At 40.8% G+C, this 254,884-nt stretch overlaps 3 protein-coding genes across 6 annotated transcripts; 1 reads left to right on the top strand and 2 right to left on the bottom strand.

Annotated features, from left to right (window-relative positions):
• Nucleotides 1–9,794: 9,794 nt before the first annotated feature.
• Nucleotides 9,795–29,144, bottom strand: LOC144598077 (calreticulin-like). The gene is made up of 9 exons (XM_078407964.1): nucleotides 29,051–29,144; nucleotides 23,963–24,064; nucleotides 22,917–23,120; nucleotides 17,378–17,472; nucleotides 14,800–15,009; nucleotides 12,779–12,892; nucleotides 10,535–10,678; nucleotides 10,348–10,440; nucleotides 9,795–9,887 (listed from the first exon to the last, which is right to left on the bottom strand). The coding sequence occupies exons 1-9, from the start codon at nucleotides 29,142–29,144 to the stop codon at nucleotides 9,795–9,797; spliced, it is 1,149 nt and encodes a 382-aa protein (XP_078264090.1).
• An 11,510-nt stretch (nucleotides 29,145–40,654) lies between these two features.
• osbpl9 (oxysterol binding protein-like 9) lies at nucleotides 40,655–166,823 on the top strand. 4 transcript variants are annotated; one of them, XM_078408539.1, is made up of 24 exons: nucleotides 40,655–40,777; nucleotides 54,640–54,690; nucleotides 72,257–72,335; nucleotides 81,703–81,779; nucleotides 100,979–101,074; nucleotides 104,878–104,925; nucleotides 113,771–113,800; nucleotides 113,933–113,983; nucleotides 120,024–120,062; nucleotides 121,858–121,951; nucleotides 131,292–131,396; nucleotides 136,065–136,224; nucleotides 147,417–147,523; nucleotides 148,398–148,516; nucleotides 149,072–149,157; nucleotides 149,938–150,112; nucleotides 153,223–153,307; nucleotides 159,585–159,695; nucleotides 160,529–160,592; nucleotides 160,709–160,849; nucleotides 160,936–161,014; nucleotides 161,830–161,921; nucleotides 162,923–163,058; nucleotides 165,066–166,823. In XM_078408539.1, the coding sequence occupies exons 1-24, from the start codon at nucleotides 40,667–40,669 to the stop codon at nucleotides 165,138–165,140; spliced, it is 2,211 nt and encodes a 736-aa protein (XP_078264665.1). In that variant the 5' UTR covers nucleotides 40,655–40,666; the 3' UTR covers nucleotides 165,141–166,823. The 4 variants fall into 4 exon arrangements, with proteins under 4 accessions (XP_078264665.1, XP_078264667.1, XP_078264668.1 ...); XM_078408541.1 differs by lacking the exon at nucleotides 120,024–120,062; XM_078408542.1 differs by lacking the exons at nucleotides 40,655–40,777; nucleotides 54,640–54,690; nucleotides 72,257–72,335; nucleotides 81,703–81,779 and adding an exon at nucleotides 86,613–86,822.
• Nucleotides 166,824–168,611: 1,788 nt separating this feature from the next.
• On the bottom strand, nucleotides 168,612–250,388 carry LOC144598403 (nardilysin-like). Its single transcript, XM_078408538.1, has 31 exons — nucleotides 249,885–250,388; nucleotides 245,065–245,284; nucleotides 244,505–244,586; nucleotides 238,286–238,439; nucleotides 230,135–230,208; nucleotides 229,330–229,425; nucleotides 229,108–229,230; nucleotides 228,791–228,848; nucleotides 223,573–223,646; nucleotides 222,460–222,529; nucleotides 220,395–220,472; nucleotides 215,038–215,158; nucleotides 213,379–213,437; nucleotides 210,751–210,805; nucleotides 210,545–210,649; nucleotides 209,288–209,411; nucleotides 205,776–205,862; nucleotides 205,538–205,657; nucleotides 204,384–204,435; nucleotides 197,471–197,621; nucleotides 195,114–195,241; nucleotides 192,816–192,981; nucleotides 190,874–190,905; nucleotides 190,336–190,474; nucleotides 189,768–189,815; nucleotides 187,487–187,539; nucleotides 187,148–187,231; nucleotides 176,897–176,987; nucleotides 174,407–174,523; nucleotides 171,331–171,420; nucleotides 168,612–169,958 (listed from the first exon to the last, which is right to left on the bottom strand). Exons 1-31 carry the CDS (start codon nucleotides 250,031–250,033, stop codon nucleotides 169,758–169,760), a joined length of 3,201 nt encoding a protein of 1,066 aa, XP_078264664.1. The 5' UTR covers nucleotides 250,034–250,388; the 3' UTR covers nucleotides 168,612–169,757.
• Nucleotides 250,389–254,884: the final 4,496 nt, after the last annotated feature.

Genomic DNA, 254,884 nt, shown 5'->3' with positions numbered 1-254,884 from the left:
GCTAATGGAATGTTGTCCTTTTGTTAAAGTTCCATCCACGCTATCAGACAACAAAACACATTAGTCACCTTAAGTATGTAACAATACCTTTTTATTATGCATGCAGGAGTGGGAGAGCAACCCTGAGTATGGCTACATACTCGGTGTCCCTCGTGGTCCACTCAAAGGTCCGATACAAAAGCTATACCTATATACCCGTAGGGAGGTTACATTCCATGCCTATTTCATCATCAGTATGTTTAAAGCAATGGTTCTTCTCATGCCTGGAACCGAATTGTTTTTCTCTGCAGTTTTACTAGGTATTTGGGCATCTTATCTTGTTTCCACATATTTCTTGCATGAGCTGCTCCTCTGCACGTACCCCCTTAACCCTTTCAGTTCTAAAACTCTTTCACTTTATTGCAAGGACTAAAGATTATAAAAGTAACTAGACCAAGTGGACCCGTTGGGCACAAACCACTCCTGCATTGGTTCAGCAAACTCTCCGTCCCCACTCCCCCCTCCTCCCCTCCCCTCTACTCCCCTCTACTCCCCCCCCACTACCATCTCCCCTCCCCTCTCCCCACCCCCCTCCCATTCGCCTCTCCCCCTCCCTCCCTCCCCTCTACCCCCTTCCCTTCCCCCTACCCCTTTCCCCTCCCCCCTTCCCCCCTCATGGATTTTCTTCCGAATGGAGACGCGACCTTTTTTCTTGGTCGTGTCTCCGTTCACGCTGCGGCCTACCATCGGCCAAATACCTGGAGCTGGCGGCCTCCAGCTGGGACCACCTGGGGCTCTGGTTCGCAGAGCTCGTGGACTGTACTTGCCGTCTGCGGAGCTGGATGTCTTCGGAGGCTGTGGTGGTGCTGCGAGTGCGGCTGCGACTCGCATTCGGAGGCTCCGGGGGCTTCGGCCGCGGGTCGCGGGCCGAGTGGACGTCGGATGCACGCAGGCCCCTGGGTGGGGGCCGACCTCGGGAGCTCCAGCAGCGGCAGCGTCTTCGCCCGCCCCGAATTGCAGGGCTTGGGTCGGCCTGCTGTGGACCTTTCACCGTCTGGCGCGGCCTGGAATAGGCCGGGGGATTTTCTCCGCCCGGCGGGGGCTTCAATGTCGGAAGCCCCGACCGCCCCGACGTGGCAATTTCGACTGCCTGACCGCGGGAGAAGACGGCAGGGAAGAGAAAGACATTTTGGCCTTCCATCACAGTGAGGAGGTGACTGGAGGAGACTCACTGTGATGGATGTTTTTTTGTTTTATGTTGGTTTTGTGATTGTATGTGTCATTGCTTTATTTTTATTGCTTCTTATTGTTGGACTGTGGGTAACGGAATTTCTTTCAAAAACATGTTTTTGGATGACAATAAAGGCTATTGTGGTTCTGAATTCCTACTCTTTATTTCCTTCTGCCAACCAATTTTCTATCCATGTCAATACCCTACCCCCAATACCATGTGCTCTAATTTTGCCCATTAATCTCCTGTGTGGGACCTTATCAAAGGCTTTCTGTAAGTCCAGATACACTACATCCACTGGCTCTCCCTTGTCCATTTTACTTGTTGCATCCTCAAAAAATTCCAGACGATTAGTCAAGCAAGATTCCCCCTTCATATATCCATGCTGACTTGGACCAATCCTGTTACTGCTATCCAGATTACATCTTTAATAATTGACTCCAACATCTTCCCCACAACTATGTCAGGCTAACTGGTCTAACAATGCACTATAAGTTGATTCCTGGGATGAAGGAGTTGTCATATGAAGAAAGATTGAGCTGATGGACTACATATGAAAATGAGAGATTTTACGGAAACATCAGATTTTAAAGGGGATTGATAGAATGGAGTGATTATGTATCTCCATCTCGTGTACCTAGAACTAGTCAAGAGAGTCAGGAGCGTTTAGAGAGAGGGAATGCAAGGGTCACTTGAAGTTAGAGAAATCAATGTTCATACCACTGGGTTGTAAGCTGCCAAAGCAAAATATGAGATGCTGTCCCTCCAATTTGCTCTCCATCCCTCCTCCATCCAAGTCGTTTCCAGCTTCAAAGTCATCTTGTTGAGTCTCATTATCTGTACTCGTTCTCACCTAGCACACAGCTAATAATGGAAATACTTCCTCTCAGAATGTTGTGAATTGATGAGATTCTCTATCCCAGAGAACTGTGGACTCATGGAATACAAAAAGCATAGAAATATAGAAAATAGGTGCAGGAGGAGGCCATTTGGCCCTTCGAGCCAGCATCGCCATTCATTGTGATCACAGCTGATCATCTACAATCAGTAACCTATGCCTGCCTTCTCCCCATATCCCTTGATTCCACTAGCCCCTAGAGCTCTATCTAACTCGCTTTTAAATTCATCCAGTAAATTGGCCTCCACTGCCTTATGCGGCAGTGAATTCCACAAATTCACAACTCTCTGGGTGAAAAAGTTTCTTCTCACTTCAGTTTTTAATGGCCTTCCCTTTATTCTTAGACTGTGTCCCCTGGTTCTGGATTCCCCCAACATTGGTAACATTTTTCCTGCATCGAGCTTGTCTAGTCCTTTTATGATTTTATATGGTTCTATAAGATATGATTTTATATGGCTCATCCTTCTACACTCAAGTGAATACAAGCCTAGTCTTTCCAATCTTTCCTCATATGACAGTCCCCCCATCCCAGGGATTAACCTTGTGAACCTACGCTGCACTGCCTCAATAGCAAGGATGTCCTTCCTCAAATTAGGAGACCAGAACTGCACATTATACTCCAGATGTGGTCTCACCAAGGCCCTATACATCTGCAGAAGGACTTCTTTGCTCCTGTACTCAAATCCTCTCGTTATGAAGGCCAACATGCCATTAGCTTTCTTCATTGCCTGCTGTACCTGCACGCTTTCAGTGACTGGTGCACAAGGACACCAAGGACTCTTTGCATTTCCCCTTTACCTAATCTGACACCATTGAGATAATAATCTGCCTCCTTGTTTTTGCCGCCAAAGTGGTTAACCTCACATTTATCTACATTATACTGCACCTGCCATGCATCTGCCCACTCACTCAACCTGTCCAGGTCACCCTGCAACCTCCTAACATCCTTTTCGCAGTTCACACTGCCACCCAGCTTTGTGTCATCCACAAACTTGCTAGTGTTACTTCTAATTCCATCATCCAAATCATTAATATATATTGTAAATAGTTGCGGCTCCAGCACCGAGCCTTGCGACACTCCACTCTCCGCTGCCTGCCATTCTGAAAAGGACCTGTTTATTCCTACTCTTTGCTTCCTGTCTGCCAACCAATTCTCTATCCATGTCAAAACCCTACCCCCAATATCATGTGCTGTAATTTTGCTCACCAACCTCCCGTGTGGGACCTTATCAAAGGCTTTCTGAAAGTCTAGTTTTGAGAAAGATGATAATCTCAATTACTTTCAGTTTGCCAATACACACTTTGAATTCTTCTAATCCTCCAGATAATTTTACCTTTGTGTTCTTGCAGTTTAATAACAGACCAGTTGCTGCATTATTTTTCTTGATATTCACAAGTGTTTATACCTTCAGCTAATAGGGTAGTTAAAGTGTTGAGCTGATTATTTAGATGCGTTGATAAATGACCCAGACACTTTAAATGCCACAATGCACCTGAGAATTTACATTTAGCTACTTTAATAAATCTGAAATAATAAACCTATATAGGCAATTATGACGCTTGATTTTCATTTAATTATTTTCATCGTTAAGGTAGTTTAATGTTAAAAAAATGCCACCATAATATGATTTACTCCAGAATATTTACGTGCAAACTTTTCCCCACAAGAGCATACTTTCCTTTCAATGTCCAATCTACATGTTGCATGAGAACAAGGCAAGATCTTCGCCGCCTGAAGAAGGGCTCGAAGAAGCATCATCCATTCCTTTTCTCCAGAGATGCTGCCTGTTCCGCTGAGTTACTCCAGCTTTTTGTGTCTATCTTCGACTAGAACAAGGTAATGATTCTTACCAAACCTCTAAAATGGCTTTGCATCAAAACCACAACAAAAAAACACCTTAGTTGGACCCCAACAATCAGCGTACATTTTAGACAAGGCACACCCTGCAAAATAGTGCTTTCCAGCCACTACAGACAAATCAAGTACCACAATAACATAATTATTTCACACGTATTACTTAAAGCCTCCTTCTGATTTTGAAAGCAAAGTCACATACAGTTGTGAGTCTGAAGAAAGGTCTCAACCCAAAACATCACCCATTCCTTCTCTCCAGAGAGGCTGCCTGTCCTGCTGAGTTACTCCAGCATTTTACGTCTATCTTCGGTTTAAACCAGCATCTGCAGTTCCTTCCTTCAAATGTGAGTAAATGGTTCTGGGAGGTCTCGACACTGATATGTCATGGCATCAGATTAAATATTCGCTAAAGAAGTCGACAGATTACTTCGTTCAGTTGATAATTAAAACATGTCCATATTTAAGAAGTGGTAAAGGTAGCTAGAGCGTAGATTGTATGGAAATACCCATCAGCAAGAATGGTTCAATGGTAGCATTGCTTAACAGCCACTGAGAGGTGGTGAGAGAAACTTTCTTCATCTCATTTGCACTAATTCATGACAGTATTGATATTTTGGAGATTGTCTCTGCTATCACATTGCATGAACATACTGCCCTACTAAATGGAAATAATTCAGAACCGATCACAAGGAAGTATCCACAAAGTCCCATGGAGAGCCAGTCTGAAAAAAGTTCCCAACCCAAACATCGTCTGTCTGTCCATTTCCTTCCACAGATACTGCTCGCCCCCCCGCTAAGTTCCTCTTGCAGTCTGTGTCTTTGCTCAAGATGGTTTGATAAGAGAGAAAGTAAATTTCTGGTCGTAATTTATTGTCATGAAAAATACCCAAGACCAAGACTACTGGTTTGAGATAACTAATAGAATTCTACTTTATGCTATTGAATATTGATACTTAATCATATTTTAAGATAAGATTTTGGCAATAGTTTTATTTTAATGAAGAATGAGCCCAATGACTATAAAAATGAAAATCTGAAAACTTGTTACTTTGGGATATTTACTCATGAGTGAAACTGCAGACATGCCGAAGGAATCACGTCACAAAAAAAGTGCACAAAAATACAATTCTTAACGAAGTTGAACTATGAAAGGCCAAAATCTATTCTGTTGTAGGGGCACATCCTGGGGCATATTAGTCCATTTTCCAACCATGTAAAAATATTAATTTGTTAAAATATTATTTGGTGCACTTTGAACATCCAATTCTTTGTCAAAAATAGTTTTGGAAATAGGAGTAGGAATAAGCCATTCAGTCCCTCAAGCCTGCCCTATTCCCATTTTGCTGAATTCCTTTCACAAACAGAAATCTGTCAATCTGAATTTTGAATGCAATCAACGATTGAGTTTCCACTTTAAGGTGGAAAACTCCAAAGAATCACAACATTTCAGACCAAAATGGATTACCCATTAACTTGCATAATTACATTATTAAATGCACATTTATTCATGACTCTAGTTTCGAACAAAGGCAGGGCATGAAATGATACTGATCAGAAAAAATATAACTGTTTACAAGTACAATTTATAAGAATAGGAAAATCAGTGTCAATTTGAAGAAATTCACACAACTTCTGATAGATCTGAAAAGGCAGCCTGGGTTTCATTAACAAGGAATTAAAAATGCATGTCCAGTATATTGGAAAAGAAAGCCAGAGCCTTGACCATTATTTTATGAAAAAATAATCATAATAGGTAAACTCTGGTTAGCCAGAAAGCAGTTCTAATTTAAGGATGGTAGTTTAAGTATATCTGGAAAAAAATGTTATTATCATTAACACAAAGCGATGAGGCTGCAACATTGTCCTACAAACCTAATTGGTTCATCTTTAGGATCAAGGTTAAGGTAAGTACAGCAAGCCACTCAGACAAGTGAAGCTGCAGTATTTTAAGGAAGTTCATAACCGCTTCAAGAACAAACATGGAGGGACAAAAATGATTTAATTCACATCATAAAACCTCAATGTCAATTTTTGAAAATTATTTTACCTGACAGATTAACACCTTATGGTGGCCAAACAAATCACTAGATTATGTTAGTAATGAACAAGATTTCTAAAATATGAATTTTGCCTTTTTGAATTAACACAAATACAGTGGTCATTGAATACTGTTGGTAAGCAGATACTGTTAGCTCTTAGGATATTGGAGAAATATGTCTGCATTTAAGATATCAACATTTATCTTGAATTCCAATTTTTCCAAATTGTTAGACCAAATCTTCCAAATCTCAAAACCATGTATTCTAGCTAGTTTTCCTAATTTTTATAAATCACTCAGCAATATATTTATCTAAGTTACTGAGTTTTCCTCAGTTAATATTTCGTCATTGAAGAAATCATTTCTCAAAGTTAAACATGAAGCAATTACTTTAAAAGGCCTCTAGAATGTCTGTCATTACTGAAAACACTTTTTTGGCAGCTTCCCAAATTTGACACATTCCAGATGTTACTATTAAATACAGAACATATGCATAAAAGAAATTATCTGAATATGAATGCGTTGCTAATATTGCCAACTGCTGCTTTTGTTCATCCACCCATCCTTGTTAGAAACTGCTTCCCATTGTCAAAGTTGAATATAACAGTTTATTACACTTTCACCATTATGCCAGCCATGTGACAGCAGTAATAGGGACCACACAACAAAAGGATTAGCATGAAGCTAATTCACTGGAATTTAGAAGGATGAAAGGGGATCTTATTAAAACATATAAAATTCTTAAAGGATTGGACCTATAGTTGCAGGAAAAATGTTCCCGATGTTGGGGGATCCAGAACCAGGGGTCATAGTTTAAGAATAAGGGGTAGGCCATTTAGGACTGAGATGAGGAAAAAAATTTCACCCGGAGAGTTGTGAATCTGTGGAGTTCTCTGCCACAGAAGGCAGTGGAGGTCAATTCACTGGATGTTTTCAAGAGAGAGTTAGATTTAGCTCTTAGGACTAAAGCAGACCTCCCAACATTTGATTTTACAAATTCATAATATTGATGTCGAAAATTCAGAATTTTACATCAAAATTCATAATATGGCGCGTAATGCAACTTTTGTCTATCAAATGCGCATAGCGCTACATTCATGTGTGAAAAACGACTATTATTTCCAACAGTCTGTAGTTCTTGGACTGCATGTACAATGTCAGGCCTATCATGAGTATATTCTGCTATTTACAGAAAGGTTATTGAACAGAAATATTTTTTGCAAAACAAAGAAGATTGTTTTGTTTTGTTTTTTCTATTTTGCTCTTTCCTTACACATTCCAATTCTGTTAGAATCTGCCCAAAAAGGTGGTAATTGGCTTTTCTGCTGTTTTATATTTTAACCCCATCTTAATTAATTATCATAGTTATATAATCTTGCAATTAAATTTCATATTTACTCATTACAGTTCCACCACTGATTTTCTGGGCTGGAGTTCCAGGGCCCAGGCCGCAGGTTACAAATTCAACCCACCGATCGGCCTTGGAAGTCCCGATGAGGTCGAGATTGGCTGCCTTGCCCAGCCTAGGTGCCACATTTTCGAAGAGACGTCCAAGGATTTCTCGCGGAACCCCTAGCGACCTCTAGCGGCCGAATCGACAAATTGCAATTACCGACTGTTTTGCGGAAAAATGTGAGGCAAAATCAGAATGGCGGAAATGAAATAAGAAAGCGGAAACTTTCCGCCAAATTCGGAAAGGTTGGGAGGGATGCTAAAGGAATAAGGGATATGGGGAAAAAGCAGGAACGGGGTACTGATTTTAGATGATCAGCCATGATCATATTGAATGGCGGTGCTGGTTCGAAAGGCCGAATGGCCTGCTCCTGCATCTATTTTTCTACGTTTCTAACCCAAAAGCATACATATCCTAAATGCTATATGATATATCATTTCTCAAAAATGCAGTTCTTCCTGAGAACCTGTTATTATCTTGCCCTGATAATTATCTTTAGACTAGTTTGAGGACAATACAAACATTGGCTGCAGGTTTCATAAAGAAAAAGAAAGCTTTGACTTCAGAAGTATGTAGATGATCTTCAGCAAATTAGAATTCAATCAGAGTTAATGCATTACAAAAGGTGTAACAAAACATTACAATAAATGGGGGGAATGTTGAGAATTGTGGAGGAACAAAGGGAATCTTAGAATATACACCTGCCAATCCTTAAATGTAGCAAAATATTAACGAGAGATTTCCAGATTATTCTTTCTTGTCAATCGACTTACACAAAACCTATAAAATTGCTATTATACTTGACTAGCAAACCGCTGACTAATATGAAACTGACCCTACTCCTGGAAAAAGTTTTGGGGTTTCTCACCATCAAATGTTCATTTGGAACAGAAGTCCGAGTATTGGAATGGGCTGGAGTAAAAACATAATTAAATGATGCAACTCATCAGCATTATCAACCAACCCCTCTGGCCCATTTGATGGCCAATAAAGTAAAAGTGACAAAATTTTAATAAAAATATATATTAATTTACCAGCCAGAGAGAGAAAAACCCACGGTTTAAATGTATTACTAATTTATTTGTCAAATTGTACTTGGAAGATGGCAACTAGTGTTTGAGATGGAGGGAGGCAAAAGTGATCGAACCCCTGCATCAGCACTCTGCAGATGCTGCCGGATCTGTTGAGATCCTCCAGTAGCTTACCTGTTAGTGTTTGAAGTATTGTGCTGCAGAAACTCATATTTTATACATATTTTTTTTTCACTTACGATCCTAACATCCTATTGTGTTATTTAACCACAATAAACATCACAGCAAACCCAAAGATAGACACAAAGTGTTGGAGTAACTCCTCAAAACCCTGTTTGGTATTCACCAGGAAAATGCTTTGGCAGGGGTGAGGGGTTGATTGATAATGTTGATGAGTTGTATCATTTAATGATATTTTTACTCCAGCCCATTCCAACACTAGGACTTCTATTCCAAATGAAAACTTGATAGTGGGAAACCCCAAACTTTTTCCAGTAGGGTCAGTTTCATATTAGTCAGTGGTTTGCCAGTCAAGTACAATAACAATTTTATAGGTTTTGTGTAAGTCAATTGACAAGAAAGGACAATCTATCAAAATCTCACGTTAATATTTTGTAAATGGGTGATATGTGGCAGAGCTGCTGCCTCACAGCACCAGAGACCTGGATTTAATCCTGACCTCGGGTGTTGACTGTTTGGAAATTGCATATTCTCCCTGTGGTTTCCTCCAAGCACTCTAATCGCCTCTTACATCCCAAAGATAAGTGGGTTTGTAGGTTAATTGGCCTTTGAAAATCGGCCCTAGTAGGCAAGGAGTGGATAGGAAAGTGGGTTGACATAGAACTAGACTGAAGAGGTAGATAGACACAAGAAGGGTCTTGAACCGAAACATCACCCATTTTCTCTCTCCAGAGATGCTACCCTATCCCACTGATTTATTTCAGCATTTTGTGTCTATCTTTGGTGTAAACAAGCATCTGCAGTTCCTTCCTACACAGAATTTCAACACACGAGTGGCTCAGTGTGCTGAAATGCCCGCTTCCATGCTATATCTTTAAATCAATCAAGATATATCTCAATCCAAATTCTGACAACTTTTACGATCACATTTACTGCAAAAAAATGATTACATTTTAAAATTCCAATATTTTTGTATGCAAATATTTAAAATAACAACACAACTTCTAATTTTAAGACACGGTTTGTTTATGAAGGCACAACAATGCAATTCCTGGAAATACTCTTTTGTCACAAGATGAAAATTCAAACGATAGACAAGTTGGTTGAATATTCAAAATTATTTGGACATTTAGAGTTCATATTTATCCGAGTCAATCACCGTGTCCATTTCTTTTATTTTCTGTTCTTCTTCCAATTTCTCTTTCATTTTCCTTTCACCATCCTATTGTGAAATAATTAAAAGCAAAACTCCAAATATTAGTTATAATCAAAGTCAACACAGCTTCATTGTCCTAGAAACAGGTGGGCAGCTAGAAACAAACATGAAAATATGTAGTTCAGTGCTGTACAAAGATCTATAAATTTGTGTGTGTGAAGAATTACTTTGTTCAAAAATGTTAGTTAACCATGATCACAAAGTTGTTCTACCATCAATAAAAATTAGAAATGCAAACTGCCAGATGATGAAGTTCTAAATTCAGCAGTAGTCTGCTTTGTGTGCCATGTCATCAATCTTTGTTTAACAAGTTTTGTACAATACCTTTCCACCTTTCCTGTGAATCACCCTTGGGTTATTTTTCCAGTGCTAAAATAAATTCTATATAAATGTTATAATTAGAATCAAAAACGAGGAACTAGTAACAAACGATTTCCCCCCCAAAAAACCCCAATAAAACAGCTACCTTAGTTATTCCCCATGTTTGATTGGCATATTCCTCTGCATATTTGGCATCATTTGCAATAAGAAAGTTGTCAAAGATTGTACCAGACTCCACCTATGATACATAAAAATGTCACAAAAACGACAATACAATTTCTTGGTAATTCACTTTAAAATAATTGTTCCCTTGATTCTAAACATTCTATTACCTGCCACAGATCAAGACCAAGAACTCCAATGTTATCATACTTGTACAAATTGACATCTGGTGTGTATTCAGGATTTCCAATTTTTGGATGGACCCAAATGCCATTAAAATTAGGGTTCTTAATCTTACGAGGTTTCCATTCACCCTGTTAAAAAAAATTGTTAAAATCGTTTCAATATTCCCCCATCACTTGATCATTAAGAATATCTGCAGTTGATACAAATAGCAAATAAAATTAAATGAATCTATTAATGTTATTGGTATTGATATTGCTTTATTATTGAAACATGTACCCAGTTACAGTGAAAAACCTTTGTTTTTTTCGTATTATTCACAGATCTGGAAGTATTTATCCGAGTAAAACGACGCTAATAATTTTGTAGAAATAACATCTGTCATTGAATTAAACAGCACTGAAACTGGCCTTTCGGCCCAAATTGTCCATGCATATTTTGATAATTCGGCCTAACTTTCAAACTGCACCACACTAATTTAGAAGGGCAGTAATTGCCAGTCGGTGAAATTTCTATCAGATTATAGTCAAGGTGGGGATTATTCTTTATAGAAGATGCATTATAAGCATTTTCTCAGAAGGATTTTGTTAAGGCTTAGATAAATAAAAGCTACAAAAAAAATTATGAAGCCTGAAAATTTATAAATCTATCTCTGGATTGCAGATCATCAGGTCCTTGGGATTTATATATTTTCAGCCTTAACTTTTTTAGTGCCACCTATTGTCCCCTATAGATCTGGATTGGTGAGTTCAGATTCAGATTATCTATTGTCATATTTTATATTTTATATTTCAGATACAGCGCGGAAACAGGCCTTTTCGGCCCACCAAGTCCGCACCGCCCAGTGATCCCCGCACACTAACACTATCCTATACACACTAGGGACAATTTTTTTTTTTTACATTTACCCAGTCAATTAACCTACATACCTGTACGTCTTTGGAGTGTGGGAGGAAACCGAAGATCTCGGAGAAAACCAACGCAGGTCACGGGGAGAACGTACAAACTCCTTATACACCTGGGTGCAATGTATTATTGCTTACATGAAGATCAGAGAACATAATCCAGATTCTAATGATAGATATAACCATACATACAAGGATAAATGCAAAACAGCAGAAATGTGCGTAAACTGTAGCACAATCTGAAATAGTGAATCATCATATTTCTAAATTTGCTTAGGAATGCAAATGTTGCATTGGTTTTAATTGATTATTTGCAACATTATGGAGAGGAAAGATTCAAAGGGATATGGACCAAACACAGGCAAATGAGATTAAAGGCATCTTGGTTGGCATGTACGAGTTGGGTTGAAAGGTTTGTTTCCATGCTGCATAACTCTACGAATCTATCCTTCTGACCTCCCAAGTAATCCTCATCTTAAAATACTGTTTCCATTAAATTCCAGAGCATAGAGTTGCTTCTAATGCCTCACCCAAATGACCACCTGCAAACTAAGACAATCAATGTTTGACTGATCTACAGATTTGACATTGAATCACCATCCCACGTTGGCTGATATCAACTGAATTGTTCACCTGAAGGCAGTTTATTCTCCAATAATAAAGTATTAATGGATTGGTTCACATATCTGTATACATTTGTGGGGCTGCTACAATATTTTCTTATATGAATATATTCCCCTGAAAACCATTTTAATTTTCCCTGTGCAGGGAATTGCTGAATGTACATAAAGAAAGTGTTTTCTCTTTACAAATCACAGTTCTCTTTTGATCGTAAGTGATAATGATTCATTCTCAAGAATACAAGAAATAGTAGGTCACCTGGCCCCTGGAGCTTGCACATTCATATGATCATGGCATGTTCTATACTGGCTTCATCTACACTTTTGTTCTAGTTCCCCATAACTCTCAATTCCCCAAATCTTTCATATATTTAAATATTTCCTTTAATATATCTCAAGATACAATTAAATATACCTAATGACCTGATGTTGACCGCTCTCATGGGTAGTGCATTTCAGAAATTTACTACCACTGGATAAGAAATGTCTCCACTCCCCAGTTTTAAATGATTTATATTATGATCTTGTTCCTTATTCTCCCACCAGTGTAAACATCCCTGTGCATCCTTAGGATCTTATACGTTTGAACCCCTCATTCTTCGAAACACAACTCCCTGCAATTTGTTCAAAAGGTCAGTGACCCTCTCATAAAAACATACTGATAATAAATTGTAATCTCATAAGGAAAAGACATTTTCATGTTCACCTTATACTCTATATTTGGAATCAATGGACGTTCCCATTCACCATCCATCTCAGTGTCCCAGTCTTTTGGTTTTGTAGCATCAGGGTCTGGAATCTTTTCTGGCTTGACCCAATCCTGATTGTATTTTAAGAGGCAAGGCAAATTAGAACAAAGAATTAATATATATATTCCTTCTACTGGGAGTATCATCAGACTTAAGATGAAAATCTACCTTGATTTAATTACAAAGACTTTTTAAATTAGCTATTTCCCTGCAATAAATTTTCATTGTTCTCTAAAGCAATAGAACTTTTTCAAAGCATGCACTGATCGACCTTCATTAAATTATCAACTCCAACATTAAACTTTCAGCTCTCTTTTGCATTTTTAAAGATTGCATACTCTGCATAAGCCAGCAATTTGTTTGAGATTGATTATCCCAATATCACGCCTAGTATAGTCTAAATTTACACATGCATCCGTTTTCTCCTCCAATTCAAATTAGAATTACCATTGCGTCCCTTCAGTTACATCAAACAGAACATGGAACAATACAGCACAGGAACAGACCCTTTGGCCAACAATATCTGCACTGACCGTGATGCCAATCTAAAGATACCACGATCATCCCAATGTCGAAGAAAAACAAGATTTCATGCCTTAACAACTACCATCCAGTGGCCTTGACATCCATCATCATGAAGTCCTTTGAGAGACCCTCGGACAATCTTCAATCGGACTTTACTGGACATTATCTTGCACTAAATGTTATTCCATTTATCATGCATCTGTACACTGTGGATGGCTCGATTGGAATCATGTATAGTCTTTCCGTTGACTGGTTAGCATGCAACAAGTTTTTCACTGTACCTCGGTACACATGACAATAAACTAAACTAAGTAATAACATCTGCCTGCACAAGGTCCATATCCATCTAGTCCCTGCCCATTCATGTATCTGTCAGTGAATACTTTAATTTTGCATCCCAGTCCAACTCTGACCCATCTATTGCATCCTAAAGTGTTCCAAAAAACTCAAATGCAATGCTGAGGGATGGAAATCCAGGTTCCCGCTTCAGCTTATACCCCCCCCGCCCAACCCCTCTCTCCTCTGGCATTTTATTTACCATGATCATTTTGTTATTCACGAGCTTTTACCACACTATTTGTTGCTCAAACTTTCATGGTTCCACCCTAACACGGATCTTCCCTTATATTCTCTACACCCATGCCCTTGTTTTCAACAATTTCAGGTTATCAAGCCAATCCATTAAATCCATCTACAGATACTGCCTGACCTGCTGAATATTTTAAGCATTTTACAATTCATTTTAATGAAGTCAAAAGGAAGCCAGAAGAGGTATTTTGGAGGGGTAACTTGGAAGTGAAGAGAAATAATACGTGGCATGGTATATTGCGGAAATTTTAGAGTTTGAGACTTGGTAGCAGATGGCATGACTGTCGATAGTAAAGTTATTAATAGGAGGGATGCACAATAATTTAAAGTGCTGATATCATATCATATCATATATATACAGCCGGAAACAGGCCTTTTCGGCCCACCAAGTCCGTGCCGCCCAGTGATCCCCGTACATTAACACTATCCTACACCCACTAGGGACAATTTTTACATTTACCCAGCCAATTAACCTACATACCTGTACGTCTGTATGTAGGTGTACCTGTACCTGTACCTGTACCTACATATATAGAAGGGTTATGGTGCTGGAGGTCACAAAAATAGAGAGCAGCAATGGCATGGAGGCTGGAAGCAGGAACAAGAATTTTAAAACTGAAACACAGCTAGAAAATCACCTGAGAATCTATATGAGCCAATCTGAAACGTGAACTAAAGATTCACAGTCCTATAATGAAGATGCTTAAGAAGTGAACAGGTTTGAGTAAATCATTAACTTCTAATAACTATCATCATTTAAATTACATATTTAACAATTGAAAGGGCAAATCTATAGAAGGCTGCTAAATTTCTAAAATTGATCATTATGGTAGTTTCAAGTTTGTTTTAAGCTTTGTCTGCTTACTTCCGGCTTTACATCATCAGGGTCATCAATCTTCTCTCGGTCATCCCATTCATCAGGTTTCTGAACATTTTGGTCTTTAATCATTTTAGCAGGCAGCATGTCCCAGTCATCCTCCAGGGAACCCGATTCAACTTTTTTGTTATCAATCTTCACTTCGTAAGTGTTATCAGAATTAAGTATTAGAGTGTAGAGATGTGTGTATTCGTCATCCTACGGAGCAAAATATTAAATTTAGCGTCAAAATCATAAATCCATACAGCATGGAAACGGGCCCCTCAGCTCAACTCACCCATGCCATGCCATTTAAGCTAGTCCCATATGCTGAAATTTGCCCCATATCCTAGTAAACCGTTTCCATCCATGTATCTGTCTGAATGTCTTTTAAATGTTGTACCTATCTCAACTACTTCCTCTGGCAGCTCGTTCTTCACCCACCATCCTCTGAGTGAAAAAGTTGCCTCTCAGATTCCTATTAAATCTTTTCTCTCTCATCTTAAACCTATGAATTCTGGTTCCTGATTCTCTATCCTGGGTAAGAGTTTGTTTATTCACTGTATTTATTCCCCTCATGATTTTGTACTCTTGTATAAGATCATCTTTCAGCGTCCTGCGCTCCAAGGAATAAAGTTCTATCTGCCCAACCTCTCCATACTGCTTAGGCCCTCAAGTCCTGGCAACATCCTCGGCCATTGCTTTGTCCTCTCCCCCCTCGACCACCGCCGCCTCCTCCTTCTCCTGACTCTTGAAAGATGCTTCACACCTTGAAACATGTTGGCAACTCCAGGGAGGAAGAAGAGGGAGCAGCAGAATGAACAAAGCGACCAGAAGAGGAGGAAGAGGCGGTGGAGTGGACAAAGCAAAGGCCGACAGGAAGAAGCAGCAGTTGGTGAGAGGGGAGGGAGCCCCACGGCGACAAAGTGCTACCTGTCGGTGGCAGCAGCCTGAGGAAAGCACTGTTGGCCAGGAGCTACAACATGAGCCACAACAACAGCTGCATCAATCGGACGGTGTGGCAGCTGGTGAAGAAGGGTTCGCTGGTACAGTACAGCTGCATTTTTTCAAAATTAATTTTTTTAACCCAAAAATAATTTTAATTATTTACAAAAAATACACACAAAAATACAAACAAACCCACCACCATAATAGATCTGCAACATTCCCCAGGCCCTGACCATTCACTGTGAAGGTCTTGCCCTGGTTTGCCGTCTTAAAATGCAACACCTTGCACTTATCTGCATTAAACTCCATTGACCATTCCTCAGCTCACTTGCCCAGCAGATCCAGATCCTATCTGTAGTTCTGTTCTTGCTTCCCCCCCCCCCGCCCCCCTCCCTCCAGTCATAACAGGGACAGAGTCCACCTTGTCCTCACCTTTCATCCCATTAGCCGTCACATACACACATCATCCTCTGACATTTTTGTCACCAATAACGGGATCCTGCCACTAGTCACATCTTCCCATCTCCACCCCTTCATGCTTTCCGACCATTCCCTCCACAACTCACTGGCTCAACTCATCCCTTCCCACCCAAAGCACCCCCTCCCGAGGGACTTTCCCCTGCAACCACAAGAGGTGCAACACCTGTCCTTCTAACTTCTCCTGCATTTTTTGATAACCATCTTCATTGTTTATGAGACCACCCACTTTAGCATCATCTGCAAATTTAATAATCATGCCTTGTATATTCATCCAAATCCTAAATCACCAACAGCAATGGCCCATCACCAATCCCCTTTTCATTCCAGTAGTCACAGGCCTCCAGACTGAAAAACAACCTTCCATCACAACCCTCCACTTTCTTCCATGAAGCCAAATCTGTATCCAGTTAGCTAGCTCTCCCTGGATCCCATGCGATCTCACCTTCAAAAGCAATCAACTATGCAGAACCTTGCTGGTCCATACAGACAACGTCTATGGCCCTGCATTCGTCAACCTTTTTGGTTACTTCCTCGAATAACTCAATGAAATCCGGGAGACATGATCGCCCACGTGCAAATCCATGCTGACTGTCCCTAATGAGCCCTGTCTATCCAAATGCATATGTACATCTTATCCCTCAGAATTCTCTCCAGTAACTTGCCTAGCGCAGATGTTAGGCTCACTGGTTGAAAGTTCCCAGGCTTTTCCTTGTAGCCCTTAAATAAAGGCACATCTCCAGTCATCCAGTACCACATCCATGTCTAATGGTGATTCATATAACTCAGCCAGGGATCCTCCAATTTCTTCTCTGCCTATCCACAGTATCCTCAGAAATATCTGATCAGACCCGGGAGATTTATCTACCTTCATATACCTTAGAACTTCTATAACCATTTAACTAATTTGAAACTCAAGCAATTAGACGCTAAATGTGCAAAAACAATAATATGTCAAGGTGGCATCTAATTCATAGCCCATTGCATGCAGTTTTTAAAAAAATACATTAAATGCAATGGAAAATAAAAATTACATTAATAAAAACATTGTCCATCATTACGCACCTTCGCCACAAGTGCATTCTCATACATAATTTTAACCAGAATGCTAGCAAGAACAGAAAATGTTATAAGGCACTCTGTACTTTTAAAGAGTAATTACCTTGCATCTAATATCTTTCTTAATCAAGTGATTCTTCCCTTTGTAGTTGAAAATCACATGAACCTTTTTGGTTGCTGCTCCACAAATATCTGGGCCTGATGAATATAATGGCTTTAAAGTTTATAAATTATTTCTTAAACTGTAGAGTTTTTTAATCTAAACAACACCACACTTTACTGAAGCTTGATGGTGACTGTTTATATCTGCTCCATTAACAGCTTCCACAATTGCACATCAACTGAATAACAAAGCTCACTGCAGCTTCTGTTCAGTCCAATAAGTATTATAGACAAAACATTGCATGTTTCTGACAGAATTTACATTTCCAAATAAATAATGAACCATGAATTTTCTATTCTTGGCCTCATACCAACCACCACACACCCTGGTAGCAATGGAAGCATCCTTCACCCACATATTTTGAAAGCTGTAAAAGCTGCAAGTGAATTTAATATTTTAAATTGAAGCAAATGATTAAAACACTTCCTGTTTACTGAAAATTTGATAAATACTAAAAAACAGAACTCGCATTTATTTTCCTAATCACCAGCCCTGCAAACACAAGTAAAATTAAATTGATTTAAAGGACAATTCCCATCAGAACAGGGAATCTCTGCAAGTCTGTTTTCCACTGCTAACAGAATCAGCATCCAAATCAGAGTTCTAAAAATTGAAATTGAGGACGTGCATCGTAGGTTTACTAGGTTAATTCCAGGAATGGTGGGACTGTCATATGTTGAAAGACTGGAACGACTAGGCTTGTATACACTGGAATTTAGAAGGATGAGAGGGGATCTTATCGAAACGTATAAGATTATTAAGGGGTTGGACACGTTAGCGGCAGGAAACATGTTCCCAATGTTGGGGGAGTCCAGAACAAGGGGCCACAGTTTAAGAATAAGGCGTAGGCCATTTAGAACGGAGATGAGGAAAAACTTTTTCAGTCAGAGAGTTGTGAATCTGTGGAATTCTCTAACTCAGAAGGCAGTGGAGGCCAATTCTCTGAATGCATTCAAGAGAGAGTTAGATAGAGCTCTTAAGGATAGCGGAGTCAGGGGGTATGGGGAGAAGGCAGGAACGGGGTACTGATTGAGAATGATCAGCCATGATAACATTGAATGGCGGTGCTGGCTCGAAGGGCCGAATAGCCTACTCCTGCACCTATTGTCTATTGAAATTCATATTTATAGGCGCAAGATGTTTTTTTATGAGGCCCAAACTGTATGTTAGTTTCCATATTCCAAAGGTCAAGTCAAGTCAAGTCAATTTTATTTGTATAGCACATTTAAAAACAACCCATGTTGACCAAGTGCTGTACATCTGATTAGGTACTAAGGAAAAAATGAAACGTACAGTAGCACGCAAACATAACAGCACATACAAAACAGTTCACAGCGCCTCCTCAATGAGCCTCAAACACTAGGGAGTAGAAATAGGTTTTGAGCCTGGACTTAAAGGAGTCGATGGAGGGGGCAGTTCTGATGGGGAGAGGGATGCTGTTCCACAGTCTAGGAGCTGCAACCGCAAAAGCGCGGTCACCCCTGAGCTTAAGCCTAGACCGCAGGATAGTGAGTAGCCCCAAGTCGGCCGACCTGAGGGACCTGGAGTTAGAGAGGTGAGTTAGAAGATTTTTGATGTGGGGGGGGGAATGTCCATGTACCGTACAGGGAGCCAGTGGAGAGAGGCCAGAATCGGCGTGATGTGGTCCCTTTTACGGGTACCCGTCAGGAGTCTCGCTGCGGCATTTTAGACCAGTTGCAGGCAGGACAGGGAAGATTGGCTGATCCCAGTGTATAGGGAGTTGCAGTAGTCTAGGCGGGAGGAAATGAAAGCGTGAATGATTTTTTCAGTGTCGTCGAATTGGAGGAAAGGTTTGATTTTAGCTATGGTACGAAGTTGGAAGAAGCTGGCTTTTACCACAGCGTTGACTTGCTTGTCAAATTTTAATGAAGAGCAAATAACTTCTATATAAGCAGGTCCTGGTCCTCTGATTTTCTGGCAACTGGTGATCTTGCACCACCTTTAAGGTCATAAGGTCATGTGACAGGAGTATGATTAGGCTAATCGGCACATCAAGTCTACTCCACCATTCAATCAAGGCTGATCTATCGCTCCTTCTTATCCCCATTCTCCTGCCTTCTCCTCATAACCTCTGATACCTGTACTAATCAAGAAGTATGTATTAATCCAGACAAAATTACGAGTGCACTTGAAATGCTCCCCAGAAGACCTCCCCAAGTGGCACCTAGAATGATTGAGGCTGCCGATCTCGACCTCATCTAGACTTCCGTGGCCAACCAGTGAGGGTTCTAGAACTCTGGCCCGGCTGGAGCCGGTAGACCCGTTCCCATGGCCAGCTTCAGCGGCTGATCGATAGATCAAATTCCTCCCTGTGGCCGGGGCTCTGGAACTCCGGCCTGGCCTGAGCCACAAGAACTGTTCCCATAGCCGACTTCAGCGGCTGATCAGCGAGTCGAATTTGCCTTCTGTGGCCAAGGGTCTGGAACTCCGGCCCGGCCTGAGCCATAAGATCTGTTCCCATAACCGAATTTGGTTCCGGTACCATTCAACTCTTGGAGGCCGAGACCTTTGTTGTCCATAAAACCGGCTCTGGAACCAAGGGTACTGGAAAAATAGTGATGGACCTGCATTGTACAATTATAGCAGAACTAACTATCTTTCTTCATGTGTGGGGCCCAGGACAGATCTTCAGATATATGCATGCTCAAGTACTTTAAGTTGTTGAATCTCGCCATAATAGAGGTAGTATCATACCAATTTGTTGGTTGCAAGTGCCTATTCTTCTTCAGGTTGTGCTACCTAATTCCCCTTTGATAACCAGGAAGTCCACTGTAAGAATACTGAGTGATCAATTTTCTCAAAAGTATTGTATCAATCCTGGGGGAGGCTTTGGTTTACATTGGGAGCGCATTTTGTCAGTGCATTAAAGTTACTGATTTGATTCATTAATTTGGTGAGATGGAGGATGATCGCACCGACTGGGACCTGTTTGCACAACAGGCCACCTACGGTTCAGAGATAGAGGTAGACTTGGAGGAATACGCATCCACTGTGCTCTCCTACATCAACTGCTGTGTGGAGAATGTCACGGAGGACAAGGTGATAAAGATGTTCCCAAACCGGAAACCCTGGATGAACAAGGAGGTACAGAACCTGCTGAGGGCACGCAACAATGCCTTTAAATCTGGTGACACTTCAGCATACAGTGTTGCCAGATCACACCTAAGCAAAGGTATTAAAAGGGCCAAAGACACCCATAGGCAACGGGTGGAAGACCACTTCAACACCACGGACACCAGAAGCATGTGGCAGGGTGTCAGGGACATCACTGGCTACAAGAGCAGCCCTGCCTGCCCCCACAGCGATATGGCATTGACCAACGAGCTTAACACCTTCTTTGCCCGCTTTGAAACTGGCAAAACCACCTTGAGTGAAAGAACCCCAGCCGAGGCGGTGGGACAGGTCTTGCAACTGAGCACACAGGAGGTACAACGCGCTCTGCAAAGGGTCAACCCACGCAAGGCTGCAGGACCGGATGGTGTTCAAGGAAGGGTACTGAAGGACTGTGCTGAACAGCTGGCTGAGGTATTCACCAGGATCTTTAACCTGTCATTATCTCTGGCTACGGTCCCCAAGTGCCTGAAGTCGGCTATCATAGTTCCGGTGCCGAAAAAAGCAAAGATCTCCAACCTGAACGACTACTGCCCGGTTGCCCTAACGCCGATTGTCATGAAGTGCTTTGAGAGGCTAGTCCTCTCACACATCAAATCCAGCATCCCTGACTCACTGGACCCACATCAATTTGCATACAGGGCAAATAGATCTACAGAGGACGCCATCTCTCTGGCTCTTCACACTGTCCTGACTCACCTAGAGAGACAGGGCACGTACGTGAGGATGCTATTCATAGACTATAGCTCCGCCTTCAACACGGTCATCCCCACCAAGCTCATCACCAAACTCCACCAGCTAGGCCTTAGCTCGTCATTATGTGACTGGATCCTGGACTTCCTGCTGGAACGACCGCAGGCAGTGAGAATGGGCCCGCACCTGTCCTCCACTATCACCCTGAGTACCGGCACACCACAGGGCTGTGTTCTGAGCCCCATGCTCTACTCCCTCTTCACACACGACTGTGTTCCTGCATTCGACACCAACACCATTGTCAAGTTTGCAGATGACACAACGGTGATCGGGCTGATCACCAACGGGGATGAAACAAACTATAGAGCGGAGGTGCAGAACCTGGCGGACTGGTGCTCGGATAACAACCTGTCCCTAAATACCACCAAGACCAAGGAGCTGATCATCAACTTCCGTAGGTCACATAACGGGGAATATGCCCCGATCTCTATCAATGGGGTCAGTGTGGAGAGAGTGTCCAGCTTCAAGTTTCTGGGCACTCACATTTCGGAGGACCTAACATGGTCCAATAACACTGCTGCGCTGGTCAAGAAGGCACAACAAAGACTGTTCTACTTAAGAACACTGAAAAAGTCTGGTCTACCCCAACAGCTGCTGAAGACCTTCTACCGCTGCACCATAGAGAGCATCCTAACGCATGGAATCCCTGTGTGGTACCTCAGCTGCACGGAGGCAGAAAGGAAAGCTCTACAGCGGGTAGTCCATAGAGCTCAGAGGGCCATCGGAACACAGCTACCAGACTTGGAGGGCATCTACAACACACGATGCCTCAGAAAAGCCACCAGCATCCACAAAGACTCTTCACACCCCTGCAACAGTCTGTTCGAACTCCTTCCATCGGGCAGACGATTCAAGGCCTTCTATGCCCGCACCTCCAGACTCAGGAACAGCTTCATCCCCAGGGCCATAGCTGCTATGAACCGGTCCTGCTGAGCCGGATGGCCACAACGCATAGATCAACTTGCACTTTACCCTGTCCAAAACTGTTACAACTGTTCGTTTCGTTGGGTTGCTGCTGTCTAAATTACCTAAATTAGTGCATCGTATGGGAGGCGCATTCCCAATCTCGTTGTACCCCTGGGTACAATGACAATAAAGATATATTGTATTGTATTGTATTGTATTGTATGAGAGGATGTTCACATGAAGTACAAACACCTTGGTCCTAACTGGGACAAAAAATGTTTCTGTGCTGTAAATATCCTCTTTAATTCCCAGAGATATTAAATGTATTTCTCAAGATCTTTAAGATAGACCCTAAAAGAGTTAAAAGTACATCCCTAAAAATCAAATAGCTCGACAACAACAACAGATACAACTGGGTTGGATTTTGTCTATTTGCTTGAAACTTTTAAAGTTCATAATATGTACTTGGTCATAGCGCTAAGGAAAATAAAGAGGGCAAGGAATAAAGTGCTTTTTTCCCCCACATGCACTGATACAAGAGCTGTTCATGGGACAACTGATGTAGATGCTTGGTGGTAAATAATAAAAACATTTTGGCTCCTCAGCGCTTCCTGCTCATTTTAAGTATGAGATTAAATTTAAAAAAATTAAAAATTAAATTGACATATAAATTTTAATTATTACTAACCAAACATTATGTAGTAAGGGGAATCTCCGTTCATATCCTCTTGGTTCAGATCAGTCGGAAAGAGCTTGATGTATCCTCCACCACAGTTAATATTTTGCTCATGTTTCACAGTGAACTGGGTGACCATAGTTTGTCCTTCATTATTGAACTGTTCAAATTTAATTGATCTTGCATAGTATTTTGCATCTTCACTTGTCTGAATTCCTGGGTTGGGATAGGAGTCAAAGGATGAAAAAATATTATATATTTTATGATCTTTTGGACAGCAGACTCAGTAAGCACCACAAGGAATTTTAGCATCATTCAAGATTTCTGCCACATTAATTTACCACACTGTCATAGCAAGCACACAATGAGATGGAGAGAATATTAGAATTAGTTGTAGTAGTTTATACAACTCCTTAAACCTGCTGTGCATTTCAGCATCATCAAGTGATCCTGAGTTTAGAGCTAATGAGATTATTTCACTCCATATAAACCAGCCACATAAATCTACTAAAATGCAAGCAACAAACCTAACAATAGGTGAAATTCTTTAAAAGTGCAAAAATATAAATTTACAGGACAAGTTGTTACCTCCTGTGTGTTAAGGCAAGGGATGCCTCATTAGGGCTAGAAAACATTAAGCTAAGAAAAAAAAGTCAGGAAAAGAAAAGCATCTTTTTTTATAAGCACATAAATTGTATGTAGATAAGTTAAATATATAACCCAAAAGAAATGACTTACAAAATTAAAGTAAGGGAATAATAACCAGAACAATATGTTTAGCTTGATGAAAATGAAAGGTAATATTAAATAACAAAAATAAAATGAATGTAATACATTTAGGATTAATTGAATGCACAGATGGAAAAGAAGCAGTATCAACTGGAGGTTGAGAGTGACATAAATCAGCAAGGATAGATGATAGATTTAAAAAAAAATACTATGTGCAATTGTCCAACACATGCTCTTTTTTGATGGGGTTGGGGAAATAGAAGTGGAGAAAAACTACAGAGACAAGTTAATGTACATTCATTTTTACTTATCCTACAATCATTATTTACCTTTGTCTTTCTCAGAATCCGCATAAAACTTTCCAGCATTGAGTATGAATTTACCATAGTCAGACAGGTGTTTTGATTCTATCCATCTGCTTTGCCAAGCATCTGAAAATAAGTATTTGGATACTCATGATAATGCATCTGAAGGACAATGCATGTATTGTTGCATAATCTAAAAAGTTAAAAACAGATTCAACAACTAAACTATAATGACAAATTATTTTCACTGTGGTGCAATATGGCAAATTTATCATCATAAATGGCTGAAGAATGAAGACTATTTTCAATTTGGTTACTCAGCAAGCCCACTGCTCTAGTGTTACATATAGCCTATTTGACTTTTTTTCCCCCTTAATTTATGGGAAAAGGTCTCATAATAATGATGATGTATTATGCATCCTTGAATGTTTTGGTTTATTATTGTCAGGTCTACTGAGATACAGTGAAAATATGTGTTTTGCAGGCAATCCAGGCAAATCATACCATAGATGTACATTAGGTGGCACAAAAGAGAAAATGAGTGCAGAATATAGATTACAAATACAGAGAAAGTGCAGATTTAAAAAATGTGCCTGGGTCGCAATAATATTGGAAAATTAGGAATTCATCCTTGGCATAGACAATAGGTGCAGGAGTAGGCCATTCGGCCCTTCGAGCCAGCACCGCCATTCAATCTGATCATGGCTGATCATTCTCAATCAGTACCCCGTTCCTGCTTTCTCCCCATACCCCCTGACTCCGCTATCCTTAAAAGCTCTATCTAGCTCTCTCTTGAATGTATTCAGAGAATTGGCCTCCACTGCCCTCTGAGGCAGAGAATTCCACAGATTCACAACTCTCTGACTAAAAAAGTTTTTCCTCATCTCTGTTCTAAATGGCCTACCCCTTATTCTTAAACTGTGGCCCCTGGTTCTGGACTCCCCCAACATTGGGAACATGTTTCCTGCCTCGAACATGTCCAACCCCTTAATAATCTTATACGTTTCGATAAGATCCCCTCTCATCCTTCTAAATTCCAGTGTATACAAACCTAGTCGCTCCAGTCTTTCAACATATGACAGTCCCGCCATTCCGGGAATTAACCTAGTAAACCTACGCTGCACGCCCTCAATAGCAAGAATATCCTTCCTCAAATTTGGAGACCAAAACTGCACACAGTACTCCAGGTGCGGTCTCACTAGGGCCCTGTACAACTGCAGGACCTCTTTGCTCCTATACTTAACTCCTCTTGTTATGAAGGCCAACATTCCATTGGCTTTCTTCACTGCCTGCTGTACCTGCATGCTTCCTTTCAGTGACTGATGCACTAAGACACCCAGATCACGTTGTACGTCCCCTTTTCCTAACTTGACACCATTCAAATAATAATCTGCCTTCCTATTCTTACCACCAAAGTGGATAACTTCACACTTATCCACATTAAACTGCATCTGCCATGCATCCGCGCACTCACACAACCTGTCCAAGTCACCCAGCAACCTCATAGCATCTTCCTCACCGTTCACACTGCCACCTAGCTTTGTATCATCGGCAAATTTGCTAATGGTACTTTTAATCCCTTCATCCAAGTCATTGATGTATATTGTAAATAGCTGCGGTCCCAACACCGAGCCTTGCGGTACCCCACTAGTCACTGCCTGCCATTCTGAAAGGGACCCATTTATCCCCACTCTTTGCTTTCTGTCTGTCAACCAACTTTCTATCCATGTCAGTACCCTACCTACAATACCATGTGCTCTAATTTTGCCCACCAATCTCCTATGTGGGACCTTGTCGAAGGCTTTCTGAAAGTCGAGGTACACCACATCAACCGGCTCTCCCCTGTCAATTTTCCTAGTTATATCCTCAAAAAATTCCAGTAGATTAGTCAAGCATGATTTCCCCTTCGTAAATCCATGCTGACTCGGAACGATCCTGTTACTGCGATCCAAATGCTCCGCAATTTCATCTTTTATAATTGACTCCAGCATCTTCCCCACCACTGATGTCAGACTAACTGGTCTATAATTTCCCGTTTTCTCTCTCCCTCCTTTCTTGAAAAGTGGGATAACATTAGCTACCCTCCAATCCACAGGAGCTAGTGCATTGAAGAGCATTGAAGAGCCTGAGAACAGAAGGTTAGAAGCCGTTTGAATCTCATGCTATGTTTTTCAAGCTTTTGCATCTTTTGCTCAGAGGGGATGAGAAAATGACTGGAGAGGGGACGGGTGCGAGTGGTCCTTGATTTATATTGGCTGGTTTCCTGAGGCTACATGAATGGAATATAGAGTGGACTTGGGGGGGGGGGGGGGGAGGAGAGGGTTGTCTGGGGCAATGGCTGGTTTGCATGATGGACTGGGATGTGTTCACAACTCTCTGCAGTTTATTGTGGTCTCACACACAGCAGTTGTTATACCAACCTGTGATGTATCCGGATAAGATACTTTCTTTGGTAGATCTGTATAAATTGGTAAGAATCATTGAAGCCATTCCAAATTTTCTTAGTCTTCTGACCAAAAAAGAGGTAGTGGTGTACTTTCTTGGCTGTTACAAATGTGGTTTGACCGGGTCAATTTGTTTGTGATATTTACACCAAGGAACTTGAAGCTCTCAACCGTCTCCACTTCAGCACCATTGATGTTGACTGGTGTGTGTATTCTACCCAGCTTCCTCAAGTTGATGACAATTTCCTGCATTTGTGGACATTGAGGAAGAGGTTGATATCTTGATAATCATGCGACTAATCTGTCTTTCTCCAACCTGTACTTCATTTAATTGTTGTTCGAGATCTGGCCCACCACAGCAGCATCACCTGCAAACTTATAAATGGAATTAGAGCAGAATTAGGCTGTACAGTCTTGAGTATGGTGTTGAAGGCAGAGCTATAGTCAAAAGGAGTCCAACATAAGTGCCCTCGTCATCCTGATGTTCCAGGAATGAGTGTAGGGTCTAGAAGGTGGTATTTGCCGTGGACCTTTTGCAGGCAGTAGGCAAATCGCAGTAGATCATGGTTGTCTGGGATGCTGGAGTTGATGTGCTCATGTCCAGCCTTTCAAAGCCTTTCAGAATGGTGGATGTTCGACCCACTGAATGGAAGTCATTAAGGCATGCTACCTTGCTTTTCTTTGGTATTAGCATGCCAGTGGTCTTCTTAAAGCAGGTGGGAACCTCAGATTGGAGTAAGAGAGGTTAAACACATCTATGAATACTCCTGCCAATTGCCCCAGCAGATTCAGAGAACATGGCCAGGGTTCTATCTGAGCCAGTCGCCTTCTGTGAGTTTGCTCTCATTAAGGTGATCTGACATCTAAGATAGTGACCGTGGATACAGCTGCACCCGGGGCTATTGGGGCGGGTAACACTATTCCACTGACCTTTTGTTCAAAATGAGCATAGAATGCATTGAGCTCATCGAGGAGGGATACATTGTTGCCAACGATTCTGATTTGAGCCCATTATAACACGTGAGCCTTACCACTTTCACACGGTTGTGCCCAAATTGAATTGTTTTACAAGATAAGTTTAGAGCCTATCTTATTATCATGGGTCTTTAACTCGTTCAAATCTGCATCTAATTCACATCTAAGAAGAGTCTCATCAGCTTTTCAAGTCTCTCAACATAATTGGTTCTGTCATGCCTGGTTACATTCTGGGAATTTTCCTAGCGCAAGAGTCATTGGAGCCATGCCATATATCCTTGGTCTTCTGAGAGAGAAGAGGCATTGGTATACTTTCCTGGTACCTACCTGGTATTTTAGAAACAGTTCATTAAATTTCCTTGTTTCTATCCCAGCATGTTGTTGTTCCATCCTTGAAGGTTATAGGTTCAGAATTGTTTATTTATCAGCTTCATCAGCTTCTCTACTACCTTCAGAGATTTGTGTATGTGCACCTCATTTCTCTGCTGCTTCACAGCCTTGAAACTTTATCATTTTGTTGCCTCTTATTTTTCCAACCAAACAGCCATTAAACATTTTTTCAACAATTAACTTAAAAATCAATGTTGTGAGAAACAGAATGATTAAACCACCAGAGACAGGATGATTAATACCTGAAGGAATGAAGGGGGGGGGGGGGGGGACTGAGGGTTTGTGAGAGACAGGACGATTAAACCCGGAGACAGGATGGTAAAAGTTTAACACTGCCTTTGTTAAGACACGGAGAGAATAATTGTGGACAGAGATAAGCTACACAACCAGCCACAATCTTAAGAAGGTGTCAACGAGGCAGGAAAGGGTTAAAATGAGTCATGTAGATAGCTACTGCGCTTGCTTAATGAGGTAAATGAACATTGCAAATACGCCCCTGATCCTGAAACTGCTAATTACCATTTACCTGCAATGTATGATCTGGGAGTTACCCTGGGCGGTACAGAAGATTGTGCACCTCAGCGCTCTGATTGGAAGGAGCCCGAAGGGGAGGGGGATCCAACGAAGGGGAGGGAGATTCAAAGAAGTTGTATTGTATAAAGAGAAGGCACTGTCTTTGTCTCGGTGTGTCTCGATTTGGAGAGGCACCCGGCTCTGCAGACTCGTGAATAAAGTTTTCTTGTTTCCACGACTTTGTCTCTGGCATCGTGATTGTGAGCACCGAGTTACATCTCACAAATGTCTCCCCACTTTATTAGACTATCTTACTGAGAGGTTCATTGTTTGTTATATTTCTATATTCCAGGTCAATTACAAGCTTTGAAATACAGTAGCTCCCTATGTACCCAAACCCAAACAATTAAAATGAAACCGTTCACTTTACTAATTATTTTCTTCACTGCGGCAACATTGTATCCAAGCTGCCGATATCCTTTTTAGGATTTCCCAGCTCCCGTAGAAGGTCCGTAGACTGAACATAGCTTTAAAATAATGAAAATAAAGAAGCATCCGTATTCTTCCAAATCATCTTTATGGGTTTTGTTAAAATTTAGGTTAAATAAAGTTACACATCACGAATGGAAACGTTAAGGTGATGACTGATTTTCGCACAAACTTAGCGTAAATAATTGTCGGTACCTATTAAATACATCAATGACCAAATCCGTGTTACCACCCTTCTTGCAGCAAAGGGGGCGACTCGCGATTCTTACTTGTAACCTGAAGTACAAACTTTGCGCCTTACCGCCATCCGTGAACTCTTCCTTCAAATAGATCAGGGTGTCTGCTTGCGACTGGACGACCAACAAAGCCAGCAAAAGAACTACTACTACCTTCATATCACTCGTGTTAACAGAGTGTTTCGTACAGTTGCTATTCTTATCGTCAGTTTATCGTTTAGTAATCTTGGGAAACACAAAATCTTTCCAGCTACCTAACACCCAGTCTACTGCCCAACGGCACACTGGCAATAAACCATTGCGTGGGCGTTGACACCTGACGGTGGCTTGGCAAGGCCAATGGCGAGAAACTACGCAGTGGATGGGCTCTGTGAAGTAAGAGAGCTGCACAGACCTGTCATCCTGTCTACGCAGGTCAGATTTTTTTTAAACGAGAGCACCATTTCTAATTTGCCAATTACATTAAATTTAGTAACAAAAACACTCAAATACATTTTCAAAAGACTTGACAATAAATTATAAAAGCAATAAGTGGGCTATTCCTTAATACCCACGCACATGTGCACACATGTCAGAAATCTTGGAATTGAGGCAACGCCAAGATACCTGATTCCCACCTCTGATTTTACTGAGAAGCAATGCTGAACATGGAAGTTCACTATGATCGACACAAGGAACTGCTGAAGCTGGTTTGCTAAAAATAAATAAATGCTGGAGTACCTTAGTGGGTCAGCCAGCATCCCTGGAGAACATGGATAGGCACTAGTTGTCCTGGAGAAACAAGACAACCAGGAATCCCAGGAGTTCTTCCATGTGAGACAGGGGTTCAGTGCACCTCCTCTAACCTCATCTATTGCATCAAGTGTTCCTGATGTGGCCTCTTACATTGACAAGACCGAGTGTAGACTTGATGGCCATTTCGCCAAACAGTTATGCTCAGTCTGTCATACTGATCTTTCCATTCTATCCTTCTTCCATTGTCAGAGTGCAAACTGAAGGAACATCACCTCATATTCTGTTTAGGTAGTTTACAACAGTCTGAACTTTGCCTATCAACCCCGTCCCCTCATCTATATCCAGCTATCATTTGCCAGGCTTTGTCCGGCCCCTTCTCTCTTCCAGCTTTCTCACCCACTCCCCCAAGCACAGTTTGAAGAAGGGTCCTGACCCAAAATCATATCCATGATTTTCAGTGATGCTGCCAGACCTGTTAAGCTACTCCAGGCCAATGTGTCTTTTTTTGCTAATTATCTTGCATTGCTTGCAAACTTAGTTCCACTGAAGGCGATTTCACTTTAATATTATGTGAAAATGGGAACACTGGATCCTCTGTCTTCCTCAGCAAAGATGAATAATTGCATGATGCCTTTTTTAAAGTTTTGCAGTATAATTTGGTGAATCCTGGAATATCCTAGGAGTGCTGGGAAGATCAGATCACAATTATATGTGCAGATCACTAGATTCAGAGGAAAGTTGTGAACATTGTGACAATTTCAATTAGCAAGGCACACTAATTGTGGTGCTTATATCATATATATACATATTAATGTTGTTAAAAACATACAAATTGCTGGAGTAACTTAGCGGCTCAGGCAGTATCTCTAGAGGACATGGATAGGCAACATTTCCCGTTGAGACCCTTCTCCGAATTCATTGTAGAAGAGGGAATGTAGCTGGAAAGAATTAGGGGTGGGACAGGGATGGGGAAAGGGATAAGTGGTTGCAGGTGGGGTTGGTTTAATTCGACAAGGGCTGGAGATGAAAAGAGGAAAAAAGGGTGTCAGAAAAGGAGAGGAATGGAATGTAAAGCCTGAGGATATAGGTGGACGTGAGTGAGTCTTTGAGTGCAGTTCGGGCAAAGCAGCAGTGAGAACGACCGTTGGCTGGATTTGGTGAGACACAGGTAGAGCAGGTATAAAAAGGGTGCAAATGGCAGGTCGGGCAAAGCACATATCTTCAAGCACATCAGCGGAAGAAAGGTTAGGAGTGAGTGTGGGGATTGGCCGAACAATTAGATTGGAAGATTGGTAAATTGGACAATTAGTCAATTTAGCAACTCCTATAAGCAAGGCTTGCTTAAAGGGTGCGGTACTGTCAAGGGAAGTGCCCTGTGGGAAAAGTGCGAGTCTTCAGCTGCGAGTCTTTGGCGAGGAGGCTGAGGGAGGACGCCACACCAAACACTGGAGAGGGTGAGACGCAAGAAGAAAATGTCAAGCAAGCTGATTCAATGTGATGCTTGCAGGATGTGGGTGGTCAGGGACACTGCTGGTGCCTCTGGCTGCTACAAGTGTGAGAAGTGTATCCAGGTACAGCTCCTGAAGGACCGTGTTGGGGAACTGGAGAAGCAAGTGGATGACCTCGGGTTCGTCTGAGAAACGGAGTTGTTCCTCGACAAGTCCTACAGTGAGATTGTTACACCAAAGGTACTAGAAGAGAGAAGGTGGGTGACGGTGAGAAAGGGAAGGAAACTTGGAATGCAAAGGTCCCCGGGTGTTGTACCTCTTGAGAACAGGTTCACTCACTTGGAACCTGTCGGGGAAGAAGACGTTGCCACTGAGCGGCAGACTGGCTTGCGAAGCAAAAAGTGCTGTTGAGCCAAAACCAAAGAGGCCGACGTCAGGCAACGCCATGGTAGTAGGAGACTCCATTGTGAGAGGTACGGACAGGGGTTTCTGCGGCAACAGGCGGGATTCGAGGATGGTGTGCTGCCTCCCTGGTGCCAGGATCCAGGATGTCACGGACAGAGTGCAGAAAATCCTCAACGGCGAAGGTGAACAGCCGGAAGTGGTAGTACATGTCAGCACAAACGATGTCGGAAAGAAGGAGATGAATATTCTGCAGCGTGACCTCAGAGAGCTCGGAAAAATACTGAAAAGCAGGACCTCCAAGGTGGTTATCTCCGGTTTGCTTCCAGTTCCTCGTGCTGGCGAGAGCAGGAACAGGGAGATACAGGACCTGAATGTGTTGCTGAGGAACTGGTGCAGGGGGCAAGGATTTAGATTCTTAGATCACTGGGAGCTGGTTTGGGGTAAGGGGGAATTGTACAAAAGGGACGGATTGCACCTTAACAGGTGGGGGACCAGCATTCTGGCGGGCAGGTTTGCCACTGCTACACGGGTGGTTTTAAACTAAATGGGGGGGGGTTTGTCAAATGGGATAGTCAAGGATGGAGTTAAAGGGAACGAGAGTAAAGGGTTAGTTAATGACCCCAGAATTAACGGGAAAGAAAGCTCACAAAGGGATAGGAGAATATGGCTGTGTAATAGGGATCGATGTGAAAGGTGAGATGAGTAAGGAATTAAAAGTATTGTATATGAATGCGCGAAGTATAAGAAGTAAAGTAGATGTGCTTGAGATCAGTTGGAGGTTGGTAGATATGACATTGTGGGGATTACAGAGACGTGGCTGCAGGAGGATCGGGCCTGGGAACTTAATATACAGGGTTATACAGTCTATAGAAAGGACAGGCAGGTGGGCAGAGGCGATGGGGTAGCTCTGGTGGTGAGGGACGAAATTCAGTCCCTTGTGAGGGGCGACATAGGGACTGACGAGGTATAGTCACTGTGGATTGAGTTGAGGAATTGTACAGACCCTCAAATAGTAGTCTGGATGTAGGGTGTAAGTTGCAGCAGGAGCTAAAACTGGCATGTAAGAAAGGTAATGCCACTGTGGTGATGGGGGATTTCAATATGCAGGTAGACTGGGAAAATCAGGTTGGTTCTGGACCCCAAGAAAGAGAGTTTGTAGAGTGCCTCCGAGATGGATTCTTAGAGCAGCTTGTAATGGAGCCTACCAGAGAAAAGGCAATTCTGGATTTAGTGTTGTCCATTGAACCAGATTTGATAAGAGAACTCGCGGTGCTTGGAGGTAGTGATCATAATATGATTAGTTTTAATCAGCAATTTGAGAAGGAGAAGGTTAAATCGGAAGTGTCAGTGTTGCAGTTGAACAAAGGGGACTTTGAAGGCATGAGAGAGGAGCTGGCCAAGGTAGACTGGAAAGGGATCCTAGCAGGAATAACGGTGGAACAGCAATGGCAGGAATTTCTGGGCATAATCCGGAAGACGCAGTATCATTTCATTCCAAAAAGGAAGAAAGATTCCAAGGGGAGTAGGAGACAACCGTGGCTGACAAGGGAAGTTAGGAATGGAATAAAACTAAAAGAAAAGATGTATAACACGGCAAAGAGTAGCGGGAAGCCGGAGGATTGGGAAACTTTCATAGGACAACAGAAGGTAACAAAATGGGGAATACGGGCTGAAAAGATGAAGTACGAGGGGAAGCTGGCCAAGAATGTAAAGGACAGTAAAGTCTTCTTTAGGTATGTTAAGCAAAAAAGAGTAGCAAAGTCAAATGTGGGTCCCTTGAAGGTAGTCACGGGTGAAATTATTATGGTAACAAGGAAATGGCAGAACAGTTGAATAGGTACTTCGGATCTGTCTTCACTAAGGAAGACACAAACAATCTCCCAGATGTACTGGAGGACAGAGGATCTAGGGGGGTAGAGGAACTGAAAGAAATTTAGCATTAGGCGAGAAATAGTATTGGGTAGACTAATGGGACTGAAGGTTGATAAATTCTCAGGGCCTGATGGTCTGCATCCCAGGGTCCTCAGGGAGGTGGCTCTAGAAATAGTGAACGCATTGGTGATCATTTTCCAATGTTCAATAGATTCAGGACCAGTTCCTGTGGATTGGAGGATAGCTAATGTTATCCTACTTTTCAAGAAAGGAGCGAGAGAGAAAATGGGGAATTACAGACCAGTTAGCCTGACTTCGGTGGTGGAAAAGATGCTGGGGTTAATTTTTAAAGAGCTAATAACGGTGCATTTAGAAACATAGAAAATAGGTGCAGGAGTAGGTCATTCGGCCCTTCGAGCCTGCACCGCCATTCAATATGATCATGGGTGATCATCCAACTCAGTATCCGGTACCTGCCTTCTCTCCATACCCCCTGATCCCTTTAGCCACAACGGCCACATCTAACTCCCTCTTAAATATAGCCAATGAACTGGCCTCAACTACCTTCTGTGGCAGAGAATTCCACAGATTCACCACTCTCTGTGTGAAAAAAAACTTTCTCATCTCGGTCCTAAAAGACGTCCCCTTATCCTTAAACTGTGACCCCTTGTTCTGGACTTCCCCAACATCGGGAACAATCTTCCTGCATCCAGCCTGTCCAACCCCTTAAGAATTTTGTAAGTTTCTATAAGATCCCCCCTCAATCTTCTAAATTCCAGCGAGTACAAGCCGAGTCTATCCAGTCTTTCTTCATATGAAATTCCTGCCATCCCAGGAATCAATCTGGTGAACCTTCTCTGTACTCCCTCTATGGCAAGAATGTCTTTCCTCAGATTAGGAGACCAAAACTGTACGCAATACTCCAGGTGTGGTCTCACCAATGCCCTGTACAACTGCAGCAGAACCTCCCTGCTCCTATACTCAAATCCCCTCGCTATGAATGCCAACATACCATTCGCTTTCTTCACTGCCTGCTGCACCTGCATGCCTACTTTCAATGACTGGTGTACCATGACACCCAGGTTTCGTTGCATCTCCCCTTCTCCTAATCGGCCACCATTCAGATAAATAGTCTGCTTTCCTGTTCTTGCCACCAAAGTGGATAACCTCACATTTATCCACATTATACTGCATCTGCCATGCCTTTGCCCACTCACCTAACCTATCCAAGTCACGTTGCAGCCTCCTAGCATCCTCCTCACAGCTAACACTGCCCCCCAGCTTCTTGTTATCCGCAAACTTGGAGATGTTGCATTCAATTCCCTCGTCCAAATCATTAATATATATTGTAAATAGCTGGGGTCCCAGCACTGAGCCTTGCGGTACCCCACCAGTCACTGCCTGCCATTCTGAAAAGGACCCGTTTATTCTTACTCTTTGCTTCCTGTCTGCCAGCCAGTTCTCTATCCACATCAATACTGAACCCACATAACCCACAATTTGGATAACAGTAAAAGGATAAGTCCAAGTCAGCATGGATTTATGAAAGGGAAATCATGTTTGACTAATCTTCTGGAATTTTTTGAGGATGTGACAAGTAAAATGGATGAAGGGGAGCCAGTGGATGTAGTGTATCTAGACTTTCAGAAAGCCTTTGATAAGGTCCCGCACGGGAGATTGGTGACTAAAATTAGAGCACATGGTATTGTGGGTAGGGTGTTGACATGGATAGAAAATTGGTTGGCAGACAAGAAGCAAAGAGTAGGAGTAAACGGGTCCTTTTCAGAATGGCAGGCAGTGGCGAGTGGAGTGCCGCAACGCTCGGTGTTGGGGCCGCAACTGTTTACCATATATATTAATGACTTGGAAGAGGGAATTAGAAACAACACTAGCATATTTGCGGATGACACAAAGCTGGCTGGCAGTGTAAACTGTGAAGAGGATGTTAGGACGTTGCAGGGTGACCTGGACAGGTTGAGTGAGTGGGCAGATGCGTGGTAGATGCAGTATAATATAGATAAATGTGAGGTTATCCACTTTGGCGGCAAAAATAAGGAGGCAGATTATTATCTCAATGGTGTTAGGTTAGGTAAGGGGAAGGTGCAGCGAGACCTGGGTGTCCTTGTATACCAGTCACTGAAAGTTGGCGTGCAGGTACAGCAGGCAGTGAAGAAAGCTAATGGCATGTTGGCCTTCATAACAAGAGGTTTTCAGTATAGGAGTAAAGAGGTTCTTCTGCAGTTTCGTAGGGCCCTGGTGAAAACCACATCTGGAGTATTGTGTACAGTTTTGGTTACCTAATTTGAGGAAGGACATCCTTGTAATTGAGGCAGTGCAGTGTAGGTTCACGAGATTGATCTCTGGGATGGCGGGACTGTCATATGAGGAAAGATTGAAAAGACTAGGCTTGTATTCACTGGAGTTTAGAAGGATGAGAGTGGATCTTATAGAAACATATAAAATTATAAAAGGACTGGACAAGCTAGATGCAGGAAAAATGTTCCCAATGTTGGGCGAGTCCAGAACCAGGGGCCACAGTCCTAGAATAAAGGGGAGACCATTTAAAACTGGGGTGAGAAGAAACTTTTTCACCCAGAGAGTTGTGAATTTGTGGAATTCTCTGCCACAGCGGGCAGTGGAAGCCAAATCACTGGATGGATTTAAGAGAGAGTTAGATAGAGTTCTAGGGGCTAGTGGAATCAAGGGATATGGGGAGAAGGCAGGCACGGGTTATTGATCGTGGATGATCAGCCATGATCACAATGAATGTTGGTGCTGGCTCGAAGGGCCGAATAGTCTCCTCCGGCACCTATTTTCTATGTTTCTATGTTGATGGGGTGGGCAGGATAATGGGAGAAAATGGTATGCACCAGGTGAGGCACAGGTAAGTGATGGGAGAAAAAAGGGGGGGTTATTGCATAAAATTGGAGGATTGAATCTTCATACTATTGAAGGAACACCACCCCATATTCCGCTTGGGTGGCTCACAGCCCAGTTTACCAGTGCACATCCTCTTCTCCCACTATCATGCACCCCCCTTTCCCTTTCCCTCCAGTTTCCTTCCACCTATATCCTTCCATTAGGCTTTTTTTCCCTTCTTCTCGCCTTCTGGCACCTTGTCTCCTTTTCATCTCTAGCCTTTGTCCACTCATCTGCCAATCATACTCCCCTCATCTGTATCGACTTATCGTTTGCGAGGATTCAACTTGACCCCACATCTTTTCCAGCTATCTTGCCCCTTCGATAATTCGTCAGAAGGGTCCTGATTGGAAACATTGCTAATCCATGTCCTCCAGATATGATGCCTGACCTGCAGAGTGTCGTAGAGTCATAGAGTGATACTGTGTGGAAACAGGCGCTTCGGCCCAACTTGCCCACACCGGCCAACAAGTCCCAGCTACACTAGCTCCACCTGCCAGCATTGTGCCTGTCTAACTGCTTCTTAAATGTTGGGATAGTCCCTGCCTCAATGACCTCCTCGGGGAGCTTGTTCCATACATCCACTACTCTTCCTGTGAAAGGTTTCACTACCTGTGAAAAGGTTACCCCTCAGATTCCTATTAAATCCTTTCCTCTTCACCTTCAACCTATGTCCTCTGGTCCTCGACTCACCTACTCTGGGTAAGAGACTCTGTGCATCTACTTGATCTATTCCCCTCATGATCTTCTACACCTCTTTAAGATCTCCCCTCCAAGAATAGTTCCAGACTACAGAACATCTGCCTATAGCACGAGAACATCTTATTTATTGCCCACTCCTAATTGCATTTCAGAAGGTGTTGAATAGGGAATCCCAGAGTTTAGCCCAGGTGGATAGATGGAACAGCAATGTATTTCCAAGTCATGAATATTTGTGATTTGTAAGGGATCTTGTAGATGGTGGTCTAGAATATTTGAGTAGAATTTAAATAAATAATAGCAGTACATTTTGTAAATGGTACAAACTTAGCCACAGTACGCTTCTGTAAAGAATTAATGAGGGTGATCGATGGCTGCCAATAAATAAGGCTATCCAGCATAGTGTCAATCACCTTGGGTGTTGGTGCATCATTCATTCAGGCAAATGAACAGCAATCCATCACACCCCTGCTTTGCATTAAAACTTTGGAGAATAAGGAGACGGCCATTGCAGATATGCTTCCAAACATAAGAGTCATAAAGAACGGAAACAGTTCCTTTGGCCTAACTCGTCCATGTTGTCAGAGACGTATGTAGGTTAATTGACTGGGTAAATGTAAACAATTGTCCCTAGTGGGTGTAGGATAGTGTTAATGTGCGGGGATCGCTGGGCGGCGCGGATTTGGTGGGCCGAAAAGGCCTGTTTCCACGCTGTATATATATGATATGATATGATTATTATCTTCTGCCATCTATGTGGCAGACATGTAACTCAATTTTAAAATCGGTATATAAATGTTGTAACCAAAGATAGACACAACGTGCTGGAGTAAATCAAAGGGTTAGGCAGCATCTCAGAACAAAAAGGATGGATGATGTTGTGAGTTCTTCAGAATCAACCTGAAGGGCCCTGACCTGAAACATCATCCATCCTTTTTCCCCAGAGAAGCTGCCTGACCCACAGATTTACTCCTGCACTTTATGTCTCTCTTTGGTATAAACCAGCATCTACAGTTCTTTGTTTTTACATCTAAATGTTGTTAATGTATTATTGTAGACAAACATAGGCTGCTTTGTTTTTGGAGGACCTATGGACGGAATTGGAACATCTTTCCATATTCTGTACACCAAGAAGAGTCTTAGTCATTGAACTTCGAGACAGGGCCTTGGTTGATCATGTTCATGCTAACCATTAGCACCCATCCATTAATCCCTCCAAGTGGTCTCTCACCTACTATGTCTTGGTGACTCAAGTACTCATCCAAATGCTTCTTAATCATTGTGAGTGTACCTGCCTCAGATTGCACTATTCCAGATTGCAACTACCTTCTAGGTGAAAATAAATTTATTCCTTGGATGTTCTCTGAACCTCTTGCTCCTTACCTTAAATCTATGTCCTCATGGCACCTCTTCCAGGGGGAAAATGTTTCTTACTATCTTCCTATCAATGCTCTCATAATTTTGGTTGGCTATAATAGATCACCCCATCAACCTCTTCTACTCCAGGGGAAACAAACTCAGTTTATACAATGTCAGTTTGCAGCTGTAAAATTCCATCCCAGACAACATCCTTGTGGATCTCTTCTGCACCCTCTCCAGTGCAATCTTGTCCTCCTTGTAATGTAGTGACAAGAACTACACACAATATTCTAATTGTGATCTGACCAATATTTTATAAAACCTCGTCAAAGAGCCATGACATTAAGCCAATGCTTGGAGTGTGAGCTGTGTGGAAAAAGTACATATGTATTGGAAATCAGAGGAGATGCAGCCTGGTGTTCTGGGCATGATGTATCACTCTCCATTTTGTAATTTTTATGTTCCTTTGACTGTATTCCAAACATCTAAGTAAACTAATTTTATGGCTATTGTTCTTTTTTTTGTCTCTAACTCCTGCCATCACTCAGATGACTTCTATAAAGTATCCCTTTGAGCAAACCTAGCATCCTATCAGTGATCTTCCCTTTGTCTTATCTCTCCCTTCCCCACTATCTCTATAACTTAAACCAACTTGTCTTCTTTCTTTCCCACACTTGAGTGTCTGAATCGGAAATGTTAACTCTGTTTCTCTCACCACATATATTACCAGACCTGCTGGGATTTCGCAATATTTTGTGTTCTTGTTTCAGATTTCCTGTATTTTGATTTTCATCTATCCCTCTTTCTTTGTCCAACCTGAACCCAGATCCATCTACATGACAATTATTCTTAAAATTCATTTTGGATCCCATTTATTACACTTCAACTTTAGTTTCAATGTTTTATTGTAATTTCACCTAAACCTTTTGTACATTAATTGTAATTTTGGTCAACGTTTGGTCGTCAGAACCTCTATATGTCTTATATAAAAATAATGAACAGATAAAATTGTCTTTCAAGTGTTTGGGGTCCAGGAAAACAACATAAACGTTGAAGTTAATAACAAAACTGTTGTTATTGTTTGAATGCCCAATAACTGTTTACTTCATTATCCACCCTGATAATGTGCATGCAGCACCGCAGCAAGTAAGAATTGCCTTGTTTTGCTCCCGGTGCATCTGACAAATAAACACTATCAATTCAGTTCTATATAAACACAATTAAAGTCTCAATAAGGGGCCCGATCCGAAACGTCCTCTATCCACGTTCTCCAGAGATGCTGCCTGATACGTTCAGTTACTCGGGCACTTTGTGTGTTTTTTACGCACAATTAAATACTCTCTCACTAGCTGAGAGAGCAGGTCCAATTCATTCCAAATAGACGAAGTTTCATGGAGCCAGTTTAGCAACCAAGAGGTTAAGAAGGAAATAATTTGCTCACATTATAAGATATGTTAAAATGATTCAACTTGACCCCACATCTTTTCCAGCTATCTTGCCCCTTCGATAATTCGTCAGAAGGGTCCTGATTGGAAACATTGCTAATCCATGTCCTCCAGAGATGATGCCTGACCTGCAGTGTCGTAGAGTCATAGAGTGATACTGTGTGGAAACAGGCGCTTCGGCCCAACTTGCCCACATCGGCCAACAAGTCCCAGCTACACTAGCTCCACCTGTACAAACTTAGCCACAGTACGCCTCTGTAAAGAATTAATGAGGGTGATCGATGGCTGCCAATAAATAAGGCTACTTTATCCAGCATAGTGTCAATCACCTTGGGTGTTGGTGCATCATTCATTCAGGCAAATGAACAGCAATCAATCACACCCCTGCTTTGCATTAAAACTTTGGAGAATAAGGAGTCAGCCATTGCAGATATACTCCCAAACATAAGAGCTATAAAGCACGGAAACAGGTCCTTCGGCCTAACTCGTCCATGTTGTCAGAGATTATTATCTTCTGTGGCAGAAATGTAACTCAAATAGACGAAGTTTCATGGAGCCAGTTTAGCAACCAAGAGGTTTGCAAGAGCAACCAAGGAAATAATTTGCTCACATTATAAGATACGTTAAAATGAGTCAGCTTTCCCGTAAATACAATTCTGTTAGTGTGTAAACCTGACCTCTTTAAAAAAAATCCTCTAGCGATGATAAAATTTGGGTCTCCTCCCCTCTACCCAGCTCCGTTCCCAATGAGCGGGCGGCGGCACTGACGTAGCTGTGGGTTTGTTATCATTCCCTGAAGATGGCGTCGATCATGGAAGGGCCGCTGAGCAAGTGGACCAACGTTATGAAAGGATGGCAGTACCGATGGTTCGTGCTTGACTACAACGCGGGCCTACTCTCTTACTACACGGTGAGTGTATTCGAGGTGACTCAACAAGGTCGGTCGGGGCTTGTGGTGGAAGCTGTAGCTGACTGGGTCTGTTTGTGTGCGAGGTTTCTCGCCCGCCCGCTCGCCCACCCTCCTTCCCTCACGGCGGACTACGTTCCTGCATCACACCAACTTGACAGCGCGGCGAGCGAGGGCCCGGGCCCGAGCGGGTGGCAATGGGGCGCGTGTGTGGCGCCACTACTGTCCAACCACATTCCCAGCTCGTCAAGGCGGCCTGTGAACTCGGTTGGACCGGCCAATCAACGTGGTAAATGGGCGGGACCTCTAGTTGAAGGGCGAGTTAGGCTGGTCGGTGAGGGTAGGTTATGCTTTATGATAACGGAGTGGGGCCCCCATAAGGCGATGGCTTGTGAAACAAGGATAGGGGTTTTCATACGAGTGTGCAAAGTGCTTTGTAGGGTGTGGTAATTCCACAAGAAAACAATCTTCACCCTTTTGAAGCGAATGACTTGCAGTCCAAGGATGTTATCTGATGTTCGTTTATTATCGGGACCCGATATTCACGCTAAAATGTTTGGCAACCCTGTTCCCTTTGATTGTTTATAAACACATTACATATTTTTTTAGTTTTCCTTTCGTTACGTACATAATAAAAAAAACGTGCGATAAATATTTGTAAAAGCAAAGTGTTATAACTTAGCGATTTATATTTTAACGTTTGTAAAAACAAATGTAATTTCACTGAATGCGAACAAAATGTTCCCAACAATTCTGCAAAGTTCACAACATTCTGAAAAGCTAAGGAAGAAGAGATCGAAGAATTGTTCTTGTGATGTTGCAACTGTCTGTGTGTTGCACATGTCACGTTAATGGATAGTTAAGATATGAAAAGCCCATGGTTATTTAAAATGACTAAATTTTCGTTTAAAGAGTTGATTTAAAACGCTATATTGATTCTTTTTATCTAAACTGGTGCGCGATGAACACACATTATTTCCTCACTTTGGGGCGGCCAATCTTTGAAGTTCTGTAACAGGCTGTGGAGATTCAGTTATTGCTGACTTTTAATTCTGAGACTGTTTGATTTCTGGATACGAAAGAAATTGATGTATATAGCTGCTTTGATCTTGTTGAAAGGCAGAGTTGGCTTGAGAAACGGAAGGTGCTACACCTGGTCCAGTTATTTGTCTCTCCTTTCCAGGAACTGATTATTTTGGCTTTCAATAGCTAAATGATCACGGGTTATCAATACATCTGATTTATCCCTCTTCTTTAAAACCTTTGACTAGCAATTATTCAGTGTTCTGCAAAAAAAAACATCTATTTGGTGTTCAGTTAATTCCATATTTGTGTGTGTGTATAATATCTTTGAAATCTTCAGATCATTTAGTGGTTATGATGATTGTAAATGATGGTGGGTATTATTTTGCATGAGTAGGTACAACCTCCTTAATTTAGTATGTTGAATCCTAAATGGATCTATAGTGAATAATTACTTTTAATCTCAAGTATATATGTTGGAGTTAAGTTCTTTCATAGCAGTAATTTTGATAAATGTTTGAAATATAATGGCATGTAAGGTCCGAGGCTGAGTGCTAGATGTGCGATTAGTATAAATGGGTACTTGATGGCCAGTATGGATGTGGTGAACCAAAGGGTTTGTTTCCAAGCTATGTGACATTGTTCATCCCCTAGACTAATCTATTCATGAGGTTGATCATATTGGATGAATGACAGAATCCAGTGTGTATATATGATATGGATTTGACATGTTAGGCCATTATGTATGTGGTTTGCGTAATATTTTGGTGGAGGATAATGACTTCACTGTCTGATGGGCCAAGGAGGGAATTAAAACTCACAAAGTGATGGATGCTGGCACGTGAGAAGATGCAGTCAAGAAAAAAAAATCATAGTATGGCCCAAGAATTTTTGAATTAACATGCAGAATTGCCATTTGTTAATTAAGACCACGGTAGTGCCAGTTTGCTCTGTTTCCTTGCTCCTGAAATGTATGATTCAAAATCTCCAATGTTTCATTTCGGTTTAATCAACTACTTGCTCAATTATATTACATCTTCAGTATCTCCCCGCTCTAATATTGTTCATTAATATAATGCACAGAATTATATATAGTATTTCAGATGTGGTCAAAAACATTGTTCATAGAATCAGCAGTTACAGTAAGGGTGAGACCATTTGGTGTTTTTGAGTCCATACCAGTGATACGCAAAATAAATCCATTTAGTCCCTCTCACTAACTTCACCAACTATTTTCTTTCTAGTACCTATCCTTTTCATCAGTGCAATTGAATCTGTGTCACTACTACCCCTGGCTGTGTATTGCAGTGGTAAATGACAAGTTCTGTTACAAATCAAAATTTGTCTTTCTCATTTTATTTTTGGTTTCTTTACCAATCACCTTTGTTCTGCGTAGTCTGGCTTTTGATCCCTTTATCAATGGGAACTGTCTCTCTGTCTCTGCTCTCCTATATATCCTTCTAAAACCTTTATCAGATTGCCTCACAACCGTCTCTATTCCAAGGAGAACAAGCCCAGCATCTTTAGCACATTACTAAAGTCTCTGAGCCTTGGAATAATTTTGATAAATCTCTTCTGCACCTTATCCAACACCTTCAAACTTTCCTAAAATGGGCAGAATGCACAGATTGTGTCAAATGCAATGACATTTTTGCTTCTCTCTTTAGCATGTATTTGTGTAAAATAGTGCACCATTTGTCTCTTTTTTTGTTCTATCTGCATTTGTTTCTTATGTAAAGGTTCATATTTTGTACACTAAACCCTTTTGGTTCTGTACTTGATAATATCGATGACAGTTTTTTATGCACTTTTCTTTACAAAGTGTAATATTGGTGCCAGTCTATCATTGGATGATTGACACAAAAAGCTGGAGTAACTCAGCAGGACAGGCAGCATCTCTGGAGAGAAGGAATGGGTGATGTTTCGGATTGTGACCCTTCTTCAGACTTTACTATCATTGAATGATGCACTCTTATTTATAATTTCAATCTCTAATAAGATTCTAAGTATTGAAATCATTTGCTGCAGATTAAATTGATGCACTGTATCTGCAGAAGTACCTTTTGCATAAATGTGAAAGTGTGCTAACAATAAAGCACCATAGTTTAGTTGGGTATTTGAAAATGTTACATTCTTCAGTGCAGTATCTGTCGTCTCAATGTAACCAAATATTGTATCAGCCAATATTTGTATATTATTCCTTCTGCGCATCTCACACAATTTTTGAATGCATTATTATACAGAAGTTAAAATACAAGCTCTTTTAACAAGCACTAGATTCTGATGAGAAGTACCATTCCCTTGCTTATCTTTTTGATAGTTTTATTTTTATTAAATGCATGGCTTTGGTACCAATTAGTAAGTGGGATTTTTAATTATATCTGTCTTTGATTTTTCACCAGTATATATTCAAACTGATTTTGTATTTTCCACTTCAAAAACTTTTTATCCAAGAGCTCCACTGTCCATATCATGGCTCATAGCAAGCTTCAATCATTGTCACAAATCCATATTGTTTCCCAGTCCAGATTCTCATTTTTTTAAAAATTCTCGTCAAGCTTTTGCTCAAATCTGTCCAATACTTTGTCACATCTTAACTTTGTGATTCCCTCAACTCTGCTGCTTTTTGAGAATTCTGCTTTCTAATTCTCCCCATTTGCACATTCTCTGCTATCCTTTAAAAGGTCTTGAGTGATCGTGGCAGAGTTAGGCCATTCAGCCCATCAGGTCTATCCTGTAATTCAATCATGGCTGATCTATCTCTACCTCCTAACACCATTCTCCTGACTTCTCCCCATAACACCTGACACCCGTACTAATCAAAAATCTATCTATGCTATAGAAATATCCATTGACGACCTCCGTAGTGTTCTGTGACAATTAATTCCACCGATTCACCACCCACTGACTAAAGAAATTCCTCCTCATCTCCTTCCTAAAGGAATGTCCTTTAATTCTGTGGCTATGACCTCTGGTCCTGGACTCTCTGACTAGTGGAAACATCTTCATCACATCCACTCTATCCAAACCTTTCACTAATCAGTAAGTTTCAATGTGGTCCACCCTCATTCTCCTTAACTCCAGTGAGTACAGGCCCAGTGCCATCAAACGTACATCATATGTTCACCCATTCATTCCTGGGATCATTCTTGTAAACCCCCATCTGGACCCTCTCCATAGCCAACACATCCTTCCTTGGATATGGGCCCAAAATTGTTCACAATATTCCAAATGCGGCCTGACCAGTGCCTTATAGCCTCAGCAGTACAATCCTGTTTTTGTATTCTAGTCCTCTTGAAATGAATGCTAGCATTGCGTTTGCCTTCCTTACTACCGATTCGACTTGCAAATGAACTTTTTGGGAATCCTGCACCAGCGTTCCTAAGTCCATTTGCACCTCCAATTCCTGGATTCTCTCCCCATTTAGAAAATAATCGACACCTTTATTCATACTACCAAAATGCACGACTCCACACTTTGCTACACTGTGTTCCATTGCCACTTCTCTGCCCACTCTCCCAACTTGTCCAAATCCTTCTGCAGAGTTCCTGCTTTCTCTACAATACCCGCCCCTCCACCTATTTTTGTTTCTTCATTATCTGATAATTAACACTATTGGATATATTACTGTTAATAATGATACTAGGAGAGATGGCTGAACTTTAGTTTAAGTTCAGTTTTAGAGAAACAGCACGGAAACAGGCCCTTCGGCCCACCAGGTCCACACTGACCAGCGATCCCCATATATTAACACTATTCTACACACTAGGGACAATTTGCACTTGTATCAAGTCAATGAACGTACAAACCTGTACGTCTTTGGAGTGTGGGAGGAAACCGAAGATCTCGGAGAAAACCCACGGGGAGAACATACAAACTCCAGAAAGACAGCACCCATAGTCGGGATCGAACCCCGGTCTCCGGCGCTGCAAATGCCCTACTGGAAATTTCTTTAAAATAACCACCACTGAATTACCCATGGCTGGGGGGGGAGGGGAGGGAGGAGGGGGGAGGGAGGGGGGAGGGAGGGGGGAGGGAGGGGAGGGAGGAGGGGGGAGGGGGGGGAGGGGGGGAAAGGAAAGAGTTCTTCTTGCAATATAACTGTCTAGTGTCACCCCTGAGTATACTCTGCTCTTGACCAATAGTTTTAAAAAACTTGGCTGTGAACAGGTTAAGTATTTTGTTTGATTTGTATATTTATCATGGATTGCAAGTTGAGCTTGCAACACGTATGCTGCAATTTGGTTTTACTATAATGGAGTGATATTGTTGTATCGGGGAGTAAATTCATCTTTCTTTTCAATTTATTTCCCATTACTCAGTATTGTAAGGATTTTGTCTGTATCATTTTGCACCTTACAGAGAAAAAAGATCCATTATGCATTTGATAGAATATCCATTGAACCTGTATATCATTTATTCTTGATAGGAAATTTCATTGGAATTTTTTGGTAGCTTATATTTCACCAGATTTTACCTTGGCCATTTGCTCCATACTGCTTAATACAGCCTCATAATGGTGCAGCTGGCACAAGAAATACAAGTAGAAGTAATGCATTCTCATTCATTGAAAAAGATCATGACTAATCCTCTACCTCCGCACAACCTTCCTGCACTAACACCATTCTCTTAATATTTAAAACATAATTTTGATCTCTATCCTGAATGTTCTTCTCGGCTGTCTTGAGTAGAGGTTTCCGAAACTTCACAACCCTTGCATCACTGACATTTATGGACAACCACTTATTTGGAGACTCTGATGCCACAACCAAAGAAAGTATCATTCATCTTCATATCAACTGTGCCAAGTTACCTGTAAGATTTTTATATGTTTCTAAGGGATCATCACTCATTTTTCCAAAAAGTACCAGCCTGGCCTGCATAATCACACCTTGTGACACGTTTTCAATGCTTGGGATAATTTTTTCTATCACATATATTCTTCCTTGGGAATGAACACCAGACATGCAAACAGTACTCCTGATCTGGTGTCATTAAACAATTTAAGCTAGCCATCTCTACAGTTGAATTCACATCCTCTTATTAAGGCCAGCAAATTGATAATCTTCCTAATTTCATGTGATACCTGCTTGTTAACTTTAAGTTATATGTGTGCAAGGACAGCTCAGCCCCTGTGAATTCCTTTCAATCTGTCACCATTTATGTTATGTTATGTATGAATTTGCTACTTTTCTTACCAAAATGGATGATTACACTCCCTTCCCTCTCCCCAACCATTTTCCATCTACCATGATCTCACTCATTCACTTAACCTATCCATTTCTCTAGAATTCTCCTGGCAACCCACTTACTTCCCAGATTTACACCAGGCCTTATCACCAAACTTGTCACCCTCTTCCAAATCAATGATATAAGTTATGATTCTAGTCACCTCAGCATTCTTTCCTATGGTAACACACTTGTCATGGTTTCCCAACTTAAATGCAGTGGGAATAGATGGACCACTGTAAATTTTCCCAGGTAAGTAGGTGAATAATACAATCAGGAAGAAGTTGAAAGGAATGTGGGAAGAATAAAAATGTATATTTAGGTTTAGTGTATATGGGTGGTTGATGGTTGGTGTGGACTTGGTGGGTTGATGGGCCTGTTTCTGTGCTGTATCTCGTGACTGGGAATTGCAAACTATAACTGGTTTATGAAGGTTTGTTTGTTTGCACCTTATTGATCACTTGTATTTATTTGAATTTGTAGCAAAATCTTTTTTTTAAAATGCTATCTCTTTTGAAGAATAAAATAAATTATATATACGTGTGAGTTGATAAAGCATTTGTTTAGCCACCAGAGAAGAATTGTGATTTCTACTAACATCAGAAAGTGGTATGGTCAAGATCTGAGCTGTCCATGGGTTATTTTTATAATATGTTCAAATTTGCAGAGTGAAGTATGTAATGTTCAGTAAATCTTCCTGAGGCTTGTTTGGATATCAATTGTGAGGGATTTTGTTTAACAATTTAGTAATTAAAAATGAGATCCCAAGAGTTGAATAACATCCATAATTTGATCTCTGCAAGTCAAACTTTTATGGTTGTTGTTTGTATAATTATTTGTAATAATACATGATTACTTTGGTATTGATTGATTTCTGGTTGCTTGTGCCACAATTATGATTTTTGAAGCTTGACATGTCTTATTATTGCCTGTATGATGAATTAGTTGGGCTTTGAACTGTTTAAACATTCTATTTTATTATGGAGTTATGCTGTACGTTGTAATAATCAATTGATAGCTAGCCATAAATCTTTAAGCTTTTTTGTGTAACTTTTGGCCCATCACGATGCAAATAAATATTATTAGCTCAAGTGATCAAAAAATTATCATAAATCAAAGGAAAGCTGAATAAAATCTTCATATTTAGTTATTTGGGATCTAACATATTAAAATCATTAATCATTCCAATTTTTGTTCAGTTTTTCGCCTTTTTTAATTTGCCTTTAATCGCACTGCAGATTTCATTCCTTTACAAGTACAATGGATGTTATCTTCAATATGTGACGTACCAGAGGAAATCTAGATAGATCAATCATGATGCATTCCTTTTTTCGTCTAACAAAAGCCTTTAACTCTTTTGATCTGTGCAAATGTTGATGCCTTCATAAATTTATTTCCATTCAGTGTCTGCTATATAATGTCATGCAATCTGTGGTCTTAACCAATGTGTCTACTGGTCAGATGCGTATCAAGCAAAGCCATATTTTCACCTGAACATTCATCTTGTTCTTTCATCATTGCTGTATCTGTCCTTTACCAAGGTTGTCACTGGATTGGAGCTGATATGTAAGACAATTGGAAAACTGTTCAATCAATGGTCTCCATTCCAGAACCAAGGTTGTCCTAACATTGGTCATTGAGCTGCAGTCTACTGTACAAGTGAGGCTCCTGCTGATTGTCACCGGAGGCTTGCACCCTTTTCAGGACAGACGGTGATAGTGATGTAACATTTGAATGATGGACGTAAAAGAAGTATGCAAAGAACATTTGGCCATGTGGATCTTTGGATGTTGAGCTCGGGTCACATTGACTTACCTATTGATGCATTTGAGAGAATGAACTGCAGAAAATATGTACAAAATAAAAGTCTTCTGCCAACCTGTTTCTGCTGCACAATGACAGCCTCTGACAATAAAAATCCACATTAATATCCTGGAAAATATATACCACTTCACAACATGGAAGGGGTGGAGAAAGGTGCAGTTTTTGATACCATGAAATGTTGCATAACAAAAGCATTTATTGAGCATGAAATTTGCCTTTTGGTTTCATGGGCATTGAATGAATGTTAAATGTCATGAACTCAAACTGAATATAAAGCTCATGGTTTGCTGTGCAACAGCAAACACAGTTGTCCTATATATTTCTGAGATGTGGACTGCCTAGAGTACTGAAGAGGGAGTATAAATGTTGTCTTATGATTCTATGCTTAGATCCATTGTTTGTCTGGTAACTAGATGCCTCAGAAGAAACAGTTCAAGAATGTTGTCAAATCATCTCTGAAAAAAGGTGTAACATCCCCATCAAGTGGTGTGGATCCCTGGCCCGTTATAATTAAAAATGGAGGAATATTTGCGATAACTGAGTTATCTTGCTAGAGGGATGCAAAAGCAAAGCAATGGGAAGAGTGCACCACCTGGCTATATCCCTTTTTTTTTTTTAATCCTTCAAATTGCTGTTGCATAGTGCCAAATTGCCCTTGCCAGCCACCTCTCAGCCAACTGAACTAGAATGGAAACAAGTATTACCTGACACTGAAATGACTGCTCAAGAAAGAGAAAGGTAATATTTGATTTGGATAGGTGAAGGAAAATTGGGGGGCATACATACAACTTCCAAAAGCACATATCTAGATTTTAGATCAAGAAAAAATTGTGGTGAATCATCAAGTTGAAATCTTAGAGTTAGTACAAGATTACTGCAAACTTTGACTGGGGTTTGAAAAACATCCTGGCTGTATGCTGCATCACAGTTGAGAAATGTATATAAAGGATATTGAGCAAAGTTTCCCATGGTCATTACAGTTTGTGGTTCGTGTTTTTATCCCCTTTGGGATGGGAGGGGAAATTTGGGTGACACTGCTTATTTTTGAAATTGTACCTGCATGTGCTTATTGGAGGGCGAAAGGTGTTCTGATTAAGATGTGTGTTTGCACCATGACCACTTGGAATTTATTTGGTGAGCTCTCATATCACTTGCCTATCATACTCCTGCTCCTATTTCCATGTTTCTATGGTTTCAAGTAACAAAATAAAATAAAGGTTGACATGATTACATTTCAGTCGTTTGCTTTTTATTGCTGCTTCAGTTTAATTTCTCTTTTATTGCCCCCTTCTTTTTCATCCTTTTAGCTACTCTTGTCTAGTATGAATTTTTGGCAACTTGTTTTCCTTCCTGAATTCATTTCTATTCATTTTCTGTTGCTCAGGAGGTTGTTGCAAAATTGCACTACATTAAATGGCTAGAATGCAGATATGCTCAGAAAACGTAGTGTTGCAATTGTTTCCCGAGAACGTAAACAATAATGTGGAATTCCATTGAGATTTTAAGAGAAAGAATATTAATTTTGAACAGAAGTCTGCTATTCAAAGTAGTTGCTGTTTGACATGCATGACACTCACAAGATTTTTTTTTCTCTTGGTATCGGAAGCTCTACCTTCTGAGGTAAAAAATCATTCTCTTTGTAATTTTTAATGGGTGGTTGAGGATAAGCAACTTGAAGGACTTTTAATAGTGTGCAACTATTTCCAAAGAATAGGCATAAGCATGATAAACAGAGTGTCTTCCTTCTGTAGAACAATTTTCTTTCATCCATGTATTACCATCACAGAAATGTTCTTGTTTACAAGGTTAAGGGAAAGTGTAATAATTTTTAGAAGGGCAATCGTTTAAAAGAGGGGAAAAGCTAGAGATGGTGCATCATTTGTAGATTTTAATGCCTCTGTCTTGAGACCTAACTACTTCAGTACACCTCTGTCGTCCAACCTTTATCAATTTTTATCTACCTTATTCTTCTGAGCTACTTTGGGGTTGTCAGTTAATCAAAGCCTTGGCTTTTTTTGACTTGTTTTCAAATCCCCTGTGTTTTTGCTTCCTCTCTGCTATTTTGTCTGACTACAACCCTCCATGATTGTGTTGCTCAATTCTGGCCTCCTTCCTTTCACTTTCTGCTGATGTACTAAATATTCCAGGGTATACTTAAGAGGAAAGTTAAAACAATAAAATTGATGTCAAACCACGTAAAGAGATATTGGGAGAGGAAACAACAAAAATTATGCGAGGCTGAAGTTGGCTTTAAGCAGCATCTTGAGGAAGGAAGAAAGGTAGAATGGCAAATAAGCAGATACACTAAATTTTGCAATTCCCTTCTCAAAGTATATCAGTGGCTGAACATCTATCTGGTATCTATTTCACAAAATGCTGGAGTAACTCAGCAGGTCAGGCAGCATCTCAGGAGAGAAGGAATGGGTGACGTTTTGGGTCGAGACCCTTCTTCAGACAGACTATCTATCTGGTATCAATCTGTCAAAATTCTCAATGAATTGGAATCTGATTAAAGGCCAGGGTGAGATGAATTACATGACCTGGAAAGTTATGGTGGAAGAGTAGATTGGATTAGGTCAGCAAATATTAAGGTAGCAAGGTGAATGGGTCTACATTAGTGGTTGACCTCATGTTTACAGAGGGTAGTAAAGTCTAAAAGTAACACAGGCATGGATGGAATTCAGTGGCAGATATGTCAAGGCAGCGACAAGGCCAAGTGATAAGGAAGTAGGAATAAATGGTCATAGTGATCACATGGATATGGTGTTCCTGGCTCATTTTGGTGTCAGAAATGACACTGTTCTTGTCCAATTTTTAAAGAGAAATGTTGTCCATTCATTGGATTTGGCCAATGATAATTAAGACCTTCATTCCATCAAAAGGCCCATGGCTGTACCAGCACATTGGAGGTAGTGGTGAATTTTAACATTGATTTGAACTTGCCAAGATGTGGCTGCCAAAAAATTGGACAGTAATTAAAGGTTAAGGTCCTGTCATGGACGTCTATGATCATGTTGCATCTCCAGGATGGAGGTAGAGAGGTTAATCACATGGTGTTAAAACAACAACAGGTTTGTCAGTGTCAACAAGCCGAAAGAGCTATTTATCAACTTCAGGAAACTGGGTTTGATACATGAGCCAGCATCATTGGTGCTGATGTGGACATGGTTGAGAACTTTTAAGTTGTGTGTAAATGTCACCAATAATTTATCCTAGTCCAACCACACTGATACTATGGCCAAGAAAGCAAGGTAACACCTCTATGTCTTCAGAAGACTAGGTAATTCAACAATGACATCAATTTCTACAAATGCAGCATCCTATCAGGATATAGCAAAACATGGTTTGGCAACATCTCTGCCAAAGATCATAAGCAATTGCAGAGTTGTGCTTGCAGCTCAATTCTTCACACAAAACAGCCTCTCCACCACACTCCATCTATACTTCATGCTAAACTGTTGGAAAGCAGCCAACATAATCAAGGACCAGTTAGACACAAAATGCTGGAGTAACTCAGTGGGTCAGGCAACATCTCTGAAGAAGGGTTCTGATCCAAAATGTTGCCTATCCATGTTCTCCTGGGATGCTGCCTGACCCGCAGAAATACTCCAACATTTTTTGTCTATCTTTATCTTACACTCTGGTCACTCCCTCTTTTCCTCACTCCCATTGGGCAGTAGGTACAAAAGGTTGAAAGCAGGAACTATGTTTATAAACTGTTTCTTCCCCGCTGTTATCGAATTACTGAACATATCTCTCATAAGCTAAGAGATACCCTCATCTCCAAACCTACCTCGAGGCCCTTAATTTAATAGTTTATCTGTATTTTCTCTGTAGCTGTAATGCTAACGCTGCAGCAGTATATTCTGCACTGATTATTTTTCACTTTGCACTCCTTTGCTCCTCTTGTGTGCAGGTTGATTATACTCTTAATGATGTAATTGCACACAAAGTTTTTCACTTTATTTAAGTACTGATGACAATAGTAAACCAATCCCAATGCTTTGCTTGCAGTTGACAAAATATTTGGATGTAGTTGCTATGCCGTGGATTCGTAGAGTGATAGTGTGGAAACAGGCCCTTTGGCCCAACTTGCCCATACCAGCCACCATATCCCAGCTACACAAGCCCCACCTGCCCACGTTTGGTCCATATCCCACCAAACCTGTCCTATGCAATTGTGAATTTGTTCCAACTGGTACAAAGTTGCTTGCACCACAGGTTTATAACAAACTTTGCGATACATTTTTAGCAAAATTCAGATTATCTCTGAAAATCAAACAGAGGCTACAAGATATGGCAAATTAATGTTTGTCAGTATACTTCTATAACAGCTGAAGAGTTTTAAGCAATATAACATGATTTCTTTATCATTTTTAAAGCTTGGTGATAACCATTAAAAGATGTTCTCAAAGCCTCCTTATAAAAAATTAAAGTGTATTGTCATATGCATGAGTATGATGAGGTATGGGTACAATTAAAAATCTTGTTTGCAACAGCATAATTGGCATGTAGATTCAAACAAACACTAAAATAAATTATACATAAATTATATATCCATTACACAAAATTCTAAAAAGATTGTTTAAAAAAAAAATAGGTTAGGGCAAAAACATAATTAGGAAAAAGAACAAGTCCATATTTGTCCAAAAGGTGGACTACAGTGTTTCATTGTCGAGGTAGAATTCAGATGGTGTAGATTGGTTCAAGAACCTGGTAGTTGTAGGAAAATAGCTGTTTCTGAATCTATGGTGTGAGACTTCAGGCTTCTATACTTCTTGTCTGATGGTAGCAGTGAGAAGAGAGTATGATTCTGATGGTGGAGATCTTTGATGATGGACTGCTATTTGGAAGAATGTTGGGGCATTAAGATGTGAGAAAAGGAAGACTGAGAGAAGTGGGAAGCAACTGTACTTTCAGTAATTTTATGGGAGTTGTGATACATGAAATGCCTGCTGAAACTGAACATCGAAAAAGACAATATTTCCTTCAGGAACCTTCTCTTTTTCCACATCAAATAATTTCATTTGTGTTTAAGAGGCTCTTTAACATAATTGTTCTGGCTCTTTTTTTTAATCTAACATGAGCTGTTCTTTGTTGCTTCAATTGGTATTAGAAACCAAGGTAAACGGCACATGGGCAGCACATTGGCGCAGCTAGAGACCCAGGTTCGATCCTGACTACAGATGCAATCTGCGCAGAGTTTGTATGTTTTTCCTGTGACCGTGTGGGTTTTCTCTGTGCTCTAGTTTCTCCCACGTTCCAAAGATGTATAGATTTGTAAGTTAACTGGCTTCTGTAAAGTTGCCCCTTGTGTGTAGGATGCGAAAATGGGATAACATGGAACTTGTGTATGGGTGATCGATGGTCAGCGTGGACTCGGTGGGCCAAAGGGCCTGTTTTCACACGGTATTTCCAAACTAAAGGCACTGCATTGTGTCTGTAAACATGCAGAAACGAAGGTAGAGAAAGCAATGTGCAGGAACAATTTAGTACACAAATCCTGATACTCTGAATAGCAACTCCAAATCCTGCTTTTATGACAACTAAATGAGTTTTTGTTTTCCTGTCTGAACTGCTCTTTAAGGGAAGTGTTAACCAAATTGATATTAAAGTATCAGATGGAGAAATGCTTTACAGGTTATCATTTATCCATGCGCTCTACATTTCAAAAAACAATAATTGCTAACGAACATGGTGGTAAGAATTTGAATTGTATGAATTTGATCTGCTTTATTTGTTATTGTACTTTAGAATCAGATCCACATTATATTTGTTTTTTTTTCCAGTCCAAGGACAAAATGATGCGGGGTTCCCGAAGAGGCTGTGTCAGACTGAGGGCGAGTATAACAAATTTCACTGTTGGTACATTCTTGGAATCTGATTGCTAATATATTTTAAAAAAACATGATATCATGTCCTTTTATTTTGTTTGTATATCTGTCATGGTTTCTCTATAATTTATTGCCCATCATTCTCCAGGCTATCTTTGGTTTCATCTTGTCTGTGAAATTATATTTCCTTCAAAATTGTTGGCTAATTAGTTTGCCTTTGAAAGGTCAGTACCAGAAGGGGAGTTAAACTGGTTAGATACCGGGAGATCCAGTAGGCCTTAGTGGACCTAGCACAAGTGTTTGGCAAAGCGGTCACTTAGTCTATGCTTGGTCTCGCCAATGTACAGGAGCCCACATCGGATATACGGGATGCAGTAGATTAGATTAGAGGAGGTGCATATAAATTTCAGTCACTTGGAAGGACAGCTGTGGTCTCTCGATGGAGTCGAGGGAGGAGGAACGGACTGCTGTTATATCTCCTGTGGTTGCAGGGGAAAGTACGTGGAGAGGGGGTGGTTTAGATGGGAAAGGATGAATGAACCAAGGAGTTGCGGAGGGATGTCACCTATCCATTTTCTCCAGAGATGCTGCGTGACCCGCCGTGTTACTCCAGCATTTTTGTATCTATTTTTTTATTAAACCAGAGTCTACAGTTCTTTGTTATTACACATAACAGTTTCCAAAAGAGTCTGCTCGTTTTGGAGGGGAGATGGCCACATATTTTTCCTGCACTCTGTACTTACTATCTTTCCTGACAGTCACCTATCCACTTTCTATCTGCACCTTGAGTGTAACTATCTCACGGGCGGCACAGTGGTGCGGCGGTAGAGTTGCTGCCTTGCAGCGCTTGCAGCGCCGGACGCCAGTTTCAATCCTGACTATGGGTGCTGTCTGTACGGAGTTTGTTCGTTCTCCCCATGACCATATGGGTTTTCTCTGAGATCTTTGGTTTACTCCCACACTCCAAAGACGCACAGGTTTGTAGGTTAATTAACTTGGTGTAAGTGTAAATTGTCCTTAGTGTGTGTCGGAAAGCATTCATGTGCAGAAATCGCTGGTCGGTGCGGACTCGTTGGGCCAAAGCGCCTGTTTCCGTGCTATATCTTGAAACTAAACTCCAAAGCATGATCTCTTTCACCCGGATGATCCCAATGTCATCCAGCGCCAACTCCAGTTCATGCAGCTGGATACACTTCCCACAGTTATCCAGTCCACCTCCGGTCTCCCTGACTTCCCTCATGCTGCAGGATAATACGAGTACCCTAACTGCCATCTGTACTGCACTAAGAACAAGGAAGAGTTGTACAAAGCAAAAGACGTAACCTATCTTGCCTTCACCCTTGCATGCAGCTGCTCCGCTACTCCCTAGACGGCAGCTCCCAATAGACTGCTCCATTAGTGCCTGCCTTCCTTTAATACACCACTAGGAGCAGTCACTCCCAGATGCCTATGGTTGCTTTTAAATCTCCCACACTGCTCCTCCTCGCAGCTGCTCACTCGCAAATATGGCACTCAGTCTGGCAATTTGTCTTATTGTATTCAGGATGACATTGGTTGTTTCAAACTGTTTCAGTTATGACTTTACACTCAAACACTCCTTACAAATGCCACTTAACCTGATGGGGTGCTATTGGAGTAATGGTGATTGCAATCGATCAAACATCCACAGGGTGGCAGAGCAGGAGAGTGTTTTCTTGTGTTCTTAGACAATGAATTAGTGATAGTTGATTCAGTCCAGTGTTTTATTTTGTTCAATAAATAAAACTCCTGTCAATAGATTAAATCAAATTGCAATTCTATAGATGGTCTTCCTTATTTCCTACCTTTTGAAGCAGTAACCTATTTAGTAATAATCAGCATTAAAGACTTTGAAAATGTATTCAAGATGTGCTCCATTACAAGAGTAACATTTAAAAAAAAATCTTGATTAACGCAATCAAAGGGTACATTGTTTCTAGAGCTTGAACAATGTCCTAAATGAATAAATTTACAAAAAACTAGGTATTAGTTCGATTAGCTATTATCTATTAGAGCCAGTTATAGATGATCTTACCAGGAGTGCTGAGAAGAAAAACTTGGTCAAACGTTTCAGTGAAAGTAGCCTAATCAATGCAGTGGCATTGCCAGAAGAGCTGCATGCTCACAGCTGTATTGATCGGTAGACCAATGGTACTGTAAATTGCTCCAAGTGAGCAGTTGAATGGAGAATTTGGGAAGAGTTGGTGAAAATATGGGGTTAATAAAATGGGGTTTGTGTAAATTGGTGATTGATGGTTGGTGCAGACTTATGGAGCCGAAGGGCCCATTTCCATGTAAGATGAGCACGACTTGCTCTAAAAAAGTAAAAAAGCAAAAATATGGATGATGGAAATCATCATTAATAAAAACAGGAAACTCTTTAAAATACTAGCAAAGATAGACACAAAAAGCTGGAGTAATTCAGTGGGACAGGCAGCATCTCTGGAGAGAAGGAATGGATGACATTTCGGGTCGAGACCCTTCTTCAGACTGGTTAGGGATAAGGGAAACGAGAGATGTTGATGGTGATCTGAAGAGATAAAGAACAATGAATGAAAGAAATGCCAAAAAGTAACGATGATAAGGAAATGGGCCATTGTAAGCTGTTTGTAGGGTGATAATGAGAAGCTAGTGCGACTTGGGTGGGGGAAGGATAGAGAGAGAGAGAGAGTGAATGCCGGCGCTTCCTGAAGTGAGGGGTTCAATATTCATACCACTGGGCTGTAAGTTTCCCAAGTGAAATATGAGATACGGTTCCTCCAATTTGCCTTTAGCCTTACTCTGACAATGGAGGAGACCGAGGCCAACAAGGGGTCTGTGTAGGAATGGGAAGGTGAATTAAAGTGTCCAGCAACCGGCAAATCAGGTAGGTTCATGCGGGCTGAGGGAAGGTGTTCTGCAAAACGATTGCCCAGTCTGCGTTTGGTCTCGCCGATGTACAAGAGTCCACATCTTGAACAACGGATACAGTAGATGAGGTTGGAGGAGGTGCAAGTGAACCTCTGCCTAACCTGCAAGAACTCTTAGGGTCCCTGGAGAGAGTCAAGGGAGGAGGTATAGCAACAGGTGTTGCATCTTTTGTGTTTGGAGGGGAGGTACCTGGGGAGGGGGTGGTTTGGGTGGGAAGGGATGAGTTAACCAGGGATTTGCGGAGGGAACAGGCTCTGCGGAAGGTGGAAAGGGGTGGAGATGGAGAAATGTGGTTAGTGGTTAGATCGTTTTGCGGAACACCTTCGCTCACCACGGGTGAACCAACCTGCTCTCCTGGTTGCTGGACACTTTAATTCTCCTTCCCATTCCTATACAGGCCTTTCTTTCCTCTGTCTCCATTGTCAAAGTGAGGCCTATCACAAAATGGAGGAACAGCATATCATATTGCACTTGGGCAGCTTACAGCCCAGTGGTATGAATATTGATTTATCTCACTTCAGGTAGCCCTGGCATTCCCTCTATCCCTCCTCCACCCAAGTCGCACTAGCTTCTCATTTTCACCCTACAAACAGCTTACGATGGCCTGTTTCCTTTATCGTTACTTTTTGGCATATCTTTCATTTATTGTTCTTTATATCTCCACATCGTCTATAGCTCTCGTTTCCCTTGTCCTAACCAGTATGAAGAAGGGTCTTGACTTCTCGACCCAAAACGTCACCCATTCATCCTCTCCAGAGATGCATCCTATCCTGCTGAGTTACTCCAGCTTTTTGTCTATCTTTGGTTTAAACCAGCATCTGCAGTTCCTTCTTACACATAAAATACTAGCAAGTCAGGCAGCATTTGTAGAGAAAGAAAATGTCTCTAATCATCTGCATTTCATCAAACTATACATATTTGAAGTTTCAGTAAAGGTGATGAGAGAACAAAGGGAATGGCTGTGGCGAATGAGAGAACAGAATGGTGGTGGTGTGGCTGAGAAAGGATGTTGAAGGCTTTGTTGTTGCAGCTAACTAGGTTGTGAGTGAAGATGAAAGAGGGAATTTATTTCTCCAGCTTTGTCATCTCTATCCTGATGATGACCCTTTCAAGATCAGTCTGAAGACGGGTCTCGACCCGAAACGTCACCCATTCCTTCTCTCCAGAGATGCTGTCTGTCCTGCTGAGTTACTCCAGCATTTTGTGTCTACCCTTTCCGCATCAATGGTTCCAAGATGCAGGTAGTCCCCAGGTCACAATGGTTCCATTGCTGTGAACTGTTCATAAGTCAGAAATGAACAGTGTATGGGAGAGGATCGCAGAAAGTTCGTAAGTCATAGGATCAGGATTATGCCATTTGGCCCATCAAGTCTATTCCGCCATTTGATTATGGCTGATTTATCTTTTCCTCTCAACCCAATTCTTCTTCCTTCCCCCCTGTAACCTTTGACACTCGGTCAAATAGCTGAATGGGAGAATAAACAGGTGCGGGAAGTGCAACTGCCAGCAGACCTCACTGACTCAGAGAGTGAGCGAGTGAGTCTGCTCAGTACTCTCAGCTCTGCTCAGCTTGACCCAGACCCTGACTGTTGCGCTTGTTGAGTGCAGATGGGGGGCTGGGAAGAGAAGGAATATGGAGATGTTCCATACCCACCTGGCAGAAGATGCCTGCAACAGCCTGCAAATTTATCTCCGTCCTTCCTGTTGTCTCCTCGATGTTCTTTTGTATTTACGAGGTGTCCTTGAGTTGTCATTGATTACCAGAAAAGATCTGCTTCGGCACAGGAAATGAGCAAGCAGGAATATAGCAGATAATTGTGATACTTTTGTTTTTTGGAGAATCCAGGATATTCTTGTGCACATTTCACAAAGTTTACTTGTTCTGTGATTTACTTCAGCAAATGGAACAATGGCTCTCTTTTATAAAGGCATTGGAGAGTAAAAATGACCGTCTTGCACAGCTGAACTTTAATGGGTCAACTGGGCTTGTATTCACTGGAATTTAGAAGAATGCGAGGGGATCTTATAGAAACATATAAAATTCTTAAAGGATTGGACAGGCTAGATGCAGGAAAAATGTTCCCGATGTTGGGGGAGCCCAGAACCAGGAGTCGCAGTTTAAGAATAAGGCGCAGGCCATTTAGGACTGAGATGAGAAACAACTTTTTCACACAGAGTTGTGAATATGTGGAATTCTCTGCCACAGAAGGCAGTGGAGGCCAATTCACTGGATGTTTTCAAGAGTTAGATTTAGCTCTTAGGTCTTAAGGAATCAAGGGATATGGGGAAAGAGCAGGAAAGTGGTACTGATTTTAGAGCTATGATCATATTGAATGGAGGTGCTGGCTCGAAGGACCAAAAGGCCTACTCCTGCACCTAGTGAGACCATATTTCTAGTGAGACCATAACTTGAAGTTTGTGCCGACCTGAGTTCCTTGTTTAAAGAAAAATATTGCGAGAGAGTATAACAGAATGTTCACGACTTATTCTTGGAATGATGGTATTGTTCTTTGAATGATATTGTTCTATGAAATTAGATTAAAGAATATTTGCATACCATAGAGTGAAGGTTGAGTGATATCAATGAAACATGTTAAATTCTTAGAGGATGCCTGAGGAAATTTTTCCCAGCTGGTTGTGGGATAAGGGATAGGCCATATAATATCGAGATGAGCAACAATGTATTTATTCAAGGGATATTAATAAACTCCTATGAGCCATGGCATTTTTGAATACAGAGAAGGCTCAGAGCAAAGTGCTCTGTACCTACCCCTTTATTTAGATTCTTGCCTGTGTCAAGTAACTCTCTCTTATTGTGAGCTCTATTCAACAGGCTAAATGGGTTTTAAGTACTCTACATGACCCGCCTCATTGATTTTTATTTAATTTTGGAAGGACAGGACATGCATAGTACATTGTAGGGGCCTGGAAAATGATGTTGAGCAGAGAGACAAGTACTTACATTGTTCCCTGAAAATGGTGACACGGGTAGATGGGGTGGTAAAGAAGGCTATTGAATACAGAAAGTGGGATTTCATATCACATCTAAACGAGACATTGGTGAGGTTACATCTGTGTACAGCTCTGGTTGTCCTGCTACAGGAAGGATGTTATTAGCCTGGAAAAGGAGTAGAAAAGATTTGTGGGGATGTTGCCACCACTTGAGGGCTTAAGTAATTAGAGGCTGGAGAGATTGACTGATTGAAAGATACAACATGAAAATAAACTCTTCAGCCCACTGAGACCACATCAATCATTGATCAAGCCTTCACAGTAGTTAGAACAGAATATAGAACGATATGGCACAGGAGCTGGTCCTTCAGCCCACAATGTCTGTGCGAACATGTTAGTGTTACCAAGACCAACTCTTTTCTGCCTGCACAGAATCCTTATACCACCACTCCCTGCGTATCAAAAAGCCTCTTTAATGCCACTACCACAAAACTTGGAAAAACAATACTTGCCCCCCACATCTCCTTTAAATGTTGCTCTGGCCACCTTAAAGTTATGCCCTCTAGTATTTGATATTTCTATCAGGTCTCCCCTCAACTACTGATGTTCCAGAGAAATCAGTCTTGTGCAACCACTCCTTGTAGCTAATACTGTCTAATCGAGGCATCATTCTGGTAATCCCACCAGCTAGTGTGGTGCCTGCCACTGTATGTTTCTTTTTTTTCCTAATCAGATGTGCAGCACTTTGGTCAACGTGGGTTGTTTTTAAATGTGCTATACAAATACAATTGACTTGACTTGACTTGACATCCACTCTGTACACACTAGGGGCAATTTACAGAGGCCAGTAAACCTCCAAACCTGCACATTTGGGAGGAAACCCTTGCAGTCACAGGGAGAATGTGCGAACTCCACATGACAGCACCTGAGGTCAGGATTGAGCCCTGGATTCTGGCGCTGTGAGGCAGCAGCTCTACCAGCTGCACCACTGGCTTGGACTGCTGTTTCCTGGGGTGTAGGAAGCTGAGGGGTGACCTTATCGATGGATATAGAAAAGATGAATGGTTACAGTCCTTTTCTCTGAGGAGAGGAGTCCTGAACTAGAGGGCATAGTTTTATGGTGAGAAAGAAAATATTAAAAAAGGACTTGAGGGGGTTTCTTCACGCAGAGCTTGGTTTCCCTGAAGTGGTGACGTAATGGGATGAGGTACACTTTGGATGAGCTTCATCACCCTTTAGGACTGCCCAGAATCTCCAGGAAATTATATTGATCTGCAGGTTGCTGTTGCAGAAACCGAAAAGAAACTATATTTTGACAATTAGCTAATTGAATGTTCAAGAAGGATATATTAGCAAAGTATATTTATTTGTCAAGTGGAATGGGAAGGTGGTGTAATCTGAGGATAGTTTTATTTGATTAACTAATTATAAGAACATTAAGGAAGGGTGGTTGGAGGTAAGAAAGCCTTGAAGGGCGCTATATGAGGAATGGACACAATCAGAATTGGCACTTGACTGAAAAATATGGTAATAATCATATTCTATAAATGAGAATACATCTGAAATATTGCTGTGTAATAGTTAATGCCGTGTAGTATTAAAGAGACTGATGGTTGCTGGAAAGAAGCAGTTCTTCAACCTGGTGATCATGGATTCCAGGCTCCTCCTTCCCGATGGTGGTTGTTAGATGGGAGCGTAAATATGAAATACAATGTATATTTTGAATACAGTGGAAATTCTTCCACTTTCCAATTCCTCTCCAAGCCGCACACTAACACAGAAATAAACTGGTGTACCTTCATCACAAATGCGTTTAATTCTTGGCATTTTCTTTCCAACAAAATTGAAGGAGTACTTTTAGCAGAAGGAATCCAATGGTTCAAGGAGATGGTTCATCACTACTTTCTCAAGAGAAATAAAGGCAGGACAACAAATGTTGGTCCTGCAATAACAATAACCTTGAAAACAATTTAAGAAATTACAAATTGCAATGTAATTGGAAAGGAAGTTTGAAATACTTGTCTGTCAAGAAACATCCGTGGTGAAAGAAATTAGAACTTCAATTCAATGATCAATTACTGATACAATTCAAGTAAAAACACCTTGTCTTTCATTTTTTTAAGAAGACACCACTGCAGTAACTCAGTAGGTCAGACAAGTCTCTGGAGAACATTGTTAGGTGATGCTTCGGGTCAGGACCATACATCAGACCAATTGTACTAGGTGGGGAAAGCTTGAAGAGACGTGGGGTGAGACAAAAGCTAGCAAGTGGATACAGCTGAGAGGTATTGATAGACCAATGGTTGGACACGTGCCAGAGATGAAAAGCCAAGGCGGGGAGGGTAAGATAAATGGAATGGTTGGTATATGTAAATGGCTGGTATATGTAAAAGGGCAGCAACAGCTCATATTCTGCAAGGTTAACTTACAACCCAACGCAGGATGGGACAGTAGTGCAGCAGTAGAGGTGCTGCCTTACAGCGCCAGAGACCCGGGTTTGATCCTAACTATGGGTGCCGTCTGTATGGAGTTTGTACATTCTCCCTGTAACCGCGCGGGTTTTCCCCGGGTGCCCCAGTTTCCTCCCACACTCCAAAGACGTACAGGTTTGTAGGTTAATTGGCTTCGGTAAAGTTTGCGAATTGTCCCTGGTGTGTAGGATAGTGCTAATGTACCAGGTGATCGCTGGTTGGCACAGTCTCGGCGGGGTGTTCCCGTGCTGTATCTCTAAACTAAATGAAATTCTCCGATTTCAGTTAAATAACATACAAGCATAAAATAACATACAAAAATAAAATCCTTGCCAACCACAATTTTGTACTCAAGACCAGCGACACACAATCTAGTCGACTGCGACGCCTAAGAAACGGAGTCCCCCAAGGCTCGGTACTGGCCCCCGTGCTCTTCAATCTCTATATCAGCGATCTGCCACGCACGATCTCGCGCCAGTATGGATATGCAGATGACCTGGCTCTACTGCACTCGGACAGGAGTTGGTCAAATGTGGAGGATGTGTTTTCGGCGGATATGGAACTTGTCACAGGCTACCTTAAGACCTGGAGACTAAAACTGAGTGTGGCAAAAGCCAGCATAACTGCCTTTCACCTGAACAACAAGGAAGCTCAACGCCAGCTAACCGTCACCCTCAATGGGTCACCCCTACCCTACAACCTCTACCCTACAACTAGAGGGCATAGTTTTATGGTGCATACCTTGTATTTCGTACATACCTTGGGGTGAAACTAGATCGGCAGCTGACCTACAAGCAACACCTTGAAGCTCTCCGTGCTAAAGTCTCGGCACGGAACAACCTCCTGCGTTGCTTGGCTGGATCGTCATGGGGCGCCAGGACATCTACTCTCCGAACCAGTGCTCTTGCACTCGTGTACAGCGCCGCTGAGTACGCCGCCCCAGCATGGTGCCGCAGCGTGCTAGACGCCACCCTCAATGACACCATGCGGATCATCACCAGCTGTCTACGCCTTACTCCGACGGATCTCCTGCCGGTGCTCGCAGGTATTGCACCCGCCAAGCTTCGCAGAGAGTTCTTCACTCATAGGCTAGTGTGCAAGGCCCCATCGGAAGCCAAACATCCTTTGCACCACCTCGCCCAGGATTCACAGCAACTGGGACCTCAACGCCTGTCATCTCGTCTCCCCTTCTCCCGTCACACAGCGACCCTCTGTGGCTCCGGTTTCAACATACTAGGAACATGGAGAACCAGCAGGGAACAGACATCGCGACCTCCTCAATTCACTGTCGCACTGAACACCACAGCCCCACCCGGCTCGGACATGCCCCGCAATGAGTGGGTCGCCCTGAACGGCCTCCGTACAGGGGTCGGCCGGTTCAACGCCAACATGCATCGTTGGGGTTTGCGTTCATCAGCAGCCTGTGTGTGTGGAGCAGACCAGCAAACAGAGCAGCACGTCATTTTCGACTGCGCTGTCCTCCGCCCCCCTGGTGGAGGGGTAGACCTCAAGGCCCTCGACAACAGCACATTGCACTGGCTGCAGCGCCTGGAGAGCGTCACATAATTTCTGCTGCCTCAAACACATGAAGAAGAAGAAGAAGAACATGCCCCCCACCCCGCCTTTTCACTTCCCCTTTTTTTCTCCCTTCTGTGCCCCACCTGATTGTGCACTCATTTCTCCCTTTCCCCTTCCCAACCCTCTCCTGTCCCCTTCCATTTATATTCCTTCTTCTGGACACCTTTCACTTCTTTCTTTATCTCACACTTTTTATCTTTTCATCTCTGCCCTTTGACCAACCATCTGCCAATCCAAAACGCCCCTCATCTGCATCCCCTATCACCTGCCACTTGTCTTGCCCCTACCTCTTCCAACTTTCTCCCGCTAACTATAATCAATCTGAAGGGTCCTGACCCGAAATGTCACCTATCCATGTGCTCCAGAGATGTTGCCTGACCTGCAGAGTTACTCCAGCACTTGTCTTTTTTTTTGTAAATCAGAATCTGCAGTTCCTTGTGCCTTGCCTTTTTGCAAGAAGCTTTACAACATGAATTCAACACTGAATTCAATAGTTTATCATTGTAAACAACATTTGCTCTTATTTCCAAATGGAACTGAGGAATTTATGATTATTTGAAAAGTTGATCCCACACAGTTTGTAGAGTCAAAGTTCTTGTCTATTATGTTGCACTAGATACTACCAATTTGCTCCATTCATGACTTTTCAGTGCAAGAAATCAAAGCTCTGTTGTGGGGTCATCTTACCTTGTCTTCAGCAGGTTCTTACTCTCCACAATTGATATGTTTAATTATTTTAATAAAATGTACACAAAAAACAGTAAATTAATCTGTTGTAATGAATGTAAATGAATGTAAAAAAATATCAGTAGAACAATGGAATTTCAATTTAACAGCTGCCTTGTCTTTGCATTTAAATGTTGTATTTAAATTGTATCCATTCCCATCCCTATTGTGTTTGCTAGTTGTTGCCAAATTTGGTTTTATCCTCCATTGCAAGATGTAAGAACATCCATGTTGTTCATTAATAATACAATGAAAGACAAGCTCATGGCATTCCATTTTCATGAATGGATAGAGCGTTAAATAATTCAATTTGAACTTTAAAAGTTCTCTTTAACCTTGTTGTATGGCTTATCTTTGGTTTTCTGTTATTTTCTGGTTTATTTTTGCCATTCTTTTGATTTTGAAAGTCGTGTATATTACTACAAGTAGAAGGGGAAGTGAAAGCAATCTGATTATTTTATTTACTTGGTTTTTGTTACGTATTACTAGTTTAAATAATGCGAACAACATTATATTTTCTTACAATGTGAAATTAAATCATTTGTTATACAGATATGACTTTTAGGCCTGTACAAGGGCAGGTGGCATGATGTAGACCAATTCTTTTCAGAAAGTCTAACACATTAATTATAAACTGAAATTGTGCCAGCAAGCCTGGCAGTTTCTGTTGAGATAAATTGAATATTTTGAATTATTGACCTTTGTTATTAAAGCAATCAGATTTTAAGCAATTGTAGATTCCAGGGAAGGTAAAGGGAAGAAAGAAAGGGTTCTGTTTTAGCATGGAGAGAAGGAGATTGAAGTGACAAGGTTAAAAAGATACAAGATGAAGTATAAAGAAGCACTAGATGGGTCGATAAGAAATGTAAATGCAAGAACTACCTACAGTAGTTTTCCAAGTAAATTGATTATCAATATTTATCTGAAATTGTTAGGTTCAATGCCGAGTATTGGACTGTAAAAGTATCTATCTGAAAGATGAGATACTGTTCCTTGAAGTTCTGTTGAATATCGTTGCAACATAAAAGGGAAGGGTGGGGGAGTTCAAGGACAGGAAGGTTGACGAAGTAGGATAGAGTTAACATGACAGGAAGCTCTGATCCAGTTTGTGGACTGAACAAAGCCTGTTTCACAGAAATCATATTATAATTAAGTAGAGTAAAGAGCTTAAAGTGGAGGTGCACAGTAAAAAATGATGTATAGCAGAACAAAGGCAATTACTAACGAGTTCATGCCATAGAAATTGAAATAATTTAGCCATTTGAGCTACTTCTGTATATTCTTGTACACTTTTGAAATGTGGAATGTTTGTTTTGATAGTTAATCTTTGCAAATATAGCCTGAACTACGCCTTTTATACAATACAAAAATTGCATAATTTCTATATGTGCTTAATTTACAGCATGGCCAAGCATATCATTCTATCTTAAACAATCATTAAAATACAATAAAACCTTTGAGATATATACTGGGAATTTTTTTGTTAGCACTGATCAAACTTAAGATTAGTAAATATTTGGTGCACCTGTCTGGACATAATTGCTATCTCCCCCATTTTGATATACAAGAATAAATGCTAAGTTGGGGAACTATCCAACTGATGGAAACCAGAAATCTTGCTTAAACTTTCTCAGGCGATATCCGATACTCCTTCAAATTCTTTTTGTGTATTCTCATTTGAATTTTTTGACGAATTAACAAAATAGATCATGAAAGCAGGGTGGTAGACTTCCGCTCGGGCTTTGATAAGGTTATGCGAGGTAGATTACTCTGGAAGATAAGATTGTATGTGATCCAGAGAGAGCTAGATAATTGGATACATAAATGGCCTGATGGGAGGAAGCAGAGGGTAATGGTAGAAGGTTATTTGCAGACAGCAGGCCTGTGATTAGTGGTGCATCTTGGGTCAGTGTTGGACCCATATATGTTTGTCAACTATTTTCATAATTTATATGTGAATGTGTAAGGCATGGATAGTAAGTTTACAGATATCTGTAAAATGGAGGTTGTCGTAGATAGTGAAAAGGGTTATCAAGTATTGCAATGGGATCTAGATTAGCTGGGTAAGTGGGCCAAGGAAAGGCAAATGTAGTTTAGGACAGATAAATGTGAGGTGTCATTTTTGGTAGTCAAATCAGGGTAAAATTTTCACAATAAACAGGATGACCCTGGGGTGTTTTAGAGCAGAGGAACCTAGTAGAAAGTTCCCTGGAGGTTTCGTGGACAGGATGGTGAATAAGGCATTTGGCATGCTGGCCTTCATCAATAAGGGCACTGAGTATAGAATTTACGATGTTCTGTTGCTGCACATGTATTGTTGGTAAGGCTGCACAGAATATTGCGTTCATTACCTGTTGTACATGTGTATGGCTTAATTATACTCGTGACAATATGATTGGTGTGGATAACGTGCAAACTAAGTTTTTCACTTCATTTTGGAATATATGGCGATAATAAATCCACACCAATTTCAGCACTGTGACTGCAGAATGGCTAGAAATGTGTTTTCCATGCAACAATTGGCTCAGTTCCTTTCTCTTCAATTGCTGTTCGACATATATAAAGCTGAATTTGTGCTCTGATTGGTTCCCCGATTGATTTCTTCAATATTTTCAATGTCTCTCAAACACACAAACTTGAACTCATCCTGACAACAAGCATTTGAGTTTTTATGCACTGATGCTTGTCCTACCACTCTGACAATAGATGAATTAGAATGGTTTGGATGCAAATTGTTGCAAAAGCAATGGGGTAGTTTATTTGTTACACTATATAATTGAAAAACTTTGCTGTGGCCTGAGGCTATTCCGCTGGTGGACAACTCGACAGCCACCTGCGCTCGGGGCTTGGCGGCGCGTGAAGCGGTTGACCACGGTGAAGAAGTGGGTCATGCCCCGGGATGGCGGCAGCGGCCCCACGATGTCCACGTGAATGTGCTCGAACCACTACCGTGGGACGCCGAACCCCTGCAGCGGCGCACGCACGTGTCGCTGGACCTTGGCGGTCTGGCACGGGATGCAGGTGCTTGCCCAATGTGCAACCTGCTTGCACAGCCCGTGCCACATGAAGCGGGAGGCTACGAAGGCTGTCGTCGCCCGAATGGAGGGATGGGCAAGCCCGTGGAGCACCTCGAACACCATGCGCCGCCAGGCGACGGGGGCGATGGGCCATGGCAGGCCAGTGGAGACGTTGCACAGCAGCGTTGCGCCCCCAGGACAACAGACAATGTCCTCCAGCTGCAGGCCCGAAACTGCCGTGCGATAGGTGGCCGTTTCCTCGTCCACCAGCTGTGCGGCTGCCAAGGCGGAATAATCAATACCACCGGCCGCTTGGAGAAGGGCGTGGACCGCAGGTCTAGAGAAGGCGTCGGCCACCCTGTTGTACGTACCCTCCACGAATTGGATTGAGGTGGTGTACTCCGACACGTACGCCAACTGCCTCTGCTGCCTCTGCGCAGACCACGGATCCGAAACCTTGGCAAATGCGAAGGTGAGCGGCTTGTGATCCGTAAAAGCAGTGAAGGGCCTCCCCTCCAGGAAGTACCGAAAGTGGCGTATGGCGAGGTACAGGGCGAGGAGCTCACGATCAAAAGCGCTGTAATGTCGTTGAGCGCCGCAATGGTGCCTGCTGAAAAAGGCGAGCGGCTGCCAGCACCCCTCAATGAGATGCTCCAGCACCGCCCCGACCGCCACCTCGGAATCATCCACTGAGAGGGCGGTTGGGGCATCCTCCCTGGGATGGACGAGCATCGTGGCCCCGGCCAGGGCCTCCTTGGCATAATCGAACGCCGCTACTGCTTCGTCAGACCACTCGGCCTCCTTGCGACGACCAGTCATGAGGTGGAAAAGCGGGCGCATGATTCCTGCTACCGCCAGCAAGAAGCGGTGATAAAAAGAGACCATCCCCACAAATTCTTGGAGGCCCTTAACGGCCGAGGAAGTCGATGGCCGTCACCCCGAAATGGCACTTGGACATGTTAACAGCCAAGCCGTACGCGCTGAGGCGCTGACACAGTTGGCGGAGGTGGGTGCGGTGCTCCTGCCGCGAGCGGCTGGCCACGAGTACATCATCCAAATACACGAATACAAAGTCCAGGCCACGGCACACACAGTCCATAAGCCGTTGGAAGGCCTGTGCGGCGTTCTTCAACCCGAACTGCATCCTCAAGAATTCAAACAGCCCCAACGGTGTAATAATGGCTGTCTTGGGAATGTCGTCGGAGTGGACCGGAATTTGATTGTACCCGCGCACAAGGTCCACCTTGGAGAACACCGATGCTCCGGCCAGGTGGGCATTGAAGTCCTGGATTTGCGGGACCAGGTACCTGTCGGTGACGGTCGCATCATTCAGGCGACGCTAGTCCCCACACTGTCGCCAGCCCCCGTCTGCCTTGGGGACCAAGTGGAGCAGTAACGCCCATGGGCTATTGGAGGGGCGCACGATGCCCATCGACTCTATCCGGCGGAACTCCCCCTGCGCTAGACGGAGCTTGTCCGGTGCAAGACGCCACGCACGGGCGGCCCGGTGGTAGGGATGTGGTGCTCCACCCCATGCTTGGGGGTGGACGAGCGGAAGTGGGGTTCGATGATGTCTGGGAAATCCGCCAGGATGCGCGCGTAAGTCGCATCCACGGACGACAGGGGTCCAACGTGCTGGAGTGCACCAGGCGCTGCCTCCTGACATCCACGAGCATTGAATGCGCTCGCAGGAAGTCGGCACCCAGCAGCGGCTGGGAAACGTCGGCGATGACAAACCCCAATGAAAACCAGCTATGGCCGAAGTTGAGGGCAAGCTTGCGGTAAGCGTAAGTACTGATAGGGCTCCGGTTCGCCGCAGTGAGGAGGGGGCCGCGTTTGCCCACACGGATGTCGGCGATGGAAGGAGGCAGGACTCTCACCTCTGCTCCAGTGTCCACGAGGAACCGACCCCCGGTGCGGCGATCCCGAGCGAACACGCGATGGATCTGGCCGGCCGCCGAAGGAATCACTGACGGCCGGCACCTATGTTTCCTGGGAAGGCACAAGGCGGGCAACGTTGCTTGGCTGCTGGTCCCCAGCGGCGGTGATAATAGCACCAGCCCCCTCTGCTGGTGTCCGGTGGTATAGGCGATGGTGCTGACTGGGCCGATGGAGGCCCTGACCTGCTGTGCGCCTCCCGATGCCGCTGAGACAACAGCCAGAGCTTCCAGTTCCTCTTGACGGGCCATCCACAGTTGGTCAGCGTGCTCGCCCAGCACCTCCGTGTTGGTGAAGGGATCGCTGGCGAGCTGCAGGCGGATGTCGGCTGGGAGCTGCCGCAGGTAAGTTTGTTTGAACAAGAAACAGGGCTCATGGTCACCCGTAAGGGCGAGCATGTCTTCCAGGAGGGCCGACGGCCGACGGTCACCGAGGCCCTCCATACGCAGAATCCGAGTTGCCCGCTCGGAGTCGCTAAGGCCAAACCTCCTGATGAGCAGGGCCTTGAGGCCCGCATATTTGTTAGCTGCCGCGGGGGCGTGGAGGTAAGGTTTAACTCGCCTCGCAATCGGCTGGTCCAGAGCGCCGACGACGTAGAAATATTTGGTTTCATCCACCGTCACGCCCCGCACAGCAAACTGTGCCTCTGCCTGCTGGAACCAGACATCAGGCTCTTCGGTCCACAAAGTCAGGAGCTTTAGCGCGATGGCTTCGAGGTCAGCGGGACCGGGTTGTGCATTGTTCTGGTCCATCACGACGCGTGATGAACGTCGAGGTCACCAATGTAGTGGCTTGGACATGGCCAGAAATAGGCTGGAGGCCAGGCAGATTTTGAAAGTTCTTTCATGCAAGTTGTGAGCATCCACTCACAACGAGTTCCACCGAAGGGATGAACACTCCCCAAAAAGCCCTGGGTAGAAACCCCATAGCCTGTGCGCAGTCCCTGTCCAAGTGCCGAGGGGACTGACCCTAGGAGTGGCCTAATATCCTAATACTGTCGTATTTTGGAGAATAACACATGTAAGAATGTACATTTAAAGAAAAGTTTCAGATTCTGAAAATTTAACATGAAGTAACAAACATAGACATAGTGGTCAGACATTGCACATGAAGAGAATGTTTTGTTTTGGGCACAGTCTCTTAAATTCCGTCATAAACTCAGATTGTTAACTGATTTTAGCCTTTCTCTTTTCATGCAATTGTTGTGAATATTTCTACATTTTCTATTTTTAGTTTAACAACAATGCAAGATGTAGTTAAAGTCAAATGTAAACATACTTCTATACACACACTCGCACTCGCACTCGCACTCTCACACTCACACACTCACACTATTTGGCCATTGCAGAACAGAAGGAGTGAACCCATTACAAAGAGTTTATGTAATTTTGATTAGATGTAGCCCATGGAAACTGTTGTATAGCACAATCATTAAATTAGCATTTCTGAAGATAAATGTTCTGCTAATATTTTTTCATAATTGGATGATGGGGAATAAAGTTTGATGTTATTTGCAGGAAATATTTGATTAGGAAATAAGTTTGATGTCATTTGATTAGGAAATATTTCACTTTCATACTTTTTATATTATTTAAATTTTAAAATACTTGTGCAAAATTGCAGGAATACTGATTAATTTGACTGTCCAGATTTTGTTTTAATGCTAGCATTTGAAATGCGCAGATTATTTTATTAATTAGGAATGTGTTTGAAATCTGCAGTGGATGTGCTGCAGATGAATTTATTTCAACTTTATTGTGCATTTTCCAGTTCTAAAACAAAATGCATGCAAATTTAAATTTGCATTAGGAATTTTCTTTGAAATCGGGAATGGTAGCCACATGTGAACCTTATGCTCTGCAATGTTTGGATTCTCTCTCATTCGGTTTCTTAACATTGCTGTGCATTTGGCTGGTGATGTCACTGCTTGCTTCACCAGGCTTTTTGGTCTCTCTTTCACAGGGAGCTGTGATTGGTATAGACGATGAGGATGACAGCACCTTCACAGTTACAGTGGATCAGAAGACATTTCATTTTCAAGGTGAGAGCAGAGCAATTTTTACTTGCATTTGAAGTGCCAAAAGCACTCTGATTGTGGAAATGTTGAATGAAAACCTGGGCTTGAAATTTTGCACCTGAATATAAATTTTAAATTTGGACTTGTGAACTGAATCTCTGCTGAACATTCTAGACCTCTATTATCTAGCAGAGTAAATATTGGGTATTTGACTTCACACTGTTAATGTGTTAATTGAGGATTCATCTTCACCAGAATTTGGATATTATGTAAAAATGAAGGAGGAGTTTTCAAGAGAAAAACAGTGCTGTTATCTGTTTACGATTTTTATGAACTGCTGGATGCTCTTTTAACTGCTGCTGTACAGCCTGAAGACTGGCAGCACAGGCAGGACAGCGACTGAGCCAAGCAGGGTTGTGCCTCTGAGTACTGCAGATGTGCATTAACGGGAAAGCTGAAAGCAGCATTCGACTTTAAGGTGGAGACTTATGTTCTGCAAACCTACAATATCTTCCATCGGCATTATTTGTCTCTTCATTTATGTGCCATCATTGCTTTCTCTTACTGATTTTAATACTAATTTGACCAGCTTTTTGTCATGTTTCGTCACTGTATGCTGTGGTTCACCGGTAGGAAGGGTAAGACATTGTCATTCCAGTTTTCTGTTCTCACTTGAAATTTTGTTACATCATTTAACATTTTCACTGAGAAAACCAGGATTTATGGAATTAAGAATTAGTGTGGGGGGGGGGAAACATTATGCTAGGACTAGTTTGTAATTTAGATAAAAGTAGTGAATATGAATGGACAGCTTCCTTGTGTTAAGTAAATGGGCATCAGTTGGAGTTGCTTTTCAGATATAATTCCCCTTTTCATTTGCCTTAAATTTAAACCTTTATTGATCGACATTACTATTATTATACTGACCATGAAGTTAGGTCCAGTTGTACATCTGAAGAAATAAACTAAGATTTAACTGGAAAAGGATTTGGTAATTGCCAATTTAGTTCCAGTCACAAGAATGTAAGGTTGCATGGATAAATAGTTACCTTTTCTCAGTTGTGCTGCGCTTGAAATACTTTGGAAATTGAATTTTTATTGTACAAATTTAAAACATGATCAACTAACCATGAAAATTAAGAAACTGCCATCCACTGAGATATTTTATTAACATGGAAAGTATTCTGCAAGCTTTAACAACAGTATGAAGGATGTGAATGAATTGGAAATTGTGGAAAAAAAGATTTCTGTTTTGGAACTGTATGTTTAATTATCCAGAAATATCTGACCATTTGGGAAAGCTTTATTGTAAATAAGACTGCCAATCTTGCAGAGCAAGAACAGGTATGGAAGTGTTTGATAGAGTTTGCATGGATACTGGGTGTCCACATGTGGAAAAGACTAAAGCTGGAATCAATATATAAAAGATGGTCATTGTTCTCGAGATATTTTGCCCAAAAGAGTGATAAATGTCTAAAATGCATAACCACAAGGAGTATTTGAGAAATAAAAATACATGTATTGATTTAACAAGAGATGGATTTGCAAAAAAGCAAAGGAAGATGATACTAATTGTCTGGTAGAATGTATGTGTGGTGTGTAAAAACTGACATTTTCAGTAGTATTGTCAACCACTTGTAATTTGCCTTTATTACCTAGCTGTTTGTGATTTGTTCTGAATAACTTTCTTAACTTTCTTTTCAACAACTGCATGTGTACTTGTTCTTGTATTGGATTGTAATGTTTTGGGAAATTTTGATTAATTCAAATTTAGTTATTTTGAAAATTAACACCAAGCACGACAAAGAATAATGGAATGCTGACTTCATAACCTGAGTGCAAAGGGGTGGGAGAAGTAAAACAGCATGGAAATGCCTGGTTTTATTATTTCTTCGACTACAATGATTAGTTTTGAATGCTCCAACTTTCGGAGGATGCATTGGTTTGAAGGGGCTGCACTGAGAGATATCCTGTCACAAGAAACATGACGTTACCAATCTTGCCAATTATTGTGCTTTCAGTCTATTTTTCATCCATTAATGAAGTGATGAAAGGTGTATTCAGCTGTTTTAGCAAACCGCATTTAACCTTGTTCCAAATAATGACAAAATAATTGAATACCAGCGGTTGATTGGGAGTGGGGCAGCCTTTGACCCTATTAAGGAACCCTATTAAAACTAAAGTTAATGAAAATCAAGAGGGAAGCACTTCAGTGTTGCACAAGAGTTTATTGGTCAGTTATCTTAATCCAAGATATTTACCATTAGAGATCCTCAAAGCAATATGTTAAGTATGACCAACTATTTCGCAAAATAACTTCCTTGCGTTATAATGTCAAGTGTCAATTCCATTCTTACGGTGTGCAAGGAAGTTATTTTGCAAAGTAGTTGGTCAAACCTAACATATTGCTTTGAGGATCTCTGATGGTAAATATCCTGGATTTGCTCTCTGGTAAATGAAGCAGCAAGGCCTGAAAAACAGTTACGGACGTAAGTGGCAGGTGATATTTGCATGATACTACAAGAATGGCAAATAATGGGCATTTCCAATAAGATTAAATCTAAACATCTTCTCTTAATTTGCAGTAGTGTTACCATCTTCTAATTCACTCATTAACTTTCCTGGTGATCACCATTGATCAAAAAACATAGTAGTCTGACTTCAAGAGTAGTCAGAGGCTGGGTATCCTATGCAAATGACTCGCCTTCTGACTGTTCTAAGTCCTATCATGTCCTTTGTTATCTTTTCATTATTTATGGGTCAAATTCTTGGCATTTCATGCCTACTAGAAATAATGTTCACTGCAAGGACATAGAAAGCATAGAAATTTAGATATGGACTGCCAAACTCGCGTTCCAAGAAAGATTTTAAAAGCAAAAAAGAAATGATGGATTTTTAAAAAAAACTCTAAGTGAAGGATGCTGACTTTTAAATCTTTATGTAATTATTTATGCCATTATTGACTTATCTAATTTTTCTGGCCTCATGTCCATGACTCCAGCTTTATACATCCTACTCTGTTCCAAGCCTTAAGGTCCTTTTTTACTCCTTGTTGATTTGTATCCCTTAATCCTTTCCACTTGCATCTTTAAATCTGTTTTATAGCATCATGGTAAACATCAGCTACTCCAATTATCTGTTGAGCATGACTATGCAGAAATATCTGCAGCTCTGAGGCTGATCCTCTGTTGTGCAGAGGGTGTTTTGAAGGAGACTGATATCAACTTGTAGAAAATGGTTTGTAAATTATACCCTTAACAAAAACCGAGAAATTGCACTCTCAAAAAGTTGTCTTTGTTTTTGCGTTGTGCCATGTTTTTTCATAAATGTTTTTGTTACTTTACTTTTTCCCAGAAGCATACGTTTAGTCACATTTGGATCACCTTGACTGAGTTTTTAAAAAGTGTATTGAGCGTTAAATATTATATATCATCCTTTAAGTTGCTAAATTCTGATGGCCTTGTTTCTTGAATTTTAAATTTCATCCATTAGAGTTTGATGTTGAGAAAAGTCCCAAGATGTATCTTTTCTTATGTCAAAACTTACTCGTGCATTGGGCAATAATGATTTCAAAAAGGCATTGTAATGGATCTTTTAGTTATGGTCAGAATTGGGAAGATCTTTCTCTCCCCCCCCCCCCCCCCCCCCCATCATCTGCAAATTCATCAATTTGCAAGTGTCTAAATTGTTTGCAAAAGATCAGTATAATTTATTGGCAAATGTATACTTGACTGAATGCAGTGCAAGGTAAGGCTTGGACATAGGAGGCTTAATTATGCTGGCTGTGGCTGGTAGTGCGTGTAGAACCAGTGGCATTCAACCATTCACATTAAAGGATGCCCCCGACTCAATGCAGACCTGTTGTAAGGTTGGAACTTTACAAATGGCAGGTGCAGCTGCACTATGCTGACCTCTCTAATCATAGGCTAGACAGGCCATTTTCCAATAAATATACCTTTTCTGCCTGCAGATTAGGGTAAGTAAGTGTTTTTTAAAGTAATTTTAATTTGGCTTAATGTTAATATCCTGTTTAAGTCATTGTGATTTTCAATGAATGCTCATTTTTAATTTTGAAATTTCCTTTAGTTAAATTTTTAATACTACCTGTTGGGTCAGACATTTAAGAAAAATGCTTTATTCGCTTGATCTAAGATAAAGCCATTGCCTCAGCATTAACTTCAGTTATAAGCTGCTGACCTCCTGACGTGTGGGCACCCTCCCTGTGCACAATAAACAAGGGCCTATTGTGATTGAACTGTTCCATCCATACCCACTAAGTCCAGGCGTGCGTGACTATACTGACTAGAGGGCCCAGTCCAAGATGTCCAGTCTCCCACCTACTAGTAATACCCGATCCAGTCTTCATCCAGTCTTCTGTTTCTCATTTCGTGTCAACTGCTACAGCATTTATCCATGACAAAGGGGATCGGCTTCAGAGTCGCTACGTAATTACAGCCAAGATTATAGAATCATCCAGTTTTGAAATAGGTAGCAAGCACCAATTTGCACTCATCCTTCACTACATTTATTGTGACATGTTTTGGGGTTTGTGTTTAATAGAGTTTTTTAGTTGGATATGGAAAGCACAGAAGGCTAAAAATCAACGAAGGCTAAACGGAGACCTTTAAGAGTGAAGATTGAGCAGGAAATTAAACAGTTAGAGCATTACTTTGAAGGCCAGGGGATGAAAAAAGATTAGAGAGAAATCAATAGTGACAGAATTGCATCAAGATAGATACACTAAAGGCCAGAGATCAAGAGTGGAAAAACTAGAGATTGATTATTGCAATATTTCAGAAAACTCCTTAGGCAAGCTAAGCTTTTAAAGGGGATTGGGGAAATCAAATATAAATAGAGCAAAAATATAAAAATTGATATTTAGAATATCATTCGGGAGATTTGAATTTTGTTTTGGGGATCACGTGACAGCATTAAATTTTCCCTGAATATTAATTTTATTGTAATGAATTGTGTCTTGGTGGGGCGGAAATCTTCATTCTGTAGCTATTTATGATCTGTACTTAATGTGGTGTTTGATGTTTTAATGTATAATTTGTTACTTGGATGTAAAGTGTGCAGTAGTTTGAAAATAAAGCTATTTAGTCATCAATTTGTGGTCTACGTAAACATATTTGCATTAAATTTCTGTCTCTCCTACCTCGACAGTTAATTAATTGAAAATAAAGCAAATGCATTTTTTTTCAAAAGACATGGAAATATTGGTCAAGAAGATGGGGATGGACTGCGATTTGCCTTTTTATTTCTTGGATGTGAGTGGCAACAACTTTGCTTTTGCATGCTGGATTAAATACCTTACTTAACCATCTCCTTTGTGATGGAGTCTGGTGAACTTTGGTTTGTAAATGCATAGAATTTGCACCTTATAAACCAGTCATACACCCAAAATAGGTTGTGTCAGTGCTCATTCTCTTGATGAGCCTGTTACCATCTAGAGTTATCTAATCATATTAGCATTTTTTTTACCCCTATCTGGAATAGAAACATAGAAACATAGAAAATAGGTGCAGGAGTAGGCCATTCGGCCCTTCGAGCCTGCACCGCCATTCAATATGATCATGGCTGATCATCCAACTCAGTATCCCGTACCTGCCTTCTCTCCATACCCCCTGATCCCTTTAGCCACAAGGGCCACATCTAACTCCCTCTTAAATATAGCCAATGAACTGGCCTCAACTACCTTCTGTGGCAGAGAATTCCACAGATTCACCACTCTCTGTGTGAAAAAAAAATCATAATATGCATTGAATTATGTTGCAATGCAAATTTGAATTTTGTCATTTTGAGGTTCCACAAAATAAAAGGAAGATCCCAAATTTTGCCCAAAAATTACAAACAATGAAGCAGAGCAATTATTTTGTTGGTTCTGTGAACATAACATCATTTGACAACTGTTAAATTAAATTGATTTTATCTTGGTTATTTAAAATTTAACCAGCACAATTATTAAGGACAAAAGTACATTGCAATCTTCAGTGTCTACACATATGACTGAACTTCTACATAAGCATAGTACTAAGCAGGTAGATACCGTAAGTAGCTGTTGGACTATTCATTCAAACAAAATTGATTTCAAATGCTTTTAAATCTGAGATTTGAGAACATTTAAAACTTTTTTTTTCAAAATTATTAAACTACAGAAATAATTCGCAAAATTTAATTTCCTCTCCACTCATTCCTCTCTGCTAATCACCACTCATTAGTTGGTGACGTGATGGAAGATGGCTTTAGTGATGATTGGACATTGGAATTCTGTTTATCTGTTTATCTTCTGCCTGTACCACTTTGCCCCAAAGCTTGGGACAAACAGGGAAGAAGTGGGGGTGATTGCTCATAACAACTGATTAAGCAGGGTATCAAAGAGCATTAGTAAAACTGAGCTCAATGGGCAGCAACGGGAAAACCCCTGGTCTGAGTCATTCCTCATGTTTTTAAAGGCTGTAACTTAAAGGTCAATCATTTCACTCCCTTGACTGCAGAAATTCATTGGGGCATTTTCCTTGGTCCAATTATCTTCAGCTGGTTCATCAATGACTTGGTTTCCATCTTAAGGTCAGAAGCGGAGATGTTCACTGATGATTGCAGTGTTCAAATCTGTCTTTTTTTACTCGGCAAATGAAGGTACTGCAGCAAGACCTAGACAACATTTGGGCACAAGCTGATTAGTGGCAAGTATCATTGTAACCATAAGTGGCAGGCATTGACCATATGCAACAAAAGAGGATCAAACCACACCTGGCATTGCTATCACTGAGTCCACATCCCGGGATCACAATTGGTCAGATATTTAGTTGGATAAACTGCATAAATATTTTGACTATGTGTAGTTCACAGACTGTCCTGTAGCAAGTGAATCGCCTACTAACACCCTAATGCTCTTCAACGATCTGTGTCTCATTGCCTGCGTAAGTGCAGGTCCAGCAACACTCAGAATGATTGATGCCATAGGGAACAAAGCAGCCCATTTGATTGGTACCCGATCCACGACCCTAAGTCTTTATTATCTTGACGACAGAGGCAGTTTCTGCAGTGTCAACAAAATGCACTGTAGGTACTCTCCTAATATGACAGCACTTTGCACACTCTGGACCCAACTGTGGAAATTCTTTTACAAGAAAATTTGCAGTAGTTTAAGAAGGCAGTTCATCATTTTTTCAAGGACAATTGGGGATAAGCAATTAATGCCGTCCTTGCCAGTGATGCTCAGATCTAAAACAAAATTAAAATCAAATACACTTTGAACATTAAAATGTATAAATAAACAAAACAGCTTAAGTTTGCCTTTGTTGACAATATTTATCTTTTGCAAAAAAAATATCAAAGTGCCAAGGAACTGGTTAGGCAGCATTGAGGAGGAAAAAGGCCAGATGACCCCTGATGGAGCAGAGATGAGAAAGTTGGGAGAGAGAGGTGAGGGGAATAGGGAGGAAGGAACTGGAAGATGATAGAATCATTGGCGAATAAATGGAAACATAGAGCCTGGGGAGGGAATGGAGGGGGGGGGGGGGGGAGAAAGGGAAGAGGATTCAATTTTCATGCCTTTATTGACTACCCAAACAGAATATGAGGTACTGTTCTCCCTGTTTGCATGTGGCCTCACTGGCAGTGGAGGATGCCAAGGATATAAAGATGAATAGAAAGCAGAATTTAAATGGCTAGCAACTCCAGCAGGCTCTGGTGGACAGAGTGCGAGTATTTATCAAAACAGTCACCTAGTCTATGCTTGGTCTCACCGATATGGGGGAGGCACAGCAAAAGCGCTGAATGCAATAGATGAGGTTGGAGGAGGAGCAAGTAAACTTCTAACGGAAGGGCTTTGGGGGACCGTGAATGGAGGTGAGGCAGGAAGTATCGGGATAGGTGTTGCACCTCCTATGGTTGCAGGGAAATGTACTTGGGGAGGGGGGGGGGAGATGGAGGAGGGGATGAGTGAAACAAGGAATCATGGAGAAAGAGATCTCTGGGAATAGTGGAAAAGGGTGAGAATGGGAAAGATGTGACTGGTGGTGCGATCACATTGAATGTGGCAGCAATGTTGGAGTTATAGTAATGTTAATACCATACTGTATGAAGGTTGCAATTGTACCAGAGAAGGTATAGTGGAGATTGTTCAGATGTTGGCTGGTTTGGAGCATTTCAGTTATAAGGAGCGGTTGGATAGACTGGTTTTCCTTTCTCTGCAGCAAAGGAAGCTTGATGGACGAATACAACATTTATGAGGGGGATAGAAAGGGTATTTCGTAAGCAGTTTTTTTTCAAGTGGTGGGAGTATCTAAAACAGAATGGCATATGTTTAAGATAAGATGTCCGAGGTTGAGGGGATCTGGAAGATAATTATTTTTCACACAGTGGTTGGAGTCTGGAATGCACAGTCTGGTAAGATGGTGGAGGCGGATATTCTCATGACAATTTTACAAGCATCTGGGCAAGCGCTTGAGTCATCCAGAAAGACTATGGACCCAAGGTGGATAAATGGGTTTAGTATAGGTGGTTGCATCTTGACGGTATGGACATAACATGTTGAAGGGCTTGTTTTTGAGCTGAATAACTTGTTATTGGAATCCTGCTGTACTTTGGTTTTACGACATTACCGCATTTATTGTGAATGTTTAAGAAGTCTGCCCACCTCCGCCTTCTCGTAGCAATGAGATTCACTTGCCTGTGATTCACACAGTGCAAGAAGGAATAAAAAAAGTATTTTGTTGCCTGTTGTCCTTGGAAAGCCCCAAAACTTTGTTGTGAAGGATAAGATAAATGCCTTTCTACAGAAAGTTGTGGGCCAGGTGCTGAAGGGCATTTCTTAACTTTGCACGTCAGTTGCTCCATAGTTAAGATTATAAGCATTTTTTATCTAATACAGCATATCTCGAAGAACAAGCTGAAGTCCTTTCCTCTGGTACAAGTTTTCTTTAACACCCACACAGAATGCAGCCATCTGGCTTTGTGGATTTCAGTTTGAAACTTCTGGAAGTGAAGATTAGCAAGCAAGCAAGGAGAAGTTGCTCAAAGTAAATCGAAAAGTGATAGAGATATGGCTAACAGACTTGGCAGAAGTTAATATGATGGTTATGGGTGATATAAGATATTTAAATGAAAAATGTGTAAATTTTAAAACTGGAAACACCCATCTTATTTGGTCATTGCTGAGTGTAATATGGTGAATTCAATTTGAGATTGATGGGGAAAATGTCAGCAACAGGCTGACATTTATGGAAAATAAATATCCATGCTTCAAAGAGCAAAAAATAATGGATTTTAAATTGCAAAACATTTAATTATTTGGCAATGTGGATGCTGGTTAATTGTAAGTTTTCCATTTCCAATTGTTTCATTATTGTTTTATCAAAATTTCCAATAATATTTATTTTCACAGCCCGTGATGCTGATGAGAGAGAGCAGTGGATTCATGCATTAGAGGAAACTATTCTGCGTCACACTCTGCAGCTCAGGGTGAGTTTTTAAATGCAACATGTCTATGGGAATTAATTTCTAGATCACTTTCAGGAAAAACAGGTTTTGGTAGTTAGATGTTAAAGCTAGTTCATTGCTCGTGTGCATTTTCTATAGTATAATAACTGATGAGCACTTGAATGGCTGACCCTTTGTTATTCAAGCAATGTGATACGCAGCAGGTTATTACACAATGAAGGTAAAGGATTCATTTAGAATATTTTGAAGGAAGAGTTTTTATTCTTTGGTATTTAAAATGGGCAGTTTATAGAACAGACAATGTTTTCTCAAGTTGGTGATTTCCAAAGATACTAGAGGACCAAGATAGACCACTCGACCGGAGTAGAGCATGGGTAAATTTCAGCGCCATTTTAGGAGGCAGATTCTGTGTGCTAGACTGGGCAGTATTCATAACTCTGCGATTTCTTCATATATAAAATGTTTGCAAGCAATTATTTTTGTTCAACTTCTTGGATAAGTTGATAGTTGACATTTATAACTATTTCTTGAAGAGTTGCTGCTTTGTGATCTTTAAACTTTGGATGTTACTGATTGAATATTTGCATTAGAGATCCACTCTGTCTGTATCTGGCCAATTGATCATATTTAATGAACTGTTCTTCTTTGCGTTCTGTTAATTTTAATTTCACCTCCATGAGCTGTATATCTTTTTGTTTTATTTTAAAAAGTCATGGAAGCAGAGATTAGAACTCTACTGTATCCACAATATAATTGAAAAGACATTTAACTTAATACTTAGAGCCAAGAAAATTTCAATTGGTGAATTGATTAGTTAAAAACCCGTGACAGCCACTAAAATGACCAATGCTGCCTGACGTACAGAAGCATGTATCCAATTCAAATAGACACAGTGTTGGAGGAAATCACTGGGTCAGGCAGCATCACTGGAGAAAAAGGATGGGTGATGTTTCAGGTTGGGACCATTCTTCAGACAAGGGGGAGGGGAGAGGGGGGGGGGGGGGGAGGAGGTGAAGAGCTGGTATAAATCAGGACCTGATCTTTTCATTGGTTAGCTGATAGGCGAAACAGTGCAATGCTGGACACCTTTTCTTCAACAGCAAAAGTTTCTCACTCCTGCACTTCCATCATTCCCTATCCATCCCCCAACTTCCACTCACTCATCCCATTGCCATTCAAAGAGATTATCTATGTGCATTGTTGTTAATTGTTGATTTATTTCTACTGATTGTATATTTATACTTGTTTCTTTAAAGTTACTTAAGTCTACAGAGAGATTTGTTGGCCAGGTGCTGAAGGGCATTGCTTAACTGTGCACAAGTCAGTTGCTCCATATTTAGTAGTATTGTAGGCATTTTTTGTAGAATACAGCATAACTTGAAGAGCAAGCTGAAGACGCAGCACCGGACTAGCTGCTGAAAGAGGGAATAGGAATAGTGGGAGGTGCAGGCCATGTTTTCTCAGGGAATGTGTTAGATATCTGTGCTTCAGTAAGAGTATCCCATTGAAATCTGCCCTCCTCCAATCACATCTGCAATCTCAGAGTGGGGACAGCAGTGCTAGTGGTTCTTAGGTTGCCATGGCAATGAACTTTGGTGTCAGGTTATTTGGATTGGAGCTGGAGATATTTATAAAGACTCACTCATGATATCGTTGAGCCAGAGGTCCAAATCAGCAAGATATAGAAAAGGTAAGCCGCCTTCCGAAGAAGTATTCATTCAGGGAAGGGAATTCTAGTTTTGGCATCTTTGTGGGGATGACAATATATTTCCAAGTCAGATTAGTGTATGATTTGGAGAACAATGGGAGGTGATGGGTTTACATATGCTTGCTGCCTTTGCTATATGAGTTGGTCACAGCTTAGTTCAGTTTAGAAATATAGCGTGGATACAAGCCGTTCGGCCCACTGATTCCATGCTGGCCAGCTATCCCTGTACACTAGCACTATCCTACACACTAGGGACAGTTAACAGAAGCCAATTAACCTACAAACTTGTACATCTTTGGAGTATGGAAGGATACTGGAGCACCTGGGGAAAACCCACACAGTTGCAAACTCTACAAACAGCATCCATAGTCAGGATCAAACCCGGGTTTCTGGCGCTGTAAGGCAGCAATTCTACCACTGCGCCACCGTGCCACCCCACAGGTTTTCGAAGCCTTGATGAGTTGCAATGCATTTTGCAGACAAAACACATTGCACTAGAGAAGGTAGAGAGGAGATTTACCAGGATTTGTTTGGGATGGAGTGAAGAAGAGAAACTGGATTGTCTGGGTTTGTTTTCCTTGAAGCTGAGTGGAAACTTGATTGGTATACAAAATTGGGGGAGCACAGATAGGGTAGATGGTTGGAAACGTCTTCCCTTTAACAGAACTACCTGAAACTAGAGTTCATAGATTTAGGGTAAGGGGATCCGAGGAAAAAGTATCCCCCAGGAGGTGGTTTGTATGTGGGCTGACTACCTGAGTAGTTGTTGGGCACAGGGTACTCTTGCAGCATTTAAGATGTAGAGGAATATTTCAATCATCATGATAGAAAACTAAGTAGCAAGAGGTGATAAATGGAATTAGTACAGATGGATATTTGATAGTCAGCATGGACGTGTCGGTCAATATCCAAGAAGAGTGTGTAACTAAATATCCTGGTCATTCAGTGTTATTACTGTCACCTCATCCATGTCCTGGAGGTTGCCGTTGACCAGAAATTTACATTAAAACCACCTACTAATAATAAGAGTAACTCAAAATATTCTAATCATCTTCAAGTGGCATGTCAGGTGTGTAAGAATAAGAAAATAACTGCAGATGCTGGTACAAATCGAAGGTATTTATTCACAAAATGCTGGAGTAACTCAGCAGGTCAGGCAGCATCTCAGTCGATGTTCTCCAACTTTAGATAGTTCCTCTGTCCCTCTCTTCCCCTCCTCCTTCGCAGATCTCCCTCTATCTTCCTGTCTCCACCTATATCCTTCCTTTGTCCCGCCCCCCTGACATCAGTCTGAAGAAGACTCTCGACCCGAAACGTCACCCATTCCTTCTCTCCTGAGATGCTGCCTGACCTGCTGAGTTACTCCAGCATTTTGTGAATAAATGTCAGGTGTGTGATATGTGCAATCCAATCCGTGGGGACATTTACAGAATTTGGGAAATTGTGGCAGATTACAACAGATCTCTGTCGTCACCATTTGCTTTTAATACACCTCGGGCAACTTTTCCATTGCACATATTCTTGTGAAACATTTACTTTTGGGGAGATTCGAATTAGATACTCTACTAATATGTATTTGTCCATGGTATTTTTATTCACCTTTTAGTTTGTTTCAAACCTATTTTTGGAAGAATACACATAACCTTGCATTAAGCACAAGATAAAATTTACAGATTTGTTACCAGAAGCCCTTTCTGAAAGTTATTGCCACATTTAAGTAATTGTCTTGCCATTATTACCTGTTACCAGTAACAACATAGTACACTGTTAACAATATGATAAACGAGAGAGAAAAAAGTTCAGTCTGTATGTTTACACATACTCACAAGTACACACACATATACTGTATGTGTATATATATAGATATGTGTACACACATATATATGTACGTATACATACATAGATAGACACATATACACATACACATACTCAAAACAAACAATAGTAGTGCAATAATAATAGTCTATTGTAGTTCAGAGCTTATTTGAGGTTGTAGTGTTTAATAGCCTGATGGCTGTTAGCAAGAAGCTGTTCCTGAACCTGGACTTTACAGTTTTCAGGCTCCTGTGCCTTCTTCCCGGTGGCAGTGGTGAAATGAGTGTATGGTCAGGATGGTGTGAGTCTCTGATGATGCTGGCTGCCTTTTTGATTTTTTCAGTCACCATGACTAGATCAGCTCAGGTTGGTCGATTTCCTTTCCTGAAGGACATTAGTAAATCAGATGGATCTCTATGACAATCAATTTGTTTCACTGTCACCATGCTATCACCATTTTCTTTTGAATATTTTATCATTGTATTTACTGAAATTAGTATAATAAGAACTGAAATTCCTACATTAGATATTAAGGGGTTAACGGTATGGTGAAAAGTGGATCAGAGCTTGATCTATGATCTAACTGCCTGGCACAAGGGATTGAATGTCCTACCTCTGTTCAATTTCTTATGTTCTTATAACTGAGGAAGATGCCTTAAATTTGTGGAATATATTGACAGCATGGTGGATGTAGCCATAACTTTTAGCACTGAAGTTAGAAAACGCCCTACTACAAAAGGTGGTCATATTTTGAAAATGCCTTAGCAAGCAGCAGTTGATGCTCGGGGGTTGTAAATGTGAGTTTGATGTACTGGTAACCAATTATCTTGCAGTAATCAGCACTCTGTATTGAATAAAAAGGTTAAAATGTTTTTCAAATAGGACTCTGGTGTTGAGGCTCCACTTCAGGTCTTAAGCCGTTACATTTTACTTGGTACGACAGGGACCATGATAACAGTTGTAAATTGCAGAGCATGTGATAAATGGCTCCGTGCAGTACCAAGTGCAGTGAAATGCATTCACACTGAGCAAGTGTGCGACTGAAATTTGAAAGCTTTTTAAAAAATGTGTCTTTTTTATTATTGCATACGGATAAAATTGGTGAAATTTAGCGCGGTGCAATTTTGTTTACAATAAGATTCGTTTTTGAAATGCTGATTTAAAGGAGAACAATGCTCGCCTCCCTCAAATGTAAACATAAAACAACATGATCTAATGGGGCGATCCTAGACCAATCAGTGCAAACTCTTGTAATGTACAGGTTCTTAAACCAATCGGAATCTGCTGCCTGCAGATTCTTAAATTAATAGATTAGCAAATAGAGGAAGTACTGTTTTGTGTGGCCTCTCGAGCCACGGTGTTCAAAAGTGTTTATGCACAGCGCTCTTTGTTGAAAGAGAGCAAATAATTTTACTTTAAGAAATACTTTATATAAAGGAACAAGGTAGTGTTAACTCTGGATTAAAATAGATGAAAACATGGCTGTGAAAGGATTCACCGGTGTAAGTTGCAAAGACCTCTTCGACTGGGAAGTAGGCCACGTACGTTGCTTTCTGTGTTAGATTTAGTGCCTGTGGTTATTCCACAGCGTCTATTATTTTGGAACTGTAAAATGACAATAGTTTTGTTCGAGTAATAATTATTGCGTGCTGCATTAAATACCTTGTCTTTATTTGCGTGCTCTCTAAATTAAGGATGTGGCAGTGCTGATGTGCATATTGAAATCGCTGACCATTTAAAGCCTTTTATAAATAAATAAATGGTTCACGGAATTTTAATCACTGTGCTCTTTGTATTAGTGGGAAATAGTTGCTCGTCTTGCCCCTCCCACTTCTACAGTTATTATGACATCGGTGGTGTGTATAATTTGGCTGTAAAATCTATATATTTTTAATTTCAGAATTAACTATTTATATGTAATAAATTCCAAGCGGGAATGGTGTAATCTAAGCCTTTATTTGACAGATGTGTTTTAAGCATATGTAGGTGATATTTAGTTTTGATTAATTTATTGTTCCCCTTGGAAGTATGCATTTAGGTAAGATTTTTTTGAAGGCTTAATTCAGTTCTACTCGCTGATTTTCACTTACCTGAATCTTTTTCTAATACTTGCATGAGAATTCTAATGAAAATATGTTTTTTCACTCCATTTGTTTGTAGTCTGCTGGGGGAATGCAGCGGGCCAGGTAGCATCTACGGAGAAAATAACAGGTGACATTTTCAGTCAGGACCCTTCTTCAGATAATTCAATCTGATGAAGGGTCACTGCTGAATGTGTCTGTCCATTCCCTCCACAGATGCTGCCTGGCTCGCTGAAATCTTCCAGCACTTTTTTTGCTTAAGATTCCGGCATATGCAGTTTCTTGTGTCTCCAGCTTGTTCGTGCTTATGGTGCAAGGGTACTGTTTACTTTCAGATATCTTCCTTAAGTAACCATTGTCCATGTGCTGTTCTTGACAATTAGTATTGAGAACAATTACTGCCATGCTTGTCATGGGGTAGGGTACTGACATGGATAGAAAATTGCTTGGCAGACAGAAAGCAAAGAGTGGGGATAAATGGATCCCTTTCAGAATGGCAGGCAGTGACTAGTGGGGTACCACAAGGCTCGGTGCTGGGACTGCAGCTATTTACAATATACATTAATGACTTGGATGAAGGGATTAAAAGTACCATTAGCAAATTTGCAGATGATACAAAGTTGGGTGGCAGTGTGAACTGTGAGGAAGATGCTATGAGGTTGCAGGGTGACTTGGACAAGTTGTATGAGTGGGCGGATGCATGGCAGATGCAGTTTAATGTGGATAAGTGTGAGGTTATCCACTTTGGTGGTAAGAATAGGAAGGCAGATTATTATCTGAATGGTATTAAGTTAGGAAAAGGGGACGTATAACGAGATCTGGGTGTCCTAGTGCATCAGTCACTGAAAGGAAGCATGTAGGTACAGCAGACAGTGAAGAAAGCCAAGGGAATGTTGGCCTTCATAACAAGAGGAGTTGAGTATAGGAGCAAAGAGGTCCTTCTGCAGTTGTACAGGGCCCTGGTGAGACCGCACCTGGAGTACTGTGTGCAGTTTTGGTCTCCAAATTTGAGGAAGGATATTCTTGCGATTGCAGCATAGGTTTACTAGGTTAATTCCCGGAATGGTGGGACTGTCATATGTTGAAAGATTGGAGCGACTAGGCTTGGAATTTAGAAGGATGAGAGGGGATCTTATTGAAACATATAAGATTATTAAGCGGTTGGACACGTTAGAGGCAGGAAACATGTTCCCAATGTTGGGGGAGTCCAGAACCAGGGGCCACAGTTTAGGAATAAGGGGTAGGCCATTTAGGACGGAGATGAGGATAAAAAATTTCAGTCAGAGAGTTGTAAATCTGTGGAATTCTCTGCCTCAGAAGGCAGTGGAGGCCAATTCTCTGAATGCATTCAAGAGAAAGCTAGATAGAGCTCTTAAGGATAGCGGAGTCAGGGGGTATGGGGAGAAGGCAGGAACAGGGTACTGATTGAGAATGATCAGCCATGATCACATTGAATGGTGGTGCTGGCTCGAAGGGCTGAATGACCTACTCCTGCACCTATTGTCTACTGATTCCATGAAATCCATACAACTGTATTTCCAGTTGGAGTGACTGGTTACTGCATAGGACCAAAAGCATGTGAATATATGAGGTAACTTTTCAGCTAGTTCATCGGTGCAGTAATTTACAAGAACATCTTCCCATGCAGTTTAGAACAAAATCTAATTTTCATTCAATTAAGTTCAATTGAAAATATATAAGTCAAATAAATGTTCCTTTCTGCCAGAGACTTTACTATGTGATGAATGCAAACAAATCAGGGTCTTTTTTTACACTTGCCCAGGGTCCACCTGGCCCTAATGAAATGACTTATTAGCTTGAGGCCCCCCCCCCCCCCCCCCCCAAAACATACTTGGCTAATAAAGTATGATTATGATGATTAACTTAAACACTGAGAATTTTAATCCGGATTTGAAATAAAACAAAAACAATTGTTAGTTTTTCATAGTATTAAGCAATTTTTACACAATTGACAGCAGCATGCCTGTTTCACAAAGAATGATTCTTGCAGTATTTAGTATTTTACTGTTTCAGTTCTATGTGGGTTGACTGAAACAGTTCAAGTAACAGAAGCAGTTCTAGTAAAAATAGTTTTGTTCCTGTTTTTTTGTTTTTTAACTGCCTTGGTCTACTGCTCCCATTCGCATTCCAGATAAGATAAAGTATGAGATGCTTTATTTGAACATTCACCTTTGAGTCAAAAGATTATGAATCCAAATCCCATGCCAAACACTTGAGGTAAAAAAAGATTTAACCATGCACTCTGGTGCAGTTGTGGTGTTTCAGGTCCTAAATTTAACTAAGAATCCTTCTGAAGGATGTAAGTGATCCCTGACATTATTCTGAAGGACAAAATAGTTAGTTATCTGTGCTGTCCTGGCCAAAATTTATCTCCCACTTGTGTATAATCTCCTAAATGTATAGAATCATGAGAGGAATAGCTCGGGTAGTCTGTTGACCAGAGTGGGTGAATCGAGGATCAGAGGACATTGGTTTAAGGTGAAGGGGGAAAAGATTTCATGGGAATCTGAGGGGGTAACTTTTTCACACAAAGGGTGGTGGGTGTATGGAACAAACTGCCAGAGGAGGTAGTGGAGTTTGGGACTATCCCAACGTTTAAGAAACACTTAGCCAGGTACAGGTTTGGAGGGATATGGACCAAACTTGTGCAGGTGGGACTAGCATAGCTGGGACATATTCGCTGGTGTGGGCAAGTTGGGCCGAAGGGCCTGTTTCCTCGCTGTATCACTCGATTACTTTATGACTCTATGACTAATTAAGGGTTTGGATATTTAGCGTAAATGCAAGTTTTTATTTTAACCGGCAGGATTACTTTTGAAGAAAGATGATAGATCAGTAATCTCATCGTGCAATGACTGTTGTTTGTCAAGAAGATTCTAGTAATAATTCCAAAGTTTGGTGGAATTGCTTTCAGTTGTAAAATTTGTTTATAGCCTCAATTCTGATTGATTAATCTGTGATTGATTTAGGATGCGATTGTGTAATTTATTATGTGTGAATTCATTTTTTTGAAAAGTTGCAATTAAATGAGGCTATTTTTTGAATTCTAATGTATTATTTGAATGAATGCATAAATAAAAAATAAAAAACAGAAACATTTAGCAGGTCAAGCAGCACCTGTGGAAAAAAACAAACACTTGAAGATCCATCATCAGATCTGGGAAAGTGAGCAAAAATGGTTTTAAATTGCAAAGGTGAGAAAAAGATAAGAGCAAAGGGTATATCTTTGGCATGGTGTGATCAGGGTTGATTCTTGATTCTAAAGTAAATGGCAGTTTGACTAATGGGTTCGTGAGAGCAGTGGGATAGAATAAACAAATGTTACAGGTCAGAATTGTTCTTGAAATCTGCAACCAAAAGGAGAATGCTGGAAATGTCTCGCACATCACGAGTATCAATGTAGAGAGAAAAACTGCTCCAATAACAGAAAGGCTAACCTTCCAGCAGAATGGTAAACACAAGGTACTGCAAATGCTAGCATGCAAAAAAAACAACGTGCTACAGTAACTCAGCGGGTCAGACAGCATTTCAGGTTGAGAGCTGTGGAAGAAATTAATTTAGAGGGAAATTAATGGAGAAAGAAAAGCGGAGACTTTGCAGATTTGCTTCGAGATTGTATTGCATGATATCATGGAGAGATGGCGACAGTAATCTGCCCACCAGTTCTCTGACTTCACAGCAGAATTAGCTGACAATTATACTGTGCAGTAAACAACTTTTGTTTTTTGTTAGATACTATACGAAAATATTCTGTCAACTACATGGGTACCAATTATTTAATTAGTCATAATAAACTTTTTGTTTATGTTAATCTTATTCAACAACAAATGGTTAATACAAGTCAAACACGATACAAGGGCATCTTGACATTATTCTTTCTCACCTTTTAGGCAGCCCGAGCCACCATCCCCTCTCCGAGCCAATCACAAGCCCCTTATTTACAGTAACATTTCTATGCCACTAGCGGTAGGGGGCACTACTGTAACTTCTCATAAGGAAAATAAGCTTCGTTATCACTTCTATTTCATGTTTACATTTACCATCCACCCTTCAACACATCCCCAGACAAGAGGTAATACGTCTAACCTTACTTTGCCAATTCCCATGAACCTCTTCTGAATCTGGTCAACAAGGGATGCCAATTGTCACATCCAAGCACCTTTTCGTTACCTTGTTCAATTCCAATCAATATTAAGTAAGAAAGGATATGAATTTTTCTTCCACAAGAGCTTTCTTCAGACCTCTTCAAATGTTGCCCATCCATGTACAACAGAGATGCTACCTAGTCCACTGAGATACTCCTTCACATTGTGTCCTTCAGCAGAATTAGTCAGCCCTGATACAGACACAAAATGTGAGTTGCAGACAATCTGCTGGAGGAACTCGGCATGTCAAGCAGCATCTGTGGGTGGAAAGAAACATTCCTTTCCACCCACAGATGCTGCTCGACCCACTCAGTTCATTCACCAGATTGTTTGTTGCTCCAGGTTCCAGCATCTGCAGTCTGTGTCTCAAGAGAAAGTGACTTATCTGAAATTTGTTGAATTTGATATTGAGTCTCAAAGGCCCCAATGCTCCAGATGAGATGCTGTACTTAAAGCGTACGTGGTACCTTGTTGGAACACGGCAAGAGGCCACAGACAAGGTTGGAATGGAAGTGGAATCAAGACTTAAAGTGGAAGATCAGGGTAGTCCCTGCAGGCTGAATGGAGGTGCTCCGTAGAGTGAATAAAAAATGGTTCGGGAGGTGGCATTCCAAAGCCTCAGATAATTTAATAAGCAGCAAGCCATGCCATTCTTTGAAATCTTAAATTGGTGTACATGTATCTGAAAAGATAACAAAGACCAATGCTCCTGTTGACTCATGACTTGGTCAATTGAGTGGCTGACCCATTTACAATGGGAAGGTTGCATGTTAGTTCATTGGCCTGTGCAGAATTATCTTTCAATAGAAATGATGGGAAAGCATTGTGATTGGTCTTAAGTATACCAAGTTAGAGAGATGATAATCATTCTGGTCTTTCTAGATTTGGCATACGGTTTGTTTGTGCTTGACATGTTCTGATGTGGCAGACTATCTTGTTGAACCCATGATGAGGGACAGGAAGGTGTTGGCAAAGATTGGACCAGTGTCATATTCAATGGGGCTCTCCCCAGAACATGCAGTCAGACGTTGACTTGAGGACAAGCATTATCTGGAGCTTTGGCTTCAATCGGGCCAGTAATACAGTACAATCATATGTTGCCTTTTAAAGTACAAGATATATAATTTCATTTTCTGACAAAATTTACATTATAAAGGGTACATTCCAATTCTTCTTTCACATATGAGAAAGTTCAAAAGATTTCTGTAGCGAACATGACTACTTATGTTCCTTCCTATGAATGGCAGAATTAGATTCCTCTCTTTACCTCACTCATTCCCTCTCGCTAGCTCTGTTTTAGTCATTATTTCTTATCAGTCTTGTGCGCCATTTGATACCCTCATTACAATACTGTAGAGGTGTGGTTAAACAATTGTTTTTTGTGTATTCTCTGATTTATGAGCATCTGTAAAAGCAGAACTCATTCATTACCCATGGATGGGAAATGGGATTAGTGTATGCAAAAGCATTGGCATGGATGTAGTGGCCCAAAGGGCATGTTTCTGTGCTATGACAGAAAGGTAGTGCATCCGTGGCTAACAAGGGAAATCAAGGATAGTATTAAAACAAAAGATGAAGCATACAGATTAGTCAGAAAAAGTAGCATACCAGAGGACTGGGAGAAATTCAGAGTCCAGCAGAGGAGGACAAAGGGCTTAATTAGGAAAGGGAAAATAGACTATGAGGGAAAACTGGCAAGGAACATAAAAACAGACTGCAAAAGCTTTTATAGATATGTCAAGAGAAAAAGATTAGTTAAGGCAAATGTAGGTCCCTTGCAGTCGGAAACAGGTGAATTGATCATAGAGAACAAGGAGATGGCAGACCAATTGAACAAATACTTTGGTTCTGTTTTCACTAAGGAAGACATAAACCGTCTGCCGGAAATAGCGGGGGACCGGTGGTCTAATGAGATGGAGGAACTGAGGGAAATCCAGGTTAGTCAGGAAGTGGTGTTAGGTAAATTAAATGGATTAAAGGCAGATAAATCCCCAGGGCCAGATAGGCTGCATCCCAGAGTGCTTAAGGAAGTAGCCTCAGAAATAGTGGATGCATTAGTGATAATTTTTCAAAACTCTTTAGATTCTGGAGTAGTTCCTGAGGACTGGAGGGTAGCTAATGTAACCCCACTTTTTAAAAAGGGAGGGAGAGAGAAAACGGGGAATTATAGACCAGTTAGCCTAACATCGGTAGTGGGGAAAATGCTAGAGTCAATTATTAAAGATGTGATAGCATCACATTTGGAAAGTGGTGAAATCATCGGACAAAGTCAGTATGGATTTACCAAAGGCAAATCATGTCTGACGAATCTTATAGAATTTTTCGAGGATGTAACTAGTAGAGTGGATAAGGGAGAACCAGTCGATGTGTTATATCTGGACTTTCAGAAGGCCTTCGACAAGGTCCCACATAGGAGATTGGTGTACAAACTTAAAGCACACGGTATTAAGGGTTCAGTTTTGAGGTGGATAGAAAATTGGTTGGCGGACAGGAAGCAAAGAGTAGGAATAAACGGGTCCTTTTCGGAATGGCAGGCAGTGACTAGTGGGGTACCGCAAGGCTCAGTGCTGGGACCCCAGTTATTTACAGTGTATATTAATGATTTGGACGAGGGAATTGAATGCAACATTTCTAAGTTTGCGGATGACACGAAGCTGGGTGGCAGTGTTAGCTGCGAGGAGGATGCTAGGAGGCTGCAGAGTGACTTGGATAGATTAGGCGAGTGGGCAAATGCATGGCAGATGCAATATAATGTGGATAAATGTGAGGTTATCCACTTTGGCGGCAAGAACAGGAAAGCAGAGTATTACCTGAATGGTGACCGATTGGGAGAAGGGGAGATGCAACGTGACCTGGGTGTCATGGTGCACCAGTCATTGAAAGCAAGCATGCAGGTGCAGCAGGCAGTGAAGAAAGCGAATGGTATGTTCATATCATATCATATCATATCATATATATACAGCCGGAAACAGGCCTTTTCGGCCCACCAAGTCCGTGCCGCCCAGCGATCCCCGTACATTAACACTATCCTACACCCACTAGGGACAATATTTACATTTACCCAGCCAATTAACCTACATACCTGTACGTCTTTGGAGTGTGGGAGGAAACCGAAGATCTCGGAGAAAACCCACGCAGGTCACGGGGAGAACGTACAAACTCCTTACAGTGCAGCACCCGTAGTCAGGATCGAACCTGAGTCTCCGGCGCTGCATTCGCTGTAAAGCAGCAACTCTACCGCTGCGCTACCGTGCCGCCCCATTCATAGCAAGAGGATTTGAGTTTAGGAGCAGGGAGGTTCTGCTGCAGTTGCACAGGGCCTTGGTGAGACCGCACCTGGAGTATTGTGTGCAGTTTTGGTCTCCTAACCTGAGGAAAGACGTTCTTGCCTTAGAGGGAGTACAGAGAAGGTTCACCAGATTAATCCCTGGGATGGCGGGACTTGCATATGAGGAAAGACTGGATAGACTGGGCTTGTACTCGCTGGAATTTAGAAGACTGAGGGGGGATCTTATAGAAACATATAAAATTCTTAAGGGGTTGGAGAGGCTAGATCCGGGAAGATTGTTACCGATGTTGGGGGAGTCCAGAACCAGGGGACACAGCTTAAGGATAAGGGGGAAGTCTTTTATGACCGAGATGAGAAAACATTTCTTCACACAGAGAGTGGTGAGTCTGTGGAATTCTCTGCCACAGAAGGTAGTTGAGGCCAGTTCATTGGCTATATTTAAGAGGGAGTTAGATGTGGCCCTTTTTGCTAAAGGGATCAGGGGGTATGGAGAGAAGGCAGGTACAGGCTACTGAGCTGGATAATCAGCCATGATCATATTGAATGGCGGTGCAGGCTCGAAGGGCCGAATGGCCTACTCCTGCACCTATTTTCTATGTTTCTATGACACTTAGAAAGCAAATGTTCCTGCCTACGTGTAGGAGATTGTACTCCTGAGGTGCACAATTCTGAAAAGGGCAAACGACCGGCTCCAGAGCAAGCTTACCTTGATTGACATTGATCTTGGACTGAATCGTAACGTACTTTAAAACAAGATTATAAATTTCTGACCTCATAACTACTCCCACTCTATATTAGATAGGAGTGATGATGACCTTCCACATGGATTGGTGCCTGCATGGTGCTGAGCACTTCCATCACACCTCTGCTGATCCACTCCCACTGAGCTAATTACAAGTCAGCAGGCAAACAAGCACATCCAAGAGATGTATTTGTACCTGTCGGGTCATGCGGAGTTGATAAATGGTTTAGCTTCTCTTGCCATCATTTAATAGCACCATAATAGAGGGTGGAAAGTTCTGGGAGGTGAAAATTGTCATGTCTGTGGCTTCCAAATCATATTGTCTATCACAGAAGGATTTGCTGATCCTTAATATTCCCAACTGTGAGGATATTACTGAGTTTATCCTGTAGCTTATTATTGAGTATCCAAGAATGGGAGTTTGTAGAGTGCCTCTGAGATGGATTCTTAGAGCAGCTTGTACTGGAGCCTACCAGAGAGAAGGCAATTCTGGATTTAGTGTTCAATGAACCAGATTTAAAAAGGGAACTCAAGGTAAAGAAACCACTTAGTGGTAGTGACCATAATATGATTAGTTTTAATCTGCAATTTGAGAGGGAGAAGGTTAAATCAGAAGTGTCAGTGTTGCAGTTGAATAAAGGGGACTGTGAAGGCATGAGAGAGGAGCTGGCCAAGGTCGACTGGAAAAGGATCCTAGCAGGAATGACAGTGGAACAGCAGTGGCAGGAATTTCTGAACATACTCCAGAAGATGCAGGATCATTTCATTCCAAAGAGGAAGAAAGATTCTAAGGGGAGTAAGAGGCAACCGTGGCTGACAAGGGAAGTTAGGGATGGAATAAAACTGAAAGAAAAGATGTATAACATAGCAAAGAGTAGCGGGAAGCCAGAGGATTGAGAAACTTTCATAGGACAACAGAAGGTAACAAAACGGGCAATATGGGCTGAAAAGATGAAATACGAGGGTAAGCTGGCCAATAATGTAAAGACGGATAGTAAAAGCTTCTTTAGGTAAGTTAAGAGTAAAAGATTTGTAAAGACAAATGTGGGACCCTTGAAGGCAGAAACAGGTGAAATTATTATGGGTAACAAGGAAATGGCAGAAGAGTTAAACAGGTACTTCGGATCTGTTTTCACTAAGGAAGACACAAACAATCTCCCAGATGTACTAGAGGACAGAGGATCTGGGGAGACAGGAACTGAAAGACATTTGTATTAGGCGAGAAATAGTATTGGGTAGATCCCCAGGGCCTGATGGTCTGCATAGCAGGGTACTCAAGGAGGTGGCTCTAGAAAACGTGGATGCATTGGTGATCATTTTCCAATGTTCTATAGATTCAGGATCATTCCCTGTGGATTGGAGGGTAGCTAATGTTATCCCACTTTTCAAGAAAGGAGCGAGAGAGAAAATGGGGAATTATAGACCATTTAGCCTGACATCGTAGTGGGGAAGATGCCAGAGTCAATTATTAAAGATGTAATAACGGCGCATTTGGATAGCAGTAAAAGGATTGGTCCAAGTCAGCATGTATTTATGAAGGGGAAATCCTGCCTGACTAAACTTCTGGAATTTTTTGAGGATGTGACAAGTAAAATGGATGAAGGAGAGCCAGTGGATGTAGTGTATCTAGACTTTCAGAAAGCCTTTGATAAGGTCCCACATGGGAGATTGGTGAGCAAAATTAGAGCACATGGTATTGGGGGCAGGGTAATGACATGGATAGAGAATTGGTTGGCAGATATGAAGCGAAGAGTAGGAATAAATGGGTCCTTTTCAGAATGTCAGGCAGTGGCGAGTGGAGTGCCGCACGGCTCTGCTGGGGCCGTGACTATTTACAATATATATTAATGATTTGGATGTTGGAATTAGAAGTAACACTAGCAAGTTTGCAGATGACACAAAGCTGGGTGTCATTGTGAACTGCAAGAGTATGTTAGGAGGTTGCAGGGTGACTTGTACAGGTTGAGTGAGTGGGCAAATGCATGGCAGATGCAGTATAATAATGTAGATAAATGTGAGGTTATCCACTTTGGCGGCAAAAACAAAGTGGCAGATAATTGTCTCAGTGGTGTCAGAGTAGGTAAAGAGGAAGTGCAACGAGACCTGGGTGTCCTTGTACACCAGTCACTGAAAGTAAGTGTGCAGTTACAGCAGGCAGTGATGAAAGTTAATGGCATGTTGGCCTTCATAACGAGAGGTTTTGAGTATAGGAGCAAAGAGGTCCTTCTGCAGTTGTATAGGGTCCTGGTGAGACCACATCTGGAGGATTGTGTGCAGTTTTGGTCTCCTAATTTGAGGAAGGACGTCTTTACTATTTAGGCAGTGCAGCGTAGGTTCACGAGGTTAATCCCTGGGATGGCGGGACTGTCATATGAGGAAAGATTGGAAAGACTGGGCTTGTATTCACTGGAGTTTAGAAGGATGAGAGGGGATTTTATAGAGATGTATAAAATTATAAAAGGACTGGACAAGTTAGATGCAGGAAAAATGTTCTCAATGTTGGAGTCCAGAACCAGGGGCCACGGTCTAAGAATAAAGGGGAGGCCATTTAAAACAGGTGAGAAGAAACGTTTTCACACAGAGTTGTGAATTTGTGGGATTCTCTGCCACAGAAGGCAGTGGAGGCCAATTCACTGGATAAATTTAAAAGAGAGTTAGATAGAGCTCTAGGGGCTAGTGGAATCAAGGGAAATGGGGAGAAGGCATGCACAGGTTACTGATTGTGGATGATCAGTCATGATCACAATGAATGGCGGTGCTGGCTTGAAGAGCCAAATGGCCTCCTCCATATTTTCTATGTTTCTATGCTTAAGGATACCAATTGCAGAAATCCCTCTGAGTTCTTTGGATGAAGTGGTACATGCTTCAGGTTGCTTCAGAATCTATTGATATTCCCCAACCATACTTCAGCTTATCAGAGAGTTTCACCGTTATCCAATCTGCATTGTCCCGTTTAAATTCCTCTAGGGTAATCAGTTTCACGTTCACCTTCTTCGTCCCCCTGCCGTACATTTAACCTTCCTGCAGGTGTCAGTCAATCAGCAGGAGACTATGGACCAAGATGAATGTCAGCATTATGTTGGTGGATCTGTCTGAGCGAATTTGGGCTACATGCGGAAAGGTTTGTCCCAGACTGGACTGACCCATCGATCTTCACCAGGTTTATTGCCATGGTGCTTCATGTATTGAAGATGCTGCATAGCTTGATACCTTTACTGTTTCATTGTCTGGAATTTGCTGTTGATGATGCAGTTGAAGTCACCGCACAGAATGACATAGCAGGATGTCACCAGCAGCAATGGGAACCCGTGGAAGATGGCCAGCCTTATGTTCGTCAGAGCTGGACCATACATGTGGTCAAATACACTAAGCCAAAGTGGAGTGATAAGAACGTAATGTCTAGTCTGATGAGACAGCTATAAATGGTTGACATTTAGAAAGATCTAAAAAATTAAACTAGGCCATTGAGTTTATTAACTCCCATCTCTGCCATTACTCAAGTTTCAGTTGATGTGAATCATGTTATGGCATTTTATTCACCGAACCTAATTTAGTCGTCCATATTCTTCCCACTGAAGATATTATGAATGTTTTTATTAGAATAAAAAATTAATGTCAGTATTGAATAAACTATAATAGAAATATTAGGTTTTGAGAAAATAAATTATGATTATTTCTATTGATCTCTTTGGAATTTAGATGATTTCACACTAAGATTAATAGAGGTTGGGTATTCTTTAAAATCCTGTTGTTTGGAGTATGAATGGATGATTACATGTAACATTTAAAGAAGCTTTAAAAGCATATTGAATAAATATTTGAAAAATGTTTAAATGGGAATAGGAACAAGGACTGGCTAAATGGTGCTTTCTCTAAGCCATTCATTTGAATGGGCTCATTTTGTTCTGTGAGAAGTCTGAATTTTATGATAAGAGTCTGAACTACTTCCCACAGTAAACTTCAAATTGTTTATATCATATCATATCATATCATATATATACAGCGTGGAAACAGGCCTTTTCGGCCCACCAAGTCCGCGCCGCCCATAACCTGACGAACGGATTATTTTGTGGATTTCATTTATTGCCTTGTGAATTTATGTTCTGGTCATTGGTAAAACAACTTATCTGGTTAATATCTAATTTGCGAATTATAGAACTTGCCGCCTTCAGTTTGGCCACCATGTTCCTCTATGTTATAACTAAAGAATGTTTCAATTAGCTAGCTTGGTTGTAGAATACTTTGGGACATCTGTGTTTATCAAAAATGCAATATGCAAGCTCATTTTATATGTAAAAGCATAATTGTCGTAAATTATGTTGTATCTTGTATTCCGTTATCAGGGAGCACACTGCATTTTAAGTGAATATGTGGAGCTCCTGTCTCAAGATAATTTGTATTTAATAGTCAAAACAGTTTTAAAATTAGCGGCATAGTATTTAGAGATGGATTTGCTTGTATTATACTATCCCAATGAAAAGACTAACATTGTGACTCTGGTGTTAATCTTATTACTCAAACTTTAATTACATTGGCAAGTTATTTTCTGCATATAGTTATTATAAATTATTCTATTTTGCTTTGGTTGACATCTAAAACCATAACACATGATAGTTATTACTTTATAAAAAAGGTTTAATTTCCTCATCAGTAGATTAATCTGTTGGTTCATCAGTTTTTTAAGATATGTGAATTAATTGTTGGCCTTTGGGATTAATCTCTGAGGGACCAGAGAAGAAAAAATAGATAGATAGAAATCGGGACCAGAGAAGAAAAAAATAGGGTAGCTCAGTGGCACAGCAGTTAGTGCTGTTACTTCATGCCTCTCATGCCTCAGTAACCCAGGTTCAATCCAGATCTTGTGTTGAGTTTTCAAGTTCTTTTTCTGACTGCATAAAATTCTGTTCTGAACTCCAGTGTTCTCCTACATCCATGTACATCGATGAGTCAAGAGGTTATGGGGAGAAGGCAGGAGAATGGGGTTAGGAGTAAGAGATAGATCAGCCATGATTGAATGGCGGAGGAGACTTGATGGGCCAAATAGCCTAATTCTACTCCTATTCCTTATGACATGATCCCTAATGTGCTTGTAAGTTACAACATTTTCCTTGGTGTAGCTAATTGATAGAATAGTGCTATTGGGAGCCAGCGTTGATGGCCTTCTGTGTGATAATAACAGCCAATAGAAGTTTGATACATATTATTATTAAAATGTGTTAATTATATTGATGCCAGATTAAAAAAAGGTTAAGCAGCAGTCTATCCACTCCTGATGCAATTTCCAGTTTTGAGTATCTGCTTGAGCAACTTGTATAAAATAATGTGTAATAGAGGAAATGATACTGCATGTCTTTTTAAGTTGAATGTTTTCTTCCAATGTCCAAAATTGCCACACTGCTCACTATAACCTCTTTTGTAGGGTACTGAAACAGGATTTGTTCCAAGTGTTCAAGATTTTGACAAGAAGCTTGCTGAAGCTGATGCCTACTTACAGATTTTAATTGATCAACTGAAGGTAAATGTTTAGTCCTGTAACCTATGGAAAAAATGCACATTTGCCAAAAAGATTAATGTGATATTGCATTGTGGGGTGAAGGGGCCTGTTCCAGTGCTGTACTTTTCCATTTTGGCAGTTTGATCAGCAAGGACCAAATTCAATAGCTAGAATTGGGAATCTGCCAAATCAATTTCCTGACAGTTTTACCATAATCAGCCTCAAGTTTTTGTTAAATTTGAATGCTAAAAAACATCTCAGTTCTGAACTCTGTATGAATTAACAAAGGAGTAATCAATCATGATTTTACTAGGACTTGGTTGGTAGTTCACTAACTTGTGAGTTAGAAGTTGAGTATGCATCTCATTTGAGATGCATTGATCGAAACAAGTGTGGTCAGACACCAGTACATGTGAAATATAGCACTGCAAGAGTTACAACCACAAGTGGATGAAATGATCTATAACATTATTTTGGAGATGAAAGGGGTTATTGCTGGAAAATATTTGCCTTACAACCAACATCACAAAGTGTATAATTAATTGATTATTATTGAATCTTGCTGTGCATAATTTGATCAGCTCATTTTTTACTTCACTGCAGTTCTGCATTTTAAAAGTACCTAATTGGTTATAATTTTTTTTGAAATATCCTAAAATCATGAGGTGGTTTCCTTTTTTTTTTCTTTGTCGATGTTCCCCTTTCTGTTTTCCCCAACCTTTTCTTCCATAGCTCATTGATGGTAACATCTTGGCAAGTCTCTTCTGCACCCTCTGCAGCAGAATCACATCCTTCGTGTAGTGTGGCATCGGAAGTGTGCACAATACCTCAGCTGCGGGCTAGCCAGTGTTATGTAAAGGTGTAACATATTCCAACTCTTTCATATTCTGCCATGGCTCATGAAAGCAAACATTCCAAATGCCTTCTTCGCCATCTTTTCCTCTTGTGCTGCTAGTTGTAGGCATATGTAGACTTATACCCCAAGGTCCTTCTGTTCATCTATACTGCCCTTGTTTGCCTTCCCTAAATGCATAATCTCACACTTGAAACATAAAACATAGAAATACATTCACAATGCAGAAGATCCTTATTGCTCCATTCCCTGCCTAACCATGTGCCTATCCAAACGCTCCCGAAATGTCTCTATCATATCTGCTTCCACCACCACCCCTGGCAGCACATTCCAAGCACCCACACCTACTGCGTTTAAAAAAAACTTTTCCAATACATCTCCTTTTAAACTTTACCCCTCTTACCTTAAAGCTGTATCCTCTATTCTTTGACAGTTCCACTCTGGGGGGAAAAAACCATAATTTACCTTATCTATACTTCTCATAGTTTTATATTGTTTACAGTGTACTATGTTTACATTCTGTTGTGCTGCAGCAAGTAAGAATGTCATTGTTCTATCTGGGACATATGACAATAAAACACTCTTGACTATACGTTTTTATCAGGTCTCCCCTCAACCTCTGGTATTTTGGAGAAAACAATCCAAGATATGTCCAATTTCTTCCTTGTAGCTGATTCCCCATAATCCATGCAGCATTCTGGTGACTCTCTTCTGCACCCTCTCCAAAGCCTCCCCATCATTCCTGTAATGGGGTGACCAGAACTGCACAGAATAATCCAAATGCAGCCTAGCCAAAGTCTTATCATGACTTTCTGGATCTTATACATAATGCCCAGAGAATTGAAGGCAAGCATAACATATACCTTCTTTACCTACTTATGTTGCCACTTTCAGGGAGTTTTGGACTTGCCCCCCAAAATCGCTCTGCACATCAATGCTGTAAAACGTTTTGCTATTAACATATACCTCCCAAATTGCAACAACTCAAATTTGCTTGGATCAAACTCCACCTGCCATTTCTGCCACTTGTCAGAAGTAAATTCCATTTGCCATTGCTCTGCTCAGTTTCCAGCTGATCATTATCAAGCAATGTAATATCGTATCACATGCCAGCGTCTGTTTCAACATTCCAGCTTCTTCCACCTGACTCCAATTGTAATAAAATAAAAACAGGGATCTGGGATGATAGGCAGATGGAGCCAGATGGGGGAGGTGTCTGGTGGACAAGGTGACCCCATGTTCTGGCCTTTCTGGTTACAGAAAGGTGCCCTGAATGAATTTACAAAACGCTACCTGAAAATTTGAGATATAGAATTAAATTTGCTCTCTCAAAATTTGAGCGGGTGAAAGAGTCAATAAATCAACACTTTTTTTCATCTTGCATGTTTTCACGTATGTGCAGATGATATGGCTGCACATAATGGAAAATTAGGAAACAGACCATTTTCTGTAATGTACCCTGCTATAACATGGGGGGTTGCCTGCTGTGTGCAGTCAGGACACTTGTCATTTTTCTTCCCTTTAATTATCTTTATATTTTCGTTGGGGCTTCATTTATTTGAGTATTTATTTTGCCACAGTTCTACTTAAGTCCTCAAAATTCCATTTTGCTTAAATGTATTATAATTTACTTTTGTACCATTATTAAATGTTTTATCACAACCAGAATTGGAACTCTCAATTTAATGGATAAACGATATTATTTTGAAATAAGTAATTCTTCACATAATGTGCATGCTTTTGTATGTGTTAAATGTCTAATTATTTGAGTATGCAGAAGTGGTTAAAAAAATTCAAAGCATTTAGCATCATGTGTATGAGCCAAACGATAGAACAATTTTTCCCCCAACCCTATAATATATATTCCTAACATAGCAGTTGGTATATGTAGGAAGGAACTGCAGATGCTGGTTTAAACCAAAGAAAGACACTAAATGCTGGAGTAACTCAGCGGGACAGACAGCATCTCTGGAAAGGAATGGGTGATGTTTCGGGCTGAAGAAGGGTCTCGACCGAAACATCACCCATTCCTTCTCTCCAGACCTGCTGCATGTCCCACTAAGTTACTCTAGCATTTTGTGTCTGTCTATAGCAGTTGGTGTAGATCAACAACACGATATCCACCAAGCCACCTGCAAGAGCTTGTGTAAGTGTTTCTGTCCTGCCACCTACCTGTCGTCCTCTGGCTTCGACCCCTGTTTTGGATTGACTGTGGTTTACCAATGAAAACCCATGGGGATTTCCCCCTCTTATTTCTAGTCATCTACATGACCACATGACCAATTGGGTTTTTTTCTCTCACCTTCCACTATCTGCCTCAAGTTTCAGGTACTCTGTCCACTCAAAGATTACTGATAACACCTCCATTGTTTGGAATAATTTCTTTAATTTTCCATGAGGAATGTTATAGATTAACTTGTGTATTTAACGTGCTATGTTTGCACACCTTTCCCGACTTTTTCACATTCATTTCTATTCTACGTTATGTTTGCTGTGTCCACAGGAGTACAAGCAATTCAGTTACACCATAGGCAACAGGGTATAATTACAAATTGAAAAAGTGATATAATTCATCAAAATAGGGACACAATCAAAAAAGTGTAAGTGCATTAAAAACAAAGCAAGATAGTACATAAACTATAAACAGATATAATTTGTTTTTAATCTTGGTCTAGTTACTGAAAGATAAAACATCTTCCATTGCTGTTGTCCTATTGAGCTTAGTTTTTATCATTTATGTTGTTCCAGTTTATTGTATTTTTCATTGTTCAAAGAAAGAAAACCTAATTATAAAACACGCATCATTTTATTTTTGCATCCAAATTTTGCTCTTGTGTTGAGTGGTTGGTTGAGGCATGAGTGGTTGCGAAATGGAGTAGTTATTAAAATCTGGTCTATTGTTGAAGTAACTTGGATAAAGGCTCGCACTGTTGACTTCCGTTGTAATTGCATATATTTTTCACGCTTTCAGTTGTTCGATGAAAAAGTCAAGACTTGCAATGATGATGAGCAGAGAAGGGTAAGTTCTCAGTTATCATTGCGTTGTAACTTGAATAATTTGCACATTAGCAACAATATGTGATAAAGTCATAGAGTGATACAGTGTGGAAACAGGCCCCTCGGCCCAACTCGCCCACACCGGCCAACAATGTCCCAGCTACACTAGTCCCACTTACCTGCGCTTGGTCCATATCCCTCCAAACCTGTCTATCCATGTACCTGTCTAACTGTTTCTTAAACATTGGGATAGTCCCAGCCTCAACTACCTCCTCTGGCAGCTTGTTCCATACATGATGTCCAATATGATTTTTTTTTTAAACAATAAAGAATGCTTTCAATGATTTTGAGGCTAATTATTTTGATTTCATGCATAATTGAGAAATTAATTAACATCAATGAAATGATGAAGAAGAAATACTCAGCAAGTCAGCAGCTTCAGAAAGGGGAATGTGTTTTTGAACAATGTGATGAATTGAAAAACAAGTTCATACTATTGATTTTCATTCCCACAAAAGATTACTTTAAGTAAAGAGGAGAAATGAGAACTGAAGGTACAAAAAAAAAGACACACAGTGCTGGAGTAACTCAGCAGGTCCGGCAGTATCTCTGGAGAACATGGATAAGTGATGTTTTGGGTTAGGACCTTTCTTCAGACTGTTTGTGGTATTGGGAGGGGGAATATAAAGCCTATCGAGTGATAAAGTTGAGGGAGTGTGTAGGAAGGAACTGCAGTTGCTGGTTGATACCAAAGATGGACACATCTTGTGCTTACCTAAAGGTGAGGGAGGTTCTTGAAAGGTAGATGGTTGGACAAAGGCCAGAGATGAAAAGACATAAGGTTTGAGACAATGATAGAAGAGTTTCAAATTGTGAAGCAAGAGGGTGGGAATGGGGCGCGAGTCCAGATGGGGAACAGGGAAGTGTTTGTGCCGTTGGGTTGTAAGCTACCCTAGCTTATGAGGTGATAATCCTCCAGTTTGTGTGACCTCACTCTGGCAACGGAGGTGTCCAAGGACAGAAAGTTCAGTATGGGAAGGGGAGTTAAAATGGTTTGATAAGTGAGAGATGAATGGATCTACCAATACTCTCTCCGCCTAGCAGAGCTGGACCTTACCCTCAACAACTTCTCCTTTGACTCCTCCCACTTCCTCCAAATCCAAGGCGTAGCTATGGGCACTCTCATGGGCCCTAGCTATGCCTGCCTCTTTGTAGGGTACGTCGAACAATCCCTGTTCTAGTCGTGGGATCCCGTTGGAGGTGGAGGAAATGTTGGAGGATAAATTGTTGTATGCGACGGCCAATGGGGTGGAAGGTGAGGCCAAGGGGGACTGTATCCTTGTTACGAATAGGGGGAGGGGGAGCATGAGCGGAGCTGCCCTATCCCCGAACTCTACCTCCGCTACATTGACGACTGCATTGGTGCTCCCTCTTGTACCCATGCAGAACCCACTGACTTCATCAATTTCACCACTAATTTCCATCCTGCTCTTAAATATACTTGGACCATCTCCGACATCTCCCTACCGTTTCTGGATCTCACCATTTCCATCACAGGAGACAGACTAGTGACCGACACCTACTACAAACCCACTGACTCCCATAGCTATCTTGACTGCACTTCCCACCCTGTTTCCTGTAAAAACTCTATTCCCTACTCCCAATTCCTCCAAGTACGCCGCATCTGTGCCCAGGATGAGGTGTTCCATACTAGGGCATCGGAGATGTCATTCTTTAGAAAATGGGGTTTCCCCTCTTCCATTATAGGTAAGGCTCTCACTAGGGTCTCCTTAATATCCTGCAACTCCGCTGTTGCTCCCCCTCCCTCCATTCGTAACAAGGATAGAGTTTCCCCTTGTCCTCACCTTCCACCCCATCGGCCGTCACATACAAAAAATTATCCTCGCAACATTTCTACCACCTCCAACGGGATCCCACTACTGGCCTCATCTTCCCATCTCCATCCCTTTCTGCTTTCCACGGGGACCGTTCCCTCTGAAACTCCCTGATCCACTCGTCCCCACCCAAACCACACCCTTCCCTGGCACTTTCCCCTGCAACCGCAGGAGGTGCAACACCTGTCCCTTTACCTTACCCCTCGACTCCATCCAAGGACCCAAACAGTCTTTCCAGGTGAGGCAGAGATTCACCTGCACCTCCTCCAACCTCATCTTTTGTATCTGCAGTTCCAGATGTCAACTTCTCTACATTGGCGAGACCAAGCGCAGTCTCGGCGATCGTTTCACTGAACACCTCTCAGTCCTTCTCAACCAACCTGATCTCCCGGTGGCTCAGCACTTCAACTCCCCCTCCCATTCCCAATCTGACCTTTCTGTCCTGGGCCTCCCCCATTGTCAGAGTGAGGCCCAGTGCAAATTGGAGGAACAGCACCTTATATTTTGCTTGGGCAGTTTACACCCCAATGGTTTGAACATTGACTTCTCTAACTTCAGGGAGTCCCTGCCTCCCGTCTTTATCCTCCCCCTTCCCAGTTCTCCCACTAATCTTCCTGTCTCCGCTACATCCTATCTTTGTCCCGCCCCCTCCCTTGACATCAGTCTGAAGAAGGGTCTCGACCCGAAATGTCACCCATTTCTCCTCTCCCGAGATGCTGCCTGACCCGCTGAGGTACTCCAGCTTTTTGTGATACCAGCATTTTGTGTCTACCTTTGATGTGAGGGATCCAGTAGGCCGAGGTGGACCAGGTGCAAAGTTTTGGCGAAACATTTCCCACTCCCACATTGATTTTTCTGTCCCGGGCCTCCTCCATTGCCAGAGTGAGGCCAAATGCAAATAGGTGGAATAGCACCTCATTGGTAGCTCGTTACCTAATGGCATGAAAATTGAATACTCTAATTTTTGATAACTAGCCAACCAATCCGAACCACGCACACCCGCACGTACACCCCCCCCCCCCCCCCCCCCTTCCTTTCTCCTTATCACTTATTTTGTCTTTTCTACTCTGGCCTCTCAAAAAGCCACCATTACCTGTATCCACCTGTCACCAGATCCGACGCTCGCTTCCAGCTTTCTTTCACTCCCCCCCCCCAAAACAATCTTTTCTGAAGAAAAGTCCCACCCTGAAATGTCTCCACTCCATGTTCATTAGCGATGCTGCCTGACCCACCGAGTTACTCTGGCACACTGTCTTTTTAAAATTAATTTAAGTAACATTTTATGACCTAATTTTTCTATCATTTTCACCTTTTCTCAGCTGATATTATTTGATTTGATACTGGATTATGGTTCCAAAGACACTGGGTGCTCTCTATACTGTGCAGCTCTCATAAAGTTGCTTCATTTAAGCCCCAGGGATTCGACCCATCCTCATTAGTGTAAATCCCTGAATCCTTTTGACTGTGTTTTACCTAATTTATCAGGATTTATAATGGAATCATTACCACATATGCAGATTTTGTCATTGTATATATGATACAAACCACTTCCATGCGAAAAGGGGGTAGATTTTCTTTAAACATTCAGTTTCTGTATGTTAGCGACAGTTAAAAGGGTTTTTTCTGAAGTGACGCACTAGAACCACCTCGCCGCCGTACATTTTTGTACTTCAATTGTGGCTTGGATCCCCTTATGTTAATTTTAGCACGATTTTGCCTTACCTACTTTATGAATTAAATCGAGGGATTGAGTTTATTGCATCCAGATTTACAGATAATACAAATGTGAGTAGGAAAGCAAGTTGTGAAGAAGTGAATTATTTGCATGAAGTATGTATAGGTTAAGCACTGTATGAAAATTTGAAAGGTGGAGCCAAATATTGGGAAGTTTGAGATTATCCATTTCATTGGAAGGATGGGAAAAGCAGTGCTGTAATACAGAGGTCTACTGTCCTTGTACATGAAGTAAGCACGCATGAACAAGCAAGTAGAACATGCCACACAGAGCAGTACACCCCAGGAACAGGCCATTCAGCCCACAGTGTCTGTGCCAAATTAGAACTGCAAAAGGAGTGTTGGCCTTAATTTGCAGAGGATAATGTATAAATGTAAGAAAGTCTTGCTACAACTGTACACACACCAGAGCTGGAGGGCTACATGTGGTTTTGATCTTATTTAAGTAGAGAGTTCCATTGGAGGTAATTCCAAGAAGATTCACCCACATGATTCCTGGCAAGAAGAGATAGTCTGAGAAATGGTTAATCCTTTGCTCATTGGAAATTAGAAGAATGAAAGATGGCTTTATTGAGATATGTAACATTTTATGGGGATTTGAGAAAATGGATGCTGAGAGAAATAAGAATTGAAAATGCTGACAGTTCAGACAGTAGCTGTGAAGAGGGAAAGAGTTAAGGTTTCAGATCGATGACCAGAGATCAATAGATAATATCCTTGGATTTTGAAGGATATGAGATTAGATAAGGAAAGAGCTGCTGATTTGAGTGATTACTCAAGAATTATTGTATGTTGCAGGAAGCACAAGGACTTGATGGCCTACTTTGGTTTCAACTGCTTATCGTTCTTCAATATATATTGCAGGTGCATCATCTGCCATTAACAAGCCTGTTATTCAGTACCATCGCTATTTGCATCATTCAGTTCCTTTTGCTCTCCACTTTATTACAGACATTCCTTTAGTTCTTGCTATTGCTTCCCATTCCTTGCAACTAAAATGTTAACTGCTTCCTTCTCTGCATGTTGCCTACTTGAGTATTTCAACATTTTCTACTTTTCCAGATTCTTTGAGATGGTGAGAGCATTGTTTTCCTCATGAGGAAATCTATAGTTATGAAGCAGTGTGTCAGAAATGTGTGTTCAGGAGAATCTTTTTTTCTCAGTGGTTCATAAATCTTGAGAATTCTCAATCCCAGAGAGCCATGGTAGCTGAATCGTTCATTATCCTCAAGGCCAATAGCAACAGATTTTTAATCTATTGAGGAATTCAAGTTATTGAAAATGCCAGGAAAATGGAATTGAAGCCAAGGTCACGCTTTATTGAATGGCAGAGAAAGCTCAGGGGGCCATATTCTGTACTCCTGCTCCTTCGATGGCAACTACAGTACCCTCCATAATGTTTGGGACAAAGACCCATCATTTATTTATTTGCCTTTGTACTCCACAATTTGAGATTTGTAATAGAAAAAAATCACGTGATTAAAGCGCACATTGTCAGATTTTATTAAAGGCCATTTTTATTTTGGTTTCACCATGTGGAAATTACAGCTGTGTTTATACATAGTCCCCCCAATTTCAGAGCACCATAATGTTTGGGACATATAGCTTCACAGGTGTTTGTAACTGCTCAGGTGTGTTTAATTGCTCCTTATTGCAGGTATAAGAGAGCTCTCAGCACCTTGTTTTTCCTTCAGTCTTTCCAGCACCTTTGGAAACTTTTATAGCTGTTTATCAACATGTGGAACAAAGTTGTGCCAGTGAAAGTCAAAGAACCCATTATGAGACTGAGAAACAAGAATAAATGTGTTAGAGACATCAGCCAAACCTTAGGCTTACCAAAATCAACTGATTGGAACATCATTAAGAAGAAAGACAGCACTGGTGAGCTTATTAATCGCAAAGGGACTGGCAAGCCAAGGAAGACCTCCACAGCTGATGACAGAAGAATTCTCTCTATTATAAAGAAAAATCCCCAAACACCTGTTTGACAGATCAGAAACACTCTTCAAGAGTCAGGTGGTGGAATTGTCAATGACTACTGTCTGCAGAAGACTTCATAAACAGGAATACAGAGGCTACACTGCAAGACGCAAACCACTGGTTAGCTGCAAAAATAGGATGGCCAGGTTACCGTTTGGCAAGAAATACTTAAAAGAGCAACCACAGTTCTGGAAAAAGGTCTTGTAGACAGATGAGATGAAAATTAACTTCTATCAGAGTGATGGCAAGAGCAAAGTATGGAGGAGAGAAGGAACTGCCCAAGATCCAAAGCATACTACCTCATCTGTGAAACACGGTGGTGGGGGTGTTGTGGCCTGGGCATGTATGGCTGCTGAAGGTACTGGCTCACTTATCTTCATTGATGATACAACTGCTGATGGTGGTAGCATAATGAATTCGGAAGTGTGTAGACACATCCTATCTGCTCGTTCAAACAAATGCCTCAAAACTCATTGGCCAGCAGTTCATTCTACAGCAAGACAATGATCCCAAACATACTGCAAAAGCAACAAAGGAGTTTTTCAAAGCTAAAAAAATGGTAAATTCTTGAGTGACCAAGTCAATCACCCGATCTGAACTCAATTGAGCATGCCTTTTATCTGCTGAAGAGAAAACTGAAGGGGACTAGTCCCCAAAACAAGCATAAGCTAAAGATGTCTGCAATACAGGCCTGGTAGAGCATCACCAGAGAAGATACCTAGCAACTGGTGATGTCCATGAATCGCAGACTTCAAGCAGTCATTGCATGCAAAGGATATGCAACAAATGACCACTTTCATTTACATGACATTGCTGTGTCCCAAACATTATGATGCCCTGAAATGGGGGGACTATGGATAAACACTGCTGTAATTTCTACATGGTGAAACCAAAATGTATAAAAATGACCTGTATTAAATTCTGACAGTGTGCACTTTAACCACATGTGATTTTTTTCCATTGCAAATCTCAAGTTGTAGAGTACAGAGGCAAATAAATAAACGATGGGTTTTTGTCCCAAACATTATGGAGGGCACTGTATACTTGCAACTATGTGGATTCTAAGCTCTGGAATTTTCTTTCTAAGACTCTCCATCTCCCTTAAGATAGTCATCTGTCCTTCTGTAATTATTTTTGGCTAGGTGTCAATAAAAAATCATCACTCTCGTGGTATGTTGCACATTGTTTATGCCTGCATCACTGCAGATCAATAATGGTGGTATTTATAGACTTAGAAAAGCTCAGATTCCCTCGGTTTAGTGTGTATTGTATGTGGGAGGTGATTTCATTGAGTCAATGTGAACAGGTATAAATTGTGTAGGAAGGAACTGCTGATGCTGGTTTAATAGACAATAGACTATAGACAAGAGGTGCAGGAGTAGGCCATTCAGCCCTTCGAGCCAGCACCGCCATTCAATGCGATCATGGCCGATCACTCTCAATCAGTACCCCGTTCCTGCCTTCTCCCCATACCCCCTCACTCCGCTATCCTTAAGAGCTCTATCCAGCTCTCTCTTGAAAGCATCGAACGAACTGGCCTCCACTGCCTTCTGAGGCAGAGAATTCCACACCTTCACCACTCTCTGACTGAAAAAGTTCTTCCTCATCTCCGTTTTAAATGGCCTACCCCTTATTCTTAAACTGTGGCCCCTTGATCTGGACTCCCCCAACATTGGGAACATGTTTCCTGCCTCTAATGTGTCCAATCCCCTAATTATCTTATGTTTCAATAAGATCCCCCCTCATCCTTCTAAATTCCAGTGTATAAAAGCCTAATTGCTCCAGCCTTTCAACATACGACAGTCCCGCCATTCCGGGAATCAACCTAGTGAACCTACGCTGCACGCCCTCAATAGCAAGAATATCCTTCCTCAAATTTGGAGACCAAAACTGCACACAGTACTCCAGGTGCGGTCTCACCAGGGCCCGGTACAACTGTAGAAGGACCTCTTTGCTCCTATACTCAACTCCTCTTGTTACGAAGGCCAACATTCCATTGTCTTTCTTCACTGCCTGCTGTACCTGCATGCTTCCTTTCAGTGACTGATGCACTAGGACACCCAGATCTCGTTGAACATCCCCTCTTCCTAACTTGCCACCATTCAGATAATAATCTGCCTTTCTATTCTTACTTCCAAAGTGAATAACCTCACACTTATCTACATTAAACCGAAGATAGATAGAAAAAGCTGGAGTAACTCAGCGGGACAGGTAGCATCTCTGGAGAGAATGAATTGGTGACGTTTCGGGTCGAGACCCTTTAAATTGTTTCCTATTTTAAAGTTGTGCATCTTCCCTGGTCTTTATATTTCCAATACAAGTTCCTGTGTGTGTCTTAATAGGGACTGTTCGTGCTAACGATACAATATTTACACTTCCCTGATGACATTGCATCACCTTTTGTGGAGGGATGATCTCAATACAACATCGCAAATTTGCATTCACAGCACTTGTCATGAATAGGGACATGAACATTTCAAATCACTACTTGCTCTGTTATATTTATAATTTGTTACGTTGATTTCACATGATGTTCCCTTTAATAAGACAAGAACATTAATCCTGAATTTCTGCCTTGATTGATTAAAACCCTACAGTAGATCTGCCAGATTTTGAATGCAAGATTTTGATGTTTGAACAATTCTTCTGTCTTTGGCATTGTTCTATGCCTTCTGCTCTTGGTTTGGCCTTTTCCGAGGCTTTTTCTTTCCAGATATCATTCTCTGTCAGTTGAGAATTGATGGATGATATCTTAGAGAGAAGTGATGATTGGCTGCAATAGCTCGCTGGATTTTCAATGGCTATATATTTATAAATATATTTACTTGTGTCGAGCTACTGTTACGGCCTGTTGATTGAACTTGTAGAATATCTTCATCTTAAGACCGTGAACTAATGAAGCTGCTGATGGGGTTTCCTGATGAACCATTGGAAAATTGTGTTCTAAAACTCCGTGCTATGCTCATATACTATCCCAATGTTTCCTAATGGAAAATAAGTACTTTTTAATGTTTCTGACATGTTTTCGTTTGTTCTTTTAAATATGATTGAGTTAACTCCTACCTCTGAATTATTTCATGTAACAAGCAGTAAAAAAAAATGCTTTAACTGCACTTTGGTTTGGATTTAATTACTAAAGCTGTTGTTTGTCCAAATTTTTAGTACTTGTAAAATATTGCAGATTTATCTCCACTAGAAACTATTTTTTCCCCGAATAATAAAACATCAACAAAACCTATTTGTTACTTTTTTTTCCAGAAAGTTGAAAGTCTCAAGGAAGTAACAAATGTAAGTGCATCCCTATGGTTATTTTTGACTTGTTCGCTAATCAGAGTTAAATTTCATCAATTAAATTTTGTATTAAACTGTGAAAAATATTTGTGATCATTGCCAGTGCTGTATGTTCTTTTATTTTTGCAGAGCATGGTTGAATCTATTAAACACTGTATAGTGTTGCTGCAAATTGCCAAGGTAAGATGGCAGCCAACATCTTAATTACTTTTTGTGCTTTGGTTATAAAACCTCTGAGTGAACTAAATTTTTATTTGTGAAATGTTTTAAAATAATTTACTAGAACATTGCTGGATTATTTCTCATATCATCATTATAAAATGAATGCAGCAGGGAACTTCCAAATATTTTTTCAGCAATGAGTCAGTTTTGGGCATAATTACTATAGTTTCAAAAAGAAATTATGATCAATGTGGCATCAGATTATAAATGGTTTGTTATCTTGAGATTGCAATGGATAACATTTTGCAATGGTAACATTTTGAATTGTTTGATTTATACACAGGCCTATGTGGTAGGTGACAATAATGATAAAATTGACATGACACAAATACAACCCAGATCAATTCAGTGATAAGTTGCTGGCCTAGAATTTGTGATCATTGTTGATACATTGGCACTCTCTGCTGACATCAAAGAAAGCCACCCAGAAAGATCTAGTACTGTAGTCTCTGTATGATATGGATTTTGCCATTCATGGTGTTGCTGTATGGCTTTCGCTTTAAGAAATCTCTGGTGTCTGGTTTCCGGCTGTATATATATGATATGATATGATATGGTGACTGGTGTTGTAAAGCAAGCTCAGCTGAACTAAAACCTTTTGCTGACTACAAACTCAAAATTGGAAATCCCAGTTTTCAGTTAAAGTTTTTTTTCAAAGTACAGAGCTACAAATGAAATTGGTAGAAAGTGAAATATTAAGATTTTTTTTTAAATACATGGAATTTTAAAATATGCTAGAGTGGTCATCCAAAAAAACAATTTTTTTTTGGCAAAGCCTAAAAGATTTTTATATAATAATAATTTAAACATTTTAAAAAGTCACCTGAATCTCTTACAACAAAGCTACACAGTTCTTTATTTCTTCCTTTCATTTTGAGCTCCAAATGAAGAACAATCAGAAACATGTACTTACTTACCAGTTCAGAGCAGTTGGTGGGAAAGATTTTAAGGAACCATGTAGCTACTTTCAGTTACTATTAGGGCACTGTGGCTTTTTGTTTTGCTCTGTAGGGCCAAGTTTGTGGCAAGATGTTATCCTGAGGGGAGAGAGAGCACTTCGCTAGAAATCCTGAGCTGCAAATGTTTAAATAGAAAATTCTGTGCTGCTGGTCACATTTAGTTAGCATTGGTGGCACAAATGCTATCAAAGCTCCAGTGACCGACCGGCTTGATTCAGATCTTGGCTGCTGTTGAGATGGTGTTTGCATATTCTCCCTGTGACTACATGGGCTTCCCCTGCATGTTTCACTTCCGTTTCGCATCCCAAAGCAATATTATGGAGTAATTGGCAACAAAATTATTGTTGGTTAAAGGCCAATAAAAGGATAGCCATGTATGAGAGACCATTTAAGTTACAGGGGTACTGGGAAGTATGGAAAGGAACAATGGGACTTGTGTGATTGCTCTACTGATGGCTGGTGTGGAACAGATGGGTGGAATGGATCACCTGTGTAATGTGAGATTTAATTTTAACTTTGTTAATTTCTTTACTTGATCACTCCTCTCTTTATATCAGTTGCTATCAACATTGCTGTGTCTTTTATTAATTCAAGATAAATTGATAACTGACCAAGCAATTGTTCAGGGAATTGACGATGAAAACCAGTACTTGTAGGCTTTAAATTTGTTTAATCTCATTAATTAACACAAAACAAGAAGTTTTTTTTCAATCGTGTGTACGATTTGACTTATTTTGAGGTTAAGACCAATTCTCATGCATGACGTTTTCATCTTCATCAATCTCTTATGCATTTTTTGTCTGTTCTGGATATTTGATTAAATAGAGTCAACAGTCAAATTGTAGATTGAATTACAGTTTTTACTTTTACATCTTTTAAATAATTATTTACTCAATTTGATTCTTTGCTGCATTATCGAATTGAAATATTTGTTTTCAGTACACTGCATTCCTTTATTCTGTACGTTTGAAATCTTGATTAACCCGTTCTTCATTTCAGTGTACTAAGCTTATGAATGTAAAGGCAAAGAATCTTTTCTGTTAAAATGCTTGTTTTCTACCTGACATCCACTGTTCCATTTTATTTAAGTTGAGTTCCATCAATTTTAAACTACTTTTATCTGGATGTCATTGGTGATTAGGTTTTTCTGTTTTTCACAACTGTGAAATTCTGTAGCTCATCAGAAAGAAGTTGATGTTTCATGGCGCATCATGGGGATTTTTATTTCATAGATTGAGTGATCAGAAATTACATTGAGATCTTTCTGATAAATCGTATCCAGTCAGAGAAGATTACACTTCTAGTTTGTATCATCCTTCTAGTTTGTATCATCCTTCTAGTTTGCATTTTTCCCTTTTCTGTGCCTATTTAACATACTTGTTTTCATCCTTTTTATTCCTCCCCAATCAGTGCATAGTTCAGAAAATAAACAAATTGCTCTTAACTCCTCACAGCATCTGGTTTTAATATACTGCTGCACAAGTTTGCGGAGGCAAAAATTGCTGTCTTTTCAGTGTTTGACCAAGTTCAGCCATGCGGGGAATCATGTACTAACGGATCCTGCATTTCGTTACATTTTACGACTCAGCTGATATTCAATTGATTATTTTTGCACTGGTTCCATCTTCATGCAGAATGAATAATGTTGAGAATCCAACGGCATAGTTCATCTTGCAGAAGAAATTAGTGTCTTGATCCAAATCTCGTCACGTCCCATTTGCCTCCACGGATTCTGCTTGACCCGTTGAATTATGGCAGCATTTGGAATTTTTTGCTGCATAAATGTAGAACTTTGTGGCTAAAGTTTCAATTCTACATGTTCCAAGAGTTCTAACAGCGAATACTGCCATAACATATATGTATTTTTTATTTGCTCTTGGGAAATACCTGATTCTGGCAACATCTCCTTTTCTGCTTTTTCTTTGATTGTCCTGAAAAGTATGGGATGACTATTAACGGGAATGTGTCGGAGAGAAAATGTGAAGATTTTCAGCCACCAATGATAAATAAATGGTGCTATAGGTTCCAGTCAGGAAAGGAATTGATTTGAAAGCCACAATATTCCCACCTTTGACTTTCTGATGGCCTCGCCCTTCAGAAAGGTACAGATTGTAGGCCAAGCTGAAGCTGCATGAGGCCCCTGAGAGGGATAAACCATTCTTCTCATTCCCTTTGGTCGGCCATCCTTTACGGAAGCCAAGTTTCAGGTTATGCCTGACTATTGTCATTTTTCTGCCATCCCTTCACTCGTAATACTTGTAGTTGAGAACATGTTTCTCTGTTTTGCTATTTGTTCTTCCTTTAGTTCTGGTCAGAATTTTCCACAATAAATGTCAAGGGAGCATGTCACAACCTGCAGGTATGTTTGGTAGTAGCTGGATGGGTGCGGCTCTTCATCACCTTGACACCCTGGATAATTGTTCATTTTCACATACTTGTGATGCTCATAGTCTCTTGTTTCCAGTTCCTATGGAAATAAAGTACACTCTATGTGAGCTCCAGTTGCTGATGAAGGAGAGTGTGGAACATGGTGTATTTTGTATTATTTATCTGATGATTGCTGTTAGTTTAAGAAAATAACTACAAATCGATTTATTCACAAAATGCTGGAGTAACTCAGCAGGTCAGGCAGCATCTCGGGAGAAAAGGAATGGGTGACGTTTCGGGTCGAGACCCTTCTTCAGACTGATGTCAGGGGGCGGGACAAAGGAAGGATATAGGTGGAGACAGAAAGATAGAGGGAGATCTGGGAAGGAGGAGGGGAAGGGAGGGACAGAGGAACTATCTAAAGTTGGAGAAGTCGATGTTCATACCACTGGGCTGCAAACTGCCCAGGTGAAATATGAGGTGCTGTTCCTCCAATTTCCAGTGGGCCTCACTATGGCACTGGAGGAGGCCCATCCTACTTTAGTCTCCTAAAGTAACAGATTCACATGTCAAAATTCATGGCTACCCAAATTAGATAATTTCCCCAAGGGCTCATCCCAGGCATCGCCTGAATTTAAAACAATAACCCTGATCAAAAATCTTGAAGAACTTCTAGAAAAAACATTGCAAATTCAAGTTGGTTGTATGCATCTTTTGAAACTGCATTCATCACAATTGTTGGCCAGAAATTGTGCCCAATGAAGTGGAATTTTTGAATTGTGTGCAGAATATTAAAATAAATCTCCCTGATTCTTTGATTATCCCATGTTTCTCACGTCTTTAGCAGTGAAAGATATTTTTTCCGATGCTCACATTTGTTGTTGGAAAAGAGATACCAGGATGAGCCAGCTGACCTTAAGTACAGATAGACACAAAATGCTGGAGCAAATCAGCAGGTCAGGCAGCATCTCTGGAGAAAATGGATAAGTAATGTTTCAGGTCGGGACCCTTCTTCAGATTGATTATCTTTAGGAGAGTGGGAAAAAATTCTGGAGGTGAAAAAGTAGATAGCAGGACAAATCGGGGCTGGCAACAGATGACCTCAGGTGAGCTAGTTCGCTGATAGACAGATTGTTGGATAGGGACAGGTGTAAGCCCAAGTGGGTTATATAGTTGTGAACTGTGAAGCTAGATAATGGATTTTTAGTGGAGGGTGAAAATTGGTGCTGGGGAAGGGAGTGGAGGGTAGAAAGTAAGGTGGTGGGGGGGAGTGTTTGTAGAAGTTACCTAAAAGTGGAGAATTCAGTGTTCATACCATTGGGTTGTAAGCTACCCAAATGAAATATGAATTACTGTTCCTCCAATTTGTGTGTGGCCTTGCTCAGACAATGGAAGAGGCTCAGGACAGAAAGATCAGTATGGGAATGGGAAGGGGAGTTAAAGTAGTTAGCAACCAGGAGATCCAGTGGGCCTTGACGGATTGAGCATGTGTTCACCAAGTCTACGTTTGGTCTACGTTTGGTCTTGAGTCTACATTTGGTCTTGCCGATGTACAAGAGGCCACATCAGGAACACTGGATACAGTAGATGAGGTTAGAGGAGGTGCATGTGAACCTCTGTCTCACCTGGAAGGACTGGATGGTGTCGAGGGAGGAAGAATAAGGATAGGTGTTACATCTTCGGTTACAGAGGAAAGTACCTGGGGAGGAGGTGGGAAGGGATGAGTGAGCCAAGGAGTTATGGAGGGAGCAATCTCTGCATAAGGCATAGAGGAGTTGATGAAGATTAGTGGTGGTATCATGTTGGAGCTGATGGAAATGTCGGAGGATGATGTGTTGGAGCTTGGGTGAAAGGTGAAGACCTGGGGAACTCTATCCTTGTTTAATCTTGAGGGAGATGGAACAAGAACAGAACTCTGAGACACAAGAGACCCAGATGAGGGATCCATCTATAATCAACTATTAACCTTGATTCAAGATGTGCGCAGCCTGCAGCAACCCTCCTGCTTCTAAGTTGCCTGGTCCAGTCAATATTCCCCATGTACGGAGAGAAAAATAACAGTTTTTGCACTTTAACCAATTTACACTGACCTTGAGCACATGAGGCCAGAGTAGCACTTGGTATTATTTGCCTTGTGGGGTAAACACAAGCAATTCTTGCTTGTCCCATGGCAGTACAACCAAGAAAATGAGACTGCTACTTGGAGAAAAATTCTAGAAAATAGAAGCTAAAACACTATCATGGAACTGTTCAGTCATAAATTTCAGCTTCAGCTGTTTGTTTCATATGTTTATTTGTTTGTCACTAAACAAATACAAAGTAAGATAATTCCTTCTTTCAAAACACGCTTTGTATCTGGTATAATGAACACTTTATCCTAAAAGAGATACATAGAAAAACAGTAATATGATACCTTGCTCTAAACAGTTTGACGCATTTTCAAAGCTGGACGTCAGACAGCATTACTGACTTGGGTGATTCATTTCAATGTAGCTATTAAATTGCAGCTCCTGTTTTTTTTAAGAAAGTTCTTAAAATGGGAAACATTTATATTCTGGGCACGTTTAGTTCTACGTATACTAATGATTACCAAAGCTTTAAATGGGGTATTTTAGACTTTGCTCAGTTGTTTGACGGTATCTTGAAAATGTTTTTCTTTCCAACATTTTAAGGACCAAAGTAATGAGGAGAAGCACGCAAATGGAATTATAGTAAGTTTGTAAACCAGTATGATACTTTGTTACTCTTTCTTTTATAGTCGGGTATACACTACAAGGAATAAATTGTGATAAGCAATGCTGTTTAAAGGAAATATCTTCCGTATAGGTTTCTGGATGTTTGATTACTGATTTACTGCTATTTACTTTTCCCTCTGGTTGCCTCTGTCTCTCGTATGTCTTCTCTAGCTTTGCATCTGCAGTGATTTGTAAGAGGATTGAAAATGGCAAGACAATTAATGTTCCTACCGTTACATAATGGTACAGATCTATTCATGACAGATTTGATATTGTGCCTTTAAATTAAAATTGTATAGTGTTGCTGCATTATATTGTTTCTCGGGTTTTTGGATTACAGTAATAATGCAAGCTTTCATTTTGAGATCCCTTGCCAAGGTTTAGCTTGACCTTAATCAGTTGCTGGACTACAGTTTGCAGCCAAACAGGAAATATCTGGTGCGTAAGCTTATGTAGATGCTGGGTTTTGGAACTCTCAGCCTTAAAATGGTCTGATCTTTTTGAAAATCAGTAATGCTGGGTTTCTGGCATTTTTAATTCTCTATCCAGCTCCTGGACTTTCTTTAATATTTGCTTTATACTTGCTTGGCATTCATTTGCCTGGTTGTAGAATTAGATGCTGTTTAACTCATTAAACCATGCTATGGTTTGAGTGTGCTGCCTGCTGGTATTTTTGTTGAATGTCGTGTAGCATCATGTAGTGTGTACTGTGCAACATGCTGACGATGAATGAATTCACATTTCAATAAGTTTCATCTGTGACATATGGTAAGTTTTACATATATTGTGTTCATTTATTATCTATGGCTTTCAATTAATGAGTGCACCAGTTTCATTTTTCAACATCAGATGTTGAAATGTTAAAGTCAGTTCATTTTATTTAAATGTAGTAAAGAAAATACTTTATGTATTACAAGCAACACTCTTGAAATATTTTACTTCTATTCGTGAATAGTAAAATGAGGATAACATAAATGTTACCTGTAAGATGGCTTTTTAATAGTTGCCAGTACGAACATCTCCTTGATGAAATCCATACTTTTACATATATTTGGGGTTATTCGCTGCTCAGCTGCGAGCCATTTCTTGCACATTGAATTATTTCTGTAATATGCCATAGTTGTGAAAAATAGACTGCTTTGCAAAAACTCCAAAACTTGAGTATTTATTCACCTTTTAAATTTTGGATAAAACGTCACAAATGTGTATGATTTCAAGATTGTTGCCTGGCTGTTGCTTCATTTACGTTGTAACGTGACATTTTTGAGTACCTATTAAAATGTTGTATATTTTAGGTCCTTGAAAATTTGCCCGTACTTCTCGCAACAATCAAACATAAAGTTGATACGTACAAATTTCTAAAAAATACCTTTAAGGAATTTGTATGCATTCCAAAATTGCTTATGTTGTGTTAACAAAGTTGTGTTAACGAAAACCAGACATGGCATGAATGGAAAACTGTGCTTTCATAATTGAAACCACTGAACAGCAAAAATAATCCTCAAATATTGCACATAAACTACAAGACACGTATTTACATGAGATTTCAAGCTGCTATGTGCTCCTATAACAAACAGGGTTAAATAATTGATCACTGTGTTAATTGTTATAGTTTATAATCTTTCCTCTTCATTAGTTTAAATTTCTCCTCACCCCTTCTCAGGTTTCAGCTGACTTCCATTCTGGATCTGTTTCTGTACCCTGCTGATTTCCATTATTACTGTGGTGATGCAACATTTTTTTATAATTTCTCTTTTTCTGATCTCTCTAGAGTACCATCAATCCAGTGGATGGAATTTTTCTGCCTAATCCTTTGGACTCAGCTGTAATTAGCACTATGCCTACCCAGACTGTATTACCACCAGGTATCTAGTTACTTCCTCTAGTTCATTCATATGATTTGTAATAGTACTATTATAAGCAAGTAGTCTAATAATAATTGCATTTAAGAAAAACAAATAAAAATCACAGCAAAAAAACAAGTGCTTGAGGAACTCAGTGGATCAGACATCTCTGGAGGGAAAAGGACAGACAACATTTTGGGTCTGGACTCGTCTTCATACTGGAGAACTACTTCAAAGTTTGAGGAGGTTTTGCAGTGGTACAGTAAAATGGAAACGCAAGATTTGTAGATGCTGTAATCTTAATAATAATAATAATAATGCATTATATTTATATAGCGCTTTTCATATACTCAAAGACGCTTTACAGAGATTTAGAGAACATAGGGAAATGAATAAATAGATAAATAAGTAAATAAGTAAACGAACAGAGAAAGGAGACAGAAGGTGAGGTGACCTTCAGTGGTTGAAGGCAGTACTGAACAGGTGAGACTTCAGCGATGTTTTGAATGTGGTGAGTGTGGAGGAGTCTCTAACGGTTTGGGGTAGTGAGTTCCATAGGGTGGGAGCAGCGATGGAGAAAGCCCTGTCCCCCCAGGATCTGAGTTTGGTCCGGATGTGGGGGGATAGGAGATTGGCAGCAGCAGAGCGGAGGGTGCAGGTGGGAGTGTGCCTGTGGAGGAGGTCGGTCAGGTAGGATGGTGCCAGGTTATGGAGGGCTTTGTAGGTTATGAGGAGGATTTTGTACTGGATTCTCTGGGGGATGGGGAGCCAGTGGAGTTTGTAAAGGACGGGGGTGATATGGTCACGGATCGGGGTGTGGATCTTGAGCAAAAAACAGTGCTAGAGAATGTTACTGAATAAATGACTTTGTCAAATCAATAGTGAGGCTAATGCAGCTTACTGTTATCTTAGCATAAGTATCATTCAGTGACTTCAGGCAAAGGAAGATGTATAATTGAAGTAAAAGTTGAGAAGCATCTCTCGTGTAGATAGAATAGTAAAGAAGATGTATTTTATGCTTCCCTTTATTAGTCAGAGCATTAATTCGGAAGTCATGTTGCCGCTTTATAAAACTTTGGTAAGACTGCATTTGGAGTATTATATGTAGTTCTGGTTGCCCCATTCCATGAAGGATGTGGAGGCTTTGGAGAGATTTCAGAAGAGGTTACCGGAGTGCTGTCTGGATAAGAGGATGTCAGCTATAAGGAGAAATTGAGCAAACTTAAATTGTTTTGTATGCAATGTCAGAGGTTAAGGGGAGACCTGGTAGAAGTTTCTAAAGTTATGAGAGGCATTATATAAGGTGAAAACTTTTTCCCAGTGTGGAAATGTCGAAAACAGAGGTCAGAGAGGGAAAGTTTTAAGGAAACGTGCGGAGCAAGTTGTTTTTCATTGAGAACGATGGGTGCCTGACCGAGCTGCCAGTGATGGCAGCGGAAGCAGATACAATAGTGGCATTTAAGAGGCTTTTGAATATGTGCATAAATATCTGGGGAATGGAGGGATGTGTTCATGTAGCGTCATGTTCGGCGCGGACATTGTGGGCCATAGGGCTTGTTTTTGTGCTGTGCCGTACCATGTTAAAACTATGTTCTATCCACTCGGAGATCATGTGCCCCTCCGTTGGCTTAGTAAAAATAGCAACTTGCTGTCTAATTCACCATTTACATTAAAGATGGAAAGTAAATTTGTAGTAGGAAAAATCTGGCATTTCACATCCAGCAATATAATTTTCCCAATGGTTCTCTCCCCCTCATCTGTACCTGATGTATGAATGAACCCACCCACACTAACTTGAACTTTCTTCTCTGTTTATGTATTGACATTTTAACATTGCATTTCCTTGTCAGACTAAAGCTCAGTTCCTTGTTCTATTCACCCAGATTCCTGTAGTCATCTTGTTATTCCTTGGTTATCGTTGACTCGTTGAGGCCTAATCTAATTAAAAGTAGAATTATTGTGATATCTCTAAGAGCAGCAGTTTGTCTTGGGGTAATTAGTCCACGTGAAAGTTATTGCATATGAAGCTTTATTTAAGTGCTGACAATGGGACTGAGAACCATGCTGCAGCAGTATTGAAACTTTGAATATTATGCATACTTCCGGTCACCACACAGTAGAAAGGATGTGGTCGAGCTAGATCAGCTTCTCAGTCAGCATGGACGAGTTGGGCCAAAAGGAAAGTTTCTATGCTGTGCAATTCCTCAGTGCTGGTGGCTGGAAAATTAAGTGAAATTTGCCTTGGTTGTTTCAGGATGATACAGTAGTGCAGTGATTATGTTAGTGGACTTGTAATCCAAAGACTAAGACTAATGATCTTGAAAGATGAATTTGGATCTCCCCATGGTGGCTCAGGGAAGTTAAATTCACTTAAATAAAATCTGAAAATAATAATCAAGCATTATTGGGCTAAAATACAAATTTGTTTAGTTGACTAGTGTTCTTTGGGGAAGTAAATCTGTCATGTTTTTGAGAGTTTTGCTGTTCAAGAAGGCAGCTCACTGCTTATATCTGATCAAAAGCATTAGAACAGATAAATATATGTTGGTCTTACCAGTGTTGCTATGTGAGAGTAAGAAAAAAAGGTAACTGTTCCTTTTATGGCAATAAAACTTGCAGTGCATTTTCTTTGCAGGACAATAAATGATATTTGCTATTGGTTAGCCTTGTCCTTGATGGACCTAATCTTACTGTAAATTTAATGATGGAGCGCGCAAAGCTCATGGAAATTGCTATTCCATCTCTTCTCTTAATCTAATCTTTGTTTCCCTCTAGTTTGCTCTTTGAACTGAATGTCAAAAATGTTACACGACTCTAATTTGCCCTGGTTCAGATTCTCACCGCACATTAATGATTTACTTGGCTGATTAAACTGATACGCATCTGCTTGCCCTTTAAGCAGAGATCCAGATTCTCAAAGTAGCATTTTGGATTTTGAAAATCTTCTTTGTTGCTTTTGCAGTATATTTGGGATCATTTTCTTGCTGTAGAATGAACTGCTGGCCAATGAGTTTTGAGGCCTTTGTTTGAACTTGAGCAGAGAGGATGTGTCTATACACTTCAGAATTCATTATACTACTACCATCAGCAGTTGCATCATCAATGAAGATAAGTGAGCCAGTACCTTCAGCAGCCATACATGCCCAGGCCATAACACCCCTACCACAGTGTTTCACAGATGAGGTGGTATGCTATGGATCTTGGGTAGTTCCTTCTCTCCTTCATACTTTGCTCTTGCCATCACTCTGATATAAATTAATCTTTGCTCATCTGTCCACAAGACCTTTTTCCAGAACAGTGGTTGCTCTTTTAAGTACTTCTTGTCAAACTGTAATATGGTCATCCTATTTTAGTGGCTAACCAGTGGTTTGCATCTTGTAGTGTAGCCTCTGTATTTCTGTTCATGAAGTCTTCTGCGGACAGTGATCATTGACAAATCCACACCTGACTCCTGGAGTGTGTTTCTGATCTGTCGAACAGGTGTTTGAGGATTTTTCTTTATTATGGAGAGAATTCTTCTGTCATCAGCTGTGGAGGTGTTCCTTGGCCTGCCAGTCCCTTTGCGATTAGTATGCTCACCAATGCTCTCTTTCATCTTAATGATGTTCTAAACAGTTGATTTTGGCCAGCCTAAGGTTTGGCTGATGTCTCTAACAGTTTTATTCTAGTTTCTCATAATGGCTTCTTTGACTTTCATCGGCACAACTTTGGTCCTCATGTTGATAAACAGCAATAAAAGTTTCCAAAGATGATGGAAAGATTGGAGGAAAGAGTAGGTGCTGACAGCTCTCTTATATCTGCATGAGGCAACTAAACACACCTGAGCAATTACAAACACTTGTGAAGCCATGTGTACCAAACATTATGGTGCCCTGAAATGGGAGGACCATAGATAAACACGGCTGAAATTTCTACATGGTGAAACCAAAATGTGTAAAAATACTCTTTAATAAAATCTGACAATGTGCACTTTAACCACATGTGATTTTTTTCTATTACAAATCTCAAATTGTGGTGTACAGAGGCAAATAAATAAATGATGGGTCTTTGTCCCAAACATTATGGAGGGCACTGTATATTGTTTACCGTGCAAAGGACGCTGTAAAATGTTAATATAAATGCAAGATTTAATATTTTTGATATTTTATGCAGCTAATTGCTAGGTATCTTGTGGTCTCTATTGTGCATCTGTCATCTGTGAAGCAGGACAATTAGCTACATTTCCCTTACTAATCAGACTGATGCATAGAGTCTGAAGGCAAGTGAAAATTAGAAAAGGCGAGTTCATTGTCACATGTATATAAAGAGAAATATAATGGAAACAGAGTATAAGAAATGGTGGCACAGTGGCGCAGCTTGTAGAACTGCTGCCCCACAGCACCAGGGACCCAGGTTCCATCCTGACCTCGGGCGCTGTCTGTGTGGCGTTTGCACGTTCTCCCTGTGATCACATGAGTTTCCCGCAGGAGCTCCCTCAGATGTGTGGGTTTGTAGTTTAATTGGCCTATGTAAATTTGGCACTATTGTGTAGGGACTGGATGAGAAAGTGGGATAACATAGAACTGGGTCATGGACTCAGTGCGCCGAAAGGCCTGTTTCCATGCTGTGTCTTTAAACTAAACTAAAGGTTCAAAATTGGAAATTGAAGGAAATCCGTAAATTAATTTCCATTGAAAAGAAAGCAAACTCTGACCAACTTGCACTGAGGATATATTGAGGTACAATATTGTAGACATTACTGAATGGCAGCTTGTTAATGGAAGGGTTGGACAAATGGATTGTTTTCATGGAGGTTGAGGCCAGATCTGACAGAATTGCATAAAATATGAGAGGCACAGATATGGTATTGGATATGGATGAAGGGATTAGAAGTAACATTAGCAAATTTGCAGATGACACAAAGCTGGGTGGCAGTGTGAACTGTGAGGAAGATGCTGTGAGGTTGCAGGGTGACTTGGACAGGTTGTGTGCGTGGGCGGATGCATGGCAGATGCAGTTTAATGTGGATAAGTGTGAGGTTATCCACTTTGGTGGTAAGAATAGGAAGGCAGATTATCTAAATTATGTCTTTTGGAAAAGGGGATGTACAACGAGATTTGGGTGTCCTAGTGCATCAGTCACTGAAAGGAAGCATGCAGGTACAGCAGGCAGTGAAGAAAGCCAATGGAATGTTGGCCTTCATAACAAGAGGAGTTGAGTATAGGAGCAAAGAGGTCCTTCTGCAGTTGTACAGGGCCCTGGAGTACTGTGTGCAGTTTTAGTCTCCAAATTTGAGGAAGGATATTCTTGCTATTGAGGGCGTGCAGCGTAAGTTTACTAGGTTAATTCCCGGAATGGCGGGACTGTCGTATGTTGAAAGACTGGATCGACTAGGCTTGTATACACTGGAATTTAGAAGGATGAGAGGGGATCTTATTGAAACATATATGATTATTAAGGGGTTGGACACGTTAGAGGTAGGAAACATGTTCCCAATGATGTGGGAGTCCAGAACCAGGGACCACAGTTTAAGAATAAGGGGTAGGCCATTTAGAACGGAGATGAGGTAAAACGTTTTCAGTCAGAGAGTTGTAAATCTGTGGAATTCTCTGCCTCAGAAGGCGGTGGAGGCCAATTCTCTGAGTGCTTTCAAGAGAGAGCTAGATAGAGCTCTTAAGGATAGTGGAGTCGGGGTATGGGGAGAAGGCAGGAATGGGGTACTGATTGGGAATGATCAGCCATGATCACATTGAATGGTGGTGCTGGCTCGAAAGGCCTACTCCTGCACCTATTGTCTATTGTATTATGTCGTCTTTTATTTGGGTGGAAATTAGAGGGCAAGGGTTTAAGGTGAGACAGGCAAATTTTAAAGAGGTTAACGGGCCATTTTTTGTTTTTTTAACACAGTGTAAGTACATCGAACGTTCTGCGAGGGGAGGTAGTAGGAGAAGCAGATACAATACTGACCTTTAGATGCATTTAGACAGACGCGCAATCATGCAGGAATGGAGGGATATAGATCATATGCATGCATATGGAACAGCTAGATTGGCATCATGGTCAGTTAGACATGATGGGCCATGGTAGATGTTTTTATGTTGAATTCTTCTATGTTCTTGAAGGGTCTTTAGGCTTTTTTCTTTTTTTAGTAATGGAATTGAGATTGTCAGTGTTGGTTAAAGCAAAGTTTGGAATTTATTGGAGATGTCTAGAAATTGAAGGGACGTGGATCCAAACTGTGAAACAAAAGGGGGAATGTGATACTACTGGGAGTCTCCTAAGAGTTACCAAACAATAGGCAGGGTTATAAGTAGAAACTAGGATCTGCAGATCCTGGTTTATAACAAAGGTAGACACAAAGTGCTGGAGTAACTCAGCGAGTCAGGCAGCATCTCTGGAGAAAAAGGATGGGTGACGTTTTGGACTAAAAGTAAGGGGTGGGTGGGGGGGGGGGGGAGATTGGTGAAGAGCTGGAGGCGAGAAAAGACCTGGACTAATCAGGGCTGGTCACAAATTTCCTTTGGTAATCCCATTGTTGTCTAGGGAAGGTGTGATCTCCAGAGGGAAACAATATGGAGTACTGTGGAACTGGTAAAACAACTAGGATGGAGGAATGGGGGGAGGGACAGAAGTGATGGTGAGGTCTTCAAATGCATTTTGACTAATATATATAAACTGGTAGAAGATGCAAAATCCCTAGAATACATGAAATGCAGCTTTATCAACTTGAAGCTGTTGACTCTCTCCAGCACCCTCCCACTGATGAAGACGGGTGCATGATTCCTCGGCTTTCCCTTCCCAAAGTTAGACAAGTAGAATGGGTATCGTTGGACAAAAATGGTGCATTGCTACTGATACAAATCAAGATAGAATTAGTATAGTTATGGAAAAGGACAAGTAGACCAGCTATCGGATGGGGCAGAGTAACTTTTGATTTTTAAATAAAATGATCAGGAGGCATTGTGAATCGGCTTCAGACCAGTGAGAGGCTTTCAAGGAGGAAGACAAGTGAGACTTTCAAATCTGGACTCGTATTCCTGCATAAAGAGGAGTAGACAGAATTAGATAAGGCAAAGAATGAAAGGTTGTGTCGATTTTGAAAGATTAATGTTCAGCAAGTCTACCAGAGTATAGGAGGTGTGAGGGTTAAATAAAAGGGAAATTAGGAAGCCTAAAAAAGTGCATGAGAAGAACTGGCATAAAAAACTAAAACAATGCCTTTTACAGACAGAGGGCTAGAGGATTACAAAATAAAATGTGGTACCTTTGAGTTCAAAAACATAATCTGAGCGTGGCAGGCAAAGGCACAAGTGCAATTTTAAAATTAAGATATTTTGCCTGTCTTTGGAGAAGAATTTACAGATATTAAGGGAAAAGTATGATGTATTTAGTGTGATTAAAATGGAGAGAGAAGTAATGTTGTTAAACATAAACTGATTTGCAAAGGTGGATAAAGTGAATATTAGGATGTTAAGAAAAGCAAGGGAAGAAAATTCAGAGGTTCCTATCATCATTTTCCAATCCTTCAAATCAAAATCTACTATCCTGTTATAATTTAATTAATAAACAAGAGAATGGGCCAATAAATTATTGGCCTGACTACCTATCTTAATGGCAACCTTTTGAAAAGAGTCGAGAGTGTTTCAATGTCATATGTACCAACAACAGAACAATGAAATTCTTGCTTGCAGCAGCATATTAGCCCTCTAAGCACAATATGCTTAGATAATATATATGTATTTTAAAATCAATACTTTAATAACCCCAACACTAGTGCAAAAAACTCCTGCGGTCCCTAGTGCAAGCAAAGACAGTCCATAGGTCACAGTTGAGGTTAGTGTTGTATGGTGATCAAGAGTCTGTTGGCGGTTGGGAAGAAGCCACTTTTGAACCTGCCAGTCACTGTTTTCAGACTCCTGCACCTTCTTGGTGAGTGAAATGAGAGCGTGTCAAGGTGGTGTGGGTCTTTAATGATGCTGGCTGCTTTTTTGAGGCAATGTCCCCGATAGATCCTTTCAGTATTGGAGAGGGAGAGACAGTGTCCACAACTTGTAATCTCCGGCGTCCTTTGGCGTTCGACTTGCTGAATCAGGCTGTGGTGCAAAGCAGTCAACCTGCAGTTGTTTTGTCATTCAGCAATTATAAGACCTTTGCATTATTGGCCTTTTCCATTTTTCTTATTGCAAGTTTTCCTATCTGATATGACAATATAGAAATCCCTGCTGAATTTTGTTGTGTGTTGAGTTCCAGATAACCCAGCAGAATAAATGACACAAGGTGTTAATATTTATTATTGTTAAATAAAAAATTTGAGGGACAGTGTAATTATCATTATAAATCCATCTAGAATAATCCAGAGCAATTTGCGTGAATTTTGTAAAACAAGTATGATCAATGAGTTTTCTTGAGGGGAGAGATAACAGGTAGAGTTGTTGATCAATTGAAATAAAGTAACAGAGTATCACTGGGTATTTTTACATTAAAATGACTTGAAAATAATTTAAGTTGATTTTCTAAGGTGAAGAAATTCATGTAGACAGTGCAAGTATAGGAACTTCGTGTACTGTAATGACAGTTTGGAGAGTCGAAAACAATGATATTTCTCCTCAAGATAACGGTGTTACCAAAGGTAAATTTTCAGTTTTTGCATATATCTGTGCTATGTCATGCAGCTATAATTAAGGAACCATTATTAGCCATTTCCATTTTATTTATTGCAATTTTAAAAATCCGATATGACAAGCTAGCAGCCCCTCCATATTTTATTGTGCGTTGTGAACTTCAGCTAAACCAGCAGGCTGAATCATACAAGGTATTAATATTTATTGTCTTTCGTAAAGTTTTGCAATTGAATAAACACGAATAAGTGAAATATAAAATAAACACAATAACTTCCACAGAAGGCAATTGGTCCTGGTTTCCATGGGTAAATGACTTCCCATTATTCATGATGCCTCGCTGCAAATGGTTGTTACATGCTTACAATTTGAGCACTCATGTTGAAAATGATGCATGAATGCTTGATTTTATTTTGTATTACAAGCCAAGTGTTGCATTTGCAAATACCACTATGTTTTAATAGAATAGGAAATATTAACGTGAATCTTTCCAATGCTGATTAAACTATGATAAAACATTGCTTTTTAAGAATTGATCCTGTTGTTTCTAGTATTGAAATGTTGTATTACATTTTAAAAGGAAAAAAAAACAGGATGTGTTGTAAACATTAAGTACAGTGTATACTGTTGGAGACTTTGGGCTAGTCACAAAAGAACATGCTGTACTTTCTTTTGATTCCAATCCGGAACATTGTACACCACAATGTTTATTGTTCAGGAGGCTCTGTAATTCATAGTTTTGAAGATGCTTTTTGTTTTAACAGAGCCTGCCCAGTTATGCAAAGCAGAACAGCGTCCATCAACTTTGGCTGTGGGATCTACTGTTAATGCAATGGGTAATCACCAGACACCAACTCCTAACAGTACAGGTTAGATACATTTTATTTCTTTCTCTTTGTTCTGCAGACTATGTACTGCTGCTGAGATATAGATTACATTTTTTTGTGCTTCATTGAAGTTTGACCTTTCTCAGTGAGTGGAGTTATTAATATGTAATAAGAAATGGGGAATCGGCATTCAACTTCATGAGTGAGACTGACACATGTCCAGTTGCTCTTGTTATCCTTAGGAATCCCTGCCTTATCTTACCCTGCTCCACTCAGGAGTGTAAAAGGAGTGAAAGCTGTTCAGCTTTTGTAGTGCTCCAAGAAAAATATTGAAAGCTTTCATTTGACAGGAGTTTAGAGAACAGGTTCTTTCTCAGTTTGATACGACTGCTATAATAGGAATAAATTGATTGAGTTATATCCTTGGAATTCTGATCCTGTGAGAATCAGATTTAATAGCCCATATTGATGTTTTGTTGCTATTTTGCATTTAACCTATTTATTCCTCAACTGGTTATTTTATAGATCAAGATAGACATACTCATCGTTAATATGATAGTCTAATGACTGGAACAGATGTTCACATTTGCAATGTCTGCATTTAATCTGCTGGCTGTGAGAATTTTGATCCCTTGTCTTCTTATCGTGTCCACACATGTTAGATATTGTGTTTCAGCCAAAACTCTTCGCAATATCATTGTTCTCTGCGAGGTCCTCAGCTTTACATTCGTGCTCCAATAGAGGACATCTCAATAGGTGCTCCATAGTTTGTGGTTCAGTGCCACATATGCAGATGACGTCTTCAGTGTCCATATAACCCCACTTCTTGAGAGTCGCTTTACAACGACCAGTACCAGCTCTCTCTGTTGAGGCATTTCCATTCAGCCCAGCTTGATTCGGCCCCAGGAGGAAGCCCATCCTATTGTACCTCCCTTAATGGCTTACTAAACATGGAAATGGAAACTGCTGCTTTTCATTTAGTGGTTGGCAGTTTTAGCAAACATTGTGAATTAGCTTTCTTTTGTCTGAAAGAACAAAATATTGATATCGGTGTCATTACTGTACTTGAATTCTGGAGATGGTGTTGGCAAAGATAAAAGTCAAATTTTATTAAATAGTAGCCGGGCGTGGACCCGTTGGGCCCAAATCTCTCCTGCGGGCCTGGCAACCACCGTTGGGTGCAAACCTCTCCTGTGGACCTGGCAACCCTTCGTGCAAACCTCTCCTGCCGGCCCGGCAACCCCTATTGTGTCCAAACCTCTCCTGCAGGCCCGACAACCCCCATTGGATCCAAACATCTCCTGCGGGCCCGGCAACCTTCCCTCAACTGACGACCCGTGGACCGTTGCTGGTGGGAGAGTCTCCCCCGGAGGCGGGTGAGGGGGAAGCCACTCACCCCGACCCCGGGCAGCCAGCAGCAGGAGAGCTCTCCTTACCCCCCCCCCCCCCCTCCCCCTCCTTCATTGGCCGCCACTCCCGTAACTCGGGCGGGTCCCGTCCCCCTCCAAGTGGAAACCCTCCCCCAACTGCGCACGCGAAGATCTGGGGGCCATCTTACGTAAGTGATAGATCAACGGGCCTCAAATGCGCAGGCACGGACCCGTTTGTTCTGCGCAAGCGCGGATCCGGTGGCCATCTTACGTAAGTAGTAGATCAACGGGCTCCAACTGCGCAGACGCGGAGCCGTTAGGTTCTCATTGTGACGTCGAACACGCAGACCCGTTGATCCGCAAGTTGATCCGCAAGTGGAAAAGGGATTTATTAAAGTTTAAAAAGTGATTTATTAAAGTTTAAAAAGTGAATAACTTTTAAAATATAACAACTATTTGAACCGCAGTATAATGGTGAGTAAGGTGGTCCTAAAATTGTTGCTCTATCTTTTCCCGTTTTGGCTGTATTTCGGGTACATACAAAAATGCAGTATATATACGCACAAATATATAAACAAGATGAGAGTTTTAGTAATATAACAATAATAGATAGATAGATAGATAGATAGATAGATAGATAGATAGATAGATAGATAGATAGATAGATAGATAGATAGATAGATAGATAGATAGATAGATAGATAGATGATGATAGATGATGATAGATGATAGATGACGATAGATGATAGATGATAGATGATAGATGATAGATAGATAGATAGATAGATAGATAGATAGATAGATAGATAGATAGATAGATAGATAGATAGATAGATAGATAGATAGATAGATAGATAGATAGATAGATAGATAGATATCGTCTTGGTAGAGGGTAAAAGTTAAATCCTTTGGTTTGAATTTAACATGTCATGTTGTTAAGAAGCTAATGCGTGTACCTCGGTCCGTGAACTGCATTTTGGAATAGGCTAGGCAGTCTCTTGTTTCTCTTTTGTATAAGAGTTATCTAATTGCTTTCATAATGGCTTTTATTAAAGAACAATAGAGCACAGGAACAGCCCCTTCAACCCATAATGTTGCCAAATATGATGCCAAGTTAAACTAATCTCCTCTGCCTGCATGTGTTTCATATTCCTCCATTCCCTGCATATACACCTGTCTAAAAGCTTTTGAAACACCACTTTTGTTTCTGTTTCCACCACCACCCCTGGCAGTGCACTCCAGGCACCCACCACTCGCTGAGGCGCCCGTTTCCATGCTGTATGACTCTGACTCTATGTCAATGTGGATCCCATGCATCTTACTTGTCTGGACCAGCCTACCATGAGGGACTTTATCAAATGCCTTACTAAAATTCATGATGACAACATCAATGACTCCATTGCTCAAAGAATTCAAGTTATTAAGGCATGACCTGTGACGGACAAAGACGTGCTGACTGTCCCTAATTAACTAATTCCCAAATGCGAGTAAATCTTATTCCAAAGGTTCCCGTCCAATAGGTTCCCTACCACTGACGTGTGTTTTACCCGCCTATAATTTCCTGGATTATCTCTACTTCCCTTCTTAAACAAAGGAACAACATTGGCTCCTCTCCAGTCCTCCGGGACCTTGCCTCTGGCTGAAGCGGATACAAAGATCATTGTAAAGTCCTCTGCAATCTCCTCTCTTGCCTCTCTCAATAACCTGGGATAGATCGCATCAGGCTCTGGGGATTTGTGCACCTTGATGCTTTTGAAGAGGCCCAAAATCATCTCTGTAAAAGTTCTTATGTAATCTCAAAATCTATGTCAGGTTTTATTCAGTGCAAGTGCAAGGACTACTGGAGACAGCGGGGGAGTGGACACCTCCCCATCCACATCGGTGATGCTGAGGTTGAAAGGGTCAGCAGCTTTAAGTTCCTCGGTGTGCACATCACTGAGGACCTTTCTTGGACACTGCACACGGACACAATAACTCTTTTTCCTGAGAAGACTGAGGAAGTTTGGCATGAACGCCAGCATCCTCACAAACTTCTACAGATGCCCCATCGAGAGCCTGCCGTGTACCACCAGACTTAAGAACAGTTTCTACCATCAGGGCTTCAGGCTTCTGAACTCATAAACACATTTCACATCATATATGTTGATTATTTTAATATTGTCTTTTTACCTTGCTAATGTCATTTTTATCTTATTTATCCTTGGAATATTATTGCTGAGGTGACCCGTTGTCTTGTCAAATACATTTCATTGTATCGTTGACCCTGTGCCAACCTACATATGACAAATAAAATTATTATTATTATTATAAGTACTTAATAGAATATTGGAAAGTGTTCGATTGACCTAGGTGCAAGTTGGGTTTGGGACAGAAAAGGTAATGTACTTTTGTTTCTGTGGTTGATGAAGTTGTTTGGAAAGTAGGTGAGGACAGGTAGGACTTCCTGGGAGAAACTGCATCACAAAAGTCATGAGAATAACCAAAATATTTACATGTTTTTTAAATACAATTTTAAATAGATAACAATCATTTTAAAAAAATTTATATTTCTTGAAAAACTATTATCAAAAATAAATAATTTATTTTATGATTCCAAGAAGGAAAACAAAAATCACCCATCACTGCAGAAACAAGAAATTGCAGATGCTGGTGTATTTTAAAAAATGACACCGTGCTGGACTAACTCAGTGGGTCAGGTAGCATCCATGAAGAACAAGGGTAGATGACTTTTCGGGTCAGGAACCGTCTTCAGATTCTAGTCTGGTACTAAAGAAGGGTCCCGACCCGAAATGCCACCCCCATCCATATTCTCCAGAGATGCTGCTTGACTTGCTGAATTACTCCAGCTCTTTGGATATTTTTAAACAAATGTGTGCTCTGGATGAACAAATGATCTTATCTGTTGTGTGCAAAGGTCTATTTGGGGGCTGGTGGGGTGGTTGTTTGCAGAGCAGCACTTGTGTGCTGTTGCTTCTGTTATTCCTCCAACTTGTAACCTGAAAGAAAATAATTATGTACATGGTGCACACTGCATTTCATTTGGGAAAAAGGACACATGTTGTTGACAAGTTCGCCTTGGCATTCAAGTAAAATAGCTAACTTTAGCTATAGTTGGTAACTGTTACAACAATAAGGGGAAGTAAAGTGTATGTTGCAAAGCAGCTGAATGTTTTAGATTATCCAACAATCAGTATGCTATTTTTTAACAAAATTGCCTGTTTTATGCCAAAACACAGTTTTAAAAATAACAGATCTTAACTTGCATCTCTGATATTGGGGGGAAGAAAACTCCCAGTAACCAATCTCATCCAAAGTACAATTGTGTATTTGTATTGATTAGGAAGTGTGCAGTCAGCACCAACCAGCAGCATCACTTCACCCAGCCATGTAAATCTGTCTCCAAACACCGTGCCAGATTTTTCTTATTCTAGTAGTGAGGATGAATTCTATGATGCCGATGAATTCTACCAGAGTAATTCTTCACCGAAACGTTGCTTAGAGTGAGTATATTAAAAATTACATGAGTATTTTTTAACTATTAAAAAGAGCAATGGTAAATGAAATGTTATTTTCCAAAGTTTTGTTTGCTATATTCAAAATGTTTTTTCTTTTAAAAATGCTTGGTGTTATAGCGTTTGTGAAAATTTTGCAAAAGATTCAACTTTCTTTTTACTAACTGTGAAGTAGTGTGTGTTGTTCTGAGACTGGTTTAAGGTTGAAACCTGGGAGAGAATAAAAATCCATTCTGCATTTTCCCTGCTTTTCCCTTTTGGTACTGTTGGGTTTTTTTAATGAGAAAGAAAGTACTAGCATTGGATTCAGTCCAGAAAAAAACTCACTGAGCTGATTCCTTGGATAAAAGGATTACCCTGCCGTGAAGAAATTAAGAAAATAATAAGGTATTTATTCTTTGGTGTTTAGAAGAGATTAATCTTATTGAAACATACAAGATCCAAAGGAGATATGAAGGGAAGATGTTGAGATGTTCCCACTAATGGGAAAGTCTTAAACGAGGCATTTAGTTACATAGTTACATTTAAAATTGATATGTCAGAATTTTTCTTGCAGAGGGTGGCATGGAATTCTCAACCTCTGAAGATTGAGGAAGTCAGAGGAGGTAAATCATTTTAATTAAAGATCAGGGAATTGAGGTCTCTGGGAAACTGGCACAGAAGAGGAGAAGCAGCTAAGAGAAGAACAGCTGGGTGGCCTACTCCTTGATTTGACAGGACATGATTAAGGTTTAAATGCCTGAGATTTCCTCTCGGGTCATGGCCTGGTTTTATTCCTGAGACTCTTTATCACGCAAGTTCGCAAGTTTGAAATGTGGCCGCCCAGCAATATATATTTTTTAAACAGGCCAAACGAGAGCGATGTAGTTAAACCAGGGCATTTACCACAACCATTCAGATACTGCCGTGATCTGAGTTCCCACATGGCAGGAGATGCCTGCACTCTGTAATAGACGGTAAATCCATCCTGCTAATCTATCAAATGCTCCTTTGTTTGTCTGGGCTGTACGGGCTGTTCATAACCCAAGGAGGGCTTGTAATGGTATTCTTAGTCTAATGGGAAGAACCATTCCCCACCAGTCTCTTCCCAAAACTTAGCAGCTTAAAACAAGTTCAACAAATGCACTTCAGTTTGTCATTTCACTCAGTGATAAATGAAAGCAGCTAGTTACCAAGGCATACGTAGTTTAATGTGGGGAAATGTGAGGCCATCCATCTGGATTACAAGTAATAACAAATACAAATATAGTATTCAAGTTAGAGGCTAGGTGCTGTTGCAGAGCCACAGGTTTGGATTTTAAAGTAGACAGCTACTAAAAGCTGAGTGACGGTTGCTGTTCATTGTCCAAATTTCTCCTGCTGCAGACGTGTATCCTAATTTAGTTCATGAAAGACCAAGCTCTAAGCTTTGGACTATATACACTAGTCTTACATATATCATCCAACAGAAATAAATTCCCATCAATTAGTTCTTCTACTCTCCTGAAAATATCAATTAAATCATTCCTTTGCCTTTCTAAATTCTAATCCTGATTTATGTAATAATTTCTCTTAATTTAATCCTTGGAGTATAGGTATCATTCTTGTGAACAAATGTTGCACACCCATATATCCAAGTACAATCCCAAGATCACTTGATATTGTTTCAGTTTTTATAAATTATAGTTGTAGTGCTAAACGGCGCAGAAGCAGGCCCTTTGGCCTAACTCATGCATGCCAAATAAATTGCAAACATATCACTCCAAACCTTTCCTACCTAAGAACTTTGCATTATTGCAGCATTACTTCTTTGCACATCTGTCCTTTTTCCAAATAATTTGATTACTTTTTGCACCACCGTGACATGTTAATGATTGATCTTCCTGTGCACCCAAGTCTCTTTGGCCCTCTACTGCTTCTGGTGTTTCACCATTTAGCAAGTATTTCTATTCTAAACCTTTTGGGTGCAAAATACCCTGTATATGCCTACCCTGAAATCTTTTTGCCAGACTTTTTCCTCTTCTCTCAATTTATTCATACTTTTCTGTTTACACCCAAAAAAGGACAGAACAGAATACTTTATAAAAGAGAAATTTTGATTGCTAGAAACTATTTCTGCTTGATAATTCTAAGACTAAGGAACATGGTCCAAAACCCAGAGCTAGGCCCTTCATGAATTAATTTATAGCTTTTATCTGCACTGTTTCCAGTTTAATCTCTCACTGTCATTTACAAGTGGATATATGACATTTCATTCCATCATCCAAGACATTTATAAATAATGAGTATAGACGCAGCTCAACCCTGTACTTTGCAGGACATTGTTCGTTACATTCTAATACCTTGAGTATCTATTCGAAACAATAGAACTCTCTCGGTCAACTGTTGTCTATAGCATGATAATTTAGGTCCCAAAAACTACAAGCTGATTAATAGATGCATGAAAATACGATCAAAGATGTTCTGATGGGTTTTCCTTCTGGTAAACACAGGTATGTGCTATTGCCTGGATTGTCAACGCCTTGGGTGTGAATGTAAAAGCAGAGTGTGCATCTCTGGAGAACATGGATAGACGATGTTTTGAGTCAGAACCATTTTTCTGACTGATTGTGGTCTGTGGTAGATATAGGTGAGGGGGTTTTGGATTGGCGGATGGTTTGACAAAGGCCAGAGATGAAAAGTCAAAAAATGTGAGATGAGGATAGTAGAAGCGTAAAACGTGTAGCCCAAGGAAGGAATATACTGTAGATGAAAGGGGAAAGGGACAAATTGGTATACATCCAGGTTAGTGTTTTCTCGGTTAGTCACCTAAAATTGGAGAATTTAATGTTCATGCTGTGTGCAGGAAGGAACTGCAGATGCTGGTTTAAACCAAAATAGACACAAAAACTGGAGTAACTCAGCGGGTCAGGCTGTATCTCTGGAGAAAAGGAATAGGTGACGTTTTGGGTTGAGACCCTTCGCTCAACCTGAAACGTCACCTATTCCTGCTCCAGCTTTTTGTGTCTATCAACACTCACCCAGAGTTGTGAATCTGTGGAATTCTCAACCACAGAAGGCAGTGGAGGCCAATTCACTGGATGTTTTCAAGAGAGAGTTAGATGTTGCTCTTAGGGCTAACGGAATCAAGGGATATGGGGAGAAAGCAGGAATGCGGTACTGATTTTGGATGATCAGCCCTGATCATATTAAATGGCGGTGCTGGCTCAAAGGGCCAAATGGCATACTCCTGCACCTGTTTTCTATGTTTCGTACTGTAGGGTTGTAAAAACGAGATTCCATTCCTCCAGTTTGCATGTGGCCTCTGGCAATGGAAAAAGCCCAGGACAGTAAGGTCAGTATAGGAATGGGAAGGGGAGTTAAAATGATTCCTAAATCTCCTCCTTCACATCACCACAGGGATAATGTTCTGGAGAGATGCTGCCTGATCCGCTGAGTTACTCCTCCATTTTTTCGTTTATTCAATTTAGACTCTGTTATGTAACAGAACACATTGACAAACCTTGGAAGGGCTTCAATTTATCTTGTGTTTTAAACATGTATTGATGTTTACTTTGGAATAGTTAGGTTATTCCTCCTTATTATGTATCATTGTTAACAGTTCCTTCGGCTCATATTCTGTTCATCTCTTCAGGTATCCCATCATCACACCTCTTCTCTAAAAGACCCCCTACCCTTCTTTTCTTGTAAATACCCTTGAATACCCCACCTGAAATTTCCAAATATCCACCTCCACCTTGAACATATTAAACCCTTAAAATTCACATCCATCTAATCCAGAATTTGACGTTTTAATCCCTATAATTTACCATGATCTGAATCCAGAAATCAAGAAGACTGAGAGTTTCATAATAAGACTGCAATGGTTCAGGAAAACAGCGCACTACCATCTTTTTAAGTGCAAATTAGATGGGTAATAAGTTAAAGAGCTTTGATGAAGGTTACTGAATCCATGTGATTGCAGCAAAGGTAATCGATTTCACGACTGCAGCTTTTGAATAGTTGACCTTACCATCCCATTCTCCTGTATGCCTCTTAATTCTCATCCTGCTGAGTAGGACCACTCTTGCCTTGTTCTATTTTTACATTTCAAGGTTCAAGACAAGAGAATTGCCAATAAAGGTTTCTCTTGCTGTCTTAATAGTTCTTTAGTGATATGAAGATAAATGCATTCACCTACAGGTTTAAATCGAAACTTCCTTATTTGTTCAGTTCAATCACTAACATTTCTTCTCTTTTGGGAGAGACATATTTTGTTTGTGTGCAGTATTTAATTTATAAAGTGGGGAAATCTTAATTTGAGGACTTTAAGCATTATAGAAGAATTATTTGCAATTGAATGAATTCCATCTTTCCAGTCATTATCAAACAGCACGGAATCGGGCCCTTTAATCCGTTGCGTCTGTGCCAAACACCATTCACCCAACTACACTGATTCCACACTAAATCTGCTTCATGTAGCTCGCCCTACACCCTTTCTGATTCTATCACTCACCTGAACCCGAGGTGTAATTTACAGGAGCCAATTAACCTACCAATCCCCACATTTTTGGAATGAGGGAGGGAGCCAGAGCACCTGTCTAAACCCATATGATCGCACTGAGAATCAATAAACTCCACACAGACAGCAACGGAGGCCAGGATTGAACCTGGGTCATTGAACCTGGGTCATTGGAGCTGTGAGGCAGCGGCAGTAAAATCGGCCTATGTTTATGAAAAATCTAGTTTGGTGCCCTATTTTCTGCAGTGCGCAAACCAAAAGAGTAAATTATCACAAAAGAATGTTGCTATGCGAAGGTCATTCAAACATTGTGTCAAACATCACAACTTCAATGATTGTAACTGGTATTCTGGGAAAGCCTTTTTGTAATAAATTCTAATGAACAAAATTATACAAACCTTTGGTGACACAAACATTTTTTGTCAGCGCAAGAATTAGGAATTAAAAAGAATACTATGCTTAAATTGAAATGTCTAAAAGACTTTAAAAAATCAATGTGTAGATGATTATCTGTGAATTGTTATTGGATTTCTTTGTTGTTATGATTTTTTAAATTCATGGCACAAATTAGACATTAATCAACCACTTGCCCATTGCTGCTTCCATCCTTGACAATGGTTACTGGAACAACATATGCAGCACCTGTTTCAGTCTGGAGAAATTTGTAATATCTATTTCAAGGTCCTATGCCGTATGATTTTGACCAGATCGATTTTGAGCATTCTCCGACTAGGTCTGTACCCTATTCGTTGGAGCATGTTGTCCTCAGAGTCCCTACGTTCTGCCCAGGGAATACCTCATCAATAAATATGTGCTCATCTATGAGGTGGCTTTTGAAAGCTAAAATTTCAGTAAAATATCCACCATTTCCAGCAGATTAGAAATGCACAATCTGATGAATGATAATTGGGCAAACTTTTACTATTAAGATATTTGATCTAGTTTTGATGGTCAGTTTCTCAGATATTAAATATGTTTGTTGGTATGATCTGCCCCTCTTAAGTCAATGAAAGGGTAAAGTGTGGACAAAGTTAAAACATTAAAAATTATAAGCTTAAAAAGTAAAAATATTTGTAAGTATCATCCTTTGAATTTCCAATTTAAAATGTATTCATTCATGATTTAAATGAACAATTATTTGAAATTTGATGTGTTAATTTATTGCATTAAAACTAGCCGCCAGTGCATATTTGAAATACAATACAATATCCTTTATTGTCATTGTAGAAGTACAACGAGATTTTGATTGTCGCTTCCATATCGATGCTATCAAATCAAATATTTAAATAAATCACGGCGAACATGTAAACAACAAGGGGGGAAGGTAAAGTGCAAAAAAAGGTTCATGTAGGAGTCAGTTGTGCCAGATGACCCTGAGGGCAGAGACCGATCATGGCGGGCTCTCAGCAGGACCGATTCAGAGCAGCTATAGCTCTAGGGATGAAGCTGTTCCTTAGTCTGGAGCTGCGGGCGTAGAAGGCTTTGTAACGTCTGCCAGATGGAAGTAGTTCAAACAGCCGGTAGCATGGGTGTGTGGAGTCCTTGTAGATGCTGGTGGCTTTCCTGAGGCAGCGTGCATTGTAGATGTCCTCCAGGGCTGGCAGCTGTGTCCCAATGATCCTTTGCGCTCTGCAGACGACCCGCTGAAGAGCTTTCCTGTCTGCTGCCGTGCAGCTGAGATACCACACTTAGATGCCGTATGTCAGTATAAGAAATTAAATGCGGTTGCAGGGGAAAGTGCCCGGGGTTGGGGTGGTTTGGGTACGAAGGGACGAGTGGACCAGGGAGTTACGGAGGGAACGGTCTCTGCGGAACGCAGAGAGGGGAGGGGATGGGATGGGATGGGATGGGAAGATATGGCCAGGGGTGGGGTCCCGTTGTAGGTGACGGAAATGTTGGTGGATGATATGTTGGATCCGCTGGCTGGTGGGGTGGAAGGTGAGAACGAGGGGGATTCTGTCCTTGTTGCGAGTGGGGGGAGGGGGAGCAAGAGCGGAGCCGCGGGATGTAGAAGAGACCCTAGTGAGAGCCTCATCTATAATGGAGGAGGGGTAGCCCCATTTCCTGAAGAACGAGGACATCTCGGAAGCCCTAGTGTGAAACACCTCATCCCGGGCGCAGATGCGTATGTCAGTATGTCAGTATGCTCTCTGTGGTGCAGCGGTAGAAGGTCATCAGAAGCTGTTGTGGCAGACCGACCTTTTTTAGTGTTCTCAGGAAGAACAGCCGTTGCTGTGCCTTTTTGACGTGCAGAAGTGTTGGTGGACCATGTGAGGTCCTGTGAAATGTGTGTGCACAGAAACCTGAAGCTGGACACTCTCACCACTTCGTCCCTGTTGATGAAGACTGGAGCGTATTCCTCATTCTGTGACCTTCTGAAGTTGATAATTAGTTCCTTGGTCTTAGTAGTGTTTAGGGACAGGTTGTTCTCTGAGCACCAGCTCGCCAGGTTCTGCACCTCCGCTCTGTAGGCTGATTCATCGCCGTTGGAGATCAGCCCGATCAACGTTGTGTCATCCGCAAATTTGACGATGGTGTTGGTGGCGAATGCAGGGACACAGTCATGTGTGAAGAGGGAGTAGAGGATGGGGCTCAATACACAACCCTGCGGTGTGCCGGTACTCAGGGTGGTGGTGGAAGACAGGTGGAGGCCCATTTTCACTGCCTGAGGGCGCTCCAACAGGAAATTCAGGATTCAGTTGCAGAGGCCTAGCTGGTGGAGTTTGGAGGTATGCTTGGTGGAGTTGACTGTGTTGAATGCAGAGCTATAGTCTATAAATAGCATCCTCACGTATGTGCCCTGTCTCCAGGTGAGTCAGGACCTATGAAGAGCCAGAGAGATGGCATCCTCTGATGTGGGAGAGGACCAACCTTTCAAAGCACTTCATAACTATCGGTGTGAGGGCAACCGGACGGTAGTCGTTCAGGTTGCTGATGCTTGCTTTTTTCGGCACCGGCACTATGGTGGCCGACTTCAGGCACTTGGGGACCGTTGCGAGAGATAAAGTCAGGTTGAAGATATTAGTGAATACCCCCAGCAAAATGTGACAAAACTGTTACTTGTTACAAAACTCAAAATCTGTTACTTTTCAATTGATATTCTGAAATTGAGAGATGTTTTTAAAGATGATCAATCCTTAAATGTGTATATTTTTAGATTTGCAATTTGTCCATTTTGGCAAAAATTTATACTTTTTAAAAAAATCATTTTTACGCAGCATTGAGTTTCCCAGAATAATTTGCAATAGTTTAGCTGCTGGGTGTCTCATGCTTAAATCGAAGAGAGAGTATCAAAAGTTAACAGATGGAGTTACTGAAAAGATAGGCTTTTAACATATTGTGATCTAAGAGCTGCTTATGTTAAAACCAAAGACAAATTGGTCCAGTTTTGCGAAGTATTATGATTTTTCCCCGCGTTTATCTCCATTTCCACATGACACTTAGTGGCTGAAAGTACAACAGACCACATTATGGGTGTGGTGCTAAACACATGCACATCAAAACTAACTGTTCAATACAACTATCTTCCAAACCATGCAGAATAATGCTCAATTATATCTTGCGCACTGGAAACAGGACAAATCTAATCCAGCTAATTACCACCCAATCAGTCTGTTATCAATCAGATATACCTCATACATATGATTGTAGTGATTGGCGGTCAAACCTGCCACGGGAAAATTGACAGGGGAGAGCCGGTGAATGTGGTGTACCTTGACTTTCAGAAAGCCTTTGACAAGGTTCCACATAGTGGGCAAAATTAGAGCACATGGTAATGGAGGTAGGGTACTGACATGGATAGAAAATTGGTTGACGGACCGAAAGCAAAGAGTGGGAATAAATGTGTCCCTTTCAGAATGGCAGGCAGTAACTAGTGGGGTACCGCAAGGCTCGGTGCTGGGACCGCAGTTATTTACAATATACATTAATGACTTGGATGAAGGGATTAAAAGTACCATTAGCAAATTTGCAGATGATACAAAGCTGGGTGGTAGTGTCAACTGTGAGGAAGATGCTATGAGGTTGCAGGGTGACTTGGACAGGTTGTGTGAGTGGGCGGATGCATGGCAGATGCAGTTTAATGTGGATAAGTGTGAGGTTATCCACTTTGGTGGTAGGAATAGGAAGGCAGAGTAATATCTGATTGGTGTCAAGTTAGGAAAAGGGGACGTACAACGAGATTTGGGTGTGCTAGTGCATCAGTCACTGAAAGGAAGCATGCAGGCACAGCAGGCAGTGAAGAAAGCCAATGGAATGTTGGTCTTCATAACAAGAGGAGTTGAGTACAGGAGCAAAGAGGTCCTTCTGCAGTTGTACAGGGCTCTAGTGAGACCGCACCTGGAGAACTATGTGCAGTTTTGGTCTCCAAATTTGAGGAAGGATATTCTTGCTATTGAGGGCATGCAGCGTAGGTTTACTAGGTTAATTCCTGGAATGGCGGGACTGTCATATGTTGAAAGACTGGAGCGACTAGGCCATTTAGAACCGAGATGAGGAAAAACTTTTTCAGTCAGAGTTGTGAATCTGGAATTCTCTGCCTCGGAAAGCAGTGGAGGCCAATTCTCTGAATGCATTCAAGAGAGAGCTAGATAGAGCTCTTAAGGATAGCGGAGTCAGGGGGTATGGGGAGAAGGCAGGAACGGGATACTGATTGAGAATGATCAGCCATGATCACATTGAATGGTGGTGCTGGCTCGAAGGGCCGAACGGCCTTCTGCACCTATTGTCTATTGAAATCACTGTGATTTTCTCCGGGAAGTGTCTTATTCCCAACCAATGCTATGTTGAGTTCCATTAATGACTTCCCCGCAACCAAAACAGTTCATGCAGTAAGACGTAGCCAAAGTTTAGGCTTGGGCTGATAAGTGGTAATATTTGTGCCACAAGATTACCCAGATCTGAAACAAGAGAGAGCATGCGACAACCTACCCATACCCATAGTTTGTGGACTGGTGCCAGCGGAACCGCCTCCGGATCAACGCGGGGAAAACCAGGGAGATGGTGGTAGATTTCCGCAGGCGCAGCCAGGTCCCCCCGACACCGGTGAACATCCAGGGAATGGACATCGGGAGGGTGGACCTCAATAATAAATTGGACTGCTGTAATACTCTATGAATATAATCCTTAAACACACATTTACCTTCCAGATGTGCGTGTGTTGAGTCGTTTTCTGGAAACTCCTTGGAGGGATTTTACTGTATATTACTCTAAAAGCAAATTGTTTTGTCATAAAGAAGCTTCAGTGACAGGATTGTGGCTTTATGACATCGAACAAGTTTGTATGCAGTAACAATGCACAGTGATGTATTCACAACATACTGTTGTGGTATGTGGTGAATTTAATAGTTTGATAATGCATAATGATTCTCAGAAGATATGTCCATGAAAAGAAAGGGGTTATACTGTTGTTTGCTGAGCATGATGACGATCCCTTCAATTGGTTCAAGCTAGAATGAATGGAAAAGTAAAAAAGTGAATTGAATTGTTTACAAATGAATAAGATGAAGATGGTTTAACTCAGCAGGAGAGTGTACTTACTTGCCAATGTGTGTAGAAAAACTGTAAGTTTATTAAAACAAAAGTTCATTTTATTATGCAACTTCGTTTAATTGAGATCATTATTTGCACATCCATGGACATGGCTATTTAAACTTAGTCTTGTCATGCTTATCTTTGTACAGCCCAAGATCAATCATTCAGGGTATAAGGTTACAAATTGGGACACTGGACTTAATTTCATTAAAATGTTAAAAGTTTGATCTTCAATTGCATCGGGTTTCTGTAGCTAACCTGGTTTTCAGCGTAACATTTTGTGACCTTTGTTTCTATATATTAATAACTGCTTTCATCAAAAAGTTTTCCTTTTTTTTGACAGTGTTGATTAGAATTATGATACTGTTAGCTACAGAAACCCGTTGCCATTGATGCCTTGCATAAGATGTGTATATTTGGTGTTGCTTTTCGCGAATGGTGTTGAGGATGTGGTGAGCACTTTTAGAGAATATATATGTAAATTGATTTCTTATCTAGTTTAAAGGCCCATGGCAGTCTTGGTTGTGAAATTTAGCAGTTTATTTGGCCACATATTTAATATTGCTTTAAATTGGTTTCTTGGCTGACTCCACATCCGTGCAGGGTTATTTTCAGCAACATTCACTGGATAATCATCAGCTTTTCTTCCCCTCCTTATTAAAGAGGAATATCTACAATTGTCTTTGAGGTCAAATAAATTAACACTGTCTTTGAACAAAACTTGATTGTCTTTTGGCTCCACTCCTCAGAGCAGCATTCACCTAATTTCATTTTACTAAGAAATAAACAGAATTATAAATGTTCAACAGAATCTAAAAATGTGTATTAAATGTTCTAGACACACCATAATGATTTTGAACATGGTTAATAATTTTAATAATGTAAAATGGAAGTGACATTTTAATTTAGTTTTTCTCATTGGACGGGGTTGTTTTTGGTAGCTCTAATCTCTGAGCAGTATTTTTGTCCTTTTCAAGATGTTAAGGAACTTTTTTACCTTATTCTTCTGCAACTGTTTTTTTTTAGATTTAGAGCCAAGAAAATAACTAAATTCTTTACTCATGAAATTACGTAATCTTGGAGTTTAAGTTTAGTTATTGTTATTTACAGTGTCACTACGTGGAAGTTTTATTCTTACATATAAATATTATTGAGTTTTATTTTGTAGTGCAACATCTCCTGTGATCACACACAGCAGCACAGGCAGCAGTCTAAAGCGCCCAGACACCACAGAATCGCTGAACTCCTCTATGTCTAATGGAACAAATGATGCAGGTATGTTTCTGCTAAATCATGGGTATTTCTTAAATTGAAAGGAATTAGAAACTCTTAAAGAAGGTCCCCCTATTAATTATGCTTCCGCCAAAAAATAATATTTATTATATTCATATAAGCTTTCTAATAAAGGCTGGTTACAAAAGTTCATTGCCTATAACATCAAATAGAGAGATTTCTTCCAGGTCATCATAGGGTGAGTTTTGTTATGAGGACCCAGACATGCAAATCTTAGATAATTTATGTTTTATTTAAATATCTCTATAAGCAATGGTTATGTTAGTCATAAAGTTTCTGTAAAAATAACCATGCTTATGTTCATGATTTTAATTTGAGAGTATTTTGTTTCAATCCAGAATGTCCCACTGTTCTGCGGAATGTTTCGCAGGCTGTATGTAAATATTCACATAAATATCTAATGGATGCGTAATTTTATTTATGCATATTTTCTATCTATATTGGTGTTGCCAGTTGACAGCTAATAAATGGATCTTATTTATAACTTGGATATTAATAGCGTTGAGACTATTTTAACATCTTTCATTAGATGTGGGCAAAAGGCTTCGACTGTACTGTAGCTGTTGACTTTTGATATAGCAATTTACAACGTTGATAGGAAAGTATGACGAAAATCTTACCAACAGAATACCAGATTTTTAGAAAAGAAATCTTTGAGCAATGCCGGATTTTAATTCGTCATTTATTCATGCATGTTTAGTAACCATATAAACTTGAGATATTTCAAAGTGCAACATTTTATTTGCCATATACGAGTATTCTAGGAGTCACTGATCACCAGGTCATCTTGAAATTTGCTATGATGCTATGACATATACAGGATATATGATTACTAATTGCTTCATATCATTCCAAGAGCTGTTTGATACGCATGATGAGAGAGATGACGAGGGTGAAGGAGAATCTGTGGAAGAGCACAAGAGCGTCATCATGCATCTCCTATCCCAGGTCCGACTGGGCATGGATCTGACAAAGGTAAGAATGGTGGTCCAATTTGTAGTAAAAGCTGGTGACAATTCATTTTCTGACAAACTTTCTTTGCTTCACCTTATCTTTAAGGGTAGTTAATCTGTGGAACATTACCACAAAGGGCTGTGGATATTTTTAAGGCAGCGATGGACAAATTCTTGATTAGAACAGGTGTCAAGGGTTATGGGGAGAAGGCAGGAAAATGGGATTAGGAGGCAGAGATCAGCCCTGATTGAATGGCGGAGTCGACTCGATGGGCCAAATGGCCTAATTCTACTCCTATAACGTGAACTTTTATAAAAATTGGGGAAATAAATCAATATTTAATCATTTTCTAATATAATGAATCATCAATTTTATCCTTGTCATTTAATTAGCAACATGCTGTTTATTAATTTTGATGCATTTTCTGATTCCCTTTTCTTTATTATATACTTTCTTATTTAGTTCTATTGTTTTGGACACCTTGTGCAGAACTACTATTTTATTTTATTTCTGAAAATAACTACTCAATTTTTTTTGTGCCAGTTAACTTAATACAAAATGATGATCCTCTTGCAGGTGGTACTTCCCACGTTTATTTTGGAAAGGCGGTCTTTGTTAGAAATGTATGCAGACTTCTTTGCACATCCAGATTTATTTGTAAGGTAAATAATTTCCTTGTGTGTTAATCTGGAATTACTGGAAAATCTGTAATCATGCTGCTAACAATGTAACATAGGATTAATATGTACATGGATTTAATTTTAAACCAGTTTCTTCAGGATTGTTTCTATGATAATTTTTCAATCATATAATCTGCATTACATCTTTGTGAAGGTAATACTCTGAGTTTTTAAGTGATAAAGTTGAAAACTGTGATTAAAAACATAGAATCAGTTGATTGTAAACAATTTTCTTATGCAATGTACATTATTGTACTTCAGAATGGATAATAATACAGACGTAATGTTAACGTGAGACTAGTTGCAGTAATCTGGAACAAAATACAAATTGCTGCAGGAACTCGGCAGGTTAAGCAGCATCTGTGAAGGCAAAGAGATAGTCAACATTCAGGGTCAAATAAGCCAAATCAGGACTGAAATTATAAAGGAGGGATAGTTTGTTAAAAAGGTGAGATGCTGCTTGACCCACTGAGTTCTTCCAGTAGTGTGTGTTTTTTTTGCTTTTATATCATTGCCTGTCTGGCCCTTAAATCATCTGCTAATAGGATCAGCTTCTCTCTACTTGTCCTATCTAAATTACGTGCTATTTCTCTGTCAAAATTAAAGAGGGCATATTGTCTGACCATTTACTTGTATTGACAATAATGCATTGGTCTAGAAGCTAAAGACAGCAGTATGTAATTTCTTTTTCTACGTGGCTCTAGTATGTGTTTGATATATCTGCAGTTTGAATAAATATACTGAAATACATTTGTTATAAAGTATTATAGACCAAATTGACCCAAGGGACCGAATGGTGCAGGTTGTCAAATGGTACCTCTCAGCCTTTCATGCTGGTCGCAAAGGATCAGTAGCCAAGAAACCATACAACCCTATTCTTGGAGAGATCTTCAGGTGCCATTGGATAGTACCTGAGATTGAAACTGAAGAAAATACAGTGAGTTGCTTTTTCTAATAATTGTCTTTTTAACAATTCACTTTGCCTTATTTTGGTTTGGTGCAAAAGAACTTTCTAGTCATTGTTATCTTTTGATTGTTGTTTCATCCATAATCAGTGCTCCAGATATAATGATTAGGAAGATAAACTTAATAATAAGAAAATAACATTAACTTGTAGAAAAGGTCACTCTGTACAAACTTAGAACTGCTGCACCCAAATATCAATGGTTCAAATTTGCATCTACTGTTATTTCCCTTCTCATTTATTTCCACCATTTCTTTTTATTCCTCATCATTTCCCCTTTCTGTTATTTCTTTTCAACCTTCTTTCTTTTAAGGGCTTGTATCCCTTACTCATTAATATTCTGTTGCTATTCTTGAATGTTCATGATATGAAGAAAAAAACATTCTACAGCTCCTTCTCTCTTCACAATCTTATCAATTATTTGGATGAGGGAACCACATGTGTAATATATTCAAGTTTGGTGATGAAAATAAACTGAGTGGCAGTGTGGGCTTTGAGAATATGGTAGAGAGGTTTCAGAGACAGAGGCTAAATGAATGAGCATAGCAGAAGAAATGTAATGTGGAAATGTGAGGTCATCCATTTTGGTACAAAAAAATAGTAAAGCGGAGTTTTTTAAATGTTGAGGGATTAAATTGTTTCTCAGAGATCTGGATGGATTTACTTGTATCATTCAGTACAGTTACAACAGGCAGTGTTGAAGGCAACCATTATGTTGATCTTTATTGGAAGAAAATATGAAATCAGGAGTAAAGATGTCAGTGTCCTTGTATGGTGCCCAGATTAGACCATACCTGGAGCACTGTCTACAGATCTGGACTTTGCATAAAGCACCATATACTTGCGATAGCAGAAATGCTACGAATATTCATCAGATTGATTCCTGGATAAAGAATTTATGCCACCAGGAGAGACGAAGCACCCTGGGCCTATACTCTCTTGATTTCAGAAGAATGAAAGGTGATCTTATTGAAACATACAACAACTAGTTTGATAAGGTAATGCAGAAGTGATTGAAAATCAAAAACCTGCACATGCTAGAAATATGAAGTAAAGACAAAGTGCTAGACACATTTGACAAATTTGTGGAAAGTGTATTAGCTTTTCAGGTTGAATGCTCTTTGTCAGAGTCTGCTGAGTTTCCAGCTGTTTCTATTTTTAATGCAGAGATGATATTTCTCCTGGCTGGACTGTCTATAAACAAAGGTCATCTCAAGATAAGCTATCAACAATTCACAATAAAGTTTAGAATAATCCTCAACATGAGCTGTGGAAACTGGCACTGAATATATTCATGACACAGATTTACTGATAGATTCTTGGATGCTGAGGGAATCTAAGGGCAGTGCAAGGAAGTGGGGCTGATAATAGACCATCCATGATCTTATGAAAGTGTACTGCAGGGATTGGGAGTTGAGTGACCTACCCCTGCATTTTTTTCTGAATAATTTGATACTCCAATCACGTTAAATGTGGCAGTTCTAATTACCATTCCTGGTTAATTCCCAACTGACTTACATAAATGTCATAAAATGAACACATAAGAAATGTTTTATTTTATTAGATACTAGACCAAGTGGACCCATTGGACCCAAAGCTCTCCTGCATTGGTGCAGCACCCTCTCCTCCCCCACTCCTCTCCTCCCCCACTCCTCTCCTCCCCCACTCCTCCCCTCCCCCACTCCTCCCCTCCCCCACTCCTCCCCTCCCCCACTCCTCCCCTCCCCCACTCCTCGCCTCCCCTCCCCTCACCCCCTCGCCTCCTCCCCTCCCTCCTCCTCTCCTCCCCTCCCCCCATCCTCCCCCCTCCTCCCCTCCCCCCATCCTCCCCCCCTCCTCCCCTCCCTCCTCCTCCCCTCCCCCCCCCACTCCATCCCCTCTCCCCCCTCCCACTCCATCCCCCTTATCCTCCCTCCCCCCTCCCTCCCTAGGAGATAGATTTAAACTTTAAAATGTGAATAACTTAAAAAATATAACACTGATTTCAATGAAACGTCTTCCATTAGTACCAAAGAGACGAAGGTGAGTAAGGTGGGCCTAAAATTGTCGTGCTATCGTGTACCGTTTTGGCTGTAGTTCAGGAACAAACAAACGAGAGATTTAGTATATAGATATTCTTGTTTTGAACTAAAACAAAATATATAACTGGCATTAAAAACAGATCAACATCGGCCTTGTCATTCATTGAAATGTTACCGTCTTCAAGTGAGTGTTGAAAAATATCAGCAAAGGAACTTCAGAAGATGAACACAATAAAGTGGAAATCTTTTCTTTAGACTGATGCGTGTAAACCTTTTTATTTACATTGCCTGAAAGCACAATTGCTGCTCGTGTGTAAAACCATGAGCAAAAATATACGATTATTAGGGACTCATTTTGAAAGTAAATGAAATGAAATTGTCAAATGTCATGTGGTCAGAAACCCATCCAAAAATCTTTCTAGTCGCACCTGGCAAAACTGTCAAGTGAAGGACCTTGGGAATGCTAAGGGAATATATTACAGATGGGGGAATTCAACAGGTTTCCTATCCAAATATAGTTGATTTCAGCAGAATTGTACAATCCTGTGATCTGATTTATGAAATTTAGAATGTCCCAGTATTTAATTCAATCCATAACCACAGAAAGGTTCTTGATTAGTAAGATTTTCATGCTTCAAAATCGAGGGCATTGGTTTGAGGTGAGAGGAAGATATTTTAAAGGGGATTTGAGGGGAAAATGTTTTACACAGTGAGTGGTTTACATCTGGAACTCGCTGCCAGAGAAGGTGGTGGAACTAGATACATTCACTATGTTTAAGAGAAATTTAGACAGGCACTCGAATGACCAAGGTATAGAAGAAGAATGTGGGCAAATGCGGGCAAATGGGATTGGTGTGGATGGGTAATAAGGTTGGCATGGACATGATGGGCCAAAGGACCTATCCTGTGAACTTTTTGTTTTAAGTAAAGTCAGTTCTTTCTAATGTTACATGATTCAAATAATGTACAACAGTGTTCACAAATGTATTTTTCTGCCTGGGTACATTAGGAAAGTCGCATTCTCGGTAAATATATTTTCAAATGAACCTTCTTTCACCACAGGAACCTGTTGCTGAAGGGCCAATTCCAGAGGCCAGCCAGAACAGTGTAACCTTTGTGGCAGAACAAGTGTCGCATCACCCTCCAAGTCAGTGTAATCTCTGTAATCATGTTGAAGATATCAGAATCTGCCTTGGAATCTCTTTATGTTCTGACCATTTTTCTATCTATTCTAGCGTTTCCATGTTTAATGGTTTTGTTACCTTTGTTCACTATTTTTGACAGGCTAACAGCATCTTCCGCTATTTAGACGTAATAACTTGGGTAAGATAATAGCAGGGGGCACATCGAAAGATTTTTAACAATGATGACATTGATGAGGGTCTTTGGATATGTGAAAAGACAGGTGAAGCTGGAAATGCTTAGTGCAGGGAATGTTAAAATGTTCAATTTTCTAATGTTTTGATTAAACAGAGACATTTGTTTCTGCTTGTAGGAGAGTTGTGAAGTAGAGGACACAAAGTTATAGTGATTGTTAACCAGAGAAACAGGGAGTAACACAGGATATTTTTGCACATAATGGGTTATTAAGATCTGGATTGTACAGCCTAATCGGGTGATACAGGAAATTCAGTAATAACTTTAAAAACAAAATAGGATAAAAATAATTGAAATGGAAATAATTGAAATGTTTTGAAGGAAAAAATGTGGGGTGAAACAAGTTGATTGCACTTAATGGAACAAGCTGGAACCGTGAGATGCGGAACGTATCAATTGCAGTAATGCGAGACAAAAGAGAATGTTTAATTCAGGCAGCATCTTTGGTGAGAGAAAAAGTGAGCTAATATTACATTTTGAGGACCCTGCATTGGAACTGTTCAGCTTTGACACAGCTCAGATAACCAGCCTTCCCTTTGCTGAATTCAGTATCGAGTCCTCGTGCTGAAATTCCCCCCCCCCCCCCCCCCCTCTTCACTTTCACATAGTCCAAATCTGACTCTTTTTCTTGATCAGCTGTCATCTTGGGAATACGATAGCAACCAATATCACCATAAGCCCACAGACTTCCCACAGCTATCTCAACTTCAAATGTTCAAATATGTCCGAAGAAGGGTCCCGACCGGAAAAGCCTGATTCACTGAGCACTTTGCGTCTTTTTTGTACATCAGCATCTGCAGTTCCTTCCATCAACCTCGCCGCCTCCTATCTTGCTTCCCGCAAGGACTCCATTCCATTCTCACAGCTCAGCCCACCTCTTGTATAGGCAACCCTAGTACCATAGGGGGAGGGGGAGAGAATTGCATTCCTAGAAAACAGTTCATTTTGTGATTTTATGTAATGCATAAGTGTGTCATTTGTGCATGTGTCAAGAAATGCCAGTTAAAAATCAAAAAGTTTTCTTTATTGACCCCCTTTCACCATTTCAACACGTTTTATTTCCTTCCCCTACTGTCCTTATTCATCTATGAACTAGACAGCATTGAAATAGTCTGTGATAAGGTTGTCCAGATGACACTATGTCAAAAAGAAAATTGGTGTTTTTTTTTGCTGAAAGGTTAAAAAATTATTCCTTTTTAAAAAACTGATTTTACACTAATTTTACTTAAGCTGAGCTCTCTGAAAGCCAGTTTATTAAAACTGTTTTTATTTTGTTTCTGCTGTTGTCATTTATCCTTACTGGCGTCACCAGTAGGTCAGGTGGTAAAGAAGGCATTTGGCACATTGGCCTTCATCAGTCAGTCAATTTCCATTCAGTATGGAAATTGGGACATTATGTTATGGTTGTACAAGACATTGGTGAGGCCACACCTGGAGTATTGTGTTCTGTTTTGGTCACCCTGCTATAGGTAAGATGGCAGTAAGCTATTTTGATTTGATAAGATTCCGCCTATTAAGCTGCTCTAGAAGGTTACATCGCTTAGGGTCCAAGGAGAGCTAGCCGACTGGATAGAGAATTGGCTTCATGGAATGAAACAGCGGGTAGTCGTGGAAGGTTTTTTTTGGACTAGACGTCTGTGACTAGTGGGGTGCCTCAATGATCGGTACTGGGCTTATTGCTGTTTGTGATTTATATCAACAATCTGGATGGGAATGTACAAGGCATGATTAGTAAGTTTGCAGATGGCACTAAAGTGGTTGGTATCATAAATGGTGTGATTAGTTATTAAAAATTACAGCAGGATATGATCAGCTGGTCAAGTAGGCTGAGGAATGGTTAACGGAGTTTAATGGAGATAAGTGCGAGGAGTTGCATTTTGGAAAGTCAAACAAGGGCAGGACCTTCACAATGAATGGCAGGGCTCTGGGGAGTGTTGTAGAACAGAGGGAGCTCAGTATACTGGTACATAGTGCCCTGAAAATGGCATCATAGTTAGATATGGTGGTCAATACATTGGTCTTCATCAGTCAGGGTATTGAGTATAGAAATTGGGATGGTATATTACAGTTATACAAGACATTGGTGAGGTCGCATATGGAGTATTGTGTTCAGTTTAGGTCACCCTGCTATAGGAAGGATGTCGTTAAGCTGGAAAGAGTGTAGAGAAGGAGATTGCCAGGACTTGAGGGCCTGATCTTTAGGGAGAGGTTAAGCAGGCTAGGAATGTATTCCTTGGAGTGTAGGAGGCTGAGGGGTTATCTTGTAGAAGTGTACAAGATCATGAGGGGAAATAGATAGGATGATTGCTCAGAGTTGTTTACCTCGGGTAGGGTAATCAAGAACTAAAGTGCATTAATGAGACTGAGGGACAACTTTTTCACTCAGAGGGTGGTGCTCTGGAATGAGCTCCCAGAGGAAGCAGTTGAGGCAAGTATAATAACATTTAAAAGACATTTGGATAGGTAAATGGTAGGCATGGGCAGGGGCTGAGGGGCCTGTTTTCATGCTGTATGACTGAAGAGTATCACGTAATTACATGACGGATCATGTAGAAATTATTGTACTCAAGTGCACTTTCACAAGATTAGTTCTTTTTTATGCAAACTAAAAACTAAAAGGGGTGACGCAGTGGCACAACGGTAGAGTTGCTCCTATAGACCTGGGTTTGATCATGACTACAGGTATATCTGAGGAGCTTGTACATTCTCCCTGTGACCGCATGCGTGTGCTCCGGTTTTCTCCCACACTCCTAATACGTACAGGTTTGTAGGTTAATTGGCATCTGTTAATTATAAATTGTCCCTAGGGTGTTGGATAATGCTAATATATGGGATGATCGCTAGTCGACGCTGACTCAGTTAGCCACAGGACCTGTTTCCATGCTGTGTCACTAAAGGCTAAATCTTTTCATATCATATCATATCATATATATACAGCCGGAAACAGGCCTTTTCGGCCCTCCAAGTCCGTGCCGCCCAGCGATCCCCGTACATTAACACTATCCTACACCCACTAGGGACAATTTTTACATTTACCCAGCCAATTAACCTACATACCTGTACGTCTGGAGTGTGGGAGGAACCGAAGATCTCGGAGAAAACCCACGCAGGTCACGGGTGTGGTGTTATTGCAATGTGCCTTTAAGACTACACAGGTCTTTTGGTAGAGGGGTCATCAGAGGGCGACAGAGAGGGAGAAGCCCGGCGGGAGCAGATGTGCGGTTGAATAAACACTCACGTAAAAACACAGTCGGACTGTCCTCTCCTCCAGTGGCATTAGTCCTGACCCGAGCAAGACTGAGGCTGTAAGGAAGATGGAGGAGCCGACCAATGTGAGTGAGCTGAGGAGCTTTCTCGGAATGGTTAACCAGCTGGGGAAGTTCATCCCGCAACTAGCAGAGAGAGACAAGGCTGTGCGAGACCGCCTGTCAAAGAGGAACTGCTGGCTGTGGGGCGTCGACCAGGCAAGAGCATTTCAAGATTTGAAAAATGCACTGGTATCCCCACCTGTACTAGCCATGTACGACACGAACCGAGAATGCAAAGTCTCAGCAGACGCGTCATCTTACGGCCTGGGAAGTGTACTTCTCCAAAAATGGGATGAGGAGTGGAGACCGGTAGCCTACGTGTCGCGATCTCTCACACAGACGGAGCAGAGATACGCGCAGGTGGAGAAAGAGGCCTTGGGCCTGACCTGGGCTTGTGAAAGGTTCCGCAACTTTCTCATCGGTAAACACTTCCAGATGGAGACGGATCATAAGCCTCTCCTGAGTCTGCTGGGGTCACAGGCACTGGATGCTCTCCCTCCACGGATTCAGCGTTTCCGGATGCGCCTCATGCGCTATTCTTACTCTATTTCTCATGTGCCAGGAAAGTGTCTGTGGACAGCTGATACGCTGTCGCGTGCTCCTGTGAAAATGGGGGAAACGCCTGACGAAAAGGAGTTGTTTGAAAATACAAACATCTATGTGGACATGATAATACAGAACCTGCCGGCAAGCACTGCCTACCTGGATGAGTTGAGAGCGGAGCTAAAAAGGGACAGTGTGTGCGCACGGGTAATGCAGCTGTGTCAGGAAGGATGGCCAACGAATAGCAACAGTGAACCGGCACTCAGGCTGTACTGGGCAGAACAAGCAATGCTCACGGTAAATGACGGACTGTTACTCAAAGGGGACAGATTAGTCATACCCTCAACTATGAGGAACGACGTGCTAACCAGACTACATGAAGGTCACCAGGGAGTGGTGAAGTGTAGAGAGCGTGCACGACGGTCAGTGTGGTGGCCTGGACTAAGTCAGCAGCTGAACGAATTGGTCCTCAACTGCCGGACATGCAGCAAAGAGAGACAGAACCACACAGAGCCGCTGATGCCATCACAATACCCAGGCCGACCATGGCAAAAGCTGGGAGCTGACTTATTCATGCTGGGAAGCAAGAACTACCTGCTGGTAGTGGATTATGCATCGAGATACGTGGAAATCGCTCCACTCAGCCCCACCAAGTCGGCAGATGTAATCCACCACCTCAAATCAATTCCGGAGACATTGGTCACAGACAATGGGCCTCAGTTTACCGGAACCGCCTTTGCTGCGTTTGCAAAGTCGTATGGTTTCCACCACGTCACAAGCAGCCCGAGATATCCTCAGAGTAACGGGGAGGCCGAACGTGCAGTCAAGACAGTGAAGGGTCTCCTGAAGAAAGCGGCGGATCCCTACCTCGCTTTACTTGCATATAGAGCGACCCCACTGCAAAACGGGTACAGCCCAGCCCAACTCCTTATGGGGAGAAGGCTTCACACTACGGTACCAACACTTCCAGCCCTGCTGAATCCTGCTCTTCCCGACAATGAAGTAGTTGCGTGGAAGGAACAGGAGAAGAGAATCAGAGATGCACAACAGTACAACCTGCGGCATCGTGCACGGAGTCTCGACAGTCTCTTTCCCGGACAAGAAGTGTGGGTCACGGATCAAGGCGAAGCTGGAGCTGTGATCGGCAGCCACACCGCCCCCCGCTCTTACATCGTGGAGGGACCTCACGGGACGGTCAGGCGAAACCGTCGCCATCTAATTCCCATGAAACCCTTGCCGGACCAGAGTGGGGGTGGTATGAAAGAGCAACTCCCGGGTTGCATTCCAGAGCAGAGCTCAGCAGAACCACCAAAAGAGAACATTCCAGAGCAGAGCTCAGCAGAGCCACCAAAGGAGAACATTCCAGAACTGCCATCCACTCCCAGAACCAGGTTTGGGAGAAGAGTGGTGAGACCAGATAGGGTGAACTATAAGTGAAAAAAAAAGAGAGTTTCACTAAGACAATGTGTTTACATGTACTTATGTTGAATTAATTTAGTTCAGATAGGAACAGACCTTCCAGCTAAAGAGGCGGAATAATCCTCTAAGGTCTGGTGAATCAACCGCAGTCTACCGATTGATTCTAGAAAGGGGAGATGTGGTGTTATTGCAATGTGCCTTTAAGACTACACAGGTCTTTTGGTAGAGGGGTCATCAGAGGGCGACAGAGAGGGAGAAGCCCGGCGGGAGCAGATGTGTGGTTGAATAAACACTCACGTAAAAACACAGTCGGACTCACTGTATCTTTTTAAAGAACACAACAACAACGTACAAACTCCTTACAGTGCAGCACCCGTAGTCAGGATCGAACCTGAGTCTCCGGCGCTGCATTCGCTGTAAAGCAGCAACTCTACCGCTGCGCTACCGTGCCGCTACTGTGAATAGTTGGAGCAAGGTACCTGATAGCAGTTTGTTGCTTCACCATAACTTTGTAACATGCTGGGCAGTACCGAATGGAATTGTATTCTAAAATTTGCAATGGGGAATACTGATCCTGTCCTTTCTTGGTTGAGGAAACTACATGGGAAACTTTCTGGGAGCAGGAACTAGTTACTTGCAAGGCATGCAAGCATAGACTGGATAGTTTGGACTTAATGACCTGCTTTGGTGTTATAACTTCTTAATCTCTCTCTGTATCTAATATTTCATTCTACTATTAGAACATTAATTGATTAGAGTTTTCCCCCTTTGTTATAGTTTCTGCATTTTATGCTGAGTGTTTCTCAAAGAAAATCCAGTTCAATGCACACATTTGGACTAAATCTAAGTTTCTTGGAATGTCTATAGGAGTGCATAACATAGGACAAGGTGAGTTTATTTCACAAAAGTCCTCCTGCACTAACATTCTATATTTCCACTGTAATAAGCCACAAGCACTATTTACTGCATTGAAGTTTCTGTTCTGTACATTTTTCTCCCTGCTCTCCTCTGCTAATGATTTTTGTTAGTGATGTATTGGACAGGAGTCTTACTCCCTTACTTGTTGAACAGTCTGATACACTGGAATCTTTAACAACAATTGGTATAACAATTGGGCTGTAGTTTCATTACTGCCATATTTGCAGTGGATGTTATCTTACATGATAACCTTGGAAGACCTCACTCTGAAGGAGGCCAATTGTAGAACATCGATTGCCACTTTTGTAAAGGCTGATGCAGATTTGACACTGACCTTGGATCCAGTTGGGTTGGGGCTAATGAGTTTATCCTTGAACTGTTTGGGAAATACAGGATTATTTTTCATTATTCTCATTATTTCATTATTCTCACAAATATAACTCAACTTTCTCTCAAATTCAGAAGTTTTTTTGAAAAACAAATTGTTGAGTTCCTTTTAATTGGCTAGTTTAAATCCAGCTTACTCTAAATATGTCAGAATCTGGAAGTTGTTTTTAACTATTCATTTTCACTTCTACTTGCCTGATTTATGTTGAACATTCTTGTTTCACTTTGTACAATTTAATGCCTGCTGCTTTTGCCTTTGTTCGTTTGAGTTCATATTAGGGTAAAGAAAAGTCAGTAGGGTTAATTTCTTTTATATATATATATATTTTTTTTTAATTTTCTGATAATATTTTCCTCACCATGACCACTTACAAATCCTGACTAATTCACCATTAGTGTTTCTTATATTTTAACAGGATGCGTCTCTCTACTCGATTATGATGAGCATTATATTCTCACTTTTCCAAATGGCTATGGAAGGCAAGTATTGTCCAATATAATGTTACTTGACATTTCCATATTGTCAATCTGTATGTATTAAGAGAAGCTTATTATTTGAAAGACATGCTAAATGTTGTGATTCATTTATTTCTCAGGTCAATTCTAACAGTTCCATGGGTGGAACTGGGAGGCGAATGCAGCATAACCTGCGCAAAAACAGGATACAATGCCAGCATTATATTTCATACCAAGCCTTTCTACGGAGGCAAAAAACACAGAGTAACTGCAGAAATCTTGTAGGTTTATATTATATATTTTATTGCCATTATTCATTACCAATACTCTCAATGAAAATACCGATTAATTTATTTTGTTATTTTAGTTCTCCAAATGACAAGAAGTCCTTCACCTCAATTGAAGGGGAATGGAATGGAGTGATGTATGCTAAATGGAGTACTGGGGTAAGTTTTGTTAACTCTCTATAAAATGCTGTCTGACATGCCAACAGTGCATCCTTGCCAACCTTCAAGCACCCATTTACACTAGTCCTACACTAATGCCATCTCATTCTACCCACATTTCGATCAACTTCCCATTGACTGCTACCCATATGACTTGGGGATCTGGGAGGAAACAGGCTCACCTGGGGAAGCCCACTAGAAATACATGCAAACTCCACACTGACAGAACTGGTGGCAAGCAAGTACTGAACCAGGGTTGCTGGAGCAAATAACAGTTCTATTATCTGCACCACTGTGCTGCCCTGCTGAGTAGCTCCAACATTGTGTTTTCATTTCAGACACCCAACCTGTGGGTTTTTTCAAATTTTGATACATTTTCAATTGTGCTATTTTGATGTTTCTCATAAAAACTGAAGATATTGTTCAGTTTGTCAACAATCCTTTGACTGATTTCACTAGGTAGTTAAGACAACTTAATTATTATTAGCATTGTTGGAATTCAATGTTATTGACATGATGTTAATTAGAAATTTATATAAAGTCATTATGACCTTTTTAAGATACGCCTGCCATGTTTGGATGGACACCTGTGGCATCAGGCTGATCCCGTACAAGTGGCAAGTTAAATTACAAGGAAAGTTGTGCTGGGTGTCTCTGAGGAAATTTTTGAATTGTGCCTGGAATCTGATGATAAAAGAAAAAAGGATGGTGTGCATTTACCCCATGTTTTATGATTATAAAATTAACATCTGACAGTAAATGTGGTTATAATGTCTTCATGGCTTAGCTAATATTGACATGTGTTTCTAATGAAGGAGGGCAGCATATTTGTGGATACAAAGAAATTGCCCATTATCAAAAAGAAAGTAAGAAAACTGGAAGATCAAGATGACTTTGAATCTAGAAGGTAATGATCTGTAATCTTTGTATTCAGAATAAATGTGAAAAGAGATGGAAGGTGTGGGGTGACAATTGTACTTGCTTTCTGTAATGGATATTATAAATTTATTGGAGTACACAGAAGGCTCATTGTATTATACGGCTTCAAAAGACATCTAATTTTTCACCAATTAAATGTATTTCCCTACATTTACATCTCTATCAAGAGCTCTAGATGATTTATTTTAAAGTTATTTTAAAGTTATGAGCATGAGTGCTTTCTGCACCTGTGTGCATCTTGTTTTAATGCCTTCAATGTAAGTGAGGCATTACATTTCTCTTAAAGAATAAAAATTGCTCTAATGGAAATTGCAGCCTGTATCTCCCCTTTGCTCTAACTGTTGTAATTGAGTTTGACTTGATTTATTTTTATGTATAGTATTATTTGAACTGATTGGATAGTATGTAAAACAGCTGTTCACTGTACCTCAGTACACGTGACAATAATAAACCTAAACCTAATTCATATTAGTGGGAGAATAAAACATAATGGCCATAATGATTAACAATGTAGTATACTGAAATGGAGAAATTACACTAATTGTTTTCATGTAATGCGTCTAAATGTGGCGAGATGAGCAAGAACTTGCCTGTTATTTTATTTAAATGTGTTCTTGCAACAGAACCCATGACTGTGGGCACAAAGGGTTTGGTACATGGTACATGTAAAGACCATGCACACTCCCTAAGATTTTGCAAAAATCTATCTGTTTCATTATCATTTTCTGCTCTCTTCGCTGGATGTATTCAATTTATTTTAATAATGGGAGTGAATTTCTTAAGATTTTTAGCTTCAGTCCCTCTTGCCACTTTGTGCTCTGTTTTTAACACCCACTTCTCCAGTGAAAAGACTTTGTAAATGGTAAAAATATTTTATATCTTTAAGGTGTCTATCGTGAAATGATTTCTTAGTGTTGATAGCTTGTCAAATAACATTGGAAGAATAATTTCATTCGTGGTTTCATACAGACTTTGGAAGGACGTAACGCACAACTTAAAAATAAAGGATATTGATGCTGCCACAGAGGCAAAGCACAGACTTGAAGAAAGACAAAGAGCTGAAGCAAGGGAGAGAAAAGCGAATGAAGTTCAATGGGAGACGCGGGTATGAAAGCACATTTTTCCACATTCAGCCACTTTTGCATAATTCAGTGGTATCTCTGTATTTGGTGTGAGTGTTGGTACAACCTGGAAAACATGGTGGTGAAATGTTGTTTATGACCATTAAAGATGATGGTGCAGTTAATATTGTTGGTAAAGGTGGAGACAGTGCAAATGAGAAACACTGCAATTTGTTGAGGAAAGTGAAGGTGGAAATTGCAACGGTGGCCTATTTTTTCTTTCCTGGAATAATCAGTAGAGGACTGGAAGTTTCAAATGGCACATCCCATTTTAAAAAATATATTTGAATCAGCCAAACTACTGCTAATGGTAGGCAAACTTTTACTCGCAATAATCCAACATTAACTAACACTTGGAAGAACATGGGTTTGCAAATCTAAAAGCAAATGCTGCAGATTCTGAGATACTCTTTAAGCAACACCCATTACCTAAGATCAGGCTGTAAATGTTCAGCAGGCCTTGGTAGCATCTGTGGAGAAACATTTCAGGTCTAATTTCAGAGCTGTTCAAAGTTTTAAATTGCAGAGAAAGTGGATAGGGGCTGAAGGAAATTCGAGATGATTTTAATATAGGTTGGAGACTAGGAGAGATTATCTTAGGTAATGGGTGTTGCTTAAAGAGTATCTCAGAATTGCAGCTAGTAAGGGCTGATGAAAAAGATGTTTGGAGTAGGTATAAACAGGAGGTGGAAGATGAAATCTTCAATACCGTAAAAACTGAAAGAAACAAGACAAGAATGTCTGATGATAATTTGTTGTCTCCTGAAGGCTGTATTACTCCAACTACGAAAATGAGGTTCCGGTATAATAAATATCTTGCTTGCAGCAGCAGACTCCGACAATACACGAGCAGATAAATTATACACAAATTATCCAACACAGCAAAATGAAAAAGACTATTTTGAAAAAAATAAGCAGGGCCTTAGCGCAAAACCCAATTAGAAAATGAATCCATCCTAATGCAAGAGGTGGGCAGTCGTGTTCCTTTGGTGAGGTCGGATTAGGATTGGGCAAGACGGTTCAATTGGCTAATGGTTGTAGGAAAATGGCTGCCCCAGAACCTAATACAGTGGAACTTCAGGCTTCCATACCTCCTGCCCAACAGTAGTGGTAAAAAGAGGGTGTGGCCCAGATGGTGGGAATTCTTGGTAGTAGATGCCGCCTTTTTGAAGCAGCACCTTGTGTAGATGCATTCAATGATGGGGATGGCCTTGACTATGATGGACCAGGCTGAGTCCACTGCTCTGCAGCTTCTTGTGTGCCTGTGCATTGGAATTGCCATACCAGGCCATGCAACCTGGATGCTTTCTACACTGCAGAGGTTTATTTGAGTATTCAGCAACATGCTTCTGAAAATAGAGGAGCTTGCAAGCCTTCATTGTGATTACATTATCACCAGCCCGACTTCCCGTTATTGAAATAAATGAGTTCCGTGGTCTTGTTGACGTTGAGCAAGAGGTTGTTGTTACAGTACCACTCAACCAGGTGTTCTTTCTCCTATACACTAGCCTTGCAACTAAATGTGAGCGTTCTATAAAGCAGTCACCCTGTCTTTCACTTCCCCAATGTCGAGGAGATGACAACAGTTATAATTAGTGGCACCGTATGAATTCAATTTGCAAAATTGTAGTCGGAGAGATATAGCACAAAAATACTCCCTTCAGCCTATCAAGTCTACGCCAACTGTCAAACATCCATTTATACCAATCCCTAACCATTTTATTCTTCTGACATTGATTCTATCACTAACCTGTGCATTTGGGGCAATATACATCATGTTTTTGAGATGTGGGAGACAACTGGAGCACCGTGAAAACCTGCATAATCATAGGGAGCATGTACAAACTCCACACATACAACACAAGAAGACAGGAACTTGAGCCACAAGCTGTGAGGCAGTAGCTTTATGAACTGTACCACTCTGTTATTGTGTAATTTTTAATGTATTTTTCTAATTATGTTGGAAATTACATTTGATCTCTTGCCTCTAGGTGTTCCACGAAGATGGAGAATGCTGGATATACGATTATCCATTGCTAAAGAGGTTGGGTGGCAATAAATATTAAGATAATACTTCAAAAATGACTGAACTGAACACATTTAAAGCCTACAATTGAAAAAGACATTCTTTTACCTAACAGAAAATTTTGTATCAAGATTCATAATATTTAATAAAACACTATTGCTTTGTGGTTACTTAAATGCATTCATTTAAGAAATGCATTGTTTAGATTTCATCCGGTAAATTTTAAGTGGTTCGTTTCTCAGGGAAATTGGACTTCAAAAAGATGTGGTGGAACAATTAACATCCTGCGAGTTGTGAAAATGTTCTTCCTTTTTAGTGCTGTACAATGACTTGGAATGTTTGCTCCTGCTCCACATCAGAAATTTATAATGTTTGTTGCAATTCTCCAAGTATACAATTTCATCTGCCAAATTTGTGTCTTCTCTGAAAATCTCAAAAACACAGCCCGAGAAATAGATCTTGGCTATCTGTACAACCTATTCTAAGTGCACTGTCTGTGATGTCATCTACAGATATAGCAAATGTATCACTCATGTATTGCGTTTTTAGGTCCTCCGTTTACAAATGTAGGGCTCTCCTGGAATGATTCATTATTGCTTGAACCTCTTTTCATAGATATGTGTACATATATGTAGTATATAAATATATATATATATATGGAGAATTTCATTAATATGACGTGTTTATTGGTGAACTGGGTTAAATGTTTATAGATCGCAGATATAAAATGAAAATTAAGCCAATGACTTTGCTTTAGAATTTAACACACTTTGAGGCCTTCTTGTTAATTTCAGAGTGTTACATTTGATTGAAATCTGTATATAATTTTATTCCAAGAATGAATGTTTGCAGCTAGTTTTCATTCTGTTTATTGTAACTACATAATAAACCTTCACAATATACATTTTGCAGTGCTCATGATGAATTTGCATAAGTAAATTTGTACTGCGCTATCTGAATGCAAACACAACTCATTTTCACCTAAAATAACTGGCAACATTGAACTGTTGAAGAAAAACTTATTTGGGGTGTAGGGAAAGGAAAAGCATTACATTGTTTTAGTTGATTAAAATTAATCTGAAAACTTTATAATTTTTAATGTCAACAATTTGAAAATGTAAAATATTTGGCAGGATAACTATGTGCACTCATTGAATACTGCTTTCTGAATGTCTGCCTGCTCATCATTATACATTTGGATCCCTATTTTCTACTTGTTGATATTTTAGCCTTCTCACTGTTTTATGGTTTTGGCAAAATACACTTCACTGGCAAAACCTAGATGGCCAAAATTAATGTTTCTTTGTTAATGTGCATCGCAGACTGTTCTCAATTTTATAGAAATGGTCCATTTCACGTTTCAATTCCAAAAGCTTTAAGGTGCTTCAAGCTAAAGCTTATCTGATCATAGTTATCTCTATCAGCAATTTGTTTAAATTTTAGATTTTGGTGGTCTCTTAAAACCAACTATCACCAAAATTACTGCCACAGAGGCAAGATGCTCGGAAAGACCGTTGTAAGTTTTACATGCCTCCTAATTTTCAGAATTTTTGAATTGTTCTGGAGATATTGTATTTAGACTGTAGCAGCTGAAGCAAATGTCTTACCACCACATTCTCAAGAACAAGGCAATAATTATTAGCTCGTGGAAGCAAACCCCGAATTAATAGTTCTCTCGTTTTATTAGAACAGTTAAGATCAATTTGTATGTGATTATTCATTAAAAATAGTAAGAATTATTAGCACTTGGCAAAATGTAGTTTTTCTTATGCTCCCTTTCTAATTATGTTGATGTGCTGTCATAATTAGCATCCCAGAATAATTACTCTTGGTGGTGTATAAAAGGAAGGCAGGCACTAGCGGAGCAGTAGGTTTGGGAGAGGCCGTGTTAAGCTGCAAGTGCAGTGTTTTCAAGAGTTAGATTTTGCTATTAGGGCTAAAGGAATCAAGGGATATAGGGAAAAAGCAGGAACGGGGTATTGATTTTAGAAGATCAACCATGATCATATTGACTGGCGGTGCCGGTTAGAAAGGCCGAATGACCTATTCCTGCACCTATTTTTTTGTTTCTATATGTTTGAGGGCAAGTACTGAGCCTTTGGCTCATAAGACTTCGGCATGGAGCTGAGGGGAGTGTGATGGCACGATAAGGTAAACAATGTTTTTTTTTGTTCAACTCTTGCGGGATGTGTACCACAGTTCTATTAGCTTCAACTTGTGAACCGCCATAACAATTTTAAAGTTCTAAAACTGGTATCAGACAGGAACTTGCAAAAGCTGATTGAAGTAGATTGTTGACGGGCAAAGGGACATCTGGAAAGTGGGATGCTTTTAAGGTGAGGTGCTTTAAGACCTGGAAGGTGGCTAATGCTGTGCCTCTTTTAAGGAGGGCTGCAAAGAAAAACTTGGGAACTATCGACCAGTAAGCTTGACATCAGCGATAGGAAAGTTACGGGAGAGGCTGCTGGAAGGTGCACATTCATTTAGAAAGGGGATAGTTGTGTGCGAATGATTATCTCTCCTAAACTTGAGTTTTATGAAAAGATAACCAAGAAAGATGATGAGGCCAAGGTCATGGAAGCTGTCTACATGAACCAGACAAGGCCTTTGATAACATTCCATCCAGTAGGCTTCTCTGGAAGGTTAGACCGCATGGGATATAGGAAGAGGTTACAGAATTGGAGATGGTGGAAAGTGTTTTTTGGACTGGAGGCCTGTGACAAGTAGTGTGTCTCAAATGTTTTTAATATTGCTTTTTAAAACAGCAAGGCTGGGTCCATTGCAGTTTGTCATCTATATTAATTATTAGGATGAGAATGTGATCAGTAATTTTGTCAGTCTGAAGAAGGGTCTCGACCCGAAATGTCACCCATTCCTTCTCTCCTGAGATGCTGCCTGACCCACTGAGTTACTCCAGCATTTTGTGATACCAGTAATTTTGCTTGTAGTAGCTTTGCAGTAGTCTTGTAGTTGTTATCCAAACTAAAGATGATCAATTAATGATTAACTCATCTGTAAAGGAGGCCAGTTAAGTTTATAATTGACCATTCAATCCCATCCCCATGCTACTGAAGTATTCAGTGATCTGTTAAATAGAATGTAGATTTCTTGGCTCAAACTTTATAATACTAAATTCATATAGTTTGTGGGAGAAAAAAAAATTCTTTCTAAGCACGTTTCCAATATGATAGCCCAGCAGCTTACATTCTCAGTCATGAATAATCAATTCAAGCCAAAAGAAACTGAACAATAAAATAACACCTAATATTCCATTTGGGTATCTTGCAATACAGTAACATGAACATTGAATTTTGCAATTTCAGTTAACTACTGAGTGTTCTTTTCCCACTTTCACTAATCCACCTTTTCTACCCCTCTGCCTGCCCATCATTCATCCCTCCCTCTTCATCTGATTATCATGCACTAGCACTTGTCCCACCTAACCCCTGCACTTCTAGATACTGGCCATCTTTCTACATAACTCATCCTACGATTGCAGGGTTTAATTCTGAGATATCCACACATTCCTTTTGCTTCCACCAATGCTGACCCAGAATTCTACCAGCAGTTTTTTTGCAAAAAAAATCAATAGTTTGGTATATATTAAAATCAACACCCAATATATTTTATTATGTAAATGCATGAGAAAACCACACAGATTTTCTGTATCAGTTTTTTTCAGAAACTAGAATCAATGCTGATTGCCAAATTTCTCTTCACAGAAATTCTAGCACCTTTTTTCGCTTTAACTAATTAAGCTTCTTGGCATCAGCAAATAGAACCACAATGCAAAACCCAACAGAACTTTCAATGTCAGATAACAGTGAGAAAAGCAGCTGGTGGGATGAAAGATTTGTTTCTGATGGAGTTTAAATTCAGAACGAGCCCCCCAATAAAGTCAAAATCCAATATCACTGATTAAAATGATGAATAAGATCTTCACTACGTCCATCTCCGGCAAAAAATCCCCAAAACAATCTATTTTTATCATCTCAGTATTCTAAAATATAAATGATTTTGAATTAAATGTGTGGATTGTATTTATTCTGATTACAGAATCAGTAATTTACAGGAAATTTAAAATGTTCTAACTCCTCACCAAACCTATAAAGCATTAAAACAAACAATACAGGTACAAGACAATTCACTCACAGCTTTAATTAAGGATTAGGTTTTTATTCTTTGCACAAATATCAATTTGTTTTTTAAGAACACCAATCAATTGGAGATTTAACCATGGCTCAACAAACTAATGATTACTTCTCATGCAGAACTGGTGTGTTCTAAATAGGCAGGTTTGTGGATGGAGTTTTTGTTATACCTCCTCTCAAAAGAATCCCTTGCCAAACTGGTGACATTTTCCCCAAAAAGTGAAGTAATGGCAAACCAAAGTATGTTATAATTTAAATAGTTACCTCTATTTGTGGCTCAATGAATTCTGATGCAACTGCATCATTATTGGATGCTCAATAAAAGCACAAATCTTAAAATACACTCTCATAGTTATATTAGCATACTTATGTTGGAAATACTACCAGTTTATGGTGGAATGCCTATTTCAAAGCAGAAGCATTAATCAGGTTTTAATTTTACATGTAAATGCACATTCTTAGCAACACACTATATGTTATTGTGGGTCATTTCCTACTGACGAATGTCATTTCAAAACTTTATGGTAGGGATAAAGCTTTAGATTTGATGTGAAAGCAGCGATGTTGTTAATGGGAATTGCAGGTTTCATCAGAGGCGAGATGGCTACAAAAGAGAGCAGCTGGTGTTTTTCTCCACACTCAGACTGATATTCATATTTGGAGCTATCGGTGACCAGATCCAGTTCGTGTTGCCCAGATCCAATTACCTATAAAACATAAGCAACAAAAAATACAAATATAACAGAACCACAACCATTTCAGCATGAAACAAAGCCATTCAACCCCTTCAATCCATTCAAGCTCTCTGCAAGAGCAATCCCGCTAGGATTGTTTCCCTGTCAAGAGCCCAGCAGTTTTTTTCTTTTTCAGATTCTAACTAATAACTGCATGAAAACATTTTCATCCTATCACTGCATTATTTTCCTCCTCACCTTCATTCTGCAACCCCATCTATCTTGGTGTCCATCTGCAAACTTACTAACTAACCAATCTAAGTTCACAGCCCAAATTATTTATCAATATCACAAACAAAGAATCCAGCATGGATCCTGGCAGAACTTCAATGGTCACAGACCTCGAGCCTGAATATTGTCTTGCGACTGCAATTCTGTCTTTTATTAGTGAGCCTGTTATGAATCCATAATAATGTTTGAAAGATTATGGCAATATGTCTGCAATTTCCATTCTTCCTTCAGCAAATAAATAGATAAAGATGTGGTTATTTAACTATTGAGCTCAGCTTTCTAAAATCTCATTCTTACTCATTTTAGCCATCAGACTCTTCAAGATATTACAAACCTCTATCTGATACAAACACGGTTCATTGCTGGGATTCCAATGGCATTATCTTCCTTGGTAAACACCAACATAAAGCATTCATTTAGCATCTTGAATATGTCCTGTGAATCAGATCTTTTTGAAAGCAGAGGTCAGAGCTAAGGTGTTTAATGAGTATGTTAAATTGATTGGGAGGGGAAAGGGAAAACCCCATTTACTTAAATATAAATAGTTGTTAAATGTCTCTGACAATCAGCTCACAGGAGCATTGAGGTTAGATGCAGAGGATGCAAGACCTTTTAATTGCACTGCTGAAATCCCTATCACATCTAAACCATGCTGTATTGGACAAAGTAGACCCTCTGCGTACAGATTAGGTCAGTTCAGGCATGGGGGAACTTGGGATAGGAGAAGCACAATCTACCCATTATTGATTCATGAAAGATAATTATAATGGCAGAGGTCCAGAATGTCGCAGAAAATGCTCTTACCACTGATTAGACTAAAAACAAACATGAATTTCATCCTAAATCATTAATTAACAATTCACATAGAATACTGGAAAAAAAAGATAGCAAGGGACGAGATTTCCATGAATTAAATTTGGGATTCCTCTAGTGGGAATAGCAGGGAAACCACTAAATTATTAGGTAAGTGGGTTTAAAACATTTACAGTATCAAAAATATTTCTAAATATGTTTTGCATCTCATACAAAACAATTTCATGGCAGACCTTCATATGAGGGAAATATCCAAGAAGTTATTTAATGTTAAGGATAAACTTCGGTAGGCTGTACTTACATGAATACTAAGTTTTTTACTCTTCTGCCCCTGGTGCTTTGTGAACCAATGTACCAAATCGGCTTTGGTGAATGATTTAAGGGCTTGAATCTGTTTAAAACACAATAGCATAGCATGGTATTAACATATTTGCTGTATTTTTTTCATGCAAAAATTGTGTCAAGACAACAAAAGTACAGAATAAAAAATGAATATTCTTTCTCTCCCCAGTATTACAGCAAACATGGTACCATGCAATACAAGCAAGTCCAGTTACAGAATGAAATAATCAGGAGGAAAGTTTCCCAATCATCCTCGAGGTGTTGCATCTCTTGCAGTTGCTGGGGAAGGTATGAGTTAACCAGGAAGTTGCGGAGGGAACAGTCTCTACGGAAAGGGGTGGAAATGGGAGGATGTGACTGGTGGTGGGATCCCATTGGAGGTAGAAACCTTTCTGTGTTCAACTCCTCTAGCATCCTGTTAAGTTTATAAATTATTTGCTATACCTGCATACTTTTGCCTTCTATGGACTGACACCTAAATTCCTCAGCAATCTCTTAACATTCTAATCAAAATATATGGGTCCTCCTGCTGGTTTTAAGTTTTTCCCGATAAGCAGACTATAAAACAAATCACCTAATTCATCCCCCACCACTTAATGGGATTTTATCCCTGGTTGTTGCCAGAGAATCACAATTGTGGGCTAGTTGTGGATAATATTTGTTTCTACTGCCATTTACTGGTTTATGCAGAGGTGACTCAGGCATGGGGTCTCAATCAGCCACATGTACAAGTATGGTTTTTGATGAAACTAAAACACCCCTCCCAACCCTTCCGAATTTGGCAGAAAGTTTCCGCTTTCTTTTTTTTCCTGTTTAATAAAATATCTTTATTGAGCCATCAAAAAATGGGTAGAGATTATGTTGCCATATCCAAGCTCATTTTTTCCAAATGTACATATCAAAACAGAACATTTGAGTATTATACAAACAATATGGACGGGCATGTTTATAAAAACATCAGAAAAATAAATAATGGGGAAAAAGTTAATAAAAATAAATAAATACATAAGTAAAGTGCAGAAGGCGACTACAGTACATAGGGAGCAGTTCAGTGCAATAATTATTTTGTGAAGTCTCATGTTTCTAAACCTTCTAACTTTTGTCCTCTATCCCTTACTTACTCATAATTATTTCATTAAAATGGATGGGTTAGAGTGTAGATAGGTTTGTGTTGTGTGTCAATATTCTTCTGTGCAAGAAATGACACAAATGGTTGCCAGATTTTATTAAATTGGTTGACTATCCTTTAGAACATATCTTATTCTAAATGTAATGTACTGGCCAGGTACTGAAGCCACATTCTAGAATTGGGAGCTGTTGTGTAAGGAAACAGCAAAATAGAAAAACAAAACAAAACAATTTTTTCTTTGTGTTGCAAAAAGTATCTCTGTTCAATAACTTTTCTATAAATAGTAGAATATACTCATGATAGGCCTGACATTGTACATGTAGTCCAAGAACTACATAGACTGTTGGAAATAATAGTCGTTTTTCACACATGAATGTAGCGCAACGCATATGCGCATTTGGCGTGCATACCTTTTGTTTTTGCTGAAAAGTTGCATTACGCGCCATATGAATTTGATGTAAAATTCTGAATTTGTGATCAAAATTATGAATTTGTAAAATCAAATGTTGGAATCTGCTAAAATACACAGAGACGTTCTAAAATGTCTAAGTTAAAAAATGCCCGTACCTTTATTGATAATGTTGATCTTTGAAACAGGAAGTAACAAATTACACACAGGCATATAAAAGTTGGTGTTTTTATGTCTGTCGCTGTTGGAACATTCTACAGCAGCATAGCCTTATTTTCATGCAAATTATTCTCTCTCACATTTGCCCATCACAGTTCACTTAGTTCTTTTTGTCCTTAACTTACAAGCATGTAAGGTGGGATGAGAGGGGACATATGAGCATTTTGAAAGGAAACTTACATGTTCAAGGAAGGAATAAATGCAAACTTTGCACAAACAGCACCTGCACTAAGGATCAGACCCAAGAGACAGCATTAAATGTTGTACCATCCACCCATGACTGAATTGCATAAATTATCCCACCGGTAGACACAAAATGCTGGAGTAACTCAGTGGGTCAGGCAGCATCTCAGGAAAGAAAGAATGGGTGACTTTTCAGGTCGAGGCCCTTCTTCAGTCTGAAGAAGGGTCTCAACCTGAAACATCACCCATTCCTGCTCTCCAGAGATGCTGCCTGACCCACTGAGTTTCAAGCATTTTGTGTCTAACTTCGATTTAAACCAGCATCCGCTGTTCTTTCCTACCCTATTATCCCACAGTATCACTGCAGAAGTAGGTATTCTATACCAATTCTATCCCATTCGGAAACAAATTTATACAAGGTCATTACTGTTCCTAGTTAGATAGGAAATATGCCCAACTAAAAGTACAGTGCATTTTAGAGCAGCATTCTCTGACTGCAGCATACATGAGTGCGGATTTTGGTTAGGGACACTAGTACCAGTGACAAAAATTAAATTAATTGGTTAAATAAAATAACTAATTAATTAATTAAGGTGGGTATAGCAGGACAAGGGATGTGTTGTAGCTCTTGTAGGAAATTATGAAAATCCATGTGTGCAGCCAAAGAAACGGGCTCAGAATTGATGTGTTAAGAGTCTGAGATTTCTTTTTCCATGGCAGATAAATTGGCCACTGTAAATTTCCCCTACAATGTAGGTGAGCAGTAGAATCTAGGTGGTTCTGGACAGATAGAATTGAGATTAAAATGGGATCCGTAAAGCATTAGTGCTTGTAGGTTGGTGTGGACTTGTGGGCTGAAACACCTGATAACAGGCAGTACGACAATGACTAGATTGTATTAAATAATTTTTAAATGGTTTGGTTTTAAACAAAGATGATAGAATATTCTCACAATCATTGTTCCGATATCTTTAAACTGCAAAAGTTGCAATGCACTATGTATTAAAGAAAATAAAATTCACTGCTTAGTCAAATATTGTTGCATTAGCTAGGTTGCATGGAATGTAGCATCCACTTTGCTTAGCTTAATAATACCTCATGGGTAAGCCTGTCAAACAGGTATTGCTGTGTAAAAACTTCATCCCAGTTTCTGTCCACTTCTTCTCCTAGATGTGTGTCTTCACAAAGCTTAAGCTTAATCAATCCAGTTACCTGTTCAAGTAAAAAAAGTGATTAAATATTTAGAATATAAAGTATCTAAAACCCATGTCTTCAAGTACAACATTCCCTAAATCAAGTAGTCATCAACATAAATGCAATAGAATAAAAACACAGAAGTGTACTTTCCTTAAAGCTTTAATAATAACATTTCATGAATATATCAATTAGTAAAAGCTCAAAGTGGCAGTATTTTACTCAGCTTCCTAAACTCAGTTACATTTACTTAAATGAAACTGAATTTCAGAAGCAAAGTGCAAAACACAGCTGCTGCCAAAACCCATAGTTCAGCTACAAGATGAATTTCGACAAAACAGATTTATAGCAAAAGCAGCCTACTCTAACAATGCTCAATAATTTTAGAGCAATCCAGGGAGCCCCACTAAAAAAAGCTTCTTCCTCTTGTCACCTCTGGGTCTTTTGGTAATCTTGATCCTTCTACTAATCGAAATATTTTTTCTACTTACCCTATCCAAACATCATTATGATTTTGTATACTATTAAATCTCTTTTTCAGTTATGCCATGGAATAATTACCGATAGAAGTAAATTTATTTGGTATTTTCAAAAGGGTTCATGCAGCAAAGCAAAAATATTTATTAATGTCATAGCAAATATGGAGACGGATACAATTTGGTTCAAACAGTTTAAAAGGGTTATAGTATTGCTTGGTTTTAAAAGGGCATTATTAATTGTCCATGTGATACTGGATATCACTCCATAGCTTGGTTTACTTATGAAACAGATCTTAACCAGGCCTTAGGTTTTATGGCTTAAGAACACCTTTAAAAACAGATATATTCACAGACACATATTGGAGGAAGGTTTTAACCACATTATGATTAGTGGTGTTCTGAATTGTTGGGTAAATTAATTCCTTAACTTGAATTCTTATAATAGAGATACAGCAATGGAAACGGGTTCTTCAGCCTGCTAAATCTATTCTGCCCGTACACAAATCCTCCCTTAGTCTATCTCATTCTTATTTCATTCCATTCAACAATTGTCCTTTCGTCTATCTGCAACCTTCTGCTGAAGGTTGAAAAAACGGAATGATTCCAAAATAAACTAGGGTCAGTTTGAGACAATGTTTTGTCCATGGAAGTTAATATCCACTGCTGTGATTGCTAACTGGATTTTACCTCCTTTTCTAGAAGTATTCACCCTCTCCAGTTAGGTACTCTCCAGGTCCATGAAAAATTTTGATGTCTCACAAATGTCACAAACATAAGCATATTTCCGCAATGCTACTGCAAACAAATCACTCTTACAAATATTTAACACTGCGGATGCAAGGACACTCGTTTAGGATCGCTTGTTGTCAAGGGTGTGTGCCTTGCTGATCCACAATGTGTCCACAATTAGTAAAATAATTCTGCACATGGCAGCATTCTGGAGACCTAGAGATAAGCCTGTTCATCCAGACCACATCATATATAGATGACAGATTTATAATCCAACCCTTTATGATACTACGGCAAAATCTGTTCATGATGTTTGTTGTCAATTTGGGAACTTGATCACTACACCTTCATTGGGGAGGGAAGGATCAGTAATAGGGCCAATGGTATGGCATTGCAAATTAGAATAGGGACAAGAGAGCTTTGAATGATGTTTAAGTTTATGGAGGGTGGAAGATGAGCAACTGATCTGCAGTACACTCAAATGTCAACATGACTTAAGCAAGGATATGTTTCAGCAGTAGGGCTAAAACATTAATGACTATGAGACAGAGGTAGAACTAGTCTTTGTGGTGGACAGAACAAGGGTCTTGAATTTCAGCTCGGGATAAATAGGAAGTTCAAAAAATCTAGTTTCAAACAATCTGGTTCACCATAAAACAGTGACCTGATTGAGAAGGTGGAATTAGGACTGAGGCAAAGGGAATAGAGCCAAGGGCAATAGTATTGGGGATTTGGCAAAGTTTAGTAAGCAAAAATCAAACAAAAAAACTGCAGATGCTGGAAATATAAAACAAAAACAGAAAAGCTAAAAATGCTCAGCCGATAAAAAGAGTCTTAGACCTGAAACATTAGCATTTGTTCCTTTCCACCGGAACTTGTTATTTTTATTCCAGCATTTACAGTTTTTGTTTAACTGGAGTAAATATATCTGTAGCAGGATGAAATGCAGTGCAAGCTGACAAAACTAAAGAGTTGCAGGTTGAAAAAATAAACACACTTGTGGAATAGATGTATTTTCTAATATTTAAGCTAGAGCAAATGCACTACAGAGATGTATTTTCTATGATTTTGCTTTCATTTAAAAAGTCCAATGGATAATGAGAACCATGAAACCACGAAGGAAAAACTGGTCTTCAAAGCTTTACAACAATATTTTATTCGAATTATTTGTAATATTACTTACCTGAGCATTGAAGGAATCTTGAGTCATTGATGTTAGTTTTTTATGAAAACTGCTCAGAAATTCTTCTATTTTCTTGTCTACTACTTCGGTACTGTTAAGAATTTAAATGAAATTAACAACAATGGAATTAGAATCCAGTACATGAAACTATAAAACTTTATTAGAAGTGGAAGTAGGGGGAAGTTAGGGTTCCCCTTACTCCTGTTCCATCTTCAATAAAATCCTGGCTATTGCTCGGCCTAAAGTCAATTTTCACCCCAATCCCCCAAATTCCATCAATGACATGAACATACATATGCACCCCTTTGGATTACAGAATTTCAAAGATTTGGAACCCTCTGAGTAAAGAGGTTCTCCTAACCCCACTCTAAGTAGCTGATCTCTAATCCCAAGGGTATTCCTCAAGTTCTAGACATCATCCAAAGATTACCGTCTCTTTATCATCAATTTCTCAAAATTACTGGTTTTAATCAATAAACCATTCACTCTTCTGATTTCCAGGTAGTTTAGGGCAATCCTCCTCAAGATTCCAAATCTGCAAAATCTCTTCAACACATAAATCAAGTGAATCTGCACTGCAACATTTCCAAGGCAAGTGTATCTTCTTAGGTTCCAAGACAAAAACATCTCAGAGTAAAGCAAATAAGATGTGGTCACACCAAAAGCCCTGCACAATTACAGCAAGATTTACTTGCTCCTGCGTGCCACCTTGTTTGTAATAAAAGCCAAGATATAATTTGACTTTCTAATTGCTCTCATTTCATGAAGCAACACACAAAGATCACGTTGTATATCCATCCACCTTTACGAACTCAAAAATAAAATATGACGGAGTAGAAATCTGAAATGAAAACAGAAAGTGAAGTGAATTGTCACCATCTGTTAACATTACAGAGCACCATTACCATAATTGGGAAAAATTAGAAAGCAAATTTTAAGAAGCAGAAAAACAAGAGTATGGAGCAAAGAATATAAAGAAAGCTGTGTGATATTGCAAGAACAAGATATTAATCGACAAAACAGTATGGTGATGAAAGAAATTGGAAAAGAGATTAGTGAACAACAGGCGGGTTTAGAGAAAGTATAAATGGGAGACAGAATCACCACACAGAAAAGTTGGTTTATTAAAAATTGCAGTTACTAGCTTTGGCTCTTCTGACAAAACAACTAAGTTCACATTGTATTCTAACTGCCACTTTCTTGACCCAATTATATCCTTTTGAAAACTCTTTATATCTATCCTCACACCTCACTTATTCACCTCAAAACTGGATACACTACACTCTTTCCTTCCCTCCAAATTATTAACATAAACTGTGAATGGCTAAAGGTCCATTACTGATCTTCAAAACACCACTCCATCATGTACTTGTAAACCTGAAAAATATTCATTCCTACACACTATTTCCTGTCATTTAAATCAATCTTCTATCCTTGTGCATATAATTACAGTGCCCTCCATAATGTTTGGGACAAAGACCCATCATTTATTTATTTGCCTCTGTACTCCACAATTTGAGATTTGTAATAGAAAAAATCACGTGGTTAAAGTGCACATTATCAGATTTTAATAAAGGCCATTTTTATACATTTTGGTTTCACCATGTAGAAATTACAGCAGTGTTTATACATAGTCCCCCCATTTCAGGGCACCATAATGTTTGGGACACAGCAATGTCATGTAAATGAAAGTAGTCATGTTTAGTATTTTGTTGCATATCCTTTGCATGCAATGACTGTTTGAAGTCTGCGATTCATGGACATCACCGGTTGCTGGGTGCCTTCTCTGGTGATGCTCTGCCAGGCCTGTATTACAGCTATCTTCAGCTATATGCTTGTTTTGGGGGCTAGTCCCCTCCAGTTTTCTCTTCAGCATATAAAGGGCATGTTCAATTGGGTTCAGATCGGGTGATTGACTTGGCCACTCAAGAATTGACCATTTTTTAGCTTTGAAAACCTCCTTTATTGCTTTAGCAGTATGTTTGGGTTCATTGTCTTGCTGTAGAATGAACCGCCGACCAATGAGTTTTGAGGCATTTGTTTGAACTTGGGCAGATAGGATGTGTCTATACATTTCAGAATTCATTATGCTATTACCATCAGCAGTTGTATCATCAATGAAGATAGGTGAGCCAGTACCTTCAGCAGCCGTGCATGCCCAGGCCATAACACCTCCACAACTGTGTTTCACAGATGAGGTGGTATGCTTTGGATCTTGGGTAGTTCCTTCTCTCCTCCATACTTTGCTCTTGCCATCACTCTGACACAAGTTAATCTTCGTCTCATCTGTCGACATGACCTTTTTCCAGAACTGTGGTTGCTCTTTTTACTTCTTGGCAAACTATAACCTGGCCATCCTATTTTTGTGGCTAACCAGTGGTTTGCATCTTGCAGTGTAGCCTTTGTATTTCTGTTCATGAAGTCATCTGCAGACAGTGGTCATTGACAAATCCACACCTGACTCCTGAAGAGTGTTTCTGATCTGTCAGACAGGTGTTTGGGGATTTTTCTTTATTATACAGAGAATTCTTCCGTCATCAGCTGTGGAGGTCTTCTTTGGCCTGCCAGTCCCTTTGCGATTAGCAAGCTCACCAGTGCTCTCTATCTTCTTAATGATGTTCCAAACAGTTGATTTTGGTAAGCCGTAGGTTTGGCTGATGTCTCTAACAGTTTTATTCTTGTTTCCTAGTCTCATAATGGCTTCTTTGAGTTTCATTGGCACAACTTTGGTCCTCATGTTGATAAACAGCAATAAAGGTTTCCAAAGGTGATGGAAAGACTGGGTGCTGAGAGTTCTCTTATACCTGCATTAAGGAGGCAATTAAACACACCTGAGCAATTACAAACACCTGTGAAGCCATGTGTCCCAAACATTATGGTGCACTTTAACGACATGTGATGTTTTCTATTACAAATCTCAAATTGTGGAGTACAGAGGCAAATAAATAAATGATGGGTCTTTGTCCCAAACACTATGGAGGGCACTGTAGCTCTGATTTTATGAGTTTTTATTTAACTGTTTGAGAACATATTATTTTTTAAATCTACATTTTAAACATCCACACGTTCCCCTTTATCCAATCTGCTAATAATGTCCATTGGAAGAAAAAACAAATTTTTCGGAGTTGATTTCTCAATTTTGAAATACCCTGTGATCATGTCCTTAATAATGTCCTTAATCATGTCCAACAACTAATATCTGAATGCAAATGTGAGGCAAAATATTTCTCTGAACCGCAAAATAAAAGAATCAAAAATTTCTGGATCATTCATCCAGCCATCTAATTACTAGTCTAATGAGCTTTATCTTTTGTCTTACATCATGTTAAAGTAAAATTCAATTTCAAGATGTAGGGAAACTTCATGTTGATGGAGGAGTTTGGTGTTACTCTGACATTAAGATTAAGACAAATTGCTGGGAAGAGTAAAAACCATTTTAATCTATATGTAGTTATGTTTTACCTTCTCTGGCAACCTTGTAGCCTACATATATTTAACATATGAAAAAATATTCTGCTCAGCATTGATCTGTTTTTACCATGTAATCAAATTATATGCACATGAAAATGTCATGGTAGGTATTGCATGACCAACAACATGAGCAATGACAGAATAATGTTCAAGATTTACCCAACAATCTCAGCCCAGCTATCAACACAAGCCAAATGGTTAACCCCACACGAAAAAAAGAATAATGATGATAATTCAAATTCATTAAGGCAATTACAATAAGGGGGAGATGTTTGAGATTCTTGCATATTCATCTTCTCAGCTAGTGAATTAGTGTGACACAATACGCACTAGTGTGTCCCTAATGTAGGGACAAACAAAAAATGTATTAAACAGATCGGTTCTTTGTGCAAAATGCCCAACATAAATCTTGCCTGGTGCCTGTTTACTTGCTCACGTGTCCAGTGGAATCAGCTGCTTTTCTTAACTATGCTTGCTTTAATTGACCACCTATTGGAATTTTAAAATGTGTAAAAAATAGAAATTGCTTGGAAATTAGATAGGTACCCAGAATCTAAACAAATTGTGATTGAAAAAACTGAGGAAATGGGGTGTCTATCTTTATTCAAAATTAGTCACGTGTGGGGGAAGGACAGCATCCCATTTGGTAAATAATGGAATAAACTTTGAACCAAATTAATAATCACCATCAGTACAGTTCTAAAATGTTCAAAGCAGCTGCAATGGTGCCACGGCGTACCGTCGGCGGCCATGGCGCCGATGATGGCTGCCACGGTGTACTGCTCCTTGCTGTTTTGTCTGTTTGTTCGTTTGTGTCATCTGTGAAAATCCCACAAAGATCACTTTCATGAGAGAGGTACTCATTAACATCAGCTATATGGTACCTCCAAACATTGTTCCAGATTTCTCTCACTCTGGATTATTTGGACAGACGTCAGTGGGGCTGTGGCTGTGTTCAAGGTCTTGAGACAGAGGAGGGCCAGGGGGAAGCCCTCTGGAGCACTCGCCCGACTCGGATTACGCGCACCGCTCCCGAGTATATTCCTCAACACCTCCGCTCAGTCCGTCTTAACCAACCTGATCTCCCGGTGGCTCAGCACTTCAACTCCCCCTTCCATTCCCAATCTGACCTTTCTGCCCTGGGCGTCCTCCATTGTCAGAGTGAGGCCTAGCACAAATTGGAGGAACAGCACCTCATATTTCACTTGGGTAATTTACACCCCAGCAGTATGAACATTAACTTCAGATAGTCCCTGCTTTCCCTCTCTATCCCCTCCCCCGTCCCAGTTAGAGTCAGAGAGTCATAGAGTCCTACAGCACAGAAAGAGGCCCTTCGGCCCATCGTGTCCGCGCCGCCCGTTTCCAAACAGTGTCTAATTTTAATCCCATTTTCCCGCATTTGGACCGTAGCCCTGAATGTTGTAGCATTTCAAGTGCCCATCCAAATGCCTCTTAAACGTTGTGAGTGTTCCCGCCTCCACCACCACCCCAGGCAGTGAGTTCCAGACTCCAACCACCCTCTGGATGAAAAAGTTCTTTCTCACATCCCCCCGAAACCTCCCTCCCCTTACCCTGTATCTATGTCCCCTCGTTGTTGAACCTTCCACCAGTGGAAGAAGTTCCCCGCCATCTACCTTATCTATGCCCCTCATGATCTTGTACACCTCGATCATGTCCCCTCTCAGCCTTCTCTGCTCCAGGGAAAACAACCCCAGTCTGCTCAGTCTCTCCTCATAGCCGAGGCCCTTCATCCCTGGCAGCATCCTGGTGAATCTCCTCTGCACCCTCTCCAAAGCTATCACATTCCTTTCTATAATGTGGTGACCAGAACTGTACACAATATTCCAGCTGCGGCCTCACCAGTGTTCTGTACAATTCCATCATTACCCCCCTACTTTTATATTCGATGCCCCGGCTAATGAAGGCCAGTAACCCATATGCCTTTTTGACCACCCTGTCCACCTGTCCTGCTGCCTTCAAGGACTTGTGTACCTGTACTCCAAGGTCCCTCTGTACCCCTGTCTTCCCTAGGGTCCTTCCATTCATGGTGTACTCCCTCTCCAAGTTATTTCTGCCAAAGTGCATCACCTCGCACTTTTCAGGATTAAATTCCATCTGCCACTGCTTCGCTAGTTCTCCCACTAGTCTTCCTTTCTCCGACTACATCCTATCTTTGTCCCACCCCCTCCCTTGACATCAGTCTGAACAAGGGTCTCGACCCAAAATGCCACCCATTCCTTCTCTCCAGAGATGCTGCCTGACCCACTGAGTTACTCCAGCATTTTGTGTCTATTCCTTACAAATCTACGTTCTCTCAACAACAAAGTGGACGAACTGAAACTCCTGTACCAAACAAACAAGGACTTCTCTCGAGCCGCTGCCCTGTGCTTCACCGAGACCTGGCTGTGTGAGTCAACCCTGAACAATGCACTGCAACTGGCTGGCTTTCAACTACACAGAGCGGACCGTGAAGCGGAGGCAGCGGGGAAATCAAGAGGCGGTGGAATATGCTTCTATACTAACCAGGGCTGGTGCAGCAACATTACAGTACTGTCTAACTTCTGTTCTTTGAATCTGGAATTTTTAAAAATAAATTGCAAACCCTTTTATTCTCCCACGCAGGAAGAATTTTAAAAAATAAATTGCAAACCCTTTTATTCTCCCACGCAGGTCACGATGAGAACGTACAAACTCCGTACAGACAGAACCCAAAGTCAGAATCGAACCTAGGACCGGGTCTCTGGCGCTGTAAGGCGGCAACTCTACCGCTGCGTCACCGTGACGCCCTGATGTCTTTCTCTGGAGTTTACATATCCCCCCCCCCCCCCCCCCAAGCCTGCGTACGTGAGGCGCAAATGCAACTCGCTGACCAGATAATGAGTAGAAAGTGACTTCCCGGACTCCATGGTCATTGTTTTGGGGCATTTTAACAAGGCTAACCAAAATACAAACATCACGTAACCTGCCCCAGCAGAGTGGAGAGAACACTCGATCACTGATACACTACAATCAAGAATGCAAATCGCTCTGTTCCCCGTGCGGCTCTGGGACTCACTGATCATTGTTTAGTTCACCTTATTCCGACCTACAGGCAGAAACTAAAATCTGCTAAGCCTGTGGTCAGAACAATGAAAAGGTGGACAAGCGAGGGCATTGGAAACCCACAGTCCTGCTTTGACTGCACTGATTTGAATGTGTTCAGGGAAGCAACCACAAGCCTCAATGAGTATACACACACATCATATATCAGCTTTTATGAGGACAGTTGCATTCTCACTAGGACCCGGATCTGGTTCAACAACGACAAGCACCGGTTTACAGCAGAACTCAGACAGCTCCACCAGTCTAAAGATAAGGCCTACAGAAGCGGCGATGCAGACCTCTACCAGGCAGGCCATATACAAGCTGAGAAGAAGAATCAGAGCTGCCAAGGATAGGTACTCTGAGAAGGTGAGGAGCAAGTTCTCAGCTAATGATTCCTCTTCAGTGTGGAAGGGCTTGCAAGAAATCATCAGCTACAAGAGGAAACCCCCCTGCTCCTTGGACAATCGTCAGGTGACCAACAACCTGAACAAGTTCTACTGCAGGTTCGATAAACAGAAACATAACCCCTGTACCACCTCCCCCCCTCCCCAATCACCACTTCACACCTACTCACAGCCTGACTCCAGTCTGAAGAAGGGTCTCGACCCGAAACGTCACCCATTCCTTCTCTCCCGAGATGCTGCCTGACCTGCTGAGTTACTCCAGCATTTTGTGAATAAATACCTTCGATTTGTACCAGCATCTGCAGTTATTTTCTTACACAGCCTGACTCCAGTCTGCAAAGACTGGGCCCTTCCCCACCCACCCCAATCAACACTTCACACCCATTTACAGCCTGACTCCAGTCTACAAAGACTGGACCCTCGTCCACCACCTACCCCTTCCTTGCTGCCCAACATCAGTCTGCCCACTTCTCCATCACTAACAATAGCAATTGAGGAGGTGGAGAAGCTATTCAAGAGACAGAAAAGCCGGAAATCTCCAGATCCGGACAATGTTTCCCCCTCTACCCTCAAGTTCTGTGCCGAACAACTGGCATCAGTCTACATAGACATTTTAGAAACATAGAAAATAGGTGCAGGAGGAGGCCATTCGGCCCTTCGAGCCAGCACTGCCATTCATTGTGATCATGGCCGATCATCCACAATCAGTAATCTGTGCCCAACTTCTCCCCATATCCCTTGATTCGGTTGACACAGATGATGCGGTCTCCCAGGTTCTACACACCGCTCTCTCTCATCTGGACAGCCAGGGGGGCTATGTGAGGATGCTGTTCATTGACTTTAGTTCAGCATTCAACACAATAGTCCCCAGCAGACTGGTTGAGAAGCTGCTGGAACTGGGGCTTAGCACCCCTCTGTGTGCCTGGGTCCTGGACTTTCTCACTGCCAGGCCCCAAGTGGTCAGGATGGGGGAACACACATCTAGCTCCCTCACCCTGAACATAGGATCCCCCCAGGGCTGCGTCCTTAGCCCCCTACTGTACTCCCTGTGCACACATGACTGTGGGGCCAGGTTCAGCTCCAACTCCATCATCAAGTTTGCTGATGACACTGTGGTAGTGGGCCGGATCTCCAACAACGATGAGAAGGCCTACCGGGAGGAGGTGGCTGATATGGCACTCTGGTGTCAGGACAATAGCCTCCTCTTGAATGTCACTAAAACAAAGGAGCTGATTGTGGACTTCAGAAGGGCTAAACATCCAGGGACGTACACGCCACTGGAGATAGATGGGTCTACTGTGGATAGGGTGAGCAGTTTTAAATACTTGGGAGTCCGCATTACAGAGGATCTGACGTGGGCAACGCACATTGCCGCACTGGTGGGTAAGGCTAAGCAGCGCCTTTACCACCTTAGACAATTGAGGAAATTCAGTGTCTCTGAGGATCCTTCATTGCTTCTACTCTGGGGCTGTAGAGAGCATCCTGTCCGGCAACATTACAGTCTGGTTTGGGAACAGCTCTGCCCAGGACAGGATGGCCCTGCAGAGAGTAGTGCGTTCGGCAGAAGGCACCATGGAAACTACACTCATCCCCCTGCAGGACCTATACATCAGGAGGTGCAGATCCAGAGCAAGCAAGATCATGAGGGACCCCTGCCACCCCAGTAACGGACTGTTCCAGATGCTACGATCAGGCAAACGCCTCCGCTGTCACGCTGCGAAAACGGAGAGGATGAGACGGAGCTTCTTCCCACAGGCCATCAGGACTGTCAACTTTTATAACCCCAGAGACTAAATTTTTGTCGACACTAATAGTAACTTATTAACTTTATTTATATGCTGTAACTGTAATTCTTTTTTGTGCACAACCCGCAGGCATTGCCACTTTCATTTCACTGCACATCGTGTATGTGTATGTGACAAATAAATTAGACTTGACTTGACTCCACTAGCCCCCAGAGCTCTATCTAACTCTCTCTTAAATTCATCCAGTGATTTGGCCTCCACTGCCCTCTGTGGCAGAGAATTCCACAAATTCACAACTCACTGGGTGAAAAAGTTCCTTCTCACCTCAGTTTTAAATGGCCTCCCCTTTATTCTAAGACTGTGGCCAGGGCCGTCTTAACACATGGGCCTGATGGGCACTTGCCCGGGGGCCCACGAGCATAGGGGCCCCATGCTGATCTGTGTATGTTAAGTGGCTTGCAATAAATAAATACTACTTTAAAAATGTAGGTTCAATAAGTGCTTTTTTCGCAACATTTTCGATCCCTAAGTGCTTCTCACAGCGATCTGTAAGTGCTTTTCGCAACAATGTAGCACCCTAAGTCCATCGCTAAGTGCTTTTCGGTAAGTGCTTTTCGGTAAGTGCTTTTCGCCGGCACGACAGGGGGGGGGGGCTGGTAGGGAAAGGGGGGTGGGGAGAGTAACGGTAGGGGCCCCAGTACACTGCTTTGCCCGGGGGCCCATAATGCTGTAAAAACGGCCCTGACTGTGGCCCCTGGTTCTGGACACACCCAACATTGGGAACATGCATCTAGCTTGTCCAGTCCTTTTATAATTTTATATGTCTCTATAAGATCTCCTCTCATCCTTCTAAACTCCAGTGAATACAAGCCTAGTCTTTTCAATCTTTCCTCATATGATTGATCCCTGGGATGGCGGGACTATCTCGTGAACCTACGCTGCACTGCCACAATTACAAGGATGTCCTTCCTCAAATTAGGAGACCAAAACTGTACACAATACTCCAGATGTGATCTTACCAGGGCCCCATATAACTGCAGAACCTCTACTCCTATACTGAAATCCTCTGGTTATGAAGGCCAACATGCCATTTTCAACCAGTTCCTGCAAACCTGCACTGTCCCTGCCTGGGACACCCTCTTGGGAGCTGTCGGGGCAGAAGACACTTCCAGTCCGAGCGGCGAACAGGTCGGTGGCTCCAATCCTGGCAATGAGACTCGACCGGCGAGACCGTCTGGCAGAGCCATAGTGATGGGTGACTCCATTGTCCGAGGTACGGACAGGTGATTACTCGGCAACCAAAAGTCTGCAGCCTCCTTTTGCTCTAGTATTTTATTTCATTCTTCACATGTTTAAACTAAAATGTTTTATTCTTAATTGTTTACTGTATGTAGTGTTGTTACTTGCGAGCAAAGCGCCAAGGCAAATTCCTTGTATGTACACATACTTGGCTAATAAAATGTATTCAATTCAATGCTAATTGCTGCACCCTTCCCTCTGCCCATCCCGAAGATTTGATAAACAGAATGAACAAAATCAAAACATACTTAAATTTTGTTGCCTGTGTTTCCACTGTGATAGAGAATCCCAAGATTCCGGAAGTATTTCGGCAGGTAGGATAGACATGGTACCTGAAGTACAGAATATGAAGAAGAAGAATATTTCAATTACTGAACAATATACTACATGTTTTGATTATTACAGTGATGGGCATTTATAGACTGAGCAGTTAATCCAGAGCGCAATGTCATTCAATTATATCTATATTTACTCTTTTCGATTTTAATGAAATCCTGATTCTATTTCACTTTATTTTCAAGGAGGATATTGCGGGGATATTGCCTTGAATGACACATATTATTAAGGAAGTGGAGAAAAATATTTACCCAAGTGTTTCTTTAGTCCTCAGATAATCAAAGCAAGGTTCTTCCATGTGCATCTGAAATCGAGGATAAAAACTATCTCAGCATAAACAAAAATTGTCACCTGCCAAGTATAAAGTAACAAATATCCCCTTAATGGGGATTTAAAAAAAATAACTGTAATAGCGCCACCTTTGGTTGGAGGATTGTAAATGATTGAATAAACCACAGTACAGCTGTGCAGTCATGTTCCGGTCAGCAGTGAGTTAACTTGTTATTCTGTGCCTGAGCTCAAGATAACATGCAGTACAAAAGGGTTGACATATTTGGAGCGTTTTGGAGGAGATTGTGTATACATTGGTTGTCATCTTTCAAAATTCAATAGTTTCAAGACAGTTCCTACAGAGGGAGGAAAAAAGGGAACTGTATAGGAGTTAGCATGACATCAATAATAAGGAAGTTTCAAGAACCTGTCATGAAGAAACAAGAAAGTTTGAAAATAATAACAGAATTGAGTAGAGGGAATTGAAAGGGAATGAAAAGGTGTTTGACAAATGTTTAGGAATTTTCTGAGATTGTAGCTAACAGAATGGATGAGAGCAAGCAAGCTGCTGTGATGCAATAGACAATAGACAATAGGTGCAGGAGGAGGCCATTCGGCCCTTCGAGCCAGCACCGCCATTCAATCAGTACCCCGTTCCTGCCTTCTCCCCATACCCCTGACTCCGCTATCCTTAAGAGCTCTATCTAGCTCTCTCTTGAATGCATTCAGAGAATTGGCCTCCACTGCCTTCTGAGGCAGAGAATTCCACAGATTCACAACTCTCTGACTGAAAAATGACTGACTGCAATTGGACTTTCAGAAGGCATTGGATATGGGGCTCCTCATGAGGTACCTAACAAATACTCAAAACAAGGTATTGGAAGTAACATACCAGTGTGCACAGAGGATTGGTTAACAGAGTAGGAATAAATGAGATATTTCAGGTTGGAAAGTTTTGACATGTTAAGTGCCATATACATTGGTTCTGGGACTGCTGCTTTTCACAATTGATATCAATAAAATGTGTGAAGGGAATCAAGCATAATTTATCCAAGTTTGAAGATGATACAAAGATAGTTGGCATTGAAGGCTCTCAGGAGAATGCAGGCTTCGGCGGGTGGGGGTCAAAAGTAGGGATCAAGAGTAGGGGTCAGGGGATATAGACAAGTTAGGGACATTGTTGATGGAACATTTTGTGGACAAAAGCTATGTTAATAGGGTTTCCAACTTCAACATTGAAAAAAACCTAGTTATCAATGGAGCAAAAAAAGGGAAGTTGTTAGATTTGTCATCCATTAGAACAGAGAATACATTTTAAGATGCAGGGGTGTAATGTTCAGGCTCTATAAGGCGCTGGTAAGGCCGCATTTGTAATATTGTGAGCCATTTTGGACACCATATCTGAGGAAGGATGTGCTGGCTCTGGTGAGGGTCCAGAGGAGGTTTACAAGAATGATTCCAGGAATGAGTAGGTTAACCTATGATGAGTGTTTGTCGGCACTGGGCCTGTACTCACTGGAGTTCAGAAGAATGAGGGGCAACCTCATTGAAACATACAGAATAGTGAAAGGCTTGGATAGAATGGATGTAGAGAGGATGTTTCCACTTGTGGGAGAATCTAGGACTAGAGATCATAGCCTTAGAATTAAAGGGTGTTCTTTTAGGAAGGAGACGAGATATTTATTTAGTCAGATGGTGGTGAATCTGTTGATTTTTTTGCCACAGACGGCTGTGGAGGCTGTCAGTGTATATTTTTAAGGCAGAGCTAGATAGATTCTTGATTAGTACAGGTATCAGAGGTTATGGGGAGAAGGCAGGAGAATGGGTTTAGGAGGAAGAGATAGATCAGCCATGATTGAATGGTGGAGTAGACTTGATGGGCCGAATGGCCTAATTCTACTATTCCTTATGACATGATCTAGTTTAGTGGATCTTCTTCAAAGTTTGAAATTTGATTAGTAAGTGGCAAATATAAATAGGCTTGGAATATGTGTACACTGGAGAGATAATGAATGAGTTGTAACAGACACAAAAGGCCAAATGGATCACATCTGTGCTAAGCTAACACAAGCATATAGCCACATACCATTTGCACATACTATCAAAAATGAAGTATAAAAATTGAGAAACTGTTCAATAAGATTAAAAATTCCAAAGAACAAACAAATATTAATAAATCTCAATTATTCTTTCAACAACTAGTTATTTATTAATTCTAAAATTACTCATTTTGCACAAAGGTTTTGTTTATCATTTACTTACAACAAGTAGTTCCAAGAGGGCATTTTCTTTTACTTGGTAACAACCTGACTAAAATGTAAAATATTAAAGTTAATTATTTATTCTTGAAGGAATATTTTACTTGTTCATAGCCAAATTAAGACAAGGTGTTAAAAATGAATGGCAAACAACTCTGTACATTCATGCAATATAAATTACGTTTATATTTTCATAGAGTACATTCATACTATATTGTCCAGTTAATTGGCTAATTTTAGCATTTAAAATGTTTATGGCAAAGTTAAGATGGCATTAGAAATATTCTCTGTAAAAGTTCTAGTTCTAAGAAATACATGCAAAGATTATCATGGGCAATTTGGCCATAACCACCATTGCTTTGAGGGACAGAATAAAAAAGTTACTGAAATCTTTCTAACTCAGTTACATTAATCATTAGTAAAAAATATGATTATAATTTTCAAGAAAGATAACTAAATATTGGGAGTCAGTGCCATACAGCACAGAAACAGGCACTTCAGCACACTAAATATGGATCAACCATCAACTAAAATTGGATGAAAAATAAATTATATTGCTGTTACTGACCCACCTGATAGTAAACAGTGACCTCAGAATTGGCATCATTTTTGTTAAAAGACTTTATTTTGCATATATGAGGCTTATTAGGTAATTCCACAACCCTGAACTGGACAGGTACGTTCTTCGCTGGTGGCTTACACTGCAGCTTCCTGTAAAGCAATTAACACGTTTTTTTGTGTAACAAGCAGCAACCATGATATGATTTGAAAATAATATAGCATGAAGGCTATCTCAGAAGATAAATCTCAGGGCTTCTCAGATACTATAGTGATGTTTAAGAGACTTTTACATAGGCACATGGATATGCAGGGAATAGAGGGATATTGATTAGGTGCAGGCAAAGGAGATTAACCTGGCATAATGTTCCAGCACAGATATTGGGACCAAAGGGCCAGCTCCTGTGCTGTACATGTCGTATGTTAGAAGGTTATACTTTATTTACCAAGGTGAATATCATTGTTCTCTTTAGAATTCAACATCAATAAATCATTACGAATGTCCCCAAACTAAATGCTTAATATGATAAGGAGAAAGAATCAACTACTTACTTCACAATATAATTTAGAAATTCAACAGATTCCTTGGAAGAGAAGAAAAAAAAATTAGTTTCATGCTACAATTCACGATTTTTGATAAGAAATAACAAATAAAAGTAGATTGATACAAAAAGCTGGAGTAACTCAGCGGGTCAGATAGCATCTCTGGAGAAAAGGAATAGGTGACGTTTCAGGTTGAGACCTTTTTTCAGACTCAGACCCTTCTCGACCCGAAACATCACCTATTCCTTTTCTCCAGAAATGCTGTCTGGCCTGCTGAGTTACTCCAGCTTTTTGTGTCTATCTTCGGTTTAAACCAGCAGCTGCAGTTCATTCCTAAACAAATAAAAGTAATTTGAATAAAGAAGATTTACTAATCAAACATGTTTACATTACAACATGTGCCCCATCAGAGGCTTTCTTCCTACTATCATGTATAACTCTACATTTATACTTCTACCTGTCCTTCCTGAAATAATTTTGGCCTTAAATGCCAGATCAAAATAGCATCATCAGCTATCCTGGTTTGCAAGATGTCAGCATAGAGAAAGAAAAGCAAAAGCAACAAATAAAAACTTGTATTTATATAAAAACATATTTATATTATAAACATACATTATTTTACGTAGAAAAAAAATTTCTAAAGCATACTGCAGACATTTGAGGCAACACCAAAAGATGACAGTGGAGGAAGGTAATTCAAAATGATTCTTCGTGATTCTAACTTGTTCAAGAAATGAATTTTACAAAAGGATTTTTACACGAGCAGTAGTGTTGGAGATACCTCACTAGCAAAACCGACCATTGTTTACATTCCCCTGTGAGAGGCAAATAAGGGAATGTACACAATGTTGGTGTAAGATAAATGAGAAGAGATTGGTAGCATTGTAGGAGTTATAGAGATAGTGAATGGTAAGTTCTTGGGTATTTAACTAAATAAAAGATGGTGGATTTAAAAAGTGAAGTATTGTAAGCCTAGGAAATAGGTGAGATCAAAAATGAGTGAGCAAGTGTCAAATTGAGTTGAATTTTTATGAAGGGTTCAAGTCTTCTCAACATTTAGATGAATTGAACTGTAATTCAATACAGGAGACTTAACAACACAGAGGCACTGGAGAGCTTGACAAAGAAAATGGGGAAGAAAAGCAGAGTACAATTATTCTTCATGTGGTGTACCCACATAAGTATAGATATTATTGCCAAGGGCTGCATACAGTGTGCCCCTGGGTTCTCCAGTTTTCTCCCTAATGCAAGGATGTGTTAGGAACTTAAAAGACTCCTATAAATTGCCCCAGTGTAGGTGTGCCAGAAGAGTTGGAGCTAGTTCATCGGCATGCAAAAGCAAATAGGTAACATGGAAATATGTGGGGGAATGGGACTGAGGGGGCATAAACTCAATGACCAGAACCACCCTCTATATTGTGAGAACATAAATACATATTAAAAATAAGGCAATGTTGGAGCTTCATAGGCGAGATGGCCAGTCTATATCCTGGCTAACTCAATGCCATGCCATACTGAGTGGGTCCAGGAGGATTTCATCCATAAATTCTTCAATGTGGACACAGGCATAGTAAGTGAGGGGGAACTGTATTGTCTCAAATGTAACTCCTTGATAACCGTTCACTGATTTGCTTATCACATATTGACCTACTTCTGCCTTTAAATCTTTCAAAAAATGACTCCCATAACTCTTTAAGGAAGAGAGTTCCAAAGACTCTCAACCCTCAAAGGAAAAAAACTGCCTCGCCTCTGTTGTAAATGGGTGATTCCCTTTTTTTAAAAAGTGACACCTGATTGTAGATTTTATGTTATCCAGAATAATAACATTTTAGTAACAAAGTTTCTGCACTCTCCTCCAACATCCTTTACATTTTTGCTACCATCTCAGAAATATTCAATGTTAATAGGAACTATCATTTGCTGGTTAACAATTTTGGACTAAAACATTTACTTTGTTCGTGAAATTTCCTTGCACTAGTCCTTCTACAAACAGGTTGGATTTTAAGTTCTTCACAAATGACATCAATGCTTCGACTGTGATTCCACCTTTCATCATGGTCTGGTATTTCTGCGTCAAAGAATACCGTTCGTGTTCCAGAATCAAAAGACGTACATCTCTGCAAAAAGACAGCAAAATGAAAAATCTACTTGCTGATGCATGTATTTTAAATCTGCAATTTAAAATTAAACATATTCTGGTGCAATTATATTCAGCATGCACTGGCTTTCTCAACCCTATCTTTCTGTAAGCATGAAAGAAGCTCTGCAATATCCAAGTTAAGTTGCATTACAAATTTGTTTGTAACTTTAAGGCGCAGCAGGGTACAGCAGTAGCGTTGCAGCCTTACAGCGCCAGAGACCTGGGTTCGATCCCGACTATGGGTGCTAGCGGTATGGAGTTTGTACGTTCTCCCCGTACCCGTGTGTGGTTTCTCCAACATCTTTGGTTTCCTCCCAAACTCCAAAGACATACAGGTTTATAGGTTAATTGGCATAGTATAAAAATGTAAAATTGTCCCTAGTGTTTTAAGATAATGTTATTGTGCGGGGTTCACTGGTCGGTGCGGACACGGTGGGCTGAAGGGCCTGTATCTCCAAACTAAACTAAGTAGCCAATTTTTATACATAAGACAATTAATAATCAAGGTAAAGAGGCACGAGTTCAGAAAAGACAAACTCCATGATTAAACAGTGCATAATGTTTCAATTTAAAGTTTTCAAAAGTATCACATGTAGATCATTAAATAAATAGCAACTTTTCATATGTATCATAAAGTGCTTAAGTGTTTTTTATGTGATATCTTTGAACTAAGCAACTTATGCTGCATTTTTAATCAATTAAACTGCCATGGTAGTTGTGCTGTGACAAAACCCACTTGTGGGTGCAAGGAAAGTCACACTATTTATTTAAGATAAACTCAGCAGAAATTACTGTTAACCGGCTCCCAACTTGAATATGTTTTTTTGTGTCAGTCTTCACAGTGGAAAACACCAGTAGCATACCAGAAATTCAAGAGTCAGGGAGCAGAGGTGAGTGCAGTCACTAGTACTAAGAAGGTGCTTGGGATGCTGAAATATCTGAAGGTGGATAAGCCACATGGACCAGATGGACCCCAGTGTTCTAAAAGAGGTAGCTGTACTTATTGTGAAGGTTTTAGTAGTGATCTTTTAAGAACCACTCCTAAAGGAGTGAGGAATGATTCCAGAGGACTGAAAAGTCACAAATGTAACTCCACTGTTTAAGAAGGGAGCAAGGCAAAAGAAAGGAAATTATAGGCCGGTTAGCCTGATTTGAGTGGCTGGTAAGATTATAGAGTCCATTATGAAGATTGGGGTTTTGGGTACTTGAAAGCACATGACAAAATAGGCCAACGTCAACATGATTTTGTTGAAGGGGAGATGTTGCCTGACAAATCTGTTGGGATTCTTTGAGGAAGTAGCAAGCAGGATAGACAAAGGAGAGTCAGTGGATGTTGTTTACTTGGATTTTCAGAAAACCTTCGACAAGGTACTAAACAGTACCTTATCGAATACGACTGCTAAACAAGGGCGGCACGGTAGCGCAGCGGTAGAGTTGCTGCTTTACAGCGAATGCAGCGCCGGAGACACAGGTTCGATCCTGACTACGGGTGCTGCACTGTAAGGAGTTTGTACGTTCTCCCCGTGACCTGCGTGGGTTTTCTCCGAGATCTTCGGTTTCCTCCCACACTCCAAAGACGTACAGGTATGTAGGTTAATTGGCTGGGTAAATGTAAAAATTGTCCCTAGTGGGTGTAGGATAGTGTTAATGTACGGGGATCACTGGGCGGCACGGACTTGGAGTGCCGAAAAGGCCTGTTTCCGGCTGTAGATATATGATATGATATGATATGAAGATGGGAGGCCATGGTATAGGCCAGGTACTAGCATTGACAGAAGATTGGCTGACTGGCAGAAGGCAAAGAATGGGAATAAATAAATACTCCATTTTACCTGTAGTTGTTAAATTTTAACTCCCCTTCAAAATGGTTTAGCAAGCCGCTTAGTTGTCACCACCACACTTATTCAAGGACTTGGATGTGGCAATAAATGATAATCATGGCAATAATATTCACATCCCTTCAATAAAATTAATTTGTACTATCAATTAAAACCCATTAGATACAATAAAGATTTTTCTGAAGATGTGATTAAAACATTGGGAGTGTCACATGTGCCAACTTAAAAAATGACCAAAAAATTCTCTCAAAACATCAATGAAATCACTTACTTTCCCAGTTTTTCAGGTTTGATTAGAACATTGAAGTAACTTTTTTTTAATTGTTCCACAATCATTCCAAACACATCTGGAGTGGTTGCAAAGTCAGCCAGATGATCAACTATGAGTTGAAACAGAAGCTGGGGAGAAATTATTCAAATGATTTAGCTGCAGAATTTTGCAAATATCAGCACTTTCATGAGCAACACAATCTACTTTTGCATTTACATTATTTGATAAATTGGAATGAAGGTTTTTCATAAAGCAAATTCCACTAGATTTGTTTATATTATGCCCTTCATTAGTTTACTGTCAATTCAATTCCCTTTCTATGTAGGAAGGTTGCCACCCAAATTCAAATGGGAACTCAGGCCTCAGCAGCCAATGTCAAGATTCCAATCTTCATTATTTATATTCCATGTGCTATAACAAACCATGTTCCATTGTTTGTCAGTTCTCAAATCTATGGAACCGCTCACATCCTTCAACTTTCAAATTCCAAGTCACTATTTCCTATGCTCCTTTTCGAAGGGTGGGGGAGGGTAGTGGTGGTAAGGGAATGCAGTAATCAGGTTTTTTTTTGTCTGCAGTAAACTTCTGAAGCTCCTAATTTTAAATCCAATGCTTTGTTAATAGCTCAACAATTCCCAAATAGAAAAGAAATTGAATATTTAGGTACCAGAAATAGAACATAATAATGGTACCATAATGACTGCTGTAACTTGCTACAAGCTTGGATATGGTACAATATGGCATAGTAGCACCCATAATACTCTTAACCTGAAAATACTTGGTACTTCCAAAATGTGGACAGTATTCTGTTTCCCAACATTAACAATTCACCAAAATTCACCAAAGAATTTAAGTAATACACTAGACCAAGTGGATCCGTTGGGCCCAAACCTCTCCTGCATTGGTGCAGCACCCTCTCCTCCCCCCCTCCTCCTCCCCTCCCCCCACCCCCTCCCTCCACCCCACCCCCCTCCCTCCACCCCACCCCCCTCCCTCCACCCCCCTCCCTACCCCCCTTCTCCTCCCCCCACTCCATCCCCCTCAACCCCCCTTATCCTCCCTCCACCCCCCTCCCTCCCTCCCCTGCCCTCCCTTGGAGATAGATTTAAACTTTAAATTGTAAACAACTTAAAAAATATAACACCGATTTCAATGAAACTTCTTCCATTAGCACCAAAGGGACGACAGTGAGTAAGGTGGGCCTAAAATTGTCGCACTATCGTGTACCGTTTCGGCTGTAGTTCAGGAACAAACAAACAAGAGTTTTAGTATATAGATAGATTTGGGCAATCCTCATGTTACAGACGGGTTGCGTTCATAGAAAAACGACCATATCTTGATTTTCTGTAAAAAGAACATCCTTTGGCCACTGAATCCCATGATATATGCAGAAGTACACTCCAACAGGATGTTTTTTCCCCCATCTTAAGCCATTTTATTGACTGTGACAAAATGACACTGCCGATATTTTATAGCTGAGGCCAACATTGGACTTGGGGGGACAAATAAGGCTCATGCAAATGAAACAACAAATTTGATCTTTTTTTATTTTTAGTCACCCAATACTGTTAGGCAATAATATTTGAATACAACATCATTGTGTTGAGTGGGTTGGCAGTTACGACCGAGTCCCTCCTTTACCACGCCTCTCCAGTCTGAGGAAACGTGAACAGACTCTGTACTGTTATTCTTTTCAGTTGTGAGGCATTTCCTCTGATATGCAAGGCTCATGAATTAGAAAAAAATTATACAAAGTGGGGATATCAGGGAAAGGGATGGGATTAGAGTTCATAGCACAAGGGTGGTGTAGGAAGAGTTCAGCCCTTTGCTATTGAGGCTTCTCACAATGCTGAACAAGGAAATGCCTCATAGGTGAGTAGCACAATAGTGCTATGCTCTGGGATGCCTGTTCACACATCCTGGGACTGAAGCAGGTGTGGCAATGGAGCGACTCAGCTGTAATTGCCAGCACAATCAACGTGGTGACATCATACCCAAAGTTGATTAGCCACACAATGCAGTGACTAAAAACAAATATTGACAAAGTTTGTTCTTGCTTTCATATTTTGTGTTTATTTTTTCTTACACAAATTCCAAATGAGCAAATTTTATTCATCATCTCAAATGTTTGGATAGCGATTTGCAAATTCTGCAAGGGCGAATTTCCATTATCCAATGTCTAATGCAAGGATCACCGATACATTTACACAAACAATATTGTAGCTAAAATATCAAATTGTTATTCCATTCAAATGCGAGTTTGTACTCAAAATAGGGAATTACAGTTGAGTGAGGAACAGTTCGTAGTTAAATAAACAATGCAATCAATAATGAAATTCAGAACGAACCCTACATACCCCAAGTTTGTGGTTAAATCCTTTTACTCTGATGACCAATCCATGCTCTTCAGCCATTAATTTATACTCCAACTGAGCAACATCAGCTTCATATGCAGGTTCAGCTAAGTTGTGTGCCACAATGTTTACAAATAAGTCAAACAGCACCAAGCTACGGGTAAATAAAGGTATGTGTGGAGTTAAACAGAAAGGCACAATCCACAAAATATCTTAAATCTCTAAAACTCTTTGGACAATTACTTCTGTTAGTAAACTTTTCAAATTGGCTTCTTGAGCACGTAACATTAGGGCGTGAGATTGAAAATTGTTTAAATCCATAAAGCAATCCTAATGTAAGGGACATCGATTCAAGATAACATTTTCATTTAGACAATTGGGAGAAAATATAACATTCTCCAAGCTCATTGAAAGTATTCAAGAAACATTAAAGTGTCACCATTATGGGTAGCACAGAAACAAGACACTTAGTATTGCTGCCTCGCAACCTCAGTAACCTGGGCTCAATTCTGACCTAGGATGCTATGTGTAGAGTTTCCACATTCTCACCACGATCATAAAAGTTCCCCAATGATGCTATCCTTTCCTCTCACATGCCAAAGTCATGCTGGTTGGTAAATGAACTACACCCTGTAATTACCTCCCATGTAGATGGTTGGCAGAAGAATCAGGATAATGGTATAATAGGAATGCAAAATAGAAAATGCAATTATTATGGGCAAGTACGTGATGTGTCAGCATGGACACGGTGGACTAAAAGCCATTTTTCCATGCTATATACCTATATGACTCAACAATTACATCTGTAAAGCAAAGCAAATCTTACTAAATGCTTTCCACCCTAAACCTTATAGTACAGCAAGAATTATTATCATTCACCATGTATTGATTTCATAACTATTATTCCCTTAATCTGTCTATTTATTGTTGTCCATATATTCAAACCAGCGAACTATTGAGTTAACCACACATGCTCTGCTTTGGACTTCAATTCCCTTTTATACTGTTAATGTCTTATACTGTACATCCTTCAACTCGGTTACAATTTAGGTTACCCATTATTCCAAACCATTTCCAATTAAATTAACACTTGTTTTGTTAGATTACAAGTTTCTTATCACCTTCTCACAACAGTCACCCAGAAATACATCAATTTGTATTTCTGACCTTTCCAATATGAACAAGAAAATTCTCCCATGCACAATATTGCCATTGACGCTATATTTTTGCTTTATATTTGAGCTCCCAAAGTGCAACTTCTCTGGATTAAATTTTAATTTAAATCCATAATAATTATTCATTTATTTTTGTGTTCCCAAGCTGCACTTTGTTGGTCGAAAGCACTTGACAGAAAAAAAAACTGCAAGGATTTTAGTTTTAGGTTTATTATTATTGTCATGTGTACAGAGATGCAATAAAAAGCTTTGTTTTGCATTCTATCCAATCAGATCAAATAATACGAAACATAAATACATTCAAGTCTACATCAAATACAATAGATAAAGCAAAGGAGAAGATAGTGTAGAATATAGGGTGCAGGAAGGAACTGCCGATGTTGGTTTAAGATAGACTCAAAATTCTGGAGTAATTCAGCGGATCAGGCAGCATCGCTGGAGAAAAGGAATAGGTGACGTTTAGGGTCGAGACCCTTCTTCAGGCTGAGAGCCTTACAGTCTGAAGAAGGGTCTCGACCCAAACTGTCACCTATTCCTTTACTCCAGAAATGCTGCCTGATCCACTGAGTTACTTCAGCATTTAGTGCAGAATATTGTTCTCAGCATCGTAGTGTATCAGTTCTGTAGACAAAACATACTGACCGCAATGGAATAGAGGTGAATCGGACAGTACCCTAGCTTAAAGAAGGACCATTCACAAGCCTGATAACAGAGGAGAAAACGTGATTTCCGAGTCTGGTGGTGCATGCTTTCAAGCTTCTGTACTGTCTGCTAGAGGGATCAGGGAGAAGAAAAAATGATTGGGGTGGGACAAGTCTTTGATTAGGTTGGCTGCTTTTCTGAGGCAGTGTGAAGTGTAAATTGTTGGAAGTCTGGTCTGTGTGGTGGACTAGGCTACATCTACAACTCTGCAATTTCTTGTAGTCTTGGGCAGAGTTGTTCACAAATCAAACTGCAATGAAATCCGACAGGATGGCACCCTTTCTATGTATACAGTCTCTATGGTGCATCTATGGAGGTTTGTAGGAGTCCTGGAGACATGATGAAGTCACCACATGCTGAAGGAAGTAGATGGGTTGGTGTGCAGACTTCTGGGCACATGGGCACACATGGGGAAGATGCTGGAGTCAATTATTAAAGAGGTGATAATGGCACATTTGGATAGCAGTGAAAGGATTAGTCCAAGTCAGAATGGATTGTGAAGGGGAAATCCCGTTTGACTAATCTTCTGGAATGTTTTTGAGGATGTGACAAGTAAAATGGATGAAGGAGAGCCAGTGGATGTAGTGTATCTAGACTTTCAGAAAGCCTTTGATAAGGCCCCACATGGGAGATTAGTGAGCAAAATTAGAGCACATGGTATTCGGGCCAGGATATTGACATGGATAGAGAATTGGTTGGCAGGCAGGAAGCAAAGAGTAGGAATAAATGGGTCCATTTCAGAATAACAGGCAGTAGCGAATGGAGTGGCCCAAGACTCGGTGCTGGGGCCGCAACTATTTACAATATATATTAATGATCTGGATGATGGAATTAGAAGAAACACTAGCAAGTTTGCAGATGACACGAAGCTGGGTGGCAGTGTGAACTACGAAGAGGATGTAAGGAGGTTGCAGGGTGACTTGGACAGGTTGAGTGAGTGGGCAGATGCATGGCAGATGCAGTATAATGTCGATAAATGTGAGGTTATCCACTATGGCGGCAAAAACAAGGAGGCAGATTATTATCTCAATGGTGTCAGATTAGGTAAAGGGGAAGTGCAACGAGATCGGGGTGTCCTTGTACACCAGTCACTGAACGCAAGGTACAGCAGGCAGTGAAGAAAGCTAATGGCATGTTGGCCTTCACAACAAGAGGGTTTGAGCATAGGAGTAAAGGGGTCCTTCTGCAGTTGTATAGGGCCCTGATGAGACCACATCTGGAGTATTGTGTGCAGTTTTGGTCTCCCAATTTGAGGAAGGACATCCTTGCTATTGAGGCAGTGCAGAGTAGGTTCACGAGGTTAATCCCCAGGATGGCGGGACTGTTATATGAGGAGAGATTGGAAAGACTGGGCTTATATTCACTGGAGTTTAGAAGAATGAGAGGGGATCTTATAGATATATAAAATTTAAAAAGGACTGGACAAGCTAGATGCAGGAAAAATGTTCCCAATGTTGCGGGAGTCCAGAACCAGGGGCCACAGCCCAAGAATAAAGGGTAGACCATTTAAAACTGAGGTGAGAAGAAACTTTTTCACCCAGAGAGTTGTGAAATTGTGGAATTCTCTGCCACAGAAGGCAGTGGAGGCCAATTCATGGGATGAATTTAAAAGAGTTAGGGCTCTAGGGACTGGTGGAATCAAGGGATATGGGGAGAAGGCAGGCACAGGTTACTGATTGATGATGATCAGCCATGATCACAATGAATGGCAGTGCTGGCTCAAAGGCTTATATGGCCTCCTCTTGCACCTATTTTCTGTTTCTATCTCATTACTGTACTCTGTCTCATCATTGTTTGTGACCCAGCCCACCACAGTAGTATCATCTCAAACTTGTAGATGGAGTTAGAGCTGAATTTGGCCATACAGTAATGAATGTATTGGGAATATAGCAGGAGACTGAGAAAGCATCATTGGTGTTGAGAATTATTGTGGAGGAGATGTTGTTACCTTTCCTGACTGATTGTGGTATATGGGTCAGAGTCAAGGATCCAGTAGCAGAGGGGAGTGCTGATTCCTGACACCCAATCATGCTCTCTTCTCCCTTTTCCAGTCAGGCAGAAGATATAAAAACTTAAAAACATAGACCAGCAGATTCAAGAATAGTTTCCCCATTATCATCAGACGAATGAACAGATCTCTCATGAGCTAAGTGTGCAATCTCAATCTCCTAGCCTCCTTCATTGTGACCCTTGCAATTTTTTTTAAATCTGCACTTTATTTTTTATTTTTTAATAGCTTCCTGCTGAAATCTAGAGAACATATATCATCCTTGAAATATGCTCAACATTCATAACCTCCAGAGCAAGTTAATACGGATGAAACTTGGAAAGAAACAGTGATATATAACAATGACATTTCAGAGAAAAAATATCTGGAATAATCAACACTGACACAAAGGGAACAGAGAGGATAGCAACAGAGGTAAGATGGCAGAAGCAGCTGAGAATCGTTAGGACTAATCTAACGAGTCAATAAGAAAGATAGACACAAAAAGCTGGAATAACTCAGCGGGAGGTAGCATCTCTGGAGAGAAAGAATGGGTGACGCTTCGGGTCGAGACCCTTCTTCAGTCAATAATAAGATTGGAACAGCTTGCATCAACATATCAGACAATGCATTACAAATAACAATGTTTTCCAGGAGCTCACCAATTCCCTCAATAGTGCTCATGAGTTAGGATTACAAGCTAGTATTTTTTAAAAACAGCAATATATTTCTCCCCCAGGGTTTTATTACACATTAAAAAAATGTAGCTGTGATAGGTCCCTCCTTTTCTTAATGATCTCCATTAATTGTATATGTGTTTGTTTACTTCCAATTAATCAATAATTATTGAATTATTTTCAATTAAATACATTTCTACAATATTCTGTAGACAATAGGCAATAGGTGCAGGAGTAGGCCATTCGGCCCCTCGAGCCAGCACCGCCATTCAATGTGATCATGACTGATCATTCTCAATCAGTACCCCGTTCCTTAAGAGCTCTATCTAGCTCTCTCTTGAATGCATTCAGAGAATTGGCCTCCACTGCCTTCCGAGGCAGAGAATTCCACAGATTCACAACTCTCTGACTGAAAGAGTTTTTCCTCATCTCCCTTCTAAATGGCCTACCCCTTATTCTTAAACTGTGGCCCCTGGTTCTGGACTCCCCCAACATTGGGAACATGTTTCTTGCCTCTAACATGTCAAACCCTTAATAATCTTATACGTTTCGATAAGATCCCCTCTCATCCTTCTAAATTCCAGTGTATACAGGCCTAGTCGCTCCAGTCTTTCAACATATGACAGTCCTGCCATTCCGGGAATAAACCTAGTAAACCTACGCTGCACGCCCTCAATAGCAAGAATATCGTTCCTCAAATTTGGAGACCAAAACTGCACACAGTTCTCCAGGTGCGGTCTCACTAGGGCCCTGTACAACTGCAGAAGGACCTCTTTGCTCCTGTACTCAACTCCTCTTGTTATGAAGGCCAACATTCCATTGGCTTTCTTCACTGCCTGCTGTACCTGCATGCTTACTTTCAGTGACTGATACACCAGGACACCCAGATCTCGCTGTACGTCCCCTTTTCCTAACTTGACACCATTCAGATAATAATCTGCCTTCCTATTCTTACCACCAAAGTGGATAACCTCACACTTATCCACATTAAACTGCATCTGCCATGCATCCGCCCACTCACACAACCTATCCAAGTCACCCTGCAACCTCATAGCATCTTCCTCACAGTTCACACTGCCACCCAGCTTTGTATCATCTGCAAATTTGCTAATGGTACTTTTAATCCCTTCATCCAAGTCATTGATGTATATTGTAAATAGCTGCGGTCCCAGCACCGAGCCTTGCGGTACCCCACTGGTCACTGCCTGCCATTCTGAAAGGGACCCATTTATCCCCACTCTTTGCTTTCTGTCTGTCAACCAATTTTCTATCCATGTCAGTACCCTACCTCCAATACCATGCGCTCCAATTTTGCCCACTAATCTCCTATGTGCAACCTTGTCGAAGGCTTTCTGAATGTCGAGGTACAACACATCCACTGGCTCGCCCCTATCAATTTTCCTAGTTACATCCTCAAAAAATTCCAGAAGATTAGTCAAGCATGATTTCCCCTTCGTAAATTCATGCTGACTCGGAACGATCCTGTTACTGCTATCCAAATGCTCCGCAATTTTGTCTTTTATAATTGACTCCAGCATCTTCCCCACCACTGATGTCAGACTAACTGGTCTATAATTTCCCGTTTTCTCTCTCTACCCTCCAATCCACAGGAACTGACCCTGAATCTATAGAACATTGGAAAATGATCACCAATGCATCCACAATTTCTAGAGCCACCTCCTTAAGTACCCTGGGATGCAGACCATCAGGCCCTGGGGATTTATCAGCCTTCTGTCCCATCAGTCTACCCACAACTTTTTCCTGTCTAATGTGGATTTCCTCCAGTTCCTCCATCACCCTAGGATCTCTGGCCACTAGAACATCTGGGAGATTGTTTGTATCTTCCTTAGTGAAGACAGATCCAAAGTACAGGTTCAACTCGTCTGCCATTTCCTTGTTCTCCATAATAAATTCCCCTGCTTCTGTCTTCAAGGGACCCACATTTGCCTTGACTATTTTTTTCCTCTTCACATACCTAAAAAAGCTTTTACTATCCTCCTTTATATTATTGGCTAGTTTACCCTCGTACCTCATCTTTTCTCCCCGTATTGCCTTTTTAGTTATCTTCTGTTGCTCTTTAAAAGAGTACCAATCCTCTGGCTTCCCACTCTTCTTTGCTGTTATATTTCTTCTCTTTTATTTTTATGCTGTCCTTGACTTCCCTTGTCAGCCACGGGTGCCTCTTACTCCCCTTAGAATCTTTCCTCCTCTTTGGGATAAATTGATCCTGCAACTTCTGCATTAATCCCAGGAATATCTGCCATTGTAATTCTAAATCTTACACGATCTAATTTGTGCAGCAATGATAGTTTTAAAGGTCACTCTTATTTCTTTAGAAGTTGTGTATATTTATTTTACATTGGTTAAACGCTTACTTTTCTGCAGACTTATGAATGTGAGGCGATATCAAATGAAAGCGGATGTAACCTGTAAAATACCAATGAGATCATGAAAGCAGTAATATACATACTAATCGTTGTAACAAGCATTTCCAAAGCCAGGTAAATGAAAATCTAAAAAAAAATATATATATTTACCTTTGTTTTCTTCCAAAAGGTATTACCAATGAGATTATATGCTTTAATTTTTTTTTTTAACACCAAATAAAAATGACTATTTTACAATGATGTACATTATACAAAAACAATATTACAAGATAACCTTGAAGATGCTTTGCAATGCAGGGATATGATTAGACAGGAAACATGAGGTACTCAAATGCTGGAATCTGGAGTAAAATATAAATTGCTGGAAGAAGTCAGCATCAAGGCCAAGCAGTATCTGTGGAAGCAAAGGAATGGATGATGTTTTGGGCCTAGATTGAGAGTGTTCAGAGGAGTTAGCTAGTACATGGAAGTGAAAGGAAGGGGTGAGATATAGGTTGGTAGATGATAGTTTGAACCATAAGTTAAAACAAATAAAAAGGCAGGTGGGGGAAGGGGAGGCAATGGAGAAAGGTAGAGACAGGAACTTGTAGATGATAGGTGGAACTAAATAAGGGAAGGATGGTGAGTTGATGGGGCAGGAAATTAGAACGGTAAACCAAGGGAGAAGAAACTAATGTACTTGAGTTTGATTGCAAGTGGAACCAAGTGAGGGGCGATGATGTTTAGGCAATGTGGGAAATAGGGATGGGAAAAACGATTAAAGGGATAGAGGCCTGGATGGACAAGTGGTAGTGGGAAAGAAACACTGCGGAGTAAGTTAACTGAAATTAGAAAATTCAATGTTCATGTCACTGGGCCATAGGCTATCCAAGCAGTGCTGTATTTCCAGTTTGTGTTTGGCTTCTCCTTGGCACTGGAAAAAGCCACGATCAATGTGAGAATGGGAACACGAGTTGTAATGACATGCAATCAGAAGCTCAAGATGTCCATTGCGGAATGCAAGTGCCACAAAATGGTCACCCATTTTACACTTGGGACTCACCAATGTGGAGAAGGCCACATCCACCACATCTCAGTCTACACTGAAAGTCTAGACTGAGATTTAATATAAATTAGGAATAAAAACTAAAAAGGTAACTTACCTTTAGGAATTTGAAACTTAGTATCTTTTTTGTACCACAAGTATCCACACTGATTATTTACAATTTTCACAGGATATATAGTATCAGTACAGTCAGAGCTCTTTAGTACAAAATCAGTTGCTGGAAAACAGGAAACCATTATTTCTACCGTTAGCTATGAGAAGGTTAATATTTTAGTTTGTAAGTTACCTGTAAAACAAAAGACAAACTTTTATTTAAAAGAAAAGACACGACTCACCTATGTAATTATTCTCTTCTGGCAGATGAAGAACAGGATTCAATTGGAAGTCACCTGCCCACGTTTTAGTCCAATCTTTGTCAATATCTATCAAATAGTGAAATGAAGATAGCTTTTAAATGAATGACTTGAGGAAATGACTAATTTTTCCTCAAATTCAAAAAATAAAGGACATAATTTGTGTATCCATGAGAAAATTCCCGTAGCTTGCTTCAGCAATAAACCATATAGTCATACATACAATGTTTTAATTGGTATCAAAACAGAAAATAGTTTTCAATTACTTAAAATTACTCATTGGACATATTTTCAACCATGAAATTAAATAGAACAGTCCTATTGGTAATCTAAAACAAAAGTTAACTCACTAAACACCTCAACGTTCACGTCTGACACCTACCAAGTCTTTATTCTGCAGAAGGAGAAACTAAATAGACCTAGCAGATGACAAAAAACAAATATCATGAAAGGTTGCTGGCAATCACACTATGGCTGCTCATGGATACCACTTCTATTAAGTTTCAGCCTGTGCATTCCAGTACACGTAAACTGAAACCAAGCAGAGGTAAATTCTACAGACTTACTTGGACCCAGCTCTGACTGGAAACTACCTACATTTCTGATCCCAGTGTAACCGACATCTATATCATCTCTGGTTCCAGCTTGAAGGGCATACCTGGCCTACACCCAGGGTCCATCTGCACATTGACTGTTAATATTACAACCACTTGAACGAAGGGGCAGCTGAAGTTAAGAGAGCATTTATTATAGTCGTTATTAGCCGTTATTGCAATGAGGTTGGAGCTTAGAAATAAGGATGTTTTGTTACAATTGTATAGGATGCTGGTAATGCTGCAGTTGGAGCACTGCACTAAAAGATATGGCAGCAATGGAGGCAGACCAAAGGATATTCCTGGGATGATGAGATTGTCTTATCAGGAGAGGCTACAAAGATTGGGTATGACTTAGAAGACTGAGGATTGACCTTATTGATCCTGAAGGGGGATGACAGGGTTGATGCTAAGATGTTTTTTTTTACTAGGGGGAAGTTTCAAACTAGTGACATAGTTACAAGGGGTAGAACATGTAAAAAGGTGCATAGAAATTAGTTTTCACAGAGTGAATTTCTAAAATTCTAGATCCCAGAGGGCAGCTGGGGCCAGATCATTTGAAGTATGTAAGGTGTAGATACATTCTTGAAAGATTGGGGAAATGAGGGCTCATTTCACTCATCCCACCCTTTCCCAGAGAAGTTTCCCCTGCAAATGTCATGGTGTTACACCTGTCCCTACACCTCGTCCCTTATCTCCATCTAGGAAGCTAAACAGTCTTTCCAAGTGAGACTGTTTATCTGCTCCTCCATTTTTGTTTATTGCATTTGACGCTCTCGAAGCGGCGTCCTCCGACTCAGGAAGACTAAGTGCGGACTAAGCTACTACTTTGCCGAGCACTTGAGCTCACAGTCCGCTGTGGGCATCTGAATATTCCAGCCATTTTAATTCCCCTTCCTATTCCCACACCACATATCTATCCTCAGCCTCCTTCACTGTCAGGGTGAGATCAAATGCAAAATAGAGGACAAGCCCTTCAAATTGCAACTGCGTAGTATACAACTCAATGGCAAAAACATTGAATTCTCCAATTCCACGGAACACGCACCTCCTCTGTCCCTTTCTCTCTCCTATCAACGCCCTTCTTCTGACTTTATCGCTCCCCAGCATCTGTTTATTTTCCCCACTCCCTGACCCACTTGCCACTGGATCAGGTTCTGTCCTCCTCCCCTACCACTTACCCCTCCCTCTCTCTATAGTTCCCACCAGCCACACCTCTCCTCGTTCAGTTCCATTATTTACCTTTCTTTCTAATCATATTCCAAAATCTGCAGCCTTTTTCTTTTCACCTCCCAACCTCTGTTTCTATCTCCACTCTTCCCTCCTCCATCCGAGTATTATTTGCCAATCATCCCTCCTGACTTGCATCCACCTATCACTTGCAGGCTCTTGTCCTACCTCTTTCCTCCAACATGTTATACTTGTTACTTCCTCTCTACACTTTATCTAGACCAAGGGTCTTGACCCAAAATGTCAACTATCAAGTGTCTGCAGATGCTGCTTCAACTGCTGGATTCACCAGATTACAGATTAAGAAATATGTTACACTAACCAACATGCCCAGTTATACATAAACAATCTTAAGAGTACACAGACCAGTGGTTAGCAAGTCAGTGAATAACAAATGCTTAGTGTATTAACAAACAGCTGGAAATAAAGAGAATTGGCAGATTGATATATCTACCTACTCCGAGTTGCAGTGTGACCATTTTTCATTATATAAACTAGATTCCAATATTAAGTTACAAAATTGAAATTAAGAACAATTGCAATAATGAGATGAGCTCAACAGAATGAACAATCAAGAAAAACATTATTTAGATGAAATCTATATCATAGAATCAATGTAGAATCCAGTACACTGTCAAAATTGTGTGGAAATCAATCTCCATTTTAGGAGCTTGAATCTTAGGCATATACATTTGGTGATGATTCCCCAAAGACACATAAAACGGCTTCTTTCTATGTAACCAAGAACAGCCTTTTTTTCAGTACTCAGTTTCTCAAATAATTTTTTTTTAAAGTCTGCAAAGCAAATCATAACATTTTCACCTTCACTGCAACAGCACAGGCAAGTACCACAAACCCTCAATATCAAGACCAGGAGTGGATACATAACTAAGGGGCACAGAAAAACTATGAGACGAAGAGCAGTCAGGAGCCAGATGAACAACTGTGGTCTGGAGGAAAACAAAAAAAGAGACAAAAACAGAAGAGAAAAATAGAGATGGTGTGTCAAGGTGGGGTAGGAATTGGGGAAAAGTGAAAAAAAGAGTAGCCTTTGACCTGAAACATTAACTATTTCTTTCCACAGTGCTGTTGAACCAGTATTTTCTGCTTTTTCTGTTTTTATTTGATTTTCAACATCTGCAGTTGCTTGTTCTTCATTGATCCTCAAGAAATATCTATTTGCCAGATGTCCCTAAGTTCAAGTAGCCAGAAATAAGAAACCCTGTGAGTCAGCAGGTCAGGTCAGGTAAGTGAAACACTCACATCTAAGCAGGAGGAAGGAGAGGAGTGGGGTCCAAGGCCCATCATATGTTGGAGGGGCAGGTAGTGGTGGGGGGTTGAGATTCCCAGAGAACCAAGCCTTACATGGAGCAGGAGGAGGCAATGTGGTGGGATGAATTATGGCCTCGGGTGATGTTGCAAATAGTGGAGGAAGAATGACCATAAAACACTTCTATATAAAATGGTCTATCCCCTTTTTAGACTTTTCAAAAAAAAATTGGGTTACACACTAATTGATATGATATATCAGATTTTCTTTTAATGTTTCCTATTTCACTGGTTCAAATCCTACTGCCTCCAACTACAGTAGCCTATTTCCTTACTTATTTATAGCCTTCCTCATGGTACTGAATATTTACTGAGCTACATTATTTTCATTAGCCATTTTACCTTCTACGTCATATGATGTCCCAAACCACCGCTCTGTTAGATGACATTTCCCTTCATTGTTGGGTGAAAGGAGAATCAAATTTGCATTCTGTGGGGTCAGTTGGTTTAAAGCAGCAGCAATAACCTGAAAAAAAAGAAAGATGATTTAGACAAACACTTCCCATGAATTAACACAAAGAGAGACCAGTTCTACTGTATCATTAAGAAAATGCATGCTATATTACAACAATAAATTGAAACAAAGCGGTTTATTTTGAGAGAAAAGCCAAAATGGTTCCTTTTTATAATTCTTCCAACATTAAATTTATTGGAAAATTTTCATTAAAATGTGTTATCTTTCCAATTTTTCTGTTGGCTTTTCAAATTAGAAATTGCCTCACCATTCTCTATGTGCACATACAAATAAATACTATTTTGAAATAAAACATACTCTATAAGTTTTGAGATACGCGAGGTCCGGGCACATCAGCACACTTGTACATCAATCTAATAGGAGTGATAATCCCAACTCTTAAACAACTTAGAAGGGTAAAGAGCAACAAGATGGTTGAGACAAAAGATGTCTCAAAGTAACAAAAACTCTTTTCTCTCTCTCTCTCTCTCTCTGGACTCAATCTCAAGCTGTACCACATATTAATATTGTACTCTTACATTATGTGCAAATGACAATATTATTACAATTATTGAAGGAGTTCTTCAGCAAATAGAAAACAAAAATTATAGTAGCTCTGCAAGGAAAGCACTTTGCTTAAGGTGTCTCCCAACAGATAGATGAAGTCAGAGGAATACTGTGTTTGAAACTGCTCACTCATCTGGACATTTTCCTGCACAAATTTAACCCTTCAGCATCAGAAGAGCAAACATACTGTATACACCAATTAAACTAATCTTTCTGCAAAATTATTTCTGATAGCTCCAAGAAAAATAGAAAATCATTTTACTAACAATGGGTGTTAAGAAAATCACTTTACTCACAGTGGGCAATAAGAAAAATTCTGAGAAGAAAAATTGGTGCAAACAAAATATATCCTTCATGATATTCAGTGTAAGTATCACAATGAATTACTCAACCTGAACCAAGTATCTTCTGGGTATTAACATAATTGATAGATTAATTTGAAAGATTCTGCCAAGTTATTGCAACTCAGATGGAGGAAAATCATTGCCTTACCCCATGACAACAAAGCCAATCTCAGAGATTTCTCCCAATAGTTCAGTCCTGCATTATTATCAAATAATCAACTTCATAATATTTACCTCTGGCTTGTACTCAAACAGCAATTGGTCTCCAGTGAGAAAATCTTCTTTTTTAAAAAGCTGCATATTTTCACAAACATTTTCAACAAAATCAATGGGATCAGTCTAAGGAAAAAATATCAAAGATGAGGGATATTATCTCTATTAATTACTAACTAATTAGCAAAACCAAAGATTGTGAGGAAGGGAAATGACACACGCTATACCTGCTCCTGGTAATGGAATTCATTATCTTCAATCTTCTGAATCTCTTTATAAATTCTGGTTAGAAAAGTACAAATAATCAGGTATTTATCAAATCTATTTATTATTCCAAAGAAAACAAAGTAAAAGAATTCCAAATGTTTAGATAAAGAAAACTTCAAATATGTTACTGATGTAGACAGAACATTTGAGACTCAGTCCTTTGTCTTCACCAAGTTAAAACTGAACCAGGGGAGAAGGTTGGTTCTTGGGGAGAAGGTTCAATCATGGTTCTTGATTGCTACCCTCTGCTAAAAAGTAGTACAAAGGCAAATACATATTTTGGCTCAGAAAAGATAACCAATATCAGAGCTTTAAATGACAAGTCTGGTTATTTTGTTCTAGAAGGCTATGGACAGTAACTTTCAGATACATTCAATAAAGTAATGTGAAGGGTAGATAATTCTAGAATCGTTTAAAATTAAAACTAAGACTGGGACAACAAAGAGAGTGACAAAATGTTCTTCCTTTTACAGTAAGAAATGCCCTTAGATTTCTTAGAAGCCTGGTAGAATTCACCCACTCTGATATTATTCAATGGACAGTCGAATATTGAAAGTGAGTGGCGCACAGCTTAGTGCTTGGAATGGTAGATTAACAATTTTCTACAAGCTAGGATAGGGACCAGGACTTGATTGTTCGATTGATTGAGACTTTATTGTTATGTTCTCGGTTTTGCATACATTACACAAGTATGCAAAGAGTCGCCTCAAATAGGGTGCCGACAAAGTTACTAAAGTATTCAATATAGTCCCGATGGCCCCTCTTCCTTCTCGCCGCCCTCCCCCCCTCTCCCGAGTCCCTCTTTGTTCTAGGTGGCTCCCCCATGCTGGGTCCCTTTTAGTTTTTTCGAAGGCCCTCCACACCAGTTTCCTCTGTTCTTGACGGCACATCCTCGAACTACCGCCGGGAATCACGCGGCCCGTCCTCAACCAACCACCGGCACTGTTTGTAACTACTACAGTTCTCTCCTCTTGCATGTATGAGCATTGCATCAATGTTTGTCATAAAGATTGACACATTAAGGGTCATTTGAAAGAATAAGGGGGTTACCAGCAATGACAAATGGCACTGCATCATTATTTTCAGGAAGGACTGTCTAAATAAGTGGGGAGGAAATAATATTTTTCATACCCTTTGATAATAAATCAAGGTTAATTTTCATACTACATAGATTTTCTTTTTCATATATGAAAGAACATTAATAATTGCATGCAGAACTGTCTGTGCTTGTATAATGAGCTTATTTCCTCTCCTCTGACGCTGGCAACCTCAACATCCTCATCCTACATGACCTCAGCGCCGCCTTTGACACCATAAATCACACCATTCTCCTCACCCGACTTGAAACCTCCTTTAACATCACCGGCACAGCCCTGTCCTGGTTCAAATCTTACCTCTCTGACAGGCACCAGTTCATCTCCATTAACAACTGTAAATCCCCCACCGCTCCCCTCCCCCAAGGTGTCCCCCAAGGCTCAGTCCTTGGCCCCCTCCTCTTCATCCTCTACCTGTTCCCCCTTGGTCAATTAATCCGCCGTCATGGTCTCAACTTCCACTGCTTCGCCGATGATATCCAGCTCCTCATCTCCACCAAGTCAATCTCCACCACCACACACTCTACACTGACAAACTGCATCACTGAAATAAAATCTTGGCTTCAATCAAATTTCCTCAAACTCAACTGCAACAAATCTGAAATCATCATCATTGGTCCAAAAACGCTCACCAAATCCACCCACAACTCCATCCTCAATATTGATGGTCTCCCAGTATCCACCTCCCCTCACATCCGGAATCTTGGAATCATCTTTGATCAAACCCTCTCCTTCGACAAACACATCAAACACATCACAAAGACAGCCTTCTTCCACCTCAAAAACATTGCCCGTCTCCGTCCATCCCTCTCCTCCACAGCTGCAGAGACCCTCATCCACGCCTTCATCACCTCCCGTCTGGACTACTGCAACAGCCTCCTCTATGGCTCACCCTAAAAAATCATCAGTAAACTTCAATACATTCAAAACTCCGCTGCCCGTCTACTCACCCACTCCCCGATCCGTGACCATATCACCCCCGTCCTTTACAAACTCCACTGGCTCCCCATCCCCCAGAGAATCCAGTACAAAATCCTCCTCATGACCTACAAAGCCCTCCATAACCTGGCCCCATCCTACCTGACTGACCTCCTCCACAGGCACACTCCCACCTGCACCCTCCGCTCTGCTGCTGCCAATCTCCTGTCCCCCCCCATCCGGACCAAACTCAGATCCTGGGGGGACAGGGCTTTCTCCATCGCTGCTCCCACCCTATGGAACTCACTACCCCAAACCGTCAGAGACTCCTCCTCACTCACCACATGCAAAACATCACTGAAGTCTCACCTGTTCAGCACTGCCTTCAACCACTGACCGTCACCTCACCTTCTGTCTCCTTTTTCTGTTCGTTTACTTATTTATCTATTTATTCTATGTTCTAGTAATCCCTGTAAAGCGTCTTTGAGTGTTTGAAAAGCGCTATATAAATGTAATGCATTATTATTATTATTATTATTATTATTAAATATAAAAAATATACAAAAGAAATATCACCTCTCCTGAGGACCAAGGTTTTGTAACATTTTCAAATACTGAAACACAATATGTGCAACCTATAATAAAAAAAAACAGATATCATCGTAAAGGAAACCAAAGGTCCAAAATTTGTGACTGGATGAATAGTAAAATTCTCAAGACAACTGACCTCAACTTCCACACAAAGTTAAATGCGAAAATCTGGAAATTGTGGTCAGACGCTCCTACTTTACAGGTGAGCTACTACATAAACTGTTTTTGTAATCAACGTGGAATTAATTTGATGAGTACAAACATTATCACGAAACACTGAAAACATTGACCTTATTGGAAGGGATGAAACCAAGTTTTAAAAAAACAGCATGCAAAATCATTATCACTGCAGAACACTCCGTCTAACCTGAAATCGGTGGCCGATTAGGAGAAGGGGAGATGCAACGAGACCTGGGTGTCATGGTACACCAGTCATTGAAAGTAGGCATGCAGGTGTAGCAGCAGTGAAGAAAGCGAATGGTATGTTGGCATTCATAGCGAGGGGATTTGAGTATAGGAGCAGGGAGGTTCTGCTGCAGTTGTACAGGGCATTGGTGAGACCACACCTGGAGTATTGCGTACAGTTTTGGTCTCCTAATCCGAGGAAAGACATTCTTGCCATAGAGGGAGTACAGAGAAGGTTCACCAGATTGATTCCTGGGATGGCAGGACTTTCATATGAAGAAAGACTGGATAGACTCGGTTTGTTCTCGCTGGAATTTAGAAGATTGAGGGGGGATCTTATAGAAACTTACCAAATTCTTAAGAGGTTGGACAGGCTAGATGCAGGATGATTGTTCCAGATGTTGGGGAAGTCCAGAACAAGGGGTCACAGTTTAAGGATAAGGGGGAAGTCTTTTAGGACTGAGGTGAGAAAGTTTTTTTCACACAGAGTGGTGAATCTGTGGAATTCTCTGCCACAGAAGGTAGTTGAGGCCAGTTCATTGGCTATATTTAAGAGGGAGTTAGATGTGGCCCTTGTGGCTAAAGGTATCAGGGGGTATGGAGAGAAGGCAGGTACGGGATACTGAGTTGGATGATCAGCCATGATCATATTGAAGGCTCGAAGGGCCGAATGGCCTACTCCTGCACCTATTTTCTATGTTTCTATGAAAACCTGGCTTTCCACCTGTGGTATGGAATCTTTTCAAAATATTGTTGAAAATATATAAATTTTTGTTCATTATCCCTTATGTATCTCCCATTCACTAGTGTGCTTTCTGTTAAATGATTTAAAATGTGAATTATATTCTATGGTTTTTAATTCCAACTTTAGTCTTCAATGACATTGATTGATCAGTTGGTACAATTACTTCACTACTGTCAGATGCTGTAGATGGTGTCAGATAGAAAGGTGATTTTGAGGAAATAATCCTCCAGACCCTCCAAATCTATCTGGCCGGCTTCTCCCAATAAACACCACACCCCTAACCCATGCCTACCCTCAAAAGGCTGGAGGTAAGCACCAAGCTAATCACAAAACATAGTCAGTGTTCATAGATTAACAATGAGAATAATTTGCCTTGGATTTGAGAAAATTAGGAGACTACTCAAAATAAATTCCAATAGAAAGGGTAAAGAGATTTTGCATATGGTATTAACAGGAGTAGAAGTTAATAGTTAATGGATTAGCACCGTCTTTACCTCATAGAACTGCTGACAGCCATCATCAGTTAACGTAATTGAGATATTGAACACAGAATATGTTGCATTTTGTTCAAATCCAGTTTCGCCATTTCCTCCAAATAAGGCAAGAGCTAAACACCTAGAAGAAACACTTCAGTTAAGTATATGGGGAATGAAGATATTTAAAAAACTAAAAGGAAAAAGGAAATGAAACAAATAGATTAGGATGCTTGTCAAGTTTGGCTTTGTTTGCTTAATTCACAGGACTATAACCAGACATGGAGATTACTATTCTAAGGTCTTCACAATTTCCACTGAGCCAAGATGTTAGAAGGGAGCTGCAGTTTGAGACATGATACCCTAATGCCCCCGGAAGGAATCAATCTTTAGTCCCTAAACCTGTAGAGTGCTGAAGATGTAGTTCAAACTTATTTTAGCTTTACACTCATTTGCCTTTACTTTTTTTTTTTTTAAGGTAGATAAAATGTTGTTAAAAACATACACAAATGACACAATCTTCATCTATCTATCTATATAATACTAAAACTCAGATCTTGTGTTATATATATATATATGCGCGTAACAGCGGTTTCTCTGATTTCGTCAAAACGGTGAACCGTAGCGCCACGATTTTTGCGCCGCCTTAATCACCACGCGGTTATCTGCTGCAAAATTGTTTTTTATTTAATTCGGTCGCATGTTTTTTAAGTCACAGAGGTTTTAAAGCGCTCCCCCCCCCCCCTAAATTATAGGGGGCGCTGCAGTGCAGATTTAGTTTTCAGCTTGTGGCTTGTGACGGCTACATTTGTTTCGAAAAGTTTCCAGAAAAGGATTTAGTTTTCAGCTTGTGACGGCTACATTGTTTCGAAAAGCTAAATTGTTATTGCAAGTCAAGTCAAGTCAAGTCAAGTCAATTATATTTGTATAGCACATTTAAAAACAACCCATGTTGACCAAAGTGCTGCACATCTGATTAGGAAAAAAAAAAAAAAAGGTTATAGTGGTCACTTGACATACACAGATCAGGAGGACGGGCCCAACGGGCACACTTGGAGAGTAAGAGTGGGGCTGGGGGAGGAGAGAATGGGGGGTGTGGGGACGGGCCCAACGGGCCCGCTTTGAACGGGCACACTTGTTCTAGTTGCCTCTAAAATTTAAGGATGAATATAATCCATGGTTTTGCATCTTGAAGCAACAAAGTAACACAACCATCAGGATTATTGGAATAGATGGAGAATGAATCATTGGCACCAGATTTGGACTATCATAGGAAGAGAACTAAAAAAAAAAGAAAGATAATTGGTTGATTCACTAGAATTGCGGGGCTTGGGTCGGCCCACTACGAACCTTCCACCGTCCTGCGCGACCTGAAATAGGCCGCGGGATTTTTTTTCTGCCCAGTGGGGGCTTCAATATCGGGAGCCACGACCGCCCCGACGTGCAGCAGCAGCGTCTTCAGCCGCCCCGAATCGCGGGGCTTGGGTCGGCCCGCTGTGGACCTTTCACCGTCCAACAGCCTGACCGCGGGAGAAGACAGCAGGGGAAGAGAAAATACATTCTGGCCTTCCATCACAGTGAGGAGGTGACTGGAGGATGTTTCTTTTTTTGTTTTGTGTTGGTTTGTGATTGTGTGTGTTAGTGCTTATTTTTATTGCTCTTATTGTTGGACTGTGGGTGATGAAATCTCGTCCAAAATACTTTTTTTGTTTGGATGACAATAAAAGTTATTCTGATTCTGATATTACCAAAGATTAGGTACCTTCTCCCGGGTTACCCTCTTGTTTTTAAATAAAGGTATACAAAACCATGGGATTGTCTTTAATCTGAAATGGCTTTGGAAAGTTGGATTAAAGAAAATCCCACAATTTCTTATACCTCCGTTAAATACAAGAAGGTAGGATCACTCAAGAATAGAGAAGGGAATTTGTGCCCGGAGTCAGAGGATGTAGGCATGGTATTAAACAAGCACGTTGCATCTGTTTTTGCCATGGAGAAGGAGGACATGGAGCACAGCGAGATCAGTGTGGAGAATACTAATATGCAAGGGCAGTTTAAGATTACAAAGGAGCTGGTGCTGGGGCTCTTAGAGCATTAAGGTGGATAAATCACCAGTATCTATCTGATGGAATCTATCCCAGATGATTGAGAGAAGCAAGAGGAGATTGCAGGAGCCTTGACAAAGATCTCTGTTTCTTCTCTAGTTAAGGCAAGGTCCTGGAGAACGAGATAGCAGCTAATGTTGTGCCTTTGTTTAAGAAGGGAAAGAGAGGGAAACCAGGTTAATATAATTATATCCTCATATCAATGGTAGGAGGTATTGGAGACAATTCTTCAGGAAGGATCGACTTGCATTAAGAAAATAATAGATTAATTAGGGGCAGTTAGCAAGGCTTTGTATGCGGCAGGTCATGACATACTAAATTGATCAAGTTTTTTTGAAGAGTTGACTGCTTAATGAGCGTAAAGCAGTGAATGTTGTCTACATGAATTTTAGTAAGGCATTTGATTAAATCCCCAATGGTAGGATGATCCAGATGCATGGGATTAACAGTGACTTGGTCAGACCTGGCTTAATGATAGAAGACAGATGGATGTGCTGGAAGGACAATATTCAGACTGGGGGACTGTGACCAGTGGAGTTCCAGGGGATTCTGCTCTGGGACCTCTTGTCTGTGATATATATACACATGACTTGGATGTGAATGTAGATGGGTTGGTCAGTAAGCTCGCAGATGACACCCAAATTGACGAGGTAATGGATTGCGAGGACGACTGTCAAAATATACAACAGCATATAAATCAGCAATCAAAATAGGTAGAGAAATGGCAGATTTTACCCAAGCAAACAGTTGGGAAGTCAAACACAAGGGGAAAATACACAATTAATGGCAAGACCCTTGACAGCATTGATGTACAGAAAGATCTTTGGTTCCAAGTTCATAACTCCCTGAAAGTGGCAACACTACTTAAGTAGAGTACTATGCTTGCTTTAATTCGTTGGCGCATTGAGTACAAGAGTCAGGTAGTCATGATGCAGCTTTTTAGGCTTTGGTTAGGCCAAATTTGGAGCATTGTGTGCAGTTCTAGTCACCCCTATACAGGAAGGATGTGGAGACATTGAAGAGTGCAGAGGAGATTTACCAGAATGATGTCTGGATTAGCTGCAGGGAGAGGTTGGACAGACTTGAATTGTTTTCTATGGAACACCAGAGATGCTGGAACACCTGATTGAGGTATATAAAATGAGAGGCATAGATAGGGTAGGCAGTCAGAATCTTTATCGCCAGGATGAAAATATCAAATGTTAGAGGGCATAGCTTTAAGATGAGAGGGGCAAAGTTTAAAGGAGACGTGCAAGGCAAAGTGTCTTTTTTTCCTCAACACAAGAGCCTGGTGTGTGCCTGGAATATGCTGCCAGGGGTTGTGGTGGAGGCATATACTAGTGGCATTTAAGAGACTTGCATACAGGGAGTGGTGGAATCTGTATTATGTGCAGACAGAGAAGAGTTGGTCTTGGCATTATGTTCAGCACAGAAATTGTGGGTCGAAGAGCCTGTTCCTGTGCTGTGTTGCTCAATGTTATAATTGGTGATTACAATTATAATATAGTTGTTTATAATAAAGATTAAGGGCTGCCCAATTAAAACATCTTTACAGTTATGTGGGATGTGACAATAAATTGTTTCAAAGTTGCAAGAGAGCACAAAATTTAAGGTAAACGAGAAAGGAGGTCAGAAAAAAGCTATTTGCCTAGAGAGTAATTCAAAAGTGCAATTCTCTGTATTTTAAGAGTACTTTACACAGTGCACAGTATAAAATTATCTCTAATTACTTGTGTTTAAAAAGTTTCAACTAAAAATTCAATTATAATCACCACGATTCCACTGACTTCAATGGAACTATTCAGCAACATCTGCAACTCCTCAGATAATGAAGCAGTCCACAACCAAATGCAACAAGACATAGACAATAGGCAGGCTTGGGCTTATAAGTGGCAGGTAACACAAGTGCCAAGTGTTGATATCCAGCAAGAGAAAATCCAGCCATCACCCTTAACATTCATTGGCATTACCATCACTGAATTATCCACTATTAATATCCTGGGAGTTTGCCAGTGATCCAAACTAAACTGGAGTAGCCACAGACTCAATGTCTGGATGAGTGCAGGTTCAACAAGACTCAAGAAGCTTGACACCACACAGGAAGTATCTGCCCCCATGAGAGGCATTCCATCCACTGCCATTCCCTCACTCCATCACCAACACACCAGCAGCAGTTTGTGCCATCTACAGGATGAACTGCAGCAACTCACTAAACTCCTTTATCCACAACTTCCAATCATGTGACTCTGCCAGCTTGAAGGCCAAGGGCAGCAGAAATGAAAGAACATCACTCTGTGGAAGTTATCCTTCAAGCCACACACCATCCTGACTTGGAAATATTATGCTTTCACCGTAACTGGGAAATAATTCCAGAACTCTCTTTCTAACAATTTACCAGCACCAATTGAAGGGCAACCAGGGGTAGGCAATTAAGTGCTGGATCAGCCTGCGAAGCTCAAATTGTTTCAATAAACATATTAAAAAGAAACAATTTCAGAAGTGGAATACGGCATACAAACTCAACTCTTTTAATGTAGGCCTTAAACAAAGGAACAACATTGGCTACTCTCCAATCTTCCTGGACCTCTTCTGTGGCTAGAGAAGTTTCAAAGATCTTTATCAAGGCCCTTTTAATCTCCTCTCTTCCTTCACTTAATAACCTGGGATAGATCCCATTGGGTCCTGGGGATCCATCCACTTTAATGCTCTTCAAGAGCCAACACCACCTCTTGACCACTGCTTGATCTCAAACCGCCCTTGCATATTAGTATTCTCCACTGTCCTCCATGTCTTTCTCATTTGTGAATACAGATGTAAAGTACTCCTTTAGTACCTCACCCACATCCTCTGACTCAAAGCACAAATTCCCACCTTACCTTTCTACATGGTCCTACATTCTGCCTCGTTACATGTTAATTTGATATTGTTTGAGTGATTGTTTGATGATTGATCCGAATCATCAAAACCTGCTTATATATTTTGTTAAAACTCAAAAAGCACATTTTATGCTTGTGACCAGAAATGAATCTCTTTCTTTCAAATCACTTTTTCCAAACCTATTTCAATACCACAGGATTATATCACAGTATCTTGTGATGCAGAGCAATGGTTTATTAATTTTGATATGAGAACCAAAAGCATCCTGAACCACGTGATATATGGGTAGATTTACCGTTCCACGGCAGTAGGTATGAGAGCAATAACATTTAATTATCCACCAAGCATCATTGATCATCTATATTAGTGCAATGCCTCCCAATGACTAATACTTACTTTGAGCGAAGCAGGGACAGGATACTGCCTTTACCTTCATGTCCTATTAGCCATGATATATAATGGAGTGGCTTTGTCCTGAAAATAATTTTTTTAAACTGTAAATGTTATAAAGGAAAGCATGATACTTAGATATTACCAAAACATGGCATAAGAAGCAGAAACAACAGGTCAACATTCCCAGATACAAGATTTTCAGATAAAATAATGATGATTAAAAAAAGATGGCAATATTGATTAAATATATAATTCAAACAATGAGAAGATTTGTTCGAATAATCATCCAATCAACTAAATGGATTGAACCGGAAGACTATCAGCAGTGAAATCCCACTAGTCTCAATAATCAGCCCCTAATAATACAGGAAGTATAATAAGAAGGTTTACAGAAGATAAAAAACAGCCATAATGTGAATTAGAATTTAAAGCTTTAAACTCCAGGAAGATATAGTTGATCATAAGAACACGAGGTTTTCACTGCGGATACTCTAAGGTACTCCGCTATATCAGATAAATGAACCCCCATAATGTAATCCAATAATGAATAATACAAGCTTTAGTTTATTCATCTCATTACACCAATGCTGCAATGAACAATGCCTTAAAAAGGAAATAAAATACGCTGTCTATATACTAAAATTCTCATTTGTTTGTTTGTTTGTTCCGGAACTACAGCCAAAACGGTACACGATGGCGCGACAATTTTAGGCCCACCTTACTCACCGTCGTCCCTTTGATGCTAATGGAAGAAGTTTCATTGAAATCGGTGTTATATATTTAGGTATTCACATTTTAAAGTTAAAATCTATCTCCTAGGGAGGGAGGGGGGAGGGATGGGGGGAGGGAGGGTGGGAGGAGGAGGGGAGGAGGGAATAATAATAAACAGGCCATAATTTGGTATCTAAGTCATAGGAGCAGAATTAGGCCAGTTAGCCCATCGAGTCTACTCTACTATTCCATCATGGCTAATCTATCTTTCCCCAATCTCCTGCCTTCGCCCCATAACCCTTACAAATCAAGAATCTGTGAATCTTAAAAATACCCAATGACATGGCCACCTCAGCCATCCGTGGCAATGAATTCCAGTTTCACTGCCTCTGACTGAAGAAATTCCTCCTCATCTTCTTTCTAAAGGCATACAGTGCATTCAGAAAGTATTCAGACCCCTTCACTATTTAAACATTTTGTTACGTTACAGCCTTATTTTAAAATGAATTAAATTCATTTTTTTTATCATTAATCTACACACAATACCCCAGAATGAAGAAGCAAAAACATAAAGTAGTTTACACCCCAGCGGTATGAACATTGACTTCTCTAACCTCAGAAAGCCCTTGCTTTCTCTCTCCATCCCCTCCCCCTTCCCAGTTCTCCCACTAGTTTTACTGTCTCCAACTACATTCTATCTTTGTCCCGCCTCCTCCCCTGACATCAGTCTGAAGAAGGGTCTCCATCCAAAACGTCACCCATTCCTTCTCTCCAGAGATGCTGCATGACCCGCTGAGTTACTCCAGCATTTTGTGTCTACCTATCGAGATTCACGGGTTATTAATTGTGGACGATCAGCCATGATCACAATGAATGGTGGTGCTGGCTCAAAGGGCCGAATGGCCTCCTCCTGCACCTATTTTCTATATGTTACTTTGTTTAATAGAATATCATTGGACAAGTGTCAATAGAAGCAATTGCTTATCAGTTTCAATGAACAACAAATTTCAATTGATTGCTTATCAATTTCAATGAATTTTATGCTAGGTAAAACTAGCAGCCTCTGTTAGTGTCTGATTATTGCGGGGAGGTTACATGGAAAACGTTTTTTTTTCTCCAAGACAGCTTTTGCTTTATTTAGTGACTTCCAACTTTTAATTGATTCTCCAGTTCTCAATTGAATTAGTGTTATAACCAATATGATCCACATAATACACAGTGTTCTCTAATTTGTCAATCACATTACATCCATTTAGCATTATAGAAACATATGTTATAATAGAACTTACTTGTATAGCATTCACAATGTTTTGTAAATGCCTTACAAAAATATATATTTTATAATGTAATTTTGTACCTGTAATGCTCCTTCTGAGGCGGAAGTGCCCAAGTTATATTCAATGAGTGAACATTCTTCACAGGGATAACTGTAAAATAAAATGGTGGTGATGTTTTTTCTAAATAAAATCATGTTTTGCACAAAACCTTAAACAGTTATGTCCACTGCATCAAATGTGGAAATATTGTGGCGTGGTGATATTGTGGAAATAATTGCTGTGTGATTGAGCATATCACCACATTAAGATTGGTAGCTATTTAATTGCTTTTCGAAAACAGATTCAGTGAAAGCCTTCAAAATAGCACAAGCTCGTTAGCTGGAATACACAAATTCCGTAAGGGCATCGACTTAAAAATGTATTTCAAATGTAACTTCAAAAATCTATCCAAGTTAATCTGTCTTTGTAAAATTCATGAATTACACTCAATTTTTGTTTCCCCTTTAAATGGCACCATAAGTGTATTCAAAAGCATCAACGGGCGGCACGGTAGCGCAGCGGTAGAGTTGCTGCTTTACAGCGAATGCAGCGCCGGAGACTCAGGTTCGATCCTGACAACGGGTGCTGCACTGTAAGGAGTTTGTACGTTCTCCCCGTGACCTGCGTGGGTTTTCTCCGAGATCTTCGGTTTCCTCCCACACTCCAAAGACGTACAGGTATGTAGGTTAATTGGCTGGGTAAAATGTAAAAAATTGTCCCTAGTGGGTGAGGATAGTGTTAATGTACGGGGATCACTGGGCGGCACGGACTTGGAGGGCCGAAAAGGCCTGTTTCCGGCTGTATATATATGATATGATATGATAACTACGATGTCAATAGCAAAGAACAGAAGCCAAAGGACACAATGCACAGCATTTTGGTGTGCAACACTTTTTTTTCACGCACAGAGTGGTAGGTGCCTGGAAAACGCTGCCAGGGATAGTACTGGCAAATGGAACTGCCACACTAGTTAGATTAGCATCACGGTTGGCGCAGATGTGGTGGGCCAAAAGGCCTGTTGCTATTCTTATCTATGCTTATGTTCAATGCTCTTATATAGTCAATCTACTTTGTTACAAACTCATTAATTTGATATATTCTCAACTATTAAAGTATTATGAAAGAACTAAATTAATTTCCAATAGTGCACATACCTCTATAAAGTTTATTAAATGCTGGTGTATCAAAGGGATCCTTGACATCGGAAAAATCTGGTTTGGGAAAACCACTTCATGCAGAAAATAAAGATTAGGAGAAAATATTTCAGAAATCTGCACAAATAATTACAGTTGTCTGCTTTACAAATACAGAACTAAACCAAAAAATAATTTCTCTTAACAATATGTAACTAAGAATACAATAACGTGATAAAGATAAATCAAGAGCTTTGGACAGGAAAGGTTTTGAGGAAAATGGGCCCAATGGAACTAGCTTAGATGGGGCCTCTTAGTCAGCGTGGACGAGTTGGGCTGAAAGGTCTGTTTCCATACTGTATGACTTTAGCGCTTAAGCCATTCTGTAAATTAACATAAATGTTTTCTTTGGCTTTCCTAAATAGATCATCAAATCCAATGACAAAGCAAATGATGCAGACCAGGAAAATCGCAGATTCAGTAATTAATAACAATGATTTTGCTCATCTCACCCCAGGTGATGTTAAACTAAAGCTGCACAACATCCTGGATGAATCAGTCCAAATTACTTTGGTGCATACCAAACAGCAGGCTGTACATGATCACCATTTCCCTACCCACAACACCCTATGCACAGCCCTTTTATCAAAAGTTACGTCAAGGAAATAACCACAGAACAGTAGATAAAATTACCATTGAACCAATGGATTATTCAGCTACTATTTAAAAGACATTGTGAGGTCTGTTTTTTAATAGTGTGCTATTCCTGGATACATGGGTACTGAGATAATCCCATATTGTCCAGAGTCTTCACAACAAAAATGCACACCCTGCCCCTTGAAATACTTCAACATTCAGTGAAGGGCCACTCCAGTCACCAAGAGTTGTGCCAAAAGCAAATAACAGTGGTGAGACCTCTCAAGAAGTTGAGGACTTCTGTAGTTGTGCAAAGTGGGGAGAAAAAAAAAAAGAAACAATAAACAACATTCCTGCTACTGATCATCATGTATTGATCCATTCATCAAGAATGCCCACAAGCAAGAATAAGGTCACTATCAATGTTCATGCATAAATATAAACCACGTGACTAAAATACTAAAGGGTGATTATTACCCAAGTGCTGTTGGGGAGCGGCCTTGTCGAGGGAAGTGCCTTGTGAGAAAAGTGTGAGTCTTTGGCTCGAGTCTTCGGTGAGGAGAATACGGCAAAAGTTGGAGAGGGTGAGACGCAGTGAAGAAATGACAGGCAAGCTGATTCAGTGTGATGCTTGCACGATGTGGGAGGTTAGGAACACTGCTGGTGCCTCTGGCTGCTACAACTGTGGAAAGTGTCTCCAGGTTCAGCTCCTGAAGGACCGTGTTGGGGAACTGGAGAGGCAACTGGATGCCTCGGGATCATCCAGGAAAACAAGAGTTTCCTGGACAGGACCTAGAGCGAGATCGTTACACCGATGTTACCAGAAGAGAGAAGGTGGGTGACAATGAGGAGGGGAAAGAAGCTTGGAGTACAGGGGACCCCGGGGGTTGTACCTCTTGAAAACAGGTACACCCTCTTGGAAGCTGTCGGGGCAGAAGACACTGCCAGTCTGAGTGGCGGACAGGTCTGCAAGTCAAAACGTGGTGCTGAGGCAACCGAAGAAACAGACATCAGGCAGAGCCCAGACAGGGGTTTCTGACGCAACACGCGAGATTCAAGGATGGCGTGTTGCCTCCCTGGTGCCAGGGTTCAGGACGTCGCGGACCGATTGCAGGGCATCCTCAAGGGGGGCAGCCGGAAGTGGTAGTGCATGTCAGCACAAATGACGTTGGGAAAAAGAGGAAAGAGATTCTGCAGCGTGACTTCAGAGAGCTCGGAAGGCTGAAAAGCAGGACCTCCAGGGTGGTTATCTCCGGTTTGCTTCCAGTTCCTCGTGCTAGTGAGGGCAGGAACAGGGAGATAGGGGATCTGAATGTGTGGCTGAGGAGCTGGTGCAGGGGGCAGGGATTTAGATTTTTAGACCACTGGGATCTGTTTTGGGGTAAGGGTGAATTGTAAAAAAGAGACAGGTTGCACCTTAATAGGCAGGGGAACAGCATTCTGGCAGGCAGGTTTGCCACTGCTACACGAGTGGGTTTAAACTAAATAGTTGGGGGGGGGGGGGGGGGGACAAATTGGAAATACAAGGATGGAGTTAAAGGGAAAGAGAGTATAGGAAAAGTTAAGAAAGACACTGGAATTAACAGGACAGAAAGCTCACGAAGGGATAGGAGAGTATGACCAAGTGAATGGGAAATGGGAAAGGTGAGGTGAGTAATGGATTAAAAGTATTATATATGAATGCGCAAAGTATAAGAAGTAAAGTGGATGAGCTTGAGGCTCAGTTAGAGATTGGTAGATATGACATTGTAGGTATCACAGAGACATGACTGCAGGAGGATTGGGACTGGGAACTGAATATTCAGGGTTATACGTCCTATAGAAAGGACAGGCAGGTTGGTAGAGGAAATGGGGTAGCTCTGTGGTGAGGGATGAAATTCAGTCCCTTGTGAGGGGTGACATAGAGACTGACAATGTTGAGTCACTGTGGATAGAATTGAGGAATTGTAAAGGTAAAAATACACTAATGGGAGTTACCTACAGGCCCCCAACAGTAGCCTGGATATAGGGTGCAAGTTGCAGCAGGAGTTAAAATTGGCATGTAACAAAGATAATACCACTGTGGTTATAGGAGTTTTCAAAATGCAGGTAGACTGGGAAAATCAGGTTGGTTCTAGACCCCAAGAAACGGAGTTTGTAGAGGGCCTCCGAGATGGATTCTTAGAGCAGCTTGTATTGGAGCCTACCAGAGAGAAGGCAATTCTGGATATAGTACTGTCTAATGAACCAGATTTAATAAGGGAAATCAAGGTAAAGGAACCGCTAGGAGGTAGTGACCATAATATGATTTTTAATCTGCAATTTGAGAGGAAGTTAAATCAGAAGAGGCAGTGTTGCAGTTGAACAAAGGGGACTCTGAGGCATGAGAGAGGAGCTAGCCAAGGTCGACTGGAAAAGGATCCTAGCAGGAATGACAGTGGAACAGCAGTGGCAGGAATTTCTGGGCATAATCTAGAAGATGCAGAATAATTTTATTCCAAAGAGGAAGAAAGATTCTAAGGGGAGTAAGAGGCAAGCGTGGCTGACAAGGGAAGTTAGGAACGGTATAAAACTAAAAGAAAAGCTGTATAACATAGCAAAGAGTAGCGGGAAGCCAGAGGATTGGGAAACTTTCAAAGGACATCAGAAGGTAACAAAAAGGGGTGAAAAGATGAAGTACAAAGGTTAACTCACCAATAATATAAAGAAGGATAGTAAAAGCTTCTTTAGGTATGTTAAGAGAAAAAGATCAGTAAAGACAAATGTGGGTCCCTTGAAGGCAGAAACAGGTGAAATTATTATGGGGAACAAGGAAATGGCAGAAGAGTTGAACAGATCTGTCTTCATTAAGAAAGACACATATAATCTCCCAGATGTACTAGATGACAAAGGATCTAGGGAGACAGAGGAGCTGAAAGAAATTTGCATTAGGCGAGAAATAGTATTGGGTAGACTGATGGGACTGAAGGCTGGTAAATCCCCAGAGCCTGATGGTCTGCATCCCAGGGTACTCAAGGAGGTGGTTCAACAAATCATGGACACATTGGTGATAATTTTCCAATGTTCTATAGATTCAGGATCAGTTCATGTGGATTGGGTAGCTAATGTTATCCCACTTTTCAAGAAAGGAGCGAGAGAGAAAATGGGGAATTATAAATGAGTTAGCCTGACATCGGTGCTGGGGAAGATGCTGGAGTCAATTATTAAAGAAGTAATAACAACACATTTGGATAGCAGTAAAATGATTGGTCCAAGTTAGCATGGATTTATGAAGGGGAAATCCTGCTTGACTAATCTTCTGGAATTTTTTGAGGATGTGACAAGTAAAATGGATGAAGGAGAGTCAGTGAATGTAGTGTATCTGGACTTACAGAAAGCCTTTGATAAGGTCCCACACAGGAGATGAGTGGGCAAAATTAGAGCACGTGGTATTGGGGGGAGGGTATTGACATGGACAGAGAATTGGTTGGCAGATAGGAAACAAAGAGTAGGAATAAACGGGTCCCTGTCAGAACGGCAGGCAGTGGCCAGTGGAGTGGCGCAAGACTCGGTGCTGGGGCCTCAACTATTTACAATATATATTAATGATTTAGATGATGGAATTAAAAGTAACACTAGCAAACCTACAGATGACACAAATCAGTGTGAACTGCTAGGAGGTTGCAGGGTGACTTGGACAGGTTGAGGGAGTGGGCAGATTCATGACAGATGCAGTATAAAGCTGATAAATGTAAGGCTATCCACTTTGGCGGCAAGAACATGGAGGCAGATTATTAGCTCAATGGTGTCAGATTAGGAAAAAGGAAAGTGCAACAAGTCCTTGTACACCAGTCACTGAAAGTAATCATGCAGGTACAGCGGGCAGTGAAGAAAGCTAATGGCATGTTGGCCTTCATAACGAGAGGATTTAAGTATAGGAGTAAAGAGGTCCTTCTGCAGTTGTACAGGGCCCTGGTGAGACCACATCTGGAGTATTGTGTGCAGTTTTGGTCTCCTAATTTGAGGAACGACATCCTTGCTATTGAGGGAGTGCAGCGTACATTCACAAGGTTTATCCCCGGGGTGGCGGGACTGTCATGCGAGGAAAGATTGGAAAGACTGGGCTTGTATTCACTGGAATTTAGACGGATGAGGGGATCTTATAGAAACATATAAAATTATAAAAGGAATGGACAAGTTAGATGCAGGAAAAATGGTCCCAATGTTGGGGGAGTCCAGAACCAGGGGCCACTAAGAATAATGGGGAGGCCATTTAAAATTGAGAGTTGTGAATTTGTGGAATTCTCTGCCACAGAAGGCAGTGGAGGCCAATTCACTGGATGAATTTAAAAGAGAATTCAATAGAGCTCTTGTGGCTCACGGAATCAATGGGTATGGGGAGAAGGCAGGCGCAGGTTACTCATTGTGGATGATCAGCCATGAACATTGAATGGTGGTGCTGGCTCGAAGGGCCGAATGGACTCCTCCTGCACCTATTTTCTATGTTTGTATGAACCACACTTCACCAAGAAGTCAATATCTTTAGAAGAAAAACACATGCAAAAATGCATATTTTTTCTTTAAATTATTAGCAGTAGATTAATGTTGCTTGAAATACTCTAATAATATATAGAACATGTCCTACTTGTTTGGTATTTGAGAAAAGATTTCTTTCACCCAAGCTTCTAAGGTATCCAAGGTTTCTGCAATTGTTAGAAGGAAATAAGTATTACATCAACCAATCTCATCCTATGTTGACCTAAACTATTCTGAAACGAAAGTTTACATTGAACATTTGAAATTTAAGAATGTACACCTATTATTTTTTTAAATAATTAACAAGTGGCTCTTTTTTTCCCCATTCATATTGCATTGAACATTATAAAATCACATGGTACTTCCATTAATAGTCAAATAATCACTATGGTAGGATCCAAAAGCAAGTAAGCAATGAATATTCACCTTTTGACTGGACAGTCAGACTCATGTATTGAGCAGAATAATGGCGCTTCCAAAACTCTTTAAGTCTAGCATAGGTATCAATGTTCTTCTCTTTTGGTATATGCTTCAGAGTCTGAGAATTTCCTGTTAATATTACAAATAGATACGAATCAATGCAATGTAAAAGCAAAACTTAAATATTCTTGATGGATAAGCAAGGTAATGTGAAAACAGACATCTTACCCCAAAAGAATTTTCCCATAGGATGACCAGGTCTAGCAAGACTTCCAAATAATAATTCTTTCCTGCTCGAGTCAGAAGGTGTAGCAAGCTGAAACTCTGCAAAAAAGATTAATAATTGGTATTATATTATTAGTACACACACTTAAAGAAAATTCCTAACAATGGCACTTATAGTCATAGCGTCTTGCAGCAGTCATAGAATCGTACAGCACGGAATAAACTTCGACCCAACTTGCCCATGTTGACCAAGATTCCCCATCTATATTAATCCCACATGCAGCACATATCCCTCTAAACTTTCCTACCAATGAACCTGTCCAAATGTATTCTAAAATGTTGTTTTCCATATACCCAGAAAAAGCTGCCCCTCAGATTCCTATTAAATCTTTCCCATTTCAACTTAAACCTACGTCCTCTCGTTGGTGATTACCCAATGCTGGATAAAAGAATGTCCATTTACCCTATCTCCTCACATCATGATCTGAAACCTCTAAACTCACCCTTCCTCCAGTCTTCTGGCACCTCACCCGTGTCTAATGATGATTAATACATTTCAACCAAGGCGCCTGCAATTTATTTTCTAGCTTGCCAGTGTCCTTGGATATACCAGCTCAGGGCCTGGAGATTTATCTACTTTCATACACCATAGGTAGGACATCCAGCACATCCTCGGCTATAATATTTGATGAGACATTGTTGTTTGACTTCAAAAGACTTAAGGGCAGGTTATAGTTAAACCTTACTTTTAGCTCTATGATTAACATAAGGTACTAGAAAAAACATGTACATTGAAATGGTACTTTACCACTGTCCACAGCCTCCACTTCCCGATCAATGGTGTCTTGGATCATTAAGGGGCCAATGAAAAATTGTGCCCATCTGAAAGAAATGCGTAGACAGATTTCTTAGTACAGTTGCTGAGCAATACTAGATTTGTCAGTGCTCACCGTCATTTTCCATGAAACCTACACCAAAGTCAAGATTTCCACTGGCATGAAAATCAACAATTTCTGGCAGCCATTTTCCTCTAGCCAACAAGCTATGCTAAAGCCTCTCTCACTGCTCCCCCTCTCTCCAAACATGTTTTCTGCTGGACTTGTGCCTCCAGTTCTTCACCCTCCTCTCCTCATCCCCTACTTTCAGTCTGAAGAAGGGTCCCGACCCAAAATGCCACTCATCGTTTTTATCTGGAGATGCTGCCTGACCCGCTGAGTTACTCCAGCATTTTGTGTCTATCCTCATGAAGCTTACCCTGATATACATAACGTGGCCTAAATTTCCATACTTGAATTACGAAATTGGGAGAGTATAGCAGGTCCAAGGAAGTACAAGAAATGTTCTATTGCTTTCAGTTGAAGGGAACAATTGCAACAAGCTTTGGTTAAAAAAAAAAATGGTGATTTAGAAATTCTGTCAGATACGTTATTAGTTGAAAAATACTTTCAACTCTTCCCAACAAGGTTTAAAAATATTTAATCTTATTAATTTAATTTGTAGGTGTTTTAAAATTGTTTTAGAGCAGCTTTTACATCCTTCATGGTTAATATTTTTATTTACATTTTTCAAAGTTTTTGATTTGTTCAGAATAATTCAAATTGCTTTGAAATATTTTAAAATTTTGGTTGTCTGAGGCTGTTGCTCAGATATCAAACTTCTACTGTTTGCCGAAAGAGACTGTGTTGGCCATCCTTATGCATGGCATGCCTTATGGCACGTAGAATTTCTACATATTTTATTAAGAGTGCTATATTTTTTTCAGCGTGTGGTGAAAATGTGTACCTAGCCTTTCCCCAGATTCTGCTGCCATATATGCCTTATACAAGGAGAAGTATGAAGCCGACCCCTTTTCTGCTACTATAGCCACCGGGGAAGCTCTTACTGCAGTTATCGCATCTGATCGGCGCAAGTCGTGGCAGGATCTGATTGAATCCATGGATATGACACACAGCAGCAAGAAGGCTTGGGCCACTCTCAATCGAACTAACAAGGACCCAAAAAGACCAAGTCACTCCAGAAAGACCGGCCTACTGGTAATCAAGTAGCACACCAATTCCTACTCAATGGCAAAACTGTAACCAGTGACAAAGCAGAAACCCCTGCAGTGCTATGAAGGAAACTCTGATAACCACAACTGTGTCAGCCTTTCACAATGAAAGAACTAGATGCTGCTATCTGCACAGCCAAAATAGGTAAAGCTGCAGGTCTGGATAACATCATGACTGAACAGATCAAGCACCTTGGACCAACTGCAAAACAGTGGTTGCTGGCCACGTTTAATACCTGCATGGAGAGAGATCCTGGGGGGGACAGGGCTTTCTCCATCGCTGCTCCCACCCTATGGAACTCACTACCCCAAACCTTTAGAGACTCCCCCACACTCACCACATTCAAAACATCGCTGAAGTCTCACCTGTTCAGCACTGCCTTCAACCACTGAAGGTCACCTCACCTACTGTCTCCTTTCTCTGTTCATTTATTTATTTACTTATTTATCTATTTATTAATTTCCCTATGTTCTCAAAATCTCTGTAAAGCGTCTTTGAGTATATGAAAAGCGCTATATAAATAAAATGTATTATTATTATTATTATTATCCCAAAGATCTGGCATCACACGCATGTCATAGCATTGCTGAAGCCAGGCAAAGATCCTTCAGCAACGAAGAGCTACAGGCCAATATCACTTCTTTGCCACACGTACAAGCTGTTTGAGCGACTCATCTTGACTCGCCTAAGCCAGGTGATAGAGCCATCCCTAATAAAGGAGCAGGCAGGGTACCAGCCTGGGAAGTCCTGCACAGGTCAGCTTCTCAATCTCACCCAACACATAGAGGATGGCTTTTAGGAAGGTGTCATCACAGACACTGTTTTTGTAGACCTTTGAGCCGCTTATGATACAGTAAACTATCGCCGACTGTTACACAAAGCACTTAATTTGACCCACAACCTGCATCTAACCTATCGGTGGTGAAGACTCTGGTCGAAAACAGACGCTTCGTTGTCGAGCTGTCAGGAAAGAAGTAACTGGCGCAGGCAGAAAAATGGCCTTCCTCAAGGAAGTGTCCTGTCACCCATCTTTTTCAATATCTATGTTAATGACCAGCCGATCCATCCCAACACCTGGAGTTTCATTTATGCAGATGACCTGTGTATTACAACCCAAAGCGCTGACTTCCTTGAGGCAGGTACTCTGTGTGAGGCTTTAGTCAACCTGTCCTCATACTACAAAGAGAATCACCTGAGCCAATCCATCTAAAACCCAAGTCTGCACCTTCCACTTGAAGAACAAGTATGCAAATCGAAGGTTGAAGATCATATGGAATGGAGTCAGATTGGAGCATTGTGACAGTCCAGTCTATCTCGGTGTGACTCTTGATCGATCTCTGACCTACAAAGCACACATCACCAAGATTAAAGGAAATGTCAGTTCCAAAAATGCTCTTCTTAGCAAGCTGAGTACCTCAAAATGGCGTGTATCACAAAATGCTGGAGTAACTCAGCAGGTCAGGCAGGCAGCATCTCTGGAGAGAGGGAATGGGTGACGTTTCGGGTCGAGACCCTTCTTCATTTGAACCGACCCGAAATGTCACCCATTCCTTCTCTCCAGAGATGCTGCCTGATCTGCTGAGTTACTCCAGCATTTTGTGATACCTTCAATTTGTACCAGCATCTGCAGTTATTTTCCTACACCTCAAAATGGGGAGCAAATTCTAAAACCATTCGTTCAACAGCTCTGGCTCTCTGCTTCTCCACTGCCGAATATGCCTGCGCAGTATGGGAGCGTTCAGCTCATGCAAAGAAGATTGATCCTGTGCTAAACACGAGCTGTCACTGCATCAGTGGATGCATGAACCCTCCCAAGACTGACAACATCTACCTACTCTCTGGCATTGCACCTCATGAAATCAGAAGAGCTGTAGCCAGTCAAAAAGAACACTGCAGACAATCAGAGGATGAAAGACACCCCCTACATGGCCACCCTTTGCTAACTCAGCGTTTGAAATCATGCAGAAGTTTCCTCGTTTCTGTCCATACCCTGGACTGCAGTGCATCGACCAGAAGGCTCAAACTCTGGGAAGAGAGACTAGAGAAATCTCCAGAGGATATTCACATGACAATCGATCCCTCTGAGAAACTCCCACTAGGTTCCAAACAACCGTGGATAACCTGGCGCAGTCTCAACAGACTGCGGACAGGCATGGGGAGGAGCAAATCGAACATGCTGAAGTGGGGATATACTGAAGATGCAGCAGACTGCGGACGGGGCCTCCAGACCATGGAACATCTCCTGAGCTGTGACATGCTGCATGACACATGCACTGTAAAGGATCTTGCATGGTGCTAAATTTGCTCACTATTGGCAAACAGTTGTGTGATGACACGAATAAATAAACAAATAAATAAAATTTCAGTCCTTTCTTTGGATATTTAAAATGATCTCATATTAAAATGATTCAGGCAACAGCCAGCTACAACAAGAAAATGCAAACCAAATCCCTGGTGCTGTTTCAATAACAAGTCATACAACGTGACACTATACACCACCAGTTTAAACCCCAAAAGCCAGGAGGAACAAATACCAATTTGAACCCGATTCTGTCCAAAAAGATTTTATTTTATTTTATTTTTTTTTATTTTTTTATTTTTTGAAAAGCATATGTACAAATAGAAATTAAAAAAAACACATTTGTTACAAAGTTCTTACATAGCTTCAATTTTTAAATTTTTGGAGAGAGAAAGTAAAAATAAAATTTTAAAAAACTATAAACTTGGGGAGAGAGAGTAAAAGGGTTAAAAAAACGGATCTAACAATAAAAATTAAAAATAGCTCAGGTTTGTCGATTAAGGCAAACCTTATTTTTTCCAAATGCAGGGTCTCTGTCATTTCCGTAGTCCACATTTTAATTGTGGGGGTTATTGGTTTTTCCCAAAATTTAAGTATTAATTTTTTCGCAGTTATTAGACTGTAATCAAGAAAATGTACCTGACTTACTGTAAAATTTGTAGTATGTTCTGATAATCCTAATATAATTAATTTTGGGTCCATATCTAACTTTTTATTAATAACTTTAGAAACTATTTTAAAAATCTCCAACCAGAAGTTTTGCATTTTTATACAAGTTACGAAAATATGAGTTAAATTAGCTTCTTGAAATTGACATTTATCACAAATAGGAGAGATACTAGGAAAAATCCTATTTAATTTCGTCTTCGAATAATGTAATCTATGTATTATTTTAAATTGTATTAAGGAGTGTCTAGTATTCAATGAACATTGATGTATATGTTGTAAACTTTCATCCCATATATCTTGCATTATAAGTTGATTCAATTCGTCCTCCCATGCTCGTCTATAAGATTCTGATGACGGAATATCAGTGTCAAGGAGAGTATTGTAAATAAAGGATATTAATTTATTTGAATTATAATGTCGATTCAGGCATACATCAAGTGTTTCTGGACCTCTAAACTTATATTCTTGCATGTGTGATTTTACATAATCTCTAAGTTGTAAATATCTAAAATAATTATTAACATGTAATCCGTACTTCTGCTGTAAATCCTGAAAAGAAAGAAAAGTTCCCTTATGATAAAGATCTCCCACCCTTTTAATTCCATAACTTTTCCATTGAGCAAAGCCACTATCTAAGACAGACGGTTTAAAAGAAGGATTATTCGCAATAGGAAGGAAAACAGATAATTTACTCAATTTTAACGTAAGCTTTAATTGTTTCCAGGTACGGATAACACTGTGTATAATGGGATTACCTCCATATGTTTTTTTATTTAAATTTATTGGAGCTAAGAGGATCGCACCAATATCGAATGGTAAACAATCCTCTTTCTCCATCTTTAACCAATCCGGTTGTTGATCAGAATCATCCAACCAGCAGGTTATATTTTTAATATTAACCGCCCAATAATAAAATAAAAAGTTAGGTAAAGCAATTCCTCCATTAATTTTAGACTTACATAGATGTCTTTTATTTATTCTATGAGTCTTGTAGTCCCAAATAAAATTAGTAACAATTGAATCAATTTAAAAAAAAAACTTTTTTGGAAGATAGATCGGAATTGCTTGAAATAAGTATAGTAGTTGTGGAAGAAAGATCATCTTTATAGCATTACTACGACCAACTAATGATATAGGGAGTGTTTTCCAAAATTGGATATTTCTGTGTAATTTAGTGAGTAAAGGAGGAATTTTTTTTTTAAACAAAAATAAATCTTTGTGGAAATAGATACGCCAAATCCCAATATGCAGAACCAGTCCAGTGTGTAATTTGATCTCCTTTTTGTAGATGAAACTGGTCTAACGTACCAAATGAAATTTAATACTGATAATGCATTTTGCATAACTGAAAATTTGAGAGATACAAATACACAGACCAGAGTTGAATTACAATGGTGAGATTTTTTTTAATGGAATCAATGAGTGACAATAAAACATCTGACAAATAGGAAATATAAAAAAGCAAATAAAAATGAGTGGAATATGGATTAAAACAAATCCGACAATGGTGCTACATTGCATTCATAAGACCATGGTTTCAATATCATGATCCATTTTGATCAACATACCATAAAGTATAGTTTTTGGACTGAACAGATTATGAGGTAGCTAACAAAAGAAAAGTTTTGCAGATGCTGAAAATCTAAAATAAAAACATAAATGTAAGGAATACTCAGTGGGTCAGGTGGAATCTGTGATTAGAGAAACAGATAATTGTTCAGGTTGTTGACCTTTGATCAAAATCTTGTTGATCAGGACGATCATCTCCGATTCTCATTCCACACACAATGTCAGTGTTTCCCCCCCCAGAAATAGATCTAAACTGCTAAACTGATCCTAAAGTGAACAGGATTATTTCAATTGTGAAAAGTTAGAACTATAATCTACCACCATCTTCCAATATCCATTTCCTTGGGCAAAATAAACAAAAACGAGAAGTAACCACAGATGAATCAAACCAACATTGTCTTCCATGAAAGGTTTAATGTCATTAAATATCTAACTACCTCTGTTTGTCAGGTTTATTATATTAACTTGTACCAAGGTATGGTGAGTAGCTTGGTTTTGCAAGTTATCCAATCAAATCAGATAATACTAAACATAAATACAAACTGGATGACCATAGGGCAAGACAACAACTTATTTTCCTGAACATTATAAAGTCCAATTAAATTCAAAAGATATGTGTGAGTATTAGCCAGTTCATCCTCATTGCTGATCTTGGATTTTGTGGAAGTCTCTGGTCAATGATTTAGTTTAATCAAAATTAAAAATTTTGTCTATTCATCAGCAAACAAGTTACCCTTTATTAATTTTACCCGACCGATTGAGGAAATATCAACATCAAGCTGATAGGGTTAAACAATAAACCTGATAAAGACACAAGAAACTGCAGATGCGAAATGCTGGTGGAACTCAATGAGTTAGGCAGCATCTGTGGAGGGATCGAATTTATTCAGTCCAGAAATGCCATCCATCCATTCCTTCCACAGATGCTGCCTGGCCCGCAAGATTCCTCTAGCACTTTGTATTTTACACTAATAAATCTGATAAACTCAGCAGATTAAGCAACATCACTGGACAGAGAAACAGAATTTATGTTTCAAGTCTAAGACTCTTCATCAAAAGTGGAAAAGTGAAAAAACTCGTTCAATGTATTCTTTCTCATTGTGCTCTATTTGCCCATAGGTCCCTACCTCTTGGCCCACTTTTCCCTCTTTGCCTGTGCTTCCTCCTCCACTCCCCGGCCTATCCCACACAATCCCTCCTGCCATATACAGGTGCTGCTCAGCTTCCAATGGGGTCCCGTTCCGAGAAACCCATCGGAAACCAAAAGTATTGTTTCGAAATGCATTGAATACGTGCGATCACGGGTCGCTGCCATTTGCACAGTCGCAAAGTCGAACTATCGCAAGTCGAAACATCGTAAACCGGGGAGCACCTATATATATTAGGCTCACCCCTGAGCAAATTAATATAGTCCCTTTAACTTATCCACCCTCCTCAACCTTCTCTGCAACTTATAGCTAACTTCTCTCATTTTCCAATTCTGATGGAAGGTCTTCATATCAAAACATTATTTTTCCACATGTGTTGTCTGATCTGCTGACTGCTTGCTTACAGCATTTAGTTTTTTAGTTTAGGTGAGCGGCCCACCGAGTCCGTGCCGACCAGCGATCCCTACACACTAACACTATCCTACATACACTTGGGACAATTTACAATTATACCAAGCCAGTTAACCTAGAAACAATAGACAATAGGTGCAGGAGAAGGCCATTCGGCCCTTCGAGCCAGCACCGCCATTCAACGTGATCATGGCTGATCATTCTCAATCAGTACCCAGTTCCTGCCTTCTCCCCATACCCCCCGACTCCACTATCCTTAAGAGCTCTATCTAACTCTCTCTTGAATGCATTCAGAGAATTGGCCTCCACTGCCTTCTGAGGCAGAGAATTCCACACATTCACAACTCTCTGACTGAAAAAGTTTTTCCTCATCTCAGTTCTAAATGGCCTACCCCTTATTCTTAAACTGTGGCTCCTTGTTCTGGACTCCCCCAACATTGGGAACATGTTTCCTGCCTCTAACGTGTCCAACCCCTTAACAATCTTATACGTTTCGATAAGATCTCCTCTCATCCTTCTAAAACCTGTAAACATTAACTTTGGAGTGTGGGAGGAAACCGAAGATCCCAGAGAAAACCCACGCATGTCACGGGGAGAACGTACAAACTCCGGACAGACAAGCACCCGTATTCAGGATCGAACCCAGGTCTCTGTCAGTGTAAGGCAGCAACTCTACCGCTGCGCCATTGTGCTGCCCTAAGCATTTTTTTTAAAAAATTCAGATGTTATTGCATCTGTGACTTTTCAATTACATCTGGGCCTAACAATAAGACAGTAAATCAAAGAAGCTTATAAGTTATAGAATATATGCTTACCTTTCAAGGGCAGCCTTGAAGTATTTTCTCTGGATGTCAAACTGAAATACAGTGCGCTCACAATCAGTTGATGCATTATCACTACCACCATGTTTTTTCAGGAAGGCATCAAAACCATTTTCATCGGGATATTTTTCACTCCCCATAAAGACCACTGCAAAATAAAATTAAATGCATACTGGAAACAAGATACAGAGGTCATAAAAAAGAATACAATTGATTCAAATTATAAAAAGTAATATTCTTATCATCATATCATATATATACAGCCGGAAACAGGCCTTTTCGGCCCTCCAAGTCCGTGCCGCCCAGTGATCCCCACACATTAACACTATTTGATACAGGTAAATAACTTTTCAAAGCAGAACCAAATTAAATTCTCTCTAGTTTACTTTAAGTGACATTCAGACTTTATAATCTCCACTGTAAAAGAAGCAACATCTGTATATTAAAGGTGCTTGGCGAAGTGAGTAGTCTGAATATCTATATGGTGCTGATAATATGTTGCTCAAAAGCTAAATTACTTTTTCACTCCTGTCATTACATTTGTATTTCTGACATATTGCAAAGTATCAAAGTACAAAAGATGCAATTGTAGGGACATAGGGATTGGCCAGGTAATAGAACCCTCGGATTGGGTTAAGGTCACGGGGTGAGGAAGCGCGGGGTATTTAAATGCTTGGCGCCAAACGTTAGATTAGAGATTAGATTAGTGAGTGAAGTTAGTGTTCGTCCAGAAAGCAGTCTGTTGCGTTTGTCACGGGTTTTATACCAATAAAGTATTTGGATAATACCACTCGTCTGGACTCACTACATTGGTGACCTCGAACGTAGGAAGAAAGCAGCAGCATGTCGCAGGCGGGAGCGAGCGCGGGCGAAATCCATCTACCGCCGTTCTGGGCCCATCAGCCGCACCTGTGGTTTGTGCAGGCAGAATCACAGTTCCATCTTAAAAAGGTGGAGGAAGACCAGGAGAAGTACCATCATGTGGTGAGCTGTCTGCAGGCGGAGGTGGCTGCGCGGGTCAGCCGATACCTGACCAGTCCACCCCAAACGAACCAGTACGTGGGGCTCAAGAAGCTCCTGCTGCGGACCTTCGGCTGGGCCCAGAACCAGCGGGCTCTGAAGCTCCTCCATTTGCCAGACCTGGGGCAGCGGCTGCCGTCGGAGCTGATGTCCGAGATGCTGGCTTTGGCGGGCGACCATCAGCCGTGCATGATATTCGAAGCGGCCTTTCGGGAGAAGCTACCTGGGGACGTCAGGTTGGTGTTGGCAGACGTCCCTTTTGAAGATCCGGTAGCGTTCGCCGAGAAGGCCGACAAGCTCGTGAGGGAACGCAACGCCCGAGACGGCTCCGTTAACCGGGTCTCGAGGCCCAGCGGCAGTCGGGGGTGCGGCCGGGAGAGCGACGCATCGGCCGCTATTGCGCAGCCGGCCCGCCAAGAGAGGGCGGCAGCGCCTGTTCATTGGCAGCGGGCTCGACCAACAGAGCCGGATAGGCGTGGCTGGTGCTCTTTCCATCGGCGGTGGGGCAGCGAGGCACGAAGCTGTAGATCCCCGTGTTCGTTTCCGGGAAACGCCTGGGCCGATCGACTGTAGAGGCAGTCTCGGTTGGCCGTAACCACCGCCTCTACGCTACGGATCAGAGTACCGGGATCGTTTTCCTAATGGATACGGGAGCGGTCGTAAGTATTGTGCCCCCCTATGACTGTGAGGTTCGAGTGGGGGAAAAGGGCCCGCCCCTAATTGCAGTGAATGGTAGCACCATCCGTACATACGGTAAAAGGACCATGTCCCTGTCCTTCGAGTCCAGGACTTACCGTTGGGAATTCATCGTTGCGGATGTGGGCCAGGCCATATTGGGGGCAGATTTCCTATGGGCGTTTTCCTTGGTCGCAGACGTCCGAGGGAGGGGCCTACAACCCTCGGCTGATGCACGGCCTCGGGGTACTGGGCCAGAGGCTTCTACAAGCGCCGCCCCACCCAGCCTAGTTATCCAGTCCATTACCACGGCTCCCGGTCAGTTCGATGCGGTCCTGGCCGACTTCCCGCAGCTCCTCGTCCAGCGTTTTGATTCACCTTCGGAGAAGCACGGGGTCGTCCATTTCATTCCAACCGAAGGGCCGCCGGTTTTTGCCCAGGCACGGCGCCTCCCACCCGACAAGCTGGCCAGGGCGCGAGAGGAGTTCCTAAACTTGGAGAGGTTGGGAATTATTCGGCCTTCGAGTAGTCCGTGGGCCTCCCCCTTGCACATGGTTTCCAAAGCATCTGGGTGGTGGAGACCATGTGGTGACTTCCGTCGACTCAACGCGGCAACACGGCCGGACCGCTATCCGATTTCACACATTCAGGACTTTTCAGCTAGCCTGGAGGGGGCGACAATATTTTCAAAAATTGATTTGGTGCGGGGATACCATCAGATCCCGGTCCACCCGCCGGACATTCCGAAAACAGCGACCATCACCCCGTTCGGACTGTTTGAGTGGTTGCGTATGCCTTTCGGCCTTAAAAATGCAGCTCAGGCATTCCAGCGTCTGATGGACCGGGTGGGTCGAGGGTTGCCGTTTGTCTTTATTTATCTAGACGGTATTTTGATTGCCAGCCGTTCGGTCCAGGAGCACTTGGTCCACCTCCGCACGGTGTTCCAGAGGCTGCAAGACCATGGCCTGATTCTCCATCCGGACAAGTGCCAATTCGGCCTGTCCGCGGTGGATTTTTTGGGTCACCGGGTTACTCCGGCCAGTGCCACTCCTTTACCAGCTAAGGTGGACGCGGTCCGCTCTTTCCCCCGCCCGACTACCATCAAGGGCTTGCAGGAATTTGTGGGCATGGTCAATTTCTATCATCGGTTCGTGCCTGCAGCAGCTCGGGTTATGCGCCCCCTTTTTCAATGTCTCGCAGGTAACCCCGCGGAGTTGGTATGGTCCGTAGCTGCGGAGACGGCTTTTGTTGCGGTCAAACAGGCCCTCGCCAATGCCACCATGCTGGTGCACCCGCGCTCCTCCGCCCCCACAGCTCTGACGGTGGACGCCTCAGACGTGGCGGTGGGTGGGATTTTGGAGCAGCAGGTTGACGGTGAATGGCAGCCTCTTGCGTTTTTCAGCAGGCAGCTCTCTCGAGCGGAGTTCAAGTACAGTGCGTTCGATAGGGAGCTCCTGGCCCTTTATTTAGCAGTCCGCCACTTCCGTTATTTTTTAGAAGGCCGTTCTTTCGTGGCCTACACGGATCACAAACCTTTGACATTCGCTTTTGCTAAGGTTTCTGATCCGTGGTCGGCTCGCCAGCAGTGGCACCTAACCCTCATTTCGGAGTTTACGACCGATGTCCGTCATATTGCGGGTAGGCTGAATGCCGTTGCTGATGCCCTGTCCCGGCCGGCCATTCCCTCCGTAGCCGTGGTTGGTAAACATGTGGATTTCCAGGAGCTAGCGGAGGCTCAGCGCCTGGAAGGAACTGCCGCGGTGTACGCCTCCACAACCTCGGGACTGCGTTTAGAGCAGGTGGCGTGTGGCCCCACAGGTACCAAGTTGTGGTGCGACGTTACTCTCCCACGCCCTCGCCCGGTGGTGCCTGCCGCTCTGCGGCGTAAGGTTTTTGAGGCCATTCATGGCCTGGCACATCCGTCCATCAGGGCGACTTCAGCCATGGTGGCCGACCGGTTTGTCTGGCATGGCCTGCGAAAGCAGGTGGCAGCCTGGGCACGCGCCTGCATTCCGTGCCAGACCTCCAAAGTCCATCGTCATGTCCAGCCCCCACACCAGAGATTCGAGGTTCCCCCCGCCCGTTTTTTCCACATCCATGTGGATTTGGTGGGTCCATTGCCCTATTCTAGGGGTTACACTCATCTACTGACGGTGGTTGATCGGTTCACTCGTTGGCCGGAGGCGCTCCCGTTGTCGGACACCTCGGCGGCCTCCTGTGCACGGGCCCTGGCGTTGCATTGGGTGGCTCGTTTCGGGGTCCCGGCTATCATCACTACAGATCGGGGAGCCCAGTTCACCTCGTCTCTCTGGGCTGCGCTGGCGCAGCTGTATGGTGCTCGATTACAGCAGACCACCGCCTATCATCCCCAAGCCAACGGGATGGGTGAGCGTTTCCATCGGCAGCTGAAGGCGTCCCTCTGTGCTCGCCTGACTGGCTACGATTGGGCTGACCAGCTGCCTTGGGTCCTCCTCGGCATCCGTACGGCCCCGCGGGCTGAGCTGGGCACATCTTCGGCCGAGCTCGTCTACGGTTCGCCCCTGCGGGTGCCGGGCGACATTCTCCCTTCCACTCCCGCCTTGCCGCCATCCGTCACGTCAGTCTTGGGCTCCCTCCGGGAACGGGTGGGTTCTCTGGCTCCAGTCCCCACCTCTAGTCACGGAAGCACAGCAGTTCACGTTCCTCCGGAATTGCGGAGCTGTGATTTCGTGTTTCTTCGGAAAGATTGCCACCGTCCACCCCTCCAGCCGGTTTACCAAGGCCCGTTCCAGGTGCTCAAAAGAGGGACTGTAACCTTCACCTTGCAGGTAGGAAATCGTCAGGAGCTGGTTTCAGTGTCCCGTCTCAAGCCGGCCCATTTAGACCAGGACCTCCCCGTGTCGGTGGCTCAGCCGCCGCGCCGGGGCCGGCCTGTGGCTGCTCGACTGGTCCCGTCAGCGGCGCCCAGTTTACCACCTCTTGGGCCTCCGCCGCCTATGGTTGGTCCCGGGCTGCCGTTGCTCATCAAGTGCCTCCCGTCACCTGCACCCTCCGCTCCAGTGGACCCCCCATCGCCTCCAGCGGCGGCGTCCACCACGCCTCCTGTCACGCTGGGGGTATCGGTTTCCCCCATCCGTACACGTTCTGGGCGGGAGGTTCGGCCGCCCGTGAGGTATGGTTTCGAGGGTTCTGGGGGGGGTCATGTAGGGACATAGGGATTGGCCAGGTAATAGAACCCTCGGATTGGGTTACGGTCACGGGGTGAGGAAGCGCGGGGTATTTAAATGCTTGGCGCCAAACGTTAGATTAGAGATTAGATTAGTGAGTGAAGTTAGTGTTCGTCCAGAAAGAAGTCTGTTGCGTTTGTCACGGGTTTTATACCAATAAAGTATTTGGATAATACCACTCGTCTGGACTCACTACACAATATCAAAATGTGATATAGGACAGAGACATTAAGTATTCAAGCATAATTTACATCAGGAACATTTTTTCTACTTTCTAATTCATAATGATTTGCACAAAAATTGCACTTTTACAGAAAATGTCTTGTTAATGAAAATAACAGAATAATGAGTAACAATAGAATGAGAAGTGATAAGGATCAAAAATGAGGATTGAAGAGGTAAATTTTGAAGATGGAACAGAAGAAACAAAGAAACAGAAACAAAGAAAATAGGTGCAGGAGCCAGCACCAGCATTCTATATGATCATGGCTAATCATCCTAAATCAGTATGCCGTTCCTGCTTTCTCCCCCTATCCCTTGATTTCGCTGGCCCTAAGAGCTATATCTAACTCCCTTGAAAACATCCAGTGAATTGGCCTCTACTGCCTTCTGTGGCAGAGAATTCCACAGATTCACAACTCTCTGGGTGAAAAAGTGTTTCCTTATCTCAGTCCTAAATGGCCTACCCCTTATTCTTAAACTGTGACCCATGGTTCTGGACTCCGCCAACATCGGGAACATTTTTTCTGCATTTAGCCTATCCAATTCCTGAAGAATTGTATACACTTCTATAAGATCCAATATAAGAAAAATAATTCCAAAATGTTGTTCTCACGCAGAAATCTGGGAGGGTTTCAGTTAAAGGCAGGAGACAATGGGGCTATTCTGCAGCTCAAATTCAGCATTCGAGCAAGACAAAATGCAAGTTGGGCAAGAAGTAGACAGATCAACAGACATATATTCAAGTCCTTAGTTTCAAACTTCATGTTTGCACTGCAAATGTCAGCAAACTACAGAAAATTGGAAAGAATTAACTGAATTCCCCACCGGTTGAATAATAGTAATTAATTATAAATCATATTTCCTCAATGTTTCCAAATATACCAGTAAGATTCATCCAGATTCACTAACATCTAAAGTTAACTTTGCACAAAAGAATCAAGTTGCTTCAGTTCATGATATATCAAGTACTGCGCAACTCAAATTTCAGTATTAACTATAATAGAAATCACAAGATTACACAATGTGAATGACATTTAAGGATTTACTCCCAAATTTACCAAAACTAAATTATAAAACAGTCTTAACTCACTGTGTTCCAAAAAGTGTGCCAATCCTGGAAGGTCATCAGGATCGCTAAAACTTCCAATCCCCACACAAAGGGCAGCTGCTGACTACAAGCAATGAAATGGATTAGAAATGTTTTTTATCCCCTAGTGTCAAAAAGATTCTCCTACATTGTGGACAATAATAAGTAAACAATTAATCAACTGATATTCCATATATTGCTGCTACAATATAGCCGAAGACTGACCACTTAGAGAACAATAATATTGGTCCCGCATTTCCTGCAGTTTAACATTGAAACAAACATTAATTTCAAAAATAAAGGTTTTCAGGCTAATACAATATCTCCATGTCAATGGTACATTTGGATTCCCAAAACATTAATCTAAATGATAATTAAACAATGGTGTGCCAAGTAAAAACAATGTACCCTGTTTTGTGGGGTGAATGAAGAAAACAATTCTATAAATCAAAGAATACACATATTAGGCAATGACTTTCTAGCTGACGAAAGGCACGTAGCAGGCAATTGGGACAAGTGTTTTTTGTAGCAAACATTTAATAGACACGAAAAAAAATAATTACCTGCTTTTCTGATTTCTTTTTCCCATTACAAAGGTGCTGTGAATCATCATTGTCTTCAAAATCCTCAGATGGATCTTCATTAGAATCATCATTCGACAAACTCTCAGAATCACCATCACTCTCACTTTCCTCTTCCTCATCCTGCATTTCTACTTCAGACTTACTAATGGACATATCCGAGATCAAGAGTGCATTTAAACCATTTCCTAGTTTGATATATCTGAAAAACATTGAGAGCATTTTTAACAAATTCCCTTTTATATATAATGTACTTCCTGTTACAAAGATAAGCTAGGTAAAAATGGTAAAATGTCACTAAGTATTTTGTATAGTTTTTAAATATTTATTCTTAATCACATTTATAATTGTTAGACTTTTTCTATTCATGTGCTGAAACCTTACACTTAACCATATCACTTCTATCAGTCAGAAGAAGGGTCTCAACCCGAAACGCCACCGATTCCTCTCCAGAGATGCTGCCTGTCCTGCTGAGTTACTCCAGCATTTTGTGTCTACCTTCACTTCTATTTTTGATCTCACAGATTTTCCTTGAAATTTGGCCACTTTCTTCAACAGAACATCTAATTCTAAACTGAGGTTAGCACATACAACAGAAATTTAATTAACAACTAGACCAAGTGGATCTGTTGGGCCCAAACCTCTCCTGCATTGGTGCAGCATCCTCTCCTCCCCCCTCCCCTCCTCCCTCCTCCTCCTCCCCCCCCCCCCCCCCTCCTAGGAGATAGATTTAAACTTTAAAATGTGAATAACTTAAAAAATATAACACCAATTTCAATGAAACTTCTTCCATTAGCACCGAAGGGATGATGGTGAGCAAGGTGGGCCTAAAATTGTTGTGCTATCATGTACCGTTTTGGCTGTAATTCAGGAACAAACAAACAAACGAGTTTTAGTATATAGATTGCACACAATGCTCTACATCACACCTGAAGTACTGCAGCAAATCCCCACAATTTTTCAAAAAACAAAGTAACAAAAATGATCTATAGTTAGCAAGGCTTCGTTTGCCCATTTATTCACAATAAATTCCACAGAGGGTTGCCAAAATTGGAAGTTGCAGTGGGTGAAGGAACAGGGCAACTAAAATCTGAGTGAAATTGAAGTCTAATGAATTAACAAAGAGTGGAGAATTGTTATTTTGTTTTCAAGTATTGTCCAACAATGAAGGTGACTGGACATTCATAAAAGTTCATTTTCAGTGTCAGAGAAATTAACTGGCAGTGATTTATTTTTAAGATTAAAAGATATTTTAAGATATGTACTCTTTAAAGTGGATTTAACTTTGAGGAATATCTCTATTATCCGAGTGCAGAAATGTCACCTACTTAATCTATTTGAGACACAAAACATGATATCACATTCACAAACTAACAGCAAATGGCACATCTCTAACAACAACCATATTTTTATTTGTACCTTTAATCATCCATCTGCCTTGCATGTTGTTTCTCTGGCATTTGCACACAAATACCAGGGAGTACTACAAATTTACCGCTACTCTGGCCACAACTTTTGGGCTTGCATTTTTTTTGTTAAGTTCCCATTTCATAATTTAAAAGTTGATTCATACCTGGTTTATTTACACAAAAACATAGCGTATTTGCTTACATAAACAAGAGATGTTACCACTGCAAATGCTATTAATTTTCCTTTTGGGCATTAAGTAGCTAGTTTTATTTTAGTAAAAGCTTTATTAAAGTACTGCTGAGAGAAGCTGCATTAAATAAAGACTGAAGATAGACACAAAATGCTGGTGTAACTCAGTGGGGCAGGCAGCATCTCTGGAGAGAAGGAATGGGTGACAGTTTGGGTTAAATAAAGACTGATTTTATCTCCCCCACCAGGTAATCTAGAATCACATATAATTGGCTTTATATATAACCATTATATGGTTATATGGCACGTTATTTCTTTCCCATTTTCTACACACAGTGGTTGCCTCATGAACCTGGCTTTGGATCGTGATATAACAGTTGTTTTACTGGAAAACTGTTGAGGTTTCCATATTTTGTGACTTGGCTTCCAAAAAAGTTCAAATATATTTGGTGAAATGGCCCAATTTCACTGTTTATAGCAGCTCATAACAGTTAGCTAATCAGAAAGCAAAGCACCATTACCTGAGAACCAACAAATAAAATCACTATTTTTATTGTCTGATATTTGCTAATCAAAGCCAGCTCAACTGAATGCAAAAACTGGCAAATGGTGTGGTCAATAACTGCTACCTAATGTAGATAATGTGAAACTCAAAAAAGGCGCAATGAAGATAGTAACAAAATTCAAAAGATCAAAGACTGCTGAAATAAGCAGACAATTTTTAACTGGAAAGGTTAGAGTAATGCATTTTAGCAGGGAGAATAATAAGAAGCTTGATAAACTAAAGGCCATTTTTTAAACATGGATACAGGAATGGAGACAATGCACATTAAGGTTTGATCATCGCTGGACGAGTTGAGAAGAATGCTAACGACTATAACATTCTTGTCCTTGGCTTTACTAATTGAATTACCGAGTGGAAAAACAAAGAATTTATAGAAAGTCTTTTTAAAATACCAGTTAAGTTTCAGCAAGTGTAATATCTTCAGTTCCGAATATATCACAGTGTCCGAGTTCCAATTTAGGAAGAATTGCCAAGTCTTGGAGAGATTTACTAGAATAGTAGACACAAAATGCTGGAGTAACTCAGCAGGACAGGCAGCATCTCTGGAGAAAAGGAATGGGTGACGTTTTGGGTCAAGACCTTTCTTCAGACTGAAGAATTATCAGAATAGTACCTGGAATGAAGAACTTCATTTATGCAGTGAGACTGGAGAAGCTATGGACAGTACTCCTTAAAGCAGAATAGGTTAAACAGAGATTTGATACCAATGAATGAATGATTTTTGATAAAAGTTAATAAAGAAGATTATTTTCATAGCAGGAGGCTCAATAACATGATGACATATTTAAGTTAACTGGCATACAAACCCAAGGCAAAATGAGGAAACTTATTTTGATAAAACACTAGACTGTAGTGAACAGGACCGGCACTTATTGACAGCATGGTGGAAGATTCAGTAACCACTTACAAAAACAAATTGGTTGTATGCAAGAGTAAAAAAATGACAAAACTACTGGGAAATAGCAGTGACTTTAAACTAATTAAATAGTTGTTGTTTTTTTTGAGTATCCCAAATAAATACAAAATGTAGTGATAACGCATCACTCGTCATGTTGCATAATTCTGCAAATAAATCAGCTTTTCTGAAATCTAGGTTAAACCACACAATCCCAAAATCAAATCCTGTAAAGAGTATCCATTCATTTAATTTCATCATTTTGTATCAAAACACACAAGCAAGACTCAATTCCATAACAACCAGTAAACTCCAGGCTGACAAAATTGTTAAATTTTAAGTTTTATAGCTTCATCAAGACAATTACAGATAATTTTTTGCATTCACAGAACCCAAGCACCAAATTCTATGCCTGAGCACATGGCATATCCATTAGTAAATGACCAGTTAAGAGTGCTGGACACAAAAAGCTAGAGTAACTCAGCAGGGCAGGCAGCATCTCTGGAGAAGGAATGGGTAACGTTTTGGGTCGAGACCCTTCTTCAGACTGCTAAACAAGGCTGAATTGCAGGAGCATTGAGATGGAATTTTGAAAGCAAGAATAAGATTTTTTTTTAAATTAGGGTGATGCTTGATGAAGTATAAAATATATTATTTCAGTCTGAAGAAGGGACCCAACCAAAAGCATTGCCTACCCATGTTCTACAAAGATGCTCGCTAACCCCCTCGAGTTACTCCAGCACTCTGTGTCTTTTTTAGTAAACCAGCATCTGTAGTTCCTGGTGTTTAATAATTTTCCACACTGGAATCACAGAAATACATGACTTGATATAATTTACATTATAATATTAAAATATATTTATTTAGGATAGGCAACATGCAGATGTGTAAATAGTTTTATAGCTAACCACACTACTTCTACAACCTACAATAGTCACAAGTAAATTGCCAGGTCACCTTCAACTGTCAGTGTTTATTTCAATATTTCCATAGACATTTTACTCATGCAGTTTCTCTCAACAGGTCTTGCTGATAATCCGAGTTTCTAAATAATTTCTGGACTTTATTTTGGGTAAGTACACTTCCACACGGCAGAGATGATAATTGCTAATACAAAGTCTTTATCATACTAAATAAAAATGCCACGTCGGCTCACAGGTGCGGAATGGGGCTGAATTTGATGCCAATACAGATATGGAAATATTGATATAGATAATTGTTGTCTGTGGAAAGTAATTTATATTTCTCATCTCAGTTCAGGACCGCTATTTGGAAATCGCATTGCGATTACTTACACGACAGTCCCTGTGTCTGTCTCCGTGTTTCCCCGATTCTTAAAAATGTTCTGAGGTCACGAATTTATTAATGAATGAATCCATTAATGAATGGAACAAAATCTGAATGAACCATTTTCTGGAAACAATCAGCAAAATGTATACATTTTTTTGGCTGCCCCCAAATAATAAAACTTCTCCATGAGAACTGTCTACCAAAGAGAAGGGGGGGGGGGGGGGGGAAGAAGGCTCTTCTCGGTCTTATTATTGTAACCTCCGTCGTCAGGTCCTACACCACACCCGGTGAATTAAACCCGTTCTTCAAGTGATTTTCAGAGACAAAAATATAATTTCCCATCCTTCTGGAGGGGAAAATGTTCTGGGACTTTATCAGGCCACTCTCTCCCCATCCCTGTTCCGGCCTAGGCAGGCCCTGCCAGGTGACTGCGTGGCCGCTGCCACTCTTTACCTGTAATCTTTGGGGTCACTGGGAGATTTGACAATGTCCGGATCGCTTCGGTTATTGTCGGGTTTAAGATCCTCTTCTTCCTCCAATCCGCCATCCACATTTTGGCCCGAATCCCTGGCGGCCGTTTTGGATTTATTCCTGACAGGCATTGCCAGGCCGCGCCAGCCAACCCGGCGAGAGACGGTGGATGCGCTCGCCGCGGCCCGCTGACACCCGCTGCCACTCCCCGCCCAAAGCCTCCGGCCAAGCACACCAGCAAGCGGCGGAAATACTGCAAAAGGCCTTTTAAACAATCGAATCAGCTCCGCTGCGGTGAACAAGTAAAAGCCGAGTGCGCAGGGAAGGGGATGTGGGCGTGGAGGGGATCTCTGGCTGGAGAGGGCTCTTGCTGACCCCTGGCTGGAGAGGGCTCTTGCTGACCCCTGGCTGACTCCGCCGTCTTTATGAATCGCCAAACCGTCCGCAGCTCTCGCTCAAACCGACCGAGCAGGAGCCGCTGGTCCCGCCCACCCCGTTCCGATTGGCGCTTTTATATGAAGCGCCAGATCCGTACGGTTATTTCGCCCGTCAATCATTGATGGGAAACCATGAAGTTTGGTTGCAACGGGCAGCCGTGGCTCAGTGCGATGCGGCATCGTGAGCGCACACTGTAAAGGTAGGCCGGGCAGGCAGGCAGTCGGGTTAATTGGCCTTTGCAGCACTTCACGCACAACAAGAACCTCGCTCTGCTGACTTCACGTCCCCAGTGTCATCCAACATATCCTAGCATCTGTAACATTTAAGATGGGACCAGTTTCCTTGCTCAGAAAACAACTTCTCACTAAATTGTTTCCTCTGGCCCCACCACGTGCAAAATGGGTGACTAATGGAGGAGATAAGCAAAATGAGAAAGCAGCTTTTGAGAAAGGAGGCCAATTCACTGGATGTTTTCAAGAGAGTTAGATTTAGCTCTTGGGGCTTAAGGAATCAAGGGATACGGGGAAAAAGGAGGAACGGGGTACTGATTTTCGATGATCAGCCATGATCATATTGAATGGCGGTGCTGGCTCGAATGGCCTACTCCTGCACCTGTCGGCACTAATATAAGACCCTGAGATTCTGGAAAAAAATATTTATCAAGGAGTGGTGACCCTTTTGAATTTTCCTCACATAAAACGCTGATGTGGAGTATTATGTTAAGCTTCCAACCTTCAGTTTCTCGCCTCATTATCGGGGGGAAATCAAGCATTAGAGCGGGTACAGAAAAGGTACACAAGAACGGTCTTCAAGAAAGGTCCAACCCTAAACGTCTCGGTGTAGGAAGGGACTGCAGATGCTGGTTTACACCGATGATAAACACAAAAGCTGGAGTAACTCAGCGAGTCTCTAAACGTCTTTGCCCATTTCCTTCCAGGGATGATGCCTGACCCGCTGCGTCCCTCCAGCAGTTCGTGTTTTTCGTTCAAGATTCCGGCATTCCTGCGGTCTCTTAATATAATCACAAGAATGGTTTCTGGAGTGAGAGAATAGTTACAATGATTGATTAGCGGCTGAAACTGCTTTGTTTAGAGAACGTTTAGAGGAGATTTGATAGAAGTAGCAATGAGGGACCTGGACAGAGTTTACCTGTTGGTAGAGTTTTAACATTAAGGAGAGAATTATTCGTGACATAAGCATGTGGAGAGGATGTTTCCACTAGTAGGAGAGTCTAGAACTAGAGGTCATAGCCTCAGAATTAAAGGACGTTCTTTTAGGAAGGAGATGAGGAGAATTTTCTTTAGTCAGATGGTGGTGAATCTGTGGAATTCTTTGCCAAAGAAGTCAGTGGAAGCCACGTCAGTGGATATTTTTAAGGCAGAGATAGATTCTTGATTAGTACAGATGTCAGAGGTTATGGGGGGAAAGGCAGGAGAATGGGGTTAGGAGGGAGAGATAGATCAGCCATGATGGAATGGTGGGGAAAACTTGATGGGCCAAATGGCCTAATTCTATTCCTATTCCTTCCAACCTTATGACCTTATGAATTTGCTGTCAGAATTCCCATTGTGATTATTTTGCATGCTAGAAATAGCTGACCTGCTACAAGTGTGTAAAATTTTAGAAATGTGAGATAGTGGAATTGATTATATTGGCATTCATAAATGTTTCTTAGCATCTCATGTCTCTTTGGTCTGATTTGGCATTTGGTAGCCACAGAAGATCCAAAGGATGTTCTCCTGTCAGGATCCTCTACCTTTTCAATGGGAACCTTGTGAAGGCGGATGATCCACAAAAGAGTATTGCGCAGAACAATCCCATACAACAGATTTTTAAAGTTAATTTTTTGAATTTCAAGCTTGCCTGTCACTTCTGTGGCTCATGCCCATTTTCCATCTGTTTGCAGTATTGGCAAAGTTGTGGTCTCTTATTTAAAGGAGCAGCTCCTCAAACTTTGACAGCACCTTAGACCCTCTCATCTGATCTTTGAGCACTTGGTGCAGAGTGGAGCAAGTCTGCTGACATGAACATTCATCAGTCAGCTTTTAGGCATGGCCAAGATGACCATTCACAAAGCAAGGTAGTGACCATCAGGAAGCTCATCCATCTGCCCCTCTTCCGGGTTCCATACATGTCCAGTATCTGTGGGTGAGACCACGCAATGTCCATTGATTCACTGGAGGCCTAGTGGGAAGAAGACAAACATGATGTTCCAGAATCCTGCCTCCATCTATCTCTGGAGTTAACCACTATCTGAGAGATAGGTTATAGTCACTGCATATGGTATCCTTGGTACCATCACTTAAACACTCTGTTCTAAAAACTTAGGCCACCTCTAGTTTAATACTGAACTAAGTATTAATGTTTCCGTTTCTGCCTAATACTCATTTCCATATTTGCGGCTTCTAGCCATTGACATATTTGAAACCCTGTGCTCTTTTCTCTCATAATTTGTGCTGCTTTTTTTGATGAATACAGTGATTATTTAGGATGCAAGAAGCTGAGTGGTGAATAAACAATTCTGAGGGCTGAGCACAGTCCAATGTCTGTACTGGAGTCCCACCCATTCTATGCTCGACATTTCAGATTCATTAACTACAACTAAGAACCAAAAAGGATGTATATGTTATCATTGGAAGCAAGCAATTATTTGAATCAATGATGGAAAAGGCAAAGGAGGACATTAAGCTTGATAGGACATGTACCTTTTTATTCAATGGTGTCAGTAGGTAATTGAATATCAATCTTTTTTTTTTTTAATCACATTTCAATGGAAATGTGTTAGATATTACATCCACTTGGCTTGGTTATTTGCTTACTGCAAAATCTTTTGTAACCTAGATAAAATAGGTTAAATTATTTTTATTATTTTGAAAAAAACTCACCACATTGCCAGCAGATGGAGTCAAACATTTACTGGAAGAAACAGGTAAAGATTCAAATCTAAGCAGACAAATCCAAACATTGATTTTTCATTGTGTCATTTTGATTTTTTTAAATATAATTAGATTTTCTGTTTATAAGTCCTGTTATATATCCTGTTTACAAGTTTATAAACAGAGTTAGGATTTTCTCCAGGAAAATTGCTACTAAATTCTTAGGGTATTGATCAATGGGAATTTATTGGTGTATTTATTTTCAATTAAATTTAGGTCCACAGAAAGTGTTATTTTTCTAGTAAGTGGTTCAATTGAACACATTTTAGAAGAATTATCTGTTCCCACAAGGACAGCCAAACAATTCAATGTTAACTCTAAAGTAGCACCATTGGTAGGGAGATTTCATCTGCTGCTTCCACATGTCACAGAATGACAATGCAAACTTTTGATAGTAGTCCAGACTCTCCACCATCTTATTCGGCTTGGATGTTGAAAATTAAAATCCTGATTATGGATTGAAGTCTGGATTATACTTTCCCTAAATCTTGATTTCCAAAAAAATAGATTAGCCTGTCTCCATATCATTTTGATCCATAAGTTATAGGAGCAGAGTGAGGCCATTCGGCCCATCAATTCTACTCCGCCATTCAACCATGGCTGATCTATCGTCCCCTCTCAACCCCATTCTCCTGCCTTCTCCCCATAACCCCTGATACCTGATTCACATTTGCAACTGTCAGTCTTTAAATCTTTTTATTAAGATTGACATTAAATTCTGCTGATTGTTCAATGGGATATAATACTAAAAATCTCCCATTTATTCTTTGTATTGAAGTTCTCATGGGCACGTGGAATAATCTTGGACTTCCTGGAGTTTGGAGTGAAACATTATGGCATTATTGTACAGAAATAACACCATAGATATTAAATTTAAAATACACACTATGAAAACTTGAAAGTAGGATCCGGTGGTCTGATCATTGAAGAGGTGATGGATAGGGCCTTCACTTGTCTACATGATCCTATCACTACCTTTCTTGAGAAAACCGAGCACCATAGCATGGGAGGGTTGGCATAGGAATCAGACTCTTGAATTTATCCTAGCTGTTGATAGAATGGGAAATTGCAACAATCTGGAGTAGCTGTTTTTGGTAAATTAGAAGCATTGGAAAAGGAGTGATGTTTAGAGACACAGCATGGATGCAGAGCTTTTGACCACTGAGTCCACTCCAACCATCGATTCACACTAGTTCTACGTTATCCCACTTTCTCACCTACTCCCTACACATCAGGGTCACTTACCGTACAAACCCTCACTTCTTGGGGATGTGTAAGGAAACTGGAACATTTGGAGGAAACCCACGCAGTCACAGGGGGAATGTGCAACCATTCACTCACAGTACCTGAGGTCCAGATCGAATCCGTGTCTCTGGCACTGTGAGACAGCAGTACTACCTGCTGCGCTACAGTGCTTCCCGTGGTTGGAACAGCAGAATTATGTTTGGGAAGGAAGTCAAAAATAAATGATCGATGAAGGGTATCAAGGCATGTGAGACAAAGGTGCTAAATGTCATTGAGATGCCAAGTAGGAATGCTCCAAGTAAATGACAAATCAGGAATGCAAGAATGAGACTTAGTTCATTATCCAAATTGGACAACCTAATG

The sequence above is a fragment of the Rhinoraja longicauda genome, chromosome 11, assembly GCF_053455715.1.
Source record: "Rhinoraja longicauda isolate Sanriku21f chromosome 11, sRhiLon1.1, whole genome shotgun sequence".
NCBI classification, from domain to species: domain Eukaryota; kingdom Metazoa; phylum Chordata; class Chondrichthyes; order Rajiformes; family Arhynchobatidae; genus Rhinoraja; species Rhinoraja longicauda.
This window is presented reverse-complemented; position numbering and strand designations above follow the sequence as displayed.

Excerpts from the sequence above, each read along its gene's own strand:
- LOC144598077 (XM_078407964.1), bottom strand. The coding sequence starts at position 29,144 with ATGAAGGTAGTAGTAGTTCTTTTGCTGGCTTTGTTGGTCGTCCAGTCG. Across the intron at positions 23,121-23,962 it reads GGATTCTGAGAAAGACAAAG|GAATTCAGACAAGTGAAGAT; the intron begins GTAAATAATGAT and ends ATCCCAACCCAG. Across the intron at positions 10,441-10,534 it reads TTGGTCTTGATCTGTGGCAG|GTGGAGTCTGGTACAATCTT; the intron begins GTAATAGAATGT and ends TATGTATCATAG.
- LOC144598403 (XM_078408538.1), bottom strand. The coding sequence starts at position 250,033 with ATGCCTGTCAGGAATAAATCCAAAACGGCCGCCAGGGATTCGGGCCAA. Across the intron at positions 229,231-229,329 it reads TATGGGAAAATTCTTTTGGG|GAAATTCTCAGACTCTGAAG; the intron begins GTAAGATGTCTG and ends TAATATTAACAG. Across the intron at positions 223,647-228,790 it reads TTTTCTCAAATACCAAACAA|TGGTTTTCCCAAACCAGATT; the intron begins GTAGGACATGTT and ends TTCTGCATGAAG.
- osbpl9 (XM_078408539.1), top strand. The coding sequence starts at position 40,667 with ATGGCGTCGATCATGGAAGGGCCGCTGAGCAAGTGGACCAACGTTATG. Across the intron at positions 120,063-121,857 it reads AGCACGCAAATGGAATTATA|AGTACCATCAATCCAGTGGA; the intron begins GTAAGTTTGTAA and ends TGATCTCTCTAG. Across the intron at positions 147,524-148,397 it reads TAATGGAACAAATGATGCAG|AGCTGTTTGATACGCATGAT; the intron begins GTATGTTTCTGC and ends TATCATTCCAAG.